Source organism: Acanthochromis polyacanthus, chromosome 13, assembly GCF_021347895.1.
Source record: "Acanthochromis polyacanthus isolate Apoly-LR-REF ecotype Palm Island chromosome 13, KAUST_Apoly_ChrSc, whole genome shotgun sequence".
In the NCBI taxonomy this organism is placed as follows: domain Eukaryota; kingdom Metazoa; phylum Chordata; class Actinopteri; family Pomacentridae; genus Acanthochromis; species Acanthochromis polyacanthus.
This window is the reverse complement of record NC_067125.1, coordinates 33,352,421-33,613,285: the sequence shown is the minus strand read 5'-3', so window position 1 is coordinate 33,613,285 and position 260,865 is coordinate 33,352,421. Positions and strand designations below refer to the sequence as shown.

Genomic DNA, 260,865 nt, shown 5'->3' with positions numbered 1-260,865 from the left:
AGAGAGCTATTGGTAACATTTAATTACATGCATGGTTGCGAGATGTCTGTGTAGATTCTCAGTCGTCCAGGTCACGGTAATAAAATCCAAGGAGCTTCAGTAATCCAGTTGTTTTTTTCCAGAAGCTTCTAGGGTGGTTGCAAAATCTAAATAGTAGTTTACTGATTTCGGAAAACCTTTCTTTGATGGGTTGGTTACCACATTTAACCAGCTCAAAAGTTAGTAGCACACTCTAAAATGTAATCCAAGACACCCGTTCACAGCACTTAATAAGTTGCGAGATGTCTATGTAGATGTTCAGTCAACTGGACGAGAAGTCTATTTGCTTTTTGCTGAAGCTTCTTGGATGGCTGCAAGATCTAAATTCAAATTTTCTGACTTAGGCAAGTCTTTTAAGTTGTAAACCTCATTTCGATGGGATGGTTGATTGGATTGTTATTTAGTAGCACATTCTTAAATCCAAAGGACCTGTTCATATCACTTTCATGAATGCATGGCTGTAAGATGTCTGTGTAGATTCTCAGTCATCCAGGTCACAGCGATAATTTCCAGGAAGCTGGATTATGCATCTGTAATCTAATGCAGTAGTTCTCAACCCTGTTCCTCAGGACCCCATGTCCTGCATGTTTTAGATGCTTCCCTGCTCCAACACACCTGATTCAAATGATCAGCTCGTCATCAGGCTTCTGCAGAGGCTTGATGACGAGCTGATCATTTGAATCAGGTGTGTTGGAGCAGGGAAGCATCTAAAACATGCAGGACATGGGGTCCTGAGGAACAGGGTTGAGAACCACTGATCTAATGTACTGGTTTAGATTGAAGTTTTAAGTTCCAAACCTTACTTTGGTGGGTTGGTCACGTGCATTTGAACAGTATTAAAGTATGTGGTGTTAAGTGGCACAAAGTGTGGTTGCAAGATGTTATCCAGGACATGGTAAAATCCTAGGAGTTTCAGTAAAAAGCAAGTGGACTTTTCTTAACCCTAGAACACTAACGTCGGGTGATTTTCACCCACACAATTCTTGTCATGTGATTTTCATTGTGTTGCCATTGTCTGAGTTTCATGGGTCCTTGGGTAGCTTCAGGCTGCTCACTGATGTTATTAATTGTATGTTTGTTTCCCTCCTCCCATCTATGTTTTTTTCAAGAGGCATGCGTTCGGGTGATTTTCACCCGACTTTAGTGATAGAGAGTAACATATTTTACGGGTGGAATTTACCCGACGTTAGTGTTTGTGTGTTTAAAACAGGCGCTCTTTGCACTTTTCAAGGGAAACCACATTCAGGCCGGCCACATTCTCTGCCCCATTTCATCCACAGCAGTCATCCTGTCACAGGCTTGGTTACTCTGGCATGCTAACAAGTGAGTGACATGTAGCTAATGTTAATTTATATCTATTTATTTATTTACATTTATATCTCGGGAAGCAGGTGACACAACCACAGTGTACTCAAAGTCTTGGCCATTATTTCACCAAGCAGCTGACCAAGCAATATCACCAGACAAACAGGAATGTGACCACTGATAATTGGTTCACATGTGCCACTGGCGATCGACCTGCTGGAGAACTGTGGCATGACCCTTGTGGGGACGATGAAAGCAAACAAAAGAGAGATCCCACATGTGATGAAAGATAAAGAAAATTGCATACCAGACTCCAGTACTTTTCTTTTCACCAAAGACCTAACTTTGGTGTCCTTCTTCCGTGACGACGCTTCAAAAAAGAAGCTTGTCCTACTCTTGTCATCCATGCACACACAACCAAGTATTGGACCCACTCACAAGCCTGAAGTGATGGAATTTTACAACCAAACGAAGGGAGGTGTTGATACTCTCGACCAGATGTGTGCTCAATACGGCTGTGGAAGAAAAACCAAGAGGTGGCCACTGTGTGTGCTATATGGCATGATGAATGCTGGTGTGATAAACTCATGGATCATTCACAAGGAGAATGCCATGAAGAGAGGTGACACACAAATGAAGAGGAGGCAGTATATGCAGGCTTTGGCAATGGCACTCATCAAGCCATGGGCAAAGCAGAGGCTCCCCACTTCAAGTCTGTCACGTCAGCTCAAAATCCTCATCTGCAGCGTGTGCGACATCCCTACACCTGGCACTCCTGCGGGTGAGGTTGGACCAGTGGCAGCAGAAAGCGGAGGTCCCTTAGTGAGGTGTGCTGACTGTCCCACAGGCTCGGACAGCAAGACACGACACAGGTGTCATGTCTGCCGTCGACCAGTGTGTCCTCGCCATTACTACCCTGCCTGTACCAACTGCATGTAAGGCATAAGGTAAGTTAAGAGTTATCCCAGAATTTGCATGTAATCCTTAATTAGTATAATGGCTATGAATAAACATCACTTAATGGTAATTTCTAAGGAAATTCATATAGTCAAAAAAATTTGGTCATTTTTTCCCTCTCAAAAAATGCCATTTTTTGTCTCTCTCTCCCACAGTTGTCAATGATGCAAGAAGACTGTGCCTTCACCAGACAAGGCTCACATGTCCTCGAAATGGGTGGACCGAAGAGCAAGTTTCCAGCTCCATTTTTTTTTTTTGTTCTGAAATTTATCATTCAGGATTACCTGTTTTTTCAATAATTTTGCTGTCTTTTTAAAGGGTCCGCCATGGTACCTTTTTTTTTTTTAATTTATGTGATATTGCATGTTTTGAAATTAAAGAAGAGTACTACAATTTGGCATACAGTGTTGTACTTTTACATAAATTGATGAAAGCTGTATTTTATCCAGGATATTATATCGGGTAAAATATACCCAACGTTAGTGATGGTGTTACTTATTTTAACGTTAGTGTTCTAGGGTTAAAGAGGAGTCTCCGAGGATGGCTGCAAGAATTCAATTAAAATTTTCTGGCTTAGGTGAACCTTTTAAGTTCCCAACCTTATTTCAGTGGTTTGGGTGGGGTCATTAGTTAGTTACACACAAAAATAATCCAAAGAACCTGCTTATGCCACTTTCACTGGTTGCACAGTGTTTGTGGAGACTTACAGTTATCGAGGTCATGGTAACCATCCTGTGAGCTTCACTAGAAAACAAAAGGACCTCTCTAGGATGGCTGTAAGATCTGAATTCTGATTTACTGATTCAGACAAACCTTTTAATTGGATGGGTTTGGTTGAATCACCTGCATTTAAACCACATAAAAGTGTATATTATTCAACAGCACACTTTAAAAAGTAATCCAAGGGACATAATTCATATCACTTAATTAAATCTGTTGTTGCAAATGTCTGTGTAGATTTTCAGTCATCTGTGTCATGGTAATAATCATAAGGGCTTCAGTATAAAGCAGATGGACTTTGCCATGATGACTGAAAGATATACAATCTAATTTACTGATAATTATTTACTAATGTACTGACTGTGATTAATATTTTAGGTTGCAAACCTTACTTTGATTAGTTGGGTTGAATCGCCTCCGTTTATACCAGAAAAAGCATAAATTTCTTAGATGCATGATCTAAGAAGTAGTGCAAGGAACCTCTTCATATCACTTAATTAAATGCATTGTTGCAAATGTCTGTGTAGATTCTCAGTTATCCAGTTCATGGTAATAATCATAGGAGCTTCAGTTTAAGCTTCAGTGTACCGCCGGCGGTACACCTACTAATTTGCATAGGAATTTCAAGAATGTCCGACGGGTGCAAACGCGATTATACAAACACTATACGCCGATGGAAAGCTTAGATTCTCATGAATCTGCCGGTATAAACCACTTTCAGATGCGATTACCACAGCGGGTGAGAAAAACACATTTGTCCGACAAAAACAAATATTCATCCATCCGTTCTCTATACACGGCTTCAATGCACACAGCGCGACTCACATTTCCGGGTTCATTATTACACACAAAAAAAAAGATTCCACAAAAAACGGCCATAATCCAACCTTTTACATCCAGATGACACAAGCCAGTAAACTATTTTGTCCAAAACATGTCCTGAAGTCGGTATAAAATCCCTGAATCGGTCGTTTTCAAGGAAATGCACCTCCCGATGCCCGTCCAATATTCCCCGTATTTTTCGTAATTTTTTTATTTAAAAATAGAATATTAGCGATTTTTTGTACTGAAAACAGCTGGAATTGACTGTAGCTTAAAGGGTTAAGGTCGTTGCTAGAGGTACGGACCCGTACCCGTAGCCTGTGGACTACGGATACGGCACTTGCCATTTGCCAATCAGATACGCGAGATCTGGTCACGTGACTCCCGGTAGACGCTAGCTGTACGGACCCGTAGCATCGGTACTACAGGTACAGACCCTAAACCTGACCCTAACACTAACCCTAACCTTAACCTTTGCTTACCTTTCAACAGTTTGCAGTGGTTAGCAGCTTCTTGACTCGCGAGACTCGCGTACGGGTCCGTATCTGTCTGGCAAATAGACACTACCTCAGTTTAAAGCAACTGGACAACTTCTCAATGATGATTGCAAGCTATGCAATTAAATTTAGCAATTTAGATGAACATTTTAGTTGCAAACTTTATTTTAATGTTTTGGGTTGACATTATTAGGTTGTCTATTGTTTCAACTTAACATCGTGTGTAATTTCAACTCAAATTTCTGCGTTACATGAGTTACAACAGATTCTCATTCTTCTTCATCTTGAGTTCAGGATTACAAGTCCCATCCCAGTATTTTAACATGCCGGGACAATTTTGGTGACTTCTAATTATGTTTTTTTTTAATCTAAAGGTAGTTCCACCAACTCTACATAGTATGTTGGTTGAACACGATTTCTAAAAAAAAAATGCATGCAAACTGCATTCATAAAAACATAACTTTTTAGAGTGTGGCAGTCGTATGTGCTGAAAGAATCTGGTGGTTTTCACAGTAAATCAGCTGATTTCATGGTATCTTACAAATATGAAAACTGACATAAGTATCCATCTTTTTGTTTTGTCCATCCAGCAGCTCTAAACATAAAGATACTCAGTTCACAGTGATTCAAAAGAGATCTGAGAAGGTGGCAAATGACTATTTCATTATCAACAATGCTGGAAATTTGTTTTCAACAACTACTAGTTTCAGCTTTCAAGTATGAAACATGGTCTGTTTGTCAGTGTGTTAAATTAATGAAATTCGTGATGATTTATTAAAACCTCCTGAAAAGGTGATTTTTTTTTTAGCATTTTTATTTATGTGTTTTTGACGGCGACGGTGACATTTAATGAACTCATCACTGTGAGAAACCACAATTTCCAAAGTAACCCAAAAGTACAGCCATTACATAAATGCAGGGAAGTAAATTATCCGTGTGAAATGCACCAAAAGTGGATGTCTTCCAAGCTGGAAAGTGCCAGAACCTCAAAAATTGTACTTTAGCACAGCGCTTGAGTACTTGTTACTTTCTGCCTTTTGCCACATCCAGCATGCACTCTCACATACAGATGCATGCGCACGCTCACACGCTGAGGTATATTTTCAATCAGCCCCCGCCTTGGACTTGTTTCATGCAGAAATTGCCACAGAGTATCACATTTCTTTTGTGCCTCGCAGGCAGGGAACATAAGGTTCACGGTAAAGCAGGATATAGGATGTACGTCCGAGGTTAATTATAATAAAGAAATGTTCACATAAATAATTAAGGCACAATTAATTATTAAAATCTTTGCTCATTACTTACTTTTCAATTATTTCACAGGGCACATTCAAGAGCAAAACCGCCATAATTAATATCCATACAATGGGTATCTAATAATTAGAATTAATGTGAGTGCTCTGGCATTGAGAGAGCTTTTACTTCACTTGCAGTCATTTTTAGCTCCATGTATTGTCTGCAGATGTCTATATCTGCTTGCATGTTGTGGCTTCAAGTCAGGCTTTCCGTGCGATGACAAATAGGTCGTGACTATAGTTGGTAGCTGTTCTCTGTACAAGCACGGCGCTCTAAAACGGGTGTAACGGTGACAGTTTTCAGCAAGTCCATCTCAGAAGTAGGTAAAAAATAACATCAGAGCATGTAAAATGTCATTAAAACCACACTTGCTGCCAATAAAATGATTTACCACTGTGCTGTAACTGCGTGATCATGCTTGTCTGATCACAAAATGCAGTGCGTGCGTCTGTGCGCGTGCTCCAGTGTGTGTTGGGCAAAAGGGGGAGAAATCTATCGGGGTGAAGAAGTAAGTATTCCTCACCCTGGGTGTGAAATTCATGTAGGTCTGTGATGGTTTGTGCAAATGGAGTGAGGGCACAGGCTGTGAAAACCTAATGCAATTTGATTAGAAGTTAACCGCAAAGCAATATTTTTCCCGCCTCAGTGCGCCGAGAGAGAGAAAAGGAGAACTATTTGCTTTTTTTTTTCCCCTGTGTGGGTGAAAGTGAATGAGACTGACTGATGACCAAGCCTGGAGCGCTGTGTTCAATTACCAAACAATAACATCACGGTCATAATAGGGATTTCAGGTGAGGCTGCTCAAGGACTAAATATTGTAGAAAGCGAAGAAGAAGAAAAAAAAAGTGTGAGAAGACTGTGCTAAAACTTCATGTCATGCTTTTTTCTTTTCACTGGAATAAATGCAGCTGAAGCTCAGGTTGATTTTGTATTCACAGGAGAGCATTTTCAGTCAGTCCCCATGACTGGAGAAAGAGATTACACACAGAATAATGAATTACAATATATCATGTCATAGCGGAGGAACTGTACCAGCTCCTGCTGTCTTTTATTTGATGAAAGAATGAGTGTTCCTATTTTGACATCTTGTGAGACATCTTGTGACACTGCTTCTGCTATGAGCATGGAAACAAACAACCCTGTGTTGCCATGGACTCGGGCAATGAAAGTACACATTTCTGACATTCAGGGATGCTGCAGACAGCAAGTCTATTTTTTACCCCCTCTCTCTCTCTCTCTCTCTCTCTCTCTGTGTCTCTCTCTTTCTCTTTCCCCCTCTGGCTCATGTTGTAGAGCTACACTAATTATCATAGGTGTGTTTCATGTATAAAAATAATTAAATTCAGCTTTGTCAGAATGATTGCAACAGTGGCAGTGAGCAGAACTGGTGGTGCAGTTGGGTTTATAGACTGAACAGGATGCTACTCGTTTGCAGCCCTGCAGAAACAGCTCCCTTTTGCATTCCATTGGGTTTTTTTTTTTCTTCTTCTTCTTCTCCCAGCTGAAAGTAGCAAACACGGCACAGGTTAATTTGGCTCCTCTCCAAGTTATGTGAAAATCAAATTTCTCCTCCTTCCCGTGGAGGTGATGTTCCCTCCACAACCACTCGTGGGAGGCAGGCGAGTGATTAGTCTCCTACAGATTGGGCTTCGGTAAACTGTGTCAAGAAGCAAACACAGTGACCCTGACATTTTCAGTATGGCCAAGGGAGGGGAAGATCCACTTAATGGCTAGTCCTGCGCCAGCCAGCATCCCGACTCCGGATCGATAATTGCTTCATTAGTTAATCTGATTGAGTGTGTGAGCAGCCTGTAGTCGATGCAGAGTTACCTCTCTTTCTGTGAGGAGTCTGTGTTTTATCGATTTCATTGTTCTCAGTAGAGCCTAACTTTTCCCCCCAACTAATCTTCACATTTACACGAAAGAAAAGCAGAATGGATCTCTTTGTTTGAGCTCCTCATGCCATCTATGCTTTATATTAAAGCTGATCGATGCAAACTGCTTCTTTGTAGCAGCTCAAGTGAAACAAACGACGGGGACAAATCATGTATCTAATGTTGCCATCTATGCGTGCTCATTGGTGGGGTGTTTTTTTTCAGCATGATAACAGTGTTTTGCATGTATCTAACAGCTGTGCACAGCTTCACTGGGAGTGACAGTTGATAAAGGCACGTTATATTTTCTTCTCTCCTGACCCTGAGTGTAGTAAACTAGCAGGACAAAGCATGCATTATTGTTAAACACACACACACAACACTACAAATGCATGATTATCACCTGCTTAGTTGATGTGTTTGAACTTGTTAGCAACCTGTTGCATATTTACACTTGCAGCAGTTACGGTTCAACATTAGCATTTGCTTGGAGTCCAATACTGACACTCCTTTTAGCCCAACCTCCCAGCTGCCAAATGCTGCATTAAATGCTGCCTGCTTTCAGAGAGAATGAAGTAGCTGAAACACTGAGAGAGAACTGCAGAGTCAGGGGATAATTCTCTGTGACTATAAGCAACCTCTTTTACTCCACATGGACTCATTTGGTTCATTGCTGGTATAAAAATACTAACAACGTCTTTAATTCAGTGAACTTTTGCTCCTGGATGGCCTAAGAAGTCCAAGGCATGTAAATACACTGATGTTATGACTGCTGCTGCTTAATAATGCATTCTATCCTTGTCTTTTATGGTTTTGCATATTCTTGAGGATTGCACTGTCAAATCTATTTATAGTTGCAGGGAGTCAAGGCTGAAATACATAGGTCTACCTTCTGCATAAAAACACCATTATAGGAAAACCTGTTTTTTTTCTTCCAGTAATTACCCAAAAAGTGGTTCTAAACACTTTCTTATTTGCTGAAATGTACTTTTAATGCACCCAAGATGCTAGATTTGAATAGTTAAAAGCACAAGAGAATCTGCATGATTGTGGCCAATAATGCAACAGTCAAAGAACGTCTTATTTTGTTCGATGTCTTTGGTACACATTTAGCCATTAACCTCTCGCAGCACGCAGTTTTGAACGTGTAATTGCATTTTCTATAGCTGACGATCATACTGTATGTCCTGTCATCACGTGTGAAATTTTGATCTTGCCTTTTGTCGGTTAATCCTTTATTGTGGAACTGTCTTGCATGTCGGTGCAAATTCACCGAGACAAATTCCTTGTGAAGTCGGTGGTCACAGTCATTGTGGTGGGTGAAAGAAAGCGATTCCCGCCGGCCTGCAGCCTGATGGAAAGATGTTACAGAGGAAAGATGCTACAGAGAAACCAATGCAGTTTTTATAAGTATTAGCAGAAGAGTTGATTCCTCAGTGTGTTGAATAAAATCTGTGAGAAGTTTCTGCAGAAAAAATATTCAAAGATCATACAGCAGGTTACCTAGAGAGGAAATTACACGGAGTTTTCTGTTTGCTTCAACTAAACATTTAGATGAAGGCGAATATTCATATCACGACTTCAAAGTTGGTAAAGTCTTAATTTAAAAGATATTATTCAGAGGAAAACATGTCTATATTTGTAATGTTGTTATTATGAGCACACCAAGTATTAACCGAGAACACTGAATCAAGTTTGTTAGAGAAATTCTGATAAAAACGTACGGAAAGCAATCCACCTGACTGTGGATGAAACATGTGAGGGAGAGTCAATTACATAGCGAGGGCTGAGGGGAAAAAATAGAGTTCAGATGTATTACAGGTGAAATGTTCACAGTCTGTCTCTGCCTGCATTCTGCAGTGGATGCAGCTGTTTGCTGTGTGATATATTCGACCCAGTCTGGCAGGCTTGGCTGCCGGTTGTGTCTGTTTTCCCAAATTACCTGGCTGTGAATGCATAAATGTAATTCATTGGCAACATGAAAGGCAGAGCAATTATTCATGAAGATGTAGACCGGTCTGCTACAACTCAGGCATCTGTCAGCTGTCAGTATTGTTTATTTCTCACCTAAGCCTGAAACTATTTGTTGGTTTGTCAGTTAATGGCGGCTGGTTGCCGCTGGAACCGGCACTTCTTAAATGCTGCTCGCTGCAGGCTGACGCTTTGAACAACAACCCAGAATAAACACAAATGGCACAGTCTTGTTATCCCTCTTTAATATGGCAGCGAATATTTTTGGGTGAACATCTTCCGTCACTTTCTCATAATGACGCGCAACACCCAAATGTTCCATGAAATTAACTCTGAAACAAAAGATAAGTCATGTTATGGCAATTCTGTTATTAGAATTAAAACAAGTTCCCACTCATCGCCATGTAGGGATTTCAAAGGAACAGTTATTGAAATAATTTGTCAGTGTGCTATCATGTGCTGCTGACTTTTTATTCTTTTTTCTGTTTTTTTTTTTTTTTTACAGTGGTGAAAGCAGGTTGACATTCTGTTCGCCAGTTAATCTTTAAAGCAGAAGGGGTAGATACCAGGCAAAGTGAGATACAATCTCCTGATATATTGGAATGAAAAGGGCATGTCGAGAATATCAAAGAGCAGCAATGTAATCAAATATATAAAGATGAACTTTTTTTTTGTTCATCCGCAACAACAGCATAAGCTGGTGCCATTTGTGGTCTGAGAGAACGCTGGGATTTCATAGAAATTTGTACAATGTAGAAGAACAAGAAGTCCTGCATTTTTCCGCTGAGGCCTGTATGTCCTTTTGTCTGAGCTTTACATACATTACAATAATCCTCCTTGCATCCGGCTGTTTGAAAAGTGTGTCACTAAACAAGGATTGTAGGGTTTGACAGGTTCTTCATTTAAACGTAAACGAAATAGCTTCGTTTGTTGATTCAGCTCTGATAAAAACCCCAGCATCAGTAGCCTGAGAAAAACTTCTAGTAGAACTTCATACAAATACTTCAAAGACAGATATCACCTGTAACTACAAATCTGATCATGATATGTTAAAGTTGCAGCATTCACGAGAAGACAAGGTGTCTTACATACAGATCCCACAAATAGAGAAAAACATTTTACATAATGGCACCTTAAAACTCCCCTTAGATGTCAGTAAGTGTGGGGGAAATCTCAGGAGGTTTCCACATGTCACCAAAAGCCTGAGGTGCTCGGTTATCTTGGCATTTATAGATGTGTTTAATATTAGCTGAAATGATGACGTGAGATTCAACTGCTTCTGTATCCAAAATCCAAAAACACATCTAAACTAGCTTCATGTGCAGCTAACTAAATTAAATGCTTTATAGAAGGGACACAACATTCACATACGTTTATATAAGGAAATTTTATTGCATTTGGAGTCATTGTTTGTGTTATTTTCTTCTTCTTTTAGCTCCATTTTGGGACTCCTCCACCATCTAAGTGAAAAATCTGGCTTTTTAACTGTTAAACAGTCCATTACATTCATTCATTCATCACGAACTTTGTCTATCTGCTGTTAGACACTGGATAAATAATGTTCCATGGGTTTAACAGAACAGTATTTGTGAAGAAAATAACTTCTCGCTGAAAACAAGTTCATGAGAGCTACATGACTGGAACAAAACAGCAAAGTTGTGCATCATCAAATCACAAAAAGCTGAAAGACACTTAAGAGCAGAAGGGAGCTGTAGCTTTGGGAGATAATTATCAGTGAGTTGTTTGCTACAAGCAATTTGTCACAGTGTTCAAAGTCATTTGAGGCTGTTAATATCAAAATATTGAAAATTGCAGCTTTGAACATGAAAGAAATATTAATGCACCAAAATACCTGCAGCATAAAAGTTGCTTACACGAGTGTTGGTTTTGAGACCTTCATCACAAAGTTGTTAACTTTTGTGCTGCTCTATTCAGGTAAACTACACCCGTTATGGAGTGCAGCAGTGATCAAAGGTCATATTTCTTGATAGACTCATTACAAACTGAGTACTGCTATCTTAACACCTTTTCTTGTTAGCATATTTTATCAGCTTTATTATCTGCCCTGAATCAGAAACCTCTGGTGATGAAGCCCTCTTTAAATATTTTCCAGTTTAGCGTGAAATAAATATGAGTAACCAAAATAACATGCCGTTGTCTCCAGTGAAGCTAGTTTGCAGTAAAGGGAAAAAAACATCTGTAGATCGGGAACCTTCTATGAATTTCTGCTCGTCTCCAACAGAAAATAGGGCTTGTTGTTTTTTATTCTGAGGGAGTGTCAGATTGCTGAATGCACTACTGCTCACAGTCCTTGTTCAGGTCCCAATTGGTGACAGACACTCACAAACACAGACGCACAGCATCCACTGACGATACTCTTGCATTCATTTGCTGAATTTATTGATTGTATTGAGTCGCTCAGTGGCAAAGCAGCTCCATCGTTTCTTGGCCTCAACTTTCAGTTAGCTTCACATTTCCAAAAAAAACAACAACAACTAAAAATCAGCTGTCAGACACTGCTTGATTTCTTCTCAAACCTTTCTGATTGCTTAATGTTTGCATGATGTCTTGCAAAACAATTAGAGATGAAGCATCTTTCATACCCTGCAATGATCAAATCGGTCAGTTTGAAATGCCAGAGACAGAAACCAAATAACCAACCTCATTTTGCAGATAGCTTGCTGAATTAGACATTTTTGCAATAACCAGAAGATTTTAAACTGAAAGAATGGCAACAAATTAAACCTAATGAGAGACTATATTGAGGTAAATCGCTTCCAATTAAAACTGCATTTTGCTGTAATCGCTTTAGCTTTATACCGAGATGATATTTTTGAAAAGATGAATCTTTTGGTTTGAGTGCATTCATGCTTTTGCATATTGTCTGTCTCTCAGCCATTTTTTTGTCCACAAAACATTCTGCAGGTCCTGTTTTGAAAGTTCCCCTTATATAAAGTTTGCTCACTAACTGACTTCCTAATACCTTGTTTGCAGGGTGTGAAAAAAGCACCTTACAGGTGTCACCTCTCACTGCAGCCATAAAGCCTCTCATTGTTTCAGGCAACAATGCAGATCCGGCCCTGCCCTCAACAGTCCGACACATAGATCTGATTAAGACTATTTAAACACAGTGGGCTGGAAGGACGAGTAAAGCCTCCTGACTCTGGAATGTGGGGGGATTGGAGCATCTTTTTTTGCCCTGAAGCTTTAATACCAGTCTGGGACATGAGCAGTGTGGCCTGTTTGTTGGCCCACGCCGAGCTGACGCTATCTCCCCAGCGCCCTTGGGCTCTGAATAACTAGCCACTGGGTTTCTGCGCACTGGTGGTGACCTACGAGGAACACAGTGCAATTAGCCACACCTACATTTACGCCTCATCTCCAAACAAACAGATGTTACCATAACAATCAGCTCTGTTTCCATCCAGCCTCATGCCGTGTCCATGACAATACAGCTTCAGCAGCAGAGGGCCACTGCTGGGTTTTGCAGAGCTGCTGTTGCTGCTGCAGCTTGGAGTGGAGCAGGGCAGTGCTGTTTGCCATTGTTTTGTTCCAGGACTGTTTGAAAGAATGCAAATTACTGCGAAACCAGCCTGAGGCCATGTCACGGATTCCAGAGTCACCTCGTATCTGAAGTCTGACCTTGTGCACCTTCCCTTTGTTTTGTGTTTACATATTTTGCTGTGTTGTTCATGTTTTGAGTAACCGCGATGCGCCTTAGGTAACACACTTGTTCCACTTGTGTTGACTTTCTGGTGCACTTTTATTGAGATTGTATTGTTTAAGTTATTCTCTGTAAGAATTTCTGACTGATTTATTTACTCTCATGTGATAAAAATGTTGAGATAAAATAATTCCCACGACAAGGAGCTACTTATGGAATTAAATATTAAAGCCTTTTATAAACATGAATCAGCTTTTTGATTGAAATACTCCAGGCTCCGGCTTAGAGTCAGTATTTTTCTGCAACTCCTCAATCTGATCCTATTTAGAAAATCAACATGGAATTAATTCAGCGAAGCACCGGCTGTAGATTTTTTTATTATTACTTTGGGCAAAAAAACAACTTCCTTGCGTGAACTCGTGGGACATTTACAGAGCAACTCATTATATTAAAGCTGACATGTCCCTGCTCTGCTGCCTTCACCGTCTCGTGCTTACTTTCTCCTTATTTCACTCTAAACAATTACTCTTTCCAGCTAATTTTGCCCTTTGTTGTATGCATTTCATATGGAGATTAGCTGGCTGTTCCATTCAGCACCAACCTGCTCTGGTGAGACTTCTGTGAGTTTCATGACTTCTTAATACTCAGGCAGACTGCCACTAAATAACCTTTTTAAAAAGTAAAGCAAGTGGCAGCAGAGCCTGATAATTCAGACAGTTTATTAGAAAAATACTTTCCAAGGCTGTGATGCATGCCTGTAATTTCTGGGCTATTAATTTACTCAGCAGTTTGGAAGTTTAAATTACGCAGCATTATATTTAAGGAGCAGCCGTCGAGTGGAGAAACTTGCATTAGTAGCATGAAGTCAGAATAAGTGAGCACTTTTTATCAATGCACTGTCACCGGCTACAACTGACCTCTTAGCCTTGACTTTACTTGAAATGCTCAGTGTTCTTCTTCTAAACGGAGCGTTAGCCATTTCAGTTCTGTGAAGGACAAATGTCTTTTTTTTCACAGCCTAAAAGTTCACCTCAAAGTGGAAAAAATGTAGCATCCAATATCCAGAGCAGCTTTCTATTTTTGTGTTTAAAGCACGCTAAAATATTTTGCCAGCATTTCACTTTATAAAGCTGTCAAACCCAACAAGCTGCACCAGATAGCAACATGAGTATTTATTTGGAGTTGTGTTTCTGGCCACTTGACTAATGTAAGTGAATGATTACTCTCCTTTTACTGCTTCTAAATGCTCCACTATGATCAACAACTAGTTGGCAATTTTCAGTATCTGCACGAGTAGGTAATTTTCAGAAGTTTTTTTTTTTTAAAGCTTTTCCACTGAAACAAAGCTTTGGTCGTTGGTTAATAGACACAAACAGAGCTGACGGGAATTGTAGACTGAGGTGATGTTTTTTATCACATTGAACATCATTTCCTGATCCGTGGTTAATATAAAAACACTGATTAGTGCCGCTTTAAGTGATATTTTTTTCATATATTGGCTGTGACGTCCGTGCCGTTGAAGCATCTGCATTTCAATCAGACTGATTTGCTCTTGCCTTAAAAACAAGCCTCATATTACTAAAATGGAAAACATTCAGGGAGCCATAAGTGTCTCTGTGAACCATTACTGGCTTGTCTGGCTGCTGTCAGGCTGAATCAAGAGGTGCAGCTTGTCATGCACTGCAGAGAAACTTTCTGCAGTGTCTGAGTCAACCATGTAAATATCACAATCATCATATGCAAAGTGTTCAGCCCAAGAAAAGACTCGACAGTCCTATTTTTAAAAGTCCTCAGCGAAAAAAAGGATTGCTCTCTAATATTCCAAGATATCCATCAAAGCCTCTGCATTTCTTTGTGGTGCAACTGTTAAATGTTAAACTGTTCCCTGCTTGCTTACATCAGTGGTATTTTCTGTGATAACCAAGTCTTCGTAATTCAATGTATTACCCAGTAATTTAATCAGATTAACCCCAACATTCATGAGAGGTCACGAGCAGCCCAAACAATCAGTCAAATGTGTATTTTGATCCACTCAGAGACTGCTTGCTGCTGCAATTAGGAGCAAGCAAATGCATTTGCAAACTAAAACAAGATTAGCTGCCTCGAGCAAGGCTGGGCTGCTCCCATGGTTAATGGGCTGCTTACACCTCCTGTGAACCTGCCACGCCTCCGAGCATGCACACCGCAAACTCTTTCACATCAGGGCTAGCCTTAGTGGGGCTGAAAGATTTTCTTCTGCTCACACCATATCATCACGGAGGCCATATCATCATAATGGCAGTTCTACATCTTCCAAACCATTAGCTACAAGACGCATATACTTTGCATCACTGGCTGTTTTCCAGAGCAAACCATATGATTGTAGATTGATTTCCCATCGTCTAGCTGGCCCTTGTTTTCCATTCATTTTATTGCACTATTAAAATTAGCTTGCCGAGGTTTGAAACTTGCCCCAGACAGGTAATCCATCACGGTAAACAACTTTGCTGCCTTTGATTTTGCCAGTGATACATTTACATCATGTGGTACTACAGACTGCTCTGAAAACTGGCCATCGGTGCGTTCAAGGACACTTCGATATCTGAAATTTAACATGGTAGTTGCTAAACTGCAGCTGACATTAATGGATTAGGAGATTGAATGAGAATCAATCAGCCAGTGTTCTGATAATTGATTAATTGCTGAGGTCATTTTTAAAAAAAAAAGCGCTATAGCTAAACATTCTCTGAGGATTTGATGTTTTTTTTCGCCATATGGTACAAGTTAGGTCTAGACAAAAACATTCTGACAACGACTAGATGGATTGCCTTGAAATTTGTACATCCACAGTGAACCCGACTGGTTTTGGTGACGTGCAGATGTTCAAATGCAATTTCAGGCTTAATCATAATAGCTTGAATGAATTGTGTTTTTACTTGGTTTACAGCCAAACAGCTGCAAACAAATCAGCCAAACAAATGCTATAAACTAAGCATGGCAAATATTGCACCTGTTAAGCACCCTGCTAGTATGAACGTTTTAGCAATAGCATGTAGCTCAAACCACCACTTTACCGAAATTTAGTGCACAGAGCAGCAATCATGTCTGTAGTCAGTTTTGCTTTTGTGAGTATAAGTTGAATATTTCTCACTTTTTGGACTCAGCAAAGCAGACAATTCATGGATGTCACCTTCACAAGATTAATCAATAGAAAAAAAGAAGAAGAAACATTTGCTGTAGCTCTGTGTTGCAACATAATTCAGAAAACAAATTCACATCATCTAGCCATATTATGATTTGATTTCCCAGCAGACTGACTTTCCCACAGCTCATCATTGCAATTTTTTTCCCCATCAGCTCTCTGTCATCAACTCTCCGTCTGAGACTACCGGTGCCCATTTGGTAATACACGAAAACACTGTCTGAAAAAGAATACAGAACACATTCAAATATCCAAAACACTGCTATGGAAAATTGTCAGCAGTAATCTAAGCTGTATGTTACAATAAATGGACAGTAACATAGAAAGTATGCGTATCTTCCTTTTGTCACATTGGAGTTGTTTGTCTTTCTTCCCCTCCCAGATGGGGAATCGACTCTCCCATTGCACATTGTTGCAGTGCATAGGGGAGATAGAGGTGAGGGGTAATGCAATTACTCACCCACGTCAACCCTGTTTCAAGTCTGGCGTCTGTATGGATTGATAATGAGAAGACTGCCTATCTCTATCTCTAATTAGACAACCTCCTTAAATCTCTCTTCTTTGTGCATCCCGGTGTTCCTTTCCTACAGAAACAAGTCACATTTGATTCATCTTCCGGCAGCCTTGGCAACTGTCACAAGGACAGCAAAACATTAATCTGTCTCTAATGCGTGGACAGCATACAGGCCTGTTCACATTCCTGGAGACACCTGTGAGGGCCTCTGCTCCCTCACATTCCTAACGTGAGGTATTAACCAGAATACTGACGGGAGTCCTTGATCTGTATTTGTTCTTTCACTCAGGAAATTCAGTGGGAGTAGTGTGCAGTGTTAGATATGCATGTATGTCCTGATAGAGGTTTTTTAAAAATCCTCACAGTGGTTCTTCCTTGAACTTGTCACCCAAAGTCTTACATGAGTAGATTAAAAATGTATTACTGTTAAACATTCAGATCGTTAGGATGTTTATTGTCTTGCACAGAGTTGTCTGAGTTGTAAGATTTCAAGTCATGTCTTGCAGTTAAGGACAACATAAGAACTTGAACCCTTTAACGCATGAAAGCAACTGACAATATTTCACAAAATATCTGACATTTTTTCAGTTTTATTGATGTTGGAAACATTTCATTGCACCTTCTTGAGTTTTATTATATCTTTAAAAGGGGTATTTTATCAATTTAAAGATCTGCACAGTGAAGGGGTTATGGTAATCGTGCTTTCAGACATAAGGCAGCATGAACTGTGGTCTCCACTCTGTTCGGCACTGTTTGGGTCGAGTTATGCAAGTTTTTCAAAACCTCTAGAATGACTACGTCAATAAAATATCCTCTATGGAAACTATGCTTCTTTACCTCAAAGCCTTGAATAAGAAGCTTTAATATGTCTGCAGACTGACTGATGGGGAACAGAAAATAAACCTAAGCCACATTTACAGCTTTTGCCTAAACAGCAAGCTACCTCACTGCTTAACTTGCACTTAACTTGATACACAAACTTGTGTTCAGCTTTTTGGCCATTTTGCCTCCTTTCCTGGCTGGATGCTGCATTTCTATAGCTCATTGTTTCTACTGGTCATTTTAGAGTGCAGTGGTGCCGTTGTGTCTGAAAGCCTCATAGAGCTTCCTAGGATATTTATTTGGACTTTCTGGTGTGAAATAAGAATGGATTCTGTTTCAAAACAGCTAAGTCATGAGATGGCAATTTCCAAATTTCAGTAACTTCCAGAGACGGAGGAGAACTTAGTTTCCATTTTAAACCCCAAATCACTCCCTTTTACTCTTAGAATTATATAAAGTCTTCTGTGGCTTGGTAGGGAGTTTAACAACAAGTCTTACAATACAGAGCTGCATTATTGGGAGAGCAAGAACCAGTGTATTTGGAATCTGACCCGTAACAGGCAGGAAAGGTTTGGTTGTCTTGGTCTCTGCTGCAGCAAATTAACTCTAACTTTAAGGAAGAGCCAGATTAAATCACTGAAGTTCCCCTTTAAACACAATTCTGTCTCCAAGAAATTGCATTTACATTCCTCCAGTTTGCAATTTGCAAACCAATCATGCCCACATTAACTCTTGAAATCAACATAATGAGGAAACATTTCAATGAATGTTCCCATCAGGTTCCACTTCCTTTGTTTCCCCAACAATGCCCACTTGCAGCAACTGAAGGATGATTTTATGGTTCTGATTAGGCAGCTCAAAGGACTTGCTTTATGGAAGTTTGGGAATGAATAAAACATATTGATTTGTCATCCTAACCATTCCTTCACTGCTTCTGTTCATTGTGTGCCATGTGAATGTAATCAAGTGGCATAAGATTTTTTTTTTTTTGAGACCATGTAGTCTGCATGGGGGAAAAGGTGAGCTTAAAAGTCCCCCTGCATTCCTTTCAAAAATGTGTTTTGCTTATTGCTACAGTTGAATGACTGACCTTCAACTGTGCATCATGATGTATTTGAAACTTGAAGGCTGTGTTCACATTTATCCACTGAAGAGGGGAACCTGCCTCTGAGGCTCAGCTTCCATCTGAGTTCAAGATGTGTACAAACAGGATTCTATGACATCCCATCTGGTTCTGAAGTCAGTTCTAGTCCAGTAGGCAAAATACACAAGTGTGATGTGGAAATGTGAAACCTGACTTTTCAACACAGAATGGAACATTATGTGTTGATTTTTGGACAGAAATGTTTGCATATTCACAGACTGAGGGTTTTCAGCCCATTTTCCAGCCCCATTTGCAGAAATACAATATCAGTTTGTTTATAATGTACAAAAATGACAACTATTGTAAATCTTATTATCTTCCAGATTCTGAAAACCTTCTTTTGAAGCCACCTTTGAACCGATGAAAATAACTTGTTAATGTAACAGGCAGGTGTAAAGGACACTCTGGGAGTCTTCACCTTCATTTTCTCTTCCATGGATTTTTGTGTCCGATAATTGCGTGAAACCTTGTTTTGTTTGCAGTCTGTCTGATAATCCTGTGACTCTTGTTTCTTGTTCTACTGCACTCTGTTCTGTCTTATCTCTGTCTTGGCCTGCTACAAATATTTTAGAGAATAAAACATTTTTATAACCCCTTTTAAAATCATAGTGAGCATTATTAAAATAAGACAAGCTGAAACTGAAATTTCCACCAATGTCATGTTGTTTTACGTCTAGTAACTGATCTCCTGGGTGGGATCTCTGGTTCCTGAGTCGTTTTAGCTACTGAGGCCCCCGCATGGCCTTCGGGCACTTTTCCTTCCTCCAAACAAGGCATCCTTGCCGACACTGACCCCATTCCTCTTACCAGGGGTTAAAGGTCGGCTCCCTTGCGTTCCCCGAATCCTTACAGCCGGTACTCTCTCCAATTCAAAGAGAAGACCTCTATTTCCAGAGGCATCAGAGCAACAATGATGTGCTTGTGAGCAAGTCCATCAAATTTCCTGAGTAATGAATCACCGTCCAGTGGTTCCACATTCGCTATGAGATGCACCAACTCCAAACAACACATCCTATAAGAAATCATTCTCAGACTAACCCTCAACCTGCAGCAAAATTCCAGTACTTAATATTTATTCTCATATTTTTATATCTCACTTTGTTGAGATGATTCACTGTCATCTATGTTGCTTTATAAGGAAGGATTTCTAAAAACGGTGCATTCAGAAAACAGTTAGTCTAATAAATAAATGTTTGATGCGACACATTCACTGTGTCCTCGCTCGTTTAAAACTTATGACTTCATAGAAAATAAAAAAGTGGAACCTCTTAAATATTTTACTCCTGCAAACCAGTGGAGAATTAAAGGGCTGACTGCAGGCTTTGCATTTTGATTCACTGACAGAGACCAATTAAAAGTCACCAGTGTTGTCCAAGGCTGCAGGGCACAGAAAGACTGACAACCTCGATAGAAAACAGCCCACTCAGGTGAAGATGAAGCAACATTCTTTAAAGCAAAAGTACTCCTCTCATATATCATTAGTCTGTGATCTGCAGTGCTTTGTAGGAGGTATTTTCTGATCCAAAGCTATAATTTGCATTTGCTATTTTCACCGTCCTTCATCTTCTCTTCTTTCCGACATTTACAAGTCATATTTCCTATATTCTTGCCCAGACTTGTTGCATGCAGCAGCATTTGTAAATTCAGAGCGATACCTGTAGGGACATTTACAGTGAAATCAATAGCGAGAAAACTAGTTTTTCCACTTGAGAAAAAACAGTTAACCCCCGGCTCCCTCGCATTTTTTCAACACTTTATGGCTTGTGGTATCCAGTGACACCAGATTATAGCCTGTTTCATTTTACTGGGTACCTTTCTCAGGGCAAATATGTAAGAATGGGAATAAGGAAACACGTAAGAGAATATTTAGGCTACAGTCCTGCAAAGCATATTGTAAGACCAGTTTCTAGATTGTTAATGGATGAAACAGAGGCAACAACAAAAAATAAACAACAATAGTAGCTGGTGAAACTTGATGGAATATGCAAACCGTTGTCCGTTTCCTTTCTTTTCAGCTACAACCCTTTGTTTTTTGGCTCTGTGATGAGCATACACCAGTGGGATTGAAGCATTACCGGAGGTAGCCAAGAGTCACATTGTGCCCTGCTGCCACCAAACCCAAACACAAAACATTGATGCAATGGCTTCTGCTTATTGTCTGAAAGCACCTATCGCACGTCCATCCGTCCATTTTCCACCAGTTATGAGAGGTCGGGTCGCGGTGGCAGCAAACTAAAAGCCAATCCATGCTTTTTGTGTTCGCAAAGGTCCATCTGACATAAATTCCATCATCCACAAAGGTCTGAGCACACAACAGCCCCAAAATTTGTGAATCCAAGGACTGTGCATGTACCAGGAAAATGAAATGAATGGAGAGGCTGTGCGAGGAGGTTTGCCGTTCTCCACACCTTTATATTTCATCGTTTAAAGAGCTGTAATTGAAGAAGTCGCTGCTGGACTTTGGAGGTGCTTTCCGCCAATGGTGCCCAAACTCAGTGGGAAGTTCAAAATTCTCAACAAATTCTGTGCTATATCCGCCCACTGTGTTTTGGATGGCAAAGGCAACACACTCGAGCTGCAGGTTATTCCATAGTGTTTGGCACACCCCAGGAGTAATCACTGACACAGAGTTACAGCCCAATCTGTAACAAGCTGCTATACTTTGCTGCCATATGCTGTAAAAGGTACACAGCCAGCCTTTCAGAAACATCACAGGAGGCCTTTGTGTTTTTCTCTGTTCAATATGAGAAGCAATGCAACATGATTACATAGCAGACCAATGCATACGTATTTGTCGCATTATAGGAACTACGTGTGCCTCTGTGTGTCCACATTGGTCTGCACACACAAAGCATAAACACCATGACTTCTTCGTAAGCACAGTAGTTTAGATGTCCGTATTCCAGCAACGTTTCTAGCTTCTCTTGCAGGATCCCAGTTATGACTTCAGTACCTAAACCTCGTGTCTATAGGTAAGACTTGGAGCGAATACTGACCTGTAAATTGAAAGGTTTGCCTTCAGGCTAAGCTTCCTCACCATGTTCTTGTACAGCGCTCACATTACAACCGGCACTGCGCCAATCCACCTGCCAATCTCACGCTCCATTTTACAGTTACTAGAGAACCAAAACCACGAGATACTGCTTCACTGGAGGTAGAAACTCACTACTGACTCAGTGAAAGCAATCAACAGTTTTACAGCACAGTGACATGGTCTCAAAAGGTGCTGACACTGCCCTGGTATATGGTGAAGGTCGTGGTCTGATCTGAAAAGCACCAGATGTGTGAGAGGTTAATTTACCAAGACAGTCACAATTGCAGTTCTTTGAGACTGTTTTTAAAACCCAGTCTCCACAAAATTACTTTCACATACAACAGCCATTATCTAAACCAAAGGGTAGAACATATCCAGACCTTTCAATCAGACTCCCGCAGACTGTCTGACTTGCAAAGATATATTTTTGAGCACGTTTCAGTGCTAGACTTTCATCAAGCACATCGTCTGGTACAAAGTGAGAAGCAGTCTTAAATAGGAAGTGGCTTTGACTCTGCTATGTTTCTATACAGCTAATTTGCACTCACAAATAAATTTTGAAAGAAAAATATTTTCTGCAATCTTTTGTTTGTAATGTATCACAAGTCAGCATAATCAGCATATCTTTGCTTTGTATTTTTGTGTTTCACTGTCTCTCCTTTTTATCCAAATAGTCATATATTAGATCGAACAGGACTTGTCACCCTGGAAACCAAGAAAATTAAGGAGGTGCTTCAAAAATGAAGTAAAGGGAGTGCATTTTAACCCAAACCATGGCATTTTTCCAAACTAACAAAGTCATTTTGGTGTCTAACAAATTTCTAACATGCAAAGTGGCTAACAAAAACCTTATCACATAGTTTTGTGTCTAAGCCTTAACAAAGAGAGAGTGAAACCCCAAAGGAAACAAGGACAGAAAACAAAACTTAATTCTAAATCTGATGATGTCCCGTCCTAGCCTAGCCGCGCTAGACAACCCACGGCAACAAATTTAATTCTCTGCCAGGGTGGGTCTAGTTACCCTCCATAAGGCTCGAGGCTGGATTCTCTTAAAACTGGCCGACGAATCACCATGAAGTGTAGAGTCAGAAGGCGGGCGTAACTAAGTGACGACAGAGGCACGACGATTCTGACAGGCATAACCGGCACTCTACTACACACTAGAGTGCCTATATAATGAGAGTGGCGACATGACGGGTCCAAAAAATTTTGGTCACGTGATCTATAGGAGCCATTTTGTTTCCTATTCATGAACGACGGTTATGCCTGTTAACGTTGTTTACAACGCAGAGAGTAATTCTAGGACTTTTTTGGCTTCATAAATACCTGAAAAATGACGGGCTGTTGTGCCTTTGGGTGCACAAATCGATCGGAGAAGGGATTACACATGTTTAGATTTCCCAGGAGTAGTGAAAGAAGGAAACTGTGGGAAAATAAACTCCAGAGAGTGGGATGGAAACCGACTTCATCATGATTTTTGTGCCAGGTTAGTCCCATGTATGTACTTTCATGTTACGATGTATGGGTGAATGACAGATAGAAAAGTTTGATGTGATTTTAGGCAGTTGTGGTTATTTTGACTTTGACCATTTTCATGCATGGAGATGCATGAAATACGGGCCGATGAAGTTTAACGGGGTAACCCGTTAAACTTCAGCGGCCCATCTGAGCTTCGACAACAGCCTCCCTGTTCATTCACATGATTTCCAATTCAACAAACAGCTGACAGTTTTCTGTTTCCTATTTTCCGTCCAACCTGCAGTCACTTATCAGCCTCATATGACCCGAACAGGCTCCGTGTTGTTCACCTGTTTCTGGGCTGTTAGCCGCCGTTAGCATGAGGATGCTGTTAGCCATATGCTTACAGCTGCAGCACCGTACAGGCGGACGGGAAAACGTATTTTACTAAATTGACCGAAGCTGCAAGCTCGATGATAGAAACATTATACACCCATGGAAAGCTTAGATTCTCATGAATCCGCCGGTATAAACCACTTTCAGATGTGATTACCACAGCGGGTAATATAAACACATTTGTCCAACAAACAGCAAATAAACGTAAACAGCACAACTCACCTTTGAAGGCTCAAAACTAGTCACAGATGAAAATATTCCACAAAACGGCCATAATCCAACCTTGGACATCCATACAAAACAAGCCAGTAAATTATTTTGTCCAAAACATGTCTTGAAATCAGTAAACAATCCATAGTTTTCGTGAATGTGCACCTCGCACTGTGCGTCCCATATTGAGTGAATGGAAACAAAATGGCTTCAAATCCCCAGTTGTCGCCACTCTCATTATATAGGCACTCTACTACACACCTCTTTGCACTGCCCCCTAGTGGATGTACATATTGTTTGTACCAAGTAACTTGAAGTTTGAGCTTACTAACTGCATATAATCCGAACACATATAAAACGGTTGTGCTAAATATTTGTACGCAAACAAAATATCTTTCTAGGTGTCACATATAGTAATGTAACTTGGTTGAGACAGGGTTACAAATGGCATGGTGGCACTTTGAGCTAAATGCTAACCGCAACATGCTGGTGTTTAGCAGCTAATGTTCACCATCTTAGCGTGGAATGCTAACATTTAGTAACTGCAACTGAGGCAGATGAATATACCATTTGGTTTGAAGGTATTTAATCGTGAACCAAACTAATGAGCACATAAAAATGTGACCTCTGTGGATCATGAACATGTGTTCCTGCAACTGAGACATTTCATCTAGACTGTTCAGTCAGTTGACAAGATGTGCTGCGGTACTGAAACTGTAGTAAAGTTTGTTGTGGTGCAATTTATTTCACAATTCTAAGACACCTGACAACAGCAGAGCCTTTTTTAATGTGATTAGTAACACCTGAGCCTTTCAAAGTGGCTGCTGTGAAAATTGGGAAAAGAACAGCAAGATTGTTCTGTATTTTTATAATGTGTTCATTTCAAAGTCCCTCCCTATGCAAATGAGTTAATATCATACCTATGAGGATAGAATAAAATCTGGCCTTCCTTTGGTCTGTTATTCACAGTACTCAGAGAAATAAACAACTAAATGGAACTCAGAACACAAGGAGCATCCTAAAATGTACCTTTAATGTTTGGGATTTTGCTTGTAAGGGGTCATATCATCACCTTTCATAAATTTGTATTCAGATGCTCTGCCATCTCTCAAACTAATAACATTGTGCTTCAGGATGTTTTTCACATAAATATGGCAGAATTAAAAGTGTATATTTATTAAATGATTTTGCGCAAGAGCCACAATAGTGGACTATGATTTACTGACAGTGCAGAGCCGTCCCCGATTCAAATGCAAATCTTCTGAATGGAGGCTTTTAAACATTTGTTTAGAGAAGAGAGTGAATGACGTTCAACTCTGCTCCAGTCATGCATTAACTGGAGATAATCCGAAGCTGGAAATCAATAGAATTTATAAAATGTAATGATTTGACTTTCAATATGAGAAAATGTAAATACCTCTAATATCACCCTATTATATCCTTTATTACTGCATATTTAACTCAAACAGAATCCATTTATTAAAAACCCACACGTCTGTTGTTTGGGATTCTACACGCTGCAGAAACAGTAGCAAAACAATTGAGACAGGAGCCACTCCCTCACTTTAAACAGCTCTCAGCAAAACACAGGAGATAAGGTTTGCTAAAAATGAGAGAAAACATGTCTGAAAGGGTATAAATCTTTAATCAAACGGTGGTGATGTGCCTTGCCTCCAGCACTTGCAGTGCCAAGCTGGAGAGCAGATGCTGAGATCTCAGATCTTGCTTCCCCCAAAACAGGATAAATCCCCTTCTCCAGTACAAATGCGTCATGGGAGCGGCTCTCTGTGCACTGAAGCTGCTGTGTTTTGGGTTCCCTCCTCAGAAACTCCCACAGGGACCCTGCACTATTTCAGCATTTTAAAAAGGCTAAGGAACAGGAGGTAGTGAAGCACATGCTTAATCTTTTTGCCTCCAGTTAAATATCTAAAACTGTCCTCATATAAACACGGAAAAGTGAGACTGTTTATTAAGTTTACAGCAGATCGAGCATGAGCTGAATAGGAAAATGACACTGGAAATGTATGCAGGATTCATCAAACATAGTTTTAATCCTATTTCATACAGATTTTTTAAAAAATTGTAATGAATAATAAACAAGTTTCTTGTGCTCATTGATTACTTCCTGGAGTGCTAACCACAAGATTGTCTCTCTTAGTCTGTAGTTTACGTCAGGCGTCTTGACAGTATATGGATTTTTATGATAAGTGCTGCTAGCAAACTGTGCATTACAGCTGTTGTAAAAGCAGGAAGTGGTTATTTATGAATGAAAAGGATTAATGGCGTCAACAGATGTAAATTGAGGTGCATTAGGCTGTAGATGGAGCTTCATAGGATATTGCTGCAATAAGTGCATCAGTGAGTACTATTTGTATTGCCATATTCATGTAAAGTGTTTTAATATACTGACAATGCATTCGTCATTTGGAAGTATTTTAGCAAAGCCGGGGCCCTCAGTCACGTTTTATAGGGTTTATATAGCTCAGATACACAAAAGATGATAAAATATACACAGTCAAAAGCAGACATGACATAAGCTTTTATTAACGTAAGTAACAAGATGAAAATCTTTCTGCCTCACCCTCATATATGTGCAAATACGCAGTACAAGAATGTCATATTTCCCCTCTGAGCAGTGAACAATGACTTCAAAGAGGTTACGTTCTACTCACCGAGAGTGTTTACTTTGGGAAGATCATATGCATATGCACCCAAAGGAGCAGACATGTACGTATGAGCAAGATGAAAAGGCAAAACAAGCAGCAAACAAAGACAATTGGATTCCCCTAATTATGCATAAATGCATGTGCATGTGTGCATATCAAGGGATGCAGGAATCATATACATGCATCTGTCAGCAAGGAGCTATTTACAATAGCAGGAGAGCAACCGAGAGAGACTCTGTCAGTGTCAGGATGCATAATTAGTTTGTTGTTAAACTACAGAGAAAGTACGCAAAACTAAACAGGAAGAGAGAATCAGGCTCTGACAAAAGGAGACAGATGCTGCAGGAGGAGCCAAAAAAAAAAAGGAAAGTCATTGAATGTTTTCACCTTAAAGTGAGAAATCATTCTTTCACACTCTATCAGAGAGAAAAATGAGAGAATGTTTTAAGAAATGCTGATGAAGACAGAAGAGACAAATGAAGAGCATAAAACGCAATTCATCATTCTGCTTGACTAAACGGAGAATCAAATATTTTAATGTGGGAGGGAGCTATCTAGTGTGGCATTGCTGGACAAGCAAATAGTTCCACTTTGTCAATCCACGGGCCACAATGAAAACATATCATTAGCTATTATGTTTGCTGCCTGACTTCATTATTGTCAAGGATAGACACAGTACATTAATAGCTTTATGGTGACTGCCCTTCCTAATATAGTATAAAAATCTTTCCCAACATTTTATATGATCAGTGAATCAGTTAAAAGCTTTGAGGAAATGCCAACCGGATACAAACCTCTTTAAATTATTTATAGCGATAATAATGTGATATTTCATTGGTCCCACTAGAACATTTGCGTTTCACTCTCTGCACATGGAGGTCAAAGTGCAAAAAGGAGTACCAGAGAGGTGCTTTTAGAGTTGGAGAGGCCAGTATTGTGCTTTTCCTGCTGGGTGGAATTCAAAAATGAAGCTTTGGGGTTGTCAGGTTGATCGCTTTAAAAGTCTATACATGTCTAAAACCGAGAAAATTGGATCTTTATACTTGGAATAACTGATTTAGTTGTGTATTCAGAAGCTGCACAACAAGCACAACATTCCAGACTGTCACCTCATGAAGCCGATATTGGCAGCACTTTAATAACTGGAGATAATAGTTATATAGCATTAGCAGTCATTTGGAGCTTTGTTTCTGGTCACCTGATGAAAGAAAACCCCGTTTTTATGCTCTTTTAGCTTAGTTTTTAGTTTTTTATATGGTTGGAAAATGACAGATAGATAGATAGATAGATAGATAGATAGATAGTATCTTGTATTTACAATACTGTGAAAATTGGTGGTATCTAGAATAAAATAGAGTATTATAAAAAAAGAATAAAACAGCATATTATAAAGTACAAAAGGTACGATGTGAAAATAGAACTAATAATAAAGATTATACAGGTTACAGTTTGACATCAGATGCTAATTTCTTTTTATTAAAACACCTGTTCATTGCCACTGTTTATTCAGAATATATGTGTTTTATTTTTGGCTGCGTAAAGCAGAAAACAATTCCCATAAGCCCGAGGCATTCACAGGCTAAACATCACCAGCTCAACTGAAGAGGTGAGTCTGTGGGTAAGATTAGGGTTGTTCAGGACTTCAGAAATGTCGAGTCATTTGTAATAATAGCCGGATAGAGAAGACTGAATGCACCAGATGTTTTTAGACAGCAGAGATTGCAGATAAAACGCTGAAAAAATGACTTTCGAAAAGAGCTTTGGCGAGTTACATGGAAATGGATGAAGTTTTGTCTCCTGCTGCCAGGCTTGCAGTTCTTTTTTCACAGGAACTGTAGTATATTCTTTGTTCAAATGCTGATCGTTATTTAACTTCACAACAACTGATGGAGTCTAGACAGTGCCCTTCGAGCAAATAATGGAAGCGTATGTGTGAATGTGAGATCAAAACATGACAATGAGACAAAAGGAGAGACTTGAGCTATTATCTTATGGTATTTGGATCAATGAAAGAACAGGTTGAAGGACAAGATGTATGGCGATAATGGAAGAGATTCATAACCTACATGCAACAAATGGCATGCATCGGCACACTGTTGGATAAAAAGAAGACATATCTGCCTGAATTATTACTGGAAATGTCCAAACCTTGGAAACGGCTGAGCATAAAGCTAAAAGGCAACAATATGGAGCGAAGCAAACAAACAACCGAAAGATGCTACTGTTGAGTTCCAGTTCAGTTGCAACACTCTGGATCTTTGTTGTTATGCTATTCTACCACCTAAACTGCATTGTACTATCGCTGTTGTCCATATGAAAACCCTTCAACAAGCAGAAAACAGCATTAACACATGAGAGATGACAACACCGTGTAAAACAATAACAGCCTCACAGAAGACATGACATAGGGGAAAACAGAGTAAATTAATTCTGGCTTCGGCTCCCTATTAGCATTCGTCATCACTCTTAACTCCTGAGAATGCAGCCGGATTTAACTAAGAAGTAGGAGTCTGACTTCACTAAGGGGATTTATCAGAACCTTTAGTGCAGTTGGTTTGTCACCGCTTTACGTCCCAGAAGTACTCCAGCTCATCCTGCTTAATCACTGACCTATGCAAACACAGAGTCAAGTCCCTTCCACTTTAGAATTTATGTAATTGCTATATAGTCTGTATAACCCACCAGCTGAGAGACTGTGACTGTGTGTGTGTGCATATCGAAGCTAATATCCTACATTTACAGCTCACAAAAGACAAGAAAAATCACAGAGCATCCAGCGTTTGCTTTCTGAGTCTTGAAGTCAGAGATGCAATGCATAATGAAAAAGGGCTGGTTCATCGTAGCGGGGCTGTGGTTGTCTTTCTCTGGACGTCTGGCTCCTTCTATGAATTATGAACCATGATCCCCGCGGGCTCCCCAGTGGCCACAGATGGATTGGGGGCAAAGCTGCCCCTCTCTGCCAGAAGTGTCGAAGGGCATTTGTATTGTATGAGCAGATGCGGTCGCTTGCGTAAAAAGCTGCTTGTCCTCCTGCCCTCTGTGCAACCACGTCTGCTTCAGGTTAAAAGATGAGCTAAATGGGCTTCAAGATTCCTGTATGTGAACAGGTGTGACCGAATTTCTTATTTTCTTTGCTCCTAACAAACATTTTCACAAATTTTTTCAAGGCTTTTTGTGTGGTTACATAATGTGGAGAGAGAAATAACAAAATGTGTTACAAAAAGCTGTCCAGTTGCTTGTGGTGACCAGCATGTTTATTACGAAAGTTCATTCCAGCTCAACACCCAAATGTCTGACCAGTGCAAAGAGTTTCATCCAGACATATTGCCTTTTAGTCCTTGAAAACTTAATTGCTAATCAGCAGACTGAATTGTGGTGACACAATGATCTTTTTGAGCAGCGTACGGCTTGCTTTTAAAATGTATGAATGCGCTAAATGGAATTCTTTGAGCGGCTCAGGGAGGAAAAACATGTGTTTTGATCCTCCTAGACCTTACAGTGGCTTTTTGACACCACTTATCATGTGAGTTTCCCTGACAAGCTCAAACGCTGTGCTGCCATGAAGCTGTTTTAGAGCACTTCTTCTTTCTCTGATGGTACTGGAAGTTTCAGATCCTTTGCAGTTAAAAATACTCTGCAGGGTTCCCCTATAGGTCCATTTCTGTTTTCCTGCAAAATGTTACCCCTGGGCCATGAGAGTCAAACACATAACCTCTCCTTTAACTCTTACACAGATGATACAGCTGTACAACTTTTTGATCCAGGTAACAGAGACATGGTGGAAATTCACCTTTACTGTCTTCACAACCTCAGAATGTAAGCATAATACAAACAAATGTGAGCCCCTTGTGATATGACATGCACAAATCTCGTATAATCTGACGGAGTACAGTCAAAAATAAAAATGTCAGTTGTTTGGCCCACCACTTTAGTCCAAAGAGACACATCGTAGCAAATATAAAAATTATTAAAAATTTATTCAAAAAAATCATGGTCCCTAGAAGATGAACTTTTCATTCTTGTGCAGCCATGAAGTGGACATTTGTACTTTAACAAATATTGCATCGATTCTCTTGGCATTTGATGCTGACATTGACAATGCTCACATTTTTGGATGATGTCTCTCGCGCCAACGAGAGGTCAAAAATGTACTGACTGCTTTAGTTTGTGTCCAGATACCCACAAAATAATGTTCATTTCATTATCCTCACCTGCACATCGTGTTTAGTGCCAGTTAGCTAGCATGCTAACACACTAAACCAGTGTAAGTTGCACAAATTCAGAATTCACATTTTGTTGTTAATTCATTGAGCTGATTTAGCAAAAACGTGTATTGAATTTTTACGGGAGCATTAAAATGTTTCAATATGTTAACAATGCTGAAATATTTGTGCTTTGGCAATAAGTAATGGAATAATTTTATATTAGATTGTACTTTGCATGTCTATATGCTTAAGTTTGTCTCTTTATGGAAATTGCATTTACAGGTATCACAGTCAAAGGTATCACGATGCTGATTGGTTGTTGTTGTCATGAAAGTCAAAATGAGTAGGTGGTGTTCGTAAGAATCTGGACAGTACATTTTCCGTCTGCACTGTGCTGTTTCTCCTCACATCAAACCCTCACGCTACACTATGATGCTAAACTTGGTAAACTTTAGCTCAAAGCACCACTAGCATTTCAATAAACTGTCTGATTTAAACCTCTGACAGTTTTCTTCATGCACGCTCAAACATTTATGGCCTCTTTAGAATTCGCAAACATTTAGGATTTTAACTCTTTTAAACCTGATAAGTGTTGCTTACATTATAAAAAATTTATATCACAGCAATGCGGTTTTCTTTAGCTTGCAGACAACATATCTGCAAGGTTTTAACCTGGTATTAAACATTATGACCAACTAGTGAAACACTGGCATTGCTTCTTTTTCCATTTTTAGATAGATATTGATTATTTTTACAATTCATCTGAGTTTATCCCTAAGCTATGACCCTGACCTTTAAACCACGTATTACATATCATGCATAGCCTGAGAGACACAACAAGGTTAAAGATTATGTCTTCTTTCGTCACGTCTGAGGCTTATTTTTACAGCCCTGTGTTTCTATGGGTTTATTTTATTACTTTGGATAGATCTGAGCTGCATTTTCTATTTCTTCATTTCCTTTATTATCTCCATCCTCTTATCATGCTGTCTGTTCGTATAAATGTTGTTTTTATTTAACTATATGAAAAAACAAACTCTTTAAATGTCACACTTTATACTCAGTACCGCTCAAGTCCAGCTTCTACTTACAGTAGACATTTCCTTTTTATTGGCAATGTGTGCAAATGTATGACAAGGATGATAAATCACAAACTACGGCACTCTTCTTATCTTGCTTTTGACATATTCTCCAGCGCCCGGTTTTCAGCCTCCAGAGAAACAAAGCAGCTCGAGAGGCCTCTCAGACATCACAGTGATGCTGCCATGCCGCAATAAATAAAACGATAGCATACAGGACTCGGTGTTGAGATCCGGAGATAATAAACCAGTCACAAACTATCGCTTCGCCTCTACAAGGCCCCAGCTTTTACAGGGCTTCTTCAGCAAAAGGCCTCCTCAGCTGTACATTATTGATGGGGCTTGAGTTGACTGTCTCTTTGTTCCTCCAGCGATGGACACGAGGCGGGTGTCTCCTCCACAGTGGTAGTAGAGCAGTGGTGAGTGTGTGGGGGAGGGGAGCAGAGGTGGCTGACTCACCCCCCGTCCCATCATGCAGCGGGCGATTATCCATCACATTAAGAGGTGCCGCATCAATCATTAACAAGCAGCCCCCTGTTGAAAGGATGATGGACAGCTTGACAAATAAGTTAAGATGGAGTGGGACAAGGTGATGCTGGCCTTTTTTCACTTTTCAGGCAATTTATTCATGACACAACAATAGCATATCCAGGCAGGCAATGAGATGATCCTGAATGGAAATTGCTGTAATTCTAAAAGGAAGAAAATAATGGATAATGGGTTCACGCACGTAGAGGTTTAAAACCCAACTAAACTGAACTCAGTGAATTTGCTGATGCTTTTAGAGAGTCTGAAGTGGTCGTGCACAAACGTCACTTAATACTTTCTCTCTTGGGTGGCCGGCTCCGCTCAGAGAAAATGCCAGTGTTTTTCACGCTCACCAGGTGTAAAGGATGCATAGTCAGATAATCTAGAAGTCCTGAAAAACCTTTGAGAGGATTTTAACTGCAGGTCTGGTATCCGCTCATCCACTATGGGATTATTCAGCCTTTAGGAGGGATTTGACATTTTAGCTTTCTTTAGCCTGACTGAAGTTTGCACGACAACCAAAACCCTCAAATCTGTTTGTCCACAGTCAGCATACCAAAGACCTGCTGCTACTTGTAATTTTCCCAATGAGTTGTGCAATCAGGTGCTGAAAACACAGACAACAGCATTGAAGTTCACCAGATCAAATGGCAACGAGTAAAGAACTTCTCTGCAGTTTTACTCAACATTTGGGTTTTATGGCCTGAGACTAGTCTCTGTCCTCATCAGGACTGTTTTTAACTTCAGGATACATCGATTATTTTCAGAAAACAAGCAATAAAAGCAGACATTACGCTACCTGTTTAGTATGGGACAGCAGACAAAAAAACTGGCAAACATGGAGAAGCTTTTAGCAGCTTAATACCTGGATATTTCCTTTAGGATTTGGCAGGGACTAAATGGGCTTAACAGATAGTTAATATTCATCAGGTGGCCACAAACATGATTTCAGATGACTACAAATGTTGTTCCGTATCTGTTGATGTGTGTTAAAGCAACTGTTTGCTAACACTCTCAGACGTGTGAGGGCATAATATGTCAAAGTTGTGTTTTACAGCTTATTGAGTTGTTGCTCCAGTGTCCAAAAACAATGAATCCAGAATTAAATATTAAAGGTAACGGCTATTTCTTTTTTATTAAATCCAATGAAAAGAGCCAATGCTTTTTGAATTCAAACCCATCGGTTCCCACTAAACATAAAATCTTTCAAAATGGACCCCTTTTTATATACTTTAATTTGTTTTAAGTCAAATAGTTTCCCAAAAGGCCGGGCACGGTAGTTTTTCAACAAAATTTTATCACACCAGAGTGATTAGTATACTTGTTAGGGACTACTTTAGTTGTGGATTAATACACATTTGGGGTAATAGTGGCTCTTTACAGCAGCAGGAAGTTATTGGTGGATTTACTTCAAATAAACTTTATTACTCTTATCCATCATAATGAAAGAACATGTCATGGCTGTGGATATACAAGAAATAGTTGTTAGTATCAGGGTTTGTTGGATTAGATTAACTGGCCCTAAAGAGATTTGTTTTTGCCAGCATTAAGAGAAAGACACAAATGGAAAATTGAGAATTGAGAAGAAGAAATAGATTTTATTAACCACTTATTTCACTTGTGGTTGCATTTTCTCAAGCATATTGACACTTCTTGTTTATTAAATGGTCAGAAATTCAGGAAAATTTATAGTTTTTTGTTTAAAAATAGAACACAGACTCAGTCTGTTTACTGTATAAGTTAAGATAAACCCCAATAGGAATCAGTGCATTTTGGATTGGACATTGGAAACAAAAAATCAACAAATGTATCCTTGAAGTCTTTTAAAGTAGCTATATTTATATTTTTAATAGTAAATATTTCTATTCAGAAGATGAACATGAGGCAGTTTGGTTTCACATGAAAACAGTTGCAAAAAAGCCTATCAGTGTATCAGGGATATTAAAACATTAAATTCAGCTCAGAAAATTTCCAAATATGTTGCTCAGACTAACAATCATCAGCACTTTGTGTCATGACCTTTTTATTTTTTCCTTTTGCTGTTGCCAAATTTCTCGGCTCATTTTGGCAATCAGAGTTCCTGATTACACTCATTTAGAGCCAAGGAGCTCGTCAAATCCACGGATTGAAACACATTCTGAAAATGTGTTTTGGTACTAATTTTAATAATAGGGACCCACACTTCTCTTGCTCCCATTCGAATGTATTCTCACAACTAATTTCATTGTTGGCCTTTAACTGAGCTGAACTCAGTGGAATCTGATTGGTTCTAAGTTTACTCTCCATCCCTCAAATTATAACAGGCAACTTTTACTTTATACAGTTATAAGTCTTTCTACGAATCTCCACAGCAACTGATTTACTTTTGAAGATTAATGCTAATCAGAGGCTCAAGTACTCACACATCACATATTACACTTCAAGCCTGGTGACAGCTCTGACTTTTTTCATCTGCTTTTGATTTATCTTTTTGTCCTACGTTTTGCCGCTGATCAATGATTGGAAATAATCTTGGTTTGGAAGACATTCATGGTCAAGTGGGCACCAGCATAGACGGCTGTTGAATTTATCCCACAACACTCCCTGAAGGCTCCACAGTGTGTCCTACATTCACCCTTGTCCACTCTGGCTCTCAGCACTAATTGGGCCAATACTGACTCACACACTCCACATACACCGCTCTGATGCTGCACCTACACTCGGGCATATGCTGCATTCATACTGTATCACATAAACATCAGCTGCTGACTGAGAAAACCTTGTCAAATCCATGCTGAAATCACAAGCAGAATCATGTGTGTTACACTGGTAGTGGTTGGATGTAGCCTGGAGCCGCAAGCAGAGATGAGGAGAGGTCTGCAAAGGTCTGGTAAGCTTACTGCTTTCTACCTCCACATCCCCAGATTTCTTTCTCAAACTTGTAGTCTTCAACCCCAACTGATGCTGACTCAAGTTATTTGAAGCAGTTTATCAGATTTCAGGCAGGTCCCTTGAGCCCTAAAAGGCTTTAAACAACCTTTTTTTTCACGTCTGCAGAAGAACTTCACAAGATCTGTAAATATACTCTGAGTCAATGTCTGGGGACTCACTCTTCAAATGTTCGTTTAATTACACTGAACAATAGACTTTTGCTGATTTAAGACATCCATGTTTACTTGGTTTACCGGCAATTCCATATCGTTGAGCAAAAAATCAGAGCTTTTGAGGAGAGTCTTTCCTATTTGTAATTACAGCTGGGATGGATTATTCAGTTTCTTGCTGAGAGAATAAAAGTTTAACAGCACTCTCATATTATAATAAGCTAAAGCTGTTCCAGGAGACACTTAGCAATAAGTGTAGCATAATGGAAATATAAAGGGGAGAAAATTGGACTGCTCTGGTCTGAAGCATAGACTGTATATTAAGGTAATAAAATCTGTCTACCACTAAAACCTCTATCTACCCATTAGCTGAAGCTGATAGCTAAGTTGAAGCCACAAGCTGTTAGCAAACTATAGTGATAAAAGAAATAGGGGAGAAAACGCTACGGTTCACTGATTATCTTATTTGCTTTTTTGCATAGAGTTAGATTGACCAGGGGCGGTTTTAGACTTTCAGCTCGAGGGGTGCTTAGCACCTGGTTGGGCGCGCAGGGGGGGGGCATCTGACCAATGTTAAGCGATGGCTCACCCAGCTCTTCTGCATTCATAACAGAGCTCAGTCATTCTCTTAGATACTATTCGTTGGTTCAAGAAACAGTCAAAACAGTCCTTCTCAAAATGCTGACCGTTTGAAGTTTGATTTTCAAAATATGTCTGCTAGCAATTGAGTTAACACCACAAAATAAACATGTGAACACATGCAGTAACGTCGCTCGTGTTCTGTGCTTTGCCCCCCAAACCTTACCTGAAGCTTTTGCTGGAGTTTTCTTGGAAAAAAATGCCCTAATATCCATTGTGACGGTCAGCCTACAAACAACACATTGATAAAACAATGATATGGCACCAGTGTGAAATTACAATAGCCTTTTTTCACCTTCATGTTTGGCATGCCATAAGCATTGCTTGCTTCATTTTGTGATTTGTGAGGTTAAACAAGTAAAATTCGCTAGCTAGAAGGCAAGCTAGCTAGCTGGATTGTTTGTTTAGACCATAGACATATATACGTAGACGCCTCATTGACTGCGGCTGCCCACTCGAGCGATGTGCCTGCAGCGCCGCCATCTTGGACCGGGGCCAGCCGAGGCAGCGGTGCATAGAAATCTATGGAGGAGAGAGGTACTGCTGAATCTAAAAGTGGAATTATTCGCCGAATTTTGAACCGATTGCCAAACGGTTTGATTTTTAGAAACGTCACACGTGTAGCTACTATACAAGGTGCTCAGATATTTTTTACAATGCTGGTTTTGCCACTCAACACTTAGATGCTGGACTTCTGTTCAGCATATGGATGCTCTAATGAGCGCTGTAAGGAAACAAGAGCATGTGGGATTACTTTTCACATGTAAGATGTATGTAAGGAACTCACAAATTAGGGAGAACTTTGCCAGATTTTACATTTGGTTTGAAATGGTAAAATAAATAACACTGTTAATAATTATTTCAGAATTTATTAAAAACATAAATAAATAACACCCAATAATTCTAAGGGTGCTTAAAAAAAATTAAGGGGTGCTCAAGCACCCCTGAAAATGGTCTAGCTCCGCCCCTGAGATTGACACTACTGTCATATCTGCCTGTTAACTTAGAGCAGGCATGGGCAAACTACGGCTGCCGGCCACATACGGCCCGTTGGGCTTTTCAATCGGGCCGCGAAATAATTTTGTCAATAGTAGAATTGACGAAATTACAGTCAAGACCACATTCATTTGGCCTTCTCCTGCAGTACCTGACATTTCTGTTGACTCCACTAGATGGCGCACTCTAGACACAAGTGACCTTTGTTGGTTTAATTTCTCTTCTTCTGCTGTGCAGCGGCATTGAGCCCTGCCGTAACAATGAGTGGATCAAAGAAAAGAAAAGTCGACAGTGAGTGTTGAGTGTTTCCGAAGGAGTGGAATACTAAATATTTTTTCGCTGAAGTCCTTTCAAATGCTGTATGTCATATTTGACAGCCAGGAGACAGTTTGTTTTTAGCATAGCACCATAGAGAAAATTGGACTACTGAAAGCATATTTGCCTAGATCACATACAAAGGTAAAATAATTTCTTGGAACCTCAGCAATTTACTGATTTGTGCTCTTAGTTAGAGGAAACCCCTGACAACACTGGGATATCCATCATTTAGCAGAAGCTAATAGCTAAATTTAAGTCACAAGACAAGACTAATAATACTACATATTGTTGAAAGAATGTGGAGAATGTCCATGAAATCAATTAACCTTAGTGATTTATTGACACCACTTTGATATATGTTTGCTAATCTAATTGTGTTTTGTCTAAACGAAAGCATCAGTGTCAGTGTCTGTCTGCTAGCGGAAGCTAACTGTTAAGTTAAAGCCAGGAGACGGCGAGCTTTAGCATAGCATAATTTAAATGGGAATGTTGAGACAACTAGTCTGCCCTGCTCTGTAAATCTCAAATCCTCACTAATTGACTTATTTGCTCTCTTGCCATGAGTAAGATGAAAACGCTGACACCACTGTAATGTTGTGTATTAGCTGAAGCTAACTGCCAAGCTGAAGTCAGCGGACAGTTAGTTATTAGCATAGCATTATGGAAATAGAAAGTGGAGGAAACGTAGATGCTCTATTCAAAGCTGCATCTCAATAATACACTTATTTGATTTGCTGCTGAGAGGTAGATTGACACCACTGATCTAAATGTCTGTTAGCTACTGCTAATTTGATGCTAGGAGTTAGCTTAGCTTAGCTCGGATGACTCAGTAAGTAAGAAAAGGCACTAGACCTAGTCAGAGAGCTGACTAAACTATGTTTTTTTAAGGGTTTGTGCACCAGACTGTATCCTAAAAAATCCAAAGGGGATATGTGATTAGTTTGTAAGTTTTAGAGGTGCTGTTAGGCAGATTTTGGTATAGACAGTTTCAGTTCCAGCTGAGCCGTTAGTTCAGCTAACAGGCATGGCGACCATCTGCTCATCCGCCTATCTCACAGCAAGAAACTAAATAATTGCACTTCCAAAAAAGTTGAATAACTCTGTCAAACACATGCAGAATTGGGTAAAGAAAGGCTGTCCTGTTCTCTCATTGTAGTGCTTCCTCTGATATGACGTGAACATGACATTACATTTTGCCCAGTTTCCCAGCTTCACTGTTTCATTACAAAAGGTTAATGGAACAGCCGGACCTTCCAGCGTGACTTCGCCTGCTCAGCAGTCCAGTTTTACCTTTGTAAAGTTTTCTACATTTACCTGCCCTGAACCCATCCCATCATTCTTTCTTTCTTTCTTTCTTTCTTTCTTTCTTTCTTTCTTTCTTTCTTTCTTTCAAACCACATTAGCACATCACATCAGACCATTAACAAGACTCTGACACTGTTTATTCAAAGTCATCATATTCCAGGAGTCTTCATGATCATATGCCTGCCCTAAATTACAGCTGCTCCATCAATTTTTCATGATTGTGCTGTCTACTAAACCTAATGTATGGCCTACAGACAGACTCATGTGCATATTAATTAGAGTGGAGATGACAGGACAATTATTCTTTCAGCTGAGGACAAAAGCGGCCAAAACGTTAAAGCCAATACAAAAAAGGAGCACAAATTAATTCTCAAACAGATTTCATGTCTATTGCAGATCATTTTAAAAGCAGCGATACAAATGCTGCTCACAAAAATGTATCACAACATGACTGGACTTAAAAAATGATAAGCTGTAATAAAATATGCAGTGTCAGGAGCAACATAGGCAAGAGCAATACAGATTTTTAGCTGCTCGTCACTCCAGTTCCCCCACGGCTATTAACATTTTAGAGGGCAAAGCAGCTGAATCCAAAGGTTAATGTCCACACCATTAGAGAGCGACAGAGCACACGTTTATCCCTGTTGGTTTAATTAAATTACAGGGAGCTCATAAAGGAGGATTTATCCCGAACATACAGTTACCGAGGTCCTAATGGAGAACTACCTTCCAGCTCAGCTGATTTATCCCCATCATGTTTCAAAGTGGGTCGTCTTGTCGTGGTGTTTGTCATGGCCTACTTAACAATATAGGAACTTGTAATTAGATCATTCATCAAGTCACCTGATTGCTTTGCTTGTTTTTTTCATGGTTTACAGGAAAAAACATGTCACTTTTCACTGGGTTACTCAGAAAGTCATTACCTTCTCATGACCAGATAAACAGGGAACAGCCCTTAGGAAAGCTGGTATAACGTAGCTTTGACGAGAGGTAGGCTTATGGTGATTTAAAAACAATAAAAGTAATCCTAACTCAAGCTTTAGAAATTTGTTTTCTTGATTTTATAATGGTTATATCTAGGTGGAAAACTCCCATCAAAATGTATTAGTTGATGGCCCTGTTGTGAACAGGTGAACTGTAGCACAAGCCTCAAAAAAAAAAAAAAAAAAATTAAAGAAAAAAATGGTGATTAGACACCCTCTAGTGGAGGATTATGACAAAAAGCATCACCCCGCAAACCTCCCCACAAACTGCCTTTTATCTTCTGTGCTTCCAAAGCAAAGCACATCAAACCTCAAGCCAAAGGTAAATCCAAAAAGCATGAATTTGAAATACAGATATTCATATTGAACAGCTCCACTTTTGCACAATCTACATTCGTCTCGTTATAAAACAGCACATGAGTGTGTGTGTGTGTGTGTGCGCCAGGTTTTACTCCTCTTCTTGAATCCCTTTCCTTCACCTGCAGATAATCTTTTATATGTATGTCAGGAATTGTTTTGATGTGAACTATAAGATGCACTCTAGCACAGGACTGCAGTTCACAGCATGCAGAGTTTACATTTTGATCGCAGGTGAGCGTCTGCTGTTGGAAGACATCTCTTGTTTCACATCCTGAAAGCTTTAATAGTAATACATGCTTGACATGAAGACAAAAATGTCACAAATATGCACAGCAGCAATCACCGCAGTATATGTTACATAATTACTACAAGTATTAAAACTATGTAAACTCCCCTGGTAAAATGCAGACTTGAATACAAAATTCAAACAAGCAAATTCGGCAAATAAATTATTACAGTTACCCACTTAATCTCTTGGCTTTGCTGCATTTTGTGTGCTACCTTTGGATCCTTTAAAATGAATCCTCACTGTCTGTGTGACCAACAGAATGCATGGTAATGGCACACATTATTTACATATAACATGCAACATGGCAGATCTGGCTTACAAAACCATCACACGCAGAGTAGAAATGGTTACAATCCACCGTCTCTGTCAGTCATGTTAATGATTCATACACAGATGTAGACTTTTATTTAAATGTCGAAAAAAAACAAGACGTCTCTGTACTTAAATAATATTTACACGCTGAGTCAAAATTTAATGATAGAAAATGTGAATATTTTAATTTATTGCAGCATTTTTTGGCTTAGATGCCAGCAGTAACTTTCAGGGACAGTTTGACATTGTGGGAAATATGTTTATTTACGTCAGTGCAGAGATTTAGATGAGACTAATACATGTTGCTAGTTAGCTTAGCTTAGTCTAAAAGCATAGTTTACATAGCAGCGCCTGTAAGATTCTTACTTAATTTTCTCAAAAAATCTGCACTCTTATGTTCCAGATAGGATAAGTGAATATATTTCCCAAAATGTTAAAGTATTCCTTTAAGATATCAACTACATTTCTTTCTTTCTTTCTTTCTTTCTTTCTTTCTTTCTTTCTTTCTTTCTTTCCTTTTTAACATGCATAGCATCACGATAGGTGAATTATTCAGACGTCACCTTCCATAGTCTGTGAAGGATTGGAAAGAAACATTAAGTGCTCCGATCAATAGTTTGATTCAGTACAGCAGAGTCCTACATACATACATACATTATGCACCTCTACCCGAATGTGAATGTCACCCTGTCAAACTCATCATTACCATTTAGCCTGCGCTGACCTCACTTCATGCACATTATGAGCTACTGCTAGCTTAGCCGCTTCAGTTTGCGATAAAAAGTCGTCGCCATCAAAATGGCCACCACCCCTATCACAACGAGGACGGCCACAGCAATCCCCAGGCCAACAGAGGCGGCCCTGCCGTCAGACTGGCCAGCAGACAGCACTGTGCACAAATGAGAGTTACACCATTATGGGAAATGCTTAATTCCAGCAGACAAACAGAAGACGTTATGACTTGCTGCAGATAAGAAAATGCTTTTCATTTCTGGAGGAATCTAATTAGTGAAAACTTTGTGAATAGCTGCTCTCACGGCAGTGGAGTTAATAAATCTCATACTTACCCTCTTCTTTGGAGAGAATGGCTGCAAGAAAGACAAGAAGCATCAATATTTCATTATGGGGGGATAAAACATAATATTTGCCAAAATATTGGAAAAGCAAATTAAATTACAGAGAGAAAGAGGGTTAGAGTAGAAGTCAGTGTTATGGTGAGTGGTTTGTACTGTGTTAAACAACACATTTGGCAAATTATAACACTGATTGAGGGAAGGAGTCTGGCTATTCTCAGATAGTTTGTATGCTGACCATGATATGAATTGTACTGTAAGATTTATTCAGCTTAATTTTTCTATTTCAGAGGTATATATGTTTGCCTATAAGAAATGTAGCACAGTAGTTTGTTTACTGTCGTTCCTTGAGTGAGATCAAAATAGTGATACCACTCTCATGCCTGTACAGTAGCTATGTAAGTAATCTGTTAGCTTAGCTTAACATAAAGACTGGTTGAACATCAAGTCTGGCCTTGTCCAAAGTTAGAAAATCACACCCCAACAACCTCAGACCATATTGTTTGTTCAATATGTGAACAAATTGGTGTAAAATCTATGTTCACCTTTCTAGACTGGGTCTTAGTAAGTGCCCAACATTGAAACTCCTGCAAGTGCCTACAAACCGCTTCTTAATAAATTAGTTATACCGTGTTATTTAGTGACTTCTACAGATGTTGGTAGTTGATTTTTTTTTCTTTTTACAAATTGGACTGGTGGTAACTCTCTGTTTTAAGCTTTTATGCTAAGCTAGGCCCACCAGCCTAAGATTTAGTACAGACGCACATGAGAGAGGTGTCAACTTTTCACCGAGAAAGTGAATAACATTTCTCAAAACTTCAAATTATTTCTTTAATCGTGCAGTTTACCACCTTCTGAGGTGCTACAACGCGAGCAACTGGACAGTTGATGGAAACCTGCTCTTTGATGTTTGCAATGTCTAAAGGAGTTCTATCTAGAAATACAGTGATTGAAATCTATTGGGAGCTATCATTGTGGTGTACAGGTCTATTATCTGACTCCTTTAACAACACATCTGTACACAAAGAAAGTCACAGTGGGTACATACAGTCCTGCGTCTTGGCCTTTATAGCAACTGTGAGCACAGATGGTTTAGTGACGCTATCCTGGACGACAGTGGTCTCCATGCTCCTCTTGTTCCTGTTGCATTGCTGTGGATGAGGCCAGATGGAGAGACACGAGTTGAGGGCCTGGTCTGAATGGGAGATTTCAGCTTGGAATTCACAAAGCGCCTTCCTACCTTGCAGATGCTGCAGGTGCTTTGCTCGCGGAGTAGGGTGATGCAGTGCAGATAGTAGGTGGAGATGGTCTCACTCTGCTGTTCGATGAAGCGGAAGACTGGGAAGTAGAAATGAGCCTTCTGGCTGTCCCCGTTCTCCAGCATGGTGGTGAGCTGATCTATGGAGCACCTTTCAATAAAAGGCAAACCTCACAAGTGCCCCCATTGCACATCACACGGATACATACAGACAGTGTATTAATGATGGAAAGGAAGGGAGACAAAATCAAGACTAGGGTCCCTTTGGATTTAAGAAGCTGCGGTGTGCTTATTACATGGAAGAGAGGAAAACCCGAAGGCATGTGTAAAGGTTTAAATTTAAGTCTGGACTGCTGGACCCAGAGGCAGAACTCATTATCGAGTCTTGATGGACTGGAAGAAATTCACAAGTTACAAGAAGTAGACGGTTCACACTTTTTAACAGGATGTTTTCAGGGTGGTTTTGTGACTTACGAGACAAAAAGATTAAAGAAGGTGGAGTTGGAGGGCTGCGGGGACACCGAGTCGTAGCACCGGTCCAGAAGAACAAAGTACCTGTGGAGGAACAATGAGGTCCCCAGCACTGAGTCAAAGACTCCAGGTCACAGGTGGAATCCTCAAGTTTACAATCTTTCAAGACTCAGCCATGTGATCGCAGACTATGGAAGGTGGAAATCATCTTTTTTCCCCCTCTCTCTCTCATTAAAATAAAAAATTAAGGTATTTCCTCAACTTTACATGGCATGAAGCATTCCAGGCATTCCCAATGTTGCTCTGTATTTATCAAACTGCTGGATTTGAAACTTTGAACTTACTGTACATTAAAGTTAAAGAAAATCCTTCAATTTTACATCTACTTGCAAATTTCTTACAACTTAAATATACATTTATATTCAAATGAGGTGAAGTAATGTGATACATTCATCAAAATCCAATTCACTGATGTAAATACACTTCTTATGTTGACTTGGGTTGACCTATATTTCATAAATTTAATATTATGCACTATTTAAATTCACATTTCTGCATTTGTTGATGAAATTCCAGTTGAGGTGACTCAATGAAATTGGCATGATATTATAGTCTTTCTTCACAACTTTCTTTTAACATGCCTGGACAATTTACAGTTTAGACTGTTAATTCTAAAACCTTGAATTTTAGTAAAAAAGCTAATTCCTCAGTATGATTTGTTGTTTAAACATAAATTTCATTAGAAGTTTTCATAACTTAAAAATATCGATGCAAACTCGAAACATAACTTTTTTAGTGTGATAATTATCTATTACAGTAGTTTCAGTTCATCAGTTGATTCAAACTACTGTGATTATTTTGTGCAAGCAACAAGCATAAAACTAAAATTGATTTTGTGCCTCTCCACTGTCTGCTTGTACAGCTGTATCCACTTGTGAGGTAGTAAGTTGACCTTGCAGTATTTGGCTGTGGTTCAGTTTCATTTCCTTCTTGTTTTCAGTTTAGCCAATATCACATTATTTTATTCTGATTTAAAAGTGTGCTGAAGATTTTAGCAGAGTTATTCATGTCTATGTTTTTTTTTGCATCAATGCAAGAATGATTAATATGACAGGTGTAAGCTGAATCTTTCTCACTGATTGTGTTCTTGTGGTAACCTATAAAGCTGTTGTTTAAAGACACTCTTCAGTCTACTGGTGAGTTAGTTAACAACTGTCAACTGCAATTCAGGTCCTTTACTGCCGTTAAAATGTGCACGCAACATGTGGAAAAATATTTAATCACAAATTTGTAGTTGCAGTTTCAACCTGAAGTATCAAAAGTTCAAGTGGTGACTGAAATATTTAACATTTAACATTATTACATTGCTAATATTGATGCAACGTTGTGCACTGATCAAGTTGGAATGCGAACATTTTTGCATACTTTTGTAGTTTACGTTTTGCAGTCTACATCAAGTTGTATTCTTTTTGTGTATTTCTTTTATTAACTGGCTCAATGTTTACTAATATACTGTGTTTTATAAGCTCATTACATGATTTTATGTAAAATCTTGCTTTGAAAAGTAACTCCAGCTGTGAGCTTAATGCAGGGGAAAGAGTGAAAAATGCATTATTAGTAAGAGTAGTATAAAATCAGCTTACTCAAGTAAAGTACAAGTATTTTAAGACTGTGCCAAAGTGCCGCACTTCACTGAATGTACTTCTAAGTTTGATGAATACAGATCTGGGCCTGAAGCAGACAAAGAAAAGCTACACAGGTGAAATAATGTTAATGGTTCTTACTGCGATGTCAGATTGGATGCAACCACTTGCACATAGACATTCTTCCTCAGTTCGATGCCCCGAGGTGGCATGACAAGAGGGATGGTGTAATTTATATCCTGGAAAAGAAGGAGACGATTATCCAAAAGTGTTGGATTAATCTTCTAGAGCTACAGTTAATATTGGTCCCAGCCAGAAATGTGTGCATAGTGTGTGAGTGAGAGAGAGAAACCTGGTATAAAGTCATGCTGAGGGTGCTGATGAAGCTCCCATTGTTGTCCTTCAAAGCAATGGAGGCGGATGACCTGCGAGGAAGAAAGAAATGAGGTCATGTCTTGCACACGAGTGAAATGTGAGAAGGGTGAATGAGTTTTTTAACCCACACATAAAAATAAAATAAAAAATATAAATACACACTTACATGTCCACCTGGGTGTTGTTGATGAGATACTCCAGTGAATAAGCACAAGAGTAGTAATACTTGAGCTCTGATGGTGGGGTCAAAGGATCGGACCACCCCGCTCACGTTGACTGTCTGGATGTTGGAGAAGTCTGAGAATATTCCCGTCCCTGGTGCGCTTGTGGTCTGAGGAATTATTCAATGTGACCATGATTATTTAAAAAATGGTTAAAAATAAATGCCGGCCAACATCTCCCACACAGCAGGCAGCAGTGATGAAATCACATCAAGGAAGCGGAACAAGTCTCGACTTTCTCATTCTCACCACACAGGAGGCTGGCTGGACTGCGTGCCTGTTATTTTAAATCAAGAGAAGACTGATTCATTTCCTGTGTGTCTGGTGTGAATTCACTTATTTCTGATAGCTCCACATTTTTACATCTTCCTGCCTGGCCCCATACCAGTGTTCAGATACCTTCAATAGTTTCCTAAAACTGCTCTAACTTTACAGGTTAACTTTGTCCATGATCATCCCTCATGACTGGAAATCAGGACACTTTATTGATGCAACACTCACCAAGAAGTTACTTCCACAGACATTTCCTTCTCTGATGGGGAAGCTGAATCTCACTACAGGAGGAGCCACCGAGGTGTCCAGCGTCCCCTGACAGTCCACGTTGTTCCGGATGCGGTTCAAGATCAGTAGGCTCTCATTGTATCCGGCGTAGATTGCTGAGCAGATGTGAATGGCCAAGTCGATTGCAGATGTGCCACACACCACAGAAATATCACTGTATTCTGAGCATGAAAAGATGACACAGATACTGTCATCATTCTCTTTAATGAGCTGTTCTCCTCCAAACTTGTTGAGTAAGCTTATTACTCAAATGGAGGAATTATGTGAATTTATTTTGAAAATGTCCTGCATACATGGAGAAAAATGAAAGAACAGCTTGTAATTTCATTTAAAAAATACATTTAAAAAGACAAAATAGACAGAAATCCATAGCCACAGACATTAATTAAGGCAGGTAGTACTTTTTAAAGTGTGTAGATTAAATATCTGAGGTAAAACACGGCATCAGTGGCCTTCGTAAAGGTCGACATGTGCAATAAAATCAATATGACCCCTTCAGTCCAAAACAAAAAAAAGTGAGATTAAAGGTCACAGTCGTCTTATGAGGTCGTCTGGCATAAGCTTCGCAGTCAGGCTGAGGGCCTCTGGGCCCACAATACACAGAGACGTCAGGATGAGGAGGAGGATTAAAGCCATCTCACCACTCTGTCCTCTGTGAAGAAGCTGAGGCAAACAACACTCGTCAAACACAGCAAATCCTAAATAATCCAGCACACTGCAGAAATATCTGTAGGTCCAGTGAGGAGAATTTAACCAAACAGGTCCAAATATTAGACGTTTAATCCAAAGCTGTCAGTGATGGGAACCTTGCTGGTGTCTCAGCCTGGATCTTACCTCCTCAGTCTCTCCGCTGGTTTAGGATCAGAAGGCGCTGGGCTGTTTTATATATGGTAAACATGTGTTGTGACCACATAGCACTGTTTAAGGATTGGATGAAAACAGGGTCACAGTCACTTTGGTGTGGCTGCCTCAGTTTGCAGGAACAATTCACTTTTTGTGGCTGAGGTACTGTGGTCCTTTCCTGGAGGCAAATGATGAAACCCATCTCAATCTCCTTTAAAGTTACAAGCCTAAGCAATGTCCATAAGGCTTTGTGACTTTGTGTGTGAAATGCAGCCCCCTTTACCTACTGACATGAAACTTAAGAAAGTAAGGATATGATAGTTTCTGTTCACCGGGGACCCCACACACAATAGAGGAAGGACCTCAGAAGACCTGTTGTCTTCTGAGGGGTTTATGTGACCTGGATGCTTCTTAATTTAACAAAAGGTCATTTAGGTGGATGCTTTTGATGCTCATGATTTAAAAAAAAAATGTTATCATCAAACAGGCTGACAGAGTGACCAACAGGTGTCATGTTTAAGGCTTGTGAATGACTTGAAGTATAAGATTTATAGTGGAATATTTTGGTTTGGGCTCCTTTGTCAAAGTTGTGATTTCTATTTTTTAGAGCATCATTTAAAATCGAGTAAAAGTTGAGAGAGAAAACTTGTTAAGTGAGCCACCTGGGAAGAGAAAGCTCTGATCGGGGTCAAACTGGAGGATGGGCGTCTCCATCAATCTTTTGTCAAATGTAAGAAACCACACTTTCAAAGGCAGGACATATTATTATTGTCATGACGTATGCGTTTAAACATGCCAAGAGCCCTTCTGTCATCTAGCTCAAGTACACGCTCATTTGTATTCCTCTGGCCTTTACAAAATACATTTTCTCTGAGCTTGACTCACCTGAACTTGGCTTCAACATTCAAAGCCAACTCTCAGACTCATTTCCATTTTGGGAGGATGGTTTAATCAATTACCGCTGATGGTAAACTGAGAGGGGAGATGATAGCATTCATTCCTCTCATTTCAGTTATCTGCGGACATTTTAGATGCTGAGTAAATCACAAAATGCCTGTTGAAATGAGGGATTAGAGTGATAAAGAGCAGTGAATGCAGCAGAGCCGTGCAGGTCACAAAAACAGCCTCGGAGTCCAACACGTGAGATGCAGCTGCCGCCAGCAGATATTTATATAGGTCATCGGAAAAGAAAATCAATACGGCAAAAAATTGAAAGATTAATTCTGGCAGTCATCAAATGAGCTCTGGCAGTGCCTGGTATTTTGTTCATTTTCCTGGAGATTGGACACCCACGAGGCTATGACATTTGGAAAAGTTTCACAGATATCTGCCGATATTAAAGAAGCAAACTTCGCTGATCACTGTCATGAAGGAAATGAACTCGAGGATATTTGAAGAATCATTTATTGCATTTGGTCACGAATGCAGTTACTGCTCATAAAAACGTTTACCAGATTACCCATATATACAGACATACATGGTAAGTATTACAGTGAAATAGGTTGAATTGAACATTTTCATTTACTTTTGAATATTCAGTCGGGATCTCTGTCTAAAATATGTGATTGACTGGACAGGATTGTTGTTTTTTTGTTTTTTTTTAAAAACATTTATATTTGAAGGAATAATTGCATAGTTATATGAGATGATCAATAGCACTTTTGTGTCAGACAAACACATAACAAATGGAAACGGTCCAAAGTTGACAACATTCACCTTTCAGCACCTCTAAAGCTTAATAACTGATGTCATAAACCTATTAAAACCATAACATCCTGTTTTTGCTCTTGAGATTGTGCCCAGGTGAAACAAAGGAGCTCTAATATGTTAACTGTTGAGCTTTTGAAGTACTATTACATTACAGTATACTATTTTATACAATGCCAGGCTACGTGTTTCATTTTTATATGCTACACCATAGGAAATTATCAGCTGAAACCATGTTAATGTTCTCATCTAAGTCTCAGCATCTCTAAAATGGTGAAATATTCTTTGTCAAAGTATAAATATACGTTTCACAGACACAAAAGATAATAAAAGGAAATTGTATAGGCTACATAATGAATCCCAAATACATTTCTTAAACATGACAATGCAGCTAATAATTTGAAAATGACTTCCAACCCACAGTAATAATTCCACTTTTCTATTATTGCCAAACACAGCATGATGCTGATTTGTTGTTTTCGACGGGGCCTACAAAGCTACAATTTCTGAGGAGAAAAAAACAGCTGCACTTCTCTTTTGTGATAATAGTTTATCTTTTTTTTTCTTTTACAATTTAACCCCCCAGTCACAGCTTTGGGGAAAAAATAAAGCACAAAATTAGTTTAAAAAAGTAATTTTCATTAAACACAGCAGTATGTAAGGCTTTTCTAAACACAGTTACCAACAAAAATAAAGAGATGTTGAGGTACTGAAGGCAATAAATAGATAACAACTAAAACAATACACAAAATTAATCCTTTGGAAAGCACACACAAACCTTGAGCAGCCAGAAATAAGGTCTGAGTGACATATTTTGCAAAATATTACACAAAGATGCTGTATTATACAGATGTGTATTATTTAAAGCCGGGGTTCCAAACACCTGAGGCTGCAGCTGCTGGTAGGCGGGACTTCTGCAGGAGGCGGAGCGACAGCAGGAAGAAGCCGATGCTGACTCCGCCCAGGATGACCACACCTGAGATCAAGGCGCTGGTCATCGGGTTCATGGTCTGGGAGGGATCACCAGATGCTGGAGGATGGAAAATGTGGAAGAAAAACATAAACTTAAAACAGACAAGTTCTGTGACGTGGCTTTAACATGACCTGGCTTTTTCCGTTGAGAAAGAGAAGTGGGGCTTTTTGTTGTTGTTGCCTGAAATCATCGATTTCTATGGGTATCTGTTGTCTTTGCACCAATCCCTGGACTTAGTCACAGGGAATATGTTGAACCTTTTTGTGTTTTGTACCATTGCATAAGAGTGCTTACCCAGTTGAGAGTTGTTGACTGGAGTTTCATCTGAAAAACAAATCAGAAAGACTCATTTTTACAGATACTTTAATCCACATCGGCCCTTTCGTCCTAATTTAATTCAGCTTTTAAGAAACTGTTTGACATTTTGGGGAAATGCACTTATTTGAGCTGCAATGTGTTGTTTTTATACTTTGTTTTTTATGCAGATGCAGCAATCAAGATGAAAAATGATAAAATAAGTCGGCATTAGTCATATTTAAGAAAAGAAATCAGCCCATGTCCCAAAATCCCAAACTGTAAGTCAGTTTCTTGTTCATACCGCTCCTGGTGATGATTGGACCGGCACTGATAACGGCGTTCCCGGATGCCGCCGGCGGAGAACCAAGGCTCTCCTCGCCATCCCTCCTGCGCCGTCGCCCACAGATCTGCCAATCAAATCATCAGATTTCAGCTCTCATTGAGGTCAGAAGACACATGTGGGAGTCTCAACGCCGAGATTTTTCGCTCTTACAGGCATGAGCATGATGCAGTCGTCTGCCCGGCAAAGCTTGGTGACGCAGTGCAGAAAGACAGTGGACATCTTCTGGTGTCTGTGTTTGACGAAACGGAAAACCTCGAACGAAAACCGTCCCATCTGACTCTTTCCATTCTCGAAAACCGTCGTCTGGGGGTCTTTGTAGCAGCTGTGTCAAAACAGCACAGAAACAGTCAATGTATGGCAGATTTGATGTCTAGATGTAAGCTTAAACATTCACTGGGAAGAAATAAGTAGCATTCACTGGGATAAGCCATGGGAAGAGGCTGAATAGGTAATGACTCCCTTTTGTGGTTTATCAAGTCATCTTCTTGAAGCGAAAATAAAAAGCAAGATTACCCAAAGAAAAGGTCATAGCGGAGTTCATCATTAGGATTCCCTGAGGGGTTGTGTAACAGTAGTCCATCAAGATGTTCCACCTGCAGAAAGGGACAAAACTGTGAGATGGGATGGAGGATAGAGATCTAACTGCACATGGGAAAGCACAAGTTGGGCTTTCTTCACTGCAGACTGGCGCCTTCACGTAAAATAAGAACATAATGGCATAATGAATGTAGACAAAGAAGACAAAATAGGACTAAAGCTGTAAAACTGATGGTGGGAAAAGATGCTGTGAGGTAGCATATCTGAAATATCATCTCTGCTACAACGATGTGGCTATTACAATTGTGAAATGTCTGCTACGCGGGCAACATCTCTGCGAAGACTTGTGAAATGTGAAAGTTAGGACAAAATCAAAACCAGCAGCGAGGAATAAGATGTTGTCTGGTACCGTTTGTCTAAATTTGTGGCTTTCACAGCAGCAAATACTCGAGTTTTCAGAGCCAGTCCTGCCATTGGGATAGACAGAGGCTGATTGTATGTTGAATCCTGTGCAGAAAAAGTAAAAGACAGAAAACAGAACAGATTTTTTTTGTTGTTGTCCACAAACAAACATGAAATCAGAAGCTTGAAATTGATGGATGGGTTCAGTCTGGATGTAATGTGCTTTTAAGTCTCAAAGCTGGTGACATTTTGTGGTTTGCTATCGTCATCTAATTCAGTGCAGCCTTGGTTCATTTATACATTCTGGAGATTCAAATCTTTAAAAAACAGGTCATAAATAAATACTGTATAAAAGGGCTAAAAATATCTAAAAGCAGCTGTGCACTGTAGTTTTTATTAAATATTACTCAAGGAGGAGTAAACAGTAGATTTTCAGTGATGGATTAACACACATTTGGCCTTTTCAATTGATTATTTATAGTGCCAAGAGGGTGTTTCTGGGATTCAGTTAAAATTTACTGTCACAAAACACTGTTCTTTGGAAAATATACTCTGCTTTTTTCCCCCCAAAAGTGTCAAATACTGCTGATTAAAACACGTTATTTAATGAGAGAAGGCATGATCAAAATGTTTTGAATTAAATTTTTATGAACCAAAATACTAACCATCATAATTTGAAATGTAAATGATAAGAACACAGCTTCGTACTCACGTTGTACAGGATCATACTGAGCGTGCTCACAAACGTCCCGTTGCTGTCCTTGACAGATACAGCAGCAGAGGAGCTGTGAAGAGATGCGGTTGTATTCGTTTCAGTGCTTTATCTTCATCCTCTGTAGGTTTGTATTTAATAATAAAAAAACATACTGAAAGCAGAGGTTTTAATTTGACAGAGAGATATGTGTGCATGTGAATTAGCACGTGGGTCATTAAGAAATATTCAAATAAATGGTTCTAGAAATACAGCGCGACACAAACGCACTCAGGCATTCTAACCAGGCGTTTAATTGTCACCACAGTTTTGGAAAACGATAAACAAAGCTCCTAATTAAATGGATAAATCTTAATATCAAATCCTCTGAGTAATTCTTGTAAAGGTCAAGCTCTCTTTTGGACATTGAGGGATTTTTTGGCAGCTACGTACGATGCCAGCTGTGAGTTATTGACCAGGTACTCCAGTGGGTAGCTGCAGCTGAATTTATACAACAAACCAGGCAGGTAGCTGATTATAGTCGGCGGGTCAGGGGTATCGATATAGCCGGAGACGTTCCCAATTTGTACCAGAGACATGTTCCCATAGGCATTGGCCCCATAGGCTGTGCTGACCTGCGGAGAGAAACATCTCAGCCATTCACTTTGTTTTCTCCTGAGCCGATACGCAACATGACGTAGTTGGTTATTGATTGTTATGACACCATGTTCTTGTGTTCTTTACCACCAGGCTGTTCCCGCAGGCCTCCAGAGTGCTGAGGCTGATGCTGAACAGGACCACCGTGGGGAAGGTGTTGTTGTTGACGAAGCCACGACACTGGGCTTCGCTGTGACGACCGTTCAGGGCCAAATCGGCATCGGTGTAGCCGGAGAAGAGCACCGGGCAGAAGTTGATCTTCAAGGTGATGGTTTGGACCCCGCAGTAAACACTGATGTCCCGCTCACCTGGGGGAACAGACAGGAGGTGGTGCACAGAGAGAGAGGTTAACAGCACAGTTTAACTTTACAGAGTTCAGTTGTTAAGACCACTTACAGGATTCCTCAGCATGACAGGGACACTTGTGAGTCCTAAGCAGCTATTTCTCACTTATGCATGGGCCTCAAATTTGGTATTTGTTTTGACTGAAGTTCCAAATCACAGCTCACAACCTGCAGTTTTGGTGAAATACACGTCTGATGCTTGAACACTGCTGCATGATTATCCTGCCAGCATTTTCCTGACATCTCAGGTGCAAAAAATCCGCTGATTAGAAGATGAAACTGAGACTTGTGCCATCAGTACTGTGATTTTAAAAAAAAAAAAACATAGCCCTGTGCTGAGACAAAAAGGGGCTTTAAATCTATACTAACTTGATCAAAAACAGCACTGCAAAGATGATTCATGTGAGGCCGAAGTTTCCAATTTTAGTCATCTGTGAAAGAGGTCAAGCAGTTAATACTTTTATATATGAATTTTGTAAATCGATATGGAACAAGTAGCAGAGCTCCAAAGAGGCCAAATTACAGCAGCGTCCATCTAAAAAAATCAATCTGTACAAAAACAAATCATTGTGATATAATTTATTATTTTACAGATCACAGCAGATGATACAGTTACTTCAGAATTTGTCATTATTTGTTTTGTCACTACTGTTTGTCTGCTTTCTGTGTCAGAGGCATAGATACAGTTTTAAATAGCAAATACATCAAATATTTTTAGAATTTATTTATCATTATTTAATAAGTGTTGCATCTTATGAATTCAGACAATTCTTCTTCTTTTGCTAGAAGCGATGTTTCTGTAAGAATGAGGCAAATACAGACTTGACAGAAACATTTAAAAGTCCTCTCACTGTTGCCAGAAATAAAGTTCTGGCAGAAAAATCCTAACACTGGTGGTTTATTAATTAGATTTTAAATTTTTCTGCAATTATAAAAGTAATCAAAAGTACATCAACTAGTCTAAGAATTGAATCAACCTTAAAGAAATTTTTCTTGAGTGAAAGGGCACAACTTGTATTATCTTTTTTGTATTGAGATAGTAGACAATAGTGAAAGAGATATTCAGCTATCCAGGGAATTTGACTCAAAAGCCTTACTGGAAAATAAATTTTAACATCAACAGTAATATACTCCCTGTCCACTTAATAAGTGTTATCCTAAAGGTGTAGCCAGTTCAAATGGAGCTGATTTGATTGTCTGTGCTATAAAACAAGGATTAAAGCCTCATCTATGCTCCACACTAGCGTGTAGTTTGACAGAGGATTATATAGAGAAAAGCAACGGTGCCGCGTTCTCACCAGGAAACCTGCTGTGGTAGTTGGTGTCACAGTTGTATCCATTAAACTGCGTGTAGACTGAGGCGGCGTTACTCATCAGCAGGAAGATGAAGCACATTCGTGTCATTTCAGCACCTGAGAGAGGTTTGCCCACTGTCATCTTCACAAGGTCAACATTTCATCAACCACATTTCTCAGGTACGTCTTTAAGAACCCAGCACTTGTCTCAAAATTAGATGTTCAAAAACAGCGCTCCCCTGTTTCCTTGACAGCTCTGACCTCTATCAAAATAGCTCAGCCTTCTTTCCCCCAGACCTCTGATTCTTCTTATCCTGCTCCCCTTTTACATCAGTCGCTCATGTTGGCCCCATACCTCCATTACCCAACCCCATTTAAACCGAGGTCACCCCTCTTTCCAGCTCATTTCACCTCACTCCCCTCTCTCTACACCTGTTTACCTGTCTCCTGCCTTTTCCAAAGTAATTGGCTGGAACCTCTCTTCCCCTCCGGTTTGTGACGAGAGAAAAGTTCAACACCGTGGCGTGCAGCTTTTGGTGGCATCAAGGACCTAAACTACAAACACAACGTCAGCCTTATGTGCATCTCTTGTTTGCCGGCAGATGAGAAAGATACGTCAACAAAAACCCGCTGCGCCACAGAACATGGGAAACTCCGTCAGATCTGAATGGACTGGACAAATCTTTTCACAGCGCCAAGAAACCTGAGCATACTCGGAGGGTTCCCACTCATCTCTCCTCAGTCTGATCTCCGTCTGTCAGATCACACAAACAGTGAGCCTCAGCAGGGGGGGCCCGGCTCGGGAATTAAGCTGTCATCGGTTGCTGCTGCGGCCCACATTCACATGAACATAAAAGTCGACTCACGGTCTGATGCAGGGCTGTGTGTGGGTAATTGTGATGCGCAAGGCATCACTTAGAGTAAAGGCATTCAGCAGTGTACACAGCTACAGCCCGGTGGTTTTTCAGCGTTGCCGAGGGTAAAAGTGGAATTTTGAGTGTGTTTTACTCTTTGTTACTCTGCCTCCAGATAACCCACTCACCTTTGATTTTACTGCAGTCCAGCTAACAAGACAAGAGTTGTATTAATATGTTGAACATGTAACAGGACAAAGAACGTATTCCTCTTCTGCAGATTTTTAGCTATTTGACCTTTAAACCGATCTATACAAAGTTAAAGAGGCATGAAGAGTGGTGTTGGAGCTTTAAAGCAAATACTTCTTACTGTCTGTGTTTCCCAAAAAGACAAAACTGACAGTCTGTTCACGAGTATTTTTTGACTTTACTATTCTGTCTTTGCACCTTGGACCACTGGCTCCTAGAATAGAAAGTCTTTATTGTCATTGTACATAGAAATTGTACAACAAAAGCCACAGCATCTCCCCATAGTGCACTTCAAAATTACAAACATGTAATATGAATGACATAAAAAGTAATAAATAGAAAGAACAACAAAAGTCTGCATGCACACACACTCATGTTACACTGTGCCACGTTTGACCAAGAGAAAACTCATCGACAAGCATCCATGGGGGTTACTCCTTTGAGTTTAAAGTTGCCCACGGATGCTCCTCAGCCGATTTGTCCAGCATGCAGTGTTTCTGTACCTCCTACCAAAAGCCAGAAGGTTGAAGAGACCCTGACCAGGGTGCAAGAGGTCTGACATAATCTTTACCTTGCTGAGATCATGGGAGTTTACAATGCACTCCTACTATACGCTCCTCAAAAGCATTGGAATAGAAAGGTCAATTCCTTTATTTTTGCTGTAGATTGAAAACACTTGGGTTTGACATCAAGTGATGAATATGAGACAAGAGATCCACTATTTAGCTTTTATTTCCAGGTATTTACATCTGGATCTGATACAAAATGTAGAAGATAGCATCTTCTCTTTGAACCCACCCATTTTCATGTGAGCAAAAGTATTGGGGCATGTGACTGACAGGTGTGTCCTATTACACTGATTATTCAGACAATAAATAGTGCTCAGTGTCTATATGCAGTTTCAGATTCAGGTTTTGCCTGTGCAGCTGCATCTTTAATTAGAGGTGTAACCAACATGAGAACCATAGAGCTGTCTATGAGTGAAAAACAAGCAACTATGAAGCTGAGAGAAGAGGGAAAATCAATCAGAGCCACTGCACAAACATTGGTCATAACCAGTACAACCATTTGGAATGTCCTGAAGAAGAAAGAAACCACTGGTGGACTAAGTAACAGATGTGGAACGGGTAGACCAAGGGAAACAGCAGCAGATGACAGAAACATTGTGATAGCTGTAAAGAAAGACCCTGAAACAACTCTTAGTGGCATCGTAAACCTCCAGAGGGCAGGAGTGAAGATATCACAATCTACTGTTCACAGAAGACTTCATGAACAGAAGTGCAGAGGCCACGCACTTTAGCAAGAAGAAGAACAGGAAGACTAGCCTGGAATTAGCCAAAATGTACAGATAAACCTTAAAAAAACTGATATCAAGTTTTATGGACTGATTAGACAAAGATGAACCTTTACCAAAGTGACGTAAGGACTAAAGTTTGGAAAAAGAAAGGATCTGCTCATGATCCCAAACATACAAGCTTATCTGTGAAACACAGTGGAGGTAATGTCATGGCTTGGGCTTGGATAGCTTCATGTGGACTCATTAATCTTAATTGACGATAGAACACATGATGGCAGCAGCAAAATGAACTCAGAAGTCTACAGAAACATTTTGTCTGCCAATTTAAAGAAAGATGCTACCAAACTGACGGGGAGATCCTTCATCGTGCAGCAAGATAATGACCCAAAACACACTGCCAAAACAACAAAGGAGTTCATCAGGGGCAACAAGTGGAAGGTTTTAGACTGGCCCAGTCAATCTCCAGACTTCAACCCTATAGAGGTGCAATTTACCTGCTAAAGAGGAGAATGAAGGAAGTAACCTCCCAAAACAAGCAACAACTGAAAGAGGCTGTGATGAAAACCTGGAAAAGCATCACAAAAGAAGAATGCAAAAATGTCAGTGGGTCACAGGCTGGAGGCAGTTATTGCAAGCAAATGATTTGCAACTAAATATTAAGTCTTATATTCACTTTCATCTATTTGAAGTCTGTCTGTTTCAATACTTTAGCTCATCTAAAAATTACGTGTTCCGTTACAAATAATGCTATCTCTTAAGTTGTGTGTCAGATCCAGATGTAAATACCTGGAAATTAAAGCTGACATGGTGATCTCGTGTCTCCTATTCATCGTTTGATGTCAAACCCAAATGTTTTCAGACAACAGCAAAAATAAAGGAACAGGTCTCGCTGTTCCAATACTTCTGGAGGGGTGTGTACATGTAAATCTTCACAAACATGCCACAAAAAAGCCCCCCAAAAGGAAAAAAATATCTGAAACCAGCAGTAAATAGTGCATTTGTTGGTGACTATTTCCAGTCATGGATTAACACACATTTGGAGCTTTTGTGAGCTTTACCACCTGCAGGATGCTGTATGAGGTTCACTGTAATGAATGCAAAGGTAGTGAACTGTAATGTGTAATGGTGTGGCTCACTGATACCTCTTTACTCATTTATGGAGCAAACAATAAGCACTTTACCCTAAGATGCATCTGGCCATACTTTACAGCAAGATCAGTTCATGTTTGCTCTTAAAGTTTTCATGGAATTGGTCAATAATAAGCAAACTATAAACCACTAGCTGATATTTCCTTTGAAATACTTGTTTTTTCTTCATTAAACCTGCTGTTTAAAAAATAATGACTGTTATGAGCAAAGCACCAAGGAGAGATTTCTTTACAAAAAAACAATTCCATTTCTGACTTATTTGATTTGTAATTTTAATCAATAAAACCGTAATTTGTGGCTGCTTGCTCCACAGTGTGACCAACAACTTATTTTCTGTTTTCCACAGTAATTATTTCTTTTCAATTGAAGACTTTCCTTCAAAATAGAAACAAACTACCTTGGAGCAAATTGTTTTAAATGGCCATTTTCAAATGTTCCTTTTGAAATGCTTCTGTGTCCTTCTGTGTTTTTGTGTGTTTCTCTGCGTACCGAGCAAACAGATGGTACATTAGATGCACCTTCAAAAGGTATTGAGGTAATTTGTATGTTTGGGGAGGAGAGGTTGTGGGTGCATAGCTCAGTTTTTGCAGGGCCACCGAGAAGGTTAATCCCTATGCAGGTTGTTGCAAAGCATTTCACAGACCTCCTCCAGCAAAAATCTCATTTTTTACCTTGCCAGCATGTTCAAGTGATATTTTTTTAAATGCTAAAAGACACATCAAGATGGAAAAAAGCCAAGATTGATGACTGTCTCAGAAATATGGACAGGATTTCGTGTGTAATAAGCCTAAATAACTAATCATGTGTGTGCTCGAGCTGCAGCAACTGGGGAAAAGTAGAAGAGGAAGATCACATCTTCATATTTTAAAGAAAGCAACAGTGTTGAGTTGCATCTGAGTCATTTTAAGGCAGCAAGGAGTTATTTTCATACTTCTAAATGTGTAATTTTTGATGCATGGAGAGGAGTTTTTAGGGGATGAATCAATAACCAGAGAGGGACTTTAACACAAACCTTGTGATAGTTTTGGGCACTATTTCACATTTTTGGCACTGCTTTATACAGAGAGTTGCATATAAACTTTTAAAACTGATGACGTGAGTCGGAAAAGCCCCAGAAAAGAGCACATTACACTGCAGCATCTATAAAACAAGATCGGGTGCTGTAGATTATCAGAAGCCTCGTATTTCTGAATGTTGTTGACAGTAATTTGTATGCTGCACTGCTTCTTCCTAATTCCACATAAATCAAATTAGATACTGGCCGTACTTCTGGCAAGCGGCGTGCTCATAGTATTTCTGCCCACGTAGCCCGTATATCATATAAAGCATGATGTTTGTCTTTACTTGGTGTAATGACTGCGCCTTATGTTCATTTCTTCATCTTCATTAAGTGAACAAACAGTTTTCGGTAAAGGGAAGATTTACCAGAAAACCAAAAAATATTATAGTATTTATATATTTCTGCCAGCAAAACACAGTGGATAAAAAGCTATTTAAATCTGGTTACATTTAAGACGTAAAACTAAGATACAGACGGTGATAGTTAAGCTTCAGGGGGGCATCACCAAGGCCACAAACCCCTGGTGATGCTGCCTCCCACACAGACATTAACTCGATAAGTTACACCAACGCACAGGTTTTTAAATTGGATTATTATTATTTTCCTTTGCATATGTCAAGTTGTTTACACCATAATTTTGCACATTCTCCCCTGAATAATTTGCACATTTCTGCACACTGTTAATATTGGTCTTACTTTTTCTTACTTACAAACCCTCAGATTTGCTGCGCTGATGTTTGTTTAACATATAACATTCACAGTGAGATTTCTTTTTTTGCCAAATAAGTTTTTACATATAAGGAATCTGATTTGGTGTCTTAGTTTATTGTTTATTGGATCCCCATTAGTTGTCACCATGGTGACAACTATTCTTCCTGGGGTCCCAAAAAAATAAGACAATTCCCAAAAAGAAATCACGAAAAATACAACATAAAATATAAAACAAGCAATTAAATTATTCTCATAAACTAACTCAAATCCTAAAATAAAAATAGATATAAGCATACATCATAACGTGTGCATGCACACACCCTCTCACACACATCAAATTCTTAAAGGGTCATATAGTATGCATACACAGTACAAGTATAAATACATAGTACAAGCACCTACATGCACATACACATATGTATGCACACATGTGCCTACGCATACACAGACACATTCAGAGATCAGCTCATTAAGAGCTGTCTCTATACAGTTTAAACTAAAAATACAAAAATAAGGCACTCTGCAGCTTTACAGACATCAATCAACTAAATTTAACCTAATTTCTTTACTCAAAACTGCTTTTTTCAATTCCCTTCTAAATCCTGATTTTTTACACTTAAGAATGAGGCAGTGAGGAAGTCCATTCCAATACGCAATAGCTCTGTACAATACAGTTCTTTTCGGTGCATTTGTCCTAGGTCTAGGTAGTCTGAAACGACAGCTTAAGGCCTGTCTGGTTTCATAATCATGTGTGATCTTGATAGGTACTAATCTAGAAAATAGGCTACTGGGTTTACATGAAGGACAGATATTATTCAAATACAAAATAAGGCTGCACGCCAATCTCTCCTCTACTTTCATCCAGGAGAGTTTATCATGCATAGCAGTTACATTATTCCTAATAGAACAGTGAAGTGCCAGTCGTGCAGCTCTATTCTGAGCGAGCTGGAGTTTAGCAAGTTCTTTTTTTGAGGTGCCAGACCATATTACAGGGCAGTAGTCAAGGTGGAATAAGACTAATGATTGAATAACAAGCTTGATTGTTGTGTCAGTTAAAAAACAAGCACATTTTCTTATGTTTGAAATACTTTTACTCATTTTACTGACTGTATTATTTATGTGAGTAGACCAAGATAATGTTTCATCTATAGTAATGCCCAGCAGTTTGGCTTCTCTAACTTGCTCAATAGCTGCACCATGTAATGAGAGGACCAGTGCATAACAGTAAACAGTGACAAATAGATTTAAGAAAAAGGGCCGCTAATCAGTAGGTAGTAAGTGTTATAAGACAAATAAGAGGCAAGTCAAATTAGCCCTAAGTGAAATCAAAGGTTTCTAAATCACAAAAAGTAGCAGAGATATTTTCATTGTGCAGCAATGTGCAAATGAATTGACTGAAAAAGTTGAAAAGTGCAAGAGGACAATAACAATCCGATTTAAAGAAGCAGACTGACAACAGCACTTGCTTGTCATTGATCTTGTTGCTTTTAAACATCTTTTCATCCTTTAAAAATGTTCTACTCATCAGCATCCAGTATTGTTCACCAAAACACTATCAAATTCCTTGTACGTAAAAGCCTACTTAGTAATAAAACTGATTCTGGGGTGAGTGTGACAAAGACTTCACCTTAAATAGGTCCATGACTTAAAAGTTGTCAGTTTTAAGTTAAAAAATTAATGAGATGGTCACTGAGGGGACTCGGTTTGGCACAATGGATGGCTAAAAATGAGAAAGGGTGCAATGATATGTCAAATTTCCAGATGAGTTAACCCTGTTTTACTGTCAGAGGCTTCACCCAAAGTGAACAGGTCTTTTGGAGCTTCTATTTATATCACAACTATTTATGATTTAACACTGCGTCAGCTCAATGCTGTATTAAATAAATAATGATTCTGGTTTTGCTGGCGTGCTTGGGTCCATTCGTCCTCTTAGGGGAAAGACTCACTGCAAATCTATCCAAAGTTATTGTGATTGGTCACCTTTACCCTATAAAGAAACATGGCTAACCTGATGGGAGCTCTTCCAGGAAAACAGTGTCCCTATCCATTGGGCACTGAGGGCTTAAGGAAAATTCCAGAGTTTACAGTCACCACATCACAGCCAGTCTAACACTCATGAGTTTTTGGATGTTAGACATCAGTCTCCACCACCATCAACAAAGCACCAAATGAGGGAATATCTTTTTTTTAATCCCTCCTGTACAGTTCCACAGACTTGTAGAATCAATGCCAAAAGAAGTGAAGCTGTTCTGGTGGCCAAACACCTCACTAAAGCACTTTGTTGTTTCTTACTTTAACTTGTCGCCCAGTTCTATATCAGTGCTGTTAGCTGGATTCACATCACTGCTGTCTTTCAGGATAAAAGCCTCTCTAATGTTTTATACATACAGTGTGTACGTTTCAGTGTGAAAAAAACAGGAACAATATGCGCTTGGACTGTAAATCTCTCCCCAGCAGTGATGGCTTTGCCCTCCTCTAACACATGTCCTGTGCGTCACTCGGTTCAGTCTCATCCTCGCCCGTGGCCTCACGTGTCACGCTCAGATCCGGACTGGAAGCTGTGCAGGCACCTGCCGGCCTCTGAAAAACACAGCTGGCTGCAGGTGTTCGCTATTCACAGCCCGCTCACCTGCCTCTCAGATGAGGCAGGGCTGAAATCAAATATGAAATGCTTACAAGCGGACAAGCACCATTGAGAGCAAAGTGGATCGGATGGCCATATACACAAGAAATGAATATATATGGGAAACCCATTACAGTCTGGCTTATTTTACAACTCCCTCCCTGCACATGACCTATTTAGCTAATGTATAGCCATATGCTCTATTTCTGTGCTTGTGTCTCAGTAACATGACTTCCTTTAAGATGTAAGGTTAGACTGTAAATCACTCATGGCTCTGTGAAAAACATGCACCCATACAGTCAAAACAATGATTTCCTTTATAATAACTTTTATCACATGTGTGGCAATCTGGCACAAAAAGCTGCTTTATTTCACATTATGTTCACCCACACTTGCTACTTTTTATCTGAAGTAAACTTTCTTTATCCCTGAGTCTGTGTGCAGCTCTCATGAGCTTTGTGGATGCTTCCTGCAGGTCGTTGTGCTCGGAGACTTTTAATGGCTCAGGACCAACCGCTAAACTTAGATCTGCCTGATAGAGGCCGTCTGTATCTGATCAACCTGAAACATCCAGACTCAACAAACAGACATCGAAATCACACAATCTGGGCTGCAGCACAAAACCCGTGAGAGTGCAGCTGTAATCTGACGCTCCAGTTTTAACACAGGCAGGAAAGCGGAGCCTTCATCAAAGGCCCTGCTGCGATTTCATCCTCAGTGAGTAATGTTTGTAAAAGCCAGAAACCTCTTTTCTTTTCCACCACAGCAGAAGGGCAAATTTATAATGTATTTGGGTTGAAAAAAAGTTTATTTGTTGCTACAGATGATTTGTAGTACAGACAAAGGAGGCAAAAGTAGCAAATGTGATAAAATTGTATTCACAATGCTCTACTAATGCAAATGATTAAGAGGAAAGAGTTTTTTTCTCAAGGTGATTCCTTTCAAAAAATGAAAATAAATACAGCAGTTGTGCATTTTTTTTTAAAGTTGCTATGGGTTTGCAGAAGTCTCAGTTTCTTTGGTTGGACTGAAATGGTGAAAATTCCCTGGTGAGATAGAAAAACAACAGGACGACTTATTGTTTATGTATGAAGCCCAGCCCTATATTTAGAGAAAAATGTGTGGAGCACTGCTCTTCAATGAAATGACCTTGTCAAGGATATCACTCAAGAAACTGAGGATATTTTTTGTTTTTATTCATGTATCCACAGTCATATATGTGGACGACAGGCTTGAAAATCAGATTTGTGTGAAGGCTGAGTCCTTTGTTTGCAGAGACAAATCAACAATTGAAGAACTGAACAAGCACGTCAATATCTGATGTGTTGCTGCTTGAAAATAATAGATCAGCTAACCAAGACTACAGTAAATACTATAGCAGGGTTTGGAATGCAGCCTGATAGTGAGGCCAAATAATAAAACTTGTGATTTATGACATGGATTACCTTCAAATTTGACTTGTTTACAGAGTTCATTCATATTAGTAAGATAAAGACTGATAAAAACAGTAAAACAAAATGTGACAATTTGAAATCTTCAGTGAGCAACATGGCAGATTTTATGTTGGAGATAACTGTGTTACTGTGCTGCCCCCCTGTGGTTTCTGTGTCACACAGCTGCAGCCTCTAATAATGGAACCTGGTATCCTTTTTGACTTGTTTTTAAAAGATGTACACTACTGTTCAAAGGTTCGGGATCACCCAGACAGTTTCATATTTTCCATGAAAATTCATACTTTTATTCATGTGCTAACATAACTGCACAAGGGTTTTCTAATCATCAATTATCTTTTCAACACCATTAGCCAACACAATGTAGCATTAGAACACAGGAGTGATGGTTGCTGGACTATCACTTTACCTGTATGTAGATATTCCATGAAAAATCAGCTGTTCCCAGCTATAATAGACATTTACAACATTAACAATGTCTACATTGTATTTCTTTTTCATTTAATGGTATCTTCACTGAAAAAACTATTTTCTTTCAAAAATAAGGGCATTTCTAAGTGACCCCAAACTTTGTAACGATAGTCTATATAAGTGTAAGATTGAAAGCAAATAGGAATCAGTAAGATATTAAATGTACGGACATGTAGCAGGAAGGAAGTAATAATTTAAACTTCATCTTCTTTTTAGACATTTAAGGGTTTGGGTTTCTTTCTCATTTTGTGTGGGGTTTTTTTTCTCTTTGTGGTGTTGTGAAATAAAATCTGAAATAGATCAATAACTCATATCAACCTGTTGAAATAAATAAAGACTGATTGTAATAGGACTTTAGAGGTTCAGTGAGCATCAAGTTTTTGGACCATTTTCTCTTAAAAGTCTGATTTACTCTCATTTCTTACTCTTATTTTGCATTTATTGGCTTTTTAAAATCAGAATTAAAGGTTTGTTTAGATTTTTTGTGTGTTGCTTACCATTTCTGTCCTCACCTTAAAAAAAGAAACCTTCTCTGGCAAAAATCTCAGTTTTAATTTCACTTTGTACCATAGGATGCAATTTATATATGGCAGAAGAAACTCATTATTTGGGAAGTAGTGAAAACAATATGTTTGGAGTAATACAAAGAAGTTTGATCCTTATGACACAAACTAATATGAAAGAAAGTGCATTTTATTAAAAATAATGCAAAGTAATAAAAGCCATTTTCAAGAAAAAAATCGTTTTTTCAAACATTTCCAGTCTGTCGATCTGAAGTAGAGTCAAGATGCATTTTAACGGAGACTAAAACAGTTAAATCCATCTTGTCTGTATATCTCTTGTGGATTGTGTGGTCTATGTATATTTCATAGACTCAAACAAGCCTCAGTATACCCTCAGAACCCAACCTAATTAAAAACTAGACACCTACTTGTTTATGTTCTTATGCAGAGAGAAAGTCGAACACCATTTAGGGCTCTGTGAAATCACTTTTAGAGACTCTCAAGGTGAATTTTAATGTCAGCACTTGTCATACAAGGATGCATAAAGTAGCTGCTTTAAGGAAAAAAAATTACAAATATCATTTAAAGTCTCTTGTTTATTGGAGAAGCAACAACACAGTAACATTTCCTGATGTCACCTTTGGATCATTTAGATTCTGTAAAAATAATATTTGTGTACATTTTCTTATAATAAACTCATACAGATTTGGGCATTTTTGTAATTAAAAAATACATTTCTTTTTTCTTAATCTTACCTCAGCCATAAAATGTGCATTTGCTGTCTGTGCTTGTGGCAATTAAACATCTGAAACCTTTAACAAGATGTCGCCGTCAGCACGACATCTGCCGCTTTCACATTTCATTTAGGCTAAAATATCAAAAACATTCAACATTAGAGTTTTGGTCCCCAATACATCCCTTTAATGGCAATCATAGGCTTTGCTTTGAATTTCAACCCAAGATAATCAAATACATTACAACACTGCAACATTGTGCAAACTGATAATAAGTGTCTGAGCTTGGAGAACACACAGCAAATGAGAAGAAATTCACTACAAGTGCAAACATCTAGAAATATTACCAATGAAAATTCATCAAAAGAGTATTTTTAACCCCAAATGAAGCAGAATTAATATTATTTGCATGCCTGTTTGTTGTGTCTCAAAGTGAGGAGCGTCTGGACCGAAGTCTTAATGAGTCCAAAGAGTGTAGAACTGAGAGGAATCCCTGATGATGTTGACATTTATACTTCTAGAAATGAAAAAATAGAACTGAACCCTGGAACTGTGAGGAACCACTTTTTTTTTACAGCACAATGGAGAAACAGTTTGAAAGAGGTGTATTAACCTGTCTAAAGCCTATGAAACAAACTCAGTGTTACAATGCAACCCTGCTATTAGCTTTATTATATACTCACCTCTGTGTTGCTTTCTATTTTTGGTATTTTCTCATCTCCCTTCTGCTGGTTTCATTCCTGCAAATCGTTGCAAGAGAAGAAAAAAGAACACGGTGAGACAAGAAGGAAACAAGCCAATAAACATAAAATTTCTGTTCTGCAGAAAAAATTCCCATTCGTTTAAAGTTAAATTAAGCTGTCGAGTGGAGAAAGCACTGCTGGCAGGAAGTGGCCCAAAGAAAGTAACAAGGCGAGAGTCCACACAAGAGACCTCCTTAAAACAAATAACATTTAATGAGACCAGATGTAACACAAAGCAACAAGTCAGCAGAATGCAAGCAGAGCGTGGATGCGTGTGATGAGTGCTGTGGAGCTGCAGCCAACAGAGGGAGTGTGAGTGTATGAGGAAGCTTTGAGACCCAGGAGGGCTGTATCAGCTCCCATCAGCCAGCTGCCCTCTGAGGCTGCAGGATGCCCTGCAAGACAGTGGGAAGGGCAAACATGCTTGTGCTATCGCGATCAGGGTTCAATCTTAATATCTATGGCATAAAAAGGAAAAATACATCCAAACGATATAACAAGGTAACATTAAAATGGCATGCTTTCTCACACTTCTACAAAACTATAAGCTGTTGCATTAAAATGGCCTCCAGCTGGCCCATAATTCCAACCACCAGATATTTTACCACATCTAATTTCCCCATCAAGGGCAAGAAAACTGCGAATAAAGAAAATCTGCTTAAAGGTTGGAAGTCCGTGCCTAGATGTGTATTCAGGAGTGTAAAATAGTGGCCACCTCACCTTGCAGATCTGGATTTTGGAGAAACTAACATTAAAATGAGGTTCGACTTCTGCCCCTCAAAATTTTAATGACAACAATGAGCTCATGAGAAGTCCATCACACTGCAGAAATCTTCCACAGAACAGACTTCCAATTTCTCCTATATTGAATGTATTCCAGACAGATACTATAATATCATAAAGGTTGTGTTAATATCTACAGTATAAAAATAAATACATTTTCATGAGAGGTCTTAGTACTACACTGTAAAAAAACTTTATATATTTTTAAAACATGTTTTTCACAGGGCTGCGCAGTGGTGTACTGGTGAGCACTTCTGTCTTGCAGCAAGAAGACCCCCGGTTCAAATCCCGGCCTGGGATCTTTCTGCATGTAGTTTGCATGTTCTCCCTGTGCATACATGGGTTTTCTCTGGGCACTCTGGCTTCCTCCCACAGTCCAAAAATATGCTGAGGGTAATTGATGACTCTAAATTGTCTGTAGGTGTGAATGTGAGTGTGATTGTTTGTCTGTATATGTAGCCCTGTGACAGACTGGCGACCTGTCCAGGGTGTCCCCTGCCTTCGCCAGAGTCAGCTGGGATAGGCTCCAGCACCCCCCGTGACCCTAGTGAGGATAAAGCGGTGTATAGAGAATGGATGTTTTTCCACATTTTAGCTGCATATACTAAGTTCATTCTCCATTTTAAAACTTTTTTGGGGCATCTGTGCATCAGCTAACTTTGGTCTGGCCATGAATACACTGAAACAAAAAGCATGTGGATCATTTTATTCAAGTAGAGACAATTTAACAAGTCAGACATACCAATTACAATTTGGACACAAATATCTGATAATGTAATCTGACCAATCGCCCTTATGGCAGGAAAACTGATGACATGGGATTGAACAAATATCCCATAGAGGGCCTGCATGCAAAATTCTGCAGGTTCATATAAAGCATCCAAAGAAAAAACATCAATCAGTACACGCGTCACAGAATTCGGGGCAGTTTTGCTGTGTCATGGTGAAAATTTCATTTAACGCTCTTAATCAAAAGTTTTGGCTTGCGGGAAATAAGACCTTTTACAAGTAAAATCTCTATTCTATTAGTCATTCTGAAGTAACAGTGGCCAGATTGGAGAAATACTTTCTTGGAAAAATGTCACACTTTGTAAAACCTTTACCATTTGTTACATTTCATACATTTTAGAATAGCTTATAGGCCATGAGACGCCTCAAAATACAGAGGTAAATTAAATCTAGACACCTGTTTGTGTCAAAACTTTTTCTTCATCGTCAGAATAAAATGTTACTGTGCAAAATCAGGAAGGAAGAGAGTTACGTTCTTAGTTGTTTCAGACACGTTATACAAGTTTCTATTAAAAAATGTTGCCAATATTTCTGTATAAGAGTGAATTTTCTCTGCATTGTTGTTACAGCAGTTCGAATGGCAACTTCTGTAAGGAAACAGAGCTGTAAACAAGTCAAATTATTGGTTTTAAAGCATTTTAAATGGAATGGATGCAACATGATGCATTCAGATTACATAATTTTATATAATATATATATATTCAATCTGCACATGCTTCCCTTTTTTCTAATTTTCCAAGGCTTTAGAGCTGTTTGTCATCGATGCAGATGACACTCAGGTTTAATTAACATTTTCTCCAAATGACTATGATTGTATAGATTTGCATTTTCTTTGTCTTGAGGTAAATAATTGGATACAACAAACTGAATAAAGACAAGACTAAAATAATTCCATTTGCCAGAAGGAAAAGTGGCGCTAAGTGGTTATCTTACTATGGCGTCAAATTTGGGTAAAAAGTCGCGCGCGCGAAACACGTACCCCGCGCAAGCGGAAAAAAGTCTCCACGGGCGCAAAAAACACTCTGCGCGCACGTGGCAATGTCTCTGCGCGCGAGGAGCCTCTTACGCGCGTGGAGACATTGCTACTCATCCGTGTATGGTGCCATAACTATCCGTGGAGCTCTGATTTACACGCGTGGGGAGAAGACTTTTGACCAGGCGTAAACTAACCGTGACGTCACCCGTTGGTTTCAACGCCGAGAAAATGAAGCCCGGATTTTGCTACTTCCTGGTTGCCGTTTTGGATTTTTTGGAGCCAGTGACGTAAAAAGCGTCATCAAACAGACTGGACCGGAGAGCAACTAGGGGCAGGATTGGCTGAGGACTCTCTTATCCCGCCCACATTTTACCACAGAGGCTTCTGTTGTTGGCGCGCGCGCGCAAAACTCTCACACGCTCGACTTTTGACCCAAATTTGACGCCATAGTTATCTTGAGTCCAGTTCACTCAACACTAACAGCCACTACAATAAACTGCGTTACTATTTATCATCTAAATTTCCACAGCCACATCAATTCTACAACTAAATCCTCATTCTGGCACCTTAAAAAAATAATCAAAGTGGGAAACTTTGTGCCATCAACGTCCCAGTTAACCATCATTCAACATTGCTGCTGCTACAATACTGACGAATACCAAGAAGAGAGAAGACATTACTCAGACTCTTAGGTCCCTGCACTGGCCTCCAGCTAAAAATAGAATTGAATTTAAGGCTCTGCTTATTGTCTGTAAGTCTCTGAAAGGTCTGAGCCCAAAATATATCAGAGATATGTTTGCTGACGACAAGCCTGGATGGTTAGTCCAATACTTGTGTCCAGAGTTCAGACCAGACATGGTGAAATGCTGTTTATTCATTATGCTGCTGGGACCAGTTTGCTGGATTTGCCCCAAAATGAGCAATGAGCAAGTGAAGCTGAAGACAGTTCTTTTTCCCCCACTGCTTTTAATTAATCTATGTTATTTATAAAGTCTGCTCTGAATGGCCAGTACTTTTTAGTAATTATATTATTGGGTATTGTATCTTTTCTGTCTTTAGTCTTTTCTTCCTTTTTGATTATTTTTAGTTCAATTACATTAATTTTTCCTTCCTGTAGTTTGTACTTTATCATAGTTTCGTACTTATACATATTATCATTTACTATCTTTATTATTATTATTATTGTATGACGTCTGTATTCCAGCAGCTTCTGACTGAAGAGTAAGAAAACACAAGCTATCCCCTGCTACTGAGACACAATTGGTCAGGACGGTTAAGAGCCATTCAAGAGTCACCAAAGGAGAGGAAGCCCTTTATTCTAGAAGCTGCACCTTAAGACTCAACTAAAGTCTGCTCATGAAAGTGTGGAAAAAGTAAAGGCCTTTTGGAGGAATCGTCTATGATCGAACAAAATAAAAATTGAGCCATTTGGTCACAATGATCAAAAATATGTTTGGAACAAAGAAGGTGAGGCCTTCTACCACCAAGCATGGTGGTGGCATTATTATGCTCTGGGGCTGTTTTGTTCCTGTTGGAAGCAAAACAGCCTCCAAATTCTTCAGAAGAACCTAACATCATCATCTAGAAGGTTTGGTCTTGGATACAGTTGTGTGTTCTAAAAAGACGATGATCCAAAACACACACCAAAAGTGGTAAGTAAATGGCTAAATCAAGCTGGGAGTAAGGTTTTAGACCGGCCTCCCAAAAGTACTGATTTAAACCCCATGGAATGTGGACTGTGATGAAGAAGCAACTCTGTGTCAGAAATCCAACTAATTTAGTTGAATTGCACCAAATCTTTTAGGAGGAGTGGTCACAGACACGACCAGAAGCTTATGGACAGCTACCAAAAGCACTTAGTTGAGGTAACTATTAGTTGTAGTATTGCTGTATTTAGATTTTGAGTCAGAAGATTTTGTCACATGTCTAGAAGACCTATGAAAGAACTAAAATGCATTATTGTTTTCGGGATGACAAAGATGCATGCTTCTCAATGATTCCAGCATAGAAAAATTAGAATTATAGGAGACCTTGCTATAAAATTTGGAAAAATACAGTAACACAAGTTGTGTGCCATTCCTTCAGTTACAGGCCTGCAGCAGTGCTCTCATTACTCTGTCCACTCCTCAAATCAATACAGGCTTCATGTCTCCTCCAGGCCTTCCGTGATTGAGCACTTGTGTGTTTTCCAGCTGGTCTGCGGTCAGTCTTGGTGCACCTGCGCCACAGCGGACCTCAGGAGAGAACGGCGGCGCAAAATCTGACTCAGGGTCTGCAGGGCGGCGTGTTGGTCTGTTTTTTCCCCTCCCGGAGAACCGAACAGCGGAGAGCACAGCAGAGAAGGCCCGCCATTTCCCCTCCTCGGTGGTCTTTTTCCTCTTTCATAGCGCTTTAAAGCCGAGCAGCGGCAGGAGGAGGCGGTGGAAGAGGAGGAGGAGGAGCGCCGGCGGCGGCGACGACTGGCGGAGCGGCGGAGGCAAGCAGGGATCCGGTGTGCCACATCGGGATGAGAGCGAGACAGAGACCCTGGTCGGATGAGTCAGCGAGTGGACCGTGCAGTCACGGCGTCCGTGAAATCTGAATGAATCCCGACAAGAAAGAAGCGATCTAACGTTGTTTCCCCCCCCCTCTGATTGTTGTTGTTGTCAGATTCCGTTTCTCTTTATTCCGCCCTCCCCCGGTGTGCGGCTGCCATAGCCTAGTTTTGATTTTTGTTTCCTCCAGGCTGGGAACAGGGGGGTCCGGTGAGCCTGCGGAGGAGGTGGAGAGTTGGTTTCATCTATTAGAACAGAACTCAAATCGAAAACCGACCGAGCCTTCAGATTTTGTAAGTCTTTTGTTGGCGCTGAGTGAGTGACTGAGCGAAGATGTCGGGGCAGAGCATTACGGACCGGATAACGGCAGCCCAGCACAGTGTAACGGGATCCGCCGTGTCGAAAACAGTATGCAAGGCCACCACACACGAAATAATGGGCCCGAAAAAGAAACACCTGGATTGTGAGTATCTTTTTTACACACAGTGTTTAAGTTTAAATCACCGCCAGGCTTCAATGAAACGCCGCTGAGTTATGGCGATGGTGGAGGCCTCAAAGCCTTTACCTAAAGGAGGCTACATGCTAGCATGTTAGTATGTCAGGGAGATTATATTGTTTTAACATTGAGGACAGGCCTTGTTGACATAGTGCTGTGCGCAATTAAGAAGGCTTTAAACATGACTCAGTTTTTATTAATGCCATACATAGTCATTTTATTCATTTTTTTGTCATGAGCTGTTGTCAAACTAGCCTGTCTAGCTGTCTGGTTTTGTATTTCTCATGTAGCTTCAGTGTTTAGCAGACATAGCAGCAAATCTGTGTGTAAAAATCAGTGAGGAAGTGGGCCTCTGCTCTCACACAGGCCCTGGTTGAACATTTACAGGATTTCTGATCTGTGCTGAAGTGATTGAGTAATGTGATACCTGCTGTTTGCTGATGAGGGGACACTGTTAAGGGCAAAAATCACAGTTTGTGCCTGAGGTCTGTGAGGTGACACAAAGCAGGTTTCCCCCTTCTCATACTTTTTGGAAAAATGAAACGGACAAGTCACATATGTGTAGTCATGTTAGCATAAAGGCTTAAATCCTTGTCGGATGCCCTTATGGTCAGAGGAGTTTCTGCATATCGATCTGCACTTGCAAATGCACACAGACAGTAATGAAAGTGGTTTTATGAAGGCCCCTGTATCATCCTAAGAGTTCAGTCACACTCTGAGGAACAAAAAAAACTGTGTCATGTTTCAGACAGCAAACCTCACTGCAGTGTTGTATGGATTCGTTCTCTACACTTGTGAGTATTTTTGGCTTGCCGTTTAAGGCTGCGGGTTCCACACCTGTTGTGCAGCTCAGCCGACTGACTCCCCTGAGGTGAGATGAGTGAAAGTTGGCAGAGTGACACTCCGTTAGCTCATCCCAACGCAGCCAGCAATCCGGCGTGACTGACGTGTCCCATTGCACGCACACGCCAGACGGCCTGGATGTGCGTAGATAATAGCATGGTGTCCTCTTGTTGTATGTTGACACACGAGCAAGGCTGGAAGGTTTGGTTTGGCAGCTCAGTAGACGCGTACATGGATTCCTTTTGTCTGCTTGTGTGTTCCAGATGATAATCTTGAATTTGACACAAGAGAAGCAATTACTTTGTCTAATTGCAACCGTCATGACCAGTGTGCTGCTTTTTAATACCTTTTGTGAGCTGTTAGAAGTTGAACAACCAGCAAACAATTTATGATAATCAATTACTCCCAATTACTTCTCCCCACTTATTGTTTTGTTGAAAATGTGAAAAACCATTAAAGATAATTTACCATATATTCTAAATGCGTCATGGCAATAAAGAAATCGGCTTATGAAGATCCTGCATTGTTATGAGAGTTCACTAAGAGTGTGTTTAGTGTTTTAGGCCACAGACACGTTCTCATACTTGATTGAAGCAACTTTATAAAAGTCAGATGTCTTCACCTGCAATCATGGTTAGTTTTACTGAATATTTCAGACATGAAAATGTTCTGTTGTCATATCTGAGAAGTGTCAAGTGAATGATTTACATTTCAGCAATTAAAGTTGTTGCTGACTAATTTGATTATGTGACTAAACTTTGCACCTTTAAAGCTACACCACACCTCTAAGGTTCTGGTCTAATAACAGAGGTTATGACAACAAAACTTGCGAGGAATACTCTCTGTTTTAGTGGATATTTTTTGTAACTAAAGGAAGCGCAAGCACTGAATGTCTAATATTTTCCAGGCTAATGCAGCTGTAGGAAAACCAAAGTATAGTTTCTCGTATTCTAAATGCATCATGGCAAGAAATTGACTTTATGAATGTCCAGCATCAGTATTGAAATTCAGTGAGAGTGTTTTTAGCTACAGACATGCCCAGATACTTTACGGAAGCAACTTTGCAGAAATCTTCACCTATGGTGGTGATTAGTTTTATTGAATATTTTAAACACTGAAAACCATTATCACATTTGAGAAGCTTCAGCCAGTCGGTGTTTTGCATTTTTCAGTTATCAGAATTGTTGCTAGCTGATGAGATCATTAGAGCAAACTTTGCACCCTTAAGGCTGGACCACTCCTCTAAAGCTCTGGTCTAATGACAAAGGTTTGACTCTTGACATGATAACAACACTTCATTTTATTGCCCTAATAGGAGAAGTACTATATATACTCGTTGTTTTACACAACATTTTTGTATATAACAGGAGGAAGCAAAGTCTCCAAATGTCAAATTTCATCCAGGCAAATGCAGATGTATTGAACTCAGGAAGAATCAGAGAAGTTTAGAACACAACCCACCATTCAGTGCTAATTGTTGGTACGTAGTAATACAGCCACGTTTCAGGCAAAGTGATGTTGCTGTTCGATACCCACCTTTAGACACAGGCTGGCTAGTAATCATGTATCAGCTTCAACTAATGATTATTTTGCTTCTGAGTAATCTGAGTAATTCTTCGTCTTTAAAGCGTCTGGAATTGGTGACAGATTTCTGTTACTGTGCTAGTGGGATGAGACTGTCTCATTAAAACAAAGAAAACATTGAAAAGCTCACAGTTGAGAAGCAGAACCAAACAACAGCTTTACTTGTTTCATTTTCTGTCAATGAATTAGGTTTGTTCAGTACTGATGTATTACTTACTGGACACACCAATGTGGAAAACACACTTGTCCACGTTTTGTACATTTACCACTATTCTTGAAAAGTTATGACAACCTTCTGCATACAAGCAGTCTTCCAAGATTTGCGCAAGGGTTTTCAAAGACAAATTGCCTGATTTATAGATTGAAAACAACAGCATTAGGAATCTATAAAGATACTTGATGTCAGGTTTGATCCTTGACAGTGTTTTAATAGTCTGTGGTGGCCTGAAAGAGGCTCTTGAACGAAGGGTTAAACATCTTCATGAACCTGAAAGAGTAGCCCAGTTGGTTTTCACACCTAGGATTCGTGTGGTGGACACATTTTGGCTCGCTACCAAAACAGTGCTGAGGTTTGACACTAAGCCCCACATGTGATTAGAGCTGCTGGGCAATAAATTAAAGTTATAAAATATTGCTATATATGATCTCACTCTAGCACAGTCTTAATATGAAACTGTAATCATACTATAGCATGAAAAAACATCTCAAAATGAATGTCAGAATAACAGTGTGATGTCATATTAGCAGTGTTCATCATATTCTTACTGACATCCTGCATTGACTGATTGTCACACACAGATTTAAAGCATGTAACACAGACTTAATGGGGATTTATTTCCACTTTGGCGTCACACATTGTCACGGCTGTGACATGAATGCATTTGCCTCTTGTGAAATAACTCATTTAGAAATTGTTAATGTCAACCACTGTGGATAGTTAGCAGGCTGATTCTAACATGACAGTGCTGTCACTACATCACCCCTCCTCCCCATATTTCTCCTCTTCCTCTCCGTCGTCTTCCTCTCTGGGCAGTTCAGCCACCCATGCTAACTGCTACTGCTTCTCTGGAAGGTTATCCTGTCCTACTTAGAGTCCCCCGCCTTTTGAAAAGTCAAATATAGGACAGAAAGGGAGGCCCAATTACCCCGTCAGTCTGATCACTGCTGTGAATGACAGGGTCATTAGCACTGATGGGCTCAACTGCTCCGAGTAACATCGTTCAACAGATGCAGGATGAACATATGAGCAGGGGAAGTAGGACAGAACATGTATGGTTAACATCTTAATGCCCTGCACTTAATGTTGGTCTGCTAGACGTGGGTTTCACCAATTATGATGAACAATATCGGTTTCAGCTTCTGTCACCACAATTCCTGATTGCACTGGCACAATGAGATGTGATTTACTCTTTGTTATGCAAATTTAATCTAGAAAACATTCTTTTTAGCAAACTGTTGCCCCATTTAACTCAATTGTTTTAGCAGATGTTGAATAGAGTAACTACATTGTTGTATTGTGGATATATAATGCATGATTTCTGTTAACTGTGTTTTATCAAATAATTTGTGACTTAATTGTATAGTTAGGCTTAATTAATTGATTAATTCTTTAGAATGTAAAATATCTGGGGTAAAAAAAGTACAAAAATGTCCTGAAACTTGCAAGGTACACAAGAAGTAAGAATTCAAATTACACATGTATGTTCAACATGCCTCCAAGGATGTTTCTTAGAACACATTTTTCACCTGATTCATGTATTCTCTACAGGAACACATGCCTGGAATCTAGGGCTGCAACTAATGACGAGTCGACGAGTCGTCTGAGCACGATACGTCATCAAAAGCGGAAGTGAGCGTGCAATGCAACAGAAATCACCTTCTGACCGGAGCGCGGAACACGGACGGACGTCGGCGCTGCATCGTGCATGTATTATGTATGCACGCTGCAGCGCCGACGTCGGTCCGTGTTCCACGCTCCGGTCGGAAGGGAATTTCTGTTGCATTGCACGCTCACTTCCACTGTTGATGACGTATCGTGCTCAGACGACTCGTCGACGCATCGTTAGGTGCAGCCCTACTGGAATCAGACTATAAAGAGACAGAAAACTGTAAAATGACAAAGTAGGATGTGCTATTTTGAAGCCAACAGTCCAAAACATTTATTAAGCAGAGAAAAGCATCAAATCTGTACATTTAAGAAGCTAAAAGCAGTGAATTGTTGCAATCCAATTTCCTCTCAGTCTACTAGCAAAACTAAATAATCAAGTAATTGTTTCATCCCCAGATTATTGGTGTTTTCCAATAAGCTGATGGTTTCTGGCGAGGTCAGAGCAGCACCGCTGTAGGTGGTGTTCTTCACATCTGTGGGGTCTATTTTTTTTTTTTTTTTTGCCATTTCCTCTTCAACATCTTCAGTTTTGTTTGAATCAAATGTCCCATTGTAATTTTTGGGGCTTGTTGATGCCACTCAGAGGTGACCATGTGAGTTGCTAAAGAGAACATAAGTAGCAGAGACTGTTTTTGGCTCAGATGCCCAAAAATTTGTTTGAGCATCTGTGGTCAATTTCTACTTTTTCACTCTAGACAGCAGCAGGTGTTCGTCTGCTCAGCAGCTCAGCATAAGACCCACCCGACAATCATAATCATATACTGCTTTATCTGTGTGCAAATTTGCCTTCACAGAGGAAAACTAATTTCTAAATGAAGTTTAGAATGTTTGTTGGCATAGGAAATACATCAGACAAATCTGCATACTCTCTCAGAAATCTTCAGTCAGACCGTCTGGTGCCGTTAACACAATCAAATATCACGTTTTTCCACTGAGCACCTGCATATCCACAAAGTGATTAAATTCTTTTCGGCTGTTTGTGTTTCATGCAATGTTTGATCTAAAGTAGGTGGTTGTGTAATCAAAAATAAGTCCATACATTGCGTATGAATGACGTTGATTTAACTAGTTGTGAACAGGGAGATTGCAATCGAGCCTTGAAAAGCTAGAAAATGCAACATTCAGTTTACAGTATATCAAGAACTGATGACAAATACAAACCAAAATATCAATATTTTATTATTTTATTTTTAATTCAGTTTACTTGTTGGTATAAAAAAGTCAGAACAGCCTGAAGATAGACAGAATAGAGTGGAGATAATGGAGATCCAGCAAATAAACAGCTTTAGGAGGCTCAAAGCATTTAGTTTTTGTAGTTTCTGATTCATTTTCTGAGCACTGAGATAATTCTCTCAGCTTTCCCTGCATGGGAGCTGCTTTTGAAACTTCAATATTGAATGTTTGTGAACTAAAGAGCAATAGGATTTAGTTCATTTTGATGGACTTGTTCTGCAGCTTTGGACAGTATCTATCACAAATACACTGCATTATGGTAATGATGAGTTTGCGATCTTATGAACTGGCTTTTTGTTTTCAGATTTGATCCACTGCACCAACGAGATGAACGTGAACATTCCCCAACTTGCTGACTCGCTGTTTGAGAGGACCACCAACACCAGCTGGGTGGTTGTGTTCAAATCACTTATCACTACACACCACCTCATGGTCTACGGCAACGAGGTGAGACGCTTCAGCAGATCAGATTTACATCATGACCCTCCAGCAAGGCCGTAAATGACGTATATGTTTACGTTATTTCTGTCCATTTTTTCCTCCTCATGCAGCGTTTTGTCCAGTACTTGGCTTCAAGGAATACGCTTTTCAACCTCAGTAATTTTTTGGACAAAAGTGGATTACAAGGTATATATTTGATTAAGGCAGTTTTAACCATTTAACAAATAAAAGGAAGTAACAGTAAAAGCAAATTTTCCACCTGCTGTTTCTTTCCAGGCTATGACATGTCTACATTTATCAGGAGGTATAGTCGATACCTGAACGAGAAAGCTGTTTCATACAGACAGGTAGCCTTTGACTTCACAAAAGTGAAACGTGGGTAAGTTTTTGCAAATTTTATGTCCTATAATATAAAAACTGGAAATGTGTTATTTTCCATTTTTACATATATGAAAAATGAATGATTACATTTAGCTCTCCCACAAACAATGATCTTTGTTATCAATCAATGTGACGTGTTTGCAAAATTCATGCTTCAGTCTGTGATATGTTTGAAGCAAGTGAAATATAGTGATTACACTTTCAGTGCTCAAAAAATGCTGTGTTTGACTAACTTTGCTAAATCCAAGATATTTAGTTTACAGTAGTGGAAAAGCAGTGAATTGTTTGGAATTTTGAGAGACTGGAAGCCACAAATATTTGCATTATCCTTTTATTAATGGCTCTCTTCAGCCCTGCTCGTATCAGCTGTGAGACAAAACCCCAAACAGTGTAATGTGAAATATCAAATCATTCAATCAGTAGGTATTAAGAGCCTGACCGACAGTGGAGTTTTGGGGCTGTTGCACACACATATATTCCACACACACATAGTCCAGTTGAAAAAGACGTGTAATTGTGCCATTGTTTATTAATTATCTACCATTTATTTCACAAACTCTTTATTAATTCACTGAGAAGGCACTGCTTGATTCCACACCACCATCTGCTCAGCTGTCACATGTGCTCTGCTACATGTGCTGCAGACACGACTATTTTGGAAACAGTGGAGTCAAAGCTGTGATTACACCATTTCCAGACTCTAAGCATCTTTTTCTGCATTATATTCTGCAAAAATACTGTTTGTGCATCGACAGCATACACAGCGATACTGACATGTCTGTGATAGGCCAGTATTGACCCATTAAAATTGGGTAGTCAGGCTTTATGATTTATTAATCAGTTGATCAGCAATAGGTTATTTGTAAAGTACTTTACCGTAATTTGTGTTATTTTTCAAAGCATCATTATGATGATGTTCTTCCAGTCAGCAAATCAGTGATCATCTCTACCCTTTTACTTCCCAAAGATATGAAAATTGTTGCTGCTGTTCAGCTGTGGAGCGGTTTCTAAATACTGCTCATATTTTTTGTACTGAAGGAAGTGCAGCAGTGTGGCTTAGTGATGCATTTTTACACAACAGCAAAGCTCAATGGAATAAACTAAGTCAGGCTGGAAGGATCAGTTCATTGTTGGTCTCTGGGATTTGTTGACTAAAAAGAATATAGACGATCAATATAGAAAATGATCCATAAGCAAACACACAAGCTATTTGCGTGTTTCAGGTTCTTAAATATGGGGATTTCTTTGCCCTCTATGATCGTAGTCTGAATATCTTCGTGCTTCAAACTGTCCCCTTGGGCTGCATTTTACTATATACATTTTCCAATATTTTCTGACATTTGGCAGATAAAGTGGTAATAAAAATAAGTTACTTGCAGTCCTACAGTCCATGTAAAGCAGCAGTCAGTCTGTTCTAAGAGCCGCACTGTTTCTTCTCATTTCTCTCTTCGGTGCCCTCTCCTGCTCCGACGCTGCATGTGTCCACACAGAGTGGACGGCGTAATGAGGACCATGAATACAGAGAAGCTGCTCAAGACTATCCCCATTATTCAGAACCAGATGGACGCCCTTCTCGATTTCAATGTGAGTTTAAGGTGAAGCCTCCCGTAGCTCTGCAGCTCGTGTAATACGGAGCTGCTCGTCTGGAGAGCGCGGGCTGCGCCGAGGCTGCTGCATTATCTTAATTCACATACGCAGACGTTTTGTTTTTGTGTGTCAACAAATCGCCGTGAAGAAGCCGTAAGATAAATGCCTTGGCGGATTGCTTTCCCTCAGGTCAATGCCAACGAGCTGACTAATGGAGTCATCAATGCAGCCTTCATGCTCCTCTTCAAAGACTCCATCAGGCTCTTTGCTGCTTATAATGAAGGCATTATCAACCTGCTTGGTAAGACCTTTAAGAACCACTTTCAACCTTTCTTTGCCTTTCTATAATTGTGTCCCGATGCTTTGTGGTTGCCAGTTCCAATTATATTCACTCAGATGTCTTTTGTAACCAAACAGAGAAATACTTTGACATGAAGAAGACTCAGTGTAAAGAAGGCTTGGACATTTACAAGAAGTTTCTCACCCGAATGACCCGGATATCAGAATTCCTCAAAGTAGCAGAGGTAAATATCACTAAAGCTTTTTCACTGATGTGCATTCTGATGTTTTTTTTTTTTTTTTTTTGCAACTGTAATTTGATTTTCTTTCTAACAGCAGGTGGGCATTGATCGAGGCGATATTCCGGACCTCTCACAGGTAAGCACCGACACTTCAGAGCAACCTGAAAACAGATTTCCACTCTTAATAGGAAGTCTTGCCTTGCTTTCTTTCTCCTATTTCCAGCTCTGACTGCTCTTTCTTCATTAGTCCTGTCTTTGTCCGACCAGATTCTAGTACACCCAACACAGATGTTTAAAGCAGGACACTTTGCATGATTTCCTTCTTGAGCGCATGTTTGCCAGAGGAGGTGGTCTTCTTCTCCTGTTTCTTGTTCTTGTCCCCTTTTCTTCCTCTTCTGCCTCTGATTCTTCTCCTTTTCTTCTTACCCTTTCCTCCTTTTTCTTCTAATTCTACCAACAGTAAATAAAGGTGTCAAGTCTGCACTGTAGTCGCAATCCACTCAGTAAATCTGCACAGTGACAGTTAGATGTTAACTAATTAAAAATAAACTGCACATACGGTTGTGCTCTTCTGTGGGGACCAATTTTGCATAAATAATTTACCCCGAAGAACTGCAGCTAAAATGCATTTCCCTCTGACTGTCACCACCTTTATATTCTGTATTTTCCCCTTATCTTTCCACTTTAGTTCACAGTTTGTGTAAGTACTATCATTTCACTCTTCTTCTATGTCTGTGACTTGCCTCAGTGTTGTCTTTTTGCATGCCTCTGCTCCGACTCTGTCTCCCACATCGTGGTGAAAAACAGTTGAAGGAAAAAACACTCGCTGTGGTAAATTCTGTTCACTTTGGTCGTGGTATTGAGGTGTAAGTCAGTGTAGCTCATCTCCTGTAAAATGGCTGCCCTGTTGTGCTTAGACACGGCCAATTCAACAACGCCCGGGTTGTTGAAAGTGCTGTGGTGCAGTACGTCATCCCACACAGATGTTACTCTCATCCAAAGTAGCTTTTTGGCTGGAATGCAGTCATTGATCAGTGGTGGGTAACTATTTACCCAAACATTGGTGGAATTCTGTGAATCAAAGACATAAATTGGCAGTCTGCACTGTGTACTTGACAGTGTAGTGTTTCTGCTCCATCTTGGTTGCCCACCACTGTCCTCTATGGTCTTGATGTCCATACAATCTACATTTTTTGTGTCTAAGGAAGTAGCTGACTGTGTTTTCTGTCACGACAGGCTCCCAGTAGCCTTCTTGAAGCTCTGGAGCAACACTTGGCTTCTTTAGAGGGCAAGAAGGTCAAAGACTCCACTGCTGCCAGCAGGTACATTAATCCATCACTGTTTCTGAAATCCTTGAATTGCCGACACTGCCTTACCAGCAGTATTAGCTCAGTAACACTGACTTGTCTGTGCTTCTTCTGGTGTGAATTTGTGATTTCCTGCAGGGCCAGCACTCTGTCCAATGCGGTGTCGTCACTGGCCAGCACGGGGATGTCTTTTACTAAAGTGGATGAGCGGGAGAAGCAGGCAGCTCTCGAAGAGGAACAGGCCCGACTCAAAGCTCTCAAGGTTAGCTTTCCGTTTGAGACAGAAATGTACACATTATGTGCATTTAGTGAAGCGTTTTGGTTGTGTTTGACCTGAGCTTCTTCACAGGAACAAAGGCTTAAAGAGCTCTCGAAGAGGCCGTCTTTCGCCACCACTGATACATCACCGATATCCACCACAGGGGGCACTATCAGCACAGCACCAGCCATCGACCTCTTCTCTACACCCAGCTGCTCTAATGGGTACTTTTAAGATCTAGACTATAGCCGCTGAGTAGTTTTAACACGATGGAAGGAGAATTGAAGAATGAGGCACTTTTACCTGATGCTTCTGTTTATTGTCCCTTTTATGACTTTATTTGATGACTGTTTTTAATTTCTCTAATGTCCGGTAAGCAGGTTACACAGCTGTAAGGTTAAAAATGATCTTATTCCACGCTGTCGGTATTTTCTGTCATGGCATTTTAGAGACTCTAATCAGAGCTGAGACAGTTAATTGAATAACCTTGTGAACTCCAAGCAGCTCAGCAGTTTAGCCTAGTTTAGTTAAAAAAATTCTTGAATTTTTGTCGCAGCTGTATCAGTCACGGTTTCTCGGTTGGGTGAAGGAGCACAGACGTATAAAATCTAGTTAGTCCAATTGCTTTATTTTGGGCAGTTTTTAAAATGAGAAATATATACTAACATGATTTTGATAATATATCATGATTTTAAGTGCACGCTTGTTTTAGCTTCCCGACAAAACTGAATGGAAAGTGAAATGTCTGTCTGTTCTTACAGTTCCTGGCTCTGCTAAATACTATAATTTGGGGATTTAAAAAAATATGTCATGTCTTTCAAACCGACTGGAGTTCAGAGGGTTACATAATGGGCGTTTCATACAGTATCCTGACTTGTTATGCTTATCAAAAATGTCTTCACGGATTTACAGAAACACTAACATACGCAGTCCTGGAGGATATGTGATATTTACGGAGTGAAAAAGTACAAGCTGGGAGTGTGCTATATCTCTCTATATGAGTATTTAATAAGTTTTGCCTGATGCATACTTCTCCAAAAGTTCTTTGGTGGTTTTGGAAGCATTTTGATCTCCACTAGATATTTAAATGTCAGAAAGTAATGACAAACACCTACTGCCCAGTGTAACATAGTAGCATCGTTTGCTCTGTTCGAGCAGCAGTCTGCAACCCAAATAAGTGACAAAATGTAGGAAATCTTTACATTGACAAGCTGGAAAATTCTCTATTGAAAATTACTAGTACCATTACAAACATAGTTGTCAGTGGCTTATACTTTATGTAGAAAGATAAATGATGGGTTATTGATGGATTAATCTACTAATAAGTAACAAGAACATCTAATTTGGTGCTAGCTGAATCCTGACACATACTGAAAATCATTTTTTATATTGGAAGCACAAAGGCCTATCACTCAAGTTATGATTTCTGCAGAAGTGCATGCTAAAGTCAACCAAATAAATATAAATGTTGTCTATTAAAACAAGGGGGTAGGGACTACATTTTTTTTTGTCTGCATTTATTCTCATTGTTAAACTCCACAGAAGGGATGTCAACACTTTATGAGATTAATGCATATTTTAGTCTTGCAGCCAAATATTTTATTATTTAGTGCATGCGTGTGACCATCACCAGCCCTCCCTGAAAGCTAAGCTGACTTTCTTTATTACAAATCCCTGTTAAGAGCCAGGGAGGGCAGTGCTACACCTCAGTGGTGACGTGCAGGGAAACAAAGGGTGGACAGGACGAGAGACAGGACGGACAGGGACTAACAAGCGGTGTTATTACATCTGAAGAATATCAGATGCTGTGCTATTCCCGACTATTAATTACCCATCAATAAGACAAAAACGAACACATTTTGACTACATTTTAAGCCAGTTTGTGTCTGTAAATAGTTTAATATCTTCAGGACTACAGCAGCTCTTTTGCCTGTTAACTTTCCAGTTACCTCTCCGAAGAGACCAGGATCTGTAATCAAAAAGTTTCTAGAACTGGAACCATTTTATTTTTGGCTTGTTTCTCTGCCACCAGCACAAAATAGATTGTGCTTTTAAAAGGGTTGATTTTCATGGTTGTCTGTCTGCAGTGCTGTGAAAATGGAAAGCGACCTTTTTGACCTGCAGTCAACTTTCCAGCCCTCCATGCAATCAGGCTCCACAGGGCTTCCAGCGGCGACACCGTGGGCAGGTAAAGAGCCGCCTCCAAACCACATCTGTGTTGTTCTGGACTTTGGTGACATGTTCTGCATGCTCTCCTTCTCTTGTTGTTGTCTGACTCTGATGCCCACCTCTTCCTCTCCACTCTCTTCTGTCTTTTTCCTTTTTTTTTTTTTTTCTCTGTCTCTCTTTCCTCTGCCTGCGTAGATCCTTTCACCTCTGCTGAAGCTGGAGATGATTCCATGCCAAACCTTAACCCTTTCCTCTCAAAACTCGTTGTCGATGCCACTCACTTACCTGTCGTGTCTTCAGACGGTGTTAGCTTTTCCTCTAGGACATCTGGTCATGAAATGTTTGGTGGTAACGACTCATTTTGTTCCTCCTCAGAAGTCTTGTCGACTCTTGTTCATTTGTCTGTAGTTACCTATGAGCATGAATAGAACGCATGTTTATTGTGCTGCTGTAGTTTAAATGTTTATTTCTCTGTCTGTGCAAATGTCTAAATTATCTTGTCATTGCTGTTCATACCAAGCTTAGATTATATTGTTTTTAGCCTCTTAATTCCTCTTATTTTTCAACCAGGACTCTCCATGTCCTACAACAGAGAACATTTGCTTTACAGCTCATCCTCTTTTAATGAACAGTTGGTGTTGCATTGTAGTGCAAAGATGCTGTAGAGCTTTAAGTTGAAACCTGTTCTCCTTTTACCAACACTATTTTTGATTCTCCAGATCGTTACAATCCCTTTATTGACACAAACTCATCCGTTTCAACCAATTACAAACGCACAGTGCGGATAGAACACTCCATCTCAGGTACTATGATGGCTCACCACCTCAGCCTATGTTTCTTGGCAAACATAGGGTCCTGTACAAATCCCCCAGAGCCATTATTTTGATATTTATGGTAGAAATGTGGACATGAACAAGTATTAAAGGAAAAGTTTGACATTTTGAGAATTATGCGTTCATTTTCATGCCTCCAGTTACTTGACAGGATTTGTACCACTTTTAAATATCCGTAAATCATTTGACTTGCGTTCTTCTTTGAGAAAAGTCACAAACTAAATGAGAATAATTTCAGATCATCAGAGGGCATCCTGCTTGGCCATTACTGATTTGCGTTAAACTTGCTTTTTTTTTTTTTTTTGGAGTGAATGTATTAAAAACGGTATATGTGAAATTTTAGATTGTCCTTTCCAAGATAATAAAATAAGAAATTGCCTGCTGACCCCCTTTCACCTTGTTATTTAGCACATTAAAATTTTAAGCTGTGCTTAAATGGCAATAGCTGAGCAAATTCAAAGATTTTAGCTTAAAATTGAGTTATTTTTTATTGTACTGTTGATTTAGAATCTGCAATATTTGCCAAGATGGAATAGATGAAATCATCTTTAATTAGTTGAAGTATGAAAAAAACTGTCTTTGAACACACATTAGCAAAACAAATGATAATTCATAAGTGAGCTAGTGGTATTTTCTGAACCACGTGTAGTTGCATGTAGCATATAAACATGTATAGATGTAAAATACTGGGCCACAGAAGGCGACTGAGCACAAAAGTTACAACTGTTGCTACATAATAGGTCTGGAGTTATAAAATGATTCTCCAAATGTGACTAAGAAAGTAATTTTTCATTGCAACTTTTCATGATGGCTTTGATTTTTATTCATATTTCGACACACTCATTATCAGAGACCATTTGATCTATGATGAGAAATAATTGTCAAAACATTTCAGTCTTTTATCTTTATTAATTGCCAAGATATTGTCACCCAAACACAGCTTCAGATTTCAATGTCTGATAAACGTGGGTTAACTGGCAATTTTTAAGAAATGTTTGTCTTGAATGAATTTGATATTTTAGGCTAAAATTTCACAAATATCTCTACAACTACTTGCATTTTGTGCTATAAAAATGCAGGCAAATAAGAAAGGTCAAGCAGAAGTTGTTGATGATTTGAGGTGGAATGACCCAAGGGTGACATTTTTTAGATGGAGGTTTTGTTTTCAAGCTGCCCATATCTTACAGCCAAATCTTGCCTAAAACAATAATGTTGCTCCTCTGTCATACAGACCTTTCCAGGTGTTTTTGTTGCCGTATGATAACCGCAGTCCAGCTTGTTCCAGTCTGAAAGCTAAGCTAAGCTAACTGGCTGCTTGCTGAAGCCTCGTCTTTACAGAAGCAAAAAATTTCCTAAACTGTCAAACTATTCCTTCAATCCCTCCCTCTGGGTTGCTACTGTTTTGCAGTGTTTTATTCTCCTGCATTTTACTTACATTTTTAAAAACAACAACAAAAATTGTAACAACTTAAAAAATGTAGCTCATGTTACCTGTCTTCTTCCTGCCTGTATTTCTGTCATTTTCCACCTGTCTCTTCGGCCTGGCCTTGAAATGCATTTTGCCTTCTTTCTTCCTCTTTCTCTCTCTTCTTCCTCGTTCTGCTTCCTGTGGCGTGTCAGACTCCTTCTGTGGTCCAGTGTCCATTGCCCAGCACCTCCCACATCAGGCTCCCTTCCCCACTGAGCCCTCTACTGTAGCAGGTCTATTCAGAGGTAGAGTACTGAAGGCTCTCTCCAGCACATTCAGTGGTAGATTCATGCTAGTTTCCTACCCTGAAGAGGAACTCTGCTCTCTGCAACAAGTGTCTTGTAATTAAATATAGACACTGTAGTTACATGGGCCAATGGGGAAACCTTTAGTCCAAGCAGTGAACAGTTTTCAGAGTGATCTCACTTCGCGTAGCTCTGTAACTGAAGCTGTCGTCTTCTGCATCTCTTTCTGAAGGATACTCAACGCCACAGGCACCTCCACAACAGTCAGGAGGTGGACTCCAGGTGGACTTTGAGTCGGTTTTTGGAGCCAAAGCCACAGGCAGCAGCAGCCTCAATTCTGACGGTGAGGATTTTAAGCATAAGTATTTGTGTAATATCTGTTTCAGAAGATTTCTGCATTTTGTAGAGGGAGACATGCTTAATTGACAACTGCAGATGATGAATCGAAGCCCAGCCTTGGTTGAAGCCTTTCTTTTAACCCTCAAAGCCCATTGGGGAAGTTTTTAAGTTATTTTGCTCATATAGTCGCCAAATTGCACCTTTTATCAAAACCAGAAACTTTAAAAACTGAGAGAATTTTCAGATTTTGAGCTTTCTGACAGTCCTGCTTAGGGATGGGAATTTCGACTAATTTCCCCACCGACTAGTCCCAAATTTTATTTGCGACTAGTCTATAAAGCCAGAAAACCTGCAATTTAATACACATATTAAATTCAAAGTTTAAAATGCAATTTTTTTTTAAATTTATATTATTTTTATATAGGCTCGATATACTGCATTAACTTTTCGAAGCCTTTGCCTTCAACAAAAGACAGCGGCAGCATATCGCGGGCAGTCATTTCACAAATCAGTTGTGTAATCTTTGCTGTGCGGTGAGCAACACAGCGTCTGGCTGCAACAAAAGCTCTCATGCTCGTCTGCCTTGCCCCACCGCGATGCCCACCGGGCCCGGCCTCGCCATCTTCGCCCTGCAGGTCTACATCGAGGTGTCTACTATAGATGTGGTTTCTCATCGCTCCGGTCGAGTGGTTATAAGAGAGTTTCTGCTTACACAGCCAACAGGCGACCTTGTTGTCATGTGCTGCGTCAAAATACTGCCAAACGGTGCTGGTTTTCTTACGCGGGAGCGTCGCCATCTTCCCACTTTACCTTTCCAAACTTCTTTCCCAAACTGTGTGGCCCCGCCCCCTGCTACGTGTGGGGGGAGGGGAGGAGGAGCGATTCCCCCCTGGCTGCTCAGCTTGTTTACAAAGAGGCTGAGGCAGAGGCGCGAAGAACAAGGTGCATGATGCTTAATGCAGCGTTTAACCGACTAGTAAAATACTAAACGTTTAATAAATGAGTAGGCGGTGAAACGATTAAACGACTAGTCGCACACATCCCTAGTCCTGCTTATCTGTGAAATGCTGTTTGGGAAAATTAGCCAAATCTAAGCTTTAATATCATGACATTTTATCAAAACTACCTTGTTCTACATACCTAATTTTAAAAAAAAAATGCCAAAAGAAACTGTTTTCTCTATCCAGGTTCTTTGAAAAACACAATCAAATCCATGCTCCTTGGTGTAACCATTGAAGCTGTTAGTGATTGATAAAAATTCTTGGACTTACTGGCTGCATTGTGAGCTCTGTCCTTACAGAAGGTCACACAGCACAGTAAAGTATCTATGGTATTTTGAAAAACGTTGCAGATATGCTGATATATTTTTTTTCCCTGTTTTGCTACAATTCTTGACTAAATCCACAACAAATTCACACAAGCTGCAGTCAACTCAAGAAATAATAGAAAAAAAATCATGATGTTAGAAACAATAGATCATATTATTTGTTTCAGGGATCTGAATACGGTCCTTATGTTGGATACAGCTGAAACGTCTGCAGCATTCAGCCCTGTTTTACAGGTTGCCACCGCAAGAACATACTTTTGTCTGCTCTTGGCTATTTTTACCCCTCACTGTCAGTATCTGCAGGCAGCAAAAACATACAAAAAGCATGAACATCCATGTGATGAGTTCTAGGTGCTGGACGGAAATGTACATGAGTCATCATGGAAAAATCTAGTCTGCACATTAGTCTTGATGCTCAACATTCAGGAAATAACCTCATGTTAAGAATCTAAACACTATTATTCAGACAAAGGATGGCAAAATTGAAGGTTAATGGACCTCAAATCATAGTTATGCTCAACAATACTTCCAAACTTGTAGTTCAGAGTGTAATTGAAAAGTTTTAGTAATATGTCGCTAATAGAACAGGGAAAAAAATCATTCACCATTTACCAAATATACCATTTCACCAAGTACAATCAATTTCAGATAAGTGATATATCAAATGATTACTTATCAGAAGCTCTCCTTGGAGTTTTACGTGGTTCTGGTTCACTGTCACTGCTCTCATAGCATAATTTCTCATAAAACAAGTCACTGCGTCAACAGAAAAAGCTCTAAATGCACCAAACAGCAGAGAAACAAGTTGTACTAGGTGATTAACATGTCTGTACACCCTTTAGCATCTAGAGCCAGATATTTTGTCAGGAGCTGACTAAAAACAGAATTAAATGAGAGTAAATATTTGTCTCATATTCACCTGGAGATCACAGTAACAAATGAATGAAAATGTAGCTCTGTTAACGCTGAAATTTCATATATACAACTGTTTGATAACAAATTCGTCCCATAAAGTAACAAAGGGATGTTTTTAATTTGCACAATTGCTCTGTGAAAAGGCTTTTAGTTGTTTGACCTCCAGCTCTTATTCCTCTTCCACCTGAGTGTGCGTTGAATAGAAGTAGTGAGATGATACAATGCCAAAGGCTAATTTAAATTCTTGATTTTGCAGCAGTCAGTACTCACTGATTTGTAAAAGAAACACTCGAAATAGGGAACTTGTAAGGTAGTTTAATAATGTCACCCCACTTGACACTTTCCTTTTTCTTATTTTACAAAAAAAAGATGAATTTGAGACCAGGAGACTTGTGAAGTCAGATGTTTTTTGCGGTATAACTGCGGTGTATTTCATTACAAGAGATTACAACAGAAGATTGAGCACTGATGTGCATTTACAGTTATTATGAGGTGGCCACCGTGAAGTGGAGCGTCCCCCAGATGTCATCTGGCTGTGGCCCTTTATTACATGTCACTCCTCCATGTGTCCCTGCCCTCATTTCCTGCAATCTCTTTTCTAATAATAAATAAAGCACCAGAATAATAATGTAAGGCAACTAGGTTAGGGTAGGAATAATAAAAATGCTAATAACTTGCAACAACAGAAAACAGTCATGCATCTGGTTTGTTGGCACAACATAAAACCCTTGCTAAATGCATATATGTACCCTAGTGACTTATTGAGGGTTCATCTTGTTTGTCTTGTCAGATATTACTGGAGGCATCCTGAAACCAACTCTTGCCGGCTCCAACCAGCCGTCCAGTCTGCAGCCAGAGAAGCTGGTGTCAGACGACCTTGACTCCTCCCTGGCCAACCTTGTCGGCAGTGAGTGTTAATGCTTCGCTTTCTGCTGCACTAATTACAGCACGTGTTCATTAAGGCACAAAAATGACCAAACGTTAGCGGGACTAACAGCTGCTCCCTGAAATTTCCTCTGCAGACCTCGGCATTGGAAACGGCACCATGAAAAAGTAAGTGACGCCTCGTCGCTGTGTGTGTTTTCCAGCAGCTCTGTGCTTTCAGGGCCCTGAGGAGCCGGCGCTAACGTTGACTGTCTTAATCCACAGTGACATCCACTGGAGCCAGCCGGGGGAGAAGAGGATGACCGGCGGCACCAACTGGCAGCCCAAGGCGGCGCCGACCACGACCTGGAACCCCGTTTCCATGGTGACACACACAGGCCTTTCACTGTAGTCACTGTAGTGCTCGTGATATGTGCGTCTGCTGCATCCTCTCGTATTTTACTAGAGAGCTGACATGGAACCAGAGCTGCAGAGCTGGGTTGCTGAAATAATGTGAACCTCATTCAGAATCCCCACGAACATAAATAATTACGCTAATCACCGAGAATACAGCCGTGGAGCCGAGCCTTGTTTAACCGTGTGCCGCGTGGCTCACGGTATACCTTTTAGATAGGGATGTTTTTTCAATATTTCTTGAACATCTTTATGTGTTGTAGAAGCTAATTTTAGACAGCAGACGGTACAACTAAGATAAGATAAGCTTTTATTAATCCCACAGTGGGGAAGTTTGCAGTGTTACGGCAGCAAAGGGGATGGTGCAAACATTTAAGGAATGTAGTACAAAAATAATATATAGGTACTGGTTCTCTAAATAATAGTGTTGCACATATCAGTTTTATTCCACAGATTCTTTCATGAGTAGAAATACTGAGAGAAGTATTGTTGCACAGATTATTAACTTTATTGTACATGATTGATTGTACATGCGTAGAAAGATAATTATATAGCATATATTCTAACATATGTATAAAAAATAGATACTGCACAGTACAAAAAACAAGAAATGTGGAAGAATAGTTGTATATGAGAGCTTTGATGAGTTTTTAGAAGTGGCTGGTGTTGCTGTTTCGTCTTTGCTCATCAAACATTTGCTGTTTATCTTTGTTAGCCTTCCAGAGGTTTCAGTGTGTAGTAGTAGAGCACGTAAAGTAAACAACAAGAATGACAGTTTGCAGTCACGGATAAACGGAGACCAGACCGGATGTGACGCCCCGATCTCCACTCCTCTGTTATGTAATGTTACGCTGCTTCCTTACTGTGTTATAAATTCTTACTGACAGCGTTCTCGTCTCTTCAGCCACCGTCAATCATGGCCTTCCCTGCCACCACGCCCACAGGCATGATGGGATATGGCATGGTGAGTGTAGATACTGTGTGTGCAGAGCGTCGCTCCTCATCCGCTTTGAAGTCAAAGAAATGAATTGGATTTCACACTCTGGATGTTCATGTTAGATAAATCCTTTTGTTATTTTACCTGCTCCGTGTCGTTTAGAGAACTAATTAAATGCGCTTTAACTGGGTCAAGTGAGTCAGTGTTTTGCCGTTATGAATATTCTCTCAAGTTTTATAAATAAAATAAAGGCTGGAGAATTCTCAATAGTTCTTATTTAAAGCACATTGGCCTCATAAATATTAATATTTCACCGGCAGGCACAACTTTGTCTTTAGCCTTCATTTTTTTTCTTTGCAAATTCAAGAAGAAAAATAATTTTTTCAGATCACAGAAGAGAAGCAGATTGTGTGTTCAATTGTGTATTTGATGATGATGCACTCATGTCATCTCGATTTAAATTTAATTATCATGATGCTGCTAAAATGCAGTTGAAAAATCTGCTTTTTGTGACATAAAAGGTATTTTCAAGCTTCAAAATGATTATTTGACCTCTGAAACAGCAGGTAAAGTTATTAGAAAATACATATAAAAGAGTAGAATATATATGTATACATCTTGTAATATGAGAAATCTTTGTTGCAGTTCATTAGCAGATGGATTTAGGAGCTTCTCCAGCTGAGTCTTGCTTTGTCAACGGTGTTCTTACATCTGTAAAGCAAATAATGTGATCTGTGTGCTGCAGCCTCCACAGATGGGCTCTATGGGGATGATGAATCCACCCACCATGATGTACTCCCAGCCCGTCATGAGGCCACCCAACCCCTTCGGCTCCGTGTCTAGTGCTCAGGTGGGTGCACAGCGGTCCTATCTACTGCACCGACGTGATGCACAATGAAGTCGGTATCTATTTGCACAGTTATCAGGTTGAGTAAATAGGTGTATCCATTGTGCCGTGACGTGTACCATAGTTAGTCACTGTGTTAGCTTTGTTGTCGGTGTGAACACTGCCGAAGATGATGACAGTTTCAACAATGAGCCCTTCACTCTGCGGAGCTGAAAGGAACAAAACTGTGAATCATCTCCCTTGTTCTGACTCCCTGTTCCGAACAATTCCTTTCTATTAACCCGTCTTTCATACATCACAGCTTCTCCAAACTAATATCATCCCTCCTTGAGTCTCTGTACTGACTCTGACTTCTCCTCTGGTCCTCCTACTTCCTGTATTTCTTCCTGAAATAGCCCTCTGCAGCCTCTAGTCCTTCCAGCCAGAGTCCTCTCCGAGCCCCTGGACAGGACCCGTTTGCACACCTCTCTCTCAAGGATTTCTTGTAGAGCATCTCTTTAGGTACATCATGCTCTTTGCTTGCGGATGCACCTGCATGCATTGCATGTCCAGTGCTAATGCCCGTTTGTTTCTTTTTTGTTTGTTTTTACCTTGCATACTTGATGTCTTCTCCATCTAATTAGATGCTACATGTATAATGGTCACTTGATTTGCTTTGATTGGCCTTTGTTGCTTGGATTTCTTGCTTGTTTTGACAGATTTAGCCAGAATCATTATGAGCCTTTGTTCCTCCGCTGCCATCACATATTGCTCAAACCTGCTTTCTCTGAACATCCGCAGCCATTTGTGAATCTAACTGCCTGTTCGTTAAGCTCTCTCCCCCTAAGTTATTGTTAAAACCAATTTTTAAAATTCAGTGTCAGTTTTTCCTCGGTAAACTACTCATTTGTAGCAGCCTTTAGCTACCTAATTAAGCCAGACTTGGATCCAAGAGTTGGGGGAAAAAAAAACTGAATAAGGTTCTTAGGCAAAAAATAATCATCATCCCCATGATGATCTTAGTAGAAGACATGGAAATAAAAACAGCTTTTTGCTTGTATTGTGGTGCTGAATTAGACTGTTTGTTTCAGTCTTAACACTCACTACTGAGCTCACAAGCATGTTGACATTTTCAAAGAATATATTTTTAATTTAACGTGACAAGATCAGAGGCACTTGGTGTGAGAACTAACCAACGACATACTGGGGCTTCCTGTTTCCGATTGACCAGGATTTAACCATTATTGTTACATTTGTCTTCACCCTCTGAAACAGTTTCTGAGCATTTTCTGCAGATTTTTCAATGCAACAAAGCCCTGAATCTTTATGCATACAGAAAAACTATGGCTAGAAGTAGACAAATGTCTTCTGTACAGTAGAACACATATAATGACATAAATCACAAAAACAAAAAAAGGAAAATCTTATTTCTTTCATTTGCTTATTTCATGAAAACAGGAAATACCTGGAATCAACAGGTACGGTTTTCTGTCAAGTGCCTCCAGGTGTTACTGAGAAGAATCTGTCATTACAGAATAAAGTGATTTAATAAATAAGTCAAGCTTAGATTTGGTTAAGTTTTCCTTTTAATTGGCATGTCATGGATAAGTAGTTTGAGTTCTGCTGGAAGTTTGTCTCACTGTTGTCTGACAGTCTGACTGTTTCTGGCTGATAAATGCTGCACTTTTGTCGATTTTGAAAAGAAAACATACTTCTCAGACTTGAACGGTACAGAGAGTTAAAGCAGGCTTTTTGATTTTTTTTTTTTAAACTGTAGCCCCTCTAATTACCAGTTTAGTTGAATGTGATAACTATTTAACACTTCTTTACACATTCTTTTACTTGTGCGCTTCTGTTTTGTAGTTTTAAGGGCTTGAAAGACATCAGCACTTCGAAACAAGTCAAAAGCAGTACTCCCATGTAGTTGCTGTCATTCGACATCATGCTGCCTTGGGGGAAGGCTTAGCGATCAGTCTAAACGAACTGATTTACAGTATTTCTTTGCACATTACTGCTTACATCTGACATTGTCCATCACTTTTCTTGCAGATGCAGTTCATGTAATTTGAAGGAAGTGTCTCTCGGAAGATGAAGCACTTAGCAGCAAAACTTTGTCCTCGTTGCAGTCCAGCTCTTCAGAGAAACATTCACACACACCCCAAATACAGACATGTCAAGAACACAGCGGTGCAACGACTGTCCGAAACCATGGTAACCATGTCCAAATGACGTTTGGCGATAGCTCACACCCATTATTCTGTAACTTGTCCGAGACGTCGAGTGATGCTGCTGTCTAAACCCCCTTAAGAGGATTCCTTATCCGTTTTACAGTGTAATCTGTAAAGATAGTTTGGGTGCTGAGAAACTTTAATGTTGATGTATTTGGAGATGCTGTGGTTGGATGTAAAGGCTTGATGTTCAGCGGGGAGGGGCTGGAGGAAGGAGGAGAGTGGTCCTTCCCTTTCTTGATCCGATCGTCAGTCATCCATTCCCTGCAGTTATTTAACTGTCACTAAGTAGTGATGCTAATGACGTTTACACCTGTTTAGTTTTTGTCTTTTTTACCGTGTTTACAGTAGACATTCCTTGTGTGTTGTTTGTATTTATTTATGATTATTGGTTTAAGATTGGGGAAAAAAAATCATGTAAAATCTACAGTACTTTGAACACCTGTGGGAGTGCTTCAGCATTAAACAAGGATCTCAGACTATCATTAAGAGGTAGAGTAAAAAAAAGAAGAAGCTATTATATAAATTACACCTATTAAGCGGAATGATAGAGCACTAAATATTCTCCGAGTTTTGTGTTAAGAAAATTTTTTACTAGCTGAAAGATTTCACGGTCTCCATTGTACTTAAAGTGCAGGGGGTTAGAGTACGAGTCAGTTAACAGTATATAGTTGATTCTGTGCCTAGGGTTTTATTTTGCAATGGATCAGTTTCCTGACTAGTTGAAAAACACTTCATCCACGAATCTGAAGCGTCGCACTGGGCGGTGGGCTCCATTTGCTTTAAGCTTGGCATGCCATTGACTCACTGACTGTAATCAAGGCTGCCTTTACTCTGAATGTGAAAGAGTTGTCTTCATGTTGCACACATCTTTCCACACTACAGTTCCTCAGCGAGAGGGAGAGCGAGGGGGGGATGGCTGGTTACCGGTGTTGGCGGCGATTTGATGTAAATTAATTGTATAAAAGATCCCGAGGACCAGGGTGGAGCGGAGGAGCACTGTTGATCGGTGCTCTGTGTATATAAAAACTGACTGTTCTTCGAGTGCAAAAGCGAAAGATGTATGAAATATGAAAGCAATTCAATCAAATTTGACTCTACCTAAGTTTGATTCAGGATATTCTCTGCGTTTGTCTCCGCAGATATTTTCTTTATGTAATTAGAACGTGTAGCAGACAATGACTGAAGTCTTTTCTTTCTTTTACAAATAAAGAGCAGCTTCCACAAATGATTGCTTATGTATGTTTCAGTTGTACGTCTAAATTTTTTACCTTGTTAGCTTCATTGGGGCGGCTGTGGTTCAGGTGGTAGAGCGGGTCGTCCAGTGATCGAAGGGTCGGCGGTTCGATTCCCGCTCTCGCCCAGTCATGTGCTGCATGCCGAAGCTTCCTTGGGCAAGATTCTGAACCCCGAATTGCCTACCAGTGACTGAAACACTGGTGTATGAATGTATACTGACTGATGTTGTAGGTTGATTAGCAACCTGCACATTAGTGGGTGAATGGGAACAATTGTTGTAAAGCACTTTGAGTACTCTGATGAGTAGAAAAGCGCTATATCAGAGCAAGTCCATTCATGTTTTTATATGCAGGAAGATGCATCATGAGCAGAAATGGCAGACAGGATTTCCACGGACTGCAGTTCATTGTCATGCTGCTGTTAGTGGGGGGGAAAAAAGATTTGTTTGTATTTAAACTAATCACACCCATCCAAGCCCAGGATGCAGTGACGGTCTCCCCTCAAAATAGTGACAGGTGACTTGTTTTTGTGAAATATTTGCACACAGGGAGATGAACGCTCATTTAAATGGCCACTTCACTAAAAACACCCAGCAGGGCTCCCTTAATGCACGATTCAGATCTTTGGCAAAACTTGAAACTGATTGAGGCTGTTGATGTCCTTTTCTTACAGTTAAGGTGATTTTGAAAACGGCAGCATTTAGACAGCAGAGAGAGTAGAAAACTGCACAAAATCTTCGGCCAATTTATACGAACAAGCTACATCCAGTGAGTCAGATTAATAAGCACCAAACATAAGGAACTGACACTGTCTGTGTTTTGTTTATTGTTTAGTTTCTGGTTTGAAAGGGGCGATGGGTGTATTTCTGTAGTACAGCTTGTTATTGTGTTGTGCAGAGTACTTTTGTCATTTTTGTAAAGGTGAGCTGGTGGGCTTGAGCTGCAGCGCGTGAACAAGATGTGGGGGCTTTTATCAATGACTGGACAGGGACTAAGAAAACAACACTGGAAACATTTAGAGGAAAGTCTAAATACCTTTAGTTTTTAATAAGGGTTAGGCTTGTACGAGTTAAGATTTGTCTAATCCTCATGGAAGCGTCATGCATAAAACACAAAAGGGTGAAACGCTTAAGGTGGGTGAATACTTTTTCTAGGCAACGTAGATCTTGTTTTAAGCAGTTACAAGCTAAAATGTGTTTTACACAATTAAAATCATCAGCATATTTCATGGATTATTCACGAAGATGAACACCTCCCAAAACAAGAATCTGGAGGAGAAGCATTCCACATGGACTTTACAAGTAGGTCAGCAGAACATCCCAGGAAGGATGTTTTCCAGCTTCTGTCACAGTCTGTTTTCCACCTGTTTTTATTTCTTCTCTTTCTAAGCCTAAAACCAGGAAGGAGTGAGGTGTTGAAACTGTGGATGTGGTCAGGAAGTCCCAAAGTCACATCAGGGTCACAGGGGGAATATTTACCTTCATTTATTGCCTGAATGTTGAAATGAAGCGCAGAACAGATGGACATGAAATGAAATGCTTGCCTGTGGGGAAGCTCACACCCTTTCGTCAAACATCACATCAACCTGTGTGATCTGGGGACACCTGCTGGACGCTTCCTGCCATTACAGCGTAGACGGATCAACGCCCATGTCTGAATTTTTCATCAGTTTGAGAAAGATTCCAATTCCTCACGAAGCAGCCGGAATTAAAAGAAGGAACAACAGACCAATAAATATATATTTTTTTAAAAACACCACCTGCAGTGCTGCCTCCTCATCCTTCTTCCCTCTGCATCAGATCCTCCCCATCTTTACACACCGATCCGCCTCCTCCTGCGCTCCTGTCCGGAGACTCCAGCGCATCCAGCAGCCGCAGCAGACCTGTGGAGGACCTACAAACTCTCTGAGCCTTTTATTTCACCACCACACCAAGATGGGAATTGCAGGAGCGGTTTGTGACAACCCTGCAGGCGCACAGTAAGGTAGGCAAATACGACAAGTAAGTAACACCTCAAGGCAATTTAGTTTGTTGTTGGGTTTGAGGTGAGAAGAAAGGAAGGAGTCTGAGAGCATTCAAGGTAAACTTCTGTCACTCCTGTTCTTATATTAAAGTCAGATTTGCTTTGTTTGAGGCAAAATTCAACTTTACATTCTTCAAAGAACCTAAAATGATTTTACTTTGCTAAACAGACTTCTGCATCCTGAAGTTTTTTCCCCCCCACTTTTATCTCTGAACAATCAGCAGCTTCACAGCAGTGCAGGATCAACTGTGGTATCAGTTTACTGTCATGTACAACAAAGGCAAAGTTTGTGTAGCTTAACTGTGGTGTTAACAGCTTCTTCTCCACACAAAGTAGTAAAATGGACATATTTAAACATCTAACACTGCAGAAGTGGTGGTGGTAAAGATACCTAAAGCCTTTATTTATGTAGAAGTACTGATGAAAACATGTAAAAATACTTTATTACAAGTGAAAGTCTTGTAATTATAATACTATTAAAAGTGAAGAAGCATAAACGGAACATTATGCCTCCTGTGAGTGATTTATTACCATATATGACATTATTAATAGGTGAATTACTGTGTATGGCACATTTTACTGCTGTACTCAGTAATGGTGGTCAGTAATTTTCAATCTGAGGGTCTGACCCCTTCTTGGGATCACATGGAAAGTCTGTGTGATTGTGAGACAATTGACAACACACAAAAGTGTGTGGTTTTTATTTAAAGCTTTTCTCTAGTCCTAAAATTTGTTGATGAACAGGACAATTGTACCACTTTTATAAAGTGAGAACATGGGCCCTTTTTTAGGGTGTGTTAAGTGTCACAAGCTATAAAGCCGTAGATGAATTGCTGGTTTGATCTTTAATAAAGTGGACTTTTATCAGTTTTATCATTTGCTTTCTATGTAAATCTTTTGCAATCTAAATAGCAAATTTAAGAGTCAGTTAATGTGGTGAAATGAGTAAGGTACTTTCCACCAGTGTGCAGAACAACTCCAGAAACAGTAGATCTCACTTTGCAATCACACCTTATTTGCTGGCGTTATTTTAATTGCCTCAAGTACTGCAGAGGTTTCTAGTAGGTGCAGTCATCAGTCTCAACCAGAGGCCTGTTTAATGGAAGTCCGTGTAGTTCAGTGGTTGAAGAATTGCATGCCGGGGTGTTGGTCGTTTATTTCAGAAACAACTCACAAAATAACAGTTAGTGAGTGACTTTCAAGTAACTGTTGATGTGTCTTCAGCACTTTCTTGGAGAGGGACTTATCTTTGTGGGCTTCCATTGAGCTTTGTTGCCGTGTGATTGTCTGACAGTGAACAGACCCATCGTTTGTTGAGAGTTTCTACACCTGAGAGAAGCAGGAAGAGGAACCATGATCGACCTGAGCCACCTGACAGAGGAGGAGCAGGGGATGATAATGACGGTGCTGAAGAGGGACGCCGAGCTGAAGAAGGCCGAGGAGGAGAGAATCAGGTAGAAACCCAAGTCTCCATCACTGATCACGCAAAAAAAAAAAAAAAAAATCATATTCAGACAACCCGAAGTGATTCTTTTCTGTCTTCTTCTGCTGTGGAGCTCTTTCCTACTCGAGTTGTTTTACATGAGCCGAAACATTTAAGTTAATGTCGTGTCACTGAGCTAATGTCATTTCATCGATTCAATAAGCGCTCCCAAGTTCCTTCTGAGAGGAGTTGTTTGTCGGAGGGTCCAAATAATACTTGTCTGCCCATAATGGTATAATGCAATAACAACTTTGGCAGATACAGTCTTTGCCTCCACTGCTGAGAAACCTCAATGTGAGATGAGCAATTAGATTACAGCCAAGTTGAAGTCCACACATGGGAGAGGATCATGCTGGTCTGATGGACGAGAATAGAAACCCTTAAAGGCCTCAGCGATGAGGGACACATCAGCTGTGTCGAGCCTGATGGGCAAATGTTTTAATTTGGGAAACACGAATCCTGACATGCCTCCGTTTAGCTTAAAATGAAAGAAATATGTGACATCTTGCACCTTAAAATTAATATCTGCTGTTTTGTGGCTCCATATTGTGGTTTTGGGAGGGCCAGACATCCCTCACTGTGTATGTTTAAGGCTTTTGAAGACAAACAAGAAGCTTTATTCTTCTCTGAAATCCTCTGAAACAAAACTTGCAGCATTGTATGCAAACTGACAAATAAAGCCTAAATGTGTCAGGTTTGAAAATGACTTTCAAAAGTCAAAAATGCTGTGAAACAATGACCTTTCATTGTGTTTTTAATGGAATTGGCCGGCTGACTTTTTCATCAGCGGGAGGCTGAATGCTCGCTGTGTCTCCAGCAGCCCAGCGTAAAAGGATTAAGCCAACAGCCTGTAATAATTTGCTACCCTTTTTTCACATGACTGCTGTGTTTCTCTGTCCAGAGAGAAGATGAGTTGGAGTATTAGTTTGTTCCCTCTTTGATTCAATTTCGACTTGATGAAAATGTTTTTGCCAAATTCTTTCCCTCAGATCTGTCGCGTGCAGCTGATATGATATGAAAGTAGCACATTTATGGTGTGATTAAAATGCCAGCAAAAGCAAAACTTTCGAGTTGTTACCAAAAAATATCATGCAAGAAGTATAAAAACCAGCTGCCTAAACATTAAACAAAACTGCCTCCATTTCCTTCAGGTGCTTTCTCTTTCCTTTGTTTGCTCCTGGCTTTATGTTGCATCTCATATTTGGAGATTAGTGCTGCTTAAACTGAATTAAAACGGTGTCAGGTTTTCCATTCAGTGCAGCCTAAAGCGAGTATTGTCTTGCTTTTGTTCTTTTTGTGTCTCTGCAGCCATTCAGCGAGACATGCCACTCAGCCAGGATTAACATGCTGCACAAAAGAGCTATAAATGACTGTACAAGAAAAACCTCTTGACTTGAGCATTTGCACATGTCTCTTTTGTGTTTTTCTCCAACAGGAAACTGGAGGAAATACTGAACAGCGAAACGCAGTCAGACACCAACCTCAAGTACATGACGGGAGAGTGGTTTTATGAGGCCAAGTCCCGCCGACACCAGGACAAGATCCACGGCTCGGAGATCATTCTGGCCTCCATGAAGCAGGGGAAAGCGATTGGTTTCGGTGCGTTTATTCTGGACTGTTGTGTCTAATTGAATGCACATTTTGTGGCTAAAGAAAGAATCCAGCTTCATTTGTGACCTCAGCACTTTAGCATGTTGTTGTTTTTTTTACTTTCTATCGAGGAACAGCTTGTCTTCAGAGTAGTAGTTTCATGATCCAACATCTGCCCAAATTGATGAAATGTTCTGGCAAATTTATGATCCCACTTGCTTACTTTCCCCTTTTTCTCTCAAGATATGCTGGAATCATGTTGTGTGGAGCCACTTTGTTTCCCATTTACAGGCCACAAATAGAACAGACACCAAGACGACCTTGAAAGAACATATTTACCAAATTTGATCAAAAGCTGTATTGGATTAAAATCATATTCTTCACTTTTGACACATCACATTTAGATGCTTTAGTCACTGGGATAGACTGAATCAGCGCCCTGAGGTCAAAAATGAGGCCAGGAATCCACTAAAACGTCTGACAAAAGTCTAAGTAATCTGGTTTTTATCAGACTTTATTTGTCATCTGCACGGTGAGGTTGTTCACAGACTTCTTCTTGTTGCAGATGGATCTCTCAGACTTGACAAATCCAAGACGCTCAGCAGTCGAGGCTCAGAACTTGTTGCTCCAGTGAAACCTGCCAGATGTTGGGAAGGACTACAGCCACCGGAGATCAAGTATAACATCCCTTCTCATTCACCTTAATTTCTATGCTTCAAGTCCTCATCACAATTCAGTCAGTTTGGAGAAACTGTACAGTGACTGTGTGGATGTTTCTTAAATTTACAATGAGGTCAAAGGATGTGAGGTAATCATTCGAAATGATTAATCAGAATAATCTCTCTCTTTGGTCACTCTATCGGCATAAGTGTGTGTGAGTGTGTACAGTCTGCGTTGTCTTGTGACTCAGCCTGTGTAAACATAGGTGGTGCTGACTGGGAATGTGGCTGTTTCATTGCCCAGCAGACAGTTCACAACACTGCAAGAAAAACAGATCGATGGTTTAAGGAAAACTCAACAGAGCTCAGTAGAATTACTCTGAGCAGGAAGTAGTGAGTTGTTGTGGTTATTTTACAAACACAACAACTCAGAACTTGTTCATTCTGCCTGCCTCTGCTGAGATTCTGACTTTTTTATTCTTCATTTCAACAACACCTTGAATACTTGCATGATTTTTTTTTACAGTGTAGTCCAGTGAGGGTGCCCTGAACAGAGCAAAGGGGCCACAGTTGACACACGTCTATTGTATGACAGTCAATATTTGACTTGGCTGAGCTTTGTGGTTTTGTGCAAAAGGCTGTAAAACCCTCTCAGGTATTTGCGTTGTGACAGCGCTCGAGTTGCTGTGAATTTTTTAATTGGATTATTGCATCACGTGTGCTTTAAATGCACTCATATAATTAGATTTCATTCTTTTTTGAGCAACAAAACCCCTCCTGCTTTCTCACACATTTGGAGTTCCTTTGATATTTCGGTTGGTGGGGTGGGTGGACATCTTTCTCCTGTACATCATTATGTCTGAATGAACAGGCCTCAGTCATGCACAGGACAGTATACAGTTGAGAAAAAAAGAGAAGCTGGGATGTTCCGCAGCAGACACACCATGCTAAAATGTCATTTATAGTGCGTGTGTTTGTTTTAAACTCACCTTTTTAAATTCACTAACCAGACAAGTGTCTTTTTCTTCTCAGTGATGCAGAGAAAGAGAATCGAATTTCAGCTTTTCGCTCCACGAGAACGGTAGGCATGTGTGTTACCAAGCAGACAGGAAGTCATATTGTAGCTACTGTAATGTAAATCATGTTTTCTGTTCTTTTTCCTTTCAGTCAAGGCAAAACCCTTTTAACCGTCCTTCCCTCAATATTTTTGAGCCTCCTGAATATAACCATGACTTTTCAATCATTCAGGACAAAGAGTCTCCAGAGAGAGGTTTGAGCTGAGATTAAGACCAGACACATTTCTAAAGCTGTGAAGAAGGAAATGGCAAAGTGACACTCTTATCTTTCCTCTGTGTTCCCATCAGAGCCCATCTCTCCACTGAAAAGCCAGCCGCCCGGTGAAACCAGCCAGACTTCAGGCGGCTCCGTCACATCAGAGGGATCCTCTGTAGGTTTCAGGCCGGTGCCAAAGAAGAGGACGTTCCTCTCAAGGCGCAATCAAACAGAAAGCAACGGTGTGGGGTCAGACGCTCAGGTGGGGTCAGCTGGGATTGTTCCTGCCCCAAGACAGAGCCTCCAGCGGGGATCCAGCGGCAGCTCGAGCCAGTCCTGCCCGAAGAGCCAAGAAGAAATGTCTCAGAAAGGTGCAGTTTCTAATCAGGAGTCTCAGTCTGCTGAGGAAAATTCCCTGCAGCTGCTGAGTGACATTCCTCAGGTTTCCTCGAATTCAAATATGGAGAGAGAAAGAAAACCACCTTTTATAGCAAGGTTAGTGGATGCCTTCCACCCAAAATGCTTAATTAAACTCCCTCAGCTTTCCACTGCAACTCACGGCCTGTTGAATTTCAGACAGCCCTCCAGGAGTGACGTGTCCACTGAGAGACAAATGCTGCATACGAGAGAAGAACAGGACGATCAGACCCAAAGAGATCATCCGGTTTTACACCTTGTCACCCAGAATACCAGCAACACCCAGGACCAACAATATAACAGCAGTGTGGGAACAACAGTGAGGCAGGAGGAGCTGAGTCTGCCCCAAAGCACTGTGGGTAAGTTCACTAATACGACACAATAATAAATATTTCGTGCTAAGCCACTGGTTTGTAACATTTCTGGCATCTTCTCCATCATCTGAGATAGTTTCATTTGAAGATGAAAGTTTTAAAGTTTTTGGCCTTTATTACACTTTGAAAGTGGATAGAAGAGTAGGGGAAGGACATGCAGCAAATGGCTATGGGTCAGACTCAAACCCATGACTGCTGTATCAGGGACTATAGCCCCTGTTTTTGGGTCACCTGCTCAACCAGTTGAGCTACAGGGCCCCCAAGTTAGCAGTTTTTCACAAGAAGAAGAAAAAAATAGAGAAGAAGCAGGAAACGTTTAATTTATCTTTATTCTTTCACTCCAGCAACACTTGTTTATCGAGCAAATTTAAAGTGAGACCAGTCTGTTTTCTATTGTGGCTGTCATAGTAAATCATCCAACTTGATATATTTTTAATTCAAAGACATTATTTTGTAGAAATCTGTTTTTACTTCGACATGAAAGAGTCTTTTTGGGGAAATTCTTGTCGAATAAAGCTGAAATAAATTGGCCTTGACTTACTGTTAAAAGAAGGTTGAAAATACATTTTAAATTGGGTTAGTTTTGAAAAAAAAACTACAACCACTCATGTAAAGCCAGACACATATCGCCCAATGGGGCACCGACAGCATATAATCATTTAGGCAAACTGTGGTCTCATAAAATGTCACCTTGTGTCTGGCGAAGCACATGGGTGACACCATGTTTGGAACTGTGCTCTATCATAAAGTTATTTGACGTACTATGAGTTGGGGAAGCATGATTTTTCTCTTTGTCCAGTAACAAATATATTTAACTTCTCCAGTTGGGACCAGAATTGGAGTGGCTTCATGTATCACACATTTTTTTTCTCATAAACTACACCTCTGACTGGCCTCTGAGTAGACAGAAACATCGAAATTGTTTGACCAAATTTACACCATCATGTGATTGGCTTGTATTATTCTATCAAAGCAGGGTTGTACCAATGAAAATCACATGTACACATCAATGAACCTGCAAAATTTCAGGACTCTAGCCACAACATTTTTCAAGTTATGGCACTTCAAACATTGATCTATACATTGGTGCTCGACTTGACCCCGCCTTCTTTCAGGATTTTTAACTTGAAGATGGTTGAGTGTGGAGCATTCAGTGAATTGAAGCAGAATGAACCTGTAGAAAGTTTAATGTTCAGCGTGCTAATCAGTTTTAATTTCTGTCATTTGCAAGTTCTTTCCTAACCCAAGGTACAGTTGAGGACAGTGGGAAAGTCTGAAGGTATTTGGTCTTAAAACTAAAGAGGTACCAAAGCCAACATGAATGATTGAAAAATGTGATACCAAACAGTCCAGGCACAAACACTGACATTCCTCTGGCAACGCTGCTAAATAAGAAGTCAACCTAATTCATCTCACTAGTTTTCAGTTAGGAAAAACTTCAAAACAGGAACTTTTTTTGATTTATGAAATTTTTGCTGCAGTTTTTTGCAAGTAGTTTCTTTCTAAGTATTTAATTTCTGTTCCTTTCTTTCCAGACCAAGATCCTCCCACATCTTATGACCTCTGCTTCATTGATCAACAAACTCAGAGGTCAAACCAGGCGCACATCTTTAAATTATCCACCCAGGCCACCAGTCCCACCGGTGACGAGGAGGACTCCATTAATAAGGTGCTGGACTGGTTCAGTCGCAGTATGGACAGCGGTGATTGGCTAGATACTGAAGATGCTCCAAAGAGCTCAAACAAACATGCGGAAGTCAGTAAATCAAGAGGTGAAGACGCCGGGGCTGACAGAAAAACAGCAAGGAGGAGTCATTTGCAAAGACAGAGCAGTGAGGATAAAAAGTTAAGAGCAACAGACAGGGGAAGCAGCAAAAAACTGATGGAAACACAAGAGGAGGTTGATATTAGAAGAAGAATTCACTCACAGGATGTAAAAGATAATGTTGATGAAAGTCAAACACCTAATATCTCTCATCTGAAGTCATTGTGGGAGAAAAGCAGCACGGGCCCTAAAATACTTATTGGCAACAAAGGACAAAAACCAGCTCAACTCTTAGCAGAGAAACAGTCCGATGTGCCCAGTGCTCCTGGAATATACAGTGAAAAGGAAATTTACGATGATTACACCTCGAATCAAAGTGATGAAAGAGAGCATCAGCTGGTGATCAGTCCGCAGACGGACGTGGTTGACAATCTTCACTTCCACCAGCAAGTTAGCAATCTTAAATCATCAAAAAGGAACAATAATGACTCAGAATATAGCTCAGATTATCTAAAGCTGATGTCCAGTCCCCAAGAGTCTGATAATGAGATTTTATTAACCAGATTCAATCAATCTGCAAGGACAGTCGTCGATCCGGAGTCTGAGAGCATCTCTTTAGTTGAACCAAATCTGGAATCGGAATCAAGAGAAGAAATCCTGCAAGAGAGCATGTCAAAAACTGTTCCTGTGTCTCGGATTGATGTGGATTTCCAAACAGAGAAGCTTCGTTTGTCCAGAAACAGCCAGAATGTGGAGTTTAAACAAGGTGGGAGTGAAGGCCAAGTCAGAGGCAAAGATTCAAGTGAAGACATAAAGAGGAGGGACAATGAGGATCAAAGTACACCTCCTAGGAGAAAAGAAGATGCATTCAATAAGAGAGGATATCAGCATCAAGAAAATACAGCAGAGAGGATCCAGCAGCTCAAGGCTTTCTGGGAGAAGGAGAGAAACAAGCCGATGTTCTACACCAGCAAACCTAAACCTCTCGGAGATGAGAAAGTCGCACGTGGAGCGAATCAGGCAAGACTGAACAAAAGATTCACAAAATCAGAGTTCGATCTGACGTCACTTGGAAACGAATCAGGTAGCGATGAGGAAGACGCTTACAGAAATCATCCAAATTTCACTATCCTCCCTTTAAATCAGCGATTGGAGAGGCTGTCCCCAAGTCTTGGCACGAGTCGGAGACAGTTTAACACCCTGCGTGACTTCTGGGATGAAGCCACGTCCGACTCTAAGGAATCGTTTCCCTTTGACAAGCTCAAGAGCCCCAAAAGAAAAGAGTCGCTAAATGCCCAGCTTTCATCTCCGGAGCTGAAGAGTGGCGACCCAGACGTTTACCGCCTATCCTCCGCTGTCGAGAAAACCAGACCAGCTGCCAAGAAATCATCTCCGCCTCCTCAGAATCGATCAAAGTCGCCTCACGACAGACAGACGGGGTCGGGGTCGAGAGCAGTGAGCGACAGCAAAAACAACCTGCATAATTACATGTCAGTTGAACCGGGCCAGCAGAGGCAGTCGAGGAGGAGCTCAAAGGAGTCCAACAGAGAGTTCTCAAAGCTACAGAGCAGCAAAGAAATACGTCCTCCAAAAGGCAGAAAAGACAGCTTCAGCAGCTCCAGCAGTCGTGGCAACTCTTTGCGTCGTGCCACGAGCATGTTCGCTTTGAGTGTCGCAGATGACAAAGATCAGAGAGCGGATGTCAGCCCATTTCACTCCCAGAGCAGGAAGCCGAGGCAGAACTCTGACAAAGGATCGAGAAGATCATCAGACGGCGCCGAGACTTTGACTCCGCGTGCTCGAGCGTTTGTTCCCAGAGATTATCGCCATTACCTGGGGATGACCGATGACACCGCCGTCCACGCGTCACTCACCCCGACCCTGAAGGACGAAGGCTCAGACGGCAAATCTGGGTTTGAGGTTGACATGAGTGGACCAGTAAAAGCCAGTACCCCAGTTAGCTCCGAGGAGCGTTATGGCAGGAAGGCCAACAAGATGAGCCAGCGCCCCCTGTGGGCCAATTACAGCAGCTCGGACGCCGGACAGGAGTCGTCTCTGAGCAGCACATCAGAAACCTGGTCCACCTCCAGGAACAGCTCAAATCGTGAGCTCCAGATTTATTATTACAGTATACAAGAGATTTTTTTTACAGTAATTTAAAGCAAGAACTTCTCTCTAAAATGCACTTTAGTACATGCTAGCATGCTCTTCGTGTTACATAAATCAACTAATACCTAAACCTGAGTTCTTCAATCTTTAGTGAGTAACGTCTTTATGCCTTGAAGAGCATAAAGTGAGCTAAAGTAGATTTTTGGTACTTTTAAAGATAATAAAGATAATCTGTGTAGTTTTTTCAGTGTAAATAAAGATATTTGTGATACAAAACACAAAATTTCCAAGTTAAAATGCATTAAAAAGTAGAAAAAGTAACAAAAAACATTTGAACAGACGAATACTGCACACTAACACAAAACATGAATCCTGCGAAAAAGCAACCAGATTTATTAAGCAAGGTTTTGGCGAGAAAGACAATTGTTAGAACAACAAACTAAACATACATAAGTACATGTCTTAAACAAAACAGGATTTCATGCAAGTAGCAGAAGTAGAAATGTATTTAAGCAAAAGAGAAACTTTGAATTCTTGCAGAAAAACCAATAACTCGTCAATCTTTACAGTCTTTAAGCCTGTTTCATTAAGTTTGTATATAAATCTGACAAAACATTTCAAAGTCAAGAATAAAGGAGCATATAGATTTTCTACATGGTGCATTTTACTCTTAATATTTAGACAGCATGTCATATATACATAATATCTTGGAAATTAACTAGTTTTCAACATCTTTTATGTACTAGTCGCTGCTGCTGCTGTTTGCAGACTCACAGACAGTTTATCGTCAGCTTGGTCGGATCCAGCAGATCCTTGATATCGTGTCCGTGTCGGTTATCAGTGTTGGCAGAAGCAAATCTCTGTAAACAGTGTGTGAGCCTGTGGTCAGCTGCCCATGTTTGGTTTGTGGGCTGAACAATTTACAGTTCTAAGTTTACTGAAACTACACTGAATAGTTTCACCAACCGAGAATTTTCTTTCACAGCTGGTTCAACATCTGAAGCTGAATCTAGTGTTACTCAAATGTATGTAAAAGTTTACTGAACTGCATGTTTGATGACAAACCTTCAGGAAGAAAATTCCAATAATTCTTTAAAAGATTTATTGTTAAAAAAAATCCCAAAATTTGACAAGAAAATTCCTATAAATATTTTCAAAAAAATTGGTGAAAAATCTTCAAAAAAATCCTAAAAATATCTGAAGTGATTACAGATATATCAGTAAAACTTCTAATATTTTCGTTAAGAACATTCACACAAAAAAAATCTACCAAAATCGCTGGATTTTGGTTGATTTTTTTTGTAAATGTTGTTTAGAAACATTTTTAACATTTATTTTTTTCTTGTCGAAAAATGTCCAAAAATTTCCCGTATTGTTGAAAAATGTGGGCATCAGAAGTTTTCACTGTTTTTCAGATTTTAAAACGGCTTAATTTGACCCTCAGGACAGCACAAGGGTTAAACATCTTAGCTGTTTAATATTAATGTCAAAACCTTTGAAAACCTGTCCATAAACCAACAAATGCTCAACATTTTCCTTCATAATACAGGTGAAAATGACGTTGATGACCAGAATCCTGTAAGGAAAGCATTATGGCGAGCAGAAACGCGGCCCAAAAATCTGGCTAAAAGCATGGAGGACATCACCGCTTCACTATCACCACGTGAGCTTGTCTTTGACTGTTCAGTCGAAATTTTTGAATATGTACAAATATACAAATGATTTTAGATAACAGTTGTTTCTTTTTTCTCCTTCTCACAGGACAAGAAAGAAGACAAGACCCAACTCCTGACCTCAGACGCATAAGTGATGGTAAAGAACCGTCGAATCCTTTTCATTATAGATATTTTTGCAAACATTTTAGCAGAATGGTCAAGATTTTTCTATCTCCCTGCCTCCCATTTAATCTCTCTTCAGCTTCCACCATCCCGTCGCCCTCCTCGTCCTTGTATTCGGACCCAGACCACCTGAAGAAGATGAGCAAATCGGTTCCTTTGTTCTTACAGAAGGAGGTAAAGCGTCTCCTTCTCGTTTTTTTAGTCCATGAGGACAAACTCTGCTCTGCTTCCTGTCCACAGAGCTTCCTGCACCTGCTGTCTGTGTTTTTTAGGATACTGACGGAGACTCTGACACCATTTATGAGGACACTTACCGCCGAAGAAGGCAAATGATGGGCAGCTCAATGACTAACCTCACCAGCTCCTTTGGCTTGGCCTCTGTGTCGTCTGTATGTTCACACGCAGCAGGATGAGTCGCTTATGCATGAGCATGTTTCCCGTTTAGATGCAGCTTGATTAAACGTCACTGCTTGTTAGCTTTAACAAGAAATAGATGTTTCTCACAGCAGATGATTTGATCCGTTAAAGCATGTGCATTAATAAAACCCCATCCCAGAACTGCTAATACGCTGCAGCATTCTAACATCCAAATTCTTAACAGTACCTGTATTAGTCTACATGGAAAATATATTTTAAAAATGTAAAAAAAAATAAAAAAATTCTGGAATCAGGGTGGGATATTCAGACACTGTAATACCAATGACAATAATTACAAACACTGCTACAATTATTATTTTTTTTAGCTAATTTGGATACAGTAAAACAGAGCAATTTTACAGTCACACATTGTAAAGGAAAAATTTACTGTTTCTAAAAATACTAATTTCTGATGTGGGCATTATGTACAGTTTTGGCCTTTTTTGTATTGTTTTACAATTAACATGTTACTTCATATATTATTATTATTATTATCATTGTTATTATTATCATCATCTTGGACTACCCAAACAGGAAGAATCTGTACAGTTAATAAAAATATTCACCATTTTTCAATAGTTTATATATTTTTTTTATTCAATAAAGAAAAAAGAAACTATTTTTTTATTGAAATACAGTAAAATATAGTGTCATTTTATGGTCAACATTGTAAAAATACAAATAACATGTAGACAATTTTGAGCTAGTAGATTTGAGTTAGTAGATTTTGTGTTTAAAGGAATTTTTGGTCAAACACCTTTGACCAATCGCACTTGAAGCACTTTTTGCACTTACTACAGGTTTTTCCTAATGTCTGAATTCTTGCTTGTGTTGTACGTCGCTTTGGACAAAAGCGTCTGCTAAATGAAATTGTAGAATTGCAGAATTTTCATTAAATATCACGACTTATATTAGCTTACATTTGGTTCAATCTACAGATGTCACAGCTGAGTAGTTCAAGGACCGTCAGAAAATTAGAAGCCCAGGGATTCTTTCTCTTTATACAGTTTCTGACTCTGATAAATAGTAAAAGTTTGGTTATTCATAAAGGCAGTATCCCTTTCAAACCAGGTTTTATGGTTCAGAGGGTTAAAGGTCAGAGCACAGCGACTTCCTGAAACTTTTTGTATGGACCAGTTAGTCAATCATAATCATTAACCCGTATTCCATAAGTTTATCATTGCCCTCCTATAACACTGTCAGATACACAAGTGACAAACAGGATGAAAATTGATGTAGCAGAACTAGAATTATTTTCTTTCTTTAGTCTACACATTGTTGCCAACAAAGAAACTCGACCACTGACAGCTCAGCGTATGTGTGCATTATCATAGTATTATGTCATTTCTAACATAAAATGTTTCCCACTGATGTGTGTGTGTTTGCTCTCAGCTGAGTGGGAGTGTGATGACCATGTACAGCGACTTTGGGAACGTGGAGGTTCAGGGAAGCATCCAGTTCTCCATCAACTACATCCAGAGGCTCAGAGAGTTTCACATCTTTGTGGCCGAGTGTCGAGACTTGGCTGCAGTCGACCCGAAGAGAGGCCGCTCTGATCCGTGAGTCCTGCGCCCGGTGTTTGGTTATCAGCTGACAGGGTCGTACCTGAAAGATGATGTGGCGCCTTCAGGCCATAAAAACAGCCACCGAAATGCGTCTGTGTTGATTTTCACTTTAATTTCAGCATTAAGTCATCCTTACGTTGTTTTAGCTCATTTATCAAGATAACTGAAGCTGTGGAAACACCTGCTCACAAACTGAGATAAGCTGGCTTCTGTGAGAGTTTACCAAGTATTATATGTGAGGTTTGTTGAAACTGGGATGAAAACCAGTGTATAATGGTAAAACAGGAGAATGCTGTAGTATCTGATCTGACCTGATATGAGTTGTGTGTCATAATGCAATCTGACCACGTGTTACAATGTGCAATGCGGATAGTATAAAAAAAACTCTAGAATGATTGAAGCTAAAATGTGTGAATGAGGAATCAATCACTACTAATCAGTACAGTTTTTCTGTATAGCTCCTTTTACGCTGCTTAGTTTGGTCCAAATTGTGTCACAGATGACTGAAGGGATAATAATAAGGAAAAATGAGTGGGAAGATTAAAATGGAATAAATAAAAAAAATTACTAAAATGTCAAACCGTGAAATTCATAACAAATATGCAAAATTAGATTAAAAGGAAAAGCATAAATAATAATAAAACAATAAAGACTAGATTGTAATCGTAATAAAAAGGATTAAAAACACAGAGAAATAGAATAAAATGCAGTGATACAAAAATGTAGAAAATAAATGAAAACATAAAGCGAGAGATGCTAATATAATTAATCAAAACCCAGGCTGAAGAGAAAGGATTTAAGGTAAAGTTGAAAGATTTATACAACTGCTGCTGATTTCTAACATTTACAAATAGATCAAAAGTTATTAAAGACCAGTTTGAAGTAGTTACATATTTGCTTCATGGTGTTTGGTTATGGTTTTTTTTATGTTTCTTACAGACCAGAACCACTGCCTTTGTCTTCACTGTGTAAACTCGATATCACAGGAAAATGTGTTTTAATTTACCAGTTGTTGGCAAGTGAGTTAGAAAATAGATTCTTGGCCACGAACCAGATGTTTGGTTTTTTTCTGTTTCAGGTATGTCAAAAGCTACCTGGTTCCTGACAAAGCTAACCTTGGAAAGAGGAAAACATCTGTGAAAAAGAAAACGCTTAATCCGACGTTCAACGAGATCCTCAGAGTAAGCAACATTCTGCCAACGCAGACAATTTCCCACACTGTAGAAGTTGTGTAAAAAAAGAACACAAAAGCATCTTGCTCTCTTGTCCTGATAGTATCGAGTTCGCATGGAGTATCTCAGGACCCAGACGCTCATTCTCTCCGTTTGGCATCATGACACCTTTGGCAGGAACAGCTTCCTGGGTGAGGTGGACGTGGAGCTCTCTAAGTGGGACTTCGACCACACCCAGATGAATTACTTGGCTCTGAAACCGAGGGTAATGAGAAACACACACACACACAAAGGCTACTTTATACGCTGGAGTTATTTTCTCATCAAATAAGTGCGGTACATCTGTTAGAGCTGGTTGTATCATGTACACATGTCCTCCTCTGTTTCAGAACACACCGACTGTAGCACCATCAAATGGCCGAGGAGAGATGAGACTCGCTATACGGTTCCTGCCACAAATCACCCACAGTGAAGGTTTACCAAAAAAAAAAGGGGTTATGATATCATTTGCAGCTTTCTTGTCAATTTGTAACTCGTTTTTCCAGGAATATCAACTTAATCTTAGAGTATTACCTGCTGTACTGTTTTGCCACATGTTTGTTTGTCCAGTGATTATTTGCACTGAAATCAAAATAATGAATGAAATCACAACTTCATACATTAAGATATGGGCGATATGAGACTTTTTGCTGATTTAAATACATCAAAATATAGTTTAATTTTATGGTCAAAACAATCAAACATAAAATAGATTGAAATTTTTTGTAAATACAGATTTTTGATGTTGACAAACCTTTCCAGTTTTGGCCAGTTTGTTTGTTTGTTTGCTTGTTTACATGTTAAAATGCAAATTAATTGACTTTGGAGAATTTTAAATGTGACTATGAGAAATTATTTTGATGAAATTCACAATTTAGATGAGCTTAGATTGGGGTAAGTTATCAGTTGGAACCACATGTTACAGATGAGTAGTTCACTGGTCACTGAAAAACTGAAAATCCAATGATTCTGGTTCAGTTTCTGGTTCTGATAAGTGGTGAAATATGTGATTAAAAGGTCTACTAAGCCTACTGAAACACTGCATCTCCACTAATGCTACTAAACTCAGCTAATAATCATGCCTGAATGCAGTATTAAAACAGCCAAAGTGCTCTCATGCTGCAGTTTGGTTCATTTTTGAGCTCACTTTCTTAACTTCAGAGGCTGTTTTCACACACCAAAAAAATCACACAGTTATGTATTATAGTATCTTTTTCTGTGATAAATTAGATGTTAGAAGGTCAGATTCGGGTCTAATTCAATCAAGTTGTGTAGTTCTTGAGTTTTGCCAGCTCCTGAACATTCGGTGTGTCATTTTTTTTTTTTTTTATAGGTATAGCTAAAGATGGTCCCAACACCGGAGAGATTCACATTTGGGTAAAAGAATGCAAGAACCTGCCTCTGATCAGAGCCACCATCGACCCATATGTTAAGTGGTACGAACAATTCGTTCATCTCATGGAAAAGCATCAGTTTACTGCTCGAGCCAGCCAACATGTTTTCTTTGTCCTGTCATTTTAAGCTTTGTGCTGCCAGACACGAGCAGGAAAAGTCGGCAGAAGACTCGTGTGCTGCGGAGGACAGTAGATCCGGTGTTTAACCATACGATGGTGTATGACGGCATCACAGAGGCCGATCTTACCGAGGCTTGTGTGGAGCTCACAGTCTGGGACCGAGACAGACTCGCCAGCAACCTGCTGGGAGGCCTGAGGCTCGGTGGTGGAACAGGTACCAGTGCAAGGAGTTCATGTCAGGCCAAAGCATGCAAACTGATCACAGATCTTAACTGCAGCATTGCATGGGTTAGTATAGAAGCTGAACAACAGAAGATAATCAGGTGCAACTGCTGTGAAATGAAACAATTGAGAAGCAGAATTGGTGAGAACTTTGACACCTAATTAGTTTATCAGATGTTCCATCCATCCATCCATCCTCCATACACCGCTTTATCCTCACTAGGGTCGCGGAGGGTGCTGGAGCCTATCCCAGCTGACTCTGGTGAAGGCAGGGGACACCCTGGACAGGTCACCAGTCTGTCGCAGGGCTACATATACAGACAAACAATCACACTCACATTCACACCTACGGGCAATTTAGAGTAACCATATTTTTGGACTGTGGGAGGAAGCCGGAGTACCCGGAGAAAACCCACACATGCACAGGGAGAACATGCAAACTCCATGCAGAAAGATCCCAGGCCCACCCCGGGATTTGAACCGGGGATCTTCTTGCTGCAAGATGAAAGTGCTAACCACTACTCCACGGTGCAGCCCCTTATCAGATCTTCAAATCAAAAAATAGTGCAGGTATCAGTTCACAGTTTAACAGCTTTAGATGCCATTACTTGGGTTGATATTCTGATGTATTTCTCTACTAATTCTCATCAACATGTCCAGTGTCCCAAAGCAGCATCTTTGCAGTGTTGCCAAGTATTTTCAGTGCCAAAATCCTGCTTGCAAATTTGCTAGAAGCCACTGTGTTTGCATTGTCATGAGTGAGAAGAAGAGTCACGTCAAAACATGGCAATACCAAAAGATATCAGAAGGGTTTCCCAGGTAAAGTACGATGATCCTTGACTGGTCATTCGGTGCTCATATTTGCTTCTCGATTATTAACAGAGAAGACCAAAAGAAGACCACATCCATTGGGACATGATGGCACCTCTCTTCAGTCGAGAAGAATCTGCACAAAAAATCACTTGCTGCTGTCCTTTTTGGGGGAAAGTCACTAAAGTGATTTTAAAGATCACAAATCTAGTTAGGAAGTTGCCCATTTGTCTTGTGCTTGTTCAAATTGCTGATTTTGTGCAGCCATGGAATCTGGATTCCAACAATATCGAGTTTACTGTTATGTAAGACAAAAATAACAGCAGCAGCATCACAATTTAGAAGGTGGAACTGGGGAATGTTGGACATTTTTTACATGAACATTGCCTGAGAGTTTCTCTGTATTGACCAGCAGTCAAGTTGGTTTGTTTTCAAAGAAGGCAAACAAGAAACACGAGGATAGAAAGCAGGAAAATGACTGAAGTTGGCTGGGACTGTAGATAATGGGGAGTGTTAGCTTATGTGTTATGAACCTTAATCAATCACACTGAGGGGAAATCTAATTACTCAAACTGCAGCACTTCGACTGGCTGTGCAACTGTCAGGATAAATGCAGTGACACCTCTTACGTAGACAAACATTACTTAAAAGGACAGAATCTTATCACTTAGTTTTTTACACCTGAAATTGCAACAGAAGTGACTGAACTTGCTGACATGTCATATTTGTGCATAATATTAAAATACTGCAACAACTTGTGCAGAAAGATTTTAGCAGAAGCAGTGAATGAGAACACAAGCTCTGTCGTTCATAATGATGTTTACATAATGAGTGAAAGGCACAGAGTTCCAACTTGTAATGTATGATAAGCGTGTAAAATAACTGCATTTATTAATTTCAGCACTCTCTCTCTTTGGCCCCATGCACGGCCTTTATAGTCTGAAAACTGTGCAGAATGTAATTTCACAAAACAAAGTGGATAAAAGGCAGAAACCTGAAACTATGCTGATTATGTTCAAAGAAGCTGTGACCTATTTAAGTTTTGAATAACGTTTCTGGATCAAAGTATGTTCTAAAAGAAAGAGCTGACTTCTGATATATACAGCGTGAATATTATAAAACACACAAAAGCTATGAAAGGGAAAAGCATTTGCAGTAATGTTTTTAAGTTGCTGAACATTTTAAAGTTTGAACTGAGTTTCACGTTGAAACTAAGGGTTTTGTGAAACACAGGCTGCCTATGAATAGACATGTTTTCAGTGCTTGTGTTCGTGTCTCTCTGTAGGTAGAAGTTATGGAGCGGTGGTGGACTGGATGGACTCCAGTCCTTATGAGGTGGCTCTGTGGGAGCGAATGATGGCTTCTCCAACTGAATGGGTGGAGGATGTTCTTCCACTGAGGATCCTGAACTCTGCAAGAAACACTTTTAGATAAATAGGCTATACCAAACATATACAAGACTATATATTTATATATATACTAGATATATTTTGCAGGTATAAACTATGTAAATTAATTTTTATAAGGATTCACTGCCTTGATTGAAACTCAGTCAGGAAGAACTTCAAAAGTCAGGTGAAAATAAAGTGAAGGCACTGGAGAGAAAGGTTGGAATCAGCAATAGAGACAACTACAGTGACGTCTAACCAAGCAATTTTCTAACGGCTGGCATTGTCAACACTTCAGGATGCCAACTGAAGCTCCTCAGGTTTTTAAAGAAAAGTGTGATAAAATTAGAAACAAAAGCCTCTCTTTAAAGTGAGTTGTGTAGAGATTCAGACAGAATGTTAGAAAACTTTATAGGAGGGGATAAAATGAACTTTGGCCCAATGAGATCCAAAGAACTTCATTACAAGGCAACTGGACTTCTTTTTTATTGGTTCTTGGAGATGTTTCATCTCTCATCCAAGATGCTTCTAAGTTCGAACTGACTGACGGCGAGTCCCAGATTCCACTGTCAGAAGTACAACCCCTGTCAAAAGTTTTAGGACACTTTCTCATTCAAATAAAGAACCTGTCCTACAACTTTTGACAGGGGGTGTATCTACCAAATTTGGTACACATATGCAGCACATCAGGCTGAAGAAAAAAGTCAGTGACTGCCACATTCCAAACCCAACAGGAAGTGAGCTATTTTGCGTTGAATGTCAAATTTTACCCATTTTTCACTTTTTCCTAGGGAGAAACTCCAATTCACCTCAAATTCGGCCAGTACATACAGGAGGCCATAATGAACCAAAGTTATTAAAATCTTTTTCCAAAGTCAAAAGGTATGTCCATGGCGGCCTCTGGAATTTTGATCCTTCGCCATGAAATTTCAAATGCTGTGTAAATGCCCTGAACATGCTCCAATCTGCCTGAAACTTTACATGTATGATCAGAGTCCTGCCCTGATCACATCCATATGATGAAATACACCCCCTGTCAAAAGCTGTAGGACAGGTTCTACTTTATTTGAATGAAACAGTGTCCTAAAACTTTTGACGGGAGGTGTATATCTAAAAATATATCTGAAACTGGCTATCATGTTCAGGAATGATTAAGGATGTTAATGGTGGTTAAAATGTCTGGGAAGAGGTTTCAAGACTGCATTGTAAGTACCTGATAACTGGTGTCTTAGACTGAGAAGAGTTTCACTGCTCTTCAGACCCAGCGATGTTTTTATACAAATTCTGGTTCACCCTGAAGTTAAAGCACACAAACACAAGCTGAGCAATGTCACTTGTGCAGTCCAGTTCTGCAAAGAGTGTACAGACCTAGACACAAGAGAGATTAAACAACACCTCCGTAAGCGCATTAACAGCAGAGCAGCTCCTCAGGATAAGACCCAGCAGTTAAAAACAGCTTTTTCCACATTTTGGACAAAGATATACATATAGAAAGCATTTATGTTTGACTGGAGCAGCCATATATAAATGAAAGAGATGATCTCCTGGACTACTTATCAGATACTTAGAATGCAGTCTGAAGCTCTCACCAGAAAGTTTCCCCACCATTAATTTTTTGTATTTATTTGGCACGGACAGTGCGCATTTATGAACGCCTATTCATACAGCAATGGGCGTAAATATGCCAGATTATAGCAGCAATGCTAATTTACCTTCGCAGTCCAAAGGTAAAAAGAAAAAACATAACAGCGATACATAAAACAATAAGTCACAATAAAAGCACATTGCAAAAAGTACACAAAGGAAACATGACAGTGAAACATGCAATAAAACATAGGAGAATAGGTCGTAATAAAAAACAATAAAAGGGCATTACAAAATTAAAATTTGAAGTTAGCACTAATCTGAAGTTTCCCAACCATTCACACCTTTGCACACTAACAGCTGTTTAAGTTGGGGATGACAGTACACATCTGGGACTCCACATCCATCAGACAGAACTGAAGAAGTCTCTTGGATGTGAAGTGAAACGTCTTCAAGAACCAAAATAAGAAGTTTGGTTTCCTTCTACTTTGAGAATTTGGACTTATGACCTGGGTGACAGAGATGCCTCATTTGATGCAGATCTCCCTTAAGTTACTTAACTTTGACCTGTTCTTGCCAAACAATGCAAAGGACCTGTGCAATGTATTTTCAATTGCACTGTACCTTTAGGAAAAGTACCTTTAAAGTATATACTTTATGATACATCACTTCAAACCGTCACTATAGTCTTCATTTAAGCAGCTGAATCTTCTGAAACCATGGTTCCTTTGACTAACACGAATTTTGACAGTATTGTTATAAATCTAAATGAATTGGACAGCAAATTCAACTGCTGCTCTGAATTGTATTAACCCAAAGATGAATTAAAGAAACTTAATGCAGAATAATTTCCCAAGTCTGAATTTTTTTTATCTTTTGGAAATAATGATAAATGTTCCTGGATATTCTATTACTCTGTAAAAATATCTAATCTATTTGGATGTTTGATAGACATTTATGGTTTTAAGACAATGAATCCTTGTTTGCGTTGACAATTGAATGAATTGCTGTACATTTTGATTCATACATCCGTGTTCCTCTCAGGATGAACCACAATCAATATGGCGATCCATTTATCTGTCATTTGGATCATCAGATCAGTGTGGTATATGAGTAACACTGTATAATGAGAAGAAGACTGTTACTTGTAGAAGCTTTTTATTTGAAGTACAAGTTCAATTGATGTCATTTTAAAATGTTCTTGATGTATACATTTTCTCCACAAATACTCCGGAAAATCAATAATTTCTTAAGCACTAAATAACAAAACTGCTTAGAAAAATGTTGGTGAACTTTCATGAGTAAGCAGGACATTATGTTTGGAACTGTATGCATTTTTAAAGCATCTTTAGCGAATGCCAGCTCCTTTTTGGTGTTGCAGCATAGATATCTCAAAATTGGACACATAAACTATATTTCGAAAAGTGTTGGCTCACCCATCCAAATAATCAGAATCAGGTGTTCCAATCACTTCCATGGCCACAGGTGTATAAAATCAAGCACCTCGGCATGCAGACTGCTTTTACAAACGTTAGTGAAAGAATGGGTCACTCTCAGGAGCTCAGTGAATTCCAGCATGGAACCTGTGCAACAAATCCAGTCGTGATATTTCCTCGCTCCAAAATATTCCGCAGTGAACTGTCTGCTGTATTATAACAAAGTGAAAGTGTGTGGGAACGACAGCAACTCAGCCACCAAATGGTAGGCCACGTAAACTGACGGAGCGGGGTCAGCGGATGCTGAGGTGCGTAGTGCCAAGAGGTGGCCAACTTTCTGCAGAGTCAAACGCTACAGACCTTTAAACTTCATGTGGCCTTCAGATTAGCTCAAGAACAGTGCTTCAGCAGAGAGCTTCATGGAATGGGTTTCCATGGCCGAGCAGCTGCATCCAAGCCATACACCACCAAGTGCAATGCAAAGCGTGGGATGCAGTGATGTAAAGCACGCCGCCACTGAACTCCAGAGCAGTGGAGACAAGTTCTCTGGAGTTACCAATCACACTTCTCCATCTGGAAATCTGATGAACCAGTCTGGGTTTGACGGTTGCCAGGAGAACGATACTTGTCCGACTGCATTGTGCCAAGTGTAAAGTTTGGTGGAGGGGGGATTATGGTATGGGCTTGTTTTTCAGGAGCTGGGCTTGGCCCCTTAGTTCCAGTGAAAGGAACTCTGAATGCTTCAGCATACCAAGACATTTTGGACAAATCCATGCTCCCAACTTTGTGGGAACAGTTTGGAGCTGGCTCCTTCCTCTTCCAACATGACTGTGCACCAGAGCACAAAGCAAAGGTCCACAAAGACATGAATGACAGAGTCTGGTGTGGATGAACTTGACTGGCCTGCACAGAGTCCTGACCTCAACTCGATAGAACACCTTTGGGATGAATTAGAGCAGAGACTGAGAGACAGGGATTCTCAACCAACATCAGTGTGTGACCTCACAAATTCCTATAGAGACACTCCTAAACCTCGTGGACAGCCTTCCCAGAAGAGTTGAAGCTGTTATAGCTGCAAAGGGTGGACCGACGTCATATTGAACCCTATGGATGAGAAATGGGATGACACTTACTTGTTGTTACATTCATATGCGAGTCAAGACAGGTGAGTGAATACTTTTGGCAATACAGTGTATAAATGCTGCTACATAGCTGAATACCACTGCATGTTAAATGAGATGTTTTTTCATCATTTTTGTGGAAAACCCATGCACATAGTGAGCTAAGGTAACTGCTGACAACATTGCTGCGTTTACCAAACAGAACAGCTAATCTTATTTTCTGCAGTATAATTGTTTTACCTGTTAGCCACATGACCTGCCTCAGTATGTCTCAGACATACCAGGGTTTTTCCTGCAGAAAGGAATTTTTGGCTTCTCTGCCAAAGACGTTTTTCTTTAAAAACAGTTTTGTTGTTTATTTACTCAATCATAATAGATATTTTGATTCATAAAATGTCAGAAGTAGCACAAAAATGCATAGGATTTTTTTTCAAACATCTAGTCATACAGACTCATGACCTCTACTGTCTTGTCCTTAAGGCCTATTCAGAACCAGGAGAAACTCTGTACACTACTGGGGAAATACTTTATAGCTGATGGCAGGGGGCTGAAGGTACTTTATGTTGTCTTAGTGTGAATGTAGTAAACCCTTGACAAGGCACATCTGTTTAATTTAAAACTACTCCAGGAGACCACCTCATGAAACTGACTGAGAGAATGCAAAGCTGTCATCTAAGCAAAAGGGGGCTACTTTAAAGAATCTAGTCTAAAAGAGAAAACATATTATAGTTTGTCCAACACTTTTTAATTTACTACATACTTCCATGTGTGTTGTTTCATAGGTTTGATGCCTTCCGTATCCATCTACAATGTAGAAAATAATTTAAATCAATGTACACCATTGAGTGAGGTAGGTTTAAAATTTTCACTAGTACTGTATTTTTTGGGGTAGGGACTTTCTTTATTTAGGAAGCAAGTAAACCATAAGGTTAGAACTGCCATTGCCTTCCCAGTCATTTTTGAACAGTCTCTTATAACGACAGCAACAAAAACCAACCCAACAACAACAACAACAAAAAACATGATTGTGTAAGTAATCAGTGAGATCAGACAGTTTTTTTGCCTGTCTTCATACCTCAGCCCAGGCATACAAATACACAAAGATAGGAACACAACACTTTCAATGCAGTTTCTGGAGGTCAAAAACCAAGTTAGATGGCTGAAAGATTACAAGGAAATACCAAAAGTAATGTTAGTTAACCAATTACATTTAAGGTTTACACTTTAAAAAAAAATCAAAAAACAACTATATTATTATTTCATTGAGAAAAATCTAATTTTCTGACACCATTCTTTGTTTTACTTTTTTTTTTTGTTCCTTTTATATTTGCATTGTTTTCTGCTGTTCTGATTTTTGAGACTGATCGGATGATACTTTTAAGATCTGAAAGGCACACCAGTGCTCAGTTTTCCCATGAGGATGTAACTGCAGTCTGTGCCTTTCCCTTCTGCTGACCCAAGAGAGATGCATAGTTCTCTTCAAAACAAGAACAGGCGAAGGAAACCCTGCACTGTTTATCTAGAGTATGTCTGTATCAGTCAAAATGATCTGTCTATTGCTGATCTACAAAGGAAAAATGTCAGGAAATAACAGGATTTAGCATCTCAACTGTATTTAACGTTGGCAAATTAAGCTTATATTTCTCTATTTGTGTCCACATTTGGTAACATGAAGATGTGAACTTGCCGAACTGTTGAAATGAAATATCAGCAAAGTGCCACCAAATTGAGCAATTTTTTTGTTGGAAAAAAAAAAGATTAGAAGACAGTGCTTTAGTGGTAAGAGTTTGGAGTGATCTGGTGGCAACATGCAGTTCCGGAGAAAGTGAAGTTTTCCTTTGTGCTCCACAAATCTGAAGGCCTCAAAGAAGAAGTGTGTCTTTCGTGATCACCAGCTGAGCTCCACCTCAGTCTGTGCGTCACACGCAGCCGGTATCTTGGGTGAAAAAGAGACGAGCGGTTCGCCAAAGGGCAGGAAGTACAAAAGAGCTTGGAATTGAGTGTCAGTGTAAGTGAAAAGTGTTCTACATTGTGGTTATGATTATCCAACTCACCTTATTAAAAGGTCACAATAGGTGTCATGCATTGGATCTGAACCTGTCGCAGTGTGTTGAACCTTCAGCTTCTAATAAAAAAGGTGGAAAGCTGAGGTACTGTCTGTCAGCAATTAAAGAATTTGTTTGACCTTTTATTCAGTGTCACTCAGGACGAGATGGGAGGATTGATGCTATTCTCACATCTGTCTGTTTAAAAAGAAGCTGCAGACATCAGTTAGCTTAGCTTAGCACAAAGACTACAAACATTGAAAAAGCAGCCTTCTGTCCAGGAAAAAATAAAAACAAAACAGAAAAATAAAATAAAAAATCGACTTGCAAAGCTATTTTAACATAACATACTTCTATTTGAATTTGGTAAAATTGCTTTTATTTTTTGTGCAACAAGCAAAACACAAAATAATTTAGGAAAAAATGTATTTTACCAGGACTTGCATGATAGAATAGCACTATTCTGGCTGAGAAATAGTCTGGTCATCGCCCTGTCTTGTGAAACCACCTCTTTGAGGATATCTGCAGCTTCAGAGGTTTCATTTGACCGTTGATAATTAAACAAAAAAGTATAACTCCTATATTTTCTGTATCTGTCTGTGAGATTGGTAGCTTTAAATGGCACATTAACCCATCTCTTTGTAGTGTTTCCACAGAAAAGCAAACAATACCAAGTCAACAACAAGCAGTTTTTTATTGCTATTAATGTCAAATTTAAATGCTCTTTTACTTTGTAGAGCTGCATATATTCAGTGTACTGAAACATCTCTGGATTTGCACAGAATTTATAGGTCAAGCAGGGTCATCCCCTGAGATTTTCTTGAGTGCAATCTGCATTTTAAAAGTTTTGTTTGGCTTATTTATTGATATTCTTTAACCAAACAGTAACAGAGACAATAAGAAGTCGGTGCGATATCAAAAGAGGACATTCAGTGATGAATCAAGAAGATTATGATGTGAATCTGCAGCTTTCCTCATCTTTATGGAGCTTTATATTGAGTTCCAGCTCATTAACTTTTTGGTCCCCTGTCACTGCGCTCATCAGTCACAGCAGGCAAAACCAAACAGACAATGTTAGCTGGTGAACATATGGTGCATTTGGTTGCTAGGCGGCCACACATTTCCCCTCCAGAGAAAGAGCTAAAAAGATTGAATTTATCTTCTCCAGGTGTCCAGAAACACATCTCCAACTGAATTATAATGTGGCCTCTGTCTGCTCCTGGATGTGTAAATTACAAACACGTCATATTAACTCAATATAGTATTACTAGTGTGTGCATGACTTTCTTCTGTTGCCTCCAGGTGGCCATAAAATCCTCTATTTCAAGCTGGAGGATACACACTGTATAAACTTAAGTGAAACATTGAAGCTGCTCAGAGAAAAAGGGCCTAAAGATTTCTTTCTCATGGATGAAAACTGTGACCATTTCCATTTTTGTTTTCCTATAGCAAAGGACAATACCAAAAATGTTTGTCCATCCATCCATTCTCAATACACCGCTTTATCCTCACTAGGGTCACGGGGGGTGCTGGAGTCTATCCCAGCTGACTCAGACGAAGGCAGGGGACACCCTGGACAGGTCGTCAGTCTGTCACAGGGCTACATACACAGACGAACAATCACACTCACATTCACACCTACGGGCAATTTAGAGTACTCAATTAACCTCAGCATATTTTTGGACTGTGGGAGGAAGCCGGAGTACCCGGAGGAAACTCACGCATGCTCAGGGAGAACATGCAAACTCCATGCAGAAAGATCCCAGGCCCAGGCCGGGAATCTTCTTGCTGCAAGGCGAAAGTGCTAACCACTACAGCACTGAGCAGCCCCAAAAATGTTTGTATTTAATTAAATGAATATTAAATGACAAATGACAAACTCTGGCTTTCAAACACACTGGCTTTCTTGTCTTTACAGTATAGTTTATTCAAGTAAGTAGCCTCTACATTAATGCTGTAATTTATTAAAATTTAAAGTAAAATCGGAAGACAATAGAGCAAAAACATGTTGTCAGTGTATACATTAATATATCCATTAATGTTTGCCAGTTATTCATCATTTTAGAACTGCGACTGTTTAATCGGAACAGAATAAAGAGCAAAACATTCATACTTTCATTATAATTTTCACAATTACAAAGTGCAATTTTTCTGAATCCACTCTGATCATAAATCATGATAAATTTAAATTAGTTATTATTCTGGTATATGATATGAATGACTGTGATTGATGTTGATTATTTAATTGCAAGTCTGACTAGTGTGTTACGATGTTTGTGAAATGGAAAAGCTACATTGAAGAATGACTATATGTTTTCTAGTATAGTTTCTGATGATTTGTTTTGCCGTTTTTGCAACATAACTGCCTAATTTGTAGATGATTACGCTCTAAGGTTTGGGAGATACATAAGGAGACGAAGTACAACCCAAAGTCAATGATCAAATAACAGTAATGAGCAGACAGATGATTGTAGCCATCACAGGGCTGCTGTAGCTGCTCTTAGGTGATGTACCTGTCAGAGCAGGGAAGCAGAAATGGAATCATCAGATAATATTCTTCATGGGTATATTAACTTATGTTGGTAATTACAAACTCACGAAGTTCATTTATATAAATAGACACATGCAGTGGCAGACAGAGACTACAGGTGAAGCAGATTCTTACCTTGAGAAGCAGAAGCAAAGTGACTGTAACTCCCCCCTAAAAAGGTGAAGTTGTGGTCAGAAACTGACAGGATTCACTTTTTCTGCTATAGTCAATTAAGAAAAGCTCAGTCTATATGTACAGCAGAGTTCAAAAACAGTTCAATTCAACAGGCTTACCATAAAACATAAAAAAGCATCAAGACAACGCATACAAGGAACATAAAGAACACAAGAGTTAAATAGAGAATCAAAGTCAAAACACTGCAGATTCAATGAAAGGCTGAGGCAAACAAAGAAGTCTGACATTTGCAGCAGACCTACAGTTTTCTGGGAGTTTGTTCCAGATTTGTGGGGCGTAAAAACTGAAAGCTGCCTCTGTGCTTATGGCTGGACGTAGAGTAGAGCGTGATTCATCAGGTAGCAGTGAATTTAAAATCTGATTCTTTGCTGGACAGGAAGACAGTGTAAAGAAATCAGACTGGGGTGATCTGATCCAACTTTCTGTTTTTTGTAAAATGATGGTAAGTAGATATAATGAGGTGGACATTTGAGGAATTACTGGCTTTCTTGTTGAGAGCAATAAGAGAAAATCTATATCACTTTAATATCTGTGCGTGTTTCATAGAAGAATAAAGCATGAGTTCTTCAAAACTTCAGAATTTAAAATTGATTACAAAACCTCCCCCCTTCATTAATTAGTTTAATGTGATCCTCATGGTAAAACATGATCAAATTTATTTAGCTATTGCGCTTATTCTGACACTTGAGAAGTCTTACTTTGGTAAGCTCCTAAAAAATGAATTAAAACTATGGTGAGGATTTGACAAGATTCACTTTTTTTGCTCTAAATCATGTCTAGCTGATCACAAAACAAGCCTGAATTCATCAAATATTTTAAAAAATAATCAAATAATAATAAAAAACAATAAAACATTAAAAAAATTAATCACAATACACAGTTGTTGTACATATTTAGACTTTTTTTAGGAAGGTTCTTACCAGGATACCATGATGAGTCGATTAATCCAGCAGTTCCTGAGTGAAAAAGTGAACCGAAAGTATGTTCAGAATTGACAAGATTTATGTTTTGTGCAAATGAGGATGAAATGATCTGGAGCTTTTTGCATTTTGCCAAGAGTTACGCAAGAAAATCTAAACATATCCGTCAATTTAAGCATTTTTTTCATAATTGCCACCATATCAACCATTTCTGATTACAAAACGTGTCTATTCATGAAATACCTCAAAATAACTCTGATAATAAAACATGATAATATTTTAACTGCAATACTCAGTTATTGTACACATTCTAATACTTTAAGAAGGTTCTCACCATTATAAGCCGAGTAATTGTAACCTGGTGCTGAAAAAGGGAACCAAAAGTATGTTCAGAAATTGCCAAGATTCAATTTTTTTTCAATCTTAACAATTTCTAGCTATTTACAACAAAACAAGCCTGAAAACATCAAATACTTTAATATGATCCTCATAATGAAACATGATATAAAGAAAAAAATCATTACAATTCAGAGTTATTGTACATATTCTGTTAAGAAGGTTCTTACCAAGACATCAGGACATGACAATTTCGCTTAGCTTCACATAAAGCCTGAAAGCAGCTTCTATCATCGATTTTTTTCTTTCTTTTGTCAGAACAACGAGAAACTGAGAAATCGATGGGGAGTGGGGGTGCTGGAGCCTATCCCAGCTGACTCTGGGGAAGGCAGGGGACACCCTGGACAGGTCGCCAGTCTGTCGCAGGGCAGAAATCAGTGTGTTCGTGTCAATTGAGGTGACTTACTGTGATGAATTTTAAGATAATTATCAAGAATTTCAGCCACAGGAGCAACAGACATGATAGACTAAATTATCTGGGATGAATCATTTGGTAGCTGGAGGCTAGATTTTTCCTTTGGGAGTTGCCAGAGACCAAAAAAAAAAGAGACTTATTTTCACCAAGTGGTCAGAAACCCATCTCCAACTCAGCTACACACGTGGACAAAATTGTTGGTACCCCTCAGTTAAAGAAGGAAAAACCCACAATTCTCACTGAAATCACTTGAAACTCACAAAAGTAACAATAAATAAAAATTTATTGAAAATTAAATAATCAAAATCAGCCATCACTTTTGAATTGTGGATTAACATAATTATTTAAAAAAACAAACTAATGAAATAGGGCTGGACAAAAATGATGGTACCCATAACTTAATATTTTGTTGCACAACCTTTTGAGGCAATCACTGCAATTAAACGATTTCTGTATTTGTCAATGAGCGCTCTGCAGCTGTCAACAGGTATTTTGGCCCACTCCTCATGAGCAAACAGCTCCAGTTGTCTCAGGTTTGATGGGTGTCTTCTCCAAATGGCATGTTTCAGCTCCTTCCACATATGTTCAATGGGATTCAGATCTGGGCTCATAGAAGGCCACTTTAGAATAGTCCAACGCTTTTCTCTCAGCCATTCTTGGGTGTTTTTGGCTGTGTGTTTTGGATCGTTGTCCTGTTGGAAGACCCATGACCTGCGACTGAGACCAAGCTTTCTGACACTAGGCAGCACATTTCTCTCCAGAATGCCTTGATAGTCTTCAGATTTCATCGTACCTTGCACACTTTCAAGACACCCTGTGCCAGATGCAGCAAAGCAGCCCCAAAACATTACTGAGCCTCCTCCATGTTTCACCGTAGGGACAGTGTTCTGTTCTTCGTATGCTTGGTTTTTGAGTCTATGAACATAGAGTTGATGTGCCTTACCAAAAAGCTCCAGTTTGGTCTCATCTGTCCAAAGGACATTCTCCCAGAAGCTTTGTGGCTTGTCAACATGCATTTTTGCAAATTCCAGTCTGGCTTTTTTATGAGTTTTTTTCAGCAGTGGTGTCCTCCTTGGTCGTCTCCCATGAAGTCCACTTTGGCTCAAACAACGACGAATGGTGCGATCTGACACTGATGTACCTTGGCCTTGGAGTTCACCTTTAATTTCTTTGGAGGTTGCTCTGGGCTCTTTGGATACAATTCGAACGATCCGTCTCTTCAATTTGTCATCAATTTTCCTCTTGCGGCCACGTCCAGGGAGGTTGGCTACTGTCCCGTGGGTCTTGAACTTCTGAATAATATGAGCCACTGTTGTTACAGGAACTTCAAGCTGTTTAGAGATGGTCTTATAGCCTTTACCTTTAAGATGTTTGTCTATAATTTTTTTTCGGATGTCCTGGGACAATTCTCTCCTTCACTTTCTGTTGTCCATGTTCAGTGTGGTACACACCTTTTCACCAAACAGCAGGGTGACTACTTGTCTCCCTTTAAATAGGCAGACTGACTGATTATGAGTTTGGAAACACCTGTGATGTCAATTAAATGACACACCTGAGTTAATCATGTCACTCTGGTCAAATAGTTTTCAATCTTTTATAGCGGTACCATCATTTTTGTCCAGGCCTGTTTCATTAGTTTGTTTTTTTTAAATAATTATGTTAATCAACAATTCAAAAGTAATGGCTGTTTTTGATTATTTAATTTTCAATAAATTTTTATTTATTGTTACTTTTGTGAGTTTCAAGTGATTTCAGTGAGAATTGTGGGTTTTTCCTTCTTTAACTGAGGGGTACCAACAATTTTGTCCACGTGTGTATAATATTGGCTGTGTCTGCTACATGACGTGTAAATAATAAATTTGTACTCAATATATAATTGTTGCAAGTATTACTTTTAATAGATGCCCCCAGGTGGCCATAAAATTCACAACATAATTTAACTGAAAAATATATTGAATTAAATTACTCAAGAGTAAATGAGTAAACTCAAGAGTAAACTCTGGCTTTCTAACAGTCTCATCTCTACAGTACAGTGTATTTAAGTCATTAGTCTCTGTTTTTATTCTGTATTTCATTGGAATATAATCAGAAGATAATGAACAAAAAATGTTGTTTCCATAAACACATAGGCCTAGTTAGGTTCTTAATGTTGGACCAAATAAGTTTTCAGGGATTAATTCATAGTTAGGCTACTTTAACCCAGCTGCTGGTTTATTCCTTTTCATATGTGTTCATATATGTTAGAGCTTTGCAGAACCCATGATGGACAATTAGCTAACAATTACTTGCTAGATGCCCACCGGCTAACTTTAGCGATTGGTATATTGTTAGCATTTTTGAATTTTCCAATTCAGTGCATGGGAGTTTCCTGATTTTATCGTTTACTGTAACTTGATCTTTCACATTTCACACTTTCGTCTCAACAATTTTTGGTTATGTTAGCTGGTAGGCTAACAAAAAAATTAGCTAGCTAGCAAATGTAACATTTGCCAGCTGACTAATAGATTAGGGAATTCTACAGCTGTCATTTCATAAAGGTATGAGGTCACGGAGTTCTGATATTTAAAACAAATGATTTGGTGGAGAGTAGAAGTAAGTTAAAAGAAGACTGTAACATCTGGATGTTAAATGTCAATAGTGAAACTGTCTGTCCTGTATTGTTGAATAGGAGAAAGACCAAAAAGTGGTTGCTAAGGTTACTTTGCAAGTGTTTTTTAAAAATCCCTTTTTTTTTTTTTTGGTAAAATTCTTATTATTATTATTTTTTTAAGTGCTAAGTCATTGTGAAAACTTTGTGCCAATTTGTTAAAATCTAATTTACTTAATCTTAAATTTTACTTCAGGTATGTGACTATTTGTGGCTAAACAGTTTCAGAATGATGGCTGGAAAAGCCGACTCAATGCCCATTTGTCACTTTCAGAGACTATTTGTCATCTTTAATTAAACAGTGTGACCCAATGCCTATAAAAATGAGTCCTCCTCATTGGAACCTTTCGCCTTTTATTGCTTTTCAACATCAAATCATGATCAATTTAATTCACAACTAAGATTCTTTCATGTCAAAGTCAAACTAATTTCAACAAAGTAATAAAATAAAGATTGCATAAACATCGACCCCCTTGAAAGTAACTTATGCAATTCAAAACTGTTGCAGTTAACTGGGGCTAGAAGTTACACAATTAGTTAAATAGAGATTATCTGAGTGCAGTGAAAGTGTCTCAAGTGATTATGGTATGAAGACATCTGTATCTGGAAGTTCCAGTCACCAATAATTCAGTACTGCTGGATAGAACTAAACCTTTACAAAAGAACAATCCAAGCACTTCATGAAAAAGGTTATTGAAAAGTTAGTGGTAGATACAAAATATTATGAGTATTCCTTGGAGTAAGTATAAATCCACCAATTAAAAATGGAATGATTATGGCACATGTGTAAAGTTAGCCACAGCAGGACATTCTCAAAAACTGAGTGACTGTGCAAGAAAGAGACTAGTGAGAAAGACCACCAAGACACCTTTGACTCGCTGATCTCTTGTCTTCATGGTGTAGTTGTAGAAGTTATATACGATTCCCCTGACAAAATCTGTTTTCACTTTGACATGAGAGGGCATTTTTGGTCAATTCTTTTAAAAAGACAAATCAAATTGACTATGATTTAATGTTTAAACAAATTTTATATGTATGGCAACTGAAATAATTATCTTGTCTGACTGAGTATTTATGTAGCCTGCTGTTGCTTTTGACAAACTATATCTGTTTGCATTTGTAAGGTAAAGTTATAGTGAGTTTTTTTTATTCATTTCATTCATTCTCATTCATTTTTTGGAGAGTCAAGTTAGTTAAAGTCACTTTTATTTTCATAGTCCAGAGTGCCTGGTCTTACAGTGGTCTTTAACTTCAGAAGTAGTAGCAGCAAATATAAAAAGATGACAACAACAACACAAGAAATAACACGGTAAAAGGGTAATATTTAACCCAGCAAGAGAGTTAATTTCACTCGCTAGATTGGGTCAAATGAGCAGCCCAACCTAATAGATTAAATGGTAAAAACAAGGATATATTGCCTCCCATAGTCACCCACCAGTTCCATTCCTTTTGGGTTATTTTTTTAACCTGGCAGTTTTTAATGTTTTAACAATAAAGTAGGAATATTTTACTTGTAATTCCCAGAGTACACCATTACAACACATGTCCCCGTTCATTAAATACTTCAATGATCATAAAACATGATAAAATGTAATTTTAATTTACAGTTATTATACATAATCTGAATCCCTATCTTCATATTGACAAGCTAGGTGATTTATGTTGATTGTGCTTGCATGCATGACCACTGTGTTATGATGCTAAGTTTGTGAAATGGAAAAGCTACATAGACATTTGACTGTATGTTTCTCACTATAGTTTCTCATGACTTGTTTTTGCTGTATCTGTGGCATCAATGCCTTGCTTTGTAGATGATGAAGTGCTGCAGTCTGAGTTTTGAGAGAAATGTTAAGACTCCACTCTGCTGATGGATGTTACGAGGAAAATGCTTTTCTCCGTCTGATGTACACCCCCAAGAATATGGCCATGGCTGCGATGAAAATGGCAATAATGGCAAGGCAGACGATTACAGCCACCAAAGGGCTGCTGTAGCCACCAGACATACCTGTCAGGGCAGAGAATGAGAAAATCATTAAGTTATCAGACAATGATATCCTACAAGGGTACAGTAAATAATGATGCTAAAACAGACTGAGCAACTACATTCACACAGACAGACACAGGTTACATACACGTAATGCAGATTCTTACCTTGAGAAGCTGCGAAAGTTTGAGCCTCTCCTAAAAAATTAACCAAAAATATGGTCAGGAAATTGCAGGATTCAATGCTTGTACGTTTTTCAAAAACACACTTGGTAAACAGCATGAAAACAGTAGGAAATGGCTATCTAAAAGGTTCACTAAGTATCATGTCTTGGTTAATTTTCTTGATGATGTCTTTCTAAGGTCTCCAGCTGATCAATGAAGGCAAATCCTCTATTTTGCAACAAGTTATTCATCAAGTTGAACAATAATTGAAGAGTTCATTTGCAAAAACCGATAACTCTGTTTTGATACATTTTCAGAAAACTTTTTTTTTATTATTGTTTACTTGAGATAATATCAATCAAACTGAAGTTGAGTGGATTTGACTCAGTAGAAAAATACATGAAAAAATAGAGAAAAAATAAATTATTATTATTATTATTATTAATATTATTATTATTATTATCTCAAGTAAACAATAAAAAAATTAGTTTTCTGAAATCGGACTTACCTGTTTTTGCAATTGAACTCTTCAATTGAAGTTACACAATTCTTCAAATTAGTTGAGAAATGTCAGTTTGTGCCTTAATTCACTGTAAACATTTTGATTCATTGTTGTCTTTTGGCTTAAAGACGCACCTATTTCCTCTGTGCCCACACGTATGATGGAAGAGGTGATCGTGCCGTTGGTCGGCACATCCTCGATCCCTCTCTTTCTCCTCAGGGTCTGGCTCTGGCTCTGGCTCTTAGTACAATTCTATTGAGCAAAGAAAAAGCTGAAGTCCGTCCCATCTATCTAGAATATATACAAGGTCTGGTCAATTTATAAATGCAAGTCTACTCACAGACAGACGTTCACAGTCCTCGTCCTTACAGAGTCTGACGGCACAGTGCACGTAGAAAGTGGAAACGGTCAGATTTTTGTGCTCTACAAATCTGAAGGCCTCAAAGGAGAAGTATGCTTTTTGTCCCTTCCCATTCAGCTCCACCTTGGTCTGCCCATCAAATGTGCACCTTGGGTGAAACGAGAGACATGCACTTGTACAAAAATCTTGCAACAGAAAAAGGTTATGTTATGGTTCCATTTATGCAACTCACCCTACAAAAAGATCATGATGGGTGCTATTGAAGGGATGCGCTTTTGTTGTTGCAAAGCATCTGTCCAGCAGCACGTGGAAGCTTTGAGGACAGACAGGTGGAATGTTTAGTGTCTTTCATATTACCGTAACTGGTATACTGTGAAAACGGTGACAACTTCAATACTTTTGTGTTAGGTTCGTTGCATGAACTGCGACATAGATCTTGGTCTTCAGACTGAGCCCCGTTTGTGGGACAATTAGCAGGTCGTTGTAGTTGGCATCCTGAAAAGTAAATCAAAAATTAATATAAAACTGTGCATAATAAATGAAAATATGAATGAATAATTCCTAAAAGCAGGCCTTACGCTATAGAGCGCCATACTCAGCGTGCTGATAAAGCTGCCATTGTTGTCTCTTATGGCAAGACTCACACCTGATCTGCATTAAATGAAAATAAATTCATGTTATGTGTGTGTGTATATATATATATATATATATATATATATATATATGTATATGTATATACACACACACACACATATCAAAATGGCTCAAAATATGCAGGCATCATTCTGGGTGTCAAATTGGCATACTCACACGGCCACTTCGGTGTTGTTGAGCAGATACTGCATCGCGTATTTGCAGGAAAACCTGTACATGATTTGCTTCCGATAGGTGATGGTACCTGCAGTGGGATCTATAGAGACAACAGCACCAGAGATGTTGACGTACTGGACATTTGAGAAGTCAGCAAACACTCCTTCACCACGCTCACTGGTTATCTGTTGGTGAAATAAGCCAAAAAACAAACAATAAAAAAAATGTATATTTCAGTAAAGTCACTCGATTTATTATTCAATGCAAGATATATAGACTTTCATACCCTTGGTTTTAATATGATGCTATTCATTTCCATCAAAAAAAACAACAAAAGCAAACTTTAACAACATACTGCTGTCTTGTATTGTGGTATCCAGAACTATTCCAAACATCTTTCACAGGTGCCTCACTTTACGTACACTCTTAAAACAACAGCAAAAGCTATTGCAAATGTTACCTTATTGCTATTATCGCAGAAAGACTTTCCAGAGGTGGCATTTATGGGGAATCTGAATTTCAAAACTGGTGGGGAAGCATTCCAGTCAGGAGTCCCATAACAGTCAGGATTGTTGATTTGACCATTGAGCACCATCAGGGACTCGTTGTAAGCAGCTTGGTATATCGGGCAAATGTAGATATCCATTTTCATGTACTTGGTGCCGCACACCACCTTTATGTCTGTGTTTTCTGGGAGAGATAAAAAACAGAAAAGATGTAACTCAAAGAAGTTTGAAAATAGCTCTAGCTTAACAATATATCAAAGAAAATGCCATAAACCTGGAGCTCTGTTTGTGTCACTGAGAACGCAGAGTGGTGGTATCTGGGCATCAGTCCTCAGAATTAGGCCAAGCTGGCACACAAGAATGACCAGCCTCATTGTTCTTAATGGGGACCTGTGAGAAAACAGCAAAACAATGGGAGCCAGGGCATTCACCAGTTTCCTTCAAACGAGACTGCTTTGAAAGTACACTGGCCTTTTTTTTTTTCTTAAATGTCAAAGACAACAGATCCAGACACCCATTCTGTGTGTGACAGACAAGCTTTAAGATAATAGGTTGAGCCCATTATGCAACACATAGTAAGTATACAAGAAAATCATGATCTATGCATGTTTATTTTCAGGAAAGAAGAAAGTTTCTTTACGCTGAACTACTGACGTCCTCAAATTTAGTTGCAGGATGGAAAGATATTTTTTTGAAGACACAACTGATTAAAAATTGTCATGCAATATTATAAAGACATCTAGAAATTTTGCATATCATCCATCCATCCATTCTCTATATACCGCTTTATCCTCACTAGGGTCGCGGAGCCTATCCCAGCTGACTCGGGTGAAGGCAGGGGACACCCTGGACAGGTCACCAGTCTGTCACAGGGCATTTTGCATATCAGGAAAATGTAAAATAAACTGCCCGAATTATATCTGATCTGATGAATGTGATTTTGATTGAAATTGCAAGTTGTTAAAATAGCAACATTTAAAGATAATTTTTTTCAGTGTAAACATTTTCATGCAGTGCTATCTTTGTTTAACTCAATACATTACAAATAAATACAACCTGAAGTATCAGACTACCAGATAAAGCTATTTTGGGACTCACCTGCAAGTCTTCATTTTCAGTCTTGCTCTCTGCTACCAGACCACTCCATTTATACCACTGTCTCCACAGGGGCGTGTGAGAGAATACAATAGTGAAACATGAACTGGGCCTTTTACATGCATTTCGATTGTGTAGAAAAATTAACTTGCTATTTAAAAAAATGAATAAATAAAAATCTTTCACTAACACGTTTGCTTCTATACATATGTATGCTTTACAGGCTTTAGAATTAATTTCTCACTTGGTTAAAACATCTCTCTTCGGGGGAAAGAAATACACTCAGCAGAGATTCAACATTGGAAAAGTCCTTAAATCACTTTTTTCATGTCGAATCTCAATCTGAACTCTAACTACAGTTGTCAAATAAATAATATGTAGAAATATACAGCAGCATAAAATGGCAAATTCTCATTTAAAGTACCTCAAATTGTACGGAGTAATAGTCCTTGTCACTGCCATTATTGCACATTATGTTGCTATTTAACTGAAGATATTCATCATAAGTTTAAATAAATCTGAAATAATCATTTTATGGAATCACATGTTAACTTTCAATCAAAGAATGATAGTACAACATGATGTCAAAAAGTCCACTCATTTACACCTTATTTGTTTGGCTGACATGTTCTGGCTTTGTCCCTGTCTTTAGTGGTGATGTGATGTAATAGATGAGAGAGATTTTACGAATTTGATGAGGTGGGAAAGAAAACTGCACAACAGGAGCTGTTGGGAGGCTGTTATTTCAAGACAGATACAGGAAATTGGATATTGAATATAAATTATTTCATGCAAAAGTAATCATTTGTACCTATTGGGTAATCAGCACTTTTCCCAAACAGAAATGGCACCAAAATGTTTGCACTGTTGCTACATTTACAGCAGTCAGCTTGAGAAGTGCATTAGCAATTATCCTGCATTTGGTCTGTCATAAAGCGTTATTTTCAATGTAGGATGATGCGGCCTTAATGGCTGCTGCTTAAAGTTGCTCAGTGGAAAAGTACTTGATTGCTGTCTTGCGTATGAGCAGGGAGAGTGTTGCGTAGGAAACTATAATGTATACACATAAACATTGTTTTATTATTCATTTGTCTATAAAAGGCCAGAATCAGTGATATGATCAGAAGTGTTCTCCTTTGAGATCTTTTGATCTGATAAAAGTCTCAGTGTTGTTCTTCAGAGTTTTGTAATGGATCATTTTTTGTTATGGCCTCAAGCTGTAAACTGTAAATAGACATTTTCAGTGCTGTTTTGTACAGTCTGTGAATGAAAGACACACCTATCCGAGAGAGATCCAAAGTCTTTTGTGAAGCATCGTGAAACGAAAGAGACTCCTGAGTCCCCGAAGAGCACCACCATAATACAGCATGAGGATACAGCCTGAAAAAGGTGCCTGATAGATTACTTTAGACATATCCAATGTCAAATGCCAGTTTTAAGCTCTCCTTTGTTGTCAAAATAAGCATTTGTCTGCTAGCAATGCCATTGGTGTTACTAAGGGCGCATTTCAGCAAAACTTGGACCCAGAAGCTGTAAATGTGGTTACCCTTGGGAAATACGAATACTAACTTGGTGCAGACCAGTGTCACATTTGGGTCAGTACCTGTACTGAAAAACCCAAATGTTCTGTGTCGAGGAAGGGGAAGGAGGTAGCATTTTCTTACACTTTTATGCACACAGATGTTGTTCTTCAAAGTGTCCAAAGTGTGATGACTCAGCTTGAACAAAGACTTTGAATAGGTTTAAGAATGAGCTGAACCGAGTTTGTACCTGATATTTTGGCCAGCTAAGACAGAAAGAACCTGTAAACACCAAGGAATCAATAGGTTTTTTTTTTTTTTTAGGAAAGAGCCAACAGTAAAATGAAACTGATGAGAACTTTGTCCGGTAATCCAGGAGCATGTATTGAGTGTTGCTGTGATGCATAGATTCTAGATCCACCTTTTCACAGATATATCAGTATCAGTTTATACAAATATGTGGGTCAATACGTAACAACAAATCTGCCACCGCTTTATTTGAGGTCATTCAAGTTAACTTTACACAGTTGAACATTGATTTACCCAAGTTAAAAAAACAGTTCATTATTGGAATGGAGATTTACAAAACAAGACCAATACTAGCCTCATATTGTCATTAAGAAAATAAGGCACCTTACAAAAGCAAAATGTTTGTTGACTAATTTGTGAATAATTTGCAGAAAAGACATTAAATTACCAAAAAATCTTGTTACTATTGACAATCTTGTGACAAGATTAACCAGTAACATATTTACCAGTGGTTTGCCACCAGTTCGCCAGTAGTGTGAAACTTCTATTAACATTCTGGCGTGAAGTCTGGAATTAGTGGCAAATATGTCAGTTTATGTTTGACATAGATAGTGTCTCTGGAAAGAATGGTATCTTTCCTGCTTTCGCAGTGTTTTACCAGAAGGTTGACCTTTGGCAGTGCTGCTGTAAATCTGCAGAAAGGTTGTATTTTCATTGCAAATTGGATTTGTGGCAAACTTGCAGTGGACATTTGTGATAACTTTGTGGAAAAAAACGTATAGAAGGTTTGCAAGGATGTCAGCTGTTTGCAGCAAGTTTGGAGCTCCTCTGGGTGTTGTGGCTTCCTCCTACAGTCCAAGGATATGCACAGCAAGTTAAATGGTGATTCTTAATTCATCATAAGTTGAATGGTTTTATGTCTGTCAGTGCTGGTCTGCAATGGACTGGTAACCTATCCAGGGTGTGTACTTTCTCTCATTCATATAATTAATGGATGAATGGTAGTTTTGGAATTTTAAGATGCAGAAATATTAGCTAGAAACATATCAAATATGAACATGCAGTAAACTTGTTTCAAACAGCAACATTTTTGTAAACTTGCAGCAACAAATGGAATTAAAAATCAACTATTTACAATAGGTTTTGAAGCTGGTGCATTCTTAGTTGTGTGAATTATAAAAAACTTCAAAACTCAAGGTATCCTTTCTTCAGTTTCATATACTTTTCCAAATGACCAAACACAACTACATACCTAAATACTGAGCTGGAATAGGACTTGGAGTTTGTTAACTTAACTGTAATGCAAGCTATTCCAATTAAGCATTTTAAACCTCCCTTAATAGGCCAGTTGTATGATCATTTTGTGGAAGCACACCATCTCTGGTTTTTTGGCCATTGGCAGTAACAAAGAAAAGAGGGATTGTGATGCATCCATCTATCTTTGATAGACTCATTTAATTCTCTAATTAATTCTCACTTAGTATACGTCATCTGACCCATGTTTGGGTTGTAGCAGAGCTTTACATTGTCAACATACACCTTTCACACCTACCAACAATGTGTAGACCCACATAACACTCACTGAATATGACGCACAGAAATATGAGGAACAATAGACCTTACATTCTCACCCGAAACAAAGACAAGTATGGCAGATGTTTGTGGATGTACACATGGCTTGTCTCTATGGGCTTGCAACAGAATAGCCACTTCAATGTAGATCCATTATATGTGCTCTTGGGAACACTGCAGGTTAAAATACAGTTTATTAACAGTCTAAATTACATAATACAACACTATGATGACCACCTAATACATTCATATAATTTCACATTTAGACCATGTTTTATTGCCATTTAGTCGAATAACTATTTTCATAACCTACAAATTCTCAGCTTAACACCAAGAACAGCAACCTGAGCATCAAAATAAATTATAATTTCACTCCTAAATGAAGATAAGAAGTCTTTTCCTTAAGCCTTGGTCATCTGCCAGAGGTCTGGGAGTTCAATGCTGCACAATATCTTAGCTGTTCCCAAGACTGCACTATATTGGATAAAGACCTCAGATTTGAACCTGGAATCTCTTGATGCCACTGTGCCAATTTGGAGGTCAAAGACCCTAATGCTTCCCATTACTGCTGGGACCACTTTGGACTTCACCTAATACACTAGTTCGAGTTGATCCGTAAGCCTCATGCTTCTTCTCATGCTCCTTCCAGCTAGGATTGCCAGATTTATCTCAGCTGCCCTGTTTTAGTCAACTACATTTATGGTTAACCATCAGCTGGTTGTAAGTCTGGAACTGAAAATCTCACAGGATCTTAACTCTTTTGGTGGTTTGTCCCACTGAGATTTGAGGACTAAACCCATATTCTGAGCAGATGTTCCTGCACACTATCCCAGCCACTTAGTTATGTCCCTTAGTGAATGCAGTCCCAGCTTGCATCTTGTGCCCTGCTACAATATGCTGGAAGCTCTCCAACAGCCTGCACATTGGAACTTGTCTGTTGTGGTAGACCTCTGCCTCTATGGATCTAGTTCTCAGGGCTTGTTCTTGTGCTGCAATGATCAGAACTTCAAGCTGGCCTTTTCTAGCCTCTGGCAGTATCTCTTAATGTAAGCCATGTCTCTTATCTGCCAATGATACAACCAGTGGAGGGTCTTCCACAATATTTCCTCTCCATCTTCTGAACTTAGCACAAAAGTGGCAACTATTGATAATCCCTGTCCACCTACCCCCAATGGTGGCATCCCTCCAATACTCACCACCCAAGAACCTATCTCAGGGTCTCCCATGGGCTGGTCGAACATATTTATTTGTGGAAAGTGTAGCATGTACTGTTCCTCTATTTATGACCGAAGGAGCTTAGTCTTTATTTGTACTGCTGCCAGTGTCCATATTTCCAAACTAGAAGAGTTTTCTTTTAATACTTTGGGAAGTAGACGGCTCAAGTGGCGTTATGTCACGAAAATGTATCAGCCAATTCCGGGTAAAGAGATCATGAGTTGAACAAACAGTTTTTTTGGCAGACTTCTCGGCAACAACTTGCGCTGCCTAGCACTCAGTTCTAACTTTAGATCATTATGAGGAGCAGTAAAATTGGATTTCGCTTTACCAGTCAGTTCAGGTAAAACTTTAGACATTTGGTTCCAAAAGCCTTGAACAGAGAACCAAGTGAATCCACATGAATCTTCACTTACATTCTGTTATATTCTAGTAGATATGTACACTTAATTAGATTTTTTTTTTTAGATCATATCATATCAGATTTTACCTTTTCCTTTCTTTATTTCCTCTTGCGCCTTGACAGGATCAAATTAACAGCAAAGTATTGAAATGTTTAGTTAAACATACAATAGATTTTCTAACACCTATTGACTGTAATTAGACCATGCTGTACTCTGACTCACACTGACAAACGCATGCAACACCTGATCAGTATCATAACTTGTTGTGACAGTAAATTAGGAGGAGCCCTTTATTTCAGGTCATATCAGGACACTGCTCAAATACGTAGCTCACTATGAAAGGTAAACCAATCCCAGGATTTGTTAGAACTTGATGATCTGACCCACTTGTTTTTTTCTCTCTCTTTTTTAGAAATAGAACCTTATCTTAAAATCTATTTCCACATGAATATTTGGGCGATGCACTTTATATTGTATATTTTAAAGGTATCGGTGCCCTTAACGCTTGAAGAGTGACTCACTAGGTTTGAACCTGGCACATCGGTGTGGTTAAATTTTTCTTTCTCCCAGTCTGTAGGTACTTTGACTGGCTGCAAAGAGTCAGAGTTGTGTAGTACTCTGTGTCTATTTTAGCTAGCAGTGCAATAAATAAGCAAATAAATAATAGCCTCCTCCATTTAAATGTTATGCAATCAGAATCTCACTACTGATTATGTAACTTATTGGTGTGAGATTCATTTTAAGTGCTTTATAAATTGTTGTGTACTGCAAGATAATGTGAACTCCTCATGTGTTTTGGAGATAAACTCATAATCTGCAACGTGACGATAGCTGCCAGATGAACATTAAAGATTAAAAAGTGAAAATTCTTTTTGAAATTCAGTCAGATATGAGAATTGAGTGGTGAAAAATAAAAATCAGTCTTATTAAAGTTATGTTTAGTTATGGATCACTCATGATTCTCAACTTCCAGAGAATTATCATCTGAGGCTGCAGCTCCTTTATAGTGAGCTTCACCTATCGTCACGCTTTCAGATTTATTTTTATTTTAAAGATTGATCTTACAAGTTTTTGTCCTCTTTTGTCTGTTTTTGTATTTTATACTCTTCTATTTTACTTTAAAAATGTATTTTTTCAAGTTTTATATTATCTATATACACTGCCCAGACAAAAAAAGTTGCACACTCCAATATCTTGTTGGCCTGCCTTTAACTTTGAGTATGGCACTCATTCGCTTTGGCATCATTTTGACAAGCTTCTGAAATGTCACAGCATTTATTTCTGTCCAGAGTTGCGTTCATTTTTCACCAAACTCTTACACTGATGATGGGAGAGTTGATCCCAAAGATTCTCAATAGGGCTGAGGTCTGGACTCTATGGAGGCCAATCAATGTGTGAAAATGATGTCTCATGCTCCCTGATCCACTCATTCACAATGTGAGCCCCATGAATCCTGGTATCGTCATCTTGGAACATGCCCATGCCATCAGGGAAGAAAAACTCCATTGATGTAAAGACCTGGTCATTCAGTATATTCAGGTATTCACGTGACCTCATTCTCTGGGAACATAACGTTGCTGAACCTGACCAACCCCAGATCATAACCCTAACCCCCACAGGCTTGTAGGCACTCGGCATAAGTGCACCCCTTCCTCTGCTGCTCTTCTTACCCTCATGCCCCCATCATTTTGGAACAGACCACATGACCGACCATTTGTTCCTCGAAGATGGTGGTTCACCACTATCCTTCATATTTTAGTAATGCGCTCGATGATTCTTAACTCGATTTTAGTATTTTCAGAAATCTCCTTCATTGTTTTCTTTGCTTTATGCAGGCCAATAATTTAACCCTTCTGAGACAGATTAACATCCTTTCTACAACCACAGGATATGTTTTCCAAAACGTTTGTTTAAGAAATGAGAAGCTCCTCACTGCATCAGCTAGAGTCAAATAAGTTTTTGCCAGCTGAAACGTATTCACCACAGCCGACCTGACAACATGTATGGCATTTTGGTAAAATCAGGTTGTTTTAACAAGTGCTACTTAAATAAATTTGATTTGATGTCATTGCTCTCATCACAACTAGAGAACAAAGCAAAACAATTCAGCAGTGAAGACGGAACAAGTTTTTGGAAGGAGTGAGTTGAGATCAAAGAAAGGGTTAAAGAAGACGTTTAATTGGTGGACACCAATGCAGCTCCAAATGTATGACAATGTCACTCAATCACACCTGAAAGTGTTAATAAGAAATCTAAGATAATAAATAAATAAATGATAAAATGTTGTTACAGGTCTAATCCAGCCTGTACAAATGAATATGCTGGACGATTAGCTCAGTGAAAAAGTATTCCTCAATGGAGATTTTTAATGCAGTTAGCAAAATAACACTCCCAGGTGGCTAATTTCTGAGTTTATTATCAGTTAGACTTGTTTAAAATTACACAAAAGTTCAAACTGATTAATGTAAACCATATGCTGTTTTGTGTAATTCTTTGTTTCCCCGGATCTCTCGAGTTAGCACGTGTCACTAAGCCACATTTAAAAATATGTCAAGCTGTAATGAACCAAATTATCTGTTAAAGCAGATCCTGTTGTATACTGTTACTTAACCTTGAGGCTATGGATGTTCTAAGGCGAACTAGATACCAGACGCCAAAGATGCCACCCGGTCGACTAAAAACTTCCTGTACGGTTCATAAGATGAGAAGGTTTCAAGGTTCAGGTTTGCTTCTGCTTTGTTTCGCAGCTCACAGGTGCATTAGTGTTTCAACCTGCAAGTTGAAACACTAACCCAAAGAATTTACATTACGAAAATATCAAACATTTTTCTAGGAGATGGAAAGAGTTCAGATGTAGAACATCTAAGGATTAAAATTCAGAAAGCCAAAACTGACCTCATCTGCAGTCGGAGGTCAAATGTCAAATTATGTTTTTTTTTTTTTGTTGTGGTCTATGGGAAAGATGCTTTGGGCAGAGGGGCAAAACTGTGAGTGACCACTGAAAAAAACTTTGGCAGTATGACTGAATATGAGTGGTGGCACCATTTAATCACTCGTGTACAGAAGTAATGTACATTATATAGATTTTTTTCCCTTTAAACCCAACATACAGCTTTTTAAAAAAAAATCACCTACGCTACCGTTCAAAAGTCTGGGGTCACCCAGACAATTTCATGTTTTCCATGAAAACTCACACTTTCATTCACATGGTAAGATAATTACGCAAGGGTTTTCTAATCATCAATTAGCTTTTCAACACGATTAGCTAACACAATGTAGCATTAGAATACAGGAGTGATGGTTGCTGGAAATGGGGGCTGCACAGTGACGTAGTGGTTAGCACTTTTGCCTTGCAGCAAGAAGATCCCTGGTTCAAATCCCGGGGTGGGCCTGGGATCTTTCTGCATGGAGTTTGCATGTTCTCCTTGTGCATGCGGGGGTTTTCTCTGGGTACTCCGGCTTCCTCCCACAGTCCAAAAATATGCTGAGGTTAATTGATAACTCTAAATTGCCCGTAGGTGTGAATGTGAGTGTGATTGTTTGTCTGTATATGTAGCCCTGCGACAGACTGGCCACCTGTCCAGGGTGTCCCCTGCCTTCGCCTGAGTCAGCTGGGATAGACTCCAGCACCCCCCACGACCCAAGTGAGGATAAAGCGGTGGGTAGAGAATGGAGAATGGATGGTTGCTGGAAATGTTCCTCTGTACCCCTATGTAGATATTCCATTAAAAATAAGCTGTTTCCAGCTAGAATAGTCATTTACCACATTAACAATGTCTAGACTGTATTTCTGATGAATTTAATGTTATCTTTACTGAAAAAAATGCTTGTCTTTCAAAAATAAGGACATTTCTAAGTGACCCCAAACTTGAGCGTTAGTGTATGTGTGGTTCAACCAGCAGCAGAATGTGTTGTAATATAAAGCATGACTTCAGCCATAACTACATTTGTTAGAGCATCAGATATGAGACACAAAAACATCATCTGTGACTGATTTTCCATGTGATGCAGTTTCAATTTAAAATGCTGCCACTTGATGTCTCAAACACAGGCAGTGTGTATTCTTTGTAATATGACGATGCAGTTGAACACCACATTTGTCGATTTTTTTGTGTGTGTGTGTGTGTGTGTGTGTGTGTGTTAATATCAGGCCTGGGGTGGCTAATCGGGAAGACCGGGAAAATTACCGGTGGGCCGGTCTGATGTTTGGGCCGCGAGGTCCGGTGTTCACTCATGGCTCTGGGTTGATCATTCTGCTGCTATCGCTGTTCCTGATCCGCCTCCACTGGCAGCTTTTTCTTTTTTTGGCAGACGCACCGTGACGTAACACGTCCGTGCAAACACTAGATGGCTCATGAGCGCTGTCAGCCTATGGGGAGCAAGGGAGCAACGTCGCCACATGGCGGCCATCTTGGGACAGAGCTGCATCACTCATAACATTAAAGTCAATGGAGCATGGATTTTAAAATCACTGTAGATTGCTCAATTTTCAACCGATTTTACAACAGCTTGGTTTGTTATAAACGTCAGAGATGTACTTCTTTTACTGCTTACTTAAGAATAATTAAAACCATTGAATTCATATAAAAATTATATTAAGTAGATAGGTAATAAAGAAATAGCTATACACACAGATATTATACTGTCAATCTTTAATATTTACAATATTCAAATAGACAAAATAAATAAATGATGATGAATAAATAACAAAAAAGTAATGTTAAAATGAAAAAAATAATGACATTTGAACAAAAATAAATAATGAATAAAGAAAAATAATAACAGGGTTCGAAGGGTTCCAGCTGCACAGTATCATGTTAAGCTTTTGAATTTATTTCTAAATCTCAGGCATGAAAATTGTCTGCTAGCTGTCTTTTTAGTCAAAGGTTATTTAGTGATGAAGCTTTAGGTTTATCAGATGTTGCTATGAAGCATGAAGACTAAACTCTCCACAAGGATCCAAAATAAGTTGGACTTCTACATGAGAGCTTTAGTTATTTTTCATCTCCTTCCTGAAAAGTTTGGTCAATAAAAAAGACAAAAACTAATATTTTCAGCTGAACTAAAGACAGACTTTGTGATGTTTCCGCTCACATGTTGTGTTGTTGTAAACTTACTCTTTCAAACAAATACATAGCTGCCTAACCCTCTGGAAACCAGCGTTTGTCCTGTTTTTGTGTTGCTCCTCGGTGACCCGAGACAGCCGGTTGTAATGTTTTTTCAGCAACACACTATACTATGACGTTTTTACAGTGAAGGTTCTACTATGAAACCAGTTTGACATGTTCAGGCGTTCTATGTGTGAAAACTCAAGAGATTTCAGGTATCAGAAGGTGGTTTTCAACTTTCTTTGTTAACTTTCTGCTTCAACTTTAAATTAAATTTACTTCACTAAGCCAGCCCTCTGGACTTCCAGTAAGCTGTGTTCCTATTGGCTGTCAAGGTGGCTGCTTGGTGTTATCAGGAACACCTGAACAGCTCAGTGTCTTCCTGCTTTATGTCTGCAGTCAAACATTTCCTCTGCTTCTCTTCACGGAACCGGGTTTGGCGCTGTTGCTTTAGTTTGTTCTTTAGGCGTTGACTTCCAGCTTCCAGCAGTAAAATTGTCTTTAATGTGTTTCTTGGTGTGTTTTAGGGCTTTGTACTGAATAGTTGTCTTGGTAAATGTGATTCTTTAGCCACAGTTAGCACATGGTGTTAATGTGTGCAGTGATTAGTGGGTTTGGTGCAGCTGAGTTGGGTCTTTATCTTGGCAGTAGTGAGTCTTCAGAGGTTTTTGGTAAGACACATTCTGTATTCTTGTTTGTGAACCAATGTTGGTTGTCCAGAAGGTAAGAGTTCCTGTCCTGATTCTGTTTAAAGAGCTTCTCTGGTAGGCTGCAGGAGACTTTAGCGTTTGGGTTGTGCTAGTTTGGTTTTTGTATGGTTTCATTTGGATGACTTATCTTGAGGCCCCTCCATGTGGTTTAGTGAGGTTTTCTGTAACAGTTCTACAAAGAAACCTGCAGCAGAAGAGACTTTGAGAGTTTTTAGGAAGTTCTGGAGACCAGATTTTAGAGCAGCAGAAACATTTGTCAGCAGTTTGAGAACGTGCGCTTCAGAGCAGAAATGAGAAGGAAACCACCTTCACCCGTGTGGTGAGGTCCTGTACCAAGAGTTTGAGCAGGTTGTGAAGAGTCTGTAGTTCTTTGGTCTGAAAGCACCAGAAGAGTCGACTCATTAAAGGAGAAAACGGGAGATGTTGGTTCTTCTGTCGCTCTGCAGTTTCCTTGGACTGAAAATCAAGTTTCTATTTTACATAATTTACCAATTGAGCCCAAGAAGACTTCAATAAACTCCCTCCATCCCCTGGTCAGAAAACATTTTATTACCGTGTTAATCTTTTCTTTTTAAAGATGTTTTTGAATTTTAATAATAGTTTGAGCGTAGTTTTTTTTTCTTTCCCCTCTTTGCTTGTTTAGTTTTGTCATTTGTGTGAAAGGTGCTAAACAAATAAAGCATACTTTATTTTAAGCTAGTATACTTTTCGCTAGCTGGGCTGCGAAGCTGCCTGCCTGGCTTAATACTGGAGCTATGTCGAAAATTCATTTCTCCATCACTCACATGTATGAAGAGACATGAAAACAGACCCCAGGTTGAAAAAAAAAAAAAAACAAGTTCCCCTTTAAGAGACTCAGCAGATATTCAGGACTACTGACAAAACAGAACTTTAACCTTACTGTTTTAATCACATTTAGGTTTTCTAAACATTGCATTAATGTGAACCAGTGTCTCCACTGACAGTTTTATTAACTAAACGCACCACATTACACTAACACAACACGCTTCAGCTGTTTACATGAAACTCAACACAAACATTGTTAGCTTAATGCTATGTTAGCTTTAACCAGGCTATGACTGAGCAGCTAGCTCAGTTAGCATTGCTAACATTAAAACTTATATTTACTGGATGCTAACTTTCTTCTCTGGACAATACACACAGAAATAAACTCCACCAACATCTGGAGTGCATGGCACACATATCTGACACTACAGTTGCATATGAAGTGCATTAAAAGCAGGACCGATAACAAAATAAACAGTTACCGAACTATCAGAGTCCTTTCAGTGTCTGCTGGTAGGATCAGCCGAAGGTAGAAAACTGGTTAAAACAAGCCAACAGGCAGAAAAACTGTTTGTGGAAGAGATTCTGCTGCTCCACCAACAAATAAACCAACAGTTATATCAGAATTAATCCAAACGAGGAGAGCGGAGTCCCGGCTGCCTCCTCCTGTAGACTGTATATCTTTATATACAGTCTATGTCTCCTCCACATAACCTGTCAATTATTCCAGACCAGACTGTTTATCAAGTAGCCCTGCCCCCTGGCTTCGCAGAACTTTAACGCTCTATAAAAATTTCAAAATTGATTTATTTTAAGATCGGCCACCTGATCTCTCATTTTGACCATGAAAACTAACGAAAAAATATTATATACAGTCTATGCGTCTATGCACCATACTCTGTTTGGCTCCACACTTGCTGATGACCACTTCCAGTCTCAGAAAATGAAAAAACGGACCCTTTTTCATTTCTGTCTTTTACTGATTTTATTTTCTTGTTATTGTAAATATAAAATGAAAATCAAAGCTTTTTAAAAATTTCATTAGCAAGTTATGCTATACTGTGAATAACAAACTTGCAGACAACAGTGCAATAATGATTCTTTATTCATGAGGATTAGATATCTGTGAACACTAATTTGCTTGATATTTGATATTGCAAAAAAGAACATTGTAATGTTGTAAAGAATAGTGTTGGAGATAAGATAAGATAATCCTGTATTACTCCCCGTGTCCGGGGAAATTTCCCATGTTACAGCAGCACACAGCATACAGTATGAGCAGCAATAGACAACAATAAACAACAATATAATTATAAGCATAATAATATTCACAGTGAGTCCAAGAGTGTAGGATGGAAAAAGTGGCTTATGGAATGATGTAAAGTACAAGAAAAATTCAAATGGTGCAAGAACTGTGCAGATTATGTGGTAAAGGATGATGTGATTGATTCCAGTTTTGTGTTAACATCAGCCAGTGATGCTGATGTTATAAAGTCTTATAGCAGATGGAATGAATGACTTGCGATCGCGTTCCTTCTTGCAGGGTGGGTGTCTCAGCCTGCTGCTGAAAAAGCTACTTTGAGACTCCACAGTGTCATGCAGTGGGTGAGAGGGATTGTCCATGATGGATGTGAGCTTTGCCAACATCCTCCTCTCACCCACCTCCTCTATGGAGTCCAGGGAACAGTCCAGCACAGAACTGGCCCTCCTGACTAGTCTGTTCAGTCTCTTTCTGTCACTTTCAGTGCTCCCTGCTCCCCAGCAGACCACTGCATAGAAAACAGCAGACGCTACCACAGAGTCATAGAATGTCCGGAGCAGAGTCCTCCACACTCCAAAGGACCTCAGTCTCCTCAGCAGGTGGAGACGACTTTGACCCTTCTTGTACAGGACCTCTGTGTTGTGTGACCAGTCCAGTTTGTTGTTGAGGTGAACACCCAGGTATTTGTATGAGCCCACTATCTCAATGTCCAAACCCTGGATGTTCACCGGTGCAGTCTGATGTGTCCTCCTCCTGCAGAAGTCGATGGTCATCTCTTTCGTCTTACTGGCATTGAGCTGCAGATGGTTTCGCCCTTTAACTGATGTTCTCATATTTGTGAAATTTAAGTTGTGATGAAACTGTTTCCTTGCAGAGGAAAAAGAGATGATAGTGTTATTAGAAAGTGCAACACATTTTATTTTTTTTATTTTTTAAATTTAATATTTTTATTTCTTCTATTTCATTTTTAAGATTTGGATATCCTTGAACACTTATTTGAACAGAATATAGATTCTGATATTGTTGTAAAGGATAATGTTGGAGATGTGCACTCATGTTGGAATAAATCCTCATTGTGAAGCAACCCTTACTTGCACTGAATTGGAAATATTTTAGAAAAACTGCAAGACAAGGCTAGAATTACATGATTTTAATAGTAATAGGTCATGATCTAAAGTGGGCCGGTCTGAGGTATGAAAGTCCAGGGCTGAAACTGAGTACCACTCCAGCCCTGGTTAATATCTAACATGTGTAGTACCCACAGGAAATTTTAAGCATCAAGTGATTCATTTCCTGCATTCTGGTAAACTTTTAAGCACAAATTTGTGCCTTTTCTGCATCTGTTTATCCTGTAAATGTCTTTATTTGTAAGAAAATCATCCACAGTGAGCACGATGTTTTTGAAAATTAAAACTCAAATTCATTTTGCTGCCATTTATAGATCTCATAGAATTTCAGTGGATTTTACAGATGTTTTTTTTTTTCCATTGGGTGATACTGGTGGGGATCTGAATGGGTTGACATGTATGCCCCTTGAGGCCCTGTCTTTTTGCATTAAAACATACTCACTCTCAGTTCAGTCCTGAGTGGCAGCCAATAAGAATTACTCTTCGTGCGTTTGTGCCTTTTCACTTCTGCTTCTATAATATTTCATTATCATGTGTAATATTACTCTATTACCTCAAAATCATTGCCAGTATTATTTCTTTTTTGTCAGTTTAACAGGATCTGAAGGTGACGCTAAGCAATCAAGAAGAAGGCCCAACAGAGCCCGGGGAGCTGCTAATTCAATTTTACACTGTGATAATTCAGTCTGTTCTTCACAGTTATTGTCTAGTTTAGGTCAGCCATCAAAAAGGACAGAGACAGATTACAGTGGACAGTCAGGACTACAGGAAAATCTTTGGGGCATGCAGTCCATGCAGTATTTACTGACGGCCAGTGTGGGGAAAAGTGCTGGAAACATCACAGCGTCACACCCTGGACACTACCTGTTCCCTCTTCTCAGTGTTGTTCACTTCACCTGTCAATGGTCATAATGTTAGGTGTAGATATCAGTATCCTTACTGTACATTTGTAGGACTTGTTCAGCTTCTTCCATGCCTCATTTGTGTCTCTATGTATTTGAAGTTGCTTCTGGTGAAGAATCAATTCAGTCATATTACCTTATCCTGAAGTCAAATCTTACACGATACTGAAAATTGTAGTTATTTATGTTTTGGGGTTTACTACAGTCTGAAAAAACACTGCACAGTAAGCTATAAGCCACAGGTGTTGTGGATGATGGGGGCTCCTAAGTTCACTTTGGCCCCGGGACCTCACAGCAGGTAACACCGACAGTGAAACTGGACTCTATCGGGGCTCCATGCACTGATTTGGCCGCTACAAATGAAGCTCATCTTCTCAGGCCAGTGTGATGCTGCATGCTTCACTACCACCAAACTCTGTAAGCTTTCCTGCTAGCAACTGCTGCGGAAATGCGCTGACGTTATTTTTTATTGGAGGCAGCGCGGTGATGGTGGAGGGTTGGCCGCCGTCGCTCCTCCCGTGTTCCAGAGAGTTCTGACGGGGAGCGTCCTGGAGGAGGCAGCCGCTCCCACTCACACTGACAGCGGAGAGCAGGACCTGTCACACCCAGACACACTCAGGGGGAAACCGGCCTGCAGTATCAGTTACAGCTACTCTGAAGCCACAAGTTGTGAATTAAGCGGAGGTGAGTAATATGGCTCTGTGAACTTTTTTCCGGAACCGACCGGTAACGCCATCACTGTTAACGGCTGTTACGTTGTTTGTAAAACTTAAGCTAGCTTAATTTTTTTTATAGCATTTATAGCTTAATTTGTGCTGCCGTTTGGCTAATATAACACCCACACAGCGTTACTTTCCCCCGTAATTTTCCTCGTTAGCTAACTTTCTGTAACGTTAATGTGCATTGTAACTACCGTTTGCTTCATATTTAAGTTATTTGTCGTGACCAGCAACAGGTATGAAATGATGCTGCTGCTTCGTCTTCACTAAATCTGACTGCGGTTAACATTGAAGGAAGGATGAGGTTCGCAAAGTTGCTGAAATGCGGTGAAGTTACATAAACTGAAAGCAAAGCTCCAGAAAGTTCCCTGCCTGCTGAAATATTTGGCGACACGCCCTCCAGCTCTGCTCAGGATAATGATGCAGCATGAACCGAAGGCTGAATCCCAAACCGCCCCCTACACACTATCCCTACACACTACCCCTCCGTTTGCGCGTTCCGTTCCCGCGGAGGGTCCTCCATATTAAGGGCCGTCCCAAACCGCATAGTGCGGAGGGGGAGTGGACTGTTCAGCCCTTAAATAGCGAGTCTGCATCGATGCTCACTCTGGACAACTTTTTCAGGAAGTGCAACGTCGAAATGGAGGAGGAAACAAACATATTGATGCGAGTTCCATATTCGTCCATTATTTCTCCCACGCCTTTTTACACTAACAGAACATCACAAAAAGAGTGGTGAAAAAAGATAAATCAAAAGAAACAAATCTTTTTCTCCGCTGACGTTTGATTTAATTGTGCACCCCCTGACACCTTAAAATTTGAACACAACTGACAGAATTCATTTATTCATTTGTTGGATTTGAAATGCCAGATAATAGGACTGGAAAACATGTGAGTGAAAGTAAAGTGGGATGCTTTCGTCTTCTGGAAGCAGCAGCGATCCTTGTTAGTTGCAACCTGTGCCACAGCGCTACAGCCGTGACAGTAGGCGTCTTTGTGTTACCATGGCAATGACGTCTTCCGTTTTCCGGTGAGGCGACAGGGCGTCCCATTCCTGACGATCGTATTTATACCCTCCCCCTTCAATAATAGGTGCCCTCCACAGCTGCGAGTGTGACTTCTTTTGGAGTGACACTCGGTAGTGTAGGGGGAGTGTGTAGGGGGCGGTTTGGGATTCAGCCATAGACTGTATATAAAGATGGACGTAGCATCTGGCTCCAAAAATGAAGCCCACCCGGAAGTGTCAAAAACTTGCAATATCACGCCGTCCCCTAGGGTAGGCTCCAAAAAGCTTTTGCTTCATAGACCCCAATTCATTTTTGGAAAAAATAAAATTTGATAGACTGATTTTCTACAGCTCAGGATTTTTTTCCCGTTAGTTTTCATGGTCAAAATGAGAGATCAATATAAATCAATACTGAATTTTAAATAAATCGTTAAAGTTGGTGGAGCCAGGGGGCGTGGCTATACTTGATTGACAGTCCCATTGACTGGTCCTGCCCGGAGTTGCTCTCCGGTCCAGCCTGTTTGATGACGGTTTTTATGTCACTGGCTCCAAAAAATCCAAAATGGCGACCAGGAAGTAGCAAAATCTGGGTTTCGTTTTCTCGGCGTTGAAACCAACGGGTGACGTCACGGTTAGTTTATGCCTGGCATGAACATGGTGATCTGCAAACTTGCTTCCTCATATTTTCTGCTATCGCATCCCTGCCACCAAAACCAAATTAACTTTAGTAAGTACAAGCAACATTGGAAAGGTGCTGTAGTAACAACAGAAGTCAATCAGTGTTGATTAAAATATCATTTTATGCAGTATGGACTTGTATGTTTTGTCAAATTCTTCTCTTGTGCAAATTAAACTTGTAGTTTTTGCCCCTTGCACATGAAGAGCACAAGGCTCTCTTTCTATTTTAACAGCAATATTTAAAGCAAGATAAAATTACACTCATAATCACGAATATCACTATGAGTTTAAATATTTTAATTTAGGTTCTGAATGTTGAATAATACCTAAAATCAGCCCATCATAGGTTCCAAGAGCCCAAATTAATACCATCAGGTGTTTTGTCATGTTTTACCAATATTTCAGAAGCTAGAGGCCAAAATGTTTGGCAAACCTTACTTACGTTTGAAGTACCTTCATGCATATAAGATAAGATAAGATAAGATAATCCTTTATTACTCCCCGTGTCCGGGGAAATTTCCCATGTTACAGCAGCATACATCATACAGTAGAGCCAACAATAAACAAAAATATAATGATAATCATAATAACAATCACAATATGTTCAGGACTGTAGGATGGAAAAAGTGGCTTATGAAATTATGTGAAGTATAAGAAGACTCAAATAGCGCAAGAACTGTGCAGATTATGTGGTAAAGGATGATGTGATAGAGTCCAGTTTTGTGTTAACATCAGCCAGTGATGCTGATGTTATAAAGTTTTATAGCAGATGGAATGAATGACTTGTGATAGCGTTCCTTCTTGCAGATTGAGTGTCTCAGTCTGCTGCTGAAAAAGCTACTTCACACTCCACAGTGTCATGCAGTGGGTGAGAGGGATTGTCCAACATCCTCCTCTCACCCACCTCCTCTATGGAGTCCAGGGAACAGTCCAGCACAGAACTGGCCCTCCTGACTAGTCTGTTCAGTCTCTTTCTGTCCCTTTCAGAGCTCCCTGCTCCCCAGCAGACCACTTCATAGAAAACAGCAGACGCTACCACAGAGTCATAGAATGTCCGGAGCAGAGTCCTCCACACTCCAAAGGACCTCAGTCTCCTCAGCAGGTGGAGACGACTTTGGCCCTTCTTGTACAGGACCTCTGTGTTGTGTGACCAGTCCAGTTTGTTGTTGAGGTGAACACCCAGGTATTTGTATGAGCCCACTATCTCAATGTCCAAACCCTGGATGTTCACCGGTGCAGTCTGATGTGTCCTCCTCCTGCGGAAGTCGATGGTCATCTCTTTCGTCTTACTGGCGTTGAGTTGCAGATGGTTTCACTCACACCAGTTTTCCACAATACAGGAACCCTCTCCAGACTCAGGCTCAGTTTGAAGATGCGGAGCAGCACCTGACAGAGCTGGTCTGCACAGTCTCTGAGGAGTCTGGAGCCGATTCCATCATATATTATATCATCTCTGATTTCCCTTTTGCTAACCCGATCAGTCCTCTTATGTGACTTCAGTGACTCTTTGCTCCACCAGTGGAGCCTTCAGTCTACCAGGAGAACCATTGGGCCAAGTTGAAATGACCTCCCCTGTGGCTTAACATTTAGCTAACATTACAGTGTATTGAAGATCTGCTGCTGTAGCAACAGTAAATATGGGGTCTGTGCCAATAATTTGACTCTCCTTAGTCTTTTTTTTTTTTTTTTTTTACATCAGAACATTTTCCAGGTTATTGTATTCATCTGATAATCTCTATAAACCCTTCTCTATTACTATGTCTGATTTTCTGTAAATAAATCGAACAATATGGAATACTGATTTTATATAATAGTGACTTAATGTCATTCAGGCTGATATATTCTTGTTCTTTAGTATATGACATAGAGCAACAGCAAGTCCACTCTGTAGAAACTTAAATAATAAAGATAATAATCAAATTCAATAAAATTCCTGTTCTTTGTGGTTATCAGGCCACAGTAAATCTGCATCTTGGAGCAGGTCTTTGCCTCTCTGTTGTCCGTTGCCATAATAAAGACACTTGGTGCTCAGCTGTCTGACATGAGAAGGCTTGAAAACAGGTGCTGTGGACCTTTCCCTTCACTGAGACAGTTTGTTTCTACTTCTGTTTGAGCAGCTCACACTCTGATAATAGCCCCATTACTCCATACTACAAACGTGCATCATGGTAACCGCACGGCTTAGAGAGCTTCAGCTACTCATCTGTCAATATATCCAGATTAACAGCTGATTATTTTATATCCTCAGGAGCCATGTCCAAGGGACCAGCAGTCGGCATTGATCTGGGCACTACCTACTCCTGTGTGGGGGTGTTTCAGCATGGCAAAGTTGAGATTATTGCCAATGATCAGGGAAACAGGACCACACCCAGTTATGTTGCCTTCACTGACACTGAGAGGCTGATTGGAGATGCAGCCAAGAACCAAGTGGCCTTAAACCCCAACAATACAGTATTTGGTATGATTATTTGTTAACTAGAAAAATCAAGTTGGGTTAGTGACCTTCAGTGTTTTTGCTTATTAACTGCATCTTTTGTTTCCCCCAGATGCAAAGCGTCTTATTGGGCGTCGGTTTGATGACAGCGTTGTCCAGTCAGACATGAAACACTGGCCATTTACTGTTATCAATGACTCCTCACGCCCCAAAGTAAAGGTGGAGTACAAGGGTGAGACCAAGACCTTTTACCCAGAAGAGATCTCCTCCATGGTGCTGCTTAAAATGAAGGAGATTGCTGAGGCGTACCTTGGCAAGGTAAACCCTTTTTACTTTGGCTAAGTGCTTTTTATCAACTTACATTTTTTTGATTGCAGAACTGGTTCTCTGCATGAGTAATACACACCTTAAGCTTCAACTGTTTTGACTCATACGTCCCTTAAAATCACAGCGACTGTTAATATCATGAATATCTGCACTGTTCAAAATGGCATTAATATGTCATTAAATTCCATAACCTGCAACTTTTTCGTTTTTGCAGACTGTGACAAATGCTGTCGTGACCGTGCCTGCCTACTTCAATGACTCTCAGCGCCAGGCCACCAAAGATGCAGGGACAATTTCTGGCCTTAATGTCCTTCGTATCATCAACGAGCCGACTGCTGCTGCTATTGCTTACGGCCTGGACAAAAAGGTAAAATGATTTTTAGTATTTTGTGAAAGCTGTAGCCTGTTTTTTAATGCTGCATCATATAGTTGTTTCATAAATGATCGTTCTATTGATTATCTGCTGAGTAAATTGTATCATCAGAAAATTGTTAGAAAATGCTGAAAATTGCCCATCCGAAGATGGTGTTTTGAAATTTCCCATTTTTCCAACCGACGGTGAAAAATCTAAATAGGCTGAGATTTCAGTCCAATAAAAACCAAAACATATTCACTTGTATGAGTACATTTTGGATTATTTTGTTTACAATTCACTTACCAAATTTGTTTTGGAAAATTGTCTGTTCTCTACATAATCGCTCATCAAATTTTGTAGCTCTGCAATTTTTGCTATCGCCCGAGTCAGCTGGGATAGGCTCCAGCACCCCCGCGACCCTAGTGAGGATAAAGCGGTGTAAAGAGAATGGATGGATGGACCTTAAAAATAGTTTATTATATTACTTTGTAATGTCACACGATTCCATCTACAGTTCTCTTCGTAAGACCTGCGACTTTTAAACTTAATGTTAAGTTTTTGTGTGTGTACTTGGAATGAAATCTAAAATGTGAAATTTGTACAATAGAGGTATTCTACCTCTGCAGTTTTGAAGCAATAGCATACGTGGATGTGTCCAATACTTTGTTTAAATACAAATTCCAATTAAAAGATGACTAATTTTAGGTTGGATCTGAGAGAAACGTGCTGATCTTTGACCTGGGCGGTGGCACATTTGATGTCTCCATCTTGACTATTGAAGATGGCATCTTTGAGGTGAAGTCCACAGCAGGCGACACACACTTGGGCGGTGAAGACTTTGACAACCGCATGGTCAACCACTTCATCTCCGAGTTCAAACGCAAGTACAAGAAAGACATCAGCGACAACAAGAGGGCGGTGCGTCGTCTACGCACTGCATGTGAGAGAGCAAAGCGCACCCTGTCATCCAGCACCCAGGCCAGCATCGAAATCGATTCGCTGTACGAGGGTGTCGATTTCTACACCTCCATCACCAGAGCCCGGTTTGAGGAGCTGAACGCAGACCTGTTCCGAGGAACCCTGGACCCGGTGGAAAAGGCCCTCCGTGACGCCAAGATGGACAAGGCTCAAATCCACGACATTGTCTTGGTGGGAGGTTCCACTCGTATTCCCAAGATCCAGAAGCTGCTGCAGGACTTCTTCAATGGAAAGGACCTCAATAAGAGCATCAACCCCGACGAGGCGGTGGCCTACGGTGCAGGTATCATCACTGTGCTTGTAAATCAAACAGTAACTAAATGCTCTGCTGAGCTACAAATGAGCTTCACATTTCAATCTCAAATCCACCCTTTTGTTCTGCAGCTGTGCAGGCAGCCATCTTGTCAGGCGACAAATCTGAGAATGTGCAGGACCTACTGCTGCTCGATGTGACGCCCTTGTCTCTTGGCATTGAGACTGCAGGAGGGGTCATGACTGTTCTAATCAAGAGGAACACCACCATCCCCACAAAGCAGACCCAGACCTTCACCACCTACTCAGACAACCAGCCTGGTGTACTCATTCAGGTAAGAATGTTTTTTTGTTTGTTTGTGTTTTAAAATTGCATTTGCCCTAAAAAGAACTCTGAAATATTTAAAGATTCAAGGAGCTTCAGTAAAACACAACTGGACTCCTGTTTTTTTTTAGGTTCTGTAAGCTTTATTTAGTTCTAAACTGTTGAAGCCTCTAAAAGAGAATTCCCATTGCTTTTTACTGAAGCTCCTAGAACTACCTTAACCTGGATGACTGAGAATCCATACTGACAAATATTTGATGGTTCAAACTCATATCAAATTTGCAGGTGTTTGAGGGTGAAAGGGCCATGACCAAAGACAACAACCTTCTGGGGAAATTTGAGCTGGTTGGAATCCCCCCAGCCCCACGTGGGGTTCCTCAGATTGAGGTGACTTTTGATATCGATGCCAACGGTATCATGAATGTGTCTGCAGTTGACAAGAGCACTGGGAAGGAGAACAAGATCACCATCACCAATGACAAAGGTAACCCGAACAACAACTGAAATGCTCTGTCTTATTTGTGAAATTTGACACAAGCTATTCAACGTTGCGTTTCTTTGAAATAAAACCCATCTTTCGACCCATTCAGGTCGTTTGAGCAAGGAGGACATTGAACGCATGGTCCAGGAAGCAGAGAAGTACAAGGCTGAGGACGATGTGCAGAGAGAGAAGGTGTCTGCCAAGAATGGTCTGGAGTCTTACGCCTTCAATATGAAGTCCACTGTGGAGGACGAGAAGCTGAAGGGAAAGATCAGCGATGAAGACAAGCAGAAGATTCTGGACAAGTGCAACGAGGTCATCAGCTGGCTGGACAGAAACCAGGTCAGTGTTTGTGCAGTTTTAACTTTACAGTGCCTGTCACCTTGGCATTCATAGATCTTTGACTTCATCTCTGTGTCTTCTACGTAGTCCGCAGAGAAGGATGAGTTTGAGCATCAGCAGAAAGAGCTGGAGAAGCTGTGTAGCCCGATCATGACCAAGCTGTACCAAAGCGCAGGAGGGGCTCCGGGTGGGATGCCTGGCGGCTTCCCTGGAGCCGGTGCTGCTCCTGGAGGAGGATCTTCCTCCGGCCCCACCATCGAGGAGGTCGACTAAAGTAGTAGTTGAAAAGATATGCATGAGCTGTTTCTGCTTGTGAGGTTGGTGTGAAGGTTAATTGCGTTCATAGTATCACAGCATTATCTAAGTAGTCAGAACCATTAATCGCAATTCTTTGAGGAATGTCATGACAATTGTTTTGTATGCCAGGCTTAAGGCAGCACTTGCACTGTGACTTTTTTTGGTAAGCAGTATTTCTGAGCAACTGTCTTCCTTTCACCTAAACTTGTTAATGTTTGTATCACACCAATGTTTTTCTTGGTTGTTCTATGAAGCTGAAATGGTTGCTGTTGCACAATATTTTGCCAAATGAGACTAAATAAAGATTCTTTTGAGTTTTGGGTTTTCTTGTGAAGTTAGTATAACTAGGATGCATTTTCCAGTGTGTGGGTCCTACTAATGATTTTACATTATTTCACTGATCACTAGGTAGCTCTAAGTCTTCAGCAGCATCTGAAAACAAAGCAATGGGGCTTGAAAGATCATCTGAGTTTGACAGTGTCAGAGTAACAGCCATGATTTTGAATTTATTATTAAAAATGGCCAATTGTGAAATACAGTAGTTCCAAAAACGTGTGCATAGGATTGCTTTGCTCACTTAGTTTATAGTAAATATATTTCAGATTTAGATATTTACACCTGTTTCAGACTTTTTAATCTAATACAAGATGCTTGTACTTGTTGATCCTCCATTACTGCCATTATAGTAGTTTAATACATGAAGACAACACAGACAACAACTTGATGTTTTTCTCATTTATTTTGCTTATTCAGAAATATTTTGATTCACAGGATGTGTTTGTAAAGTTCATGGGAGTATCGGTTCCTCTTGGCCGTATACAACGGACCGGTGCTGGTACAGGTGTGAGAACGTGTGTCGAAGTGTTTGGCAGGTTAGCGTGAGTTCGAGTTTCTTGGGCATTCGTGCATCCGGTAGGCACACATGTAGAAGATACCTAAAAGAGAATGATATGAATATTACCTACAGAAATACAATGTGTAAGCTGACGTCAAATTACAATCATGAGATGTGTACCTGAGAAGAATGTGAGCACCACTGCCACCCAGCCCATTATATAGGACCAGGAGAATCGCCAGCTGCCATAGCGTTTACCGTAGTAGTTCACTGTCACTCCTGTGTAGACAGCCATCGCCAGCAACACAAAGAAGCCTAAATGAAAGATAAAATCATTACTGACAAAGCAAATCTTCACTACAGCAGGCAAGCTTTCATGTGGACCTAGGGGAGGATCGTACAGGAGATGAAGAAGAGGATGCCGGCTGCAAATGTCTTGTCAAACCCGTCAAAGGAGGAGTAGTGGATGAAGGCCATGACCCCGATCACAATGCCGATGAAACAAGCCAGCAGGGACAGGATCATGAAGGCCCGAGTGGCATCCCAGTACGCTGTGAGAGAGAGCAGACATGTAAGTATCTCCAATGCTAAATGAAGAAATTAGAATGAAGGTAGATTACCTTTTCAGCTTTATTGATGCTTCCAGTCATATTAGAGATAGCTCTAGCTTGCCATCTAGTGTTTGATGAAAGATTAGTTGAATTAACCCTCCTGTTGTCCTGTGGGTCAAATTAACTCGTTTTAAAGTTTGAAAATGTGGAGAAAAAAATCCACTGTGAAACTTCTGATGTCGAAATCCAGTCGCTGGATTTTGGTTGATTTTTTTGTGAATGTTCTTAAGAAAATATCAGAAGTTTTACTAACATATATGTAATCACTTTAGATATTTTTTAGGATTTTTCTTTTTTTTTTTTGGAGATTTTTACTAATTTTTTGAAATTATTTGCTAGAATTTTCTTGCCAAATTTGGGGGATTTTTTTTAAAGTAAAACTTTTCAGGGAAACTTTTAAGGAATTATTGGAATTTTCTTTCTGAAGGTTTTGCAAATTTTCAGAAATTAGGAGATTTTTTTGCTGAAATTTTTTTTTCAGACAAAGAAACAATATTTTTTGGTGCCCATAAATGAGGACAACAGGAGGGTTAAATCAAATCAAAACCTCTTACTACTGCATGACTGTTGAGAATTGGATCACAAAGTCACCTTAAAAAGTCTTAAAATAATCCTTATACAGTACCCATACAGAAACAGACCATGTGCATGCCAGTAGCATAATTTTAAAATTCTTTGCACTTGAATCTGAGCTATATTTTAACAGCCCTATAAAAGCTGCAAAGGGAAGTAACCCCCGGTGTTGATCAGAGTCACGGTCTGATTGCCAGCAAACTAATAAATATAGATGAGGATGTGCCTGCCTGTACACATGCTGTCTTACCGATGCTGTCTGTGTGTGTCATGCATTTCCCGGGCACACAGTACCGCCAGAGGCCCTGGTGCATGTAATTGCTGGAGTGACGATACTGCATCCAGTAGTCAGTTGCCGTGGAGACAATGAGGAGTATGTTCCCAACTCCGGCACAGAACAACCCACCTCCCATGAAGCTGTACATCCTGCCAAAAAGCACTGACTGACATGCAGAGAGAGAGAGAAGACGGAGCATGTCAGGGTCACGCCACATCTGGCCACTGCTGCACCAATTACAGCGTCCTGTTGCCGAGCACTGGCTTTGAATAAAACAATATCTAAATGCATTCAGCAGGACGCCACAAACGCTATGCTGGAGCTAGACAGATCTGATTACAGAAACATAACTCATTAGAAAACTCGGACAAGCAGCCAGCTCAGTCTGACAACCCATTAACCTCGAACACTGACAGACTGAGGGGTGGCTTCCTCTTCAAAAACGCACGCAGCTCTGATAAACATTTTTCAAACCCACAGATATTTATGTTAAATTATAACCAAGTCTGCAAGGTTTTTACAACCACCAATACGGAATGCTAAACACTGAGTAAAATGAACTCAAGAATATGTTTCCAGCTAGATTCAGTGATGCATCCATGAAAACATGGCATCTAGTTTGAATATGGGCTTTTACACCCTTGCTGAAAGAGAAAATCTTGGTTTAAGAGGCAAAGTGCCACATCAGTTTTTTAAAAAAGCACTTTATATCTATGTAAACTGCAAAACATTGCATAGGACATGTGACACATGGTGTTTTCATAGAGATTACATACCTTTATCTTATTTTCCCCTAGAAAAAGTCAGAGATTCCAATATTTCGGGTTGCCAAAGCACAGAGGAGCCCAATATTGTCCAGGATGGCAGGAAAGTTTTGTTTGTGCATAGGAAACCAAGCGAACAAACGGGCTGATGGAACAATGGAGCGAGCTGAGCCACAACCAATCACAGAGGATGAGTTTTGTGTTTTAGGGAATCTGCTGAAAATACAAAACTGTTAAAGCGCTGCGCACATCTCGGTAATACTGATGACACGGGGCTTTTAATTCAAACTGCCCCACGACTGCACACAGAAAACTCACGGCCTGCAATAAGCTCGTCCACAGCACTGCTGGAACAGAGATTATTTTAAATGGCAAAAATGTAAAACACTGACCCCTCTGTTATTTTTTAAATTTTGTTTTCATTGATGTGTTTTTTTCTTAATCCTTCTGCCTATTATGCTGATAATGAAGTTATTATTTCAGTAAATATCCGGTCATTTTAAACACAGTTGTCTCGCTGCTATACAGATTATTATAATTCAAATTGTTCCATTTACATAAAATCAATCATTGCTTCTTTTTTTTTAAAGCATGTGGTAAAAAAGATGAAGATACAACAGCAGCCACACTTGCTACTGGGTCCTTTTAATGCCCCTCCATCCACTGTAACAACAGCAGGAAGATTGTGAGTTCCTCAATTAGTCTCAGCCTCCCGTTTTTAAGTTCCTGTCTTTTAATTGGCACTGGGCCAGCCCAGAGGAATTCATTTAATTACAAATGTAAAATTGCCCAGACATTTTTAAAAGTAAAACACATATAATGATGAACTGGAATGGAGCTAAACACAGTAAATTCACAGGACCACATGCGTTTGGTTAATTGGCAGAACAGAGTGTGATGAGTAAAGCACATACAGCTGTTTGGGTGAAGAAGCTGTAATATGCGTGATTCATTTTTGGTTGTTGCACAATAGAAAGAGCTGGAGCTGCATGAGAGTGCTACAGGTGAGATATTTGTAATTTAAGCACTTATTTGATGAGAAGGTGTTGCTTTTATAAGAGTTAGGAGTGAAGAGATTTTATCAGGGAGGTGATTAGAGTCACCGGTATGTCCAATTTTAATGTTTATTTTTGGAGAGTTTAGAGTAAATCATCCAGAAAAGCAGTAAAACCAGAAAAGTTTATAGTTTATTTGCTTTTTTATGTCATTATAAATAAGATATGCTGGTACTAGCTTTAAGATTAATAGTCAAATATGCCTTTTTTATGCAAATAATTTGACAAACTATGTAAAGTGTCTACAAATCAGGGTAGTATGCTCTTTAAAAGCAGGATTGCGATACACATACTGTGAGAATACAATTAAATCTGTCTGCAGAAGTGAGCTAAGGTCCATATATAGTGAATATGTACATTTCAGCTCTGCTCACTGCAAACAATTTCATTTTATTTCATTAACATCACCGTTACAAAGTTAACCTTTGCATCCACACCTTGTTGAAATCCACAAAACATCAGTAAAAAAATATTTAAATTCTGTTGCAGGTCCCAAAGTTTCCACAGATACCAAAAATGTCACCCTGAATTTTGGTGAAATTTATTTAAAGTGATGCACAGGAGGATTTCCATCTCTGGGTTTGAATCCAAAATAGACAGCATGTCAGGTTTGTGACACAGAAAGTGGGGCTCAAGTGCAAAAGGGAAAGAGTGTATGATTCTCAGCGTAATCGTTATAGAGATGCAACAAAGAGCTAAAACAAGCTGTTTGTGTTGGACAGTGAGAAAAACGCTATAATTAGATCTACTGAGGAGAAAACAAAAAGCTGAAACTGCTCAGTATGTGAAGAGATAAATAGTTTCATTTATTTTAGGGCTGCTGTTGGGAGCATGAGGTATTTCTCAAGGAAGATCTGTCACCGGAGGAAAGGCACAGGTGTATGCAATGAAATTAATGATGTGGTGAGCAGTTAGACTCGGCTCTGGAATCGTTGTCTTTAATACTGTTCCTGTAACAAATGTCCCTGTGAAATTCAGCTGTGAACGTAGACTCATTGTATTTACATAGTGTTGCCTCAGTAATCAACCTTAACTGTAACTGTGGTTGACTGCAAATTACAACATTTACTCGTATAAATACTGCTGTGAAGTGCAAACACACAGGCAAAATAGAGAGCGACCAACTCTGCATTCCAAGGCAGCAGTGTATGACAAATTATTGTCTGTTTTCATACATTTTAGAAAAAAACAAGGAACAATAAATTAACATAATGTGAAAAATAAAATAAAAAAGAGTCAAGTTGCTTGTCTAAACAGTACTTTAAAAACCGTTTTGTGAAATGCTTTTTTCCCCCCGTTTCACACTGTCAGTTTTTACAGTAGCCTGCTGTTAATGGCCATTTTTGTTTTTGCCGCTAAAAAGAATCACATTTTACTATTTTTAACTGTATTTTCGGAAAAACACGACACTACTTTTGGATTGGCTTCATTTTTGCAGTGGTACAGGTGCAATGAAAACAAGCCTATGTCTTAAATATGTATTGATAGCTTATTTCTTTCCGTTGATTTCAGAATAACATGCATTCATCAAACAATTTTGTCTTGTCGTGGGATTATGGAATGTATAATGTATTTTGAATGATGTATTTTACAGGCTATCCTCACACCGGTCCCATTGTTTACAGCTTACTACAAGGTCATTTTGATTTGAGTCTGCATGACTTATATATTTATAATCTGCATATTTTTATATAAATGTGGTTTTATGAAAAATCACATGTAAGTTTTAGTATGAAATATATAAAATTAAAACATCAGCTTTGATCGGTGCAGGAGCTTTGTTCGACCCACAATCTGAACTGTTTCCACCTGTTTTGCTATGACCCTTGAGTAGAGCAGAGCCATATTTAGTTTGTTGGTAGTAACACATGTGAGTTTCCTACTATCATAAATCAACATGTCTGCTGTGTAGAAGGTCTTACATACAGGTTAGTCCTGTTTGCACCTGGTATCCACTATCTGTGTGACCCCAAACAGCCAAAATACTTCAACCAAAGACTGTAAAAAATGATATTTGGCCTCAAGTCTTCCATCCATCCATTCGTTATTCCCACTTTATCCTGTAGAGGGGCTGGGTCCTGTCCTGGGCGACAATGGGCGAGAGGGGGAGACACTCTGGACACCAGTCTATCACACGTCTAACACAAAGAAATAGACAACATTGCTTAAACTCACACCTTCATCCCATTTAAAATCACAAATTATACCTTCTTGCAGTGAGGCGACAGCGATAACCACTGCACCGAGTCCTACTTATTAATATCAGTGGATGTCCTGGTAATTTACACTTAATTTAGCAATAAGAATATTTACTGGCATCACATAAATAACTAAATCAAATGCACAACCATCACCCTGCTTCTCTGTTATTTCCACTAGGTGGTGCCTTTTATTCAGTCTTACAACAAAGACTGAATCACGAGTCGGATTTTCTGCATAGAAATAGGTTTGTCGCTGCAGATGTGAAGGAATAATGTCCGCTTTTATCCATTCTGACAGTTCTGTGTGTCCTTTCATCTCACCCCAATCAGTTTCCCTTTTCTTTATTGATGATTGCTTTACGTAACTCTCAGTTCTTTTTAACTGAGGCTTAAAACTTCTCTGTCCTGCTTTATATCAATTTGTATTTGTGACCACTCATTCATTCTCTTGTTTTTTTTCCCCCGCTTTGCACAGTCTTCTCTTACTTTTAATTAATTTATATGCCTTTTACTTTGGCTTGTGTTTCTTTAAAATCTTCTCTTAATGTGTTTCGATCTCTTATGTAAGGCACTTAATGAATTTATTTTGCCTTTTTCAATTTAGATTGAATTTTGGACACACAATTTGCTGTAATACTTTATATTATAAACCATTTTACATTACTGAACATTGTAAACTGACACCAGCAGCCCCTGATAAATGTATTGATCTCCATACAAGGCTGGATACAGAACACTGACAATCATATTCATCAGGAATTTCACCATTTTATGTCATATTAGGTGTATTTTATTGCCCCTTAGACTAAAATACGTGTGGTGTGCTCGCCCGGGGGCTGGTGCGGGTGGGTATGCGGGGTGCCCCCCCATTGGCGTTGCCGGGCCCCACTGCTCTGTCCATTTTTGCCCTCTGGACTCGCATTGGGTCCCGGCTCCGGTTCCCTCCGGCCGGCCTCCGGTGGCGGCCTGCCCCGGTGTTGGGCTGGTTGCCGTCCCTTCGGCGGGGCGCTCTGCCCCTGTGTCTGGCTTCCCGGCTGCTTGGGGCCGTCGGCCCCCCTTGGGGGTGGGGGTGGGTGGGGTGTGGGTGGGTGGGGTGGTGGGGTGTGGGGGTTTGGTGGGGGCTGGGGCGGGCGGGGTTGGGGTTTGGGTGGCGGGTGGGTCCGCTTGCCCCGGGCTGCCTGGGCCGGTTCCGGCGTGCTGGGGGTGTTGGTAGCTTCGCCCTCTTGTCTTCGGGGTCCGTGTGGTACATGGTGGCCCCGGTTGCTCTCTGGGGGCGCTGCCCCGTGGCTCCTCGGCCTGTGGGGGGTGCCCTGTCGGCTTGGCACTGCACTGCTGTGATGGCTGTTCTGGGCTTCGGGGTCTTTCACACTTGCATGTGCATGTTTGCTCAGGTCCCACCAGCTCCTGTCGAGTTCCGCTGTTGAGCAGTGATGGGACCCGCCGGAATGTGCTGAGACTCTCTCCAGAGTCTAATCTCAAACTAAACCCTCTCTCCTTTTCTCTAGTATCTTCCTCTAGTATCATCTGGCCTATTCCACTCTATACTAACATGACACCCACAACTATGGTGTTTAGTACTGTCTGGCTAATTATTCTTTCATTTATTTATTTATTTATTGTTTGTTTGGTTTTCTGTTCTCTTGTGTATGTGTTTGCTTTTTTGTCTTATTGATGGGTAATTATTAGTTGGGAATAGCACAACACCTGATATTCTTCAGATGTAATAGCATTGCTTGCTAGACCCTGTCCCTGTCCATCCCCTCTCGTCCTGTCCACCCCTTTGTTTCCCCTCACATCACCACTGAGGTGTAGCACTGCCCTCTCTGGCTCTTAAACAGGGTAATGTAATAAAAAGTGTCAGCTTAGCTTTCAGGGAGGGCTGGTGATGGTCACACGCATGCACCAAATAATAAGATATTTGGCTGCAAGACTAAAATATGCATTAATCTCATAAAGTGTTGACACCCCTTTCATGGAGTTAAACAATGAGAATAAATGCAGACAAAAAAGAAGAAAAAAAAAAAAAAAAAAAAAAATACGTGTGGCTTTTTGCTACTTGACTTTGAAGTTTGACTTTCCGTGTGCAGAGTTTAAAAGTAGTTTTTTTTTGTGCTCACCTTAAATCTCAGTTTAAGATGTGCTCATATTGGATGGTTTTGTTCATATGGTGCCATTCAGAAGTTTGGGGATTTAGTAATGTACTTATTTTGAAAGGAAAGCATTTTTTTTCCAATGAAAATGACATTAAATTGATCAGAATTAGAGTCTAGACATTGTTGATGTGGTAAATGACTATTCTAGCTGGAAATGACTGATTTTAATGGAATATCTCCATAGGGGTACAGAGGAACATTTCCAGCAACCATCACTCCTGTGTTCTAATGCTACATTGTGTTAGCTAATCGTGTTGAAAGGCTCATTGATGATTGGGAAACCCATGTGTAATTATGTTAGCATGTGAATGAAAGTGTGAGTTTTCATGGAAAACACACTCAATTGTCTGGGTGACCCCAGACTTTTGAACAGTAGTGTACAATAGTTTGGTGAGTAAACTTGAAGCCTCCAGTGCTCATATATGTCGAGAGTGGACTTAGATCTTGGATGTTTTGAATGACCGAGAGGAAATAGAGTGGGGTTTTGGTGGAAAAATCCTAAAACCCAAGTATTTTATTATGGCTGAAGGGGACTTTAGGATCCATAGCTTGAAGAAAATTAGTTGTAACAGCACAGGGAAAACAAACCTACGGCTCACCCAGTGGGGGGGGGGGTGTGTGTGTGTGTGTGTGTGTGTGTGTGTGTGTGTGTGTGTGTGTGTGTGTGTGTGTGTGTGTGTGTGTGTGTGTGTGTGTGTGTGTGTGTGTGTGTGTGTGTGTGTGTGTGTGTGTGTGTGTGTGTTCTTGTACTTGCTACATGGTGAGTACCATTTTCTGCATTTAACTATCAAAGTGAGGACATTTTTACAAAGTGAGGACATTTTGGCCGGTCCTCACTTTGAAACAGCCATGTTTGAGGGTGAAGACTTGTTTTTAGAGAACAGGTATGAATTGAGGTTTGGTTAGGGTTAGGGTAAGGATTAAGTTTAGGCAATCAGTTGTGATGGTTAAGGTTAGGGTAAGGCTCTAGGAAATGCATTACGCCTATGGATGTCCTCACTAAGATAGAAGTACAAATGTGTGTGTGTGTGTGTGTGTGTGTGTGTGTGTGTGTGTGTGTGTGTGTGTGTGTGTGTGTGTGTGTGTGTGTGTGTGTGTGTGTGTGTGTGTGTGTGTGTGTGTGTGTGTGTGTGTGTGTGTGTGTGTGTGTGTGTGTGTGTGTGTGTGTGTGTGTGTGTGTGTGTGTGTGTGTGTGTGTGGGAGGTGAGTAAACCACAGAGACCTTAATCCACGCTACAGGCCTAAAAGCATAAAATTGTAGAACTCTTCTAAATTGCATAACCCATTCAAATTGCATCGGATTACCATTATCCTCCCAGCCTGGTGGGACCCAGCGGGTTTTTTTTGCCGAAGGCAGTGGAGTCCAACTCACTCTCCAGGCCGTCCACTGCCTCCCTGCCAAAATACTGCAGGACTTCAACTCATCAGATCTGCACACAAGAGGCACATAGAGCAGATGACGATGCAGACGCAAGGAAAAGCCTTTCATATCCCACCGCTGTCACATTTCAGGAGTGGAGATGAAGGCTCCTTCCTCTCATTAAGCCAGATTCAAAAAACAGGCGTTCTGACAATACCGCAAACTGAAGCTGGCATCAAATCACGCACATTGTCTTATATCAGACAAGTTATTTCACTGGGAACATGATATAACAAACTCTGAGTTCATTCAGACCTCAGGGACTTTTAGCTGTAGTGGAAGAATTTGAGCTCGCTCCACTCTTTTTTTTTTTTTTTTTTCTTCTCTGGCTGCTCTTGATAGTTTGTCCTGGAAAGGCCTCTGAACTATCACATTGTTTCACATCACAAGGAAAAGCATCTCTTGCTCACTTCGCATCACGAAATGTGTATTGTCAGCCACAACTTAAGTTATGTTTATGGTGTGACTCAATGTTTTCCAGAGAATACACCCACTGTTTTAAAAACGATGCTTGCAGCTTTTTAAAGATGTTGCCTGCTTTAACACAGCAGCATGCCCAGGTGCACTGTAATGTGTTTACAGCGCTAATATGCTGATGTTTACCACACTCACATCTCAGTTAAACTGAACTAAAACACATGATGAAGCTATGCATTCTTCTTTTGCTGCTATTTTATTTGACGTGTTTCTGCAATTTTTGTATCCATCTCAATACCAGTAACAAAAATGAGGATTCAGCATCAGTGTGTTATCCAAAGTTACAACTAAATAAGTGAAGTAAAAGTCAGGCCGATATGTATGCTTTGCAGGTATTCGGCCAATTGCAGAGCCCTAAACTTAAGTTTCAAGCACACAATTTTCAGAATTTATGCACATGATTTTGTACTGCTGAGTGAATAATTTGAGCACTCGATATTGCAATAAAATTTGCCTTCGTGTTAAAATTCTTCCATCAAATCTGCATTTCATTCTCATTATGCATTACTCAGAATTAATAAGGTTTAGTTTAAAATTTGGCTAAGAGTTCATCACTTTTCAAAGTAATGTTTTTGGAATAAAAACTTACATGAAGATTGTGTTTGTCATCATCAAGAAACATCAAGACAATGTTTCTTTTTCCAATATTTAAAGCCTGGATGTGTTTTTTTGCATGTAATAATTGAAAATATTTGTGTATTTCTAAATTCAAACTCTATCATGATATGTTTTGTTGTCATGTTTGACACATGTTTAACTGTCTGGCTGTAATTCTGCAGTCAAATAGCCCGTATGGGATCTTAGTAAAGACAGAAATGAACAATTTACTTGTTTGTGTGCGCAAATTATTAAGTTGAAAAGACTTAAAACTGTATAATGTGCACAAAGAATCAATTTGAAAGCATAAATTTCTGAGTCTTATAAACCAAAGATTATTTTTGACACTTTCCAGCATTTAAATGTCATAAATAACAGATAAAAATAAATCAAGGTGTTACGTGAAGGGTGAGAAATTACTATAATTCATTCATACAGATGTGTATACCAGTTTTCATGGAAATATTTTATTTTGAACCGACTAACAAACAAAAAGACAGACTGATGCTGCCATCAGTGCCACCCTTCTGTCAGTATTCACACATGGAGAGAAACGTTTTTCTAACAAATGCTTTATTAGTCAGTTTAAAAATGAACACACTGGTCTGGTGATCTACAGGAGTACCACAGTACACAGCCACACGGAGATGAGAGATAAAAACAGTAACACACAAACACGACACACGCGCACACACACACACACACACACACACACACCAACATGATGAGTTATTAACACATTTTCCGCCTCGTGTTTTTTCCCATCAAACACGCATCACCTTGGATTTCATGGTTAGGAGTAAACAGAAGATACATTCAATAATCTGCTGTACAAGAATGTAATACTTACATTTACCTCCCATTGCCTAAAAATACAATAATATTCCCCTTCGAGATCCATTTTTAGGCTTATATATATGATCATGTCTTTTAAAAAATTGCAAAGATGTCTATATACATGGAGGAGAGGTGAAGGAAACCACAAAAAATAAAGATTAACTTGCTAAAAAAAAAGAATACAAATAGTTTGTGGGAAGGCAGATGGCAAGCCTTGACGCTTTCCCTTTTGTCTTCAGTTTAAGATACCATGGCAACAGATTGATGGTTCGCAAAGACTGGGAATCGGGAAGGAAAAGGGAGGACGTCTCATCATGTAATCATCTTCTGTCTACGTGAGGTTCTGGGAAGAAAACAAAACAAAAGAATGAGCACAAACAAATGTACCGACACTCATTTGAATACAAACTCCATGAAACGCGTACAGCAGAGAGCCGAGTTGATGCCGAATTTTTTAACACCATCATTGAAATCAATATTTTATGCATGTTGATATTTATTTTGTCATTTTTTTCTTCCTTAGTTGCATACTGAGAAATTGGATGAGGACGATGCTTCCTCAAATCGATACATGAAACAAATGCCATGTTTCATCATCTTTCCACGCTTTCTTTTTAATTCCCAAAAGTTTAATTAATGCCATTTAAATCAGTGTCTCAATGTGACCGCTTCTTCTGCAGCTGTTTAGGGATTAGTGGATAAAAACATGCTTTTTTCTGGTACTTTAAAATGAAATTCTGCAAAACTTCACTCATGTAATGGTTCTGTTCTGCATTTTCTTGTAATTTTTAAGGTGACATATCAAGAATTATGAATGTATGAGCTGCAAAATCCAAATGCAATACCCAAGTGACCCTGCTCTCTTGTGAAAAAAAAACCTTTCTAAATACTTTTTAAAATTATAAATACCTCCAAAACTGTCAGTTATCTCAAAAAGAGTTTTCGGACCACCATTTCAAAATAAGCTTTAAAAGTAATACTGAATATGAAGAGAGTGGCAATGAATAGCAAAGAAGTCGATGGTGTTGCGTGGGCGGTTTGCAAAGTTTTCAGGGACATTTTGATCATTTTTTTTTCTCCCAACTGCAAAAACACTTAAATCACTACTTTCCTTCCTTGAAATTAAGCTCTCTGTAGCATCCACCCTCTATCACTGAAAATGAAAAAGATATCACTCAAGCCTACAGAATGTGAGTTTTATTCTGAAAAGATTAGATTATTTCATCTCTTTCTAATAAAACACGTTTAATTCAAAAGTACCAAGTTTACAAGTGTGCATACTGCATATTTACACTCAATAGAACATACATTTCCTATTATGGATTAGAAGACTGACCTTGAGATTGTAGTTTTTTCTTGATTCACTCTCTTAGATCACTACTTTTTGGCTCCTCTGTGCCAATTTGCCCCCATTTTCAATCAATCAATCAATCAATCAATCAATCAATCAGTCTTTCCGTACAAATCTCCCTCCTTGTCCTGGAACTGTGGCCGCAAACAAAAAAATAATAATCTTGTGCACCTTGTGTATTAAGATGGAACCTGATCATAAAGATCCATTTATAAATACTAAAATAGGCACAACATTTGCAAATTTTCAGATGACAAAATGGCATTAAAACAACTTTTGGAAAATGTTTTCCACTGATATTGGAAAGACATTTAGGTCCAGTTTCAACAAGACAATCCAAATTCCTCTTGAACTGCCCATAACCCACCCTGTGCAGACCCAATATGTGTTCAGCAGTTAATACACATACCTCATCTCTCCTCCGGCCAGCAGTGGAGGGTCTCGGAAAACCTCCTCTTCCACCCAGTGACCCGTAGCCCGACATCTGGACCTTGGGGAGGAAGCTCGACTGCCCATGCGGGATTACATTCTCATCTGCACACGACAAACAGATTGCTCAAAGTTGCAGCTGTATTTATATAGGTTAAACCCTAAGTGAGGGAGCAGACTGAAAATAGACCCCCTGCTATTAAAGGCAGAGCCACTACTACAGGATAATAAGTGTGTGTACACAGACAGCAGTTGGCTCTGTCTAAGCTGAAAGGGATTTGTATGAAGCATCACAATAATATTAACACATGTCTACTTGGGGTCCAGCTGTTCAAGCAAGATGGCACATATTGCCGGGACATATATTGTTCTTTTTTGCATCACTTACCCTGTGATAACCACTTGCTCGACCCTCTCCTCTGGGGTGAGAAATGTTCTCCCCTCTTAGGAAGAGTGGGGGAGTCGCTCCCCTCTTTTCTTTCGCCGTCGGTTCGACTGCGGCTCAAAACATCCGCCAGGAGCTGCAGGGAGTCATCTGTGGGAGGGGGAGCTGGTGCAGGGGGGAGTTCTGTGTATGATTGATCATTGATTATTAAAAATAAAACCCACAAAGACAAATTCGCCGTTAATGGAAAAGTTGGACATTCGGGCTTATTCGCTTTCTCGGCCAGAATTAGATAAGAAGCCACAACTCATTTGTCTCAGTATTAAATATGAAACTACAGCCGTTAGCTTTGCAGCTGAAAACAGTTAACCTGACTCACCCTGAAGCGGCAAAATCACCTTCATGATTAACATGCCGTATATCTCAGCTCCTTAATGAGCACAAAAGCTGCAAAGCAAAAAATGACAACTGGTCATTTTACACGGTGTCATGACCAGTTGCCAGGCAACCAGTGGAGATAGGACTGGACCGTTCAACAAAGAGTCAAACACATGAGACCCTAGACAAGAAAATGAGTAAGCGAAGCTCGAAAAATGTCAAACTTTTCCTTCAGCAGTCTTTGCTAAACGTTTACAGTAAAGTTTAAAAGTGTCAGAAATAATGCATACTGAATTCTCTTTTATTTAAGAAGCAAGGCTAGTGACGTGATGTTAAGCTAAATGCTAATGTCAAAACACTAACATGCTCACATGAACAGTGTGGACATGCTGAGGGCTGAAATAGGAGCAAAGTTCACCGTATTGACTGTCTTAATTTAGCATCAGCACACAAAATACAGCATTTTGATGATAACGTCAGGATTTAGTCGACAATGTATTGGACACAAAGAAATTTTGATGCTAGAAGCTACATGACACATGAAGAGATCACCAAAGTTAATATGACTCAGTGTCTGTGGATGTCTTTGCAAAACTAGATTTAAACATTATTACAGAATGAAGAAACACAAAGAATGCAAAGTTGGAACACTGCTTTAAATTAATAATGTAGTAAATAGATAAATATTTAGTTTGATTTTGTTTTTTTATTGTTCAAGGGAAAGACAATGGTTGTCCATTTCTTTAGGAGCGTCTTCTCCGTCACAAATATTTCCCTCACTATGCTCAGCCATTGTTTTAAGGTTTAGGATTCAGATTTAACTCATTAGTTTTTGTAATTGCCTTTTCTATTTAGTATGAGTAATGTTTTATGCAGATATCAATCTTTTTTCGTAATAACAACCTCTTTCTTTCACCAAAGGACAATACCCTAGTATTTTTAGATGTTTTATGTTCGAGGATCTTCCTTGAATTTTGACATGTTATCCCAAAATACTCACAATTTTACATATCATATGTCTAATATCTGTGGGAGGGATTAGCATCTATGTGTCCACACTATATCCAGTACCGCTGTTGTGATTGGTTGTGTTTACTTTTTAACTTTTCAACGCCTGAATTTATTTACAGTTAAATAAAAAAAATGTTTTTAGTGTGTTTTTGCTTTCCAGCTGATGCTAAAATAAGTGGAGACTGTTAATTTGTCTATTACACATGTAACAACCTGCAAAATGCAGATAATTAAAAGAAATGTGTTTTACAATATGTATGAGTGTAACTGGTGAAAACTACGTTGCCCATGATTCTTTTCATGTATAATGTTGTGTTTACTCTGTCAATGTGTTTTTAAGGCGTTTGAGTGATGTATTTTAAACCAATAGGGTTGTCGATAAAGCTGCACTCTTAGCCAATCAGAACACGTTTTGTTGGCGAGTGGGAAAAAAAGGGAGAGAAAAACGGCACCACACGTGAGTGAGAGCGACATTGGAGAAAGAGAGTGAGAGGAGAGTACACACACGGTTAAAGAGAACAGCAGAGGACCATCACAGAAAACCAAGTTTAATGTCGAGGTGATTAAAAGTTGTAGACCTGGATACTTTTAAAGTATTGGTATAACTAATATTTAACGGATTTCTGTCTTATGAAACCTGTAGTTTAGCGTCTCACTCTACTGAAGTTCAAAGTGAAGTGCAGCAAGGCTAGCCGTTAGCCGCGGTTATTGTTTTGTTATTAGCTTGAGAAAGTCTAGTGGACTCAAATGTGGACATTTAAGCACGCATTGCTATCAGAGACAATCAGTTATCAACACCAACTGCCACTTTGACTGAGGAGGATCGGGAGAGCTGAGGACTTCACTGGAGGACCATGCATGCTAATTAGCCTGTTGCTACTGCTGCCATGAGGGACCCCGCAGCTGAACTTGGATGGACACAGAGGATGCTGTTGCATCTCGCTTGCTGCTGCTGCTTCATCTTCTTGGTTACATTGACCACACACACACACACACACACACACACACACACACACACACACACACACACACACACACACACACACACACACAAAAACTGAACATTTGAAGCTGCTTAAAACTGTCTGACTGTACACACACACACCTGAACATTGACAGTTATTTGGTTGACCTGCATAATTTATTATTTGACGTTATTAATATTCTAGACATTTATTTGTTTTCTGGGGAAATACAATTGCAGCTCATAGGTGTGTGAGTTAAGTAGTTCCACAGTGGAAGCACCGCGCTATTATTGTTCTTTGTAGTGCTTGTAAAAGGTTCCGAGGTACGTATTGAATATGCACAAACCGGCACTGGGGGAATGGATATCTGGGCTGCAGTCTGAATGAAAGTGGTATGTTGTGAATTCATGACAATAGGTGTCAAGTGATTAAATATCTTTGCAAAGTTTCATGGCAGTCCTACCAATAGTTGTTGAGCTATTTTAGTTGAGACCAAAGGGATGGACGTCTGGAGTGACACTGCAGCCAACAGAGCAATGCTACCAAAGTGGTTAAAGATTCTTAAAAATAAGATTATTTTTCAAAACTACAACAGAAATGATATGTATGTGAAACAGTGCTTCGTACCTGCTTCGCCATGCAGCTCTCGCCTGCTCTGTCCGTCCTTGGGCGTTTTCTTCTTACTCCTGGATCTGTGTGTCTGAGCTGTGGGGCTCGACTCTGCAGCTGAAGCAGATTGTCCTGACAAGAGACCACATTGATGTCATCCTCAGGAAACTTAAGAGAAACCGGGGAACGCTGAGCTTCACTCTGAGTAAATGTGACAGGATTTTCGTGTACAAATACTCTCTGTGAGTAACATCATAAACTAAATTATACATGACACCGTGTGGTTGTGTGTGGCCTGTTCGGAGGACGTGAGGCATCAAGATGAATTCAAACTGACCTTTGCCGAGGCTTTCCCCCTTGAAATCATCTGCCCACTGGCTGGTGTGGTACACCTCGCTGGCGTCCCGGGCCTTGGTGTTGGTAAACAGATCAGGGTTGGACTGGGAGACCTGGGAGTGGTGACGGGCCAAGAGGTCGAAGTGCTGCAGCCGAGGACTGTCGGTGGGTTTGGTGGCGTCTCGCTGGGGGTAAGACATGAGCGTTGCTGTGTAGGAAAGATCCTCCAGCTTGGGAGGCAGGATGGAGAGCTCTTCCTTCGAAGCGTCCATCAGATAGGTTCTGGCCGGCAGTGGAGGACACCAGTCGTCATCTTCCTCCTCAGAGCTAAAGGAGGCACAGTGAGGAAGGGCAGCATAAGTGTGTGCCTTTAACAGAAAACTGCATTTAAAAACTACATATATAGTAAACAGTAGGATAGCAATGAGGGGAACTAAGTCCACAAAGCCCTAATGTGAACATTAAACTAAAAGCATCTGAAATCATCTGCAGTGTTTAAATTTTACACTATTAGCATGGCAGCTAAACTGTTGGCTGCATAAATAATTCAAGTGGTGGATAACAGACGAGATGAGCTCATAAAATGGATTCTAAAGGTCACTGCAGGCAGGACTGTGCAGCAGATTACACTAAAATTGGTCTATTTCACTGTATTGAAAGTATTATAAAACACTACATCATTTTGAAATGTGATCATGCTTAATTTAGCATTTTATTCAGTTTTATGCTTGTTTTTACAAACATTAAAATGATAAAAATGATTGTAATGGATTGTGTCTTTAAGTTTCTAAAGTGTCATTAAGCTACTTCTATGCTGCATCAGAGCAGGTTAGCACTGCAACTAATTATTATTATTTCTACAAATAAAACAGAATTATAGTTACTGTTTCCTTTTAATATGAAAGATGCCTTTTTTTTCTCAGTGGAGAGGCCAGAGCAAGATGGACTTTTATGCTGAGATAATAAAGAAGATCTAAGCAAAATTCTAATGGGAATAATAATGCAAACCCCTCATAGTGAAAGCTTCACACAGTAATTAGATCACGTTCAGAAAGGAGGTGAAAGAGATTTCAGACGTTCTTCAATGTGATCAAAACAATGATTTGACTTTATAACCACAACAATCACGTGTTTCATGCAAATTTTTAGAGAATATAATATTCACCATTTTACAAAAATACAGTAAAGTAGATTTTACATCATTAGTTTTGCAAGTATTTGATTGGAAACCGAATTGTTGAAGACCTTTGTCTCAAATAAATTTAATTTGTCTTCACAGTAGTAGACAAACAAACATCAGGTACAGAGGTGTGACAGGACAGCAAGTATTAAATAAAATCTAAATACAAGCAGCAAATCTTAAAAAAATACATAATCTCATTACAAGTTCCTATGAAAAAGAGAAACCAGCATGGAGAAGCAGAGGACAAGAACCACCTCCTTGATTCTTGTTGTCACTTCAGTGCCGTCGGGGCTAATTTAATGACAGACATGTCATTGAAAATGGAAAGTACTAATCCAGCCTGTCAGATGGTGGCTAATGTCATTACAAAAGATGTGGTGCAGTCAGAACAGCCCTCTGATGCCGCCCCGTTATGTCCGCAATCTAATGTGTCAGAACTAGTTAGAGTGAACTCTCCCCTCTGCAGCCTCGCAGCTCAATCGACTCATTGCCCCGAGACACAACTGTTAATTTGAAAACTCCCCAGACTCCAAACTTCACTCAAGTTTTGTTTGACAGCCTTGGCAGAGTTGCGGGGCAGCTTTGATATCCATCTGCCTTAACTCCCTCTGTCATATAGGTGAAGTCAGAGGCCTTGACGCTAATAATATATTGACTGAATGAATATCGGAGAGCACAAAAAGCAACTGTGTTCTATGAGGCGGAAAAATGGCCTCGATACACAGATTGGAAGATATTTCAGACTGCAGCGATGAGCCTTACCTGTGTTGCGCCTCTTCTTTGTTGGCTTTTGCGTGGCATCTGTCTTTGTTGGCAGGAAGAGGCAGCGACAAAACGTCCACCCAGGTGAGTGGAGTGGACTTGGACGAGGACCCGGTAGACTTCTGCTTAACAATTTTGTCTGAAAAATAAAAATACAAAATTAACAGCAAAGTACAAGATGTAATCAGTGTGCTACTACTATCGCCACCTTGACCCTGAGGCAGAAGCTGTCATCTAGTTAAATTAATGAATATGCTCAAGTAAATACAGGCTTTTGAAACTCCTCGTTCTCTCTGCTTATCAGTACATGAAGGATGTTTCTTTTTGTTAGCTATTTTTTTTCAGCATTCCTTCACATTCTTAGTTACAGTACATTTCCATTCACAGTTTACACATTTAGGCTGCGTTCAGACTGCAGGGCTTAATGCTCAATTCCGATTTTTTTTTTGTGAAATACGATTTTTTTTGCGAGTTCGTTCACATTTCCAATTAAATGCGACTTGTATGCGATCTCCTGTGTGAACCTCACACGACCCAAAAGTGTCCCGCATGCATAGAAGAGGACACAACAACGAGACGCAGAGAGCGTGTTCAGTGTTTACGGAAGTAAACATGGACGCTAACAGTAGAGCATGTCTGGCCATTTTAAAGTTGTTGTCCAGCCGGAGCCAGCATATTTATAACTTCATCATTTTAAGGAGAAGGTCAAGAAGGAAGAGACCAGGATTTTGGCCCTGGCATTTTGTGGGGCAGTGGAAGCAACGTCTGTCCAGAGAACTGTGTGGGTGCGGAGTCGCAGAGGAGTGGTGGGATAGTGATGTGAGAGGCTTCACAGATGCGGACTTCATTCAGAATTTTCGAATGATAAGGGCGACCTTTACGTACATATGTGAGCGCCTCTTTTTAACACTCACGACAAGACACATGTCTTCGGCAGCCCGAAGACGTGTTTCGCTTGAACGCAGAATAGTGACATTTGTCGTGTACCAATGACGTATAGGTCGGATAAATGCGACCTGGCCGTTCAGACTGAAGTCGCATGGCAAAAGATCCGATACGTATCAGAATTAGGACCACATATCCAAGTGGCCATTTGAAAAAATCGGATCTGTGTCGTTCAGACTGTCATGAAAAGATCAGATACAGGTCACATAGGGGCAAAAAAATCAGATTTGGGTCACTTGAGCCTGCAGTGTGAACGTAGCCTTAAAGGCATGCCAGGTTTATTTGTATAGCTAAAGCAATTCAAAGACGTGTAGATAGAACAGGAAAAGGAATCTGAAGTAGATATTTCATTTGTAATGGTGGAAAAATCCTTGCTGAGCATATTTAACCCTTTACGCTTCAGTGCGTCGTAGGTGTACCGCCGGCGGTACACCTACTAATTTGCATAGGAATTTCAAGAATGTCCGACGGCTGCAAACCTGATTATACAAACACTATACGCCGATGGAAAGCTTAGATTCTCATGAATCCGCCGGTATAAACCACTTTCAGATGTGATTACCACAGCGGGTGAGAAAAACACATTTGTCCGACAAAAACAAATATTCATCCATCCGTTCTCTATACACGGCTTCAACGCACACAGCGCGACTCACATTTCCGGGTTCATTATTACACACAGAAAAAAAGATTCCACAAAAAACGGTCATAATCCAACCTTTTACATCCAGACAACACAAGCCAGTAAACTATTTTGTCCAAAACATGTCCTGAAGTCGGTATAAAATCCACGAATCGGTCGTTTTCAAGGAAATGCACCTCGCGATGTGCGTCCAATATTCCCTGTATTTTTCGTCATTTTTTTTATTTAAAAATAGAATATTAGCGATTTTTTTGTACTGAAAACGGCTGGAATTGACTGAAGCTTAAAGGGTTAAAAGAATAAACCCTACATTTTGCCATAGTGTTGCAAGTATTGTACTACGACTCGTTTATTCTTCAAGTGGCCGACACAAAATGGTGTATATGAACACAAATCAAACACATTTTCAGTTAAAACAGTACAACGTATACTCTACTACAGGTAACCCAGCTGTCTCAAAACAGTCTCATACTGTCTCATTACATTTCTACCTTGTTTAATGAAAATAAATTGATTATTCAGTGCAAAAAAAACAACACAGATATCCTCATTATATAATAATGTCTAAGTATATCAGGACTACAGCAGAAGATCAGCGGTTATCAATCATTGCTATACTTGTGGTGATACTTCCACTTGATATTAACCTCGAAACAAACAAAAACTGTCGAAATAACCAAATGAAAGCTTAAGCTTGTAATATTTCTTCAGAAGTATTTTATTCAGGTATCTCCTTTAACCCCTCCCCTAAAATAATCTGATGAAACTAAACAGATTCTGTGAAAGAATAAAAATTCTGTCTTATTCAATTCTACTGAAAAGCCACGAGTGACTCATCTACAACCAACAGTCGTGACAAAAACTCAAGGAAATTCATTTGGCCTGGGCTGAACTGTAGGCAGCGGTTACACAGAGGAGAGAGGAGAAACAAATAAAAAATGTAGAGAGTAAATGATGTATAATGCATAGAGTCACTGTCTTTGCAGAGTCGGTAACATCTGTGGGCTCTTGGAAAAATGTTGTACATGTTGATTCCAGTTTTTTTGTAAAATAAATAAAAGCACATCAAATTTATTTTGCTTGTTTTTTATATATATATATAAATAATTTATAAAAAAAAAATTGGCATATTGCAGAGAAGTCAGCTTTGAGTTCTTGCTACTTTTAGCCATGGTTGTGTGGTTTCCTTAGAGGTCCAGGATTTTAACATGTATTACAGTGAAAAATAAACCCACAGTGAATAAAAAATGTGACATGAGCAGAAGATGGCTAGAAACATAGGGTTTGGAGTTGAGAGGGTCGTTGTAATGAAAAGGGCCCAAAATACCAAGAAACAAGCTCTTTTTTTCAAAACAATAATAATAATGGATTTTATTTATAAAGCACATTACATTTGTGGACAAATCTCAATGTGCAGTTGTAAAATGTCTCACTGAGTCTTATTTATGTGATCAGATTTACAAGAAGTATGATGCATGAGTCACATTTTTTTAATCTTATGTTTTAGAGAATTAAGCACGCTGAATTCACTGTTAAAGCATGAGTAGGCAGTATTTTTTTGGCATCACTGGGCAAAAAAAAATCGACGTTCAGCAATTCTATCTTTAGCAAATTAGAATTTAAATGGTCTGAGAGGAAACTAGAATGCTAGACATCTCCTATTGGCTTTGTTTTCTGGCTGTAGAAAATCTAGCTGGAGATTTTAACGATTTCAAGCCTTTTTCCTGATTCTGTGAGATAGTATAAATAGCAACAAGGTTTCATGGCAAGAATAAGATGTCTTGGTGCTATGAGCAAGATGGAGAAGTTTCACTTAGGAAGCTAGGGTTGGTATCCTGGGTGAAGACACAAATTAATGTAGACTCTTAACTTCAAAAAAGTGTTGATGCTAAAGAAATCGTAAAATTTTGAGTATCTTCAGTCAAGTTCTGCAGCTTTTTCTAAAAATCATGACACAGTTACAGAAAAAAATGATTAGACCACCCTTGTTTTCTTTAATTTCTTGTTCATTTCAATGCCCGGTACCACTAAAAATGTATATTACCTGAAGAATACAATGAACGCAACAAAAAATGCAGCTGATTAGATAGTACTTTGTCTTGGTTTCCTGTTTACATTCAAGCCATAGCACAACTCAGAAGTTGTCAGCTCTCACATAATGCCTTAAATAAAAGAATTATGTGAAGCCACAAAGTCTGCCATCTTGGCACTGCTGGAAATTGGCATGAGTGAGAGACAGGTTGCAAAAAAAACTAAAGATCTCCAATACAGCTGTTCATTACACCAAGAAAAAACAAGCCCAACATGGTACTACCAAACTGCAAGCTAGACGCAGCAGAAAACATCTTTCTACCGCCCTAGATGACCATGTACTCATCCGTTCCTGTGTCAGGAATTGGGCACTGTGGAGAAATGTGATTTGTTCGGCAAGGACAGTTCGAAACAGAATTCTTAAAGCTGGTCTGCAGTCACACAGGGCATGGAAAAAGCCCTTCATCACCGAAAAACCGAGGAAAGCCCGGTTAGTCTTTGCTGGGGATCACAAGGACTGGACTGTTGATGATTGGACTAAGGTTCTCTTCAGTGGTGAATCCAATTTTTAGTTGATGCCTGCTCCAGCCAACTTAATGGTTAGCAGGAAGCCTGGAGAAGCTACAAACCAGACTGTCTTGCCTCTACAGCAAAAACATGGGGGTGGATCAGTAGCGATCTGGGGTTGTTTCAGTATGGGTGGAACAGGACAAATGCAAGTGTGTGAAGGGTGAATGAGTCAGGTCATGTGCAGGGCGACTCTTGAAAACACCCTTCTTCCATCTGCTAAAAAACTCTTTCCTGCCTCGAATGACTGGATTTTCCAGCAAGACAATGCCCCTTGCCACATGGCAAGGTCAGTTAAAGCCTGGAAAGAGAACCAGAACATTTGAACCATGCCTTGGCCTGTTCAATCTCCAGATCTAAATGCAATTGAAAACCTGTGGAAAATCATCAAACGCAAAATGGAGAACCAGAAGCCCAAAAATACAGCAAATTTGTTTGAATTTGTGCAATAGGAATGCGCTGCTGTGACAGCAGAACAATGTCAGAAGCTGGTGGAGAGCTTACCAAGACGCATTGCTGCAGTCATCAAAAACAGTGGTTATGCAATCAAGTACTAATTCCTGTGTGTATCATGTGACTAAAATAGTCCGAAAAGAAAACATGGAATGCCTAAAAGCTGTTTTTGGCAGTACAATGCCATAGACATTGATGTAAGAACTTAAGTGTTTTTGGCTATTATCAAGAAAACCATGGAAAATGGTTAGATATCAGCTCTTAAACTAAACTCTTATGATTATATTATGATTATATTTCTCCACAAAAATGTGCCTTTAGTTGTATCAGGCATTAAAATGAACAAGAAATTTAAGAAACAAGGGTGGTCTAATATTTTTTTCCATGACTGTATGTTCAGTCAAAATTTGGACAAAAGGTTTTCCAAAGCTCCATTTTTTTTTAATAAATGCATTGTGCTAAATACAGAATACAGAAGTAGAAAATACTCACCGTTGTTTTTCTTGGTGTACTGGAGTTTGGCATATTCAGATCCAGACTGGCCAGACTGGATGGTCCACTGGTCCAGGTCCTTCTCTAGACCCACCAGCGCGCTGTTTGCCAGAACTGGGTTGCTGCTGTATGGGTCGGGACCCTGGTTGTAAGACGTACAGGAGTAGGTGTCGTAATACGCCAGCAGGTCGTCCTCGGCGGTGGTGTTGATGGTGCTGTAGATGGGGCTGTCGTTGGATGCCGTGCTGCGTTTCTCCGTCTGGTTCGGGTAGTTGATGATCCCAATAGCTGAACAGCAAAGGACTGTGTTACATTAACAATTATGATCATCTATTCAGCTGTGTAACGTGTTCTAAGTCAGAACTCTTACAGTTATAATACCGCTCTGAGTCCAGCTTTCCTGAGCAGCAGTTGACTGAGTCTTTGCTGTGAGTGAGGTTTGGAGTTGGCCAGGAGTCGGCCAGCCAGGGGTAGTTGCCCATATTTGATCCCAAAAAACTAGGCCTGAGAAGAAAGTTGAGTTGTATCAGTGCTAAACTACACAGTGACATTTAACATCTGAGTCAAATCACAATGTAGAATTTACCCTCCGTTGATGATTCCTGATCCTTCGCTGTGAGCAAAGCCAACTGCAAGAAAAAAGCAGCAGAAAAGATAAAGCATTTAAGCCTAAATACTTCCTCTCCACTAGGTTCACTGGAAGATAAAGGCGTTTTGGGCTGAGTTATTATACTCCATTACCAAATAAACAGTATATCCCACGCAGGGTTTAAGAAAGCAGATCTGAATCGATATTTAATGCAGATACAGTGTTGCCCTACATACACTGAGAGGCACACAAAAGATCTCTATACAGTCTGCAATGCATTAAGATGCAGATGTCATTTTCTCCACTGACGTATCTGCAGTCAAGGCCAGCTGAATTAACATGATAATAAAATCCATACAAAAATGTGCAATCATACAACAGTCGCTGTGAATTATTTATCGGGAAATCAAATCGCATATGTTTTTTTTCCTAAAGGCCTCGGGCGGTCCATTGAACAAAATATCTCTCAAAGTCAGAAAACAACTGATGTGTTTGCGAGCTCATGTGCCAAAGGGCGTAAATCTAAAATTAACTCCATGTGTTGGGTACTTTTTAACGTATGCTTCAGTGTATTCCTGCCATGAAAACAACCCAGTGGGGATAAATACATTTTAATTAACCGAGCATGCGATTAAAGGCGTTGCTTTGTGAAAATACAAACTAAAATTGAAAACATTCATCACTGTTAGAGATATCCCCCGAGGTCTATTAAGAACTTTGTCACTGTCGGTGGTTGAAAACAAAATCAGATGGTTTGCTCAAACAACTACAGAAGCCTTTTTTCTCTGTAGCGTCTCCCTTGTATAACGAGTTAGATGTGAGAAAGCTGTCCGAAAAATCCTCCTGAGTCATTCTAGCCTTTCCTATCTTTAACACATCTTGTCATCAGATTTAAAACCCTATTAAGACAAACAAGCTTGTTTTTTCCCGCTCACCTGCTGGCGTGTAAGCGAAAGATGTGGTATAGTGTCCCAGCTGCTTCCTCCTGCGATGGCGACAGTAAAGCCACCCGCTGAAGCCCATGAGAACCAGCCAAGCGGCCACACCGAGGCCTGCGATGAAGGCCGGCTGGCGGATGACATTTGCGATCTGCTGGGCGATGCTGAGGTCGCTGCCTTTCTTCACGGCCGTCGAAGTGTTGTCCAGTGGCGGAGCTGAAAGGAAAGTAATCCAGTTAAGATTCAAGAGTGTTTTTTGTCACATATTCATACAGTATGTGCAGTGAAATGCAACGTGACTGTTCTCAAGGGTGCGCAGTAACAATAAGACACTATAAAACGTGAAATTTCTTTTAAAAAAATAACAGTCGTGACAAAAATTCAAGGACTTTTGGGTTGACCTGGGCTGAACTGCAGGAAGCGTTTACACAGGACAGCAAGAAGAAACGAATAAAAAATGTTGAGAGTAAATTCTCAAGGCTGTGCAATAACAGTAAGACATTATAAGCTAAAAAATTACTCAAAAAACGACAATCATGTGACAAAAATTCAGGGAAAAAATGTTAGAAATAATAACCTTAAACTAAAGTTTAGTATATTATATACTACAATGAGCATCTTCACTGTGAAATAATGATGCTTCTGAGTAGTTTGTGGCCATTACGTTTAATCTAGATCACGTAAAAACAATCTAATGTCAGTTTAAATGAGATTTTGTCAGTGTCTGTCTTGAGTCTTGTTACTCCGTGAGCAAATATAACCACAACTTGTCCTTTCTTCTACGTTTTTTTCTTTTTTTTTTTTTTACTGACTGAACCAACAAGATGTGTCAATTAGTGAGCCTCAGAGGTGTTACTTTGGGACAGAACCAGGTTATTTGTTTCTCCATTTTATCCATCTAAGCTAAGCTAGTTTTGACATCTACATCTTCACATGTAACTTTCTGCAAGAAATGTAACAAGAGCAGTTCTCCAACTTCTCAATTATTTTCTGTAAAGTTGCAGGTGAAGTTAAAGGGAGAAGGAAAATATCTCAGAAAACACAAAAAGCAACACATCTCCTCTGGGCTGCAACCTGTCTGGATAAGTGGCCATGAAGCCGACAGGATGATAAAAGCAGAGAAAAAAACACTGCACATCCTCAGCCAGTCAATGTTCACACAGTTAAATAAATGCTAATCTGCAGCATACAGTTTGAACTAACTTGCGCGCTCCCCGACTTAAATATTTTAATGTTTTCACACTCCGACATGAGCGTTGATGATGTATTAAGTATAAACCCATTCATACACCACAATCAACACATATTTTACCTGCGGTGAACACAGGCAGCTCAGAGTGCATCTTGCCATATTTTTCAGTGTGTAGCAGCTGTAACAGTTTGAGTGACTCACTGAGGAGCAGGCTGACAGGCGGGCTTTGAGCGCCCACACCCAGGCTGGTGACAGCAGCCACTGCGATGGTGTAGCGGACGTCGGGCAGCAGGCCTGTCAGCAGGATGGACAGAACTGCTCCGTCCACCGTTCGGTTGATCTGGCTCTCCTGCTCCACGCTGCCGCCCAGACACCAGACCTGATGGACGCCAGACACACACGGTTCAAAACTTTAGACACATCCACAGCGCTTCCCAATGACAAGATGAGGCCTGTGATTAAGACAGATTCCAAAAAAAGCCTCTGTGTCTTTCATTTTTTGACACTGAAGCTTTATGTGGTTGCATAGAGCCGAGAATGACAGGAAAGACACAGCGGTGATGAAAGAGAATTGTATGTCATTAAAAGCCAGATTTAAACTCTTGATGTTGGAAATGTATGCGCCTTTAGGCAGCTTGGTTCTGACTCTTTCATGAAAGTTGATGCATGTTAGATGAAGAAATATTTAGAGTAACTAAAAGCAGAAGCAGCACCACAATGCTAAAATGTTTCCCATCTGAAGTTATACAGACATCAAACTGATCCCATGTAAGTTAATATTGATAGTTTTTTTCAAGAAGCTACTTATAAGATTAAAAAACACTAATAAAGGATGACCTGAAAGCTAAGGGGTTAAGGACAAATGTCCATGACAAGTCCCCAAAGTTTCAATTCAATTCCATATGATTTATGATTTCATCCCGCTGAACCCCAAAGCCTGATTTTTTTTCAGCGATGCTATCTCTAAAAAAGATTACCAAAATTACACCATTTATCAGAGCCACAAACTGTAAAAACATGATAAATTGGCATTGATCATCTGTGATGTGGCTTTCTAACAAAAAGCTTATAATCTTGATGCTTTATCTAAACTTTATTCTACATGTCTAATTTTAAAAATCATCAAAAATAAACCAGTTAGTTATTTTGTGAAAATAAAAAATTCTGTGCTGCTCAGTACAATGGATAATTCATTACTGACTCAGCTGTTAGTAGCAGTCACGTCACAAAGATTCTGTGAACTTCTGGCTAAACCGTGACGAACTGCAGGCTGTGTTACCAGAGAACAAACAGGAAACAAAGATGGAGTGAAATTAAAACATGTCGGAAGCAGAATATCTATAGTATGTGAAGTCACTCTTTTCTCAGTATTTGTAACAGCTGTGGGCACTTGGAAGAATGTTGTACGCATTAATTCAAGGTTTCTTCATAGGCTTCATTGTAGCCTAGTGACTATTATTATATGCTATAATAGTAAGTAGTGAAAGAAAATGAGTCATCAAAGTGAACATTATCAGCAAACTGACTCAGTAATGTTTGCGTCTGTACACATTTTTGTCAATATTTGCCACTAAAACTACTGCTCATATTTCGCTCAGCAGGCTGACAGACTCTTTACTTCACACAGGTGACCCTGAACCATCTCTTAGTTATGCTGCTGTAAGCCAACACTCCTGGGGGATTTCCCATGATGCACTGAGCACCTCTCCTCTCCCCATTTTCTCTCTCCATACATTTATATGCCACCATCGCATGTCAGCATCTTTGTGTCTTCTCTCTCTCTCCGGTATTTGTGCTTCTTCCTCTCTGTCTTCTCTCTCTGGACTTTTCTGCAGGTATTTCTGTCTCTGGAGCTGCATGTTTATGATCTGCGGTTATCAGCCTCACCAACCTGTCTAGCATTTATTGTTTCTTAAATTCTCATTTTTTCTCTCCCCTCTTGCCCCAACCGAACGGGGCATGTGGTGGGTTAAAGGTTTTCTTCCTTTGAAATGCGAGTTTTTCTGCTGTCACCAGGAGTTCACTCACTGTGGAATTTTGAGTTTCTTTCTATAATGCTATAAAATTGACCACATTATTTAAAAGAAATACCCTGATAGAACTTATGTGATGATCTGGTTCCATATAAATAAAATTGAAGTGATTTAAAAAAAATTAAATGCCATATTAAATTAGGCATAGCTGTAAAATACCTGAGCGCAAGAATATGAATATTTCTGCTTCTGAATTCAACTTTTCATTTATGAGAGTGTTACAGACTTGGGAAGTTCACAGTCTGGCTCTCAGATCAGGCTCGATCTGCTGCACCTGTGAGATTGAGCTCGGCTGTTGTCAATCAGCTGGGCGGGGATATAAGGAGGGATCTCTCAACGGCTAGGTTGGTTGTGGGTAGGTGACCTGGGAGGTTTGACACCATCAGTCGGCCTTCTTATGGAAACCTAATTGTCTTTGTGTCGTGTCAGTGCACAGAACCCAGCACTTCCTTGCTTTTGTTCTGGGTTTTTGTTTGGTCTCCCACCTCGGTAGATTTAGTGGAGGATAGTGGTATTCAACCACACACTATCCTCTTTAGACCACAGAACCCTGTTTTCTGTTTGTTTGTGCAGTTTTTGTTAGTTTCACCTGTTAACAACCTTAGTTCATTTAGTTTTGTCTGAGAAAAGAAGAGGGGTGAAACGTAACAAGAGGAGGAATGTATTTAAACTTTATACTCGCTAAGTTGAAAGCAAGATTTACTTTGAGCTTAGAAATAAAGATATGCAGAATGTTTAAGATGGAGCTCATTTAAACTGCTCTGATCTGATCTATGACTCGATTTTAAAATGAACTTAGTCTATCTTGAATATAAAATCTTTACTAACAAGGTAGCGAGAGTAACATAGTTAATTTCCACATCTGCATTCATCTACAGTGAGCAAACCCTTTATTAATTACTCTTTTGTGAACTTTCTGTGATGAAGACACCGAGAGTCATAATGAGAACATGTCCTGTAATCCCAACTTACCGAGTCAATATTTCATTTTTCACTTTCAAGTGCTGGAGGGCTTTTATTGGGCGTAGTTCACAGAAAATGAAACATTTAAGGAGATTGAAAGTGATCCTTCCCTTCGGCTGTCGAGTTCAAAAGAATCTGGTTTTTCAATGTCAGACTTGTGCGGTTTACTCGTAACTTTCTACATGTAGACACAGATGGTCAGAATAAATCAAAACAATAAAACTGCACGATCCATTTAAATGCTTTTTTTTTTTCCACTGGATAAGCAGCCTGATGATTAGTAATCAGTGTTGTGCTCATGCTAAGAAACAAATAATCAGAACTCTACTTTTTTTTCTTCTCACAGAGCAAACAGATGACAGGGACAGTCAGCGTTCAGCCGAGAATCTGATGACAAACTGAGTCTCTTTCGGCGAGTTCTGGCGGCACATAAGAGGCAATGAGTAATTAGCGATAGTTAATCAAAATCAGTGTTTTTCATGAGCGTCTAAACAACAAGTCTGGACAACACTGAGTAATGCCTGCGTAAAAATACAAACACCAAGGATTAAAAGAATAATTTGTTCTACTTTATTTGGCTGCGTTGGTGACTGATGGTCTCAGAAGCAGAAATAAGCAGAGGACAGACAGCTGGGCTGCTCTCACCTTGTACTCTCGGATGATGCCGCTCTGAGTGTTATGAGGCGGCGGCTCCCAGGAAACACTGATGCTGGAGCTGTTGGTGAGCTGCACCACAGAAACCGCCTGCGGAGGAGCACTCAGAACTGTAAACACAGAGAGGAAGCAAAGAGATATTTGTACAATTATTAATAGATGCCACTATTGTTGTGCTGTTCTGTTCACTGGTTTGCAATTTTCAATAAATTTCCTGGAAAGAAATGATGTAATCTGGATCAGATTTACAGGGGAAATGGAATTGAACTGAAATAAAGGTTACATTTAATACAGAGTAATTGAGCAGTCTACCCCCCGCCCCCCCGAATTTCATACACAAATTCACATCTTAATTTTGAGGACACTTTTTAGATATTAAAAATAATTTATTTAGAAGTTGCAGACATTTACTACCTACATTGTGTAGTTTTTTTCTTTGATTTTTTTAAAAGTTACCTTCATTGTGCATTTAAAGGCTATTATAAAGCCTTTAAATGCCTTATCTAAAGCACAATGATAAATTCTACATTTCTACAATTTCATTTCGCAGACACTTCTATACAATGCGACGCACATCTGAGAGTAGATACAACACAAGCCAGATCTATTTGGGAGAAAGCAACCTGGATAAGTGCCCCACAACAAGTTCAAGTGTCATAGTAGTAACTTTTACAAAATAAAGTCTTAATCCTGGTGTTGACGTCAGTGATTATCTAAAAGGAATAGTTTGACATTTCGAGTAATGCACCAATTTACCTTCTTGGCACTCACTGGTACTTGCGCACAAAGACTGGAACTAAGGGGAAAAACAGCAAGACTGTCTCCATCTAAAAGTTTTTTAACAAAATCCAGTACCAGCACCTCTAAACCTCACCATTAACATGTGTGTGTAAAATTGTGTTTTTACTCTACACAAGCAAGATTATTATTTGACCTACTCCCCTCAGTTTCCAGGCTCATCAAATTAAAAACATAAGTGTTCTCTAGTATGTGGAGTCACACCTGTGGGCACTTGGAAAACCGTAATTTTTGCTTTAAAAAAAAAAGATTTATGGCATTATGATGTTGTGCTACAGAAGGCATTTCTCTCTACTTGTAGCCAAACTTGAACTGCTTCCACAGAGCTGCAGGACTTTATGTGGCACTTTTACTTCATCAAGAAGTTCCTTCATATGCATGCTAGTATGACTTATTGTAATGTCTTTATAAAACACCAGGGTTAGAGCTGGAAATAGGAGAACACCTACAAGACTGATTCTGTGTGAAGGTTTAAAATAAATCCTGGTACCAGTGTCTCTAAAGCTCACTAGTAATGTGTGTGAAACTGTTTTAACTCAACATAAACAACTTATTTCCAGTCTGTAATTTAAACAGCTGGAACTTCATATTCATGAGATGTGAGAATCCATTTTGCTATCTCTCCTCCAAAAACTAAACCCTTCTTGATAACTGTCTCACTATACTATTGGCAATGTCATCAGTAATCATTTCTTACCCTCCTCAGGGGTCCGCAGCAGAACCATGAGGCTGTCGTGTCCTTGTAGCTCATTGAAGTACGGTCGTATCTTCACCTCATACTCGGTATTGCTGTGCAGATCTACTAAGATGCTGCTGTAGTCAGACGTGGCCTCCACATCTTGGACTAACCAGGAGTTGCCAATGGTCCGGTAAAATATACGGTAACCTTGAACATACCTGGACTGACGAGCAACCTGGGAAAAGTTGGCAAGACACAAAAACAAGTGAAACATTTACATCAGTAATCAAAAGCAGAAATGCATAACCAGCTGCGTTTGTACTTCAAATTAATCTATTCATGAGCGTTTGAAGGTAATGTTTGGAGATTAGCATGTCCTCCGCACACTACAAGCCGACTTTGAAAAGCGAGACTTTTTCATCTGCCAAGTATTGAACTCACAGTCCAAGAAATCCTGGCGCTGGTAGGAGACAGAACCACGGGCTTCTGCAGGTAGACGGACACCTCACCCAGCTCCCTCTGCACCTGTCTGTGGTCCACACCCTGTTCGGTCGGACTCCCATCTGAGACAACAAAGGAAATCCACTCAGCCCAGGCACCAACATGAAGGGGAAAAAAAACAGCTGACTAGCAGCTATTCAGCAAGAAGAGGGAAAAAACTTTTTGATGGAATTCAACATAGCTCACGGCAGAAGAGCATCACACTGAGAAAGCAATTAGCTTTGAGACTGCACATGCAAAGCAAGTTCTTCTAAACCATGTAGCATATTATCTTCTCTGCAGCCGTGGATCCACTATCTGTAATTTGCTTGTTTAAAAACGGAAACCGAGATCAAGATTGAAGAGTGGGGCTCAGAAGGGGAAAGTGCTATCATGAAGGAATGTTTTTTTCCCTGGTTTATGTAACTCACCCTGCGTCCTGACGGGCTCGGAGATTGGACTGGGGTCACTGAGGCCGTAAGAGTTGACCGCTCGGACGATGAAGAGATACACTGTGTTGGGGAAGAGTCCGACCACCGTGTGCCTCTCGTGCTTCACGTGGTCGGCCACAGTTTGCCACGTACTCCCCACTGACTGGCTGCAGGACAAAATAAAAAGCTGTCAGAAGAAACAAAACTATGATCTCAATGTAATTACAGTTTTTGATAGGTTAGATCTTTATCAGGAGGCTGAAAACAACACCGATAATCCACTGTACAGCTGTCAGGTCGACCATAATGAGAAGTTTTAATAGGTGCTTTTTTCCCATTCCTGTTATCTATCTTGTTATCTTGAGATAATGAGGTAATGGGTTTGATCACAACTCTTGGCCTGCTGCTGATGGTCTGATAGCAAAGATGAAAGCAGAAATCAGAATTGCTGCATGTTTCTGCAGTATTTCTACTCAGTAAGTGCTGCAACTGTTTTTGTGTTTCAAATGTCACAAGCGCAAGAAAACAGAGCGTGATATCTCAAGGCATGAGTTGAAATTAGCTGGAATAAAGGCTGAATGTGTCTGTTATTTTTCTTGATTAAATTCTTATGACCCCGGGTTGTATTAGTTTAGATGTGGAAGATCTGTCTCTCCTCCCCTCAGAGTGTCGCTTTCATACTGTAGATTAATTTGTTTGGTCGGAAAATGGCGACAAAAAGCCTTGTCTCATATCTGCTTTGCTCTCTCTTCAGTCCACTTCAAGTGGTCTAACTTTCATGATGTGACTGATGACTTCACAGTCAAGTGGTACCAAGAAACATATTTTTTAACATTGTGCAGGATTTGGTGCAAACTGTTGGCAAATTTCAAAAGACACAAGTAGAACAAGAAAAGCAAAGTCAGAGTGCAGCACTCTCCAAGGCTGCTCAGTTGTATCATTTGAGGGCTGAAACTTTGAAAAAAATTGTGTTAAAAATGACGGCACTACAGAATGTGTCCTTTAATGTAGATGTACCCAAAAACAAAATGACCTTGCGCTGAGCACAGGCGTGTGTTATGCATGTGTACGTTATGGACAGATACCGAATCGCGTGACCTAAATATGTAGCAGGCGGTGGGAATTGATTAGACTCAAACACCCCCACAATTTAATCAGTTGTTCCTGTATAATTTCCAACAGATAAGTCCCAATAAGTCCACAGCGGTTGAATTGTAGTAGGATCACAATCATGTGATCGTCAGCGGGCAGCTGATGTAGTGTTCACTTGTTGTCATAGCTACAGTGACGCCGTGCTGCTATATCGCAATGACACAGAAATCTTTACCAAATCTGTGGATCCAGACTATAAGGTGCATCACTGCCAAAATCTAATCACTTGGTCCTTGTGTCATTTCTGATCTTCACTGAAAATTTCATCCAAATCTGTTAGCCTGTTATTGAGTAACGCTGCTGACAGACAAACCAATGCTAATCGTCACATAACTCCACCGAGGCTCCACTTACTTGGCGGAATAATAAAGTGGCTTTGAGGAAATATCGAGATTTCAAGCTTTGATTCATTTAATTTTCCCAACAGACCTGCACATCACTCATGATTAGTATGGGAGCCATCTTGAGACTGAAAATCTGTCTTTTTTTTTTCTTTCACAGTTTCTGGCTCTAATAAAGCTGCACAGTAGGGTAGTGGTTAGTACTTTTGTCTTGCAGCAAGAAGATCGTCAGTTCGAATCCCAGCCTGAACGGTTTTACCTCTCAAGGTCTAACTAATGCATGATTGAGGTAAATGTTTTTTACAGTTACTGGTTCTGATAAATGGTATAATTTTCATGATTTAAAAAAAAATAACGTGCCTTTTAAACCCAGCGGTGAATTTTGGGGTTCAAAAGGGTTAACAAAATGAACAGAAAAACAACCATTTGAAGAACTAAGGGCAACATTTTTTTTTTTTTTTTTTTTTTTTACATTTTGTCATGGTAAATGACCTAGAAAAAAAAATGGTTGGCTAATTAATTTCTCTCAACTGACTTTAGTGCTAGATAGTGGCAGAAAAACAGAACAAGCATTTGAAAAGCTGGACGGCTTAGCTCCGTTCTGTGGTGACCTCAAAAAGTCACGAAATAACATTTTATACCATATTGCTTACTCAATTGCTACAACCTCACGCTTTATCAGCTAAAATGGGAAGAAGAAAAATGCTGAACAATTCCAGAGAAATCTTTCTGAAGCCTTAAGCGAACAAATTAAAAATTCACTAGTTGCTTCTGTTTCCACGAGATTCTGTTCATCAGGAAACACGCTGCAAGTATCAGCTTGCTAATGCAGCTTTTTATTCAGCCTTTTATTGCAGCAGGTTACAGCGTCGGCCCCTGAATGAGCCCATTGAGGTTCCAACAGCTTGATGCTGAGCAGGTTCGGGCACCATCTAACAGCAGGAGCACAGTTTAACATTTTCATCACCTTCACAGAGAGCAAAATGGTGACACAATTACATGTGCACATCGCAGCTTTTCCCTCATCACCACTGCCACTTTTCTCACTGAATGTTCTCCTGAGAAGCAATTCTGCGGTTTAAGTGGAGTCATATTGCTTTTTTGTTTAGTAAAAACAAAAAAAGACAGAAAACTGCACCTGTGGGTGGAATCTAAATACCATCAATCCATCAAGATTTGCTCTCTTTTAAATGTAAAACATAAATGTAGGTGTTGCTCTGCGTGGTACCTGAGGAAAAAACACTACAACTGCAACAGTTTAGGGTTTGTATTTCTATTTTTGTTGCTTCTGATGCCTGAAAACAAACCTTCCCAAGCAATTTCTTGGTGGTGAAGCGTGCAGCAGTGAGTGGATTTTCATCATCAGCTGTGAGTGCAAACCTGCCACACTGAGCTTTTATTTATTCTTTCTGTATACGTGTGCTTGCCTCTGTACCCTCGGTCCTGCTTCTGTAATGAACCGCCTCTCCAACCCAGCGAGCATCCCCTCCTTGCATCGCCCCAGGACAGGACAGAGCTGCCAAGCTGACCACCGCAGTAATTGTCTCCTCTTTCACTCACTGTCTGCCTCCCGAAGCCTCTGGTCGGTTTGTTAGCGCTGCCATGCCTCTCCTCGGGATACCGCGGCTAAATACTGGTGCAGCAAGTGTCACAGTTTCACTTCTTGACGTCACTTAAACAGAACTGCTTCTCCCCCAGGCGTGGATGAGTCATTTTCGAAACTCTAATGACTCTAAATGAAGAGGACTTCATTATGTGGGAACAGTCAGTTTGATAGTGAGACCTTTATCAGGGGTGGAAAGTTAAGTAGAGGCTGTCTGCTGAACTTTAGCTCAGGGAGAAGCAAAATGAGGGTGAATGTTGCAGGAATTACACTGAAAAGAAATTTGAATGTTTATTTTTTTTGCAGCCATGGACAGCAAAGTAGCAACATATCAGACCAAAACAAATGTGATGTGGCAGGCAGGATGGATTTAAGGCTAATATTGAAATGACACTCCACCAAAGAAAGATTATTAGACACTAAAGAAGTTTTGTTATGTCTAACAGAATCACTCAGATTGTAGAAATGGCATTTTTAAAGCTTGCTGCATATTTAGGAGTAAAAATGCGGATATGAATATCTGGATGCATGATCAGGATATTTGGCTTCTGTTGCATTGATTTTAGCTCTTCTTTAATCCGTTGAACACCCCAGGCAATTTTTACTAACTGTGAACTGCTTTTCTTTGCTTGTTTTACCGCAATATGAAATCCTGTACCAGCTCAAAAGGTTTTTCTTGCATTTTTAAAAAAAATAAAATAAAATAAAATTCAATTACTTATTTTAGAAACAACAAAAAAAGAAAAATCCTAGAATCAGTGTGTACAACAGCACAGTGCCACCAGGTTTTAACAATGAAAATAAATGTGGTCACCGCATGCTGTAGATATTAAACTATTTCCATTTAACACCCTCTGCATACTAATATTGAACAAATTACCATTGTATTTTTTCTCCATACTTGTCTCCTATCTGCTCTGTGTGAACACAGCCTGCAGTTTAGCCCACGTCTGCCAAGAAGAACTTGAATTTTTACCAAGTGACTGTCGGTTGCAGCCGAGTCAGTCGTGGATCCTCGGTAGCACTGAGAAATGCAGAATTTTTTTGTTTTTACTGGATCCGCTGTTGGTTGCTGAATTTTTAAATGACACACGTGAATACAGCCCCTTTTTTTTAACAAAATAACACAATTTTAAGTTTAGATTTGGTTAATTTTTTCATGACAAAACTGCATGTCAGGCATAATCAGTTTTAGAAAAACATTGGAAAGCTTTATCTTGTTTCCAAATTTCTGACTCTTAAAAATGTTGTAATTTTGCAGATTTTTAAAAGGTAACCTTGTCATTGCTGGAGGGCCAGATTTGGTCAATGGACCTCTATTCGCCGACAAATAAACTATGATTAATGCTTTTCTTCTCAGTAAATCAATTTTCTCCAGAACAAACTTTGCAATCCACCTAAAAATATTTGCAAATGTGAAAGACAAAGAGACTAAAAGCCTCAAAATGTAACTCGCGTTGCCTCTGAAGGCCTAATTCCACTAATGATATGAACAGTAATAACTAATATATGAATGACTTAAAGTGTTTTTTTCCACGATTGCAAAACACATTTATTTGCAAATTTAACTAATTAAAATTTGTATCTATTCTGCTGTCAAGAAGACAATTTATTTAGACACTTCGACATGAATTCATATCATTCTGTTGTGTTTTCACATGAGCTATGACAGGATTGGGAGAAGCTTCCATTGCTTGCAATTTGATAGAAAGGATTCAGATTCTGACACTAAATTATTGGTGTATTACATGTTGAAGACAGAGAAGCAGCTCATCTGAGTCTCAGTGTACTTATGTAAACTTACCTGAAGGCCTCAATAATGTAGGAGGTGACAGCGGCGCCTCCTTCGTGAGGATTGGACTGCCAGGTTAGCGTGACTGTGTTTTTGGTCACCTCGGTCACCACGGGTTTCTGCGGAGGTCCTGGAAGCTGGATGAACTCAGAAACTCTGGATCCTGAAGAAGCTCCATCTTCTGTTACAGACACAAGAAGACAATGACACTTCAGCGGATTGATTCTGATCAACAGTTTGGCTGGAGTGGATCTGATCCTGTTAAGGCCGCAGCCTGAGTGTGTGTGCGGAGTGTGTAGTTTCTGGAGGTGTAGCGTGACAGCGACGGAGTGTGAAGTGTAACAGAAAGACAGAGTGCAGCGAGTTTTGGTCTAAGTACCTCTGACAGTCAACATCCCACTCCAACTCGACTCCCCTGTGGTGCTGGAAACCACACACGTGTACATCCCCGAGTCCGTGTCCTGTTAAACAGCAGTCAGCATTAGAGACAGACAGCGGAAAAAAGGAAGGTAAGACAAGAAATGCTGCGAGCGCTGTTCTGTTTGAAGGACGTTTTGGATCTGAGAGAATGAACAGATGACAAATGTTCAGAGCGAAATCCTCTTTTTACTTATGAGACTCTAAATCCGACCGGCAGCAGTGGAAAGCATCAAAGTACATTTATTTTAGTTTGTAGAATTTTAAGCTAGTTCCAGTTTATTTTACAGGTACAACGTATTTAACAGATGTAGCATGATGTGGCCATACTGCTAATATAACAACAGTAAGTCTGTCATTACCAGATAATTAAAAAAAATCATCCAATCCATGAAGTTTGAAGTGAAAACTCGATATGTTATCTCTAATTATGGAGAAAATCCTTGTGAGATCCGCTCCATTTAAACCCAGATAGTCATGATTTTCCATATAATCCACAGTTGTTGTTTTTTTTAGTTATTACACCAGTTGTGTAAGTTTACCAACTGAGTCCTGTGACTCATGCCGAATTGACATGCAGTTTTTCCATCTTTGAAGTATTTAGGGAGATTATCTATGAAATCAAGGACAAACTTTAGGATCTTTACAAAGCAGAAACAAGCTGTAAACAACACCGACATGTTGATGCCTCATAAAGTTGATAAAGCAAACTTGTTAGCAAACAGTTTCCCATTTTAATCATCCGGACGTGCTGGAGCAAATCATCAATTACTGGGAGTCATCTGCTGTTTGAGGCTCTTTCTCTGATAACAGCTGCCTGATGCATGATGGGAGCAGCCAGAGTCAACTAAAACACTAAAACTGCAGACCATAAAAACTAATTAATGAGCTAAAAGACAGAAAAAGCTCAGCAGAACTGCGGAGCCGGGTGATGACTTTCACTTCCATTTGATTCATCGTCGATATAAAAACTCAGATTACAGACGTTTTATGTAAAGAATCCTTTTTTTGACTGCCGACAAATTCAAATGCAATTCATGCATTCCTAAACATTTCCCCCTTTGGAAATGATCACCTCAGCAGCTCCTAAAGCTTCACTGCTGCAAACAATGAGGCTGCACACTGTTCCTCTCCTCCTGTTTATGAACTGTACACGCCTGCATGCTTCACTGATACCGGCCGTGTCCTGGCTGAGATCCAGTCTGCTGGAACTATCATCAGACCATATGAGATCATCCACCGCAGTGTTGACCTCTGGCTGACAGACAGCGCAGCATGTGGGCAGGTGAACTTCTTTAGATGACTCCAACTACGGCTAAAATATTGATGGCAGGAAGGGGCATCAGGAGGGTAAATATTTTTAGTCGCTCACTCGTCATCTCCATTTCCCCTCTTTTTTTTTCCCTCTTTGTCAACCCCTTGATGCCACACTAATGCATCTCTTCTGTTCCATTGAGCACATTGGCATGGCAGATTTCCCTTCGCTTCAGCGGTGCACTAGACCAAATCTTAATGCACCAAGTTTTCCTGAGCGCTGCTGCCGAGAAAACAGGACGAGGGAGGAAGTGAACAGTCCGGCCAGGAGATTTAATTAAAAGCCGGTTAGATGATTAATCATCTATCGCCAGTCAATTAACGAAAATGATGCTCGTTTTTTTTTTTTTTTGCTTCGCTCCCTGACCTCCAGGTGGGGTTATAGCATAAAGGGTCTTCCGACTGCTCCTCCATCAAAAGCAGAGCACATTAGCATTTACAAACAAGCACCTTCATTAACATTACAATTACACACCGCATGAGCACATAATTGCGCCGGAGAGATATGCGCTGCCTTGGAGAGATTGGTCTTTGAAACTCGCTCTCACATTAATTTTACAAACGAAAATGGAATTTCTGATGGAAATGAGAGAAAAAAAATGTTACCATGTGGGCTGCCGAGAACGTTGACAGAAGGTCAGAGATCACATGAAGACGGTGATCAGTCTGTTTTGAGCTTTAACTGCCTTTAAAATGCGTCTTTTCCCTGTCTCCCCACCCACACACCTTCACGTCTGTGATTTGCAACGTGCCATTCTCCATCAAGGTCAGTCGGGGTTTGTTTCCTTGAATTGTGTCTCCGTCCTTCTCCCACGATATCTTGACTGAGGTGCCTCCAATTACGCGGCAGTGCAGCTGTGCTGTCGCACCCCGAGACACCGTCTGATTGGCTGGACCTTGGCGAATGATCGGCGGGACGCGACCAGAAGGACCTAACAGTGTGAGAGGAGAGGAAGGAAAGTGTTCTGTTAGAGGAGGTCATCTCTATTCTAATTAGCTATACGGTGGAGAACATATTCGGAAAAGCCTGCAGACAGTACGATTCTACAGTTGCCAGCCGTTAGAGTGCAAAGGGTAAAAACATTTGAGATGCTTAGCAGGCAGAAAACAATAGGCTGCATAAAGAGCAAAAAAAAAAAAAAAAAAGGAAGAAGCTTAAATCTGGCGCTTACAAGCCACCCGAGGATGAATATTAAGCCTTAAATTCATTGCTCATCCAGCATGAGGTCTCTAGCTGTGCACTTTCTCCGTCTTTATGGGCCTCATTGTTGTGCACCTACTAAGTAATTAATGTTTCCTCCTCATTAGCTGATGGCACAGAATAAATAATAAACCTCTCCCAGGCTCAAATGTGACTGTGTGGATTGAAGCCTTACCTCCTTCCACCTCCAGCAGCGCCTTGGTGAGGACACTTCCTGCCACGCTGATGGCCTGGCAGATGTAGAAGCCGGAGTCCTCGGGGTGGACGTCGGTGATGGTCAGCTCTCCACTCATGGAGACGGAGTAACGGCCGGACTGAGATGGAGGCTGGCCGGGGAACAGCAGCATCTAAACACACGCAGCAAATGAAGAAACTTGATACGCTTCACAATCAGGTCACTTTCTATTTTTAGCCAATTTTCTCATAAAATGGAGAAAATTACAATTTTCTGCAATTTTCTACAACCTCCACATTGAATTATCCACAATCCAAACGAATGCAACTCATGAAACGGTTAAAAAAAGCTAAATCTTCCCATTTTAGATGAAGAATGCAACACATATATAATCTTTTTTTATCATTTAGTTCAGGTATTTATGTTAAAATCCAGAAGAATTCTAACGTCAGTGATGTCTCATCGCCCAGCACCACGAGGTCAAATTTTCTGTTCTGTTCATCCAATTCTTTCATTTCTGATGAACTATCTGCAAAACAAATGACATTCCCATCACCCCCAGCTGTACTTGCCAAATGAATGTGCTACTGAACATATTTCATGAGTCAAACAATTAACAATTTGTTTAAATTGTTGTTAAATTAGTCCTGATTCGCTCATGAATTAACACTATGAAGCATTTTTACTCAACATGGGCACATTTTGTACTACAATACAATGTCCTGCACATCTGCAGAAACGGTACAATAATGGCTGGAAAATAAGACATCTTTAGTCCAGAATAACAGACTTCTAACTACACAAGTCCTTAAAAAACTGAGGAAAAAACAAAAGTTGAGTTTCTTGGATGACACAAAAATTGAAAGTAGATGGAATAAACATATACAACACTTTTTCAAGTGCCAACAGGTGTTACAAACACTGGCAAAAAATACTGGTGACTCTACAAACAATAGATATTTAAATACTTATATTTTCAATCTGTTTCCATACTTGTCTCTTGTCTGCTCTGTGCACAGCCTGCAGTTCAACCCCGTTTAGCTGAATAGTTCCTTTTAATACATGACTGCTTTTCACAGTTAACTCCTTGACGCCTGAATTTATTCACAATTAAATTAAAAAGTATGTTTTTGCTTTCCAGCTGATGCTAAAATAAGTGGAGCTTGTGAATTTGTCTATTACACATAGAGCAGATATATAATAATAACAGATATATAATAATTAGGTCCCACTCCGACCGTTCCTTCGATAAAACAAGTGCTTCCAAAGGATTCTGAGGTACGTATTGAATATACACAAACCGACATTTTGGGAATGGATACGCTATCTGGGCTGCAGTCTGAATGAAAGTGGTATGATGCGAATTCGCAACAATAGGCGTCAAGTGGTTAAAGTGAATCAGTGCTCCCAAGTAGCACAGACGTTTCTTATTTTTAATAGTATATGGTTTATGCAAATGCAAATTAAGTGATTTACATGAAATATCACAATTTTAGACCCAGGTTTGGTGATTTTTTTTCTTCACACATGCACGCATAATTTTCCAAGCACCATGAGAACCTTCTGTTCAGTTTCTGGCTCTGATAAATGGTGTGATTTTGGCAGTTTTTTTGATGGTAACGTGCCTTAACTAAGTTTTGATCTCCTCATCAGTTAACTGACTACTTGTTCAGCTTTATTTGACACTTTACTTTCCACGTTTACATACAAATACGAGGCGCAACTCTAACCACGAACTTCAAAAGAAGGTAAAAACTGGAAGAGATGGGTTGTTTTGGGGATGATGCCCACTACCAGACGTCGTAGTTGTTCCATCCTGTTTTTCTGTAAGTGAGATGGATGTGAACAAGGGGGAAGGGATGCATCAATCCATTCAGTCATCCATTTCATTCCTCTAAGAGGCTTAGACTTCAGTGGAGGGACCAAGGTTATAAGGCTACAGATAATCCCCCAAATACAGCAAAAAGCTCCACAAACAGCCAAGCCATGCCTCAACCATCCTGCAGACCGAAGCTTATTCACAAAATCTGGAGCCGAACCTCCCGTTTGCTCTCCAGCAACCTTCTGAAAACATCTGACGTTTCTCCTCTGCGAAGTCTGTGATCCGAACTTCTGTTGAGCAACAAGGTATTTATAGTTGTGGAAAAAAGTGTAAGGAGGGCAGTGTTTGTCTGCAGGGTTTGGCCTGAAGAAGCAGTTTCTACACCTGGTGTACTTCCTGCAAGGCCTCCTTTGTTTCTATTCTGCTTTTTCATCTCTCACCATCCGTGTACTGCGGTCATAAAGCAGGAGAAAACATTTCTCACCAACGCACTATCTTCCAACACTTTGTCGGTACTCATATCTCTGAGCCAAATGCAAATGCGCTGCGCTCTCTCGTTCGCTTGGAAAAAATGTGTCTGGACGAGTGTAGGCAACCAAAAACAAAAAAAGAAAGAAAGAAAACCTCATAAAAAAAGGTGTTAGAAAAAGTAGGATTACATTCGACAAAACCTGCTCATGTTGCGGTGAGTCATTCTCGCCTTTTAAGACAAAGGAGGTGTGAAACTACGCTTATTGATTTGATAAATAATGCAGTATCAGTTAAAAGTTTAAAAAATCCACACCTAATTATCAAGCACAGATTCGTTAGAGAGCAAATGTATTCACGTTCGCTCACTCGGGTGATAATTGGACAGAAATCCACTACTAACTTTGAGGCTGTTCTGCTGCGGCCTCCTACCTGGCTGCCCTCTTTCTGCCAGAAGATAGCAGGTGGAGGGTTTCCTGTGGTGCCGCACTGGAAGGTGATGCTCCTCCCCTGGGTGGCGATCTGGTCTCTGGGCTTTGAAGCAATCTGAGGTGGAACTGGAGAACAGAAAAAGGAATGCGGCCACATATTAATAAAAGACAAACTTCTGTATTAAAACGTCTGTGATTCAGTTTGATTTCCCGATCTTTAAACTACAGTTGTGCTCATAAGTTTACATACCCTGGCATATTTTGTAAAATGTACTCCATTCTTTAATGAAAACATGAATGATCAAAGCAAATACAATTGCATGTTTAGCTTTGTCTAAACACCAGCCCTAAATGAAAGAACAATGTTTCCATTGACAAACATATTTGCTAAAAAAATAAAGGACAATATTTCACAAATTTGGCCAGGGTATGTAAACTTATGAGCACAACTGTAACCTCTCTGCTTCAGTGTTTTACCCCATTTTATGATGCCAGCTCTGCAGTAACAAAAGTTCCTCACTTTGCACACAACAGAAGGTCATCTCTGGTTTATTTGCTGGTTCGCTGTGTGCTGCACACTATTTTCACCATAACACTTCAAAGCTTTTATTGATTTTATTGGTTTAAATATACCACAGCAATCCAAAACTATGACTTCAGTAAAACTAAGGAAGTATTTCAAACTGCTTAACCCCCTCCCCTTCTGCAGTAATCACAGCTGAAACATGGAATAATTGAAAAACAATATCAATTTGCAGTACTGCTTTACTTTTACTTAATAACAGTAGTTTGTGCAATGCAAGTTACAGTATCATGGCATAATATTTCATTTTGATGTGCAATATGTCAATGTAATGTGCAATATTTCACTATTTAGATGCGATAGTTTGATATTTCTTTATTGTAAAAATTAATTAAATATGATAAATTTGATGTGTAACATTTACTTATCATGTGCAATATTCCATTTTCGTGTTCATATTCCACTTTTATGTGCACTATTTAATTATTTTGTGCCATATTACTTCACTAACTCAGACTAGTATTACAGCTTTACTCTTCTATTCTAGTCGTATTTTAGCTTAGCTTTAATTTTATATTATTATTTCCAGTAATCTATTGTGCTCATGTCTCATTGCTTTTCTATTGGGCACTGCATCTATTCTCATGTGATGTAATTTTGCTTTCTAAGTGTCTCATTATCAGTAAAATTTACATAAAGCTTCATAAGTAAAAGTACTTATTCTGCAGAAATGTGGCCCCTGTGAGTGACTTAATGTGATCCATGGCGTGATTTAATTGCTGTAGAGATGCATCAGTGTGTATGAGGAGGGGCGAGCTTTAACTGTGTTAGATACAGTTTGAAAGCCAGGCCAAGAGGTTCCCAGCGGAGGTGTCTGACCCTTTGGAAGGGCGAGACCCCATAAATCTGCACAGTCATCAGATGATTAATGTGGTAGGAAGGAAGCCTCTCAGAGGGGGATGCACAACAGCTCACAGGAAGCTGCCGAGTAAATGTAGTGAGGTATGCAGTGTATTTGATGGGCCACAGATATAAAGTAAAATACTGTGGTAAAATACAGTCGGGTTCCTGGATAAAAGTATTTAGTTACCATCCACCACCTGCTGTTAACCCTGATTTTGATTGATACAGGACTCATTAGTGCTTAGCAAGCCCGATTTAAGACTTGTCTCTTTAACCTTCTGGGCTTTTTGATCTATCACTACGCTCTCATCGTCCTCTCATCTTTAATGAGAGAAATCACCTCCATGTCCTCTGAAGGAGAAGAAAAAAAGCACAGATCATCGCAGCACAAGCCACACAGTCCAGATGACATTTACTCAGTTATTTCGGGAAAAGGTCTGAGCAAGAGCTGCCAATTTCCAGCTCGGGTCAGATCACTGCGTTATCCACATCATCACATCCTCTGGAGATTTACACTGACCACTGGCTTCCACCTCCAGCCTGAATAATTGGCTCTCAGTTCCCGCCAAATGAGAAGCTTCTGTAGCTCCGACTCATCCTCTCCACAAATCCTCTCTGCACAGTGAAACATGCACTCGCACGCAAACGCATATTTGGCTCGATTCACGAGGGAGCTGAGTCATCTGTGTCGTGTCTTAATATTCGCACTGAGAGCATGTTCCAGCCACAGAAGACATCACATAGTTTCATCAACATCAAAGCGTAGCCGAGATGTTTTTGTGAATTCTTCCCAGTCTTCAGATGCTATAAAGCCTTAAAACAAATCTGATGTGTTAGTCACATAGAGGATTAGATTTATCTCATTTATTTGGTGTTTTTCAGCTCTCAGACTGTTGTCAAGGTGTCACTTTGGGCTGATTCCGGGATGAAATCTTTTTATGTGACAATTACTGGCAATTTTGTTTTGCGATTTATGAATTTGCAATAGATTATGACATATTTCAGTTATCTGCTTAGTGCGGTTGGTAGTTAGAAGTGTGGCAGCTGGTGTAAAATATCCTGTCTGGGAGAGAGGATATTTTTATTGCAGTACGTGGACTTGGCTTTCTTTCACAATTAGAGAATTGTTGATAAAAAAATATGGAGCCAACAGTGGGAAGGATTATCACTCTCAGCGGACGTTACTGCCTATCTGTTGTTTTTGGACATTATCTAACCAGACCTGTATTTCAATACTACAACTGAGTGGCTCAGCCTCTCTCCTGGATAATATCCAATATTTCGTGGACAGAATGGGTTCATGTCTTTCCTTTACAGAAGTGTGCAACAGTAACTTGCTGGGTATACATTTTTTGTGTATCTCAGAGAAGTATTTCTTGGTAAATAAATATAAAAAATACATTCAAAAACATCACAGGATTTAACACAGTCTTTTCTGTGCTATAAAAGTAAAGAATGCTTCCACTAATGCAACTACTGCTACTGTAAAACAACAACAACAACAACAGCTGCTACATTACCACCATAACATATTACGTAAAGGAGCAGTCTGCCTCCTCTTCTTTATTGTTTTTGTTATCAGAAATGTTTGCTTCCTGCTATAAACTCCTATTTTATTCTTTGGTATTATCTTTTCCATGTTGATTTTTCTCTTAAATTCATTTTTATCTCTGTGTTTGATTTCAGAAAGGAATAAGTCGACTCAACTCATCTTTTTTAGTTTACTTTCCAGAAATGTCTGAGTTTTGCTCATTAATGAAACTTTAAATGTCTACGATTTTATTTTCAGATCACATTCAAACTTAACAACAAGAGTTCTTTGATCTTCGGGCATTTTGACAGAAAATTATGAGAGCAATGAATGAACAGAGTTAACAAAACTTGATAAATTGAGTTTATGAGAAACAAATTGGATGCAGATTTCCCAAGACGCTTTATTAGAAAGTTAAATCTCCCTGCAAACTCTTGTCTTCTGTGGTGTAAGAAAACAAGCATGGTGGAAACTTGTTGTTTGTCTAACTATGATGAAAATTATTATTAAATTCAATCTCTACTTCCGTAGACTTATGATTTATCTCACTGTAACCAAAAGCAGCTTCACAAATTGGCTTTGTACTGAATCTGGTCAGAAATGACTTCAGCAGCTCAGGATATTAGTTCTCTGTGCTAAATGGAGATGAAACTTTTTAAACTTAAAGTATGTTAAACTGAAACTAGTCTGTCTGTAAACATTCTCTATGTCACTAGTTGATTCCGTTTAAAATCTTAAGCTTATTGCACTGTTTTTTTTAAAGTTCAGGTAATTTAACTCGGCTAGTTTTGCACTTTATAACACAAGACGACTTTGAACTCACATTTTCTGTGCTGAATGAAATGAAAATGATTTACAGTGTAAAGTACTGAGAGATTGTATAGAGATAAAGTTTACTTAAGATGGCCTGTAGGAGCTTTGTCTGAGAAAAACAACCCTGATTATATGGTGGTGGTCAGTTAATCTATGTTGATAAAGTTGTTTACCATTCACGGGGGAAGGGTGCATTATGGGAAATATAGGATCTGTTGTTTCTGGAGCTTGATACAAACGCGAGACCAAACGTCAGCAAATGTCAGCCTTTCCTGCCTCCGATTTTAACACCCCCCCCCCCCCCCCCCCCCTTCAATAATAGTTTATGGTTAAATGGTCAGTAATGTAGCATGATGTCCAACTGCATTCTTATTTACAAAGACTTGAGTTTAGTTGTAATTAAAAGTCTGTCAGCTGCGTTTTGAACTAGTATAGCTGCAAATGAGAGAAGGATTTACATCGTGTTCCATTATCCTGACACACTCCTCAGTACAGCAGATGTGTGTTTGATGGGAGTCCTTAATCTGATGTACATTAAGTCAGTGTGTCTGAGGCTTACTTAATGCCTCACTGCAGCAACAGGCATGCTGTCAACATGTCAGAATCTAATGGAGGAACTTACTTACACCATTAGGCATTGATTGTTGCTTTTAGAAACCATTAAGAATACCATACAGGAAATAGCTTTTTTTTTCCCCCTAAATAAATGAGGAACACAAATGCCTTTTATTTTGAGAGAAGAATTAGATGGAAAGTGAACTTACAGAGCGGGCCAACTGGAATGATGATAGGGTTTGAAACATGATGGAGAGAGATGGAAAATTAATGAGATGGATGAAACGCTGAGCGACTAAAAAAGAGCTGGTTTGGGGAAAAAAAGAAAAGAGTGAATAGAAAACTGGTTTGGATTTCATTTACTCTGATAAAAGCATTAGTGGATGAAGTCGTCTGAGAGTATTTAAACCAGAAGACACAGAAAGAGTGAGAAAAACAGGCACAGAGAGTGAGGCGAAGGGAGGAGGGAGATAAAGAGACAGGAAGAGAGACGAAAAGTCATGTCTTATTAATACTGGGACTGCTCTCTGGCAGTGAGTTAAAGCACACATCTACCAAACATCTGTCAAATGGCGTAATCCATACGGTTTAGCATAAGCTCCTGGCAGCACCGCTGGAAAGGGACTCAAAGATGCACTGATACAAAAACAGGCCGAGCTTTAGGCATCAAGTGGAAGCAGGCTTGTGTATGATTTTTGCTGCCATGTGACTTTGCGCTGCCTTATGCATGAACATGGCTTTGGACTGAAAGCTTTTTTTAATGCATGCCAAAGTATGCGTGTGCTCCGATACAATATGCATGATGTGTTTCTTACCGTGGACCTGCAGCATGGCTGAGGCCTCTGTCTTGCCCACACTGTTCTCAGATGTGCAGGTATACGTCCCTTCATCCTGCTCTTTCACGCGGAACAAACGCAGGCTGTTGCCGTTGCGGATTTCAAACCTGGAAATGAAAAAACAGAGATAATGAAAGATCTAATAGGGAGCCATAACAAAAAAAAGAAAAAAAAGAAAGAAATCACCGTGCTAATCTGCACAAAGCGGAAAAAAGGATGCCAGTGCTACAAGATAATGTCATTTCTTTCCTTGTCAATCAACCTGCAAGGGTTTTTTAAAAATTTATTTGCAATCAGGTGGCATTATCTTGAAACACCGGGACACCGGCACAATGTGCCTTATCTGCCTTAGATATTGTCACGGGCTCCAGGAAAATTCTTGAAACAGTTGAAAATCAATTAGAAACAAGCAAGATTATCTTAACACAATGAGGGATTTTTCACTTGTTACTGGAAAAAAACATTTTATCACATAGTAGATTAAACGTGAAGTTAAGATGGACTTTGCAGAGCAGAATTATTTAAATTACTGAATACAAATGCACTACAGATGGGGAAAAAAATATATAAAAGTGAGTTAAATCAGTTTAATTCATTTTCATTCATGGTCTTGTTCAGTAATCCACAGAAGAAAGAGATAGAAAAAACACTAGATTAAAGAAAAGTCAAAGATGAAAGACACAAAAGCTCTTTCCAAACATGAAAAACAATAAGTGCATGAAATTTTCATGATTACAATTACCTGTTCTCAAAGTAAACAAATAAAGACTTACACTGCAGTCACCAGGACTCAGTTTTATCAGATATTTTGTGTGGGTTTTGGCAAGACTGTTACGTTTATACATAAGGGTTCTTACTAATCCTGTAACACTGTATCATCTCACTGTTAAGTTTAATTTAGATCTTTTTACCACCAATTAGAATCTAAAATAACAGTTTCATAGTCACGCCAGCCTAAGCATTAAATATTTGGAAAAAATTGTACATTTCTTATAAAATATTACTAAATATCATATTATGTCTGCAATTCCCATCTGTATATATCAATTAAAAACCACTGAGTTAAGTAATAAAAGGCCCACACACACACACAAACACCATGAAGGTAAATGACAGGTGAAATAAATAACATATTGTTATTACCTCCGCCAAGGAGGTTATGTGACACTTGGCATTTGTGTGTCTGTCTGTCTGTCTGTTAGCATGGTAACTCAAAAACGCCTGGGCAGATTCACACGAAATTTTGAGGGGATGTAGACTATGGTAAGAGGAAGAGCTGATTTAATTTTGGTGGCAATCTGGAAAGGATCCTGGATTCTGGATCACTTTGAATTTTTTAGTATGTTTTAGTATGTGGTCCAAAATATGACAAAAACATCATAGGTTAGTATGTCATCCAACAAATATGAGCAAGGTGTCCAGATAGCGCAACTGGTTAAGAAGGTGATTCGTAAACAGAACTGTGTCAGAGATGCAGGTTCAATTCTAGCTCATGATCCTTTACTGCATGGGTTTCCTGTTTTCCTCTCTATCCTTTATTCTACATCAAGTAAGAAAAAACATTTTGTTTAAACTACCTTCATAGTGTTAATTAAATCGGGACAGAGCCAGACTTTTTCTGTTTTCAAACTTCGTGCTAAGCTAACACATCCAGTTAGCAGCTGTTACCTCAAGCCTAGGATTCAGCATAAAGACCTGAGAGTGTTTTCAATCAACGCATCCAAATCTAAGCAAGAAACTGAAAAGTCTGTATGGAATGCATGAAACTAATGCCGGCTGCCAGTTAGATCAGCTTAGCAGAAAGACAAACAGCAGCTGGCTGTGGTGTGACCAAATTTAATTAACACGATCTTGTTAGTTGAAAATAAAGTTAAAACAGCATTTTTCATCTACATAATTGTTGTTTGTATTGTACAACTCATTAGGTCTGTGCATTAAGTCATATAGTTTTGTAAACTGGAAAAATGTAATTATGTAATAGCCTCAGCTTAATGTGAATTAGAATATTGTTATAGAAAAAAAAGGATGAGACTGCTCACATGAGGATTGTGCCTGCTAATGAATCCTCTTCCTACTTTTGTATTTTTATTCACAGACCGATATAAAGACATGAATTAATGAACAGTCTCTCCACATGTTTTCTGGGTCACATGTGCTAATAACCCAAGATGGGAAAGCTGAATTCAGGCTGTATGTGCATCGCCAGCTTGTCTCCCTATTGGTCGAAGCTTGCATCGATCACTCTCACCTCCCGCGGGGAAGCTCTCCTTCCTCTCGCCGCCATCGCACAGTGGGAGCCGGATCCCCGTGAACCTCGCACAGGAAGTCCACGGTCTCCTCCTCCATGACCACCTGGTTCACCGGACGCCGCACCAACACCGGGCGCTCTGCAGGGCAAGAGGCGGCCTTTAAACGTGCCCAAGTTTATCCTCCTCGAAAGGATTCTACCGCATAAATAATCTGGAGCTCACCGTACACCACCAGCTCTGCAGGATCGCTGTCCCTCTCTCCAACCATATTAGTGCCCACACAAACGTACATGCCAGCATCGCTCTTCCTGGTGTGAGAGATCATCAGTTTGCCCCCACGCATCTGAAAGAAACAACACGGTGACAGCACCAGACATTAATCTTCAGCGTCTCCTGATTAAAGACAGCAGATAGATGCTGCTCAAGCCTATCACCTCAGCTTTTAATGGAGAGCTTCATATTCCAGTGTGCTTGCATTGGTATAAATCATTAAAGTTTCATATTCAAGGCACAGTATGAGTCACTGCAATATACGTCTGTATAGTGGTTGGAGACATCATACTTATCGTTGATATTTTAGCTACATGTGGTCGTTTTACTTACACTTTTTCACTTGACTTATATTTTCGACCCAGGATTTTTGCAGATAAAGGAGCATTTATAAAGTTAAAATTCTACCGTCACTGCTTTCATTGCCTCAATAAACGACATCCTTCATCACATTTTCAAAAACACCTTTTACCCACAAGATATTGTGTCCTGCTGCTGGCTTTACAGACATGAGAGAACATGAAAAAAAGGACATTTTCAGTCCAAAACATGCAAAGGTGAATTATGGTCTATTAGAATTATTGTCAGTTCAAATGAGTGCCTCTTCTACTTGTATAACAGATTTCTCCTTGACTTTTAAAAACTGGAACATTTATAAATCCTAAGGAAAGAAATACAAACCAGAATCTACTGAGGTTCACATTTAGATTAGTACTAATTTAAACAATTTATGTATCCATAAGAAAAGAAACAATATTGTACATTTTTCTACTACATTCCATTGGAATGAGTCAATCTATGGATTTTTCTAACTTCTCAAACCTCTATTGATGTCCGTGTAAAGATGAGAAACGTAAAAAACTAGTCATGAATATGTATTATTTGAATACTCCTAAACATTAGAGGATTGTGCCTTTGCTGTGGACAATTTTCAGTCTTAGATTCATGCACATTTGATACACTTGTATTAACACCAGCATTACAGTATGTGGGAATGGCTGAAAATAAACTACAGCTTCCATGTTCTTTTTATCTGCTAAAATGTGGTGGAAAGTGTGACTCGTTGGTCTAGGAGCATGGTTCTTGCTTAGGAGGTGAGAGGTCTAGAGTTCAAATCCCAGACGAGCCCACCTGGGATAGTGGCGCATCTGTGGTTAGGCTACTAGTCAGATGGTATTGGATTATGCAAAACAGAGGAAAAAATAAATGGTTTCTGCAGCTTTATGGCAGAAAGATATAATATATGTCATATCCTACTCAATAATAGATTCATTCTTGGTTGACCTTTTCACTGGATCTATTGATGGTATGAAAAATGGAGAATATCTTATGCATTAAATGAAATATCAAAATATGTCTGCTTTTATGGTTAGAACACCAGATTCAGTGAACATTTCATGGAAGAATATGATACTATATTTTGCAAAAATGACATCAAATGTAACCTCTGTGGATGTTTTATGCACCACTTCATACATTTCTACAGATTTTGTCCAACATTTATTGCACACTATATTTGGAAATGCTGGGATCTCCACCACAGTGTAACACAGTGGTACAATTTGTGAAGATGGAGCCAGAGGATTTCATGTTTTTTTTTCATCCTCTAAATCACAGTTTATGTTAAACTGTGAAAGTAAAATCAACCACCAGCTTTTAGATTATCGCTTATTATCATTTATTTCTCCACCAAGGAGGCGGTTGTGTTGGTTTGTCTGTTTGTAAGATTTGGATGAAATTTTCAGGGAAGGTCAGAAGTGAAACAAGAACCAAGTGTTTAGATTTTGGCAGTGATGTGGTTTAGAGTCCGGATCCACGGATTTAATAAAGATTTCTGTATCACTGTGAGGTAGCAGCATAGTGTCACTGTAACTATGACAACTAGTGAACACTACATCAGCTGCCTGCTGACGATCACATGATTGCGATCACACTACAGATCCACCACTGTGGAATTATCGAGACTTATCTGTTCGCAATCATACAAGGAACAATTGATCAAATTGTGGGGGTGTTTCCGAGTCTCATCAATTATCGCCGCCTGCTACATATTTAGGTCATGCGATTCGGTGTCCGTACGCAATGCACACATGCATAATACACGCCTGTGCTCAGTGCAAGGTCATTTTGTTTGTGGGTACATCTACATTAAATGGCCACATTCTATACTGCCGTGTTTTCTGACACGACTTTTTTCAAGCTTTCAGCCACTGGAAATTATACAACAACTGAGCAGCCTTTTCTAGTTGTATATGTATCTTTGTTGTTGGGGAATTATTTTCATGTTAGTGCAGTAACTTTCATGTAGCTCTGCTTTATTATGGTTAAAGGTTGAGGTCTGAAGTCAACCAGAAAAGATATGTTTGTACTGTATGTTCCCTGTTCCAATGATGTACTTTCATTCTTCATATTGTTATCAATATTTAAATTTACAGACAATTCAGCATTGTGCTGTTTTATTTAAGGGTTTAACCCGGGTGCGCAAAATGTCCCTGAAAGAACTCACAGAGATGCGGTCATCCTTGGTGCTGACTCGGGCGTTGTTGCGTTTCCAGGACACGGTGGGTTCAGGGTGACCACGTGGAGGAACACACTCCAGCACGGCAGGCTCCCCAGCAGCCACCACCACGTCACTGGGGGCCTGTCGGAAATCATCTCTCAGGACTGGAAAGAAAACACAGAGACATCTAATTAGGTTCAGAAGCCTTCCCTGTAACAGACCCGCAGACTGGCGACCAGCAGCACAAACACACACGCACACATGAGACCAGCATCATCAAATGAACCACCAATTTGTCTTGAAAATAATTCAGACGGCACAGCATCTTCCTGGGTGAACGACCTTCCTGCTGGAGGTTGGCTGCAAATATCTTATTGAGAGAGAGTTGATTATTGTGTTTGCATGACTGCCCAAATCCGTAGCAGCGTCCTTGTTAGACCGTACTTGACTTTAATGTTTTCCCAGGCCTGCGTCCTACTCTGCTGTCTCTCCTGTCACAGCCGATGAATAATGCACATCACTCAGTCCAACATGGAGTAAACACATAACAGCGCATTCATAATTTAGCCCATGTGTGAGGGAGAAAAAATGGTCTCTGCATTAATGAAAGGATTGTGTCTCTGATTCAAATCACTATCTTACAGATGTGCAGCACAGCTCCGACTCTGAGCCTGTCAGTCCAGAAGTCTGAGCTCTGGCCACCCTGCAGATGACGACAGGATGAGAAGTTTGACACGGCGACCTTTGATATCTTCTAATCTTCTGCTATGATTGACAGATGAAAGCCTCAGAGTGAACCGTGAACCGAGCCTTCTCATGAGATCCTCTGTACAATGGAAACTCATACTCACATGCACACCGAAAAATGGCTTCTCATTGGACCACATCCTGTAGCTAAAGCCTAGAGGCTTTTTTCCACAACCAAAGTGTTTTATTCCAGCATAATCAATCAATACACTCTCCTTTTACACTTTCATGAATATTTCAGTGATCTTTCACTGATATAAAGATGAAAGATATCATCTACTGTTTTGCAAATCTGCAATCCAATGCCCCCTTAAACTCCTCTCAATCATATGGTCGGTCGAGCCAAGTGTTGTCTTTTCATTAGCCTTTCCAAAACCAAAAGGTCAAGAGAACAAGTGAACTACTTCTTCTGTTCTGGCGATGCCCACCGATTATTCATCTAGCTGGTCAGCAAAAGAGAAACCAGTGAACAAATCTTATTGGCTAAGAGCCTGGTGAGTCATAACCTCCTCCAACACGGTTTATTTCAACTCATGGGGATCAATAGTACTCATAAACATGCTGGCTAATGTGTGGTTTAATCAATTAAAACATGAGATAAAATTGCACAATTAATTATGATGTATTTGGAAACACATTAAATACAAATATCAAGAAAATTATAACATTGAACATCTGATATTCATTATTCAAAATGTGTTATATGTGAAATAAATTAGCAATAAGCATGGTTCCTATTCTGTGATAATCGTACAAAAACAATAGTTCAAATTAAAAACCATCTCCTGAGTTTCTGACTGAATTTTATTCTTTCATAATAAAATTTGTGCCGTCTTTAGCCAGTTTACAGGCTTATGTTAGTATCCTAGAGTCACTTCCAAAGATAAAGGGGAATGTTATGGGTTAACTACCTTAACTTGTGTAGGTTAAGAAATGGAGAAATGAGAACTACAGTAAGGCTCAGGGTAATGTTAGCAATTCCATCCTACATTTGATTTGGTTTAGGCAAGTTTACACTCCAGCAACTGCAGCCAAATGTGCCTCAGAGAGAGTTATGGTTGCCAAAACCATTGGAAATGATTTTAGATGTCATGATGGCTTAATTATGAGAATTTTCAGTATTTGGAAATAAAGCAACTTTCTGGAAACAAATCAAAATATTGTTTATAGCAAGTCTGTGTGCAGCATATTTGGTATTATTTATTAATATTAAAATGAGTTTTGTGTAATGATTTTGGGGAACAAAACAAATATTTCATCATTTCATGGCTGATGCTTGATTTGCTGCTTTTCTGTTGTTTTTTACTACACCTCAACTTCCACCTATTCATACACACAGTACACTTCTCATTCAGTTGTGTTATGTTTAGTTAGAATACAGTGAAATGGCTATATGTGGCACCTCTTTTTGTCCTTCCTAACTTTACACATTAAGAATTAGTGACATTTCTGTAATCCATCTTTTATCGACGTCATTCTCAGCTAATTACTCTGAGCACATAACAAAATCTATGCCATATTAATCATCCAATTATCCACAATTATCACAGTTGTTCAAAGACAGAAATTTATCTCTCATTCCTGTTCGACAGCTGAGATCGTCCTGGGTAAATGATGATAAATATTCCATAACTCAGAGAGTTTTCACTCAGGTCTAAAATGAACATCGGTCAATCCATTTAACTTATCAGCCTGTCGCTTCAACTCAGTTCGTGCTAAAATTGAACTCAATTGAACTGAAATGAAGTGGAAGTTTACCCTTCAAACCGAGTGGGAAAATTGGATTTATTTCTCTTTTTTTCAAAACGCTGTAAAATCTGATAAACAAGAGTGAGAGTTCTCCTAGCCTCTTTAACATCATTAAATTTCTCATTAGGCTGCAGTGGTATTTTAATTATTAATCAGGGTGTAATACATCTCAGAGCAGGTGATTATGTGTCAACAGACCAAACCGTAAAAAAAAAAAAAATCCTGCTAAAACAGAACAGTTAGGGAGCCTTTGCAGGAGCAATAGCTGAGACACGGGTGGACTAAAACCAGTAAAGGAACTCACACTCCTCCCAGAGGTCTGTTCACCAAATCAGCCCGACCCTGTTCACTTGGCTGCCTGTTTCAAACGCTTTGCAGAGCTGAAGGGCTAATTGAAAGCACTGCATTATTTTTAGACCTTGCTCTGTAAGGCCTGGTTAGATGGGCGCGCAGAGACCTTTGTTTCACAGCCATGGTGACTGAAGTGAAAAAGTTATGGGCAGGGAGCTAATCCCTGAACTGCACACACACACACACACACACACACATACTGACAGCCCACGCACACTCACATACACACCTTAGGCATTTGAATCCCGGAGTCCCCGAGCACAGACTCTCAGAAAGTGGGACATTTGAGGGTTGAAACACATGCCAGAGAGCAGAATATATTCCTGACATCACTGCCCCCAAACACTGCAACACAAGCCTCCGAAGTGTTCTTTGAAGCTGTTCTAGTTAACGTGATCCTTCCCTATTCTGACTTTAAAGTCTGCCACGCCAAGACGGAGTTTCCCACGGATGTTTACGTGATGACGATCCCGCCGCAGAATCGCCCAATCTCCTCAGAAACAGAGGCAGACTAGCCCTCCCTCCCGAGGGCCTACTGTCCCTGACTTCACTCCTCAGACGTAATACGACTGCAGTAATCCCCCAAACCAGGCTCCCACTTCTGTCCGTCCACACTGGGCTCAGACAGGCCGAGCGCTTACTGCAGGACATCCACGGTTTGACCCACAAATCCTCATTTCCCCCCCCACAAGGCACATCCTGGGAGCTTAAACAATAACATTAGCAGGTCCCCAAATGACTTTCATCATTATTTCTGTGGGCGCTATTTCCAAAGGCACCCGCTCATTTTCGCAACTTTAATATTTCAGGAATATACAGATTAGAAGATTTAATCTCCTCAGAATATTCATCACTTGATTTTTAAGTGATATTTATCTCTGTATTATGTGGTTCAGCAGACATGAGCTAAACTCCACGGTGAGGCCATCTGTTAGTGTTTTTGGAGAAATTAACATAGAAAGAGAAAGAGATTTATCATGGGGAAAATGGCTCGGTGCTGCATTTTGCATTTGCATTTGCAGTTCACAGGAAGATGGGGTGAGGTTGACAGGCAGGACAAGGGGAAAGAAAAAGCTTTTGTGCTAAACATGAGGTGACAGTGAATGTGGAAAGGAGACAGTGTGGGCCGGACAGATGTGCGAACAGATACCTGGATCTGTGTTTTCACGGCTGACAGGGTGGACAGAGAGGTTAAAGTGCACATTTTGGAGAGTCTGAGGCGACTCAACTGCCTGGCTCCTGTTGTTCTTTTCTTTCAGAGAGCAGTAAACCCGTTAGAGAGGTGGTCTAATCCCATTGCCATGATACTGCCCTGTCATAGCTAATGGAAGCATTGCCTACAGAGAAGAGAGATTGCTTTAATCCACCCATTGTCTGATTGTGCCGACAGCGGATGAGAAGGCACTTCAGGGCAAACAGCCTTTATGAGAAAGCCTCGGCCATAAATTCCCCCATTTACCAAATATGTAATGATGTTTCAATTACAAATGCATGAAGACAACATTTTACTGCACCAGCAAGCCTTGACAGGACTCCCATAAAGCACAGCAGAGGTGATTTGTACAGCTGAAGTTCAGCCTGACAGCTTTCGTGTTCTCTAAACTACACGTTAGGGATAATATACATGTACCTGTGGATTCTTAAAGAGGACATAAAGCAGAAGAAGCAGACAAAGAGTCTGCAAGAGGAACTTTCGATTCCTTCATAATCCTTCATCAGAAGTAGGAACATCTGGCTCCACAAGCCTTTTAAACAAGTTTTATTTTTTATTTGTCCTACTTTATTCTAATCCCGTCGCATCATGTGACCGTCTCCTCGCTGAGACAGGCAGAGATTCACATTCACGGTTTTGAAATAGACACCAACCACTGTTCCCCCCCTCCTCCTTCTTGTTTTCTTTTTAAGGGCAAAAAAAAGACAGTTTGGAGAATGGATTTCGGTCCACTCCCACTGTCTCATTATTCCGGTTTTTCAACAGCCGGTTACTGGCAGCCTACAGTAAAAAAGCAGAGAGAAAAACAGTCAGAATAATGACTGCTGCTGGCATTTCTGAGCAAAGCAGGTTCCTTACTATGAGGTACTCCAGAAGGGAGAGATGGCAGCTATACAGAAAGAACAAAAAAAAAAACATAACTTGTGGACCCTGGGGTGCAAAAAATGCATTTGAGCATAAAAAATATTATTTAAACTGCAAATGTGCAGCAAATGGAGACTGCCCTCTGAGCAAAGAAATCTATCTAAGCTGAATCATTGTGAGGAATTGTGTTTTGCTGCAAACCTAATGACTCAGAGGTGAAGTCAGCATTAATTCCTGCTTGATTTTCTCTGCATACTGTACAAAGCCCACCTTATTTCATCCCTCATTTCTTCTTTGAATAATGAGCACGACTTCCAGTTGTCTCTACAGGTGTTTTTTTCCCTTTTCTTGGAGCTTTCCGGGAAAATAAAGATGCAGGATCTCAGCTTCTTGCACCTTAAACTGACCAGTGTGATCACACCTCTACTGCAGGATGATCTGAAGAAGTGGCCACAGGAAGCAGAAACAGATGCAACAAATATTACAGTTTGGCAACAAGCAGTGATGCTCACAGCTGGAACCCACAATGAAGATTTGTAGCTTAACAAACACACATCAACCGAAAAAACAAAAGATTGTTCATGTCAGTCTCTGACTTGGCTCCATGTCTACCTTTAACAAAACATGCTGTATTAAGCCTAGGAGATTTTTTTTAGGCTGCAGGCAACAGAATCAGTTTGATCACATTAATCCAACGGAGGTATGAGAGGTTATGTTCGAACATCAGTCATTTCCAAAAAAGCTCTCAGAGAAGGGATAACACATGTCGGTAAAGCTGGAATTATGCTTCTCCAGGCTGCATACAAGCAAACATACACATGTGGGTGGTATAAATAAGTCTCTGTGTGTGGGTTTAATACTGAGGGTTAAAACAGGCACCATGGATGTATTAAGGAGAGCTGGAAACTGAACGCAAACATGGCACCTGCTCAGCTGTTTGCCTTCCACATGAGCTTGAAAAGGTTCCTAGCTACTGCATTTGTTCCCTTTTTTTGCTCTCTGTTGCATATTCACCCACAGACTTTGCATTCTGTTGCCATAAAAAATGTCAAAACTCACTTTTCTAGACTCTGGTGAAATTGTACAAAGAGTTTATAAAAATGGTGAGCACCCATTGGGAAATTATGCTATGTGTAGTAAATGTTTAACCTATTCTGAAAGCAATCAACACACAAGACTGTGATGTTATTGGCTGAAGCTCACAGGGTCAAAAACTGACCAATCAAAAGCCCTAACTAACTCTACTTCACCAAGGCTGACGAGTAAGCAGGGCGAGTGTTGGAATGATGTGTTTTTTGAAGTGTCAATCAGCTCACTGATTCCCATTGTGTGTCATGTATGTGTTGACTTTTTCTGTTAATTTCTCTGTTTGACATTTTACTTGCTTGCTGAGAGGGAATTGTTTGTTTATGATTTGTTACATTTTAGCGAAGCACTTGTTGGTTAGAATAGTAACATCTGACATTAGGCCAACTGTCAGTCATTGTACAGTTAAAAGCTTACAGAGTTACACTCCAAACACCCACCAGAAAAAAAAACTGAACTGTGAAGAGAGATTCAACAAAGGTCTCTTACAGTGATGGCAATGTGGGTCACGTGCAATTTGTTTTTGTTGCTGTTGCTACAATACCATAAGACTAGCCTAGCCGCGGTAGACCCGTGTTTCTGAAGGCACAAGGGTCTAGGGCCGCTCGACAGGGAGGGAGGCGGGCTAAAAGGTTGTCTTTCAAATCACTCTGCAGCAATTGGGTAGGTATACAACCAATCAGTGCAACGAATAGGCTGACGTAGTTCCGAGAGCACCGGCGGATTGTGGCTAAGTCCCATTAGCTCCCCAACCAGCGGAGCCGCGGAGCCAACTGGTATATTAAGGATTTGCCATATCCCGTCGGCATAAGTCCAAATACGTCTTTCTTCTCAATGAAACACTTCAGTGCCGTCCTTTGTTTATCTTTCAAGTTGAATTTTAGCTTCAAATCTTTAAGGGCTGTGGCCAAAGCGAGTCGAAAGATAACTGTTTATTGTGCGCCGGTTGTTTCTGCCAGAATCGTCACGCCTCTGTCGCCACTTCGTTACGCCCGCCTTCTGACTCTACACTTCATGGTGATTCGTCCGGCCAGTTTTAGGAGAATCCAGCCTCGAGCCTTATGGAGGGTAACTAGACCCACCCTGGCAGAGAATTAAATTCGTTGCCGTGGGTTGTCTAGCGGGGCTAGGCTATCATAAGACATCAATAGGTAGCAAATTGTTAAGCGGCAGCACCTTATTCAGTTCTCAACTTTTGCATTTCAAAGGCATTTGAGAAACTTTTGCCTTCATTTGGTAACACACAGTAGGAAAAGACAGGAAATGTGGGGAGACATCAGGAAAATGACATGTAGTAAATGTCCAGCCAGCCCCTGCTAGGGCCATTTCAGATACATAGTATAGATATTCACTACTTTTCATTTAAATTTGCTTCCCTGCTCCCTGCTCTGTACAAAACACAGCCTGCAGTTCAGTCTAAAACTCCCAGAATCTTGGTCATGTGATGGTTGGTTGCAGCTGAGTCAGTCAAGGCTTCGCAGTTGCACCGAGGAGCACAGACTTCTTTGTTTTATGCAGAATGTGGTTACTGAACAGTTCATTTGTGACAGATGTAAATATATTCTCATTATAATAAGAAGACATGTTGAATGTGTTTTTGATGAAATAGAACATTTTTAAGATTAACTTTGTTGGACTTTTCAGATGTCACAGATGATATTTACTGATTTCTGCAGTTCCTTGCTCTGACAAATGGTGGGGTTTTGCCGGCTTTAAAAATGAAAATATGCCTTCTGTGAACTCACTGGTGGGTTTGGGGTTCAGAAAGTTAATACATTCATACTGGAAAACTGTTGGGAGAACTGAAAACTTGACGATTCTTTCTGTTTTTACAAATTCTGGCTCTGATAAATGATGTAATTGTGGCAATACTTTAAAGATCGCATGTTTTTCTAATCCACAGGCAGATTTTGGGATTCAGAGGGTTAATGCATCCATAACGTCCACAAGAGAGCACTTCCAAATGTGAAAAAATGTAAGAAATATAAAAATGGAAATCAGTTTCACCCCAGTGTCAGCAAACCACACACACACATCTGTTAATCAGATGTGATTTGAATTTATCAATACTAACAGAGAACACCGTGACAAGAAGCGCCTTCAATTTATTTTCCCAAGGTCTGCTAAGAATATAACATTACTGTGCTGAAAAGAACAGCCCAGACCTCAAGGAAAATCTGAGAAAAAACTTCTCAACATGAGCCAAACTTGCCTGGCACACGAATCTCTGCGAGCGTCTGCGGTCTGAGGTTACCCAAAACACCCTGCAGTTCAGAGGAATAAACACAGTTTGTCCGATAACTTCAGCAAAAGTACCACCCAAATGAGAATTATCTGGTTAATGCACAGCAGATAAAAGTCTTAGTCATGCAGCCCGATACATTATGCATCATTTAATGGCAGTAACTGGGTACTAAATGTGGCTTAAACCAGGTTGGTGTCAGCAGTCCTGCTACCAAGTCTGAGTCATAAGAGTTGAACAGATGCATCGATATTAACTACAGCTCAGCGGGAATTTAAGGCTCTTCCCACCTGTTGTTCCTCAGACTCCTGCCTCACACACGGCCACCAGCAGCACACATTTCTGCAAGACCACCAGCTTAAAACTGGCCTCTCATTAGCGCTGCATACTCCCCCTCTCCTCCCACCTCCCTGCCAGAGCTAATTGGGTCACTATTTACCCCACAGTCAGCACAAGCTCACACAGAGGGGCGGGGGGGAGTCTAAGACCACCACCATGCTGTCTTAGCATATGCCCCGGCTTGCTGCAGGCAGCGAGATTAGAACAAAAACAGGCACTTATTAATACTGTTAGTCACTCAGTGCCTGCAGGTGAATCATCCCTTCCACTGTAATCTGCAGCAGCACACAAAGCTAAATTTTATTATCAACAATTTAAAAGAGGCAACATGACAGCATTATATCTTCTCCCTTGCTCGGATATCTGCATTAGTCGCTTATGGCTCCCAATATACAGCATATCTGAGTCCTCTATTTTTGGACACAAGCTACAGATGAGGTCAGCCAGCCATGAGCACTTCCACACACACACTGCCAGTAAGGAAGCCTCAACATGGTGGAAGATAAGGGCGCGCTCAAATTGCTGTTTTGTGTTTTTTAACAAGGACAATTCGACCTTGCTAATCTGTTATGCTCCTTCGCCTAATCAACCCAATGACTAATCCATTTCCCCGTGCCAAGCTGAGCCGTGGTTCAGCCCAGGGCCGAGCCACGCTGGCACGATTAGGAAGCAAGACAATAGCACGTGTCCTGGACCGAGGAGGGAAAATAATAGATGCGGCTCCTAGTGGGAGCTTTTTACTTCACTGCACTTTCACCAACATATGAGGAAGCTCACACTCTCCCACTGCAGACAGACAACACACCTACCAAATAAATAGAAGCAACAAAGCTATACGTGCATGCTCTCGTGATCTCCATGCGGCATGCTGAGAGGTGACTCTCAGGTGAGGTGATGGCAATCTAGTCGAGACAGAGAAGCCCTGTGCAGGTCAGTAAGCATGTTAGCTTTGCTGGTTTTCTAAAATTGAACATGGCTGTCCAAACACAACTACTCAGAGGTGGTTTATTTTCTGATATAAGAAAGTATAAGAAACTGATCGTCTTGCCGGACAAGACACATAAAGACATCACCTTGGACTCGGGGAAATATAATAATAGTCCTTTTAAAGACAGATCAACTGAGAGAGAAAATAATTGCCGGATGCTCAATGATGGGAGATAATCATTAGCTGCGGCGCTATCTTTCTGTGCTTTTTCCATCTGTGAAGTTGCCTGTAGAATTTATTTATAGTCTACTTATGTCAACTTGGCGCATTTACCGTTAATGTGGCTGCTTGCCTGCAGGTATGAAAATAGATATTCCAAATGGCTAATTTCTATGTTTGCTTTCAGTCAGACTTCAAACTAAACTTTTAAAAGGATTTCTGTAAAATAATGTTTTTCAAAAAGCTGCTAGGAGTTTGTAAGTTTTGCCTTGATTTGCACTGTTTTGTGCAATGGCTTGTTGCCCTGAATTTCTAAAACAGACATGGAGAGTGCTACAGCCGCATTAAGTGTAATTACAGCAGACTGAAATAAATCCGAATTATTCTTTAATAATGCCAGCTAACAGGGGTAAGATCAGAGTCTGTGTTTTTGTAGAAAGATTCTGACAGCAAGTACATTTCTTTGAAGTATCTTTTTCTATGAAAGTGAAAGTAGTTTCATTGGTCAACCTGGAAATGACTCTTTATAATGGAAATTCAAGAAAGATGCAGTTGAGGGCATGAAGGACAATTCTTCAATATCACTGAAAATCATTTACAATAATGCGAGAGTCCCACTCCTTTCCTGCCTGACGCCGATCTTTTGTGTCTCCCAACACTGCAGCAGAGGTGATGAGTTGAATGAGTGATTCAGCTTTTTTACTCGAGATATAGATTTTTTCTTCAGTAGTAATGCCACACTGCAAAAATACACATGTGCAAGAAAAAGTACTCAATACATACAAATGTTTCCTTTAACTATACGTATGATCTAATACTACATTATTATGAGTCAGACATTCGTGTAAAAGCAGGATTTTCCTGCTGTATCTGTTCGAGTTCTTGCTCGCTTTGAACTATTTCTGCTTGGGGCTGCAACTAATGGGTTTTTCTTATTTAGGATTAATATGCTGATTATTTTCTTCACAAATGAAGTGCTTGGTGTGCAAAATAATTTTTTTTAAAGGCAGTTAGAAAAAATCAGACACCTTCACAATGGTTGTTTTTCCCAACCAAACTTCAGAATAACAGGGAATAAATGAATATAATTAAAATATTTCAAAGAAAAAACACTAAATTCTAGCGTTTGAGGAGCCGAGACTGTGAAATATTTTGAATTGTTGAGTAAAAAATCAAATCAAAACTGCTGTAAATACATTTTCAATGAACTAATTCAATCATTTTGGCTGCTTTTCTTGTTTTAACTGTTGGGTGATTACATCTGTTAAAAAACATATTTTATAAGCTCTCGCTACATGTAGTTTGCAAATATCTTCAATTGTACAACTCTCTTAAATTTAAACTCAAGCACTATGCAGGTGTTAATCTTACACATAGTAACACTTCACCGCTGCTAAATAAATGTATTTAATAATGATTAAAATCACTTTAATGTTACGTAACTGGATGTCAGGGATGCTGAGTCTTTGAAACTCCAACTGACAGAATATCAATAGTAGCAAAAAATGCTTGATTTTATGACACTAACAAAAAAATATCCATCAGTAAATGAGAAACAGTTATATCATGCCAGATAGTGCATTAGCTGTGATCAGTATCTGCACCCACACTTATGTGAGATCAGAAAATAAGACCAGAATTTCCCCCTTTCCTGTCATTTTTATTGGAGTAAAGTGATTTATATGCCACATATTCAATGTTTGCCACAGTGACCAGCAACAAAATGTGTATATTTACTGAGCTGACTGTTTTGAAAGTGCAATTAAACACATCTCACACACACACACACACACACACACACACACACACACACACACACACACACACACACACACACACACACACTGGCAGGCTAAAGACAAAATGCATCATTGTCACCATTGTAGCCTAAAAATAGCACCAAATCCACAGGCCATTACTTTTTACTGAATTTATCTCCTCCTGCACCGCCACCTTTTTCAGAGGTTGCTTCCCCCAGTCTGGTTGTTTTATGTCATTATTTTTAAGCACAGCCAACTCTCCAGCGGACCTCCATAAAGCTGCCAGACGGCTGCGAAAAGATCTGGGACACAACTGCGAAAGCATTTGTATACACACATCAAGCCGGAGTGCAAAAAGAACACGCTCACACTTTTAGGACAGTGATCAATAAGCCTTACTGGCAACTTCCAGCGAAGCGTTGCGACTAATGGCCTCTCCCAGGTAGTTGCGGGCCACACAGGTGTAGACGCCCTCGTCTGGTTTGCTGCGTCGGCCGTGCACGATGCGCAGGAAGAAGAGGGAGCCGCTGGGCAGGAGCATCCGGTGAGAACGGGGGTCGTCCTTGTCGGTTTCCACTCGCTCGCCATCTTTGTACCACTCGATGCTGGGAGTGGGTCGGCCTTCTGCCTTGCAGTTGAGGGTGGCAGGCTCCCCCTTGGAGACGACCAGATCCGAGGGGTCCTCCACAATCCGAGGTGCGCTGTCTTCAAACCGAGCCCGGGACCCTGTGAGGCAGAGGTGAAGGGAGACGTTATTAGGGATAGACCAGTTACCGACCCGGGTGATTATCATGGCAGATATTTAGCATATTTGCAAATATCTGTATTTTTCTTGACTGATTATTGAAAAATTAAATGCACTGCTTCAGGTCTGATGCAGTCACCTCTTTCTGTCTGCAAAAACTAAACAAGAAACACAAGCTGTTGCCACAAAACCAGGAAACTAGCCGCTCTCAGAGTGGCTGAGGCAGACACAGATTACCCTGAAACAGAGTCTAGAAAACAATAATTGATAATTCTTTAAGATCTGGACCTTAGTCACCAATGAAAGTGATAGAACAGAGAAAATTTTAGACAACAAAGAAGAACTGCAGACGTAACTGCAGGAAATAAACTGATCAATCTCAGCTGATCCCACATAAACGGAGGAGTGTGTCCTAATTTAATCATTCCTATTTCTATTTTACATATTCACTTTTGGTTACTCTTATTGATGATGAAGCTCAGTTATGAAGAACAGGTTCTCTGCCATCACATGCTCTTGAAACATTACATTTAATGTATATCAGTCCCTGTATGCAGGACACAGAGGAGAAGGGCTGCATTTGTACCCAGGCCGGTCCAACTCCTCACCTCATAAACCGTAACACCCCGCCTCAACCACCACCACACACGGACTTTAACATGGACCTCTGTGAACTCTGCCATTTATATCTACCTTGATATATTCTTGTATCTACCTCATTGCGTCAACCTTTCATTCGTATTTGCACTAGTGTGACGCATTTGCATTGGTATGTTACCAAGTTGTGTTTTTTGGTCTTTTTTTTCTTTTCTTTTTTCTTTTTATTCTTATATTACTTGCTCTAGATTTGTTTCTATATTTATCCCCATTTCTTTACGTCATGTTGGACTGTCTGCTTTACGTGCCTTCTTAATTGCCCCCATGGGGACAATCTGAATCTAAAATATTGGCTATTGTCCTTTCTTGCTTACCAATAATTGGCATCGGTATCGGCCTTAAAGAAACTCATATCAGTCAATCCCGAAGCGTTATCCACCTGAAAACCTCTTTGTAAGATGGACACAGAAAAGCAAAGTCATTTGGAAGGAAGGAATATCTTCCATTTGAGATGATGGATGAATTTGTGTGTGGCGAAGCAGCAAATCATTGATAATCTCTCTCTGAAGTTTGGCTCTCGATTCCAAGTGAGGGATCACATTCTCCCACATCAACAACCTGTGCATCTCAGATAAATGAATACATTTGACATCAATTTGCAGTTTACTATATTCTGAAAATAGCAAAACACAGCTTATATATATATATATATATATATATATATATATATATATATATATATATATATGTAAGCTGTCCAGAGTATTTTACTGAATCCACCACCTGCACTGAGGATGTAATCACCCGTGTGATCTGGTAATGGTCAATCTCTCTGTCGGCGCAGATGTAGAGATGATAGCAGGTGGAAAGCTGAGAATAAGACAAGGAAGATCTTTGCATTTTAGGGGAGAAAAGGCCCAAGTTTGAGAGGATGAGTGAGGCAGAAGGATATAGATAACTCCCATTTCCGTCACTCTGGGGATCCATTACTATTTTCGCTTGGCTGTGAGCGAAAGGCGCACGGCTTCAAAACCTAAAGGTAAGCTTTTAGAGCACAACCAAATGTCTCTAACAATGTGTTACAGTTAGAGAAATGAATAATTCAAAACGGTGTGCTTTTAGTTTGGTTCTGAGGAACAGATGGTCTCTCCCTCACTTTCACGGAAAAAAAAAAGAAAATGAAATGGTCACTGTGCCACTGATTATTGTGCTGCTCCTGTCTGAGGCATTATTTTCAGCACATAATCTAGACTGCATGAAAATCCTCCATTATCTTTGCAGAGGAGCAGTCAGAGGTAACCTAATGACACACATTCTGCTATTACATTCTACTTAAATCAGAGCCATCAGGATAAACCCTCACTTTTCAGCAGTAAGCAGATTTATGTCTTTTCATGTGCCGATTTGATCCAGGAATCGCCATCATGGCATAAACCTGAAGTAAACATCTAAAGAGTGATCTGAGCGCTTTCAGCTAACACCCGGGGTCACAAACCAGGACAGCTCACAACACTAATGCAGGCGGTACATGAATACTAATCAAGCCCTTAAAATGTGCCACGGCACCTTCACTGATGTGAAAAACAGACTTTGTTTACGAGAAGAGAACACGTGTAAATCATGTCATGCTCGGCCTGTGAGATAATCCTTTAAGATGCCATAATGTGCTTTCTTTTCGACTACATTTCATGGCATCTGCAGCGTATACGGAACTGCAGCGAGAGCATATTGATACGTTTGACTGTGTTTGTCCACAGGAAAATTATTTTGATAAAGAGAGCCTCTGCAGCCCGTTGGTGTCCTGCCGGTGAACCACATTTTTAGAGCACGCAAAGGATTTCAAATCCCAGCTCATGTAATACAGTTACATCACTCTGAGCTGCCTTCCTCTTCAGCGATAAGTGGATTTTATCACCAAAAGAAAAAAGAAAAAAAAATAGTGAGAGAGTGCTGACATCTTAAAAGAGTTCTCCGTCAGTTTAGTATTGCATTTCCACTGAGTTTGTATACTTGGAAATACAGATTATAAAAGAAAGGTCAAACCCGAAGCAATAAAGGCCAAACACTCTCTAGTATTAAAACCGCGTCACCGATAATGAACAGCCCTGACTTAAGCTCCAAAATCACTTAATCCAAAACTTCCTGCAATGTTACTCAATAGCATCTTTTAATAGATCTTCCCTGTCCCCAAATACACGTCTTTTCAACTCCACAGTTTGTATTGCAAGTTTTAAACATGAATGCATTCAGAAGAACTGGATACCAGATGACAAGATGGTGCGCCATTCGAATGTAGATGCTCAGTGTTGAATATGCAGAAAAAATGTTTCCAAGCATCTAAAATGTTTTACATGCATTTAATATAATTTTTGGCATAACTTTAGAGCAAAAAAAGCCTTCTATGTCAAGCCTGTAGAGACTCCTATATACTGACTTACTTGCATGGAACAGGAAATAATCAAAAAATCACGCTGTTTTTGGACATTTTTCATGTTTTTGGACCATATGGGTCACACTATAATGTAAAAAGTCACTTTCCGTTGTTTGTGCTGCTCAAAAAACTATATTCAGTGTTTTAGAGTGACCCCATTTTGAAATGATTTTGCATTTTTGACCAGTGCGTATCATGTGATGAATGTAACACAACCCATCCTGTGGCTGCTCCTGAGGACTTGGTTTTACATTTGAAACCTTCATACCTAACCAAGATACCTCCCATGACCTCATTGTGACACCACCCACCAAAACACGTCATTTTAACTTGACAAAAAACATCCAAAGTCACAGAAAACGGCGTGTAACTGCCGAGTGGTCTGTTTGGCAAATGACCTGATCCTCGTCATGTGTAAAACTCGTGGAATGCTCTTTTAATCGTGGTTCATTTCTGTACCGGTAATGAGCAAACTGTTGCTCATTAACCCAAAATCTTTGGCAGTAGACGAGATTAAATGTTTAGATACATACACTCCTTTGCCTCTTACTTCTTAGCACATTTTAACCACATCACAGAGAATCAAATTCAGTATTGGGGCTTTACAGGTGAGTGAGGGAACTGCAGCATGTTTTCATTTATATCACCAATACTGGACTATGTGGCCGAGGATCTTCATCAAAATTCATCCAAAACTTAACTTACTTGTATAAGTTGTAAAAATAGATTTTTTGGGGGGGAAGCTGGAGGGCAGTGAAACAAGCTGGAGACACAACACCACGTCATCACTTTAACACTGCTGTGGGAAACATCCAGCAGATACAGGAGCCGCATTAACATTTGTTTAGAGCTCCAAATGCAACACAAATGCAGGTCCAATCGTCACTGTCCTTTTAGCTCATATTTTGATCTGGAGGGAAATATCTGGCTCTTTAGCTCCAAGATGCTCCACTTTGTTCACCTGCCAGTCACTAACTGTGTCAGTCTGCTGTTCGGTGCTGTGCGGCTTTGCAATCAGGGCAGTTTCTGTGTTTTTTTTTGTGTGGGAACAGCTGCCTAATGTGACTGGAAACAACACTGATAAGAGCTATAAAGTTAAACAATGAGCTGTAAACGCTCTGTAGAGTTGAGAGGAGTTGTGATGATTTTCAGCAGGTTTTCCGTTCATGTCACACACCCATTGTTTACAATAAAAATGATGAGTGCAGCTTTAATGTTTGCTTTAATGGAATGCAAGAGGAACACTCCTTTATCTGTGGGGTTTAATAGCCTCATTTGAATGAAAATGCGTGATTTTTAAAGGGTTTTACATTTAAATTGATGCACAAAAGGTCTCTCTTACAAGGAGTCTCCTGAAAAGTAAAGCTTTGTCTCAGAGCCATTGATTTTTCTGATCAGCTCCTTTTTACGGCCCCCAAACTCCTCTTAATAGAGAAAATGAGTTAATATTTACTTACAGGAATGCAGACTATCTTAGTGGTTACCTCATCATTCCAACCACCTAATAAAACCATTTGTCTTCCATTAACAATGCCATCAGCCATTAACAATGGGGGATTTTATTACTTTATTACACACATCTACAGCAGCTGTAGTTGAGGTTCCAGCTTAGCAACGTTCTGCTGTCTTTGTATTGAGTTCCAGCAAATATTGTGAAGTCCTTGCAGCTTTCAGCCGGTTTTCAATGGCACAAAAGTCACCATGACAAATTTTTTGTGCATTCGAGATGAAACTGAAAGTATCAAAAGTCATTTTTATCCATCTGAATATGCAGACATTTTCCACCAGAAAAAAAGGTGTGTTTGAGAGCTTTTTTTGCTGTGATAGGAATGTATTAATGAGGGCCAACAGGCACTTACGCCAGCTTCACATATCATGCAACAGAGTCAATGCGGCACCATGCTGATGTACAACAGAGAAAATAGTCTTATCAAAGAAAGAACAGCAAACAGCTTCAGGTGGACAAAGTGACAAGCAGCAACATGCTCCGCTGACAAGTGTGCAATCAGTGAAAAGTCTACGCCACTTTGGGCATGACAGCAGCACATTTTCTTTGTCCGAAACAATATTTTCAGAGTAATGTTTGCTTCATGACAGGAAGATTGTGGTGCAGTGGTTGAAAGCACCTTTCAGTGAAAAGAAACTCTGTCAGACACGTTTGTGACATGGAAAAATAAATGTCACGGGCAGTAATGGGGACCTCGGCGAAGGTATGTTTTCAGTTGGATCATAAACACGGCCCATTAGAGCCCGCAGTGGGTCCACAGAGATATCCGAGTGCATATGGGAATTTGTGAGTGTGACTTGATTTGTGTGAAAAATTTTAATCTAGGGCATTCTGGTGTGAAATGACTTTCAAATTTACAAGGGATGAACAAGTAAGGAAGGGCATCGTCTAACCATGCAGCAGGGCTTCAGAGCAAATTACATAAACACAGGAAAAGATGTTACCCCAACTAATACTTCAAGTCATGTAAGCTGTTGTCAGGATTCACAGGATGCACAGCGTCGATTGATATTTCAAAAAGAAGAATATTTTCAATTTTCTGCACTCTCACATTTGTGAAAGTGTTGTTTCAAAGCCTTTAGAAGAAGCATCTGGAGCTCCAAAAGGCTGTTTCAAGTGTCTTCTCAGCAGCAAACAAGGCACAAAGCTGCTCCTTTGCAGTGAACAAATACAGTTAGGTATGTTTTAAAATAACAACAGCAAAACCCGGCACTGCACTGTTAAACAGATGTTTATTCAACTGGACAAGCAGGTAAAAAAATCTGATTTAATATATGTATTGATTCAAGAACCTTGCGTTCAGTGTTAAAACACAGAACAAATCATTATTGAACCCTCCCCTGCTGTAGTCACGAAACACACTTCATCTTCGTGCCACGCTGTCTGAGCGGACAAATCAATGAAAACCCTTTTAAACACGTTTACTTCTGCGAGAGTGAGGTGCAAAATAGAGCCAAGATAAGCCATAAGAATGAATGGCAGCCAACCTTGAGCTGTCTGCAGTATGGAGGGAGCTTCGTGAATGAGAGCGTGGCCGCCTCATGCAAGGTTATCACTCTCTTTTACACTGTCAAGGCTAACCTATGTGCGAACCAATGTGTCAGAGCGAGAGGTGCTGTTCAGAGAGAAATGTAGTAAATTAAACAGCTCCTCTCATTGGAGGCACTTTAAGATTAAGATGGAGGTTTTCTCTCTTCGTCTTCTAAATGAACCACTTCAGTCTATCAATCAATGGTATAAATTTCTCCATTTCACTAATGTTTTAAAAGTTTTTCAGCTGTTAGACATGAACATCAAGACCATTTAAGCTGCTGAATTTGTTGGCAGACACTTATTTACGATTTATGAAGCAACATCCATTTAGAGTGAGTATTAGATTGAAAATTTACTCTTTCCGCTCCGTTTTTGAGGAAAATATGTACCTTTTTGATGGTGGATGTACCTAAAATGCGGCTATTGCACGTTAAATTTTCAAGATTTTTCACTGAGAACAGCCAAACACTATAGATAAAGTTAAAGTTGTGGCTCAGCAATGAGCTCAAACTTGCTGTAATACTCATAAAGCCAACCAGAGCTGCAGATTCACCTGATAATTCCATCAGCGACTCATTTCAGTTTGCCATTTGGCACAATGGTACTGTATTATAAATATTAAGCATCAATTTGTATGCAAGTGAATACCAGTGGCCTCCTCTCATTCTCTTTTCCCCAGGTATTACTACTACTACTCATCTGCATGAACTTTGCATCTGAGTAAACATCATAAATATAACGTGCGAGATTCTTCGTCCTGTTTATAGCGACATTAAAAGAATTAGAGCAGATACAGACTTAACTCAGTGTGAGCTGATCGTGTGTGCTGCGATGATTAGACATTGCAATTGTAATGATTGCATCTGATCTGTGAGAACCCCCCCTCCCCCCATTTATCCACAAAGGAAATGAAGAAATCAAGAAAAAAAAGCAGGCAACCACAGTTAAATGAAAGCCCATTAGTGCCACACGCGGCTCTGATAGACAAGTTATTGCATTGGTCCTAATTGCAAACTCTGACACACGCCCACATGTTTGCTGATGGCATCTCCAGCATTTCTGCCTCGTCGAACACACAGAGCAAGCAGGGGAAGAGCTGCGAGGGGGATGAGGAGTGCGCCTTGCAAAAACCCTGTTGATTCTGGCTATAACTGGCGTTTCTTGGCTCCTAGCTCTGGCGTTACGTAACTGGAGGGTGGGTTGAGGAGGGATGCTTTTATTAATTAGTATTTACAAATATTAACCCTGCATCCTCCCCAGGGGCAGAAGTGTACCGCTGTCACGCTAATGTGTGAAAACCAGAAAGCCACAGAGGGGTGGCTGTTCTTCCTTCAGATCTCCGTGCCTTTTAGCGCCAGCCGGGCGTGGAGTAAAAAGATACCCTGAACTTGTTGCCGCTCGCGGCTCCATATCTGGTGGAGAAAAACAAAAAACCAGCAACGACCTATGGAAAGCTCAGAGACCAACTTTTGCAAGCGAGTTGAAGTTAGATGGGAGCAGAAGGCTGGCAGCTTGTCTGTGGGGCTGGTGGCTGTCTGCTGAGATTTACTCACGTCTTTTTCAATTTCAATTCATTTACATACTTAAAAAGGCCAAAAACATTTGAGGAGTTCTTGTGACATTGCCAAGTAATCTCTGCGGGAGGGCGATAACGTGCCACAGCAAACTCAGTTTCAAAGCAGAGGGGTTGATTTTGTATTTCTGGCATCAATCCGGACATTTGGAGCCTTTTTCTGTTTAGCGACTGTCCTCCTCATCCGTCATCTAATCTCTAAATGATGTCATCAGCCACTGTACCAGAAGTGGGGCATCATCATCATCATCATCGGCATCCGGCAGCATGACTCAAGGCTGAGGCACATTAGACGACTAACCAGCTTCTGCAGCGGTTTCATCATCCGCGGTCCTTTCATCAGGACGGAGTGGAGGAGGCTTTAGTCGGCCTTCAGCCACATTTGTCACGAAGTAATGACCGCGGGGACAGAGTGGACACAAATCACCAGTCAAGGATTGTTTTGCATCGATTAGTTCCACAGCGGGCACCACAACAGCTGAGCCTGAATACAGCTCGAGATAACTGAAATTTCAATGAGACGTATTGGAGTCTATTAATTGGGATTTGGTTTGTGTGTGTGAGTAAAAGAGCTGCTGTTGTTTTCCCTGTACAGAGGTTTGAGGAAACACGATCAGGACTTCCAGCACAAATCTCGAGACCAACACAGAGGAACTTGTTGGCTGGAAACACACAAACAAAAGTCACATTTCTTCTTCTTTTTTTAAAAGAAAAACAACTGGGTAATATCGACTACTTGGCAGTATTTGTTTCAACACAGATGTCACGAAGCCTGTTTGAATCCTCTTTTCTTTCGAGTACTTTTATGAAAATACACATCGCCCTGCGGGAACGAGTGGTATAATAGAGGTGGGAATGAAAGGAAATACCCACTCCAGATTAATGGTTGTAGGCAGATGGTGTGGGTGTGGAGAAGTGCTATAAATGTTGAGAGGTGGTGCCAGTAGATAATGATGAAGAAGTGCGAGTGCTGAGAGGTGTCACAGGGGCCAAAGCACTCAGTATTTGCAGTGAACTTCCAGTTTATCACAAAGAAGATGTCAAATAGACCTACACTTAGAAACTGGCTGGGTTCATATATCATCTGATGTGAGCTTATTTCAGATATATTTGTATAAATACAGTCTTGACCAGTAGGTGGCAAGAGATTAGGCTACAATAGAGAGACTTCAAAGACCACATACTTAGAATTAAAAGGCTTCTTATTAAACTATAAAGTGATCTTTAAAGCTATATTAATAATGGATTGCATGACTACTTCTATGAGAAACTTTTTGGTTCCATTGTGGTGAATATGTGGTGGTGGACTTCAGGAGGAACACAGCCCCCCCTGCTCCCATCAAGCTCTCTGACTCCACAGTGCTCACCGTGGAGTCTTTCCGCTTTTTGGGATCCATCATCTCCCAGGACCTGAAGTGGGAGATGAACATCACCTCCATAACCAAGAAGGCACAGCAGAGGATGTACTTCCTGAGGCAGCTGAAGAAGTTCAACCTACCAAAGACTATGATGGTGCACTTCCACACGGCCATCATAGAGTCCATCCTCTCCTCCTCTATCACCGTCTGGTACCCTGCAGCCACAGCTCGGGACAAGAGCAGGCTGCAGCGCATCATCCGCTCTGGTGAGAAGGTGATCGGATGTAACCTGCCATCTCTCCAGGATCTGTACGCATCTAGGACTTTAAGGCGTGCAACTAAGATCTTGGCCGACCCCTCTCACCCTGGACACAAACTTTTTGAACCCCTCCCCTCAGGCAGGAGGCTGCGGTCCATCAGGACTAAAACCTCTCGCCACAAGAACAGCTTCTTCCCCTCTGCTGCATCGCTGATAAACACTGCCCGTGACCCACCCCTACCCCCACACTCTACCTGACACCAACTCCCACTGTAACCCACTGCAAATCAGCTCTGTTGACTATATTAAATACTGCTGTGTAGTAACTGTGTATACCTTGTATATTTGTCTATTTTAGCATATGTTTCTTAAATCTCCTTTACTTAGTATTTCATTGTACTCGCACCAAGAGCACCAGAGAAAATTCCTTGTAAGTGTAAAAACCTACTTGGCAATAAAACGGATTCTGATTCTGATTCTGATTCTGAATATCACCTACAGTCATTGTTCGGCCATGCAGAGCATTTTAGCATCTTTAAGTCCATTGTTTTGTTTTGACAATCTCTAGGTTTAAAGTATTTTGTTCACTGTTATTGCAATCTAAAATCCCAAAGTCTGATCCCTGCCCTGCACAAATTTGCAAACGGATGACATAAGCTACTTACTTATAAGCACAGTGGAGCTAAAATTGCAGTATTTTGGCATCTTTAAGCTCATTGTTTTGGTTTTGCAACCTGCAACTTTAAAGTTGATAGTTCATAGTCATTGTCCTCTAAATGCCAGAATTAGACCTGCACTGCACAAATTAGCAAGCAGATGATGCTAGCTGCGTACTTGTTAGCATAGTGGAGCTAAAATGGGAGATGTTTAAGAAATTTACGTGTTGGTGGAGGCCAATACATGGATAAAAAGAGAATTATTATTATTTTACCAGACTCTAAATGAATACTAGTGTTGCTAAAGTAGTTGTCAAATGTATAAAGAGGTACACTTGCTATCATGTGGCTTAAAAAAATCCTTGACTGCACGTACAAAAACAAATTTAAAGGCGATTTTCAGGCAAGACAAGTTTATTTTCAGTTTTTCTAACCTTGAAGTTTTTACTTTAAACAAACATGAGCGCATTTTTAATCTTGAAAGGCCAGTGTTCAATAAAAAAAATGTAAATTCACTGGTGAGCTGTCCAGGATGTCACCCACCTGTCATCCATTCTCAACTGGAACGGGATATAACACCCCCAAAACCCTTTGAAGAATAAAATGAGTATAGGTAATGGATGGATGCATGTTTAAAATCTTCCATTTGTCTTTTCTTGGGTTTGTTGATGATAAAAACAATCCATAAGACAGTTGAACATGTGGCTGCCACTCAGCTTGATGCCAGTTTCCCCCCAGTGGCCACCTGAGGTACTGCAACAAAAAGAGTCCCCTGCAGCCCAGAAAGCTTTTAACTCAAAGACCACGACTATGAAAGAGGTGCTTGTCAAACTGTCGACAGGACACCTTCAGCTGCATACAAAGTCAGTTTTGCCTTTTTCAGTGTAGATTTCATATTTGTAACACTTTCCCAGAGCCTATACAAGGCTTTCTGAAAGTCTGTGGGCACACCAACACTATGTGTGAGTCCAGAGTTCAATTTTCTTTAATACGTCCATGCCACAAAATCTCATTGAGCGGTAAAGCAGGAATGAAAACACGAGCAGGAAGTGAATCATGCCACAAAATACACCAGCAATATGTACAAACATTGCTCTATATCACCACTAGGGGTCCAAATCTCTACAATGGACCTTTAATAATCTGTTAAAATGATATCATGTGTTTATGTAAATATATCAACATCAGTTAGTATGTTGTTTTTTTGATTTTTAAAACTCTCAAACATCATTGTCTGTGTTTTTTAAAGGTGAGCATTTCTTGGTTTTAGTTTCCTTTGAGAACCGCTGAGATACGTTGAATTTAATTTCCTTAATGTTTGAAATTGAGTCCCATCTAAGAATAGAAAAAAACACATCTGCACTCTGATGAATTGTTTTCTCTGAGCCCTGCTTTTTATTTGCGCTTTGGATTAGGGCTTGAAACTTTAAGCTGTTATTAGAGCAAACGGTTAAAATATATAATCCCTTCGTCAATGGTAATCAAAAGTGAGCATTTAAAAGCATTTTCTAATAATATGTGAGCATCTGAATGAGCATGTTTGGAAGGCTTGTCAGGGAGAGTTTCTGCTCTCACAGCTGCACTAAAAGTGAGAGTTAAATGGTTTCACTTTGGAGCCTCCTTTGACCTGGTCCTGCTGCCTAATGGCCTCCCAGTGTGGCTCCTCACAGCCCAGAGGGACACTGGCAAAATGTGAATGTTCCTGGCATTTACCCTTTGATATTTAAATACTACAAATGAATGCATGTGTGACATTTTCCTCGATGTAATCCCTTTCTTTTGGGAGGATGCGCTCCGCTCCCACAGCTGTCAGTGAAATATGTTTGAAATGCAGCTAAACACAACATTTACATCCATCTGGAGGGACGAAAAACACGATAGCACGAGTCAAATACAGTATGAAGCCATGTGGGATGAGCCAGAGACAGAGACTTGTGCACATTTTCTATTCATATTTTTACCTGAGGCGATGCTGATGAATGAGATAGTCACAACTAGTAAATTTCCAAAGTTCATCTCCTCGCCTCTCCCGGTGCCAAATCCTCCTGGAGTCTTTCAGCCTCTTCCCTTCACAGTCCACTCAGATTCTCAGTTTGAGAAGGAAAAAAAAGCGATCCTCCAGTCATCAAATCGACTGAAAAAGCAGAAATAAACTGAAGCAGTTTGGAGACGGAGCCTCAGCTGGATTATTTCAAGCGCGTAAAAAACTTTGATGTCACTCCCAGCAACCCATGACAGCAGCAGTAGCAGCAGGATGAGCAGCATCAGCATCAGCACCGCCCCGGAGAAACCTAATAACAAAACTCAGCGGCATCACTTCTTCTTCTTCTTGGTCACACACAAACATCTTTCGGAGATGTCCCGCTACTGTTTGCCGAAGCCCAAAAAGAAGGAGCTTTAACTATATTTATCCTGCGCTCATGAATAAAACAGTTGCGCTCCTCTCTGCGCTCTGAACCGGCCCCAGTCGCAGGTTGCGGCGTCGGTTGGAGCGAATGTGAAGCTCCGCACATGCCGAGCGGAGCTGCGCACTCCCAGCTATCCGCAACAAATCCTCGCCAGCCTCCAGGAGACTGTGTTTTTTTAAAGAGACAGACACGACATCTGCGCGCTGGAAGAGTCACCACAAGACGGTGTAGAGGAGGGAGATTAAATACGATCCACAGAGGGAGGAGATAGGGGCTGGAGCTGCTGTAGATGAAGAGTTATTTCTGGGTTATTGGGTGTAATTTGAATTTTTTAAGGCGTTGAAGTGACCCTTGGGTCTGGGGTTTAAGTTTGGAGTCAGAATCTCACTCCAGATGGCAAAAGAGGCAGCAAAACAAAATGTGGATATAATGGTGCTTTAAAATAAGGCATTAAATGGGCTTTAGGGAAGGAGAGGATCCCATTTTTTTCAGGGTCAGGACACTAAACTGGTCACAAGAGGATTAAAGACAAGGAAAATAAGTGCAGTTTTTTGAAATTGTGTCTCACGAAATACTGAATGAGAACCACCGTAAAAGGAAACTGTTTTGTTGATCTGGGTTAAGGCTCAACTTTGGGGTTGTGTTCACATTTTTCAGGTAAAATGTAAAATAACACTTAGTTTCCAGCATCCTGGTGATTTTTTTATGCACCAATTTGTGCCTTTGTTGTGTCAGTTTAGACTGGAAATGTCTTTATTTATAGAACAGAAAACCCAAAAGACATTGGAGAAAAAATGCATTATTTTTTCTGCGCATATACTGAATGAAAAACCCTTCAAATCTGGCAATCGGCAAGGGAAAATGACTGTTTAGTCACACGTGATGAATCTAAGAAGTGTCAATACAGGTCAGGCAAGAACATTAGAAGCACTGGGTTGGTTAAGTCTTGGGTTTGTGTTTTTACATTTCAGGATTGAGTTGAGGAAGCAGGTATCTGGATGTCCTCCAGTGGGAAATTTTGAGCATCGAACACTTCATTTCCAGCATCCTGGTGAAGTTTTAAGCACCAACTTGTATTTTTTTTTTGCACCAATATATGGTGGAAATGTCTTTATTTATGTAATGGTCAGCAAAATATGCTTTTGTCTTATGAAATACTGAGTGAGAAACCCACCAAATCCTGCAATATGAGAGGAAACATTGCTGTTTAGTTGAACTACCTGTGATGAAAGTAAGAAGTGCAGACAAAGTTTATCCGTAAAGCAAAAAGGTTTACAACAACTGGGCAAGAGGTCAAATTGGCTTTAACATTTTCGGGTTGTAAACTAACACTTATCTCCTGTGTTTTAATTACTTTTTATGCACCAGTTTGTGATTTTGATGCATCAGTTTATTTAGGAAATGTCGTTATTTACAGAACAGAAAACATAAAAAGACAAAGAAAGGAGGTTGTGTTAGCTTTACTGCTTTGTCTCATGGAATAACAAGTGAGAAACCCTCCAAATCTGGCAATCAGAGAGGAAAAATAATACATTTTAATTCATTTTGAGCATCAAACACTTAATTACCTGCATTCTGTTGAATTCTTTTGCAACGATTTGTGCCCTTTCTGCATCAGTTTACAGGGGAGATGTCTTTGTTTATGCCAAGGAAAACAAAAAAAGACAGAGAAAAAAGATGCATTAATTTTTCTGCTTTGTCTCATGAAATACAAAGCGAGAAAGCATCCGAATCTGGCAGTCTGAGAGGGAAAGTGAGTGCACGAAGTGTAAGGCAAAAAGGCTTAAAATGATGCGGCTACAGGTTCAATTTTGGGGTTGAGTTCTGGATATCAAGATTTTGTGTTGGAGGTCTTAAATCCTTTGTACTGGGCATGGGCATAGATTTATGTTTAAAAATTGGGAGTTGGAGATTGAGATCAGGAATTTTGGAGCATTAAGCACTTAATTTCCTGCATTCTCGTGAATTTTTATGCACCAACCTGTGCCCTTTCTGGACCAGTTTACAGTGGAAATGTCTTTATTTATGAAAAGGTAAACATAGAAAACCAGAGAAAAGAAGATATGTTAACTTTTCTAACTTTGTCTCATGAAATAATGACTCCAAAAACCCTTAAAATCTTTTGTTTTGTTAAATTTCTCATCTGTGGTGGAAAATAAGTGCAGACATTGTTTATTCGGATGGGAAAAAAAGGTTGAGAACCACTTCCTAAGAGGTTCAATGTTCAAATTGTGCTAATGAGTTTGGGTTAGGAATTTCAAGTTCTTGTGTTGGAAGGTTTCTAACCTTTAGCTCTGGCCATGAGTGTAGATTTTATTTGATCATAAATGGGAAATTTTGGATATTAAACGCTTAATTTCATGCTTTCTGGGGAATTTTTCTGCACCGATTTATACTTTTCTGCATCAGTTTTCACTGGAAATCTCTTCATGTATGTGAAGGAAAACACAATAATTTGACGTAATATTATGCATCTTACATTATGGTAAGTGGAGTATTCATAAAGTTGTTTTTTTTTTCCAATATATGGCAGCCAGTTTCTATACGAGACACTGGACTGACCATCATGAGCAATTTGGGATTCAGTGTCTCAGTCAAGAACATTTTCACACGTTTCTGAGGATGATTTTACACCAAAACTGAGGTAAACAGTGTGAGCTTTTTCGACATTGTATTTTTCTTCAGCAATGTCCAGCCACTTGCAGGCATGTTCACTTTGTACTGTTTCCTTCTCATAGCCTTCTTCAACAAGATATCTGTCTACATGTTGTGTCGTCTCCCTTGTCAGATAATCTAAATGCGGCACAACACACGTCTAGTGTTTTCGTGGCCTTAACAATGCCCACACATCATCCAAAATATCCCTTTCTTCCAACACGCTGCATGACATCTATGGACATTCACAGAAAAGGGGGGCATTTTTCCGCACACTTGTCACTCTGTTTTCTTCTCACAGTGAAGAATCTAATTATAGAAGTTGTATCTGAGGCCAATTTAGGTTGCAGAAATAAACTTGAAACTTTGACGTTCTGAGAATTGTCTACTCATAATCAGTGCAACACCTCAACCCAGCCGTGGCCGTTTTCGCAGCTTCATCATCATTGCCATCATCGTCTCTGCTGCTGCTGCTTATGGGAGCTGTCATGTGTGTGTGCCAACATGTCCAGCGTCCACACCGCTCGCTCCACAGTCCTGCTGTTTTGCATCCACTCTGTCCTGATTTATTCAGCAGCTGTTGTTTCACACCCACTTCTGCACAATCTGGCCTCTGGTGCCTGACCGGGTCTTCCTTCTGTGGACACAAACAGCTCCCTGGGGGGCTACCAGCTCTGTTTCACTAACTCCCCCTCCTTCTGCACAGGCCAGACCGGTTCCTCTCCTCGGTGCCGTTCCCTCTTCTGCCTGCACCTCATTGTGTCCACGTCAGGCTGTGAGAGCCCCAACATGATGGAGAGCGACTCTTGGATGGTCAGACGCCTGCTCTCCTTTGTCCCCCTGAATAGGACTGGAAATTGGGCGACAGAAGAGGAGTCCAGATGTCGGTTGCGAGGCGTGACACAAAGAGGGGCCCACAATGACTTCGATCTCAGCTTCAGTGGAAGTGTGGACCTCATTAAGGGCCACAATGACTAAACGGGTATAAAATAGAGGCATCTCAACGGGAGAGTGGCTGGAGTTTGAAGGTGTTAGATGGGAATGAAGGTCTTATTTTGAGCCATAGAGAAGCCATCAGTAGATCACCTAAAGCTCTTAATAGAGTTCTACTTTCATGCGGGGGAAGTTGTGCCTGGTTGTTTCCTCTATTTTGTGTTTTAATTTCAAATTTCTGAACATGCAAAGACACAAACTAAAGCATTTCAACCCATTGCTTTTGGAGTGCACCAGTTTTTGCACCTTTTGTCGAACTCGAATAATTTTTATGAATCCGTGTGTTGTCCAGCTTCAGTCGGTGCATTTCAAGTAGATGTGCCATCATTTAACATTCAATCAAGTCCGTCCAATCATGAGATTTTTGTCACATTTGGACAGGCAAACCTCGCTGCTGGAAAGCTCAGCAGGCCTTCAACATTTCAATTAAAAGAGCAGATGTTGTCAGTCAAGCACAATCTAGTGCCTGTTTTGCATGGAAAGCCCCCAGCCTTCACATTAATTCAGCAAAAAGTCATTTTAAAGGAGGCACTTTGACATTAGCTGGGGTTTTCTGTGAATGAGGAGCAAATTGAACTTCCCTGGCGGAAAATCTGCACAAGAAAATATGAAATAGTGTTGCATTTACCGCCACAGCTTTTATGTTAATATCAGGATTTGGGTGCATCAAGATAAACAGTCGATGGTGCTAATTCTGCAGTCAGGTGTATCGAAAGCATCAATCAAACCTCAACCACTGGAAAACTACGCAGAAAACCTGAAATAAATGTGGCATTTGTGTTCATGTCGAGCATTAATTGGTGGATTGTTTCAGTCCTCTTCATTTAACAACAAATTTTGATCAGATGTCATACCTTCAGTGAAGCAGAAACCCTATCTATCTATCTATCTATCTATCTATCTATCTATCTATCTATCTATCTATCTATCTATCCATCTATCTATCTATCTGACACACAATTTTCCATGTCAGGCAGCATTAAAGACTTTATTTGCAATGTTCTGAATGTTTTTTAAATGTTCCTCCAAAGCAAATTCAGGGCAAATCCAAACTGAAAATGAAAAAAACGGAAGAATAGACCAACCAGGTAGCTATGGAGACTTAAAATCTACCTGTTAAATATTAATTTGGAGCTGCTTTAGCTTTGCTTAGCGTGAGGAAAGTCCAGAGCTAACAAAAACCATGTACCATTGCCTCAAAATTCACAAATGCATGTGACATTTTTTTAATACATTAAAACACACACATACACAGGCGTAAATAAAAAAGCATTTCTACAAGGAGTTTTTTGCTGGACTATTTCTTGGCCAGTGGCACCAATATAACTGCTGTTTGAGAGTTGCATCGATCTCCTCATCCGACTCTCAGCAACAAGCAAAGGAGGGTGTTTCTCCAAATGTCAAACTACAGCTGTAAGGACATGTCTTTTTGCACTTTATCCAGCTGGATTTCTTTCTGTGTGCTTTTTTCCTCCCTATTTTTGTGTCTGATGTTTAGGATTCAGTTGGGTTTTAGGTGGCGCTTAGTCTGCTTTTTTTCCTTCTTTGCTGTAGGTAGTTTAGTGTGTATGTGTGTGTGTGTGTGTATGTGTGTGTGTGTTGACAGGGCAGGGAGGTACAGATGGTGGGATGTGGCAGTCTGTCTGACTGCAGTGAAGAATGTGAGATTCAGCTGTCGGCCTCTCACCCCCCGGCTCTGACCTTATGTGTCTCTGATCACCGTCTGGCTCCATCTCATTATGACAAACTCCATACTGTTCCACTCTCACAGTGCAGCCACAACAATTACTACACACACACACACACACACACACACACACACAAAAAAACACACCTCCCTGATGCATATGATAAATCGTGACATTCCTCTCAGGATGTTTGGTGGTGGTCTGCTGTTGCTAATTGAGCTCCTGTTCTCGCCCTTTACATGATCGAGGGTCTTAACTGTTGACCTGCTAAGATATCCTGTCAGCAGATTTCATTAGTCGCCGGCTTTTGTTTTCCCATGGTGTGTGTGTGAGGAAGTGCAAAGGGCCTTCGGATAGCCGGGAGGAGCCGAGGGTTTATTTATAGGCTGAGTGTCACAGCAGCACGGGGCCAACAGCAGAAAGTCATTTACATTCAATGCACCAGAATGCCAAGGTAAGCAGCTACTATTGCTGCAACATTTGCCTTAAAGGCTCAGCTTTTTTTTTTTAACCTTTTGGGACTCTGGCCAGCAGAGGGAGCAATATATGGCAACACTGATCCTCTTTTGTCAGGCTCTTAAATGGCAGTGTCACATTATCTCAGAGTTGTTTGTACTGAGTGGTGCACGTGGCTGGAAGAGCCCTGGAGGAGCCCTGACTCCTGCTGCATCTGATAAACCGATATAATGAGCCTGCGTGAGGCGGCTTACAGTACAGTGCACTCTGTGATAAATATTACAGATCCTCTCCGCTCTGACATGTATTTTATCCCAAATTAACGTTCGCGCGGCAGCTACTAGTGCAGAAGAGAAGTGCTCGCCCAAGTGCTGCTTTAAAGAGGTTTCCTCGCAGATCTGCTGCCTGGCATCCCTGAAAGTTCCATTGCATGTCAAATTTTATCATGCTCGAAATTTGCCAACCAATGAAGCCTACTCCAGACAGGAAAAGAAAATAAAAGCAGAAAATTGTATAAAGTGAGTTGACCTAAACCCCATTCACACTGGACTAGACGTTACCTTGGGATTTCATGGGATTTACAATTTATGTCTGTCTTTCATAAAGCATAAGAGAAGTGTGTGTTTTGCCCAAATCTATTGACAATATCCCCAAATATAAAATTAACTGGCTGCAGCATGGTGACTGTTAAGCCTGTTGAAAGACAGCAAAGTGTTTCTGACTGCGTGTTGCCAGGCATGTCATCCATCTAATCATGCTTCTAGATTTTGCCCTCCAGATGGATTTGAGTTTGCTCTTTCTGCAGAAGAGCTCATGCTGTGTAGTGACACGTGTCTTCTGACTTTGCTCCCGTATTGCCGACCAAACTTTATTTTTAATTGACAGTGTACTTTCCATTAAACTCGAGTGGGAAAGAGACAGAAGAAAAGCAGAAGAAACTCATCCAAAGCGCTCAGATTCTAATTTGCACATGTGTTGTTATCACTGGACCTCTCTGGCACAATATAGCAGAGGATCTGTTGAAGAATTTTTACTTTACAAACTACAGACACATCGATTTGCATGGGATTTAGATCACGGAAATACAGTACCACATATGGAGATCACACAAGTCCTGTGTGAATAGGGCTGTACTCTGTCATCATTTTGACTTTTTATCTTATAATTGCAACATAATCTAATTATGACTCACTAAATCCAATTTTTGACTATTTAGCTCATAATTCTGACTTATTATTTGGATTTTGTATCAATAAATTCCCTATTTTGTGTCATGATATCAACTTAATATCTCAGATTTACTGGTAATCCACATTAAAAGCTGTCAGATGAAGGTCATGTATTTGATCGCTCCCGACAAGCCACTTTAAGCACATTTTGTGGGTTCTCTCTATGAATTTTAAGCCCTCTACTAATAACACAGAAACTAGTTGAGGTTATGGTTAAGATCAGGGTGAAGGTGTCATTCATAAAGAGCACATGGTGTGAACTGATGCACAAAAAGCACAAAAAGCATAAGAAAAAGCGTGATAATACATGAAAGAACTATGTTTTTGTGCCATTGGATGACACCAGGCTGGTTAGACACTAGTGTGAGTGATGACATTGCAACACTGAATAATATATAAGGGTTGGCTTAAAAATGTAGGCTCTTACATTCTTTTAACATCGCCAAACGCCATTATGATTAAATATTTCATGTTGGACTCTTGGAGTTTGGAGTTACGAGTCTTAAATAAAATGGTCTGCTGTTTTTCAACGGTGCTTTACGTTCACTGTAATTAATCTAAGAGAGGAAGTTCAATGAGCTGTATTATCATTTCAGCTGACTGTTGGAGCCACTTTGTACCACAGTCAGTATTAATCCAACACGTGAGGCTACTTCCAGTAACTTCATACAGGTTATGTGAGCATGGGACTGATTCACAACCAGACTTCAACATGTTTGCCTCGTTTTCATTATTCTTAAAAGGAACAACACAACAGCAAGCTTACATCATGAGTATTTTCTTTACATTACTTTTAAAAAGACTCTCTGGAGCATTTTAGTTTCTGACAATGTCTGCGGGAAGTCTGCAAATCTGCAAGTTTTGTTTCTTGAAAAGCTAAAATCAGTGAGTTGAATGAACACCGAGCTGTGGGCTTTTGATTTCAAGACAAATGACTGAAAGTCACAATGTCTGGTGTTTACTGGTTCTGAAAAAAAAAAAAGTAGAAATAATTCACTAGAAGCAAAGTTCTGCTAAGTGAATGGAAAAATAGATAAGTTGATCAAACTTAATTCCCATGAGAAGTTGTACAGTTCATTCAATTTGCACATCAGATTCAGCTGTAAGAAATCGGCTGAGTTTTTATGGATTCATTGATTTTATTGATTTACCTCACCTGCAGGGTTTGTCTGCAAGCAATTAATACAGATACCAGGAGGTTTCTGAGCTTTATGTGGAGATTAAGCTTTACAAAATGTGGCTCAATGTGCATGTGAATTGGCACATGGTAAAATGGAAGCATATACACTATATGGGCTCACCCATCCAAATAATCAGAATCAGGTGTTCCAATCACTTCCATGGGGTCAGCGGATGCTGAGGTGCGTAGTGCCAAGAGATGGCCAACTTTCTGCAGAGTCAATCGCTATAGACCTTCAAACTTCATGTGGCCTTCAGATTAGCTCAAGAACAGTGCTTCAGCAGAGAGCTTCATGGAATGGGTTTCCATGGCCGAGCAGCTGCATCCAAGCCATACATCACCAAGTGCAATGCAAAGCGTGGGATGCAGTGATGTAAAGCACGCCATCACTGGACTCTAGAGCAGTGGAGACAAGTTCTCTGGAGTGACCAATCACACTTCTCCATCTGGAAATCTGATGAACCAGTCTGGGTTTGGTGGTTGCCAGGAGAACGATACTTGTCGGACTGCATTGTGCCAAGTGTACAGTTTGGTGGAGGGGGGATTATGGTATGGGCTTATTTTTCAGGAGCTGGGCTTGGCCCCTTAGTTCCAGTGAAAGGAACTCTGAATGCTTCAGCATACCAAGACATTTTGGACAAATCCATGCTCCCAACTTTGTGGGAACAGTTTGGAGCTGGCCCCTTCCTCTTCCAACATGACTGTGCACCAGTGCACAAAGCAAGGTCCATAAAGACATGAATGACAGAGTGTGGTGTGGATGAACTTGACTGGCCTGCACAGAGTCCTGACCTCAACTCGATAGAACACCTTTGGGATGAATTAGAGCAGAGACTGAGAGCCAGGGATTCTCAACCAACATCAGTGTGTGACCTCACAAATGCGCTTCTAGAAGAATGGTCAAAAATTCCCATAAACGCACTCCTAAACCTTGTGGACAGCCTTCCCAGAAGATTTGAAGCTGTTATAGCTGTAAAGGGTGGACCGACGTCATATTGAACCCCATGGATTAGGAATGGGATGACACTTACGTTCATATGTGAGTCAAGGCAGGTGAGTGAATACTTTTGGCAATACAGTGTATGTACAGTAATGCCTCCAAAATTCATTCATTCATTGTGTGAATCAACTATTAGTGCATCCAAAATTGTCTATTGTGTGGGCTACTTTTCCTTTTCTGGCAGAAATCTGCTTCTAAAGTTAAGTTTTATCAACTACAATAAATCATAATTGTCTTTGTCTATGCATGTTTGTCTATTTACAGCTTTAAAGGACTTCATTCATCATCAGCCTTTCATTTCTGTCAGAAACGTCCCGCAATGTTAAGCGTCTTTGCAATTTGTGTCATCAGAATATATGTACTTTCAGACAGCAGTGTTTGCTGGCTTTAGGGGTTTTTGAACTTTGTCTGGGGGTGTGTTTCTGTTGTTTTGGGGGGGAAATCACATCATATAGAAATGCAATTAAAGCATAACTCGCTTTGCGGGAGTGCGAAACACTGAGATTGGAGGAGATGAGCTCCACTTAACGACATCATCCACTGATTCTGATATTTGGAGAAATGAAGGGGGAAAAAATGTCATCTCGGTTTCCACATCTTCAGCCCCTGATTGCTTGGTACAAATAGATCTCTCATGTAATTGCCACTTATGCTTGAGAGCCCATTTATCTATTCTGCCACATTACGTCACAGGCCTCAAGTTTTGCCTCTCCTCCATGTTTCCGTGGTGAAAATATCAGAAATGTTCTGCATCTGTTACATCTGAACCACAATTTGCGTGCTGTGAGAGGAGACGTTCTGTCCTTGTTTTCTTTTGTAGCTACACTGTGTTTTATGTGCTCGTCTCATCTGTGCAGCAGGGACCTTGTCCAACAATGCTCGCTGTTGTGCACCTATTTTAATAGTTAATTAGATACTGCATCAGAAATTGAATCATGACATGCAGCTACTGCTTTTACTCACTGTGTTGCTGTCTCCCTCCAATCTCCTCCTCCTCACAATGTTTTGCTTTCCACAAATGACCCCAAGATCCCAATACATGGCACTCGAGTATTGAAAAGAGCGAATAACAATGACGAAAAAAGATCATTTTAGACTGAACAGAGCGGTCAGAGCAGAGAGACAGCCGATGCCAGAGGAGGCTCGGGGGAGTCCTCTGCTGGCCTCAAGTCATAACTGCACATCTTTCGAGGGAGGCTACAGTGTCAGCACTGATAGAGGTTTTGATTTGAGTGTTTGCATGTAGTTTGGCCAGCATGCTCACACCAGATGGCCAATGCTTAATCCAAAAATGGATCTAAGAAGCCCTAATTAGAGGAAAATATACAGTCTGGTCACATACAAATGACCAAGTGCACCAAAACACATCATCATGCAGGGCTGCAACTAATATTTATTCATCAATTAAATGAATCTGCTTCCCTCAGATATTTTCAGAAAATGATGAGAAATGACCACCAGAAAGCCTGAATTGATTTACCTCATTTGTTTTGTCTGGCCAACAATTCAAACCCAATGTGATTCAGTTTTAACCCTCAGTCAGGTGAGTCATCATAAAGTCAGGCAGATCAGCTAAACTTCAATCAATCCACAGGATTTAATTTGATTTTCACATGGAAATACCGTATCTTACAAAAAAATACAGGACAAGTTATTTGGAAATTGGGTAAATATGTTTAAAAGATGAATAGTGCATCTAGAATCTTGTCATTTGCCAGAAATGTCCAGCTCTCTCTGATTACATTTGACACTAAGTCAGTTTAATACATTTTACTATTTTTATTATGCATTTTGTTTTGCTGTTTTATTTTACTGGATATTGTAGTTTTGAGGGCTTTTCATTTTTTCATGCATATTGTTAGTTTTCTTTTGTAACTTTAATTTGCATTTATTGCTTTGAGTTCTGCCATATAAACTGCATATCTGCATGCATACAGGTATATGTATATACAGATAAAGATTTAAAAATATTAGAAAAACATGGGAATTTGGGTTTTAATAATTATTCAGTGCAATACCAGCACAGCTTCTGTAAAGAGTTGGAACAATCTGATATAAAAAATATATACAGGTGCATATAAATGTTTGGGAACTTCAGGACAAATTTGTTGGTTTTCAAGCAAAAATCAATCAATAAAACTCCAGCAGCAAACAGGGATTAAAAACTAAGCCTTTCTTCAAGTATTGCACTGCAATTTTCGCCTTCACCTCATGAACCTAAAATAGAAACAATTACATAGTAAATGCAGACGGTGCAAAAGTTTGAGTCTTCTTCAACTTGTTTAACAGTCTGGCTTTAATTAACTCTTTGGGACTTGTCATCAGGAGTCAGCTAATGACATTTCTACACCTCGATAAATTCTCTGACTCTTCAAAGCTCTCGGTAACACTCGGCAGCCTCTTCTAAGCAAAGGCTTGAGGATCTGGAAATGAAGCTAATTGATGCCTACAAAGTAGGGGAGGGCTATAAAAAGGCGCCAGTGTGCTTCCAACTTGCAATTTACACACTGCCTGAAATGTCATTAAGAAATGGCACACGAGGTGAACTGTAGAAGTCAAGACAAGATCAGAACGAACAAGAAAACTTTCGGATAAAACTTCTCGTCTGCTGGAGAGAAAAGCTTGAAAAGGTTCAGCTGACATAGAAATGGTGGGGCAGTGTTCCAGTGTTTGCACAAAAGAGGTCTATATAGAAGAGCCATCAGAAGGAAATGTTGCCTCTTTACCAGAAATAAGTGGACAAAACAAGTAGAAACTAAGCTGTTTGACTCCAGTCACCAGATGTACAGTATGTTTGGAGGAAAAGGCATTTTAACAACTGTTTTGCATGCAACAGGAAATATTTCTTACGTGACTTGTGTTGCAGAGTCATGGAAGAAACTCAGAGAACCCAGAAAACACTGGGAAGAGACATTAACAGGATCTTTTTTTTAGATGGCATTATTCAAGGAAACACTTCACAGAAAGACAAAAGAAAGGGTTTCACTAAATAGGGCAAATTCAGGAAGCAAACATGCGGTCAGTCAGGAATGATCCAAACCAAATATTAAAATCCACCATGACCTATTGGAGAAACACAAGCTGAGGCTTTTGAAGAGCTTCGCTGTCCTTTTACCTGAACATCACTGAAAATCTGTTCTGATCTTTAACATGCCGTGTGTGCAAGGCAGCCGAAAAGTACGCCAGAACTTGACAAATGTGACACTTCCTGAATCGACAACAAAATAAGTCTTAGCTGGATACAAGAAGTGCTGTCAAGCTGTGACAACTGACTTAGTAGGGTGCTCAAACTTTTGTCAAGATTACTGTTTAATTTCCAATTTTTTTTCAAGTTTGTGAAATATGACAAAACTTTTCTCAGACAGCGATAGCGACAAGAAAAGGAGAATTTTTTCCCCCAAACCTTAAAGTTCAAAGCAAGAATTCATATTTAGAAATTGCAGCTAGTGAATTATTGAAAATCTTCATTGAAAAATACCTAAATGACCGATTTTCTGTCAATTAAACAATCAAACATGCCAACACTTAATTTGTCTATCTGGCTGGTTTAGATTGAGTAGTAGTGACCAAAGGCTGGGAAAACATTTGATACTAGTGCCTGTAAAGGAAATCTTGTGAGTTGCTTACTGTGGCTGAAGAAAAGGTATTCATCCCCGCTTGACTTTTTTGTTTTATGCCTTTTAACATTGAATTCTGTTCACTTTAATTTGCCTATTTTGACAAGAATTTACTAAAAACATAAGAATAATTAAAAAATAAAGCATAATCAAAATCATTTTCACCTACTTTAAAGTGACACATCCAATTCAACACCCAGTCAACTGGTGCTAGAAGACAAATAATTTGTGAAATTGACATCATCTAAGTGCAATGAATGTGACTCAAGTGATTCTAGTATAAAGACACCTGTTTCTGGCAGGTCCAGTCACTGGTGAGTCAGTACCTCTAGCTATAGCTGCAACATGAAGACAAATGAACATTCCAAGCAACTCTGTGAAAAGGTTACTGAAAAGCATGAGTAAGGGGAGGGATACAAGAATGTTTGAAGCCCCTGGATATCTCTTGGAGTTCAGTAAATCCGTCATATAGAAATGGAAAGTATATGGCACATGTATAAAATCTATCCACAGCAGGTTGTTCTCACAAACTGAGCGACTGTAAAAGAAAGAGACTAGTGAAGAAGGTCACTAAGACACCTATGACTCCCCTGAAATAGTTATGAGAGACTGTGCTGACGACAACTGTTGCTTTGTCAAAGCTTTATAGGAGGATGTCAAAAAGTACACTGCCATATACAGTGCCTTGTGAAAGTATTCGGCCCCCTTGAACTTTTCAACCTTTCGCCTCATTTCAGGCTTCAAACATAAAGATATAAAATTTTAATTTTTTGTCAAGAATCAACAACAAGTGGGACACAATCGTGAAGTGGAATGAAATTTATTGGATATTTTAAACTTTTTTAACAAATAAAAACCTGAAAAGTGGGGTGTACAATATTATTCGGCCTCCTTGCATTAAAGCTGCTGTCCGGAGTTTGAATCGCAGCGTCTCCCAAAACACTGTTGGTCCCTCCCTCCCTCTGATTTCGCCCCTTTATTTGTGCACGCGCGCAGTACATGAGAGAAGTGCCCGGAGTGCTGCAGCATCTCGCCTGTTTTGCTGTTTTCCCCTCTTCTACATTTAGTACATTTAGTAAATAATAAAGGAATTACGTTAGAATGCTGTATTGAGTCTAACTTGTCCTAATACCAAAATAACATGAATCTGCTAGGACGAACGAGTAAAGTTTCAATATGTGATTACACTCCCTCTCGATGACGTTGTTTATCAAACTTAGTGCATTTACGCGTGTATATGTGTTAGATTGTTTATTTATTTCTATCTAGAGTTCAGAATTGCATGACTCCTCTGACGAAGAGTATGTCCCAGACGCCCCAACATCTTCCTCCAGAGGTCGGGCATCTAAACGAAGCCGTCAGGCGGGCTATGGAGGCCGTGGTCGGGGAGCGACGCGAGCACCCCGAGCCAAAAAACGTCCTGCAGTCTCTTGGCCTGACAAGCCGTGGGATTGGTAACTTTTCTGGAAGTTGCTGATCCCTGATGCTCTCTCCTCCACAAGCAAAACAAATGTGCGCGCGGTTGCGTAGTGCGTAGCTCGCCCACCTCTGCATGGGCTTGCTTGCTGTGCGCGTAACCGTTGATTGACAGCATGACAAAGCTGAAGCTCGAACTTGATTGGTCGGCAGCAGCCGGCGCTTTTTGGAATAACATGGGGGTCTATGAGAGGAAGGCGGAGCTCAGGAATAAATTTTCATATCGTGTTATACTAACTTTATATTATAGTATCGAACTAGACTAACACATTTAAGCTTTGTTAAAAAATGATACATAAATTGAAAACAAACAGAAACTCCGGACAGCAGCTTTAATACTTTGTAGCGCCACCTTTTGCTGCAATTACAGCTGCAAGTCGCTTGGGGTATGTCTCTATCAGTTTTGCACATCGAGAGACTGAAATTCTTGCCCATTCTTCCTTGCAAAACAGCTCGAGCTCAGTGAGGTTGGATGGAGAGCGTTTGTGAACAGCAGTCTTCAGCTCTGCCCACAGATTCTGGATTGGATTCAGGTCTGGACTTTGACTTGGCCATTCTAACACCTGGATACGTTTATTTGTGAACCATTCCATTGTAGATTTGGCTTTATGTTTTGGATCATTGTCCTGTTGGAAGATAAATCTCCGTCCCAGTCTCAGGTCTTTTGCAGACTCCAACAGGTTTTCTTCCAGAATGGTCCTGTATTTGGCTCCATTCATCTTCCCATCAATTTTAACCATCTTCCCTGTCCCTGCTGAAGAAAAGCAGGCCCAAACCATGAGGCTGCCACCACCATGTTTGACAGTGGGGATGGTGTGTTCAGGGCGATGAGCTGTGTTGCTTTTACGCCAAACATATCGTTTTGCATTGTGGCCAAAAAGTTCCATTTTGGTTTCATCTGACCAGAGCACCTTCTTCCACATGTTTGGTGTGTCTCCCAGGTGGCTTGTGGCAAACTTCAAACGAGACTTTTTATGGATATCTTTGAGAAACGGCTTTCTTCTTGCCATTCTTCCATAAAGGCCAGATTTGTGCAGTGTACGACTGATTGTTGTCCTATGGACAGACTCTCCCACCTCAGCTGTAGATCTCTGCAGTTCATCCAGAGTGATCATGGGCCTCTTGGCTACATCTCTGATCAGTCTTCTCCTTGTTCGAGGTGAAAGTTTAGAGGGACGGCCGGGTCGGGAAAGGTTGAAAAGTTCAAGGGGGCCGAATACTTTCGCAAGGCACTGTAGCTCATGTTAAATCTGGACTAGGGTTTCTTAGAAGACACGCGTCTGACTCTGAAGTCAACTGGAAGAAGGTTTTCTTGGTCTGATGAGATTAAAATGGAGTTTTTTGACCATCAGACTATGCTATGTGTCATGGACACCAAATACTAAACATCACCACAAACACTCCATCCCCGTTGTGTAGCATGGTGATGGCAGCATCATGATGTGAGGATGTTTCTTGGCAACAGACCCTGGAAGGCTTGTAAAAGTAGATAGTAAAATGAATGCTGCAAAATGTAGAGATGTGCTGGAGGACAACCTGATGCATCTACTAAATATTGACTTGAAGGAGTGAACACTTATCACTCACTCATTTTATATGTTCTGGTTTTAACTAACTGACAAGAATTGACAGAAATCAGTTTTACTTTGACACAAACCAGTTTGATTTTTGTAAATTCTTGTCAGCAAGGCCAATTTGTATTGGCCATTCAATGATGAAAATAGAAAAAACTTCCAAGGAGAGTGAATACTTTTTTTAAAAGCAGCATAACTCCCAGTGGAAGAAGTTTCAGGAGACCCAGGTGTCTTAAGCAGAAGTATTTACTGAGATTTATTGAGGATAACAGAGATGAACGATACAAGTTGACACTGTGTAAAGCTGCCCAGTTCTGAAGGCTGTCTTCCTTACAGGGTGAATGTAGCTCATGCAAAAAAAGTCCTTCAATAAAATACCAACATTTCAATGTTGAGCTATGACAAGTAAGATGAAGATAAAGATCTATTTTGCTGTCTCTTGGGGAAATTTGCTTTGAGTTCCTGCCTCACAGAGCTTGTTCCAACAAACCTAACAGCATCCTTGCAACAGTTAACACCCTGCCAATTTAGCTGCATTCATGCATGCAGTTAGTAGATTAATATATTAGCATCTATCACAGAAAATTAATCAGCAACAATGCTGATAACTGATGAATAGCTTCGAGTAATTTTCTTTGTTACAGCTTCTCAAATGTGAATATTTGCTGCTTAATTTAATTTCTACATTAAACTGAACATTTTGGGTTTTGTTTCGACAGAACAAGACATTGCTTCAGATTTTGGGAGACAGTTTTAAACCATTTTGTTTAATTGCATAATAGTTTAATTGAGGAAATAGTGGCACACAATACAATTACCAGTGAGAGACTCCATGTGTCTCTCCTTTATCAGTCACCAAAGGAAAATTAAAGATCATCTGAGCTTGTTGCTGGAGCATCTGCTCTGCATCATTGTAGCATATTGTACAGGATTAAATCAACACATTCAGCAAGCATCTTTTTGTACATACGCACATTTTTTTTTCTCATTATCTCTCTCAGCTTGTCACCTTTGAATGAATTTCATCATGAGAGAGGGAGTCAATGCAGCCTCCTCATGATATTAAAAAATAAAGATAGAGTCTTTTTTGAGAAATGCAGTGACACTGAGGGGGCTCAGCTGCGATTCCGAACATCTTTTCATTCTCCTTTTTGTTGTGTGTGAATCCTAATCCAGTCTCTGCAGAAGTAAAGGTGTTGTTGCTCCACAGACTCAGTTTTAGGAAGGTGAGAGTCAGATTGTTGTTTTGTTTCAGGCACCTCTGTCGTGCTGAAACAGTCATCATGTACAGTATCACGGGGGAGTGCGTGAAACAGATGCAATGCCGGCGTGAGGCAAATTGGCAATTAAGATTAAATTAGAATGTTTTCAGGCTTTGGAGAGAAACTGAGCAGAGGCTGGTTCACAACAGGATCTCGCTGAGTCACAATGCAGCAGACTGCAAGGGTCGGTGTTTACTTCTAAATAAAATTAATGTAAAAATGCAGACTCACACTCGTAGAGATGGTGCTGTGCAATTGCATTATCTCCTCCTGAAAAGAAAAAAACAACACTTTGATGCACGTCTTCAACCCAGACAAGGTAATTTCCATATTTGTTACACTCGTCCAAATCTAATCTCCTCTGTAATGACGATAAAAAGTGATAAATGAGAAAAGGCCCATTACATTGGGGCTCATATCACCAAACACGTGGCAGACATCCAGGCCCACACAGCCTCTGAGATAATTCACCCACCGACTGCCACAGAACTGTGTCCATGCTGCACAATATGAGCGTGTCAGTGTGGCTCCTAAATTTTTAATGGAAATGTAGGAGGGGAGCAGTCAATGTCCAGAGCAAACTAATAGCTCCGATTTCACAGTGCGAATTCTTCAAACTCCTGTCACTTACAGATGCTTCCAGCAGGTTCTGTGCAAGAAAAAAAGGTGGCTCCTGCATCAGAGAGAAGAATTAAATTAGAAGAATTCAATGACAAGATATGCAGGAAAAATTGAGATTAAATTCCAGTGAAAGAAGAAGTCACACATTTATTCGTTTGGCATTTATGCAAATGCGTATTTCTAATTTAGGTCTACAGATAACTTCACCAATATCCCTGTGTTCATGCTTCTGATGGGTTAATGCGAGTAGGCGTCAAAAGTTTATATGCAGCATGAATTTTAAAGCGTCACTTCCATTTTGTGAAGAACTGGCTGCTGTAGTCACGGTGGGATACGCTTTTATTGAAGAGGCCACTGAGGTAACTCGCCGAGATTCAGTGTGGGTGGATTTTAATGTCATTCACGGAAATATCGCATCCCTCAAAAACCTATTATCATCACCTTTATGTATGCTTTTTCAAATAAAATGGCAGCGTGGTCAGGGGAGTTTGTCGGAAAAGCACTTATCAACGTAACGCAGCTTCACACTCAGCAGATGTAAAGTAGGACAGAAATGCTTCACTGGAAACGCACAAAAAAGTCTGCCAAAGTCTTCCTGAGTAAGAGGAGCAGAAATTAAGGCATGGCATGTAATGAACATGACATAGCATGACGGAATAAGCTGTTGCACTGGGTGAAAGGAGGAATCCATTGTCAGTAACACTGGACTCCAAATTTCATTCTGTGTGGATTCATGAAGCAGTTTTTTTTTAGGCGCTGCGTTAATGTGGAGCCTGAGCAGCTGTACAAAGATTAATTAGACTCTTTAAACTCACAGGTTTCCCCTTGAATTATTTCTGATTCAGATCAAGTAGCTTGAAACACACATTTCTCTGCACTCTGTGTACGAGAAATGCTTCACATGCTGCCTTTAAATAAAACGTTTAAAGCAGAGACAGCATTTTATTCACACTGCAGCTGCTCTGTTATATCAGATGGAAACACTGTAGATGTGTGTTTTTTTCATTTTATACAGTTTTTTTTTTATATAACTCAGTCTGATATATCTGGTATTTTTAGCCTCAGATATCTCAACAGTCATATGATGGATTCTCATAAAACTTTGTGATCCACTCACATTTCATTTGGTCACATTTTAATGAGTCTCTTACTGTCTGCTTTCTCATCAACCTCAGTTTTACTTTGTGATCTTCACTAAAAGACATGACACATTTAGCAGAGCTGCTCATAAAAAAAGCCAAATAATAAGCTTAAATAAAGGAAAAAACTAAACTAAATGAGATTAAATAGTAGAGATAAAATAGTATTATCCTACAGGTACTGTATATTGTACAATAACAACTTTTTAGTATTTTTAAATTATTGCAGCTGATATCTCATGTTTTTCTGCTCACACAAATCAGGTTTCTAAGGCTGGAGAAAGTAACAAGCAGCTAAAATGATAAAATAGCAGCACAAATAGTGGATTTATTGGCTTGGATAACAATTAAAATTCAGTCCACCACACAGGCATATCCACTTTATCATCCTCCACCCAGCACCACAGTTCTCCTTAAAGGTGTGTAGGTTGATAGAAACTGTTCATGGACTTGATATGTGACCCTGTGTGCTCCTCTGTGTGAGTAAGACTATGAACACTCGGTGGTATTTCACATTTTTCAACAGAAATACCCTCTGGATAGTTGGTAGCTTCAGTGGGAATAAACAGACTTGGGGCTGGATGACACAGCAGACAGACAGGTTAGAGGAGTCGGGGATGTATGAAGATGGACTAACATTGTTGGTTTTGAACTTTTTGTGACTGAAATAAAGAAAAAGCAAGGTGAGGATAGACTTTTTGCAGCCCGAAAACATCCGGAGCTCTAGAATATTACAGTTTCAATATAAAATACAGCTCTCATTTACGGTTCTGAGCACTGAGGAATGACAAAGATAAGATCAGTAAAAGACTTTTATCAGCCACGGCTTAAGAAGGATCCTCAAGATACACTGGACGGATAAGATCAATGATCTGTAGATGAAAGCGCAGCAATGAGAAGAAGAAGAATAAATCAGAAGAAGAAGATGGACATACTTTATGAAAACAAGGACCATCAGACAAGCCTTGATGTTAAACTCTTAAGGAAAGAGGAGGCCAAAGAACACCTGGTGAAGGGATCTACAAACAAAAGTCCAAAGACTTGGGCACACCTGGATCCAAGTGGAAAGAAAAACACAAAACCAGGTTCTGTGGAGTTCCCTTGTCAGTGACCTTTAAGACAGAGAACTTCTAATGACGCAGCATTTTGATGTAATTAGAAAGGTACATCCACCTTAAATCGGAATAAAAAACAAACCTGGTGAGTTTAACTTAACATCAGCACCTTCAGTCCACTCATTTCACATTGAGGTTTAGGGTTTTTTTACTTCAGGATCCTAATTTGTGACTACAACTATGAACACTTCTCATTACTTCGCATTAAAACTGAAGCTTTGCTGGACAAAAACTGTGAAAAAAATGCTCAAAAAAGTCACAGGTCTGACTCCCCGCTGTGGCCTTTTCTAAGAGGACACGTTCTCACCGTCTCTCACGTGGATTTCCTCTGGCTGTTTCCTGCCTCAATCCAAAGACATGCAGGTCAGAAGCTGAGAATAAAAACTGCCAACAGGCAACAGCACGAGTGTGAATGATGGTCTGTCAATCTGGATAAGCCCTGTGAGGGACTGCTGACCTGGCTACAGTTTATTCCTTCCTCCAGCCAAACAGTCACTACACCCACACCAAAGATTTTTTTCTTCCAAAAAGCAGGTAGAGGTGATGAGTAAGCACACAGCAGAGGATGGCTCCAGTGTTTCATGTGAACACCACTAGGTGGCACAAAAGAGGACACAAAATCTGAAGGCTTTGCACTTTGTAGGGACAGGAGTGATCCATCATGATGCTCTTTTCAGACAAAAAAATTGCAAAGACGAGGAAATGGTTCCTACAAAGGAGTCCAGTCATGCAATCTAGGAGCGGACTGTCAAGGCTGAGCTCACCTTTCACCATCTGGCAGCCAGATAACAGCATCTCTGCAAACTTTAACAATGGATGCATTCAGAGGAACTGCAGGGAGTGTTTTCCTCGAAAAGTGACACAAATCGCACCGACACTTGCAGAAATCTACAACAGAAAGATTTCTTGGACTAAATGTCAGCTAAGATTAGATTCTTTCACTTCATTGTCCTTAATGTATCACTGCGTGAAAAGCACAGGTGGTGGAGAAGTCTTTAACATTTTTGCTGAATTAATTCCTAAAATCTACCTGACCTACTCAGAATGTGGCTCAATGGAGGAGAACTGAGTTTGGAAAGGAATGAACATGCAAGCGGTGCAGTTTCAAATCAGTGCTTCCTTCACACTCACACAATCAATTACACACACATGGCAGTTACATCTTTTTTTTTTTGGATGCACAAGTTCCCATGATTTGGCCAATTTTTATACAAGATAACTCAGAAATATAGACATAAAAGTCGAATTTTGATGTAAAAAATACAGACAACACATTGGATTAAGTCAATTGGTGTTAAAAGGGGACATAGGGATACCCCATGCATAGGCTAACTGTTTTAATGTGATTGTTTTTTTTGCACTACACATAAACTGCTTCAAAAACACGCAGAAAAACAACAAGCCATCAAACATCTTCAGTTATTTGCTTCTATATTCAATGCTGCAGGGATAATATCGAGCTCTAATGTTCATTTTGTGCACTTTTGGAGCGTGTCTTTAGTTCTACTGTTTCCTCTGAGGTGTCCTAACCTTTAGGATTGAGCATTTAGGTATTTCAGTGTTATTATCAAGCATCCACATCTCCTGCTTTCCTAGAATGACAAAGTATTGGTGTCTTATTTTTGTTTGAAAACATATACTCAAATGTCAGCTTATTAGGAACATCCTGCTAAGATTAAACAACAGTTCTACACTAAAATCCTCCTGTCAGAAAAGTTGCAATGTTCAGTTGTTGTCTAAACTGTCTTGCAGATGATTATTTAACTCTGATAAAGATGATAAAGGATGAAGAAAAGGCGTGTAAAAAACAATAGAAACACCTCCCAATACAAAACAACATTCGTCAGCAAAAAAACAAAGTTCAGGTTTAGCAGCAGCTCTTGGTAACAAGTCAGCAAAACAACAACATTATAACCTTTATAAAGTTGGAGTTACTGCAGGAGTGTTGTATCAGTAGCTGCTGCTACAGAGTGAATAATAGGTTTTTACATTACTTTTTACATTGTAATTTCCCAAGGGATCCATTTGGAAATTAGGATACAATTTATAAACCCCAATTTTAAAATACATCACATTTTAACTAGATTAATTAAAATATCTACACATTTGCCTCATGTTCTCCATTATTTTCCCTCATTGCCCCGTAATAATACTGCTGTAGTCCACATTTAATTACCTATAATAGGTAATTAAAACTATTTCCTAAAACACCTACAGCGCAGTGTAGTTTTCTTTTAAACACATTTTTTCCTTTCATTACTCAAAGTTTGTCCTTTCTATCGCCAAATAACAGCCAACACACACACACACACACACACACACACACACACACACACACACACACACACACACACACACACACACACACACACACACACACACACACACACACACACACGTTTGTACTTCTATCTTTGTGAGGACATCCATAGGCGTAATGCATTTCCTAGAGCCTTACCCTAACCTTAACTATCACAACTGATTGCCTAACCCTAATCCTTATCCTAACCCTAACCAAACCTCAATTCATACCTGTTCTCTAAAAACAAGTCTTCACCCTCAAACATGGCTGTTTCAAAGTGAGGACCGGCCAAAATGTCCTCACTTTGTAAAAATGTCCTCACTTTGATAGTTAAATGCAGAAAATGGTACTCACCATGTAGCAAGTACAAGAACACACACACACACACACACACACACACACACACACACACACACACACACACACACACACACACACACACACACAAATATATATATGCTGCTCTCCTTAACAATATGTTCTATAATGTCACTTCTTATTTTTCACAGCACAGGAAGCTGCTAAGATAAAATAAATGCACTAAAAAAACACAGCATACATCTTAACTTTGCAGGTGTTTTGCTAAAACTTCAGCATATTTAATTCACGGTTTTATTAGTTATTTAGACTGACAACTATGGAGTCACAGGAGTGCCAAATCAAAATATAAATAAATAAATAAATGTGGAAATATAAAGAGAAATAAATGAATAAATAAAAAGGAACATTTTGACTTTGCTTTTACCTTTTCAATTTTTTCCTTTTATTTATTTACTTATTTATTTCTCTTTATACTTCCTCATTTATTTTTTTATTTATTTATTTCTCTTTATATTTCCACATTTATTTATTTATTTATTTCTCTTTATATTTCCACATTTATTTATTTATTTATTTATTTCTCTTTATATTTCCACATTTATTTATTTATTTATATTTGCATTTGGCACTCCTGTGACTCCATAGACAACAATCATTTGTGACTGTTGTGTAAATTAAACTGTATTTCCACAGAGTTTTAATAAAACCTCCGTCAGGTCCAACCTTGTAAATCTGACAACAGCAGAAGAAGACAGCGGACAGCAGGATCCACAATACGAGAACAACATAAATAAACCATCCGTGTAACCTCTCATCTGATAGTAACTCTGTTAAAGTATATGAAGAAAAACACACACCACCTCACGTGTCTGCCTTCATGTGTCTGACTGTAGTTTGGTGGCGTCATGCGTGTTTACCTGTGGACCTCAGAGCACGCTAAGGTACGGGAAACGCTCTCAGAAAGGACATGAACCTTAATATCATGTAATAAATCCATTATATTGCATTAAAAATACAACACATCGACCCACCCGCATTAATATTTCACCTGACAACGCATTTATTGTGAGCTGAGCCGGGTCCTCAGACCTACATTACGATGTAAAATCCCACAGCAGCTCCGGTTCTCTTCTATAAGCGGCTGCACAGTGAGTCTGTCGCTGTGAATTAGACTTTGTAATGCAGCAGAAAATGCATTAAAAAATGAGTGAACCTTACATTTATATGGACCTGTGTGACTCTGAGGATTGTTCTAATTACTTTTTTCATTATTTTATGTTTCTGCGTAAGATATTATGTATGGTTATTCTATATAATTATGTAATTTTGTTAAAATATTAGAATTTACTTAAAGTTGGTTTTAATAATGTTTTTGGATTAATCATTTTACAGATAATAACTAGCTTATTTACAGGACAAAAAGTATGCATTTGCATGTTATCTGTAAAAATAGAAAGGCAAAAACTTTAAATATAAAACTATATGTTTAAAAATAGAAATACATTATTTTATGATGTGTGACCATACAATTACAATTTCCTGTGTATATTTAAAAAACAAAAAAAATATTATCTTACAGATATTTAACATCATTGGAGAGAAAAATAAAGGGTTGGACAAGAATTTTTATATATATTTT

General features: G+C 39.8%; 8 protein-coding genes across 17 annotated transcripts; 3 read left to right on the top strand and 5 right to left on the bottom strand.

The window, feature by feature from the left end:
• Positions 1–38,106: 38,106 nt before the first annotated feature.
• On the bottom strand, positions 38,107–47,823 carry si:ch211-229d2.5 (zona pellucida-like domain-containing protein 1). Its single transcript, XM_051958285.1, is given in 12 exon segments — positions 38,107–41,553; positions 41,732–41,752; positions 42,786–42,888; positions 42,978–43,146; positions 43,470–43,550; positions 45,251–45,348; positions 45,462–45,534; positions 45,651–45,719; positions 45,721–45,815; positions 46,207–46,427; positions 46,810–46,850; positions 47,804–47,823. Coding segments are annotated over 12 exon segments (1,128 nt in total). The 3' UTR covers positions 38,107–41,416.
• A 709-nt stretch (positions 47,824–48,532) lies between these two features.
• Positions 48,533–55,227, bottom strand: zpld1b (zona pellucida-like domain containing 1b). Its single transcript, XM_022210626.2, is given in 11 exon segments — positions 48,533–49,846; positions 50,084–50,113; positions 50,388–50,493; positions 50,580–50,751; positions 50,943–50,985; positions 50,988–51,022; positions 51,376–51,473; positions 52,081–52,153; positions 52,513–52,694; positions 52,804–53,024; positions 54,359–55,227. Coding segments are annotated over 11 exon segments (1,272 nt in total). The 5' UTR covers positions 54,498–55,227; the 3' UTR covers positions 48,533–49,673.
• A 15,657-nt stretch (positions 55,228–70,884) lies between these two features.
• On the top strand, positions 70,885–95,615 carry picalmb (phosphatidylinositol binding clathrin assembly protein b). Of its 8 annotated transcripts, XM_022194130.2 has the most exons (24): positions 70,887–71,745; positions 77,631–77,773; positions 77,878–77,953; positions 78,044–78,146; positions 79,639–79,732; positions 79,925–80,036; positions 80,153–80,259; positions 80,351–80,392; positions 80,945–80,956; positions 81,493–81,578; positions 81,702–81,825; positions 81,913–82,046; positions 83,910–84,010; positions 84,187–84,339; positions 84,711–84,794; positions 86,445–86,537; positions 86,770–86,880; positions 89,909–90,025; positions 90,141–90,171; positions 90,268–90,367; positions 91,301–91,360; positions 92,079–92,183; positions 92,576–92,681; positions 94,209–95,615. In XM_022194130.2, exons 1-23 carry the CDS (start codon positions 71,616–71,618, stop codon positions 92,666–92,668), a joined length of 2,211 nt encoding a protein of 736 aa, XP_022049822.1. In that variant the 5' UTR covers positions 70,887–71,615; the 3' UTR covers positions 92,669–92,681; positions 94,209–95,615. The 8 variants fall into 8 exon arrangements, with proteins under 8 accessions (XP_022049824.1, XP_022049822.1, XP_022049823.1 ...); XM_022194132.2 differs by lacking the exon at positions 92,576–92,681 and having other exon boundaries at positions 70,885–71,745; XM_022194131.2 differs by lacking the exon at positions 80,945–80,956 and having other exon boundaries at positions 70,888–71,745.
• A 442-nt stretch (positions 95,616–96,057) lies between these two features.
• Positions 96,058–118,713, top strand: sytl2b (synaptotagmin-like 2b). The gene is made up of 20 exons (XM_022194129.2): positions 96,058–97,608; positions 98,942–99,101; positions 100,566–100,729; positions 101,286–101,397; positions 102,412–102,460; positions 102,547–102,649; positions 102,744–103,146; positions 103,228–103,427; positions 104,978–107,311; positions 108,866–108,979; positions 109,078–109,128; positions 109,234–109,328; positions 109,427–109,543; positions 110,964–111,130; positions 112,215–112,317; positions 112,412–112,573; positions 112,698–112,782; positions 113,681–113,783; positions 113,870–114,075; positions 116,179–118,713. The coding sequence occupies exons 2-20, from the start codon at positions 99,001–99,003 to the stop codon at positions 116,325–116,327; spliced, it is 4,818 nt and encodes a 1,605-aa protein (XP_022049821.2). The 5' UTR covers positions 96,058–97,608; positions 98,942–99,000; the 3' UTR covers positions 116,328–118,713.
• A 13,820-nt stretch (positions 118,714–132,533) lies between these two features.
• On the bottom strand, positions 132,534–134,271 carry si:dkey-4p15.5 (zona pellucida-like domain-containing protein 1). Its single transcript, XM_022194143.2, has 7 exons — positions 134,172–134,271; positions 133,852–134,081; positions 133,392–133,576; positions 133,160–133,232; positions 132,979–133,076; positions 132,814–132,894; positions 132,534–132,729 (listed from the first exon to the last, which is right to left on the bottom strand). Exons 1-7 carry the CDS (start codon positions 134,269–134,271, stop codon positions 132,534–132,536), a joined length of 963 nt encoding a protein of 320 aa, XP_022049835.2.
• A 16,097-nt stretch (positions 134,272–150,368) lies between these two features.
• Positions 150,369–158,358, top strand: hspa8b (heat shock protein family A (Hsp70) member 8b). Its single transcript, XM_022218869.2, has 9 exons — positions 150,369–150,530; positions 154,498–154,707; positions 154,796–155,001; positions 155,225–155,377; positions 156,071–156,626; positions 156,728–156,930; positions 157,206–157,404; positions 157,511–157,743; positions 157,831–158,358. Exons 2-9 carry the CDS (start codon positions 154,503–154,505, stop codon positions 158,014–158,016), a joined length of 1,941 nt encoding a protein of 646 aa, XP_022074561.1. The 5' UTR covers positions 150,369–150,530; positions 154,498–154,502; the 3' UTR covers positions 158,017–158,358.
• A 402-nt stretch (positions 158,359–158,760) lies between these two features.
• Positions 158,761–161,294, bottom strand: lim2.3 (lens intrinsic membrane protein 2.3). The gene is made up of 5 exons (XM_022218868.2): positions 161,113–161,294; positions 160,310–160,502; positions 159,277–159,426; positions 159,056–159,190; positions 158,761–158,975 (listed from the first exon to the last, which is right to left on the bottom strand). Exons 2-5 carry the CDS (start codon positions 160,482–160,484, stop codon positions 158,914–158,916), a joined length of 522 nt encoding a protein of 173 aa, XP_022074560.2. The 5' UTR covers positions 160,485–160,502; positions 161,113–161,294; the 3' UTR covers positions 158,761–158,913.
• Positions 161,295–169,559: 8,265 nt separating this feature from the next.
• zgc:77784 (uncharacterized protein LOC402947 homolog) lies at positions 169,560–236,819 on the bottom strand. 3 transcript variants are annotated; one of them, XM_022211692.2, is made up of 26 exons: positions 236,152–236,818; positions 223,931–224,257; positions 212,040–212,197; positions 209,486–209,606; positions 209,263–209,401; positions 206,994–207,121; positions 201,855–201,979; positions 199,133–199,304; positions 198,483–198,688; positions 196,405–196,486; positions 196,038–196,206; positions 191,138–191,304; positions 190,668–190,789; positions 190,245–190,461; positions 188,741–188,859; positions 185,301–185,478; positions 183,905–184,123; positions 182,967–183,009; positions 182,751–182,884; positions 182,381–182,668; positions 177,250–177,388; positions 175,306–175,631; positions 174,987–175,100; positions 172,009–172,170; positions 171,601–171,725; positions 169,560–170,183 (listed from the first exon to the last, which is right to left on the bottom strand). In XM_022211692.2, exons 1-26 carry the CDS (start codon positions 236,204–236,206, stop codon positions 170,172–170,174), a joined length of 4,047 nt encoding a protein of 1,348 aa, XP_022067384.2. In that variant the 5' UTR covers positions 236,207–236,818; the 3' UTR covers positions 169,560–170,171. The 3 variants fall into 3 exon arrangements, with proteins under 3 accessions (XP_022067384.2, XP_022067375.2, XP_022067395.1); XM_022211683.2 differs by having other exon boundaries at positions 172,009–172,188; positions 236,152–236,817; XM_022211703.2 differs by lacking the exons at positions 169,560–170,183; positions 171,601–171,725; positions 172,009–172,170 and adding an exon at positions 173,131–174,355 and having other exon boundaries at positions 236,152–236,819.
• Positions 236,820–260,865: the final 24,046 nt, after the last annotated feature.

Coding starts and splice junctions, on each gene's coding strand:
- picalmb (XM_022194130.2), top strand. CDS start 71,616: ATGTCGGGGCAGAGCATTACGGACCGGATAACGGCAGCCCAGCACAGT. Junction 86,538..86,769: donor TGTAGCAGGTCTATTCAGAG/GTAGAGTACTGA, acceptor CTCTTTCTGAAG/GATACTCAACGCCACAGGCA. Junction 86,881..89,908: donor CAGCAGCCTCAATTCTGACG/GTGAGGATTTTA, acceptor TTGTCTTGTCAG/ATATTACTGGAGGCATCCTG.
- sytl2b (XM_022194129.2), top strand. CDS start 99,001: ATGATCGACCTGAGCCACCTGACAGAGGAGGAGCAGGGGATGATAATG. Junction 100,730..101,285: donor GGGGAAAGCGATTGGTTTCG/GTGCGTTTATTC, acceptor TTCTTGTTGCAG/ATGGATCTCTCAGACTTGAC. Junction 102,461..102,546: donor CTTTTCGCTCCACGAGAACG/GTAGGCATGTGT, acceptor TTTTCCTTTCAG/TCAAGGCAAAACCCTTTTAA.
- si:dkey-4p15.5 (XM_022194143.2), bottom strand. CDS start 134,271: ATGAGGCTGGTCATTCTTGTGTGCCAGCTTGGCCTAATTCTGAGGACT. Junction 133,577..133,851: donor TCTGCGATAATAGCAATAAG/GTAACATTTGCA, acceptor TTTCACCAACAG/ATAACCAGTGAGCGTGGTGA. Junction 132,895..132,978: donor GCAACGAACCTAACACAAAA/GTATTGAAGTTG, acceptor CTGTCCTCAAAG/CTTCCACGTGCTGCTGGACA.
- hspa8b (XM_022218869.2), top strand. CDS start 154,503: ATGTCCAAGGGACCAGCAGTCGGCATTGATCTGGGCACTACCTACTCC. Junction 156,627..156,727: donor GGCGGTGGCCTACGGTGCAG/GTATCATCACTG, acceptor TTTGTTCTGCAG/CTGTGCAGGCAGCCATCTTG. Junction 156,931..157,205: donor AGCCTGGTGTACTCATTCAG/GTAAGAATGTTT, acceptor TCAAATTTGCAG/GTGTTTGAGGGTGAAAGGGC.
- lim2.3 (XM_022218868.2), bottom strand. CDS start 160,484: ATGTACAGCTTCATGGGAGGTGGGTTGTTCTGTGCCGGAGTTGGGAAC. Junction 159,427..160,309: donor GACACACACAGACAGCATCG/GTAAGACAGCAT, acceptor TCTCTCTCACAG/CGTACTGGGATGCCACTCGG. Junction 158,976..159,055: donor GGTGCTCACATTCTTCTCAG/GTACACATCTCA, acceptor ATTCTCTTTTAG/GTATCTTCTACATGTGTGCC.
- zgc:77784 (XM_022211683.2), bottom strand. CDS start 236,206: ATGAACTTTGGAAATTTACTAGTTGTGACTATCTCATTCATCAGCATC. Junction 207,122..209,262: donor GGAGAGCTTCCCCGCGGGAG/GTGAGAGTGATC, acceptor TTTCATTTCCAG/GTTTGAAATCCGCAACGGCA. Junction 196,487..198,482: donor TGCAAATCACAGACGTGAAG/GTGTGTGGGTGG, acceptor GCTGTTTAACAG/GACACGGACTCGGGGATGTA.